General features: G+C 44.8%; 5 protein-coding genes across 10 annotated transcripts in view; 4 read left to right on the top strand and 1 right to left on the bottom strand.

Moving 5' to 3' along the window:
- Rbm15b (RNA binding motif protein 15B) overlaps positions 1-3,236 on the top strand; it is a 4,744-nt gene extending 1,508 nt beyond the window's left edge. Inside the window, exon 1 of the mRNA XM_052187395.1 lies at positions 1-3,236. This exon is cut by the window's left edge and continues 1,508 nt beyond it. Coding sequence (XP_052043355.1) covers positions 248-2,914 — 2,667 coding nt within the window. The 5' untranslated portion in view covers positions 1-247 and the 3' untranslated portion in view covers positions 2,915-3,236.
- A 2,838-nt stretch (positions 3,237-6,074) lies between these two features.
- On the bottom strand, positions 6,075-65,620 carry Dcaf1 (DDB1 and CUL4 associated factor 1). Of its 3 annotated transcripts, none has more exons than XM_052187393.1 (24): positions 65,462-65,620; positions 56,913-57,030; positions 54,463-54,539; positions 52,208-52,281; positions 50,985-51,098; positions 49,850-49,987; positions 47,938-48,447; positions 47,525-47,626; positions 43,177-43,335; positions 40,856-41,035; positions 39,770-39,979; positions 36,674-36,843; positions 31,525-31,649; positions 27,433-28,696; positions 26,696-26,894; positions 25,912-25,994; positions 25,120-25,204; positions 22,642-22,875; positions 22,141-22,234; positions 21,296-21,400; positions 20,810-20,883; positions 20,215-20,316; positions 12,845-13,097; positions 6,075-7,130 (listed from the first exon to the last, which is right to left on the bottom strand). In XM_052187393.1, the coding sequence occupies exons 2-24, from the start codon at positions 57,020-57,022 to the stop codon at positions 7,075-7,077; spliced, it is 4,518 nt and encodes a 1,505-aa protein (XP_052043353.1). In that variant the 5' UTR covers positions 57,023-57,030; positions 65,462-65,620; the 3' UTR covers positions 6,075-7,074. The 3 variants fall into 3 exon arrangements, with proteins under 3 accessions (XP_052043353.1, XP_052043351.1, XP_052043352.1); XM_052187391.1 differs by having other exon boundaries at positions 6,075-7,133; positions 65,462-65,619; XM_052187392.1 differs by having other exon boundaries at positions 6,075-7,133; positions 65,453-65,619.
- A 34,947-nt stretch (positions 65,621-100,567) lies between these two features.
- Rad54l2 (RAD54 like 2) lies at positions 100,568-197,755 on the top strand. Its single transcript, XM_052187394.1, has 22 exons — positions 100,568-100,771; positions 133,402-133,592; positions 163,476-163,674; positions 165,983-166,122; positions 166,771-166,887; positions 167,488-167,714; positions 168,668-168,850; positions 169,282-169,415; positions 170,358-170,554; positions 172,586-172,928; positions 173,869-174,046; positions 175,613-175,864; positions 176,065-176,183; positions 178,324-178,442; positions 180,574-180,673; positions 182,111-182,316; positions 182,693-182,865; positions 183,765-183,961; positions 185,841-186,040; positions 187,995-188,084; positions 190,121-190,213; positions 192,186-197,755. Exons 2-22 carry the CDS (start codon positions 133,454-133,456, stop codon positions 193,178-193,180), a joined length of 4,401 nt encoding a protein of 1,466 aa, XP_052043354.1. The 5' UTR covers positions 100,568-100,771; positions 133,402-133,453; the 3' UTR covers positions 193,181-197,755.
- A 2,171-nt stretch (positions 197,756-199,926) lies between these two features.
- Positions 199,927-226,552, top strand: Tex264 (testis expressed 264, ER-phagy receptor). 4 transcript variants are annotated; one of them, XM_052187416.1, is made up of 6 exons: positions 199,927-200,034; positions 200,886-200,952; positions 203,151-203,442; positions 211,026-211,247; positions 222,687-222,855; positions 226,003-226,552. In XM_052187416.1, exons 3-6 carry the CDS (start codon positions 203,185-203,187, stop codon positions 226,281-226,283), a joined length of 930 nt encoding a protein of 309 aa, XP_052043376.1. In that variant the 5' UTR covers positions 199,927-200,034; positions 200,886-200,952; positions 203,151-203,184; the 3' UTR covers positions 226,284-226,552. The 4 variants fall into 4 exon arrangements, with proteins under 4 accessions (XP_052043376.1, XP_052043379.1, XP_052043377.1 ...); XM_052187419.1 differs by lacking the exon at positions 199,927-200,034 and adding an exon at positions 200,041-200,236; XM_052187417.1 differs by lacking the exon at positions 199,927-200,034 and adding an exon at positions 200,464-200,645.
- Positions 226,553-229,275: 2,723 nt separating this feature from the next.
- Grm2 (glutamate metabotropic receptor 2) lies at positions 229,276-240,413 on the top strand. The gene is made up of 5 exons (XM_052187396.1): positions 229,276-231,465; positions 233,880-234,717; positions 236,832-237,907; positions 239,505-239,685; positions 239,893-240,413. The coding sequence occupies exons 1-5, from the start codon at positions 231,016-231,018 to the stop codon at positions 239,964-239,966; spliced, it is 2,619 nt and encodes an 872-aa protein (XP_052043356.1). The 5' UTR covers positions 229,276-231,015; the 3' UTR covers positions 239,967-240,413.
- The last annotated feature ends 9,788 nt before the right edge of the window (positions 240,414-250,201 follow it).

A 250,201-nucleotide genomic window follows, 5' to 3' on the forward strand; every position in this document is an offset into this window, starting at 1 on the left:
GGGCCGCGGAGCTCGATGATTGGCCGCCAGCGAAACTCTCGTCCCGCCCACCTCGGTCACGTGGTACGGCCGGCGCAGCTTGATAACGCAGCTCCCAGCCCCTCGGCGCCGCTCCTGCCCCGCCCCGCCACCGCCGCCGCGCCGAGTCCTTTTGTCCAAGATGGCGGCGCCGGGGGCGCTGCCTCCTGGGCTGCCGCCGCTGTCGCTCTGAGGGACTTGCGGGCCGCCCGCCCGCCGAGCCGGCGCGATGAAGCGGCAGAACGAGCGAGACTCCAGCCCGAGCGGGCGTGGCTCGTCATCTTCCGCCAAGCGGCCGCGGGAGCGCGAACGAGAGGCAGAGGCGGGCGGGCGGCGAGCAGCGCACAAGGCCTCCGGCGGCACCAAGCACCCGGTTCCAGCGCGGGCTCGTGACAAGCCCCGCGGCAGTGGCGGAGGCGGCGGGCATCGCGACGGGCGCGCTGCCGGGGATGCGAATCACCGAGCGAGCAGCGGGCGCTCCTCGGGCGCGCCCGGAGGCGGAGGACGCACCGGCAAGGCCTCCGGGGACCCGGGTGCTGGCGGCGCGTCGCCCCGTGCATCTCCACTCCCGCCGCCCCCGCCGCCCCCCGGGGCGGAACCTGCGGGTCCCGGTTCCACGACGGCTCCGGAGTACAAGACGCTCCTCATCAGCAGCCTGAGCCCCGCACTGCCGGCCGAGCACTTGGAGGACCGGCTCTTCCACCAGTTCAAGCGGTTCGGTGAGATCAGCCTGCGCCTGTCACATACACCGGAGCTGGGCCGCGTGGCCTATGTGAACTTCCGGCACCCACAGGACGCGCGTGAGGCCCGCCAGCATGCCTTGTCCCGGCAGCTGCTGCTCTACGACCGCCCGCTCAAGGTAGAGCCGGTGTACCTGCGCGGCGGCGGCGGGAGCAGTCGGCGCAGTAGCAGCAGCAGCGCCGCCGCCTCCACGCCGCCCCCGGGGCCTCCCACGGCCGCCGACCCTCTGGGCTATCTGCCCCTGCACAGTGGCTATCAGTACAAGCAGCGCTCGCTGTCTCCGGTAGCCGCCCCGCCCCTGCGGGAGCCCCGTGCGCGACACACCACCGCAGCCTTCGCCCTGGATGCTGCTGCCGCGACTGCCGTGGGACTGTCTCGGGAGCGAACCCTGGACTACTACGGGCTGTACGACGACCGCGGTCGCCCTTACGGCTACCAGGCTGTGTGCGAGGAGGACCTAATGCCAGAGGATGATCAGAGAGCCACTCGAAATCTCTTCATTGGGAACCTGGACCACAGTGTATCTGAGGTGGAGCTTCGACGGGCCTTCGAGAAGTATGGCATCATCGAGGAGGTGGTCATCAAGAGGCCTGCCCGCGGCCAGGGGGGTGCCTATGCCTTCCTTAAGTTTCAGAACCTGGACATGGCACACAGGGCCAAGGTGGCTATGTCTGGCCGGGTGATTGGCAGAAACCCCATAAAGATTGGCTACGGCAAGGCTAACCCCACCACCCGCCTCTGGGTGGGTGGTCTTGGACCTAACACCTCGCTGGCGGCCCTGGCCAGAGAATTCGACCGCTTTGGGAGCATTCGGACCATCGATCACGTCAAAGGAGACAGCTTTGCCTACATCCAGTACGAGAGCCTGGACGCAGCCCAGGCTGCCTGTGCTAAGATGAGGGGCTTTCCCTTGGGTGGCCCAGATCGCAGGCTCCGGGTGGATTTTGCCAAAGCAGAGGAGACTCACTATCCCCAGCAGTACCAGCCCTCACCTCTCCCTGTGCATTATGAGTTGCTCACTGACGGATATACCCGGCATCGAAACTTGGATGCTGACCTTAGGGTGCGGGATAGGACCCCTCCACACCTTCTGTATTCAGACCGAGACCGGACCTTTTTGGAAGGGGACTGGACCAGCCTCAGTAAAAGTTCGGACCGCAGAAACAGCCTGGAGGGCTATAGCCGCTCAGTGCGCAGCCGGAGTGGTGAGCGCTGGGGGGGAGATGGGGACCGGAGCATAGCCAAGCCCTGGGAAGAGAGACGCAAGCGGAGGAGCCTTTCCAGTGACCGTGGGAGGTCAGCTCACTCCCCTTATGAGGAACGGAGCAGGACCAAGGGTGGGGGACAGCAGTCTGAGCGAGGCTCGGACCGCACCCCCGAGCGTAGCCGAAAGGAGAACCACTCCAGTGAAGGGACCAAGGAGTCAGGCAGCAACTCCCTCAGCAACAGCAGACATGGTGCTGAGGAGAGGAGCCACCATCACCACCACCACGAGGCTCCAGACTCTTCCCATGGGAAAAAGACTAGAGAGAGTGAACGCAATCATCGGACCACTGAGGCAGAACCCAAGACTCTTGAAGAGCCAAAACATGAGACCAAAAAGCTAAAGACTCTCTCAGAATATGCGCAGACACTGCAGCTGGGTTGGAATGGGCTTCTAGTGTTGAAAAACAGCTGCTTTCCGACATCTATGCACATCCTTGAGGGGGACCAGGGGGTCATCAGTGGTCTCCTCAAAGACCACACTTCTGGCAGCAAGCTGACCCAGCTAAAGATTGCCCAGCGTCTTCGACTGGATCAGCCCAAGCTGGATGAGGTCACCCGTCGCATCAAGCAGGGGAGCCCTAACGGCTATGCTGTGCTCCTAGCCATCCAGTCAACCCCCAGCGGGCCTGGCACTGAGGGGATGCCCGTGGTGGAGCCAGGCCTACAGAGGCGGCTTCTCAGGAACCTAGTCTCCTACTTGAAACAGAAGCAGGCTGCGGGAGTGATCAGCTTGCCGGTGGGTGGGTCCAAGGGCAGAGACAGCACTGGCATGCTCTATGCCTTCCCGCCCTGCGACTTTTCCCAGCAGTACCTCCAGTCAGCACTGCGGACATTGGGCAAGTTAGAGGAAGAACACATGGTGATAGTTATAGTAAGAGACACCGCCTAGCCCACACCTGTGTCTTCCAGCTGTGTTTGTGTCACAGAAGCAGTTACTTTAAGAATCTGCTCCTTCTCCACCTACCTTGTCCCTTGGTTTGAATTCTCTGCTGGGTTTTTGTGGTTCATTTGGTGGCATCCTGTCTACTGCTAAAACTATGTTCTTAGATTTGGGGGGATTTCTGTTTTTTATAAGAAGAAACTGTTATGTTTCCCGTGTATGAGATTGTCTGCTGTATTCTGTATTTTTTTATATTTTATTTTATTTTTTTGACTAACTGTATGGAAAATTGTCAGTAAAGCCTTTGTCAGAGGATGAATTTTTAATCCCACCAGAGTCCTGGTCTAATCAGGTTTTTTTCATAAAGAATGGAAGGCTTCACTCAGTGCATGCCTAGGTCATGTTTTTGGCACCACTGCTTCTGAGGGTTGTGCTGTGCTGGTGGTGCGCAGCTTTGTGCTGTGTGAGGGCCCTGCTCACACTTGTCATTCTGAGCTGCTGGCCAGCAGGCTTACAAGGCATGGGCCCTGTTACACTACCCTGAGCTGAGCACATTCAGAGGAAAAGCTGGGTCTCAGATCTGTGCCAACGGGTAGTTGTGTTGTTTTCCCCCTGCCCTAAGTGTGTGCTTCAGTTTGGGCTGTGGCTGTTGGACAGAGCACTGAGTTAGAAAAGCCTGTTTGACAGAGGCTACTTCTCAGTTGTGTAGTCTTGCATTTGGGGGGAAGAACAGTGCAATATTGGTGCAAAGGGCTGTGTGCATGGCCTGCCCAGGTTCCCTTGGGTTCTGTGTTTTAGTCTTAGTTTAGGGTGTCCCAGTCATCTACCTGATTCCCAGGGTTCATGGAAGTTAAATGCTGGCATGCAGGGTAAGAGGCAGCCGGGCTCTGTTAACTCTTCAATGTGCTTCCTTTGCTCTCAGGGCTGTGTCAGAGCGGCCTGTGCTGCAGTCAGACCCCCAACTACAGTGCTCAGTCTGCAAGGGAGTCAGTGCCAGGAAGATGCCCTTGATGAGTGAAATAGTGTTTCGTGTTCTGACCCAGACATGAGGTAAGGAAATAGTACTCCTTTGTGAGAAAGAAGTCACAGTTATGATGGGATAAAACCCAAATCCACATCAACTTTGGTACAAAGGAAACAGATTGAGGAGTCCTATGTCTGGATGGGAAAGTGGCAACACATCAGGCAACAGTTGTCACCACCAAGCATAGTCAGGCTCACAAAGTGGCAGCTTGGTAGTCCAAGCCAGTCAGTCTGAGAATGGAACCTGGTTAGAGGTTCTAGCTAGGCGAGTACTAAGGGTCTAAGCCTACTCCCTAAGCCAGCACCTGGGACCCCTGGGCTCTGAGGTGGACATTGAAGGTTGCATGGAGTTCATCCTTGTCTACAAGGACAGAAACTTAAGGGACTGGACAAGAACAGGGAATTTCCATCCACTGGGCTTTGGTTGGTATTCATGAGAAACTGAAGGTGGCTCTAAAGCAGTAGTTCTCAACCTGTGGGTCACAACCCATTTGGCAAATCTCTATTCCCCAAAATGTTTGCATTACAATTCATAACAGTAGCAAAATTACAGTTATGAAGTAGCAAAATAACATTATGGTTGGGGTCACCACAACAGGAGGAAGTGTGTTAAAGTGTTGCAACATTTGGAAGGCTGAGAACTGCTGTTCTAAAGCATGTGTACTTGAGCTGGGGCCACTTTCTCCAGGGCTTGGAGCAAGTCAGTCGACCTGCTACACTAGGTTACTTCAGTTGTCATACCAGCAGGAACCAGAGCTCATCCTGAACAATGTCACAGAACAGGTGTAGCACAGCTGGGTCCCTGTAACAAAGCAGGCTTCACCCAGGTACCCTTCCCAGGCAGCACCAGGGCACTTTATTAACCCCTCTTTGGAAAGGGGCTCCTTTGGCTCTGGGGATAATCTTAGTGAAGAACCACACCCCACTGTAACCTTCCACTGTCCTCCTTGGACAATCTTAACCACTGCCCTTTAGTCCTTAAGATGTTAACAGGTTCTGCAGCCTATCGGCCAGCCCTACTAGCACTAGAGAAGGTGGGCCAGGTGGCCAAGGCCTTGTTTGATCATGATATTATCTCCAGTGAGAAAACTGACAGCAGGTACTCAGTGCCTGAAATGTTGCATCAAGGCAAAAAAACATGAACAGACAAAAACCCCTAATTGGTAGGTTTCATAGCCTGAGTCTTCTTCAGTGACTCAGGTTTTGAACCGTACTAAGAACATGGAAGATGGAGGTTTTCTTCCAGTCTCTAGAGGCACGTTCCTAAGGGAGTGTTGTCAAGTCAACCAAATTTGTGCTTTCCTATTAAATGTGCTCATCTCTACCTCGGGAGGCCTGAGGTGCTCCCAGGAGCTCCTGGCAGAGCTGCACTAGTGACAGCGCAGAGTTTTGACTGTTTTCTCTTCAGCTGCATTGAGGACCAGCCGTCAGGCTTCTACTGCCTGGCGTCAGCTACACACTTACTGAGGAGCTGAGCCTTGGCTTTCTTAAAAGGACCAGGATGTACTTCTGTGGTACAGGGTCTCTTCAGTGTGACAGGTTGTGTTCTTGGTGTAGCAGGCTCTACCTACCCATGGAGTTTTCACTGCCCTGTGTTACTTGTTTACTTGATAACCAGTGCATCCTCTCAGCAAAGGGAGAAGTGTTTCTGTGGCTGTGTAATGCCTATGTAACAGAAACAGAAGCTACAATTTGGGCAAAATCATTTGGGAAGGAGAGAGGCAGCATGAGCCTCTGATACTTGGTCAGTTTTAGAGGAAAACCTGCAAGGTCTAAAATCCAGTCTGACCAAGCTTCAAGTACCCCTCAATTTTTAGGTCTGAAAAACTATTCAATCCCCTCTAATCTCAATCTCAGACAAGGGGTGGCCAGAAGGCTCCTTAAAAGTCCCATACATGGGGACAGATGTACTCCCCCACCCCCGGTCCCTTCTGCCCCCTCATTATCCTCTCAAAGCCTTCAGCAACTTCAGGCCAGGCCAGGTTCAAGCGACTGAGCCACCTCTGTCCTGGGGATTTGCTGTGGGAAAGCTGTGTTCTCTTACTGTGGAGGGCTCTGCTTTCCTTACAAGTCCTCTGCAGTATGGCCAGTACTAAGAGGAAAAGGAAAGGGAAACCCCACTTTGGTAAAAGAAAAAACAAGGAAAGGCCATAAACAAAGACAGACTTGTAGTTTATTTTGTAATTTTTTTTTTAAATAAATACACTTTACATTAAAGAAAAAGACCTTTGATTTGTAATTTCCACATTGGGGAGAAAGGGAAGGAAAAAAAAAGACTTGAAAAACTGAATCACAAAGAGAAAAGAGAGGGAGTGAATTTATACCCCTAAAGTTCTCTCAACTCCACACGACCGCTGCCGGGCCACCGAGGCAGGGAGCTAGGCATCTCCCAGTGCTCAGGCACGCCATCCATTCCCGCTCTGGCACAGAGGAAAACAAATTAACTTGACAGCATATGAGGCAACAAAACAGGTTAAAAAATCATATATTATATTTATAATAAAATATTCTTAATCCTTATCAATTTACGAAACCACGATTTTCCTCTTCATTTAAATACGTATGTAAAAATGCCTCTATATGTTCTTTAGACGTCATTTTCTTCCAAAGAAAATGAAGCGCAGGGGTAGGAGACTGGTGGATAAGTTCAGACCCTCGTTAGAAATGCCTGGTGCTTTTTTTTTTTCTTTTTAAGTTTTATAAAAAACTATTTCTTGTTCTTTAAGTAAAGAACATTATACAAAGAAAATATATTGTGAAATACCCAGAGACAGGTTTGGTTTTTCCCTTGAGGAAAGCTGTGTCCTTCCTAGGAGGAGGGCACACAAACTAGGGCCTAGTCCCTGTAGCGATGTGTGTGTGTGTGTGTGTGTGTGTGTGTGTGTGTGTGTGTGTGTGTGTGTGTGTGTGTGTGTGTGTGTCACAAACTAGGGCCTAGTCCCTGTAGCTGTGTGTGTGTGTGTGTCTGTGTGTTATTGTTCTTAGAAGGACCCTCAGATTCCAGGGAGACTTTAAATCATAGTCCTCTGAATGCAGGGCATACAGTTCCTTAACTGACAGCCCTGGGAGGCAGCAAAGGGCAGGTGTTCTGAATTCACTCAGTTTCTCTCGCCTGCCAAGATTTTCTTCCAAGTAGGAATGGCACATCACTCATTCAGAGATAAGATGATGTCATCTTCCAAATCAGAGTTGTCCGAGCTGTCTGCTGAAAGGTAAGAGAAGGGAGAGACGATTATGTGCTAGGATTGTAGGAAACTCCTACATTCAACACACTTATTCCTGTGCAGGGTTAATTACCACTTTCCAGAAAGTAGAAAACACATCAATTAACTCCTTGGAGCTTGACTCTAGAGAATACGCCTGTTGCTGGCAACAATGGCTACCCCTGGGATCTCTGGCTCTCTTGCCTTTCAAAAGACCTGAACTTAGAGGCCCTGCTTCCTGCCTGGGATGCCCCAGAGGGATCAAGTAAGGGATCAGGCCTCCTTCTGGGACACTGGGCTGCAAAGGGACAGGGTGAGGGGAGCACGGAGGTCCCAGCCCCAAGCCTGTTGTGTCCTTCAGGTAGGACCATAAGTCTGGCCAGAGGAGCAGTAAGAGAGGATGCTGAGTTAAGAGTTCCAGGCCAGCATGGGCTTCAGAGTAAAACCTCTTTTAAACAGAATGTTACTAGGGGACCTGGAGAAGGTATCAGGAGGAACAGAGTCAACCATTCAAAGTAGCAGATGTGAAAGATAAACAATTCTTAAGAGTCCTAACATTCAACACAAAGACAGTACAAATAAAATTATATTCTGGATCAGACCTAATGAGATATGACAGGTAGATAATGGGTATGTTCATCTTTTCACTATAGTAGCTCTTTTACATGAATTGCATACTTTCATGATGGATATCTTATATTTTTAATATTAAGAGGCAGGCTGAATCCCTTCCTCCAGTCCTCAGATGCCTACAAAGGCAGATAGATGAACCTAGGACCCATTCCTTGTCCTGTAGCTACAGAAAAAGCCATCTATGGCAAACAAGTAGGAAGCTAGAAGGAGCAGAGACGGACCTTGACTCACTGCAGGCAAGGAATGAACTCCTTAATGATATTTCTGGAAGGATCCACACTGAGTAATGAAGTAGTCACAAAGGAGCCTCTCAAAGCCAGGTGTGAGAGACACATCTACAGTCCGGAAGATTAAAGCTGGGGTGGGGGGAAAAGGCCAACCAGGATACAGTGAAACCCTATCCTAACTATTCTCTCATCTAAAGGACCCTAAAGACAAAATACACCATGCCTGTCTGGTCAACGTCGAAGAGAACTGGTAACACTAAAGGCCTAGTTTTTGTTCAAGAAAACATGAAAAGGGGCCAAGTGTATCAGTAAGCAAAGGTCCCTGACAGCAGCTCTCCAGGGAACTTTATCTCTGTAGAGAACCAACTCCTACAACTGCCCTCCTCTGACTTCCACACGCTGGAAAGCATTCTCTCTCTCCCTCTTTCTCTCTCTCTCTCTCCCCCTCTCTTTCTCTCTCCCTCCCTCCCTCTCTCTCTCTCTCTCTCTAATTTAAATTTTTAAAAAAATGCATATGGCTGTTTTGCCTGCATGTACAACACGTGTGTCTGGTCCCCACCCAAGGAGGTCAGAAGAGGACAACAGATCCCCTGAACCAGCATTACAGATGGCTAAGAGCCATTATTGTAGGTGCTAGGAATCAAACCCAGGCTCTGTAACACAAGTGCTCTTAACCACTGAACCATCTCTTCCATCCCTTAAAAATTTCTGTGGAAATATTTTCATAAGGTCCCTAGGACCCATAGCCTGGGGCCCAAAACCCCTGGGCTCTGGTATGTCTGTAGAGATGGGTGCTAACCAGTGGAGAGCTTTGCCAGCCTCTCCAAGATAACAAAGAATTCTAGAAGCAAGGTGAGGAAAGGAAGACAAACAAGGCCCAGCATGGCAAGGAGTGGGAACCACAATGGAGTGGTCACAGTGAAAGCCTGACGCCGGAGCCTAAACAGACCATGACCCAGCAGTCCCTCTGAGACAGAAACTCAACAAGGAAGGCACAGTCTACTTCTCAGAGCCACACAGCACCTGCCCTGCCAGATACCTCTGCAGACCTCCAAAGACCCTATAGTGATTACATTATCGGCAAGCCAACAATGACAGGCCCACCTGCCTGAGATACACATACCCCAGAAAAACACGGGGTTCAACCCTTTGCCCCACAGCAAATAAAGGAGCCAAGACTATAAGGGCAGAACACTGCTTGTGAGCACCACAGCAACCTTCCCCACACAGCAGCCAGGGTCAGACGACAAGGCTCCTTTTATCTACCTGTCGTAGCCTTTTCTCAGCTCCAAATATTGCAGTGACCCAAACCCCACCCCAACTTCTGGTCAGGAGCCCCCATCCTGAAAAGTCTTTGCAGCAAAGGCAAATGAACTATAATCCCTCCAGTGTTTTGAACTGCTATTGCTTTACAATATCCAGGCTTAAGAGCAAGAGGTCCCCAGAAGCAGAGACAGTAGGACCCCCGAAAACAGCAAGCCTCTCTTTGAAGGGCAGGTTTGTATCTCAAGCTATACCCTGCAGGACCAGGGCCTGTGCATGTCACACGCTGTCCCATGGCTTTGGTTTTTATGACCTTCACCAGACCCTAAGAAGACTCCATAAGTTCAGGAAAGTTGAGTTCCTCCAGACAAGCAGAATGACTGTAATGATAATACTTGTAAATGAGGGGTATGGTCCAATATACCCCATACTTGTAAATGGGGTGTCAGTCTGCTCTACTAGAAGCCATGAGGATAGCAACAGCCACAACAGACAGCCCATAAAACAAAGCGAAGAGCAATGAAAGATGACCTGCAAGAAACAGCTCTGCGTCTCCACTTCAGGGTCCAAATGTCCAAATGTCATGTCTTTTATGTCAGTATTTAACTTAAGTTTTCCAGATTACCTTTGCTTTAAGAGTTAATTTTCAAAATGTCAAAAGGAGAGTATACTGTTACCAAATATAAATTGAGAGAGTTTATATTCAAATTAGGAATGGAAAACCTGAAGCTGGGTGTGGCAGCACATGCCTGTAATCCTAACACTCAGAAAGTGAAAACAGAAGGACTGGGGTGGGGACTTGAGGCCAACCTGGGCCATGAAGCAGTCCATGTTAGGCAGCCAGGGCAAACTCAGGTCTGAGATGACATGCATAATGAAGTAAAGCCAAGCACTGCTGCCTGAGCCCGTGCCGGTCATCGTGGTGTCATAAACAGCTGAGGGCAATGCACGTTGGCCATGTGGTCGCTGCTGCCCAGGATTAAATGTCTGTCTGCCACAGTAAGACCCAATGTAAAACTTAGAAGTATGTTTCATGACCAAAATATATCATCCCAATGCAACCAAGCTAGGATTAGCTAAAGTATCTGGAAGGCGAGCAGTCCCTACTAGGGACGTGCACATTCTACTAGGAAACAGCCTAGGCCAAGCCCTAAAGAAAGTTGCAGCACAGCCCAGGCTCCTTGCCGTGACTGTCAATCGCCTCATGACCACGTGGGTGTCCCTGCTGCCCTGCCAAGACTCCTTCCATTTTTCTTTGTATTTAATGGGTACAGGCTTAGAAACATTACAGAATAAAAAAGCCCAGATATCTTCGCTCCTCTGGTGATTAAATGCACATTAGCACATCTATGTCTCATTTACTGTTGTAAAGCATGAGCAGAAGCTGGAAGTGCCATCTGGACTGTTGGGACCCCGTCACCGGAGCGGCTCTCTGCTCTCATTCACTGCCCCATCATGGAACAAGTGCACAGCCCTGTGAATGAAGGCAGTCGTCAGGGTGGGAGTAGGGGAAGGAAGGGTTCTCTCTTTTATCTTTGATGGGGAAGTAGTTTTATTGTCATTGTCTAGATTACCCCTCCCCTTTTTATGGAGACCTCCTTGTACTGGTTAAAAGCATGAACTCAGTTCTTCACAATATTCTGTAGCTACTTCTCGCCCTAAGCAGCCTTGGGGAGGAAAAGGCCCAGCCAAACCAAAACAGAACACCCAATAACAGTACCCCACCCTGTAATACTCTTTGTTGAGTCTCTCCTTCAAAAGCAGCTTTTGACTAGTCTGTCTTATGTATTTGGAAATTATCTTTAAATCTTTGGTTTTGGTAAAGTATTTTTAATTTCAAAACAAAAGAAACAAATCAAGTGAGACTCTTGCAAGTGTGGGTGGCACCAGCCGCCTACTGGACTGAGCCCACCTAACCTGCATTACTAACGTGTTGAAGGGAGATAAAAATTTGTCTCTAATACCTCACTATTGAAGCTTTATTAAAAATGTCCCTGGGTCCTCATCTAGCCCTCAGAGGTCATAGAACCCACAGAATCACCCCAATCTGCCAGGCGGTGGTGGCACACACCTTTAATCCCAGCACTTGGGAGGCAGAGGCAGGCGGATTTCTGAGTTCGAAGCCAGCCTGGTCTACAGAGTGAGTTCCAGGACAGCCAGGGCTACACAGAGACACCCTGTCTCAAAAAGCCAAAAAAAAAAAAAAAAAAAAAAAGAATTACCTCAACCTTTGAATATGATATACCACAGCTAGGTGGATATAAGTGACCCCACTCTCACCAAGACCTTCTTCAAATATGGTAAGAGGACTTACTAAGTCTCTCCTAAGGCAAACTGTCAGTCCCAACTCTACAAGCACACAAGGGATATTTGTCCCAAAGAAAATGAACTCACATCAGGTAGGAGAGCAGTATTGTGTTTACACAGTACATGTAACAGAAGCATCTATATTAACACACTGCCACCCACCTCTCTACTACAGGACACATGATCACAAGTAAGAGCTGTCTGATGGAGTACCATTAAGTTTGCTGGACCTCCTAGACCACCACAACACAACTTTGTCAAGACATAAAATGACATAAATGTATGTGTTCTTACTGCTCAGCACATTAGCAACATATGCTACAGAGCATTTGGAAATGAGAAGCTAATTTTTAATTTAATTATATGTAAACAGTCCTCTGTGATACGTGGCTGTTATTATTAGATATACTACCTACCATGCCTGTAAGAATGCTGGGTACATCAGCTAAGTCAGACAGGACTCACTCTTCACTCAGGCAGGGCAGCAATAAAAGACCCAGGGCCACAACCAGCAGAACGCCAACAATGACACTCTTGTGGTGACAGAGACATGTCAGAGTGCAAAGCTGGTGTCTGCCCAGTCTTAAGCTGATTATTCAGGAATTCGTTAGCAGTGGTAGGCATGGCTTCGGAAATCCACCAGTGGGAAATTACTGTACAAACTGGAGTTTGTTCTTTAGAGTTTAGAACAAGAAGTGGGATAGGGTGAAATGAACAAGTCAGATGCATTTGCTCCTCAGCCATCAGGAGAGACTGGGCAAACACAGAGGGAAGGGAGGGCTTTCGCACACAAGGCCCTTAGCCTGTACATAGCCGCCAGAGGCAGAGCCGCCTTGGCCCGCCCCCGGGTGACAGACATGCTGCCACCTTCCTAAACCCAATCCTTTAAAGCTGGAATTCAAACACTGTAAGCTCACTACCTATTTTGTAAATAAGTTTTATTATAACACAGCTATAGACATCAGTTTATGCTTGGCTGCCCTCTCAGCACCACAGTTGATCTGAGGCTGTGACTGGGGCCACAAGACCCAGAAAGCAAAACAGCACTGTCTTGGCTCCGACAGACAGGTGTACGAACCTTGGTTTAAAAGTTAAGAGGAGGAGCCGCCTGAGGGCTACAGTCTGACAGGAGGAGAGGGCGGCTGACGCCACAGGGCTTTCCTCAGGGGCCAGAGTGGTGAGTCAGCAGAGCCCAAGCACAGCTGTCTTCTGGAGTGGGTTGGCACAAGAGGGGACCAGGCCCTGGGCGCCATGGCTCATCCCAAACTCTGCCCTATACTTACTGTCCCCCAGGATCAGTTCCACTTCCTCATCTGCATCAGAGTCTTCATCTTCCCCCTCCTCTCCCTCCTCTAGAAGGTTTGCTAACTCCTCATCAGAGGGAGAGAAGTCATTGTCTCCATCCTCTCCTGCATTCTCATTGTTGTCATCCTCCTCCAGTTCTGCTTCCAGCAACTGGTCAGTGTCTAGTTCATCTAAATCATCAGTATCATCATCATCTTCATCATCATCCTCTTCCTCCTGTTCTTCCTCTTCCTGGTGAGAGAGCATGAAGTCCATTAGGAGAAACACAAAGCCTTAATCCGTATGGGCCATGTGGTGATTCCTATCCAAGGGGACAGAGGAATAAACTGTTAGGAGAACAGACTTGTCAGTGGGGACTGGGACAGGCACACATGTTCAAGACATTTGAAAACCTCAGGAAGGATTACTGGCTCCACAAGGGCATACTGATTATATAGCCCTTATGCAAAGAAAGAGAAAACCTGCCTCACAGATGTCTCAAGCCACTGATAACCTTAAAGGACCAGAGGGACGCTTCTTTTTGCATCAGCCAAAGTGAGTGAACTGAGTTCAGACACTGGACAAAAGGTCCTGAAACCTAAAGTCCCACTTTAGCAAAACCAAGAACACAGTAGATGAGTTGTCAGCTCTAAACCCCTCGGCTCATGTACCCAACCCCACGTGATAGGCAGATACCTACCAGAGCTGTTGAACACTCACTAGGAACATGTCAACAAACCAGGCACACAAGACAGGGTAACTGACCTACCTTCCTGTTGAGAGGAGAGAGAGAGAGGAGAGAGAGAGAGGAGAGAGAGGAGAGAGAGGAGAGAGAGGAGAGAGAGGAGAGAGAGGAGAGAGGAGAGAGGAGAGAGGAGAGAGGAGGAGAGAGGAGAGAGGAGAGAGGAGAGAGGAGAGAGGAGAGAGGGGAGAGAGAGAGAGAGAGAGAGAGAGAGAGAGAGAGAGAGAGAGAGAGAGAGAGAGGCAGACAGACAGACAGAACACTCATCCATTATTCTATTCTACAGTAATTTACCAAAGCTATAAAACCTACTAGAAAACAGTAAAGCATTTTCTCTAGATTCTAAATCTCCTGCCACTCACTTAAAAAACAGCTGTTTGTTGACAAGGCCCTAGGTTCAAACCCCAGTACTGCAATGAAGAAAAATATCAGAGCTATAGTATAACCCAGACCCACTAACAAGCAGCTGTGCTTTGCGGACTCTGTGTGCTCTCTAGTGCAGATGAAAACGCATGTGCCCATGCACACGTGGACATCAGAGGAGAAGCACAAATGTTAATCACCTTCCATCTTGTTTAAGACAGGATCTCTTGTTCTGACACCGTATCTAGGTCTGGTCTGCAAGCTTGTGGGGATTCTCCTGTCTCCTCCTCCTCTCCCCTGACCACTCATTATAGGAATTATGGGATTACAGTTGCTAGCTACCCCACCCAGCTTTCTGTGGTTCTAGGGATCCAAGGTCAGGCCATGCTGTTGGCAGCACTTCACTCACTCGGCCATCCCCGACCATAGACTCTGGAGAAGTTGTGTCATAACAGTGATTTAGACTCTTCAACCATTTATGGCAGCTACATGGGACAACTAATGATATCCCGTAATCCTAATGTATGCGTGTGCGTGTGATCACTTGCATAACAATTCTATAGCTGTAGCTGCATAATCAATGGCTAAGCACTGACCCATCTGAAATGAGCCAAAAATTTCTGGAGAAAGCAGGGAATGAATAACACAGTCAAGCTCACATAAATAAAAGATAAACAAGAGGAGCCCAAAGTCAGGAAAAACCCAAAGTGCTTATCGGATCATAACTTCAGCTCCTTGGCAGGCTCATTTCTATGGCCTTGACCAAAATTAGCTCTCATCTATTAACAAAGAACCAATTTAAAAATAGAAAAAGAGGAAATAATCTAGGACCATATGTCTCTCTAGAACAAAACAGTTATGTTTAAATTTTATGACAAGTGAGACCTGTCAGAAACAAACAAATAAATTACAACAGCATAACTCAAGCTTTTTTGGGGAGTCAGGAGGAGGGATTGAGTAGAAAATATTAGACTGGGATACAAACCAGGCTGTCATTTGTGCCAGGCAAAGCACTCTACCTACCACTAGGCAACCCCAGCCAAAGATGATAACTTTTAAAGGTCCACAGCTGAGATGCTATGTTAACTGCTCAACTAAGCATTAGTCAACAAATTCAAGCTTGGCTGACCAAGAAGAACTAAGAAGTTTTCGAACCAAGAGCAATGCTGGGAAACAGATAAAGCAGGGGTTAAACTCCAGGGTCTATAAAGCAAGCTTTTAAGGATTTTGACTCCTTAATTCTGGAAGGCCAGTTGGAAGGGAAAAGCAGACTGAGGGAGTTTTTGTACCTGCTCTGAATGACCAATGTTGGTATGTATATGTGTGCTGTGTCAGAGGTAAGTATGTCCACCTAACCTGCTTAAATTCAAACCTAAAACCTGGGTCATAGATCAAAGGCTCCTAGACCTACCCAAATGTTGCAGCAGAATCTACACTTATATTGAACCTAAAAAGATATTCTAAAGAAGCAACATTTTTAGAACAATCTGTGAGTCAAAGCCAGAGACATCATGAGCCTCTCTTCTCTGTCTAAAAAGCGAAAAGGAGGTGAACTCTTGGCTTTTGTTCTTCTAATTCTCTCAAGTCTTCACTGAGGACTTAAAGACAGTTTAGAGGAACTGAGGACCAGGCCATTTTAAAAGCTCCTAATAAGTCAATTTTATGATTATACAAAGCCTCAAAGCCTACAGGAAACAACCTCCTCCTGCCAGATCAAAAGCAAACACTCTCTCACACAGGGACAACTGGCTTCTGCCTATACCACTCCACTGTGTGCAATGTGCTCTGGAATCAGGCTGCCTCCATTGAGTCCAAACTATATTAGCATGAAGACCAACTGTGGGGTAATTTTAAGCAGCTATTATTGTTGTTTTGGTTTGTTTGAGACAGGGTATGTTTGTAGCTTTGGCTGTCCCAACTTGCTATGTTGACCAGGCTGCCTTAAACTCACAAAGATCTATCTGCTCTGTCTCCCTGGTGCCGGGATTACAGTTATTCACTGCCACACCTGGTTATGTGTTTTGTGTGGCTTTGTTTGCTTCCCTTGTTTAACTGATGTGCATCTCTAAGCTTTGCAAAGTGCTGATGTACATGAAATGTTCAAAGAGTGAGTTCTTTTTATAGGCACAGAATCCTTCTTGGAGACTATCAAAACATGAACCATAAGCCTCTGTAGTAAACCTCCACCTGCTAACCTGCTTCTTAACTTTACTGCTAGCCTGCTGTTTTTTCCAGACTTTCTTCGCCTAAGCACATTTTTATTATTTCTGCCTGTACATATCATCTCAACGAAATTTAAAACTCATATGGTTTTACAACCAACCTCTGGCTGCTTCCAACAACATTTGAACTTTGTCTCTCAGTTACCAAGTCAAACTGAAACTTACTTTCAATTATCCCACTTCCTTGGCTCCATCTCCAGTTAACTTGCTTCTCAAAATTGGGGTCTCTAACTCATCCTCCTCCTTTCCATATATTGCCCTCGGCTGGTACACCAGCCTCAGACCCACCAGTCAGCTGGTGCCTCAGCCCTGTAGTATCCCCTTTCATGAGCTAAACATCCCAAGGACCCTATGACACATCCTACAATATAGAACTATTTAAAAAAAAAAAAAAACATGGCTAATTACTGCAAATCTATCAAATGCCAATTTCTTTGACTCTCATTAAATGAAGTGCTCTGATTAAATCAGGTCTGCCTCTCAAGTCTGACCATCGGAATCACCTGAGAAATGCTTTCCAAAGCATATACTGCATTAGTCCCTTATTCAGACTGTTCTTAATAAAATTTGAGGTTAACAGTAATTAACTGACAAGCTATTGAACTCTCAACATTCAGACACAATCCTACTGTCAGACACCGAACATAGCACACTTGCCAACTTCACACTTGCCTAACTTCCTTAGCACCTGTCATCCAATACTACCTTAGAGCACTACAGCTGTTTTCAGAGTCACAAGCATATGTGCTTTTCTCGCCTTACTAGCAGAATTCAACTCAAGTATATTTTGGTTTTGTTTTTTTAAAGGAGGGGAACCTTCAAGAGTCAGCACCCAAACCCTGAGAGCAGCTGTCTCAGGACCAACTCTCAAGGCTAAGCTGTCCTGTGCATGTCATTCATCAACATGTTCATCACTTTCTGTTAAATATCCAAAACTAGTCAAGCCTAGGAGTAAAAGGTAACTTTTTCATGTGTGTGTGTGCATGCGTGCGTGCTTGTATGTAGAGATCAGAGGACATCTTGTGGGAGTCCCTTCTCTTGGTCCGCCACATGGTTTTGGGTATTGAATTCATGTCATCAGTGTTAAATAACTTGAACACTCCCTCAATAACTACCATTTATGCAGGTACTTTAAGCTGGACCATTTTAGCAAATGCCAACTGAGCATTCATTATCCTGAGCTTGTTTTGCTAAGGTGAAAGGCAAATTCAAAGGTGTTGGTCACAGGTGCCTGCATCCCTAAGCCACACATGACACACCTGAACCATCTGAGAAGACCAAAGAGCAGGTAACAAGACCAGGACAAATTTTTGAATAGCAAATAACTCATATGAAAATGAAAAGTCTAGTTTTAAAAATAAGTGAAGCATACAAACCAAAGTGTGCATTTAAAATATTCAGAAAGGTAGTGGGGAGGGATCCAATGAGAACAGTAAATACATCACACAATCACAAGAGTCTGGAAACAATCTGGACCAACACAATAATGGTACAGACAAGAGTAACAATAAATAATATTATCCTATCCCAAACATCTCTAAATCAAAAGCACTCAATAATGGATGTCTTTCAGATTTGAAATGTAGCAGATGGTGGCCCAGCTAAAACAGTGGTACACAGTGAACTTATCCTGGACCCAGAGAAATCTGGAAGCAGTAACAACTAACCCACACCACACACAAAGCTGTCATGCTTTTCTACATATGGGACACCAGAGCTCCGGGCCAAGGCCTACTTGAAGGCGCCTATTTGGACATCGGCATCCATGCTGAGAGAACCTCTATTTTTCCTTCAGAACCAGAAAGTCAGAAACCCTTACCAATGACCTGTTTGCATTCTAATGAGCATCTTTCTCATGTAATTATTAAACAGTAAAGTTAAGCAGATCACAGAAAGTGGTCTTTTTCCTAACACGAGCTCCCTGAAGACAGTGGGGCAAGGAGTGCAATACTTAGGTTAAGCTGCTACTTCATGACCGTCTGATTCCAAAGCCAGCAAGCTACCCTCAAGGAGTGCCTCTGCCTCTGCCACTACCCCATGTACTCAAGAAGGAATCCAACACAATAAATAACCCCTTACCTCCCAGCATCTTGGGTAATCCTAATTTCCTTTCAAGCTCCACCTTGAAGAACAGACACCTGGCTACACTGGCACAGGTAATGATGTCCAAATAAAACTGCTCCCCAGACACTTATAAACTTAGATAAATATGGAGGGCGGGGAGAACGAGGTTAGATGAGTAACTCAAAATACACCTTGAGTTTGCTTCACATTTAAAGTTATATATATCCCAGTCAACTCAGCTGTAAAGTACTTGCCGAGCATTCAGAGAGCAGACTGTATAGTTCTAACATAAAGCCTAACAGAAACACACCCAAGTTTCAGAATAGCATGAGAAAATGTCTTTGTTTAGTCAGTACTAAGATCTGTTAGAGAAAAATGAGTCTTTAAGCCCACTGCACTCAGGAAACTACTGGCTTTTGGATTCTTTTGCTTGTTTGTGTTGTGAATCTGCTGTGGGATTTGAGTTTGTTGTTTGGGGACGGGGGTTGTTGTTGTTACAAACCAAGGACAATGTGATTAGACCCTATATCAAAGTTTAAAAAAGGATGAGGGACTGATGTTCTTAGCATATGTCCATCAATCTCGAGTTCCACAAAAGAGAGAAAAAACATGCACAAAAGGGAGGAAGAGAAAAAGGAAAGATTATACTTAAAAATATTCGCGTACATGCCATTTGGGATGGGCAGTAAAGTAAGGTACTTCATCAGCCCTGAGCACAGAACCTGATTATCACAACAGGAGAGTGATGAGGGCAGGAGCCACCGTAATACAGCTAGAGAGGGCACAGCTCTTCTTATCCTAAGGTCCCAAGGACCTAAAGTCCCTTGCAAACAACCACAACTCCAGGTAAAGGAATTAAGATTTGCAAAAGGTTATTTTACTGCCCTCATTATCTGTAGTGAGAGGAAGTCCAGCACTCTTCCTTGTGACAGAGGAGGTGGACTAGAGAGTACTATTCTAAAAATGCAGTGAGTTAGCATCAGGAAAAGCTGCTGATGCTCTCAAGTCAGAGATGTTCTTCAGAACTGACGCCGATACAAAAAGCATCCACAGTATAAACCCGCCTTGTGAGAAGGGCAAAGCTAACACTATGGGACATAAGTATAACACAAATAGGTCATATTATGCTTAAATTTCTCAAAACCATCAAAATGACCTTTACCTGTTCATTCCCTCTCCAGCAGGAGTGACTGTCTCGATGACAATGACACTGGAATATGAGAGCTGCGCGTCTTTTCTGTTACCATTGTTCACATGGGAGTGTATGCCACAGTGCACATGTGGAGTTAGAGGACTTAGACAACTTAGAAAAACTGGTTTTCTCCTTTTTCCATGTGAGTCCAGGGAACTGATTTCAGATCATCAGACTTGACAGCAAGCAATTTTAACCAATGAGCCATCGTGCTGGCCCTACAGGAGCTGCTTATCTTGAAGCCCCAAATGGACACTATAACAAGCATGGAACTAAAATCAGAAATTGATAGATTGCACCTTAAAAATGGAACACGGGTCATTGGGTAGTAGATTTTTCTTTTGTTGTTGTTACTGTTACCATTCTGGTGTGAGATTTGTGCTTTTGAGATATGGTCTCACCAGGCTCAGGCTGGCCTTAAAATACTCAGTGTGCTGACTAGGCTAGCCTTAAACTTACAAGCCTTCCACATGGGCGTCCTGAGTACTAAGTACTAAGATAGCGGGTTTGCATGTCACACTTTGCTTGTTTAAAACCTTGTACTGATGACAGAGTAGTTTCCTATCTCCAGTTTTGTTTTAAAATTCTTTAATATAGAGTGTCATAATACATCCATTTTCAAAAAAAGAGGTTCTGTGTTAACAAAATTTCACTTTAAGTTTCAGACATATTAACAGGTCTTCCAAATATGGCAACATGGAGAAGAATTATCTTTAAAATCCCCTCCAACAAAAAGCAGAGTGCATGCTCCTCAAAGCTTTAACAGAAAACTCAAAGATCACTGACCTGGTCCTCCTCTTCGTCCTCATCCTCTGCCAGACGCTGCCTACCCACTTCATAGAGCCTGCATACTGTGTCCATATTCAGTGCATCCATGCTGCCTTGATTCTGGAATGGAACAACCATTCTTAAAGAAGCATTGTCAGAGGTCATATCCATACCATAGCTGACTGTTCACCTTTACCTCGACCCTAGAACTAACAAAGTTTCCAGTACCAAAATTATCTGGCTGACTCAAAATATTCTGCCTAGACCAGAGGGGGGGATGTACCGTTTAGGAGTGGTACCTCTAAGCAAAGGAGAAGCCAGCACCACTGGCCATGCTTATCTTCCCTGAGGAGACAAAGACTCCTTCCTTGGAGGAAGGAAAAGCAATTGGAGTCCAGGAGCTGGGAATTTATAAATGGATTTTTCTCATTGTTTCTCTTGGACTATACCTCTCCCAACCCCTATCAGTTGAGTAAGTTATCAATAATCTATTATCAAGAATATTATTACTTACTGTAAAATGCACTGGTATCAGATAAAATGCCGAAATATAACTTGAAAGTCACCTTCAATACCAGAACAAAAGAAGAGAATATCTGTAAGCCTCCCTTACCTCAATAACAGCAAGATAACAGTCTTTGGTGTCTGTGCACAGGTCAAAGATGTTCCGTTTCACATCAATAGTTGCTGAAAAATAGAACATGACTGAAAATTAAATTAGTGACCTAAAAACCTGCTTTTTGTTTACAGGAATTAGATACAGGCCTATATTGAGGACTAGATAGACTGCTTAGTGGTTAAGCGGGACTCATCCCCTCACAGAGGACCCAAGTTCAGTTCTAGCACCCATCCTAGGTGCTTCACAACCACCTGTAACCAACGTCAGAGGACCTGATGCCTCTGGCTTCTGTGGGCAAACATATATACAGATACACATACACGTAACTTAAAAAAAATTTAAGGGTCAATAATCATAAATATTTCTATAATTTCTCTGCACTTAGTCATTAAGAAGTCCTACTAGAAAAATGGAGGATTTTAAGGAAGAATATGAAAACATGAAGAAACAACGATCAGCATCTGCCCTTTCCAGACTTACCTATAGGCTTATAGTCAGTTGCATTGAATGTTCGGAAGGATGACCCAAAAGGGCTTTTCATCCTCTCTTCCAGTAAGTCATCTTCATCATCGGCCTGCAACATTGCTAATTAGGGGAGACAGAAGAATGAAACTTTACTAAGAATCAGAAACACAGCTGATCCACAAATGAGGACACTACAAAGGTCAATCAAGACTTCAATGAGCATCCTTCCAAATTTATTCTGCATTTATTAGTTCTTCTCCACGTGTCCTCATTACATACCCAACCCACTGCAGCAAGCAGTAGTATTGTGCCTGAAGTTTTATAATATCCCAAGGAAACAAATACAATGGTTTTTAGGATAACAATGTAGAAATTACTGCATAAAACTTGTGTTAAAAATTAGTAGCCTTAGGGGCTAGAGAGATGGCTCATCAGTTAAGAGCACCTGCTGCTCTTCCAAAGGACAGGGATTCAATTCCTAGCACTCACATGGCAGCTCACACCTGTGTATAACTCCAGTCCTAGAGGGTGGGCACCAGAGCCTCTGTGGGCACTGCATGAACATGGTGTGCAGACATACATTCAGGAAAACTCATCAAGATATACTAAACTTAAAAAAAAATTAACTCAAAATTCAAGATCTGCCTAAGCTACCTGAGACCCTGTCTCCAACAAACAAACAAAAAAATTAGTAGCCTTTTAACCTTAATCAACAAAATGTTCATCTTCTTTTTTGTCATCATTTGTTCTTTTTCTTTTAATTTTTAATTGTTTTTCACAAGTGAAAACTTCGAAGAGTATAGTACCAAGTAAGTATAGGTACAGGACAGGGTAAGGAGAGTGAGGACAATGCATATTACCTCCGTACATCACTGTCCCGGTGTGGTTAAACACGACACGACATTGATCCAGAGCAGGAACGGTGTGTAAAAGATGGAAAGTCCGAAGGTCCCACTGGGAGGGGTGTGATTAAGGGAAACTATTTTATACAAAGGTTGAGAGAGGTCTTGTAAGAGTGAAGGGTATCAGTGAACCATGCTTGGCAAGGACTCTCTGCACTACTACATGCGCTCAGTCCACAAAGGTTCTTCTCTGACCTCATGGAAACTCTGAATGAACACTTCTTTTTCTTCCTAGTAGATGCCGATAGGTTAAATGCCAACATATATTACTGACTGCTATTCCTACAAATAACCCCACAGACATAAATGCTATGTGAACGCTTTTCCTCCCAATGGAACAGCCCATTCCCATGTCTAGCAACTGATTATTTCTACAGAGCAAAAGGGAAGCAGTACTGAAATATTTCTGCTAACAAATCAAGTAACACTTGGAAAGTCAGACATAAGTGTAAAGGATACAATCTCTGTATTGATGATGACTTCCAGCCCATTTGGATGGAAAACACCACTGATATTCATGTTGAACTTGTCAAACTTGTGGATGGCCTGTGCAGAGCGGACATCCCAGAGGACGCCATCATTTAAGACAAGATCATCTGTAGGATTAAAGGTGGCACAGTTCCTCTTGTAGTTGTTGGCAAGATCTGGGTTAAACAGAGTCAACAGCTTGTTGCCAGTCTGAATATCATAAATCTTTAGAGAAGAAGGGGCGGGAAGAGAAAAATCAGACCAATTTACACAGTGACAGGTTTAAAGAGAGATTGTGAGATACCTCTCCACATTCTCAAAACTCAATTACAAAAGCCCTAACATGCACAACTGAAATGCTTGATAGCACACTATGTGAGGAAAGGTTAGGTACTCTAGTGCCCAGCTGAGCTTGGAAAACCCTTTCCCCAGTAAAATGAGAACTCAACCCACATTAAGGATTTAAGTAACAAACCAACCTTTTCTTCTCCTGTTTTGAAGAAACAAAATATTTCCAAGGTTAAACCTGAGAAGGTGTCATCAAAGATCAGTGACTAACCATAAAATATTACTCAAAAGTAATACTTTTACTGAGTATTGATGAGTACTTATACTCTGAGTATTACTCAGAGTATATTTTAGCCCTATCATACTACAAAATTCTAAAGTCTATCATTTGCAACTGATGCAGAAACCAGATCTCTCCCATCAATTAAGACAAGCTGTAATATTTCCAGTTTAAAAAAGGCTCTCCATAGATACAAGTAAGGAAACTTGTTCATAAAGAAACAAGTTCAGATCATGGATAAGACAACCAGCCTGGTCGCTTCAAAATTCAAAGTCAGGAACACCAGAAGAAAGAGTCTTAGCTTAAAATTAGCAAGACAAAACCCAATGACATTACATGAATCTTGACTAGGTCCTGATTTAAGAAAACAAAACAAAAGAGCCTTTGAAACCAAGTACATCAGGAATAGGAAGAAAGCTAAGTATGGACTAGATAATAGGTGTATATCTGGGAATTATTTGCAATTGATTATACAATTAAGTATCTTTGTTAGAAGACAAATAGTATACAGATAAAAATACCATAATGATGTCCACAACCCCATTTCAAATATTTTTTAAAAAGAAATTTATACAGAAAATATTGCAGAATATTAAAATTACAAATCTAGGTAATGGGTATGTGTGTTATTTCATTTTTACAATTTTCTATGTGTTGTTATGTTTCCAAGGGAAAGACCCTGCTCATACCCTCCCCAATTGTCAGTTCAATTCTCCAGCTGCTTGCATGACAGTTATACCTCCTTTGTGTGGCAGAATTTTCCCTGTCCAATTAGTTTAAATATTAGTGCAACAGGAGGCCTGTGATTTAACAGGGAAAAGCCTGCCACACCCTTGGAGTTGTTCTTCTTAAACACTACTCTGTCTTACTCTGCAACACTTACAACTTAATATGTCTCACCAATACGGCTCCCTAAAGGAAGAGGTCTATTTCACCTAAAACGTGGTAAGAAATCAATAAACTCTGTCCTCAGCTGAGTAGGGCTGGCCCACACTTATAATCCTAAAAATTGGTGGGAGGAAGCAAAAGGATCTTAGACCAGGCCAATCTACATTAAAAAAAAAAAAAAATCCTGTCTCAAAAAACAAGGCTCTTGCCCCTCTTACTCTCTCAGCCTCTCTCTTGCCCTTGGGCTCTTCCTTTCCCCCTCTCTCCATGTAGTCATGGCCCACATCTACTTCTCTACTCTCTCCTTCTCCCTGTCTTTCTTGGCCTCTACTACCCCCTTAACTCCCCTCCCCATGCCCTAAATGAATAAATATTAAAAAAAAAAAAAAGAGAGATGGATAGCCAGACTGCTATACTATAGTCCTTTCCACCATCAGGGTCATACTTGACATCCTCACATTCTCCCCCCACCCCCACTGCATAGTTTCCTGTTTGTGACAAAGTCTGCCTAGTGGTCACTAGTGGACTCTCTCGATCCTCTTGCCCCAAAGAGAGGAGTCACAGGTATTCACAACCTTGCCTGGCTCTTTGTGTAATTTATAACTACTTTACTTACTCTGGATTCTGATTATAGGGGGTAGCATTGTTGTTTTTTGTTTGTTTTGGGCTTTTGGGGCTTTTTGATCTGGTTTTTGTTTTTTGTTGTTGTCTAAGATACTACAGATTGATCATTTTTCACAAGAGTTTTCAGTGAGCTACAGTCCCAACTCAGCTCCCAGCCTTTTAAAATGTATTTTGAAGAGGCACACTAATTGCTCAGGCCAACTCTGAGACTGCAGTTCCCTGTCTGAGTCTCGTGGAATGATTGAGATTATAGACATGGACTACCACACCCATATCACTGTGTATTTTCTAGCTGCCAACAGACACAAATTGCCACATTACCTCCAGAAGATTTCAATGTGAACAAATGGATAAAATAGCTTGACAGAAATAGATTCTTAAATACTTACATGGGCAATGTCTCCTTTTGTGCCTATGACCCGATCCTGAGAGTGCTTACTGAACTCAACATAGTGATCTTCTGTGAAGGAATGCCTACAGACAACAAAATTATTGAGGTAACAGATTGTCTGGATCACCTGAAAATTCAGGTAATTTTCAACCTCTTGTAAACCACACTTACCCAGAGATTCTTGGTTTCTGAAGAACAATTCATATACATAAATTAAAAAGAAAAGTCCCTCTATCAGTCAATCTACCAGAGTAGATCCCAAATAATGGGAATTTACTGATTAGAGAAATGGCTAGTATAGGGCATGTGCTTTTGAAATATCCCAGAAAGCAATACAACTGTCGTGTGAACATAATAAAAATGTCCATTTGGGGTTGGCAAACAGCCCACTGTATAGTAGGAATATAAAAAAAGCATAAGAGAGGCTGGGCGGTGGTGGCACACACCTGTAATCCCAGCACTTGAGAGGCAGGCGGTTTTCTGAGTTAGAGGCCAGCCTGGTCTACAGAATGAGTTCCAGGAAAGCCAGGGCAACACAAAAAAACCCTGTCTCAAAAAAACACCAAAATAAAAAAAAAAAAAAGAAAGAAAGAAAGAAAAAAAAAAGCATTAAGAGAATTTGTGAACTAAGACAAATTCTTATCAAATGTGGATCTCAAGTGAGAAAGTAACAGTTAACAATATTCCTCTTTCCCCCAGACAGCTTATAATTTAAAATAGGATGAAAGGAAATAAAGGGTAAATAAGACACAAAATACAAGATACAATGTTATAATAAATAAATACATACTTCATATCAAATACTGATTTCATCCCCCAAAGTGCAGACAAAGGCTGGCTCCAAGTGGCAGATGTCAGAAGTAAAGATCCATCCTATAAGACAGAGGAGTTAAAATTACTAGGATTTTAATTACATGTGCCTATAGGGGACTAGAAAAATCTATTTATCACTAGGGGCCTAAAGCTGGTTCTTTTTTTATAGTTTATTTATTGTGCATGTATGTATGATGTGCAGGTATGGGGATGTGTGTCATGCATGTAGAAGTCAGAAGGTAACTTTGCAGTTAGTTTCTCCTTCTATCTTTACATGGGTTCCAAGGAATGAGCTGAGGCAGTCAATCAGGATTTGCACAGTAAGCACCTTTCCCCAGTAACCCACCTTGATGGTTTGGGCTTTTTTGCTTTTGTTTTTGTTTTTTTTTTCCTTTTTTCTTTTGTTGAAATAGATTCTTTGTACTCACATTGGCAGAGAACTTACTCTGTAACCCAAATTGGCTTTGAACTCACAATTATCCTTCCTTGCTGGGCAGTGGTGGCCCACGCCTGTAATCCCAGCACTTGGGAGGCAGAGGCAGGCAGATTTCTGAGTTCGAGGCCAGCCTGGTTTACAGAGTGAATTCCAGGACAGCCACAGCTATACAGAGAAACACAGTCTCGAAATGCCCCACCCCCAAAAAAATCATCCTTGACCAACTCATCTAAAATAAAGTCTAATAAATGGTAAGACTCCTTTAACTCTAGCTCCCTTTGTTAATCCATCTCAAAATGAGAGCAGCCAGGGAAGGAACCCTCACCCTCGAGGGTTCAAGATGTGTAATGGCTGAGTTGTGACAGTTATAGCTGGCCTCTTCCTGTCCACTGAATACATTGTAGAGCTTCAGCTGCCCTGTACAGGTGCCAAGCATCAGGAACCGCTCCCGAGCCGAGAATGCACAACAGGTGAAGCCACTTTCATCTTCGTTAGCTTCCCGGAATACAGAAATAGGACGAAATCTAAACAAGGGATGGGGGTGGGGGAAGAGCATAAGTCAGAATAAAGAATGTCCAGGATCTCTGAAACACACAAATTTTGCTAGATGGTATAAGAGAAGAGTATTATGTTTCAAAATGTGAAGCCTTTCAAATAAAAAGTGTATTCTAAAGCATTACAGTGACATTCAATAATTTAAATTTTCAAAGAAAAAAAAAAAAGACTTGTAGAAAGTGTATAGATCCATGATCTGTATCTATGATTTATAAAGAATCAGACAGAGGGCAACACAGCTGGCACAAAAGGCAAGTTTGAAAAATGGCTGGAAACAATGAGTTGTTTTAAAAGAACCTACTGGTTGTGACAACAGCAAAGAGATCTAACTGCCGAGAATCTACAGAAACCCATAACTGACTGATTAGTTCACATCGGACATAAAGAACACTCAGTTAACACTTCAAACCAGCAAATGACTTTAACTAATCACTCAGTGATGATACTGACCAAACACTGGTTTAAATAAAAGAATCATCCCAAGGAATTTGGGGAACCTCTCCTTACCTGCTAAAGATAAGGTGCCTATCAAAGCATCCGCCATCCACCCCTCCATATTTTGGAAATGATGCCCTGCGGTTTAGCCTTGAGGTAAAGTTTATTGGCGCTTGCCGCCTCTGTTTTGGCTCAGGACACTGATGAGGAGTAAAGAGGGAAAAAGGAGGACAGGTGGCAACGGGGTTCTTGCATCGAGCATGCTGCTCTCTGAGATACTCTGTGATGATACTGTCCAGCGTAGGTGGGGAAGGAAGATGTCTATCCAATTGTTTTTTTATGGCAGGGCTCTGGCTGTATGCACCATGGTCCGATTTCTGCCGCAACACTCGAATTTTCCTGCCATTGCACGGTGATGGCCTCTCTCTGATAAAACTGATCCTACCAATCAAAGGGGAGTTGCCTGCATATGATGGGCCAGGCAAAGCCAATGAACCCTGGGGGGGACGTGGTGGAGGATGAGCGGGAGGAGCAGAAGGGGCAGAAGCACCCACAGCAGCATGGCTGCCGAGTCGACTTGCAATGCCATTGGCAATCCGAGGGGTCCGGGGAAGAGAGACAGGGGAAGCAGCAGCAGCCACTGGGGTGAAGGCAGAAGAATGCGAGGCAGCAGTCATAGGCAGGTCAGCCTCCCTTGTCAACACAGTTGCTGTCTCTCCAAGCCCTTTAGAAATGAGATGGTTCCGTATCAACAAGAGCAGCTCTTTCTCAGGGAAGGAGATCCTCGACTGAGCAACAACATCTGCTTTCTGCAGTCGTGCGAGAGATACATCAGTGCCAATGAGAAGAGGCTTTCCTGATACACGCTCAATGAGCTCAGCGGCGTATTTGCAGAACTTGACATGGTCACTCCGCTTATCCTGTAGCACAGGCTCCTTCATCAGCTGCTGAATCTGGCAGCTACTAAAAAGGGGAAGTTTACTGATGATCTGTCGAACAGTGCTACTTCGAGAGAGGCCTACAAGGGCCTTACAGGCCAGGGCCCGGATCTGGTCTGCATCTGTAATGGGCATCTTGATGGACAGTAGGGACAGAAGCACCTTGATGCCATTGTTGGACTGGACCACATTCCACATTTTGGCCAGAGTATGCTCACTGCTCTTCAGGGTCTGAGAAAGCTTTCTCCGAGGAGTTCCAGAAATAAATTTCCCAATACTGGATATTCGGTTATCTGGACCACATACACAGTTGATGATAATTTGAAGTGCTGACTTCTGAATTTCAGCATCATGGATAAAGAACTCACCCTCAGCCACGCCCAAAATAATGCTGATACCTACAACATAGGAAAAATATTATTCCTCATAAAACTAATAGCTAGAAGACCGACCCATGTCAGCATATTACAGAAACAGTTTATATTCATCTTTATTGTGCGCTATTAACAACAGTCAAGTTATGGGATCAGTATAAGCTTCCATCAACAGACAAGTAGACAAAGAAAATAAGGCATTATGCACAATGGAATCTTACTCAGCAATAAAAAAAAGAATGAGATTATGTTACTTTACAAGAAAATAGATAGGGCTGGCAAAATGGCTTATTAAGTAAAAAAGCTCTTGGCATCAAGCCTAAGAACTGCTGCCATTTGTGGACAGAACTCACTCCAGTAAGTTACCCTCTTATCTCCATACATATGCCATGGCATGCATGAACACACACCATACAAATAATAAAATGTAAATATGGAAAAAAATATAGGCTCAGCAGTTAAGAGCACTGACAGCTCTTCCAAAGGTACTGAGTTCAAATCCCAGCAACCACTTAGTGGCTCACATCCATCAATAATGAGATCTGATGCCTTATTCTGGGGAAGAGAAAAATGGTGACCTTTTTTTCTATTTTATTGGTTGGCTTTTTGTTTTGTCTTTTGAGCCAGTCTCTATCTTCACAGCCCTGGCTGTCCTAGAACTCACTCTGTAGACCAGGCTGGCCTCCAACTCAGAGATCTACCTGCCTCTGCCTCCCAAGTACTGGGATTAAAGGGTTTCGCTACCATGCATGGCAAAGGAAGAGTCTTAAAAAGGGAAAAGATGAGGATGATGGGAGGAAGACAAACAAAAAAAGTGAAGTATCCTGTTCTATATACAGAATCTAAGTTTAAATCCTTGTGTAGAAGAAGGGCAAGAGGATTGGGGGGGGGGGGGCATGGAAGGTCCATGTGAGCAAGGTACAATTATTCTAGAGTTTTAAGGGCCAAGGAGATGGCTCTGAGGGTAAAAAGTCTTGCTGTGTAACTTACACGACCTGAGTTTGATAACCTGAGCCCATGTTTAAAACAAACAAACAAACAAAAAACCCTGGATGTTGTACAGCACTTCCACAGGAAGACAAAGATGGGCAAACAGGGTGGTTCAAAGTTCACAGAATCCACAGCAACAAGATAAAAGGAAAGAGCTAACATCCAAAAAATGTCTTCTGGTCTCTACATGTACTTCATCTACAGGAACGCACACATGCATGCACGCACGCACGCACGCACGCACGCACGCACGCACTACATTTTTTAAACAAAAGCTAACAGCTGCTGGGGGTAGTGGTACATGCCTTTCAGAGGGAAGGGCAGGTGGATCTCTATGAATTCGAGGCCAACCTGATCTAAAGAGGAAGTTCAAGGGCACTCAGGGCTACACAGAGAAACTCTGTTTAAAAAGAAAAATAATAATAATAAAAAAATTAATGGCTGCCCCCAGTGTTGACATAACTTCATAATTTGAAATTCTATTCATTTTGCTCTATTTAAGGAAGAAAGGAAAAATGAAAGGAAGGAAAAAAGTGGAAAGATAGCCAAGCATGATGGTATACACCAATGAGTTCAGCACTCATTGGGTGGAGGTAGGCCATCCTCAGCTACGTACTGAGTTAAAGACTAGCCTGGGATACATGAAACCCTGTCTCAACACACACTATCCAAAAACCAACCAACCAAAAAAAAAAAAAAAGTATTATTCTGTAGTCTTATTCTGCTACATTTTCTGTACCTTAATAGTACAATATCTCATACACACTTTAGTACACAGAGGGGTTATGGGAAGTGTGAAAGTCAAAGATTGTGTGCATATTTCCTAGAGGAAAGAGACAAAAGCATTTGTAATATTAAAACCTTCATGGAAAAGCAAAAGGCCCTCCTCAGCTTATCAACTAGCTCAGCTCTAGGAAACTTACCCACTATCTAAAACTAAGAAGGTGCTTGAGCCTTAGGCACTTTCAATCTCATGCATGCTTTCTCCGCTGCTGTTTCTGAGATAGTCCTCAGTCGGGTTACCAAGCTCTGGTCTTTCATTCTTTTCCCAACTTAGTAATTATCATAAAGGTAGGTTCTAGGAAATGCACAAACACTAGTACAGAAATATATGAACCACTTAGAAAGCCAAAGTTTATTAGTATGACTCTCTTTGTATGAACTGTACAGGGCCAATTACAGCATGCCCTCCTCTAGAGCCTTCTATTCCAGTGGTTGGTTCTTAACTTTCCTAATGCTGCAACTCTTTAATAGAGTTATACAGTTGTGTAACCCCCAATCATAAAATAATCTTCATTGCTATTTTATAACTTTGATAGTTATGAATGAATCTTAATGTAAATATCTGATGAGCATGATATCTGATATGTGACCCAGGAAAGATCTTTCAATCTCAAAGAGGTTACAACCCACAGGGTGAGAACCACTGTCCTAACATCCTGAAATTAGGTTACAAACGTGACCATACGAACGAAAGCAAATCTATCACACTAAGGACAGTGGCAAGGGACTGCTGACAGCTAAGTTTGTAAATTATCTGCCTGACCATCATAAGACCAAAGTTTGATCCCTAAAATTAACCAGAAAGAAAGAGAGCAAGATCAAGAGAGACAGAGACAGGCAGACACACAGGTGTGCGCACACGCACACGCACACCGGCACACACACACACACTGTCCATCCATGCATGGTGATGCATGCTGTATTCTAGCAGATTTTGTAAGTTCCAGGTATCATAAAGAAAAATGGTTGATGCCTGAGGAATGACACCTCATGTTGTCCTCTGGCCTTCACACACATGCATATACCTGTATATTCACAAAAAAAAAAAAAAAAAGACAAGGTAACAAGGGCCAACGTACCTACAGTGGAGACAGTAGACCCAGCCTCATCTAGTACATCCACTGACTCTGCCAACTGGAGCTGGATTTTTGGCACCACAGTGAGAATAGCAAGGACATCCAAAGCAAAACGTACAGTGTCATTCCTAAACAGGAAGAAGAATTGGTCAACGGGAAACAATACAATAACAAAAATAAATAAATAAATTATAAAAAAACAAACATACAACAGGTTGAAACCACCATTTGAAAACAGTTCTATTTTGTAAATATTTAAAACTATGAGAATATACTGGATACTCAAATCAGGCAATGGTGCAACACACCTTTGATCCTAGCACTTGGGAGGCAATGGCAGAGGTAGGAGGATCTCTGCAAATGTCACCAGCCTGGTCTACAGAATGAGTTACAGACAGCCAGGGCGACACAAGAAACCCAAAAAATAATAAATAAATAAATGAATAAATAATCTGGAGATAATGAAATGATGGCAATTCCATTTAGTTATTAGTGTATGTGTCCCAGTGTGTACAGTCAAAGACAAGTTTCAGGATTTGATTTTCTCCTTATTTCTTTTCTCACTGAACCATCATTTGCCCAAAACAGTAATTTTTCTTTTTCTTTTAAATAATTTTTAAAAGATTTATTTTATGTATATGAATATCAGAAGAGGGCATCAATTCCATTACAGATGGTTATGAGCCACCATGTGGCTGCTGGGAATTGAACTCAGGACCTCTGGAAGAACAGTCAGTGCTCTTAACCACTGAGCCATCTCTCCAGCCTCTTTTTCTTGTTTTTAAACTTACTTAGAGCCAAGCACAGTGAGCTACACTTTAATCCCAGCATTTAGGAGGCAGAGGCAGGTGGATCTCTTGTTACGTTGAGGTCACCCTGGTCTATAGAGTGAGTTCCAGAACCGCCAGGGCTATGTAGAGGGAGACCCTGTCTCTTAACTACAGAGTCATATCTCCAGCCCAAAACCCTGTCTCAAAAAGGAAAATAAAGTAGGAGAAACAATTGTTTATGTATCCCCTACCAAAATCACTTCAAATTTCATTCCTTTCTGGTTTTAGAGTACTTAGTATCTATCAGTTGAGACTCACTAATCTAAACAGTTAAAATCTAAAATATTCCAAAAATCAATTAGGGCAAACTACCCTGTAACTGCTGACAATTATTTTTTTTCACAGGAAAGGTTTCAAAATATACATAAGTGAAAGATAAAATGTAAAACACAAATCTAAAACCAAGTACCAACATTTATAAGGTGGGAACTATCACAATCACTTTACAAGCTCATTTACACATTTACAACATCTAGTAAAGGTGAAAATGAAAATATGCTATAGCCTGCATATATACACATTATACACACCACAGCTTCAAGCACGAATCGTGAATAAACTATAGTACAGTATTTAAAATACAGCATTTTAAACATTAAAGTGAAAAATCAAATTGCAAAAAAAAACTAACATAGCTGGAAATAAGTATTATATACCTATAATTTCATTACTCAGAGGCAAAGCACAAAGATTTATCTAAAGGCTAACCTGGCCTTAATAGGTAGTTCAGAGTCAACTTTATATAATAGGACCCTGTTTCAAAAAAAAATAACAGGTGAAGGCTGGAGAAATGACTCAGTGGCTAAGAGCATTGGCTGCTCTTTCAGAGGACCCAGGTTTGATTTCATGCATACACACAGCATTTGATAATTTCATCTCTAGAGGATCCAATGTCCTTTTCTGGCCTCCATGGACACTGCACAGATGTACACAAACGTAGATGCAAATTAAATATACATACACATAAATAATTACAATGAAGAAAAAAAACAAAAGCTAGATATATACCTCAATAGTAGCATATGCAAGGTCCTGGACTGATCTCCAATATAGTTATACATTTTAATTTCTAGTATAGAAAACACTAATAATTATAACAAAACAAATTTTTTTAGAGTAATGTATACTTTTTTTTTGTTTTGCTTAGTTTTTTTGAAACAGTTTCTCTTTGTAGCCCTGTACATCCCAGAACTTGCTTTGTAGACAAGCCTGGCCTCTAACTTAAGAGATCTGTTTGCCTCTACCTACTAAGCTCTGGGATTAAAGGCATGTGCGCCACCACCTGCCTTAGTACAGCATGGCTTCTAATATGGTAAAGTGTTCTAAGGCCAGGAAGTTTGAGAATGGCCATTCCAAAAGAAAAGAAACCTATTAGGTTTAGTTCTCTGAATTTAACAAACAAGGTATTCTCTCAAACAGCCCACCCTCCTGTTGGGTGGTGACAGGGTGAGAGGACCAAGTTAACCAGAGCCAGGCCGACTTCATGACAGGCTGCAAACTGGCAGTTTGAGAGACTAGGCCTAAATGTTTCCCAGAAACAAGAACTCGAATCCAGGACCCTATGGTCATCAAAGCACAGCCACAGTCAATCAGAGAACACCTTGTTATCTAGCCTGACCCCTAGAGGTAAGGGCACAAACTCCCCCCACCCCGGAATTCCCATAACTAACAATAAAAGTTGGGCCTGTGAACCCAATGGGTATCTTCATTACCAAATGAGGAGACCCTTGCAAGCAGGAAATTCAGCTGAATAAATGTTCTTTGCTTTTGCATACTATTTGAGTCTGGGGTAATAAGAGTTTCTCTATGTAGCCTTGGCTGTCCTGGAACTCCCTGTTGAGGTTTAGTAGTTGCTATGTACTGTAATGCTAAATGTGGCCCCCAAGACCTGACTGCCCTAGAGACCAGAGTCCACAGGTAGACCCAAGTGACCCTATGTAACCTTGCCTGGAAGTTATTTCTGATTGGTAAATAAAGATGCTGACAGCCAAGAACGAAGTAAAAGAGACATAGATGGGCTTTAGGGTTCCCAGGATGGGGTTGGAGAAAGAAGGGGGGAGGGGGGGGAGAGAGACAGAGACAAAGAGACAGACAGAGAGACACAGGAGAGGGAGGGAAGAAGAGAAAAAGAAGAGGAAGAGGAAGAGGAGTATTGCTTGCCACCCTTGGGAGGTGGGGGATTGAAGGCATAAAGTCAACACCAGAGTCTGTGAGTCGGGCAAGTGGCCAAAGCAGGCTAGTTTAATGCAGGAATTGTGAGCCACCTAGAATCTGCAGGCATGGCTAGAGACCATTGCTGCTCGATCAGGTGATGAAGCAAGCCAATGAGAAAGAGACAGTGGACAGCAGGCTACTTGAGAGCCAGTGAGATGCTGGGAGGGTATAGAGGTTTGTCCAGTTCCTGCATTAAACCAGCCTGCTTTGGCCACTTACCTGACTCACAGAGTCTGTGGTGTTGAATCTGCACAGCCTTACATCTGCCCCAAGGATCTTGGTCAGCATGTCAAGCAACAGAGGAGGAGGTGGTGGTGGATGGAAGAGAAAGCTACCATGGATTAGTTGAGTTATAAAATAAAAGGCCATGTGGGTTGGCTAACTGGAGTTAAGAGCAGTCTAAATGAAACATGGCCGGGCAGTGGTGGCGCATTCCTTTAATCCCAGCACTTGGGAGGCAGAGGCAGGTGGATCTGAGTTTGAGGCCAGCCTGGTCTACAGAATGAGTTCCAAGTCAGCCAGGGTTACACAGAGAAACCCTGTCTCCGTAAAGAAAAAAAAAAGAAAAAAGAAACAAGGCAAATTATATAATGGAATTATTGGCTGGAAAATAAGATATAATAGCATAGAGGATAGATATCTGCCCAACACTTGTGCTAATTAAGGCTTATTGTAAATATAAAGGTTGTGTGTGTGTGTTTATTCCTGAAACTAAATGGTTAAAGGCAGAGCAGAAACCACAGATTAGGATTACACACTTCAACAACACACTCTGTAAACCATGGACTAGGATTAAAGGTGTGTGTCACCACACCCAGAGACAGTATTTCATGATCCCTTTTCATTTCCTTCATTGCCTTAAAGGCAGAACCAGGCAAGTCTGAGTTTGAGGCCTTCCTGAGCTCCAGGACAGACCCTGTCTATAAATAAATAAATAAATAAATAAATAAATAAATAAATAAATAAATAAATAAATAAATAAATAAATAAATAAATAAGTCGGTCGGTTATGGACAGACCCTGTCTCTAAATAAATAAATAAATAAATAAATGGGTCAGTTATGGGGGCAGAGGCAGACACATGCTTATGATTCTTAGCATTAGGAGCAAGGAGAATTTCAAATTCAAGAAGAGCCTGGGCCTTTTAAAGGGGGTGGGAGAGTGGAGGGATGAGGGAATGAGGTAGAAATGGATAAGGAAGGGATAAAGGGAAGTGGGGGAAAAAACAAACATCCCACTTCCAAATATTACCCTTACTAATTATGTACCCACCCAAATAAATAGATAAATGGACTAATAGATAAGATAGGGAGGAAGAAGGGAGAGGGAGGGAGGTATAGAAATGTTAAAAACAAGTCACACTTTTGACCAGGCATGATGGCGCAGGCCTGTAATTCCAGCGCTTGGAAGGCAAAGGCAGGCAGATTTCTGAGGCCAGCCTGGTCTACAAAGTGAGTTCCAGAACAGCCAGGGCTATACGGAGAAAACCCTGTCTGTCTGGGGGTGAAGGGGGTGTCACACTTTTGACGCCAGAAAGATAGATAAGCAGATACAGTTAATTGCAACCAATCCAACTGGAACTCTCACTGTGAAAGGAGATAAGCAACACCTGTGATTTGTCTTCTGACCTACACACACACATTCTATAAGTAAAGAATTTTTTTCTTTTGAAAAATCACATTATAACTAGGGATCATAGCCTTATTTGTAACCCTCAAGGGGGCTCGATGAGTTCTAGGCCAATCAGGACTATATAGTGAGATGCTGGCTCAAATATATAACAGCAAAATAAGAGGTTTAGATCGACAGATTAGGCACTAAGAGTACTGGGTTCAAGTCCCAGCGCCCACACAGCATCTCACAGGTCTGACTCTAAATTCTAGGGTATTTGATGATCTTTTCAGCTCAAGAACTTATATATGAGGCATATAAGCTCATACAACTTCATTTAAAAAACAAGTTAAGTAATAAGAAAAATCACTCTCATACTTAATCTACTTCCTTCTCAGAGTCAAATATAAAACTTCAATCAGACAATAGCTTTTCAAGCATGCATGATGCGTTGTGTATTATGTCTTATGAACTCCATGTGAAACCTTTGATCCTACCTTGCATAATAGGTCTTCCAATTGCAGGCGATGGAAATAAGCTGCAGTAAAAGCTGCACACAGGAAAGCTTGAGGAAGACTTCAGCAGGTTCCCAATACAATTGAGCTGGGCCATATTCTATCAAAAACTCCATCATTTCCACAATCTGCTCATGAGTATATGAGCACGCCTATAAGAAGTATACATAATTATGATACATAATTGTATCATCTGCTATTACTCAATGCCTGCCAAAAACTTTTAATAATAGCTTTCAATTTCTACAATTCTTGAGTCAATAAGTCCCTATGTAAAGCACTGCTACATAACAACTTAGTCCTTTATTTCTAACAGCACACATAATAAAAAAATTTATGAAAGGTTAATTTGTGCATATTTATGAAGGTTAAGAGAAAATAGCACCACATAAACAGTATCTCTTCAGCTTGTGATTTTGAAACATGCAGACACTAATCTTGATCCTAAACATATCAAATAAGTTCCAAACTGAGATACGCTAGAGATATGGAAACATCCTTTCCAAAAAGAAATTCTGCACAGTACTTAATCAGTTCTAGTGTGCCAGAGAAGTAATGACTCAAGTGGAAACAAAAAAGATCCCTGAAATGAATTCATCTATTCACTCCACTTTCAATTGTACCGCTCAATTCTATAGAGCAGGTAAAAATATAAAGATGTATGTGTATGTGTGTGTGTGTGTATACGTATACACACACACACACATACTATATCCAACAGACACGACACTTGTCTACATGTGAATCTCAGACCTGTAACTGCTACAAGTAATACTTTTAAGACTGCATGTGGAGTCAGAATGTAAAGTTTTACAGCACCTACCAGGCACATGTGCAGGCCTGGTTTTGATCTCATTCTGTCTGTCTGTCTGTCTGTCTGTCTGTTTCACGTGCGTGCACACGCACACACACACATTGAAGATTAGCTACACGTGTAGTACATGACTTTAATCCTAGCACTTGGGAGGCAGAAGCAGATAGTTCCCTATGAGTTCCAGGCCAGCCACATTTTAAAGACCCTGTGTGGTAGTTATTCTTGGTTGTCAACTTGACTTCTGGAACTAACGAAAACCATATCTCATGGGTACACCTATGAATTTTTTTTTCTTTTTTAATTAAATCACTTGAAGTAGGAAGACCCATTTTTAATCTGGATCTTTTAGGATAGGAAGATACATCATTAATTCAGATCTTTTGAAGTAGTAAAATTCACATTTCATCTGGGCCACACCTCCTGGGCCTATCCTATATATCCTATACCTTCATGTCCTATATAAAGGACATGGAAAAAGGAAACTTCTGCTCTACCTGCTTGCTCCATTCCTTCACTGGCATTACAACTTACTTCTGTTATATACCGAAGACCAGCTGAGGCATCCAGCCTCATGAATTGAACAACTACTGGAGTCTTGGACCTTTTGTTGGTAGATAACACTAACTGGATCATAGCCTATATAAGCCATTCTAATAAATCCCCATAGGGAGGGGGTATAGTTATATGTTTTCACTCTATAAGTTCTATTCTTCTAGAGAACCCAGACCATTGATTTTGGTATCAGAAGTGGTTCTATAGCAAGTATAAGACTGAACTTTTTAAGTATCTGAAACAGGCTTTCCAATTTTAGTTATTGAAGCCCCTCAAAAGTTACTAAAGCATCTCCTAGAAGCTTGGAAAGTATTGAAAGACCCTGGTGTGATGTATTTTACAAACTTAAGGAAGCAAAAGCATTTGATTATCCTGATTTACCAATTGTGAGAGGTAATGGATTTGGTGACTCTATATAAAACTTGAAATGAGTCAGTGGTGGTGCACATCTTTAAGCCCAGCACTCCGGAAGCTAAGGTGAGTCTGGGAGTTCCTGGCCAGCCTGGTCTACCCAGAAAGTTTTAGGACAGCCAGGGCTACACAGAGCAACCCTGTTTCAGGGAAGGAGAAAGGGGAGCACTTTCAGCACTTTCTGAAAAATATAAGGAAAGGAAAATATTACTGCTGCTTGGCTTCTCCCAGCATCTCTAAATAAATTAACAAAGGATAGGACTGAGCTCAGTGATAAAACTAGCCAACTTCCAGCATCTCAGAACACAGTGAAGGACAACAATGACCTCAGTGATAAGACTATGCAGCACCAGAGGGAAATGACAGATTAAAGGATTCGAAGAGTGCCCTGGAAGAGACTCTCTCTCCAGTAGCCAAAGAGCTCAAGTTGTGTAAAACCAAACAAAAGCCCTCATTATTAGACTGGGGCATTTAACTGGTAAAGAATGGGACTGTATAGCTTGGGATGGAGATATGTGGGAAAACTCTACTGAGACTGGGATCTTTGAACCCTCAGATTCTCAAGGTTTATCTAAAACCAAATCCTTCACACAATGGGAAGGCCCAGAAGACAAGCCTATCTATCACTAATCCTATAGGACACAAAATGGTGAGAGGGGCATCAGCCCATCTGTACAGCTCTGTTACCAGCCCTTTCCTTAGGCCAGGCCTTAGGCTTGGAGATACTGCTGCTCAATTAGATGAATTAAATCCAATGGGTTTTACTGGGTCTCAAAGTAGCAGTACCTAATTGCCAAAGGAAAGGTGATCATAGTTATTATAATGGGCAGCACAAAGTAAAGTCCATAATGGCCTGACCTGTTATGGACAGCACAGGCAAAGTGATTTTTATGGTGGCATGACTAATATAGACCTTTAGTACTGGCCAGTCAGTCATGGTGTTTCCAGGCATGAAATAGGTAAGAAACCTACCACATGTTTGATCTATTCAAGTGGAAAACTTCTAAAAAAATTGAGAGAAAGAATATATCAGATTGTGGCAAAAGAGAATCTCAGCCCATGAACCAATCTTCAAACTTAAGTCAGTAAGCAACATCCCTCCATGGCCTCTGTGTCAGCTTGTATCTCCAGAATCCTGACTTCCTGCGATGATGAACAGTCATATGGAAGCATAAGCAAAACAAAAAAAAACAAAAAACCTTTTCTCCCAAGCTTCTTTGGCCATGGTGTTTCATCACAGGAATGATGTCATCATACTCAAAAATAAAATTAAACACATAAATAAGTTATTAACCTCTTACCTTGTATGGAGGCTGAGGGTGAACAAGAATACCACCCTCAGTCCTCTGAAGTGACTGCTTGACTTGTTCCAATTTAATGGCCAGGTGAGCCTCAAAATACTTGCGCAAAGCCATGCAGGTATGTTTTCCTGTTTGGCGACTAGCAAATATTTCATCATCACTCAAAAGTGCACCCTGGTCTTCCAAATTTAAAATCTCCAAAGTACTGATCTATTAGTAAACAGGTATAGATTGCAAAGGAGGGGGAAAGAACACAGAGAAAAGTAAAAAAATAAGATTTTGGTAAATGTTTTTGTTCAATAGTACTGACAAATACCAAAGTATATCCATAGACAGCATGTGACAGCTAGCAGTCACATGAAACAAACAACAGCTTCTAATTGAATTAAGATACAGACAGAGAAGGAAGCGCTATCCCTGCAGTCCAGCCCTTAAGAAGCTGAAGCAGGAAAGCACTAATTTCCAGACCAGCCAATCCACACAGGAAACTCGGCTAATTTTAAGCTACTCTTAAAAATCTAAATGAAAGAGAAGAAAAAGCTACAGCACACTAAAATTGTTATTTGAAAAGATCAAAATTAACCAGGTACATTGTGGGCTAGCCCATAACTGAATTCCAGCTCCCAGCACTTGGGAAACAAGAGCAAGAAAGACTGACGCAATTTCAAAAAAGAGAAAAATTATACAACCCTCCTACAAAATTACTGTATGTCAAGGGAAGAGGCTGCAATTGGCATGGTAAATCCTCCAACCACCAAAGACAGGAAAGAGAACAGCACTACAGTGGTACAGTGAATGTGCAAGAGGCCCTGGGTTCAATCTTCAGCACCAAAGGACCAGAGGAGAGAAAGTAATCAAAACTCATAAAAAAGAAAAAATTTAACTTTTATGAGAACAGCCCAAAAATGCTAATCAGAAATGTTCTCCCAGCTGGGCGCAGTGATATGTACCTGTGCCCTGCACTGAAAACTGGAGGCAGGAGAGGTAGTTCAAAATCATCTTTGGCTACAGGTAAGACCAGATTGGGGAACAAGAGACCTATATTCAAATAACCAAAAAGATGAAGAGCCAATGGAAGAACCTCACCAAGTTCACCAGACGACGAAGACCATCGTAACGGTCAAAGAGCTCCAAAACAGCCCGGAATGAGAAACAAATTGAGAAAAACATAGTAGCGTGGCAACATCCCGAAGCATGAGAACACTCCATTAGCCAGAGGGTGTAATTCACCACATCAGACAGAACATTGTGAGGATGCATGCAAACCTGCAAAAAATAAAATGTAAATATATTTTAACATTTGGGCAAGGGTATCTTTGATAAGGGATGAAAAATTCATTGTAGATAGAAATGTTTACAGAATACAGTAATCACTCTAATCCAATTCTAGAAAATTTGTTCCAAACCTATAAACAACCTACATTTAAATGAGTACAACCTATACTTACTTAGGAACAAAAAAATACATAATGGTTCTAAATAACTCTATATATTGAGCATAAATACACACACACACACATACACACACACACAAATACAAATTTATATACTATGTTAGTATTTATATACAAAGTATTAAATCTTGCTTAACAATTATAAAGAGGATCATAGAAATTAACTACACTTTTTCTTCCTTTGAAATGCAGTCTCACTTGGTGGTCCTAACTGACCTGGAACTCACTGTGTAGGCAGACTGATCTCAAACTCACAGAGATCCACCTGACTCTGCCTTCCAAGTACAAGGATTAAAGGATTAAGTCACCATACCCAGCAAAGATATTCTTTAAAGTGACTGAGCTGTTAGGCAGTGGTGACACAAGCCTTTAATCCTAGTACTCAGAAAGCAGAAGCAGGTGGGTCTCTGAATTCAAGGTCAAACCGATCTAAAAAGCAAGTTCTAGAATAGCCAAGACAATATAGAGAAACCCTGTCCCAGGGGAAAAAAAAAAAAAAAAACACTGGGAAGGGAGGGGGAGGGGCTGAGACTACTACTGATACTAAGTGTAGTGTCTGCAGCTCCAATGACTAATACATGTGCATGCTTCCTATTAGTTAAACAATCAGTTGTAAAACACTCCCTAGGTTTGTTTGGTACATAATTAGCTTTGTGCATATAAATAGTTTACTATTCACAAAAAGTAAAATTTTAACTATTTTTATCTTAGGAAATGAACAAAGACTACACTCAAAACAATCATCAGCTTGAGTTAAAAAAGCATAAAAAAATATACTAGGGCTGGAGAGATGGCTCAGTGGTTAAGAGCACTGACAAGTCCTGAGTTCAATTCTCAGCAACTACATGGTGGCTCACAACCATCTGTAATGGGACTTGACACCCTCTTCTTGTATGTCTGAAGACAGCTACAGTGTATTCATATACATAAATAATTTTTTATTTTTTATTTATTTATTTTTTTGGTATTTGTATCTGAATTTTTTCCTAATTTAAAAAAAAAAGTATATACTAAGCCAAATGCAAAGATAAAAGGTGTATGCCAACATGCCTGACACAATCATTCTTTTTTTTTTTAAGATTTATTTATTTATTATATGTAAGTACACTGTAGCTGTCTTCAGACACTCCAGAAGAGGGCGTCAGATCTCATTTCGGATGGTAGTGAGCCACCATGTGGGTGCTGGGATTTGAACTCAGGACCTTCAGAAAAGCAGTCAGTGCTCTTAACCACTGAGCCGTCTCTCCAGCCCCCCACAATCATTCTTAAAAGTGGCAGAGCTGCTAGGCCTTTAATCCCAGCACTTGGAAGGCAGAGGCAGGAGAATCTCTGAATTTGAAGACTGCCTCTCAGGCCTCAGAGTGAATCAGGCCAGCCAGAGTTTACACACACACACACACACACACACACACACACACACACACACACACAGTTATATAATGTACAAAATGTGATACAGAAATGATAGACCCTCTCCAAGAGAGACCCAGGGGAACCATTACTTTTCAAACACACAACCCAGTCACTCACTTGGCAGACTATAAAAAACCAAAAATGTCAAATTAAGAATGAGAACATGTAGAATTAGTTTATGATCCATGGTAAATTATTTAACATATATAAAGCATCACCTGCTTTTATATTTAATTGACTTTAAAATATAATACAGCTCTACTGAGAGACAAATGAAAAGTACCTGGCTACTAATCGTAATGCCATGAAAATCATAGAAAGCAAATAAAACTTGTAGAACATCTGTTCTGCAGTTTCTCAGTAGAGTCAGAAATTTTTCTAAACAATTATACATTTTAGGATGCTTTATGAAGACAACACATTCACATGGCTCATGTCTTTCACAAGAACTTCATCTTTTCAACTATTCCTCTTATCCAAGCATTGTTCTGTGAATGTGCTGTTTTAAAGAGATGGTCCCATCAAACCCCATCCACTTACTCTTTCCATAGCATCCTGGTTGTAGGACAGGTAATACAAGCACATGGACACACCAGTTGCAGCCATAGAAGGACGAGGAATTTCCAGTAATTTCTGTACTCCACCATGTGCAACAAATTCTGTGGCAAATTTGTTATGAAGCAGGAGAGATGCTAGGTGCTAAACAATAAGGACACATGTTACAGTGGAATAATCAAAAAACATCACAAGTTTCTTAACATAATAGTAAGCTGCTATAGAGTCATGTGAGTAGAGAACCAGCGTGTCTCACAAAAGAAAAGCTAGAGTGAAGAAGGGAAAATAGGAAATAGGAAAAAGGAATGGAAGTGAAGTGAAAGAAAAAGAAAGGTTTAAGATTCTACAACATCCCACTTTCCTTCCTAACATAAAAAGCTTTCATCTTTCAAAGACCAGTCAGGGTAAGGAAGGAGGAAAGGAATAGAACCCAGGGCCTTGCTAAATATGTCCTGTACCAACGAGCTACACCCTCAGCAAACCAAAGGTTTTTATGCAGGAAGACAACAAGTTACTGCCTACCATTGTAGGGTATGAAGTAACGATAAACCTGCTTTGGGGTTTGTTTGGTTTTGTAAGTTTTTACTCCTCCTTTTGCAGATGTGAAGAGATGAAAAGTACCAGCTATAAATTCCTGCTAGCATGGAGCTACCTATTGCCATGCTTTGCCATGCCTTACCTATGTGAAGGATTGAATTTTATCCCTTCAAACTGTAAGCAAAATAAACTCTTCTGTTGTGGATTTGGTCTAATGTTTATATTATGTTAACTGGGTTCCCAAAATTGCACAAGAACCTGCATGTAAGACACTGAGGGTCCCTGCCTCCAGTTGGTTTTGACTGGTAAATAAAGTTGCTGGCAGCCAATGGCTGAGCAGGGAGACAGAGGTGGGACTTTAAGACTTGAGGGCAAGGGGACCAAGAGAGGAAAGAGGAGTTAGAACCACCATGCTGGGAAAGAAGAGCAGACCTGAGAAGTGCAGGACGGAGAGACAGCCAACATGTGAGAGTTGGCAATCATGGCCCAGGAGGGCTGCAGGCCTGTGTCCGGGGTGATCAGGATAAAATATAGGTTTTAGTAAGTAGTAATTCAGGAATATAGAAAGGGAGAGTATGCTAGCTGCATGGAGGTTTAGAATGGCCCAGCCATTGAGCTGCTTAAAGTATACTAAAATATAAGGTTGCATGTATGTGTCTTTCTTTTGGAACCCAAGAACAATGGGGCTGGCAACGAGGAACACTCACTGCCACTGCTGCCGGGTTGATGTGAATAGCATTAATCACCTACTGCTACATCTTCCATTAAAAAAAAAGTCAACCAAAAGTACACTACACATAGTGCTGGCCTAATCTCACCAATTTAGAAGGCTAAGACAGGAGAGCCACACTTCATGGCCAGCCTAGGGACTTACTGTGACCCCCATCTCAAAAATGAAAAGTTAAAAGAGCTGAAGAACACAGGTTCCTGGTAGAGTACTTGCACAGCATCCTCAAGGCCTAGGTTAATTCCTAGTACCACAGACACAAAGGGTGATAATCCTGGCTCTAAGCAATGGCACAATTTTACAATCATCTTATTAGTACATAACTTTTGCTAAAAATAAAATTTAATTTTTCATATATAATCAGCTCAGTATTCTAATCCAAGTTTAGTCACTGACTTTATAAAATCCAAAATGTTTTCAATATAGCCCCAAACAATAAATAAAACTTTCTGGAACATTATGTGTCCCAAGCTGGCCTCCACCTCCCAGATTCTGGAATTAGACTCCCAAAGAATAACCTTAGGCAAAGTAGCTAAAGTGGTAGAATTTTGCTGTAACAGAATGCATTTCAAAATATTAAAACTTCAAATTTTTAGATATTTCATTATATTTACTTATCATATGAATGACTGTGGTGTTATGTGTGGAGGTCAGAGTACAAACTGCAGGAATTGGTTCTCTTCTTCTACCATGTAGTTCCCAGAGATCAAACTCAAGTCACCAGGCTTGGCAACATGTGCCATGTGCCTTAACCTGCCGACCATCCTAATGGCCATAGATACTGTCCTTGAACCCACTGTCCCTGCCTCCCCAAAGCTGGGATTGTAAGAATAAACCACCATACCCAGATAAATTTTAAGTTTCATTTCCTGCCTAATTCCTACAGCCTCTCAGAGTGGAATGATCTGTGCAACTTTAAGGACATGGCGTACAACAAAAGTGTGAGGATTCTTCCTATTTCTGAACACAGGGCCTCAGGAGAACTAGAGCTCCCCCTCCTGTTTCCAGAAGAGACAATATAGATTTGCAATTACAGACTTGCAGGGTTAAAGTCAGTGGCCCTATTAACAGGTATATACCCTCTTCAGAAGTTCTCAACATCTAGAACTAGACTGTCATACATAAAACTCAAATCCCTTCATGGCTTATCCTTTTTCTGTCACACATGCCTCTACTATTCTTCCATCCAATTCATGCCTCAAGAAGCACCTAAACTAGGTATCTGTTTGCAGTAACTTACACCACACGGTTTGCTCACGACATTACTATGCCATCATGACAATCACCATCACAATAGGTGTAGAAACAGAATAAGCAGGCTTAACATTTATCAAAAAACCGAACGTTAGGGCTGGAGACATGGCTCAGAGGTTAAGAGCATTGGATGCTCTTCCAAAGGTCCTGAGTTCAATTCCCATCAACCACATGGTGGCTCATAACCACCTATAATGAGATCTGGTGCCCTCTTCTGGCCTGCAGACATACATGGAGGCAGACCACTGAATACATAATAAATTAATAAATAAATAAATCTTTTTTCAAATAAAATAATTTTATTTGGGACCTCACCACCTACAAACCTATTTCGCCTCACCCTGTAGGCAGATCCTGTCATTCTCCCTTCTTTTTAAATACTGTCTTGTGCTGGAACTTGATATGTAAATAAACCAGGCTAGCCTCAACTCCAGAGATTTGCCTGCTTCTTTCTGCCTTATGAGTACTAATATTAATAGTATGGACTAGCATTACCCAGTCTAAATTTTCTTTTAACCCATGTTCCTATTGGACTTAATACCTGTTCCTTCTCTTACAGAACTTTTATCTTCCTTTTAAACAAAATGATAAATCCAGAGACAGACAGAACAGAACAAAACAGAACAGACAGAGTAGACAGATTGATGGATCCATCTATCTTTCTCCCCAAGACAGGATTTCTCTGGGTATACTGTTTTGCTGGGATTAAAGGTGTGCATCACCATTCAACTCACACCTAGATTCTGTACAAGCATTTGCATGTGTGGGTGCATTTATGTATGCAAGGTATTAGGTGGGTACTCAAGCACACCATCATTTAACCTGGAGCTGGAGTTAAAAGCTGCCAACTACGGGTGCTGAAAACCAAACCTGTTTTTGTCTGATTTGGTTTGGGTTTTTCAAGAAGGGTTTTCTGTGTAGCCCTGGCTGTCCTGGAACTCACTCTGCAGACTAGGCTGGCCTCGAACTCTCAGAGATCCATCTGCCTCTGCCTCCCAAGTGTTGGGATTAAAGGCACACACCACCACCATCACCACCAGGTCAAACTTGGTAGTTTTAACTGCTGAGCCATCTCTCTAGCTCCAATTTTACTTTTAAGAATCTCTTTTTTTGAGTTTCTCTCTGTTCATACATATTCCATTATCTTTTTTCTCTTTTATATATACCTTTGCATAGAAACAGATGAATGACTATACCCATTATAATTCCAAGGAAATCATCAAGTAAACATCTAAAGCCACTATCTAACTGCATCTTGTTCAAAATCAATGTTGTAAATGAATGTAGTATTTCTGGACCACCAGGCACTGTTAATGGTATAACCACTGAGTACAAACAGACTGACAGAAACAGACACATAGACAACACATATACACCATCCCACATACTATTTAAATTCTGTTTGATCATCCAAATCTTAAAATGTCTAGGGACTGAAGAAAAAACTGTTTGATACAGCAGACACTGGTGACATGTGGGTTCACTTAATTAAAATTAACTAACATTGAAAACTTAAAGCCATGCATGTACTAGCTCACACATGTAACCCCAATATCAAAGAGGGTGAGGCATGAGAGCTGGTATAAGTTCTAGGCCAACCAGATCTAGACATGAGTTCTATGCTAACCTGTGCCACAGACTGAGACCCTGTCTCAAAAATAAATTAATGAAACCAGTTCTTCAGAGACACTATACTTTCAAGTGCTAGAAAAATCAGATAGCTGACTGGTACTACTATACTAACCACACTGACTATGAGTTTCATAAACATCAGTACTAATAAAATACTCAGTGGCCTGTTTTTGAAAACTTTACCTTGAGTGCCTCAAAAGTAAGCAGGACGTCATTAGTCTGTTTCAGATCAATATAAAACATCATCAATTCTCTTGATCCAAGTTGCATGAATATGGGAAGTAACTGAAATGAGGACCAAAAAAAGTCTTAAATTTTGGCTTTTTCACATCCTCTGTACTTTATGAAGGAAGAATATTAAAAGAAATTAAACCCCTTAAAAATATGTTCCTATAGTCACATATCAGGTTTGTATGAATAACTTTGATCAAACAACCCTTAATCAGGAGTGACCTGCATAAGACCTTATTAATTTGAGAGGAAGACCTTTCTGGAGTAGAGTTAGGACTGTGTCTATAAGGTACAGTCATAAAATGTCCCAGAGATAAACTTAATAGACACAAAATGTCAAACTGTATCTTATTCTAATAACTTACCTCCTGATACTCTCCTAGAGGGGTCAAATACTGAAGAATAAGTCTCTGCTCAATAGCAGGGGTCATAGGATAGAGAGTGTAGTTGGTGCCGATCACCCAGGGGGACATTTCTGACCAGCTGCTATTTGACAGCTCAACAAACACACGATCTGGGTCAGAAGATGAGAAGCCCAACTTCTGCTTGGCCTTCCTAAAGTTCTCTCTGTCACCATGCTTTGCTGACTTGTTTTTCTTTAATCCTCCTTCCTCAGGTTTAGTTGCTGAGTTCACTCTACTACTGGTCTTGTGACTTGAATCAAGACGAAAGGAGATCTCCATATCTCTAGAAGCTTCTTGTTCTCCATCCACAACATCTACTGCCATGTCACCGTAGTCCATATCCACAGCTTCCTCATCCAGAGGCAAAAGGGGTTCTGAGGAGAGCTTCCGTGGACTAGGACGCTTACTGTCCTGCCGCAAAGCCACTTCTTGAAGCTGGAGCTCCCTCAGTCTTCTAAGCACTATTGCCACCTAGCAACAATTATTTGAAAAAAAGTATTTGTTTTGAATTTTAGTTTACATGATTCTTATTAAATAAGTTTTCTTGCTTGGTATAATCTTACTCCTGCCTTTGCCTCTAAAATGCTAAGATTTGTAGGCACATGCCACCATAAACAGCCTATTACATATGACTTTCTATATTAAAAAAACAATACTCATGCAATTAGGAAATAGTGAAGATTTGATAAATATGTTTATTTGATTCCTATAATTTGATGAAATAAGCTATAGCTAAAATAAAGCTTAAAATATATGTATTTTTTTTTCCCAGAAAACCCAAACCAGAGGTTTGCATATAAAATACACCATTTACAACTGGTCTGTTTTAGGCCAAGGTAGACTGGACTATCCATCACACCTAAAAAGACAGGCACTAGATATATTTATAGACCTTTTTTTAGTTGCCTTTGAAAACCAAAACTGAATATTTCAAAAACTTACCAAATATACACTGTATGTCACCAGCAACTACATAATCTAATTTCCAGATTTTCCTTTTTAAATCTTTTAAGTACTTATGTTTGGGGCCAAACAAAAAAGTGGTACTGATATACGCCTGCAACCCCAACACTTGGGAAACTGAAGCAGGACTGCTGCAATCTGAAGCCAGCCTGGGCTACACAGTGAGTTCGAGGTCAACAGTGGCTACTCAGAAAGAAAATGTTTTAAAAACAATTTTTTTTTCACAAACAAACAAATGGAATAGCAAAGCAATAGAATGATACTACAGTTCTACATTAAAAAGAAGGGGTTTGAAGCCTGGCAGTGGATCCCAGCATGCAAGAGGTGGATCTTTAAATTCAAGGCCAACCTGTTCTGCAAAGTAAGTTCCAAGAGAGCCTGGACTACACAGATACAGAGAGACCTTGTCTCAAATAAACAGAATTTGCATCTAGAATTCAACCTAAATTGCATTTCTTTTAAAATCTACAGTAGTAGCTAAATAAAAGGCAATTTTAGTGAGTAAGCTAATATTGAGTCTAGCAAAATAATAATCCACTGTTATTAATGGATTAATATTTCATTAATAAAAACGGAATAATAAAGTGAACAAGTCATTCAAGTAGAACAGATTCGACCACTCCACTCACTAAGTCTTTTGACTTTGCTAAATGTTTCAAAATCTTCAAAACACAAAGGTTAAAGGAAGATATGAGAAATGAATAAAGGAAAAAAGAATGGTTTATATGTCATGATCTTTTGCAAGATTTTTTTTTTAAAATGTAAAAGAAGAAAAGTGAAATCAAAACTCTACTATGGAAAGAAATCTTTAAATGCTGATATGATATTCTAGTACAGGTTTTCTGATAAGATATACCTGTTCAGATTCAGACAGCAAGTGTGCAACAATTCACTCTAAGAAGGTCCTTACCAACTGTGAATTTTCATCCCTGTAGTTGGCAGCAATATCTTGATTTTCCATAGCACCTCCCAGCAGTCCAGTAGAATATGTCCTAAGTGGCTGATCAGCCTCTCGGGCCCATTTGAAAAGATTTTCAACAATTCCTTCCTATAGTAAAGGACAAGAAACAACACAATTCAGAAAAGGCCTATTTTCATGATTAAAATTATAGCCAAGGTTTCTATCTCATGACAAAGAAAAAAGCTAATGGATATTTCAGTAGTGGGCTAGAGACGATTCAGGCATTAAGGAGCTGGTTGCAGCCAGGTAATGATAGCACGAGCTTTTAATCCCAGCATTTAGGATGCAGAGACAGGTGAATCTTTGAATTGAAGGCCAGCCTGGTCTCCAGAGGAAATTCTAGGACAGCCAGGGCTACAGAGAGAAACTCTGTCTCCAAATAACAAACAAACAAACAAAAAAGAGATTCCGAAAAATATTACTTAACCCATATAGCAAGTAATTACCGAATAACATACTTTTGTTGTTGATTTGCTTTTGTTGTTTGTAGAGAGAACATTTTGTGTATTTTATGGATGCATCACCTGTCACTTAAAAAGCCTACAGCCTATGGCTTAGGCAGGAAATAGAAGGTGGGACATCTGGGAAAAGAAAGAATTCTGGATAGAGGCAGGTAGGAGGTAGATTCATTTGTAAGATGTGACGAGATGGGACACATGGTACCCGAGAACAGGTAACCAGCCACAGGGGTATTTTAAGTTATATCTGTCAGAGAAGAGCCTAGACAGTCAAGGTATTTGTAAATGTATTTTGTGTCTGAGTCTTATTTCTGGGGGCATGGGGCTGGGAGGAAGAACCAGGGCCTAACTTCAACAGTTGTTTTTGGAGTGAGGATCTTATGTAGACCAGGGTGGCTTTGAACTACAACTTAGGAAAGAATGACCCTGAACTCCCACTCTTTGAAACTGCAGATGTATATCACTGCCTCAATATACTGCTTTTTGCATCTTTCTTCTACCTATCTATAGCATACCCTGCTACTTGAGTAAGAAAAGGTTAACACCTACTGTAGTAACAAAAACAAATCTAACAATTCAATCCACTCAATTCAAACATCAGTGACTTTTCTTCTTCTACCAAGTACCTTTTCTTGAAAGACAACTGCAGTTTCTAGACCAGGCATGATGTCCAGTAGCAGTCTGCAAGCTGCAGTATTTAAAGGGGGCTCTCTACTTGTCATTACATACGCATTCACCAGCTGTAAAGAAAAGGGAGGAAAGGAAAATGAAGGAAAGGGGATGAGAATAAAAGAAAGGTGGATTGACATGATCTACCTTTATATAATATATAGTGAGAGACAGAGAAAGAGAAATTTTAACGTGAATCCTATTAATTTGTAAAATCAATGTTAATCATTACAAGTTTTAAAAAAGGCATATTTGGAGCTGGAGAGATGGCTCAGCAGTTAAGAGCACTGACTGTTCTTCTGAAGGTCCTGAGTTCAAATCCCAGCAACAACATGGTAGCTCACAACCATCCATAACAAGATCTAATGCCCTCTTCTGGAGTGTCTGAAGTCAGCTACAGTGTACTTACATATAATAAATCAATCAATCAATCAATCAATAAAATCTTTTTAAAAAGGCATATTTATCTGAAATTCAATTCAATCAAATTAAGCAAGTTTAATAAATTCTTAATATAGCCCCATGGCTTTTCTGGAGGTAGGGAGGGGTTGAAATGGGGGTCTTACATAGCTCAGTTTGACCTCAAAACTGTATCTTGCCCCTTCTTCAGCCAAGTGCTAGAATTGTTTATAGGCATAAGCCATTGAAATGGCCTCCACCATTTTTTACCTCCAACTAACTACTAATATCCACAATTTCTTGAGCTAGTCATTTTGAGGAACTGAAATATATACACATATACACATACACTCATTTACTCTTCACGACAGAAAAAAAACCTTCCTATATATGCACTCACATACCAGAGCACACAACATTAGTGCAGACATACAATGTATGTCAATCTTCCTTTTCCATTCAAGAATCTAAAAAGACATTACATTCCCAATCAATACAGCCCTGAAAGGTGAGTACAGACACTGTAGAGTCTTTACCAATGCTTCACACTAAACACAGTACATACCAAATGGAATCATTTTATCATAACCAGAACTTTGTCAAGAAAGAAGCTCAATTATTCAATAACCAAATTTAAAACAAAAAACAAAAAACAAACAAAAAAACCCAACTCCCTCTATGCTCAACATGACCAAAGTTTTACACGACAGAATATTAAATAAATAAATGTCTAAAAATCTTCTGACAAAAATTTCTGGAAGAAAAGAAAAAGCAAACCTACTGCATTCATGAAATCATCATTCTTGAAGAGTATTCTCAGCAAATGGCCCAGCATACACTCTGGATCAGCTCGACCTACCAAAATAATAGGGAGACACAAAAGAATAGGTAAGCCAACCCCGTCAAACAAATTAGACCTATGAAATAACATCTGCATTGTTATAACTATGGCTAATAAACTGTCAGCAAAAATAAGTAGAAACAAAGGTAAGATTCTTATGAGGTAATTTAGTAAGAAACATTTTTAGGGCTAGAAATAGTAGAACACAACTTTAATTCCAACATTTGGGAGGCAGAGGCAGGCAGATCTCTATGACTGTGAGGCCAGCCTGGCCTACACAGCCAGTTCCCAGTCATCTAGAACTATATAATGAGACCTCAAAAGGAAGAAAAAGCAGCAGCAACTATTTTTTTCTGGTTTTGTTTTTTGAGACAGGGTTTCTCTTTGTGTGACTCTGGCTATGCATCACCACCACCCTGCATTTTTTTAAAAGACTCACTCTCTAGGGGCTGAGTAGATAGATTAGTCAGTAAAGTGTTTCCTATGCAAACACGACTGCCGGAACCCTGACAGTCAGGTACCCATGGAAGGAAGCAATCAGGGCTGAAAGTTCATGACTTTTGGCAATTCAATTGGTTCTAGCTATTCGGGGCCAAAAGCTGATGGCTTCTGACAACTCCTGTTGATAGCAGCAGGGGAAAAGAAACTTAGTTACTTGGGTTCTTTTCTCTGACTCAGGAACCCCTACCTGGTCAGGCAAGAGGTTCAGAGTCATTAACTTTCTATGAGTCAAAGAGAAGAGGAAGAGAAAAATGAAATGGAAAGAAGTCAGGCACACATAGACTCATTATATATTAATGTAATATAAATTACTGGAACAAATTACAATCAAGGAAAACATTCCTTCCAGATTAGGAATGAAGCCACTCAGGTAACTAAACTGGGAATGGGCAATTTATTGTAGGTGTAAGGACAGAAAATAAATGATGGACTAGTCTATCTTTACAAGACTTCAAAATAATAAGATACAAGGCATATGATTTTTCTCCTGACAAAAACCCTGCTAAACTTATGACATAAAAATTAGTGCTTTAAACTTATAGTGAACTTATGGGAGTCTAGAAAACAGAAAAATCCTTGGGGCTTACTGACCAGTCATCCTAGGCAAACTGGGGGCACTGGGTTCCAGTGAGAGACCCTTTCTCATAAAGAAGCAGGTGCTTGGCTCCTGAGGGACCACATCTTAAGGTAACTTCTGGCCTCCACATGCACACATTTCCCAACATAAAAGTGCACTCACAAACAATATATATAAACATACGTGTGCATACACACACAAAGATATTGAAAGTCTTTAAAATTTAATGTAATATAAACTCTTTAAGACACTCATCAGTCGGGGCAGTGGTGGCACACGCCTGTAATCCCAGCACTTGGGAGGCAGAGGCAGGTGGATTTCTGAGTTCGGGGCCAGCCTGGTCTACAGCCTGAGTTCCAGGACAGCCAGGACTATACAGAGAAACCCTGTCTCTAAAAAAACAAATCCAAAAAAAAAAAAAAACAAAAAAAAAAAGTAAAACAAAAAAAAAAGATAAATAAAAGAGAGAGAGAGAGCCAAGTCTTTTTAAAGTATACCTAATTTAATGCCTTAAGTTACTTATGTTCTATTTGATCTATCATCACAAATATTTCAATTTTACTAGATGCTTATTTTTCTTCCTTGTCCCAAACTTCAGAAATAGCATACATATTTAGGTTGTTGCTCTGCTTTTTACTTATTTTTTAAGACGGTCTCACTACGTAATCCGGCCTCCTGACTAATCTGGAACTCCTTGAATTCAGCAATTCACAGCCTCTGCCTCCTGAGTGCTAGGGTTAAAGGCATGTGCCACCATGCCCAGCAAAATTTAAGAACTTAAAATTTACCATTGAGGATGCTATCTCAGTTGAAAAAAACTATCAGCAATTTTCTTTTCTTTTTTTTTTTAAATTATGCGGGGCTGTGGTGGGGCACGCCTGTAATCCCAGCACTTGGAGGCAGAGGCAGGCGGATGGATATTTGATTTCAAGGCCAGCCTGGTCTTACAGAGTGAGTTCCAGGACAGCCAGGGCTATAAAGAGAAACATTGGCTTGAAAAAACCAAAAAAATAAAAATAAAAATAAAGAGTTTTAGATCTGTCTGAGCAACAAAACAAGGCCCTCTTTCAAAAGAAACAGAAAATAAAAGTCTGGGATGTAAGAGTGTATAACTTACCAGGATGTCGATCATCAAATGGATCTGGATCTCCTTTACGATATTCTTCAGTTTCTTTTTCAATTAACTCAGACATCCTAGCACAAAAAGAAAATAGTCAGCACACAAGAAAATACCAGGCATTGTAATACATACCTGTAATCCCAACACTCAGAAGGTTGAGGCAGGAGGCTGCTTTAAGTTCAAGGGCAACCTCAGCTACCTAATAAAAATCATCAGGAAAGTTAAGAGTCATATAGAAAGACCATGTCAGAAAAACAAAAACTGGGCTGGAGAGATGGCTCAGTGGTTAAGAGCACTGACTGCTCTTCTGAAGGTCATGAGTTCAAATCCCAACAACCATATGGTGGCTCATAACCATCTGTAACAAGATCTGACACCCTCTTCTGGAGTGTCTGAAGACAGCTACAGTGTACATATAATAAATAATAAAATAAAATAAAACAGAAAAGAAACAAAAGCTAAAATTCAAAAGTATACCATGAACAATCAATTAATAGTGATGGTGCAAAACACAAAGTTAGAAAAACATGATTTTCTTGATGAATAACAAAGTCTAAATAATCACCTTGTAAAATAATTTATACTCAGTCTCCTTGAATTAAAAAACACCACCTTAGCAGGGCGGGTAGTGGCCCATGCCTATAATCCCAGCACTCTGGGAGGCAGAGGCAGGCGGATTTCTGAGTTCAAGGCCAGCCTGGTCTACAGTGAGTTCCAGGACATCCAGAGCTACACAGAGAAACCCTGTGTGTGGGGGGGGGGGGGGGGGGGGGCGGGAGGGGGGTGAAACACCACCTCAGAAACTGAAACCAACAAGTCATCACTAAAACCTTCATTTCTAGACAAGCATGGTAGTGCATGCCCGCCACCACTGCCTATCTGAACTTCCTACTTCCAGTTTCTCAGCTCTTGTGTCCTATTTACCTATTTGGACCAGCTTCCAGGGACTAACTATATTCCTTAAATTAAGTCAAAGGAGAATGACGGCCTGCAATTATCTAGCTTCTACCAATTTTATGAAAAAGTTTCTTCTATTCTTCTATCTATATTTTATTTAACTTCAAGCACATGGCCCTGTCTACTATTCACAGAATCCAGTTCATTCCTGCTTCAGGACCATTCCATGTTCTATTTTGTTAGCCTATGCTGTTCCTTCCACCCTCTAGGCCTCTACCATGGCCCCAAGTAAACACCACCTCAGAAACTGAAACCAACAAGTCATCACTAAAACCTTCATTTCTAGACAAGCATGGTAGTGCATGCCCGCCACCACTGCCTATCTGAACTTCCTACTTCCAGTTTCTCAGCTCTTGTGTCCTATTTACCTATTTGGACCAGCTTCCAGGGACTAACTATATTCCTTAAATTAAGTCAAAGGAGAATGACGGCCTGCAATTATCTAGCTTCTACCAATTTTATGAAAAAGTTTCTTCTATTCTTCTATCTATATTTTATTTAACTTCAAGCACATGGCCCTGTCTACTATTCACAGAATCCAGTTCATTCCTGCTTCAGGACCATTCCATGTTCTATTTTGTTAGCCTATGCTGTTCCTTCCACCCTCTAGGCCTCTACCATGGCCCCAAGTAAATATTCTTTTGCTTTTATAAAAGATTAGTTTTGCCTGTTCCAGGATTTCACCTAAATAAAATCATATAAAGTCTTACTATGCCAAGGTCCTTCTAAGAAAGCACCCATGTGGTTATAACAAATTCTTCATGAACTCCTTATTTTTCTTGTGTATGTATAGGTATACATGTATACATCTGTGTGGAAGCCAGAAGACGCTCTCAAGTGTCATTCCTCAGGAATGCAATTCTTTGGGGCAAGGTCTCTCACTGGACTGGAACTCACCAAACAGGAAAGGGAGGCTGACCAACAGGCCTCAGAGAGTGTCCTGTCTCTACCTTCCCAACAATGAGATTATAAGTGTACATCATGCCAGAATTAAAAATAAAAAAATAAAAACATTGAACCAAGAGGTGGTGACACACGCCTTTAATCTCAGCACTCCAGAAGCAGAGGCCAGCAGAACTTTGGGTTACATCAGCCTGGTCTACAGACTGAGTTCCATGACAGGGCTACAGAGAAACTGTTTCAAAAACAAAAGAAAACAAAACAAAGCAAAACAGCAAAGAGAAGAAAAAATCAGAGTCTGTCAAAATATTCTTATATTTTCCTCCAACACCTTTTTTAATGTGTGTGTGAGTGTGGGGGTGTGTACCTGCATTAAGGGTACCCACAAAGGTGAGAAGAGGGGTGAGAATGGCGTTCCAGGCAGTTAAAAGCAGCCCAACACGGGTGCTGGGAAACAAGCTCTACATAAATAACAAGTTCTTAACTGCTCAGCCATTTGTTAACCCCAACACACCTATTTTTTTAAAATACAGTTTTGTGTATATGAAAAGACAGGTAAGTTTTCTATGAAAAAAACAAATTATTCTTACCTGGTAAGGATAGGTACCATATCCTGCCCACTGCCATGGTCCTTTTCCCACTGCTCCAGCAGGGTAGTGAGCTCAGCTTTGGAGTCCACATGTACCACTACTGTAGTCATGACTTGGCCTAAAGAAGACAAAACAATAAGAAATGAACAGAACAAACATATTTGACACAGTTCCCACAAAAGTGTGAAGGGGAGTAGGTAAGGGATAAGCTGGGCCAGGGAGATGGCATACTTGTTAAAGAGACGGAGGTCTGGTTATACAATCAGTTTTATTGTATAACCTGGTCTATACAATCAGTTTTACTTCAGCTAGGAGTAAATAGAAATTATGTCAGAGTGTGGGAAAAAAAATGCCTGCCAGGCAGTGGTGGTACACACCTTTAATCTCAGCACTCAAAGGTGAGAGAATCTAAGTTCAAAACCAGCCCGATCTACTGACTGGGTTTCAGGGCAGCCAGGGCTACACAGAGAAACCCTGTCTTGAATAACAAAAACAAAACAAACAGGCTTGAAACTAAAAGGGTGATGCTGCAATGCATAGTGAATTCACTAAATGCCACTGGGTTGAAAAGCTACAATTTCAGCGGGGTGGTGATGGCACACACCTGTTATCCCAGCACTTAGAAGGCAGAGGCAGGAGAATTTCTGAGTTCGAGGTCAACCTGGTCTACAGAGTGAGTTCCAGGACAGCCAGGGCTACACAGAGAAACCCTGGCTGGGGGGGTGGGGGTGGGGGTGGGGGGGAATCTACTATCTCAGAAAGTGGAGAAACAGGCTTTCACTTGTAGCTCCAGCTGACCTAGCCACCATACTAGGCTTATTTTCTTTTTTTTCTTTTTTTTTTTTTGAAACAGGTTACTTTTGAACTCATTCTGTACCCAAGAATGACCTTGATTTTCTTTCTTTTTTTTGGGGGGGGGGGGGTTGAGACAGGGTTTTTCTGTGTAGACCAGGCTGTCTTCGAATTCAGAAATCCTCCTGCCTCTGCCTCCCAAGTGCTGGGATTAGAGATATGTAACCATTACAGTAAGCTATACAGCGTTGAGGCTTGAGCCCAAAGCTTCATGCTAGACAACTACTCTACCACGTATGAATAACCGAGCCCTTTCATTTTTTCCCGTATTTTTAAAGAATTACTTATTTACTTTATATACATAAATACATTGTAGCTGTCTTCAGAAGAGGACATTGGATTCCATTACAGATGGTTGTGAGCCACCATGTGGTTGCTGGGAATTGAACTCAGGACCTCTGAAAAAACAGTCAATGCTTTTAACCACTGAGCCATCTCTCCAGCCATTTTTTCCATATTTTTAACAGAGGCTTAAATTTTAGAAAAAAAAAAGGAGCCAGATGTGCTATCACAATGCCTTTAATCCCAGCACACGGGAGGCAAAAGCAGGAACATCTCTGTAAGTTCCAGGACAGCCAGGAAGGACTACATTAAAGATTCTGTCTCAAAAAGAACAAACCAGGTGTGAGGGATGCACGCCTTTAGTTCTGGCACTTGGGAGGCAAAAGGCAAGAGGATCTCTGAGACTGAGGCCAACAAAGTCTACAAAGAGAGTGCACAGATAGCCAGGGATACAGGGCTATGCAGAGAAACACTATCTTTTTTTGTTTGTTTTTTGTTTTCTCGAGACAGGGTTTCTCGAGAGTCCTCAGGAGGCTGAAGTTGAACAGCCATGAATTTGAGTTTAAGTCTAAATTGCATAGTGACACTCTATCTCAAAACCAATCCAACCCACCCCATGTATACATGGTCCTTGTGGGATAGACCTAGGACTCAGGAAGCTGAATTAGGAATGGGAAGGTTTGAGGCCTACTTGGGGGACAGATTAAGTTTAAGGACAACCTGGGCAACTAGACCCTGTCTCAAAACAAAAACAAGAAATCCAAACCATATATCAACAACCCTAAACAAACACTGGGATGTAGCTCAGTGTTAGTGATTGCTTAACATGTTTGACTCTAGAATTCCTAGTACCAAACATCAAAGCAAGTAAACCAAGCACTAGGGATGTAGCTCAATAATACTACTGTGTTCTTAACGTGAGCAATGCCCTGGGTTCAAGCCCCGTCACTGTCAAGAACAAAAAAGTGCCAAATGGAAGAAAGTAAGTGAAAGCAATACAATTAACAGTATGTGTGTTGGAGAAGGCTCATTGCTTAGGGCATTCCTTCATTGTTTGCCTTTTTTTTTAAAATCAAGATAGTGAAATTTACACATCTTGGGTTTTTCTCTAAATTGAAATTTTGTATGATGCTGATGACTATTAGAAAAGCAAAAACTAGCTGGGAGGGGTGGCACACGCCTGTAATCCCAGCACCTGGGAGGCAGAGGCAGGCGGGTTTTCTGAGTTTTGAGGCCAGCCTGGTCTACAGAGTGAGTTCCAGGACAGCCAGGGCTATACAGAAAAACCCTGTCTCGAAAAAAACAAAACAAACAAACAAACAAAAAGAGCACCGTCTCCTCCTCTTCCAGATAGCTAAATTCAATTCCTAGCAACCACATGATGGTTCACAACCATCTATACTGAGATCTGATGCCCTCTTCTGGTATGTAGGCTTATATGCAGATTCAGCACTTACACACATTAATAAAATCTTAAAAAAGAAAAAAAGTAAAATATATGAACTCAAATTAGAAACATACCCGGGCTGCAGATCCAGCTCTACCGTGATAAAGCATTTGCCTGTCACCACAAAACCCTGGTTCTGTGTTCTAGTGTGTGTGTGTGTGTGTGTGTGTGTGCGTGCACCTGTATACTATACATAAATATATTTACACATAAGTATATCGTATAAATTATTTATATATTATAAAATAATATATACAAAAACCTATATGGTAAACTCAGTCTGGTGGTATCATAACCATATACCTTTAATTTTAGCACTTAGGAGTCACAGGCAGATTTCTGAGTTCAAGGCCAGCCTTGTTTACAGAACAAGTTCCTGAACAGCCAGAGCTACACAAAGAAACCCTATCTCAAAAAACAAACAAAAAAAACCAGGCATGATGGCACATACTTATAAGGGAGACAAGAGTATAAAATAGTGCACAGTCAAAAGAAACATACATGCAGAAACACATACACACAAAGGAGTTACTAAGGAAAACATGGCGGGGGGAATAGTCAAGGTTATTTTTGGCTATAGTGAGTTTAAATAAAACAAAGGCCTGCTAGGTAACTCAGCAGGTAAATGTGCCTGCTGCTGAAACTGATGACCTGAGACCCACATGGCAGAAAGAACTGAAGCCCAAAAATTGTCTTCCGATCTCTAAATGCAAGCCACAAATACATATGTATGAGTGTTTGCCTATATTTATATATCTGCAGATGACAAGAGGGCATAGGATATCCTAGAACTGGAACTATGAGGTGGACTGCTGTGAGCTGCCATGGGTGCTGGAAACTGAATCCTTTACAAGAATAGCAAATACTTTTAAAAGCTAAGCCAACTCTCCAGTCCCAGAAATTTAAAAAAATGCTAGCTTCTGACCAGTGTAATTAAGTGGCTCACCTAGCATATAGAAAGCCCTAGGTTTGATCTGGAGTCTCTGAGTATAATATGGGTGGTATTTTCTAATGATCTGTATCTAAATGTAACTGTAACTGTGGAAAAATGACTTTCCCGTGGGAAATATGAACCTAATCTATATTAATGAAAGGGGAAAATACATATTCCCAATTTGTTCTCTGCCCTCCACATAAGTATGCCCATACCCATCCACACAGAAATAAACGTTACAAAAAAAAAAATTTTTTTTTTGATTTTTTGATTTGGTTTTTTCGAGACAGGGTTTCTCTGTATAACCCTGGCTGTTCTGGAACTCACTCTGTAGACCAGGCTGGCCTCCAACTCAGAAATCCGCCTGCCTCTGCCTCCCAGAGTGCTGGAATTACAGGCATGCGCCACTACAAATATTTTTTAAGCATGAATGTGTTATGGTAGTGCCCATGTTTAATTTTAGCACTCAGAACACAGAGGCTAACTATGAATCCAGCCTGGTCTATGTAGTAAGTTCCAGGACAGCCAGTACGTTGTAGAAACCTTGTCTCAATACATACCTAAATAAATACATACATACATAATATAATAAATAAAAATAAATACCATAGGGCTGGAGAGATGTCTCAGTGGTTAAGAGCACTGACTGTTTTTCCAGAGGTCTTGAGTTCAATTCCCAACAACCACATGGTGGCTCACAACCATCTGTAATGAGATCTGATGCCCTCTTCGGATGTGTCTGAAGACAGTTATAGTGTATTCATATACATAAAATAAATAAATCTTTAAAAAAATAAAAATAAGCCGGGCAGTGGTAGCCCACACCTTTGATTCTAGCACTTGGGAAGCAGAGGCAGGCGGATTTCTGAGTTTGAGGCCAGCCTGGTCTACAAAGTGAGTTCCAGGACAGCCCGAAGTACATAGCGAAACCCTGTCTCAGAAAAATAAATAAATAAAAATAAAAAAATAAAAGCCATGAATGTTAACCCATCTATCATCAAAAGGCTTTATTAATATAAAATTTACAAGTTATCATTTTGTTTGGCATAATATGGTGCATATGCATCATTTAATTGATACTTTCTTTGTTTTGGAGGGCAGGGGTCTAACTATGCACCCCTATCTAGCCCAGAACTCTCTATAGAACAGACAAGCCTTGAACTCATAAATGATCTGCCTGTCTCTGCTTCCAGAGTGCTTGAAGAATAAATCACTACAATGTTTTTTTTATAAGTATCATACAAAAAGTTATGGCACACACCTAATGACACAATCAATGGTCACCAAGAAGTAATATCCAACCCAAGACATTGAGCTAAGTAATTAACTAAATTTTTACATGCTTAATTTTCACAGCCACACTATGAGGTGACTTTTACCAATGAGGAAATGAGTTAGAAAGATTCTCAAGACCACACAAATGACACATCCTAGAAAAGAATTGACAATTTAAAAGAACTCAAATCCCAACTCTGCTAAAATGTCTGTGAATTCTTAACTTTTCTACATATCAAATTGCTTGAAAAGAAATCTCAACTTCTCTAATAGAAACAGTTGTGGGAGCTAATGAAAATTCTATATTACAGATTATGAATTCTTAAATGTTTTTAAAACGTATTTATACACATGAAATTTCCTCACTCATAAGAATGTATGCCAAAGAATTTAGAGTTGATGTGCCTACCAGCACAAAATTAACACAAAAAGATAGAGCAAGCAGTCACTTTCCTACTTAAAAGTTTGAGGGGTTCAAGATGTAGCTCAGTTGTAAAAAGATCTTAATTCAAAAATCCCTAGGTTCCATCCCAAAAACTACCAACACCAAAAAAAGAAAGATTAAAACAAAATGTTGGAACTAAACTAATTCTCTGATCAAACTAAATGATTCTCAAATATACTGGTTTTGTAGGTTGGTTGGTTGTTTGGTTGGTTGTTTTGAGATAGGGTTTCTCTTTGTAGTCCTGTCTGTCCTGGAACTAGCTCTGTAGACCAGACTAAACTCACACAGATCTGCCTGCCTCTGCTTCCCAAGTGCTGGGGTTAAAGGTGTGCACCACCACCACCCAGTTCAAATCCATTTGTTAAATACAATAAAAAAAGGTTATGCAGGATTCCAAGATTGCCATCTGTGAATTTAAAACTGTATGCATATCCCCTTAAAATGAAAAAAATAATCTAGAAATAGATAAGTACTATAGTATGACAAGTAATGAAGTAACTGTGTAAATGGTTTTCATTTTGCAACTTTTTTGTTTGTCTGTTTGGTTTTGGTTTTTGGTTTTTTGGATATGTTTTTTTTTCAAGACAGGGTTTCTCTGTATAGCCCTGGCTGTCCTGAAACTCTCTGCAGACCAGGCTGGCCTCGAACTCAGGAATCCACCTGCCTCTGCCTCCCAGAGTGCTGGGATTACAGGCACCAGCGCCAGCGCCACTGCCACCGCCACCACCACCGGGCGCATTTTCCAACTTTTAAAATTAAACCACAAAATAGATCCTCTTCTAATACACTACATTGAATGGCCAATTCAACAAAAACTGTCCCCATGTCTAAAACAAAGACTGTATTAAAATAGATCCTGGGCACCGGAGAAAAGGTTGGAGGAGGAAGCACTCCTTTAGCAAATTGCAAACCTTACTAAGGTGAAGAAGCTCAGGGGTAGGCCCTTGCCAAGCATTCTTTCAATTCGAAGGAGCTAAATTCAATCCTGACAGAAAAAGAAAGACAGAGACAGAGACAGAGACAGAGAGAGAGAGGGAGAGGGAAAGAAAGCAAGAAAGCAAGAAAGCAAGAAAGAAAGAGAGAGAGAGAGAGAAAGGAAAGGAAAGGAAAGGAAAGGAAAGGAAAGGAAAGGAAAGAAAAGAAAAGAAAAGAAAAGAAAAAAGAAAGAGAAAGGAAGGAAAAGAGTGAGAGGAAGGGAGGGGGGAAGTGAGGGGGGAAGGAAGGAGGGAAGGAAGGAGAGAAGGGAGGGAAGTGGAGGGGAGAGAAAGAGAGTAAGCCAATCAGTGCTTATGGTACACACCTTCACAATACTCAAAGGCTGAGTGTGAGGCATTCACAAGTCTGAAGCCAGCCTGCGCTACACAGAGACTATTTAAAAGGCCTTAAGAAAGGGAAAGAAAATTTTCTACAAGAGAGGCCCTGAGTTGATCCCCAACACCAAAAGGGAAAAAGTTGGAAATTCCAAATTTACAGCTTCAAGCAAAAAGTTAACACTAGAGCAGGGCGGTGGTGGTGCACGCCTTTAATCCCAGCACTTAGGAAGCAGAGGCAGGCGGGATTTCTGAGTTTGAAGCCAGCCTGGTCTACAGAGTGAATTCCAGGACAGCCAGGGCTACACAGAAAACAAAACAAAAAAAAACAAAAACAAAACAAAAAAGTTAATACTATGACATTCAATCCTATGTAACTTTTTTTTCTTTATTGATATATTTTTTATTTACATTTGAAATGTTTCCCCTTTTCTGGGTCCCCACTCCCCCTATGTAACTTTATTACTGCCAATGACTATCTCCTTTACAAAAACAAAGTGGTAATAAACCAACTCCAATCCCTTTAACTGAGTTCATTTTATCACACTTTACTAAATTTAACAACTGTTAACAATACTATGCTCAAAAAATGTGGAAAAAATACTCAAATTACCTTCACACCCAAAAATATATCCCCGTTCAAAATGGTTAATGAGTAACTACTATATACAAACACAAATCTTAAGACAGGCTGTCCTGGTTTACACTCTTAATCCCAGTACTCGGGGAAACAGGCTGCAGATCTCTGAGTTCCGAGGCCTGCTTGATCTAAGCTGAGTTTCAGGGCAACCAAAGTTACACAGAGAAATCCTGTCTCAAAAAACAAAAAACACAAATCTTGACATCGGACTGAAATGTACATAGGCTTATAAAAGCCTTGAAGGTAAATGCCAGTAAACCCAAGGAGGGAAAAAAAAAAAAAAAAAGACTTCAAAGCCTTCAGGTGACACTACTTCCTACTTTACATTAACAAAGGGCTTGCAATAGGAAAATAGTGCTACAATAAATTAAAACGTGCAGGCTATTTAAAAGGCTTCGCCTGAAAGAGTTAAGAAAAACAGAGCAAAACCGGCAGTGGTGGCAGAGATGCCTTTAATTCCAGCACTCTGGAGGCAGAGGTAGGAGGATATCTTAGTTTGAGGCCAGCCTAGTCTACAATGAGCTCCGAGAAGAAAAAAAAAAAAGAGCAACATAAGATAAACAAAAACGAGTCATTTGTTACTCAGAAACTATTACACACACTCCAAGAGTATTTCCTCATTAAATGGAAAAACCAGAGAGCTATCACAGCAGTAAAAGCAAACGGACCGACACCTTCTAGGAACAGAAGACAAAAGTATGGCAAACGCCCTTGAAAGCACAAAAAAACAACAACTAAAAGCCCTCTAAACAAGCGCTGGAGAAGCCTGGCAGGCAACCTCGGCGTCTAAGCACCCACATACCTCTCTCCCTTTCCACTCTACTGCATAGTAGAAGTGGGAGGGGTTCCCGGAGAGCTCCGCCCCCTCGCCCAGTCCAAGAGCCGGGAGGGTGCAAGTGGGAGGTGGCACGAAGCCGAACGAGGGAAAAGCCCGCCCAGGTGACTGAGGCTAGAGGCGGAGACTCAGTCCGAGAAGGGGTCCGTCCTGCGGCAGGGAAGAGAAGCCCCTCATCTCGTGAGGAACAGGGACTAGCAGGTGAAGAGAGAAATTCAAAGAGCACCTCCTTCAGGTAGAGGAGAGCATACCCTGCCCTCCACGCCCGGGCAGAAGAGTTACTTTAAAGAAGCTTCTTTAGAAGACTGGAGGAAGAAACTGGAGGCCCCGCCCCAGGGCCAGGGATCGGAAAGTGTAGTCAGGCCCGGGGCCCAGCCTCCCCGGTGGTCCTGCCCGCCCCTCGCCGCCCGCAGCCGAAGCAGGTGCCGCCCCTCCCCCAGCACGGCGCCCACTCTCCCGCCTAGCGGGCCGCGCGCCCGGTCTCCTCGTGCCCCTGCCAGAGAGCCGGCTCCTTCCTTACCCCGCTCACCTTCGCGAGCGGCTCCGCCGCTTCTCCCCCGACCCCTCCAGCGGCCACGGTTCTCGCACACCGCCTCTGGTGCCGCACTCACTCTCCCTCACTCACACACACAGCGCGACCACGGCTCCTGAGCGGCCCACATATTATGCGTCATTCGCATGCTACGTACTGAGTGTGCGCGCGCGTGTAACGTTGGCGCGAGGCTCCCTAGCAGGGAAGAGGGAGGAGCGGAGGTACATCAAAGCGCTCCTGGGAAATGAAGTTCTGCATTTAAGGGCGGGGATGGTGGGGCTAGACCTACCAGTAAGCAGCACCTCAGCGCATTGACTTCTGGTATTAGTAGTTTTCTTTAGGGCGGAAGTGAAAAGTAAAGGAAGGAATGGGTGTTTCTAAAAGCCCGGGCTGGCCGCATAACTTTGTCAGTACCTAATTCTACCTTGTGTCATCTGAAGGGCTCAGTAGGACTCTGCCCCATCAGTCCTAGAAGATGCCAGGGTCAAAGAATGCATTTTGCACAAATGTATCAAAAATTATTATACTAGATAAACAGAAACTCATCGGTTTTCCTGTTAAAAACATTCGGCAGAAATCAAACATCCGTTACCATGTCTTATATGTCAGGCACAAAAATGGGGGGAAAAAGCCCTTCGGTGAAAACAACTAAGCACGGAAGCCATCTAATTCAGTTTATCAATTTTAGAGTTAAGGAAACCCACAGTAAATGACTTGCCTAACTTCACAAACCAAAGGGAAGCAGCATCAGAAGGATCTGATTTTGACCCAGCGATTCTGTATGAGAGCATGGAAGATAACGAAAACTCCACAATTGAGCAGAATCTTGACAAAAACCTACCCAGGCGTCAGGACTCATGTAACTCACTATTGTTCTTGGCGTTCTGAGTAAGTTCTGTGCGTTTCCATAGAGCTATCAGAGCCAATACGTTCACGTGGAAATTATAAGACACTGTGGACCTCTTGTCATGATCAGATTCTATGGCTTTTACTAAGTCTGTATTAGAGGAGTGGTAGTGGCCGTGGTGCATGCCTTTAATCCCAGCACTTGGGAAAGAGTCAGGCAGATCTCTTGAGTTCAAGGCCAGCCTGGTCTACAGAGTGAGTTCCAGGACAGCTGGGGCTACAGAGGGAAATCTTGAAAAACAAATTTAGAAAAGAGAAGAAGGAGGGGGAAAAGGAAGAAGGGGAGGAGGAGGAAAGGGGAGAAGGAGGGGAAGGAAGGAAGGAAGGAAGGAAGGAAGGAAGGAAGGAAGGAAGGAAGAAAGAAAGAAAGAAAGAAAGAAAGAAAGAAAGAAAGAAAGAAAGAAAGAAAGAAAGAAAGAAAGAAAGAAAGAAAGAAAGAAAGAAAGAAAAGAAAGAAAAAGAGGCCAGTATCTCGGTCTCAGCTTAAGTCCACCATTACCCTACCCCACCCACCTGAGGACTCAGTTCCTCAATTGTGGGCTTGCAGTAACAGCTGCTTGAGGTAAAAATTCTAGAGGGTGAATAGCAGTGCTAATGGCATGCAACCTGTAATCACTGTCTTGATACCACACAGCTTTCTCCTGTGCATCTGAAGTCTCTGAGCTATAATGGCCATTATTTAGTTAGACTTTATAACAGACTTGAATCAAATGAGTTTTTTTTCTTTTTAAGATTTATATAGCCGGGCAGTGGTGGTGCACGCCTTTAATCCCAGCACTTGGGAGGCAGAGGCAGGTGGATTTCTGAGTTCAAGGCCAGCCTGGTCTACAGAGTGAGTTCCAGGACAGTGAGGGCTACACAGAGAAACCCTGTCTCGGAAAACCAAAAAAAAAAAAAAAAAAAGATTTATATATTTTGTCGGGTGGTGGTGGCGAACTCCTGTAATACCAGCACTCTGGGAGGCAGAGGCAGGCAGATTTCTGAGTTCGAGGCCAGCCTAGTCTACAGAGTGAGTTCCAGGACAGCCAGGGCTACACAGAGAAACCCTGTCTCGAAAAAACCAAACCCAAAAAAATAATAAATAAAAAGATTTATGTTATGTGAATAGCCTGTCGCTCTCTTCAGGCATACCAGAAGAGGGCATCAGATCCCATTAAAGATGGTGGTTAGTCACTATGTGGTTGCTGGGAATTTTATTCAGGGCCTCTGGAAGAGCAATCAGTGTTCTTGACTGCTGAGCCATCTCTCTAGCTCCCAATCAAATGTTTTAATTACAGTCATTATTCTCAATACCATGGCAGATAAGTCTAGACAAGTTTATGCAGGAGAAATCAAAAGTAGTAATGTTGAATGAAGAGTTTTGCTGGGCATGGTAATCCCAACACTTGTGAGGCAGAGGCAGGTGGGTCTCTGAGTTAGAGGCCATCCTGGTCTACACATTGAGTTCCAGGATAGCCAGAGCTACATTTAGATAATGTCTCAAAACAAACAAACAGAAAAAAAAGATACAGATTTTGTGGCTGAAGAAAGCTGAGTGTGAAAGAACATTGGCTGTTCTTCAGAAGACCAAGATTTGATTCCCAGCACCCACATGCCAGTTCACAACCATCTGTAAATTCAGTTCCAGGGGATCGATCAGATGCCCCCCCTTCTGGCCTCTTGGCATCATGCATGCATGTAATGTAACTACATACATGCAAGTACAACACTTGTACACATAAAATAAATCTTTAATTTTTTTCCTTTTTTTTCCAAGATACTCTTTTTTTTTTTTTTTTTTTTTTTTGGTTTTTCAAGACAGGGTTTTTCTGTCTAGAAAGTGCTCTGCCTCCCAAGTGCTGGGATTAAAGGCGTGCGCCACCATTGCCCGGCTAAGATAGAGACTCTAGAAAAACCAAAAAATTAATAAATAAATAGATAAATAAGAGTCTCAATATCTAGCAGCTCTGGCTGTACTGGACTCCCCTTTGTAGACCAGCTTTGGTACTGAAATCACAGATTCACCTGCCTCTGCATTCAAAGTGCTACAATTAAAGGCTTGTGCCACTATAACCAGCTACATTTTTGGTTGAAAAGAGAAAAGTCATGACACCTATAACACTGTTTCAGGCAGCTTTCCTGCCATCTCTCCATGGGTGATGAACCCAAATGTAGAGGTTTTGGACCCTCCAAGTATCTTCAGTCCCTTGCCTACCTTATCTCTCCGTGGTCATAGAGTCAAGAGATCTTGTGGGAACCAAAAGCCCAGTTCATCAAAGCAGGAGTCGCTACCTTATTCTGTCACCAGATGGCACTACTTCACTTTAGGAACCCAGCGTGTGGGGGTACTGGTTGGTGGTCTCTTGTTTTTGTTTTTGTCTTTTTCGAGACAGGGGTTTTTTTGTGTGTGTGTAGCCCTGGCTGTCCTAGTACTCACTCTGTAAACCAGACTGGCCTCAAACTCAGAAATCCGCCTGCCTCTGCCTGACGAGTGCTGGGATTAAAGGCGTGTGCCACCACTGCCCTGCAACGGTAGAGATTCTTGAGGGAGTTGCTCCTAGACAGGCCCTATATTTCTGCTCTTCTAATCTAAATGTCCCAGATTTAGCTTCCCTAATACCATTAAGACCACCAACCAGGCGGGTAGTGGTGGTGCGCACCTTTAATCCAAGCACTTGGGAGGCAGAGGCAGGCAGATTTCTGAGTTCGAGGCCAGCCTGGTCTACAGAGTGAGTTCCAGGACATCCAAGGCTATACAGAGAAACCCTGTCTCAAAAAAATTAAAAATTAAAAAAAAAAAAACCAGAAATGGGAAGAATCACACTTACTAAACCCCCCAGAAAGAGAAAGGACAAGAAGAACAGGGCGTGGTAGTGCAAGCCTTCCCCAGCCCTCAGGGCGGATCTGAGTTCCAGGCAAACAAAACAGGGCTTGGGCGGTGATGGCACAAGCCTGTAATCCCAGCACTCTGGGAGGCAGAGGCAGGCGGATTTCTGAGTTCCAGACCAGCCTGGTCTACAGAGTGAGTTCCAGGACAGCTAGGACTGTTGCACAGAGAAACCCTGTCTCGAAAAAAAAAAAAAAAAAAAACAAATCCAAAAAAAAAAAAAAAAAAAAACATCACTCCTCTTCTGAAGATCCTGAGTTCAAATCCCCGCAACCACATGGCGGCTCACAACCATCCTTAACAAGATCTGACTCCCTCTTCTAGAGTGTCTGAAAACAGCTACAGTGTACTTACATATAATAAATAAATCTGAGAGAGAGAGAGAGAGAGAGAGAGAGAGAGAGTTTTAAATATAAAGGGTTGGGGGGCTGGAGAGATAGCTCAGTGCTTAAGAGCATGGCTATTCTTACATAGGACCCAAGTTCAAGTCTTGGCACACACATGGCAGCTCATAACTGTAATTCCTGTTCCAGGGGATTCAACATCCTCAGAGACTCACATGTAGGCAGAACCAATGTACATAAAATGTAAAAAAAAGAAGTTATTTTTTAAAATGAAGGGCTAGCCTGTGCTCACACACACACATGTATGATTAGAGACAGTGTTTTAAGATAACAAAAGGAAGAAAGACAAGAGGCACTCCATCTCCAGCCCCAGGATGTAGCAATCTCAGACATAATCTACCTATCCTGTCACAAGGATCTATGTATCTTGCCCATTACTTATCCTCTGGGCCTCAAGCTCCACGTCTGTCTATAACCACTTTTCTCCAAGTGCCTCCTAAGTTCACCCAACCCAGGTGCTCCTAATACCTTCTGCTTTCTTCTGGAATTCACTGGAGCTAGGTGAGTCTTTGATCTGCTTAATGTTCTCCTGTTAATTGAAGAAAACTAAACTATCAGCATCACAGATGTTTCTGAGAATAGTATTAGCACTACCAGGCTCTGAGAACCCCAGCTTAGGCAAAATGTACTAGTTGACCCACCCAGTAAGCTCCAACTGTCCCCCAATTCCCCCATCCCCCCAAAATGTGTCCAGAGTGGGCACTCCTGCCTGATTATATCTGTGCCCACCACTTCATTTTACAGAGAAATAAACTGAGGCTCTACAAAGATAATAGTTTAATCCCCTGCCTTATCTGATGAGTTTAACACCACTCCATGGAGGTCAGAAGGAAATAAGACAGTCACCTCTATATCCAGTTCCCACATCCACAGGCCCCAGACAAAGAGGAGAGCTCTACATAATTATTGAGGATAATAATAATAATAAATATTTAGTTTTCCTGAAAACCAATTTGAGCTGACCAGCCTATATTTCATCGACAGCCCAGTGTCAGAAGCGATACTCAACCAGACTCCTGTGCCTGCTCTTTCTAGAGCCTCACTTTAATCTTCTAAAAAATGGTGAAAAGTAAGGGCCAGCAGAGGGGCACCTGCCAGCAGTGTGAGCACTGAGGCTATGGCGGGCTGAGTTCCACCAGGGCAGGTAGGATGGCTCAGTGGGTAAAGGCTCTTAGTGATAAAACCTGATGGTTCCTGGGACCCACATGGAAGGAGATGAACCAAAGTTATCCTCTCCTTTATAAGCCACGCATGTCCATTTTCTATAAAATGTAATTACATTTTTAAAGAGTTAAAGAAGCCAGGCAGTGGTGGTGCACGCTTTTAATCCCAGCACTTGGGAGGCAGAGGCAGACAGATTTCTGAGTTCGAGGCCAGTCTGGTCTACAGAGTAAGTTCCAGGACAGCCAGGGCTACACAGAGGAACCCTGTCTTGAAAATACAAAATAAATAAATAAATAAATAGAGTTAAAGATGGGGCTAGAGAGATGGCTCAGTGGTTAAGAGCACTGACTGTTCTTCCTGAGTTCAATTCCCAGTAACCACATGGTGGCTCACAACCATCTGTAATGAGATCTGATGCCCTCCTCTGGTGTGTCCAAAGACAGCTACAGTGTACTTATACATAAAATAAATAAATAAATCCTTAAAAAAAGAAAAGTTAAAGATAAGCCTTGGCTATATGGTAACACTATCTCAAGCCTAGGCGGCAGCATATGCCATTAATCCCAGCATTCTGGAGTCAAGGCGGGTGACTCTCTGACTTCAAGGCCAGTCGGGTCTACAAAGAAACAGAGACTACACAGAGAAATCCTGTCTTTAAAAAAAAAAAAGTAGAAGGATATTAAGTTCAAAGCCAATCTGGGTTACAAGATTCCATCACAAAACAATCCGGGATCCCTTATCTAAAACCATATGATAAGTACTCAGGCTCAAATCCCCGACTCTGACTCAGCTGTGTCACTGATTATTAAAAATAAGGAACGTGCTTGGAGAGGTAGATGACTCCATGCAGCTTTGGAGACAAACAGACCAGGCCCAATACTTCTTGTGCTAGATTAGTTTTATGTGAGCATGACATAGCCAGTCATTTAGGAAGAGGGACTCCCAATTGAAAAAATACCTCCAATAACAGTGGCCGGTAGGAAAATCTGAATGTTTTTAAATTATTGATTGCTATTAAAGGGTCCAGCCCATTGTGGGTGGTGCCATTCCTGGGCTGGTGGTCCTAGATACTATAACCAAGCCGTAGGAGAACAATACAGCTAGCAATGTTTCTCCATAGCCTCTGTTCATGTTTTTACTTCCGGATTCCTGACCTGATTTCCTACCCTGCCTCCCCTCAGTGATAGACCCATACCCTGTAAAGTGAAATAAACCTGTTCCTCCAATAGTTTTTGTCAGAGTATTTTATCGCAATAGAAAAGCTAAAACACAGCCGGGCAGTGGTGGTGCACGCCTGTAATCCCAGCACTCTGGGAGGCAGAGTCAGGAAGATTTCTGAGTTCGAGGCCAGCCTGGTCTACAGAGTTAGTTCTAGGACAGCCAGGGCTATACAGAGAAACCCTGTCTCGAGAAAACCAAAATCCAAAAAGAAAAAAAAAATCTAAAACATTGTTATTCCCTTTTACCAGCGCTGGGGGCTTTAAGTTACTTCATGTCTCTTGAGCTTCAACTTTTCTCGTTGAAAATAAGGCTCTTTTCCAGCACTGTTATGAAAGTTAAGTATAAAGCGGTTAACCTGTTTGCCATTAAGTGCCAGATCCCTATTTCCCACAACTTCTGCTCTGGTGGCTTGTTACTCTGTCCCTTTGATGACTATAGAGGAATGCAGGCTTTACACATTTAAATGCGAAATAAGCTCCATTTCAGAATAACCCGAGAGCACATTTCAGGGAAGTAGTAGAAGGCCATTCTCTTTTGAGGGGAAAGTGGATTCTGAAACCGGATCTCACATAGCAGCCCAGACTGGCCTTGATACTGTTCTAGATAGATAGATAGATAGATAGATAGATAGATAGATAGATAGATGATAGATAATAGGTAGATAGATTGGTGATAGATAGATAGATAGATAGATAGATAGATAGATAGATAGATAGAGGAAGCCAGAGATGACCTTGAACTCCTGATCCTCTTGCCTCTACCATCAGAGAGGATCTGGGATTACAGGACCACACCTAGCAATATAGAATAACTACTTCTTGGCCTGTTTCTCCACTCTTTGTCCTAGCAAAGAACTGAAAGTAAGTAATGGAGTCAGAAAGCAGAAGAAAGAGATCCCTCTGTGAGCTTTCTCACCATTGAAAGCCACACATCTAATCAAAGTGGAAGGCTAGTAAAGGCCAAGGAGTCTCTTGGATGCGAACCTAGACCTGTTTACTCTTCCCACGGACTAGCCCATTCATACTGATCGATCTCCTTTTGAATTGCTGTCTATATTTGGAATCTTTGCCTAAAGCACACTAACTCCTTCCCTAGGATTAGATGTTGTAATCAGAGAAGAGGCCAAAGGGTGTGGCCAGAGATAATATACCAGGGGCCATTCTCCACTGTGTGCTTGCCCAACACAAGGCAGAAACCATAGCATGAAGGGAGCCAAATGTCCTTCCAGGTCCCCCTATCCCCATTCCACCCTATTTGATCCACTAGTGAAGCAATCAGTAATCATGCCACTGACTTCTGGAGTTTGGGCCTCCCAGAAGTCATGCTACAGATGTAGGTTTGGGAGAGGGGATACAGAGAGAGTTAGAAGCAATCATTCCCAGCTTCTTTAGCCTCAGGATCCTTTAAGAGGAAATAGCAGTGGAGTTGACATCAAACAGGCAATACTAAAGGTCCAGAAGACTGAATTGTTGACAAATATATCTAAGATTTCAACAGGATGCAGGAAATCACTGGTCTGGCCCATTGATAAATACTGTGGGTTTTGGTTGAGCAGACCCTATGGAAGATTCACACTGTAAATTCTTTCATTTCAAAAGAATAATAATGTCCAAGGAGAAAGTATCTGGACTTACATGATCTCCTCTATCATCCCATCCCCAGAGACCACCACCATCACCCAGAGTAACTACCACCTGCCTCTCTACAAGTCTGAATTGTATAAGCCTGAATCCCTGACATAGGATCCAAATATAGGCTAGAATACCTCCTTAGGCCTGAAAGCCAAAGCTATGGAAGAGAGACATTGCTAGGTGCAAAGGGTATACTGTGTTCTTACCGTAGGGACAGCTCTTCTTCATTCCCTAATTAGTGGGGGTGTACCTCTATGAAAAGTCACATGATGTTCCTGAGGGGAGCCTCTTGTGCCCAGCTCCTGATTCCCTGGGTTCAGACTTGTCACAAGAGATTTTTGTGAAGTCACAAAGCTAACTCCGCCCACACAGGGACAAGGACCAGGTCAACCAGAAGCAAGTTGCAAATGACTAGGAAAATAGCCCTTGGACTAAAAAGAGAGATGTGGATCCTGAAAGACCTCCCTGGACCAGACTCAGTTTGAAGTGGGTGAGGGGATCTGTAAGAGACCTGGGCTTGAAGACATATTCTCAGGATTCATCATCAGTAACTTCTGGGAGCTTGGGAATATGATTCTTATGTGTCTGCCTCTTTAGATTCCTTTGGGAGACTCTTCCCCCAATTGAATACATCTAGGGATCCTGATTGCTGGCACTTAGGGTATTATTCCATGGGAAAGAGAAGTTTAAATCTTAGATCCAGAACCATTTCATCCCCTTAATGGGATCCATCTATGTTTATCAAATTGTTTGGTCTGATTCCTGGGCAAGCACAGGCCATCATATTCTGCTACATTGAAAAGCAACCCTGCTGGTGATGAAAGTGCATGCCTATAACCCCAGCACTTAGAAGTTAGAAGTAGGAGGATCAGGAGTTCAAGGTCAGCACTAAATGAAAAAAAAAAAAAAAAAAGGAAAGAAAAGGGAGAATGTTACTACTGAAACCTCAGGCTAGACTGACAGACAGGAGACCTTGTCCAAGAAAAGGGGTGAGGATGAAAGAAGAGAAGAAAGACAGACCTTGGTGGCCTTTGAGTTCTTTCATTTACCTGTTAGACTACTCAGACTACTGTTAGAACAGTCTTTTTACTTTGAACAACTGAACAGCTGAATGCCCAGTACCCACTCCAAAATGTACAGACTTACCTCCTGAAGAGCTAACCAGAGGAAAACTAAAGAGAGCACTTAATTCTGTAAAGTGGGGAAAGGCTGTCACTGTTGTGAAGGTCAGTTTATGTATAGGTCATGACAAGAGCCACTGATAATAACCATGTTTTAAAAACAAATAGCTCAGCAGTGGTGGTGCACACCTTTAATCCTCAACTTGCTTCCTTATACAACTCAGGACCAGGGTTGGTACTTCCCAAAGCTCCTCTCCCATCCAGCATTAATCAAGAAACTTCCCCCACAGAAATGCCTACAGGCTAACCTAATAGAGGCATGCCTATAATTTGAGCACCTCAAAAGTAGAGCCAAGATCAGGAGTTCAAGGTCATCTTAGGCTACATATAGTCTGAAACTAGCCTGGATTACATAATAAACTGCTTCACACAAAAAATTAAGTAAATGCTTATAACATTGACAAAACTCATACTGAATATGATAGGAAGAACAAACCACAAGATTGTGAACTTTATTTAATAGTGCTGTGTATATACAAGTCCATCAATTCATAAAGAAAAAAATCAAGGCAATGTTTAATGTATCTATCTTAGTCAGGGGTTCTATTCCCACACAAACATCATGACCAAGAAGTAAGTCGGGGAGGAAAGGGTTTATTCTGCTTACACTTCCACACTGCTGTTCATAATCAAAGGAAGTCAGGACTGGAACTCAAGCAGGTCAGGAAGCAGGAGCTGATGCAGAGGCCATGGAGGGATGTTACTCACTGGCTTTTTTCCCTGGCTTGCTCAGCCTGCTCTCTTATAGAACCCAAGACCAGGGATGGAGCCACCTACAATGGGTCCTCCCCGCCTTGATCACTAATTGAGAAAATAACTTATAGCTGGATCTCATGGAGGCAATTCCTCACCTGAAGCTCCCTTCTCTGTGATAATTTTAGCCTGTGTCAAGTTGACATACAAAACCAGCCAGTACAGTACAGTATCCAAGCTGGCTTCAAGCACATTATGTAACCTAAATGGAAAATGAAATAAGATAGGTGGTGGTGGCTCGTGCCCAGCACGTGGGAGGAGGAAGCAGGCAAATGTCTGTGAGTTTGAGGCCAGTCTGGTCTTCAGAGTTCCAGGGCAGCCAAGGTTACACAGAGAAACCCGATCTCAGTGACAAAACAGAAACAAACAAACAAACAAAAAGAAAATGAAAGGAAATAAAAAGGAAAAAGAGAAAATAAAAAGGAAAAGGACATGACTACTCCTAGGCGTAGAAGAGAAAGTTTATTGTAGATAAAAGGGAGAACATAGCCAGAGACGGAAACATCTGGGAGATTCCAGAGTAGACATGACCCTGAGCCATGTAAGGAATAGTGGGGGAAGAGAAGGGAGATGGGAGAGAGGGGAACTAGGTGTAGCTGACAAGAAGGTAAAGGTAAGGGGGGGGGTGATGGTGGTGGTGGTTGTGGTGGTGGTGGTGCACGCCTTTAATCCCAGGACAGCAAGGGCTATACAGAGAAACCCTGTCTCAAGAAAAAAAAAAGGCAAAGGTAAAAGTGTTGGGGGGGGTGACCCAAATGTCTGGGGAAAGGGCATCCAAGCCCCTGGGCTGGCAAATTGGGGTTGGGGTAGAGGGCAGGGGATGCCAGCCATACTCTGTAACAGGCAGGGAGGCCCAGGCAGCCAAGTCCACTTTGATAGGTTAAATAGACACTGCAGCCATTTATTTGTCCCTTGTTTTGAGACTTTGAGACCAAGGAAGGCCTTGAACTTCTGATCCTCTTCTGCCTCTCTAGCGCTGGGAGTATAAATAGAAGAGACACCACCATATCTGGGTTTGTGAAATCCTGGGGATGGATCCCAGGATTGGTGCACTTTGGCAAGTACCTCACCGACTGAGCTCCACTCTATTTCATTCATTTAAATAAATATATCGTGGTGGATATATACTTAGTCATATATACTTAGTCATATATACTTAGTCATATCTGTCTAGTGTGGAGAAGCTGATCCACAACATGGTCACAAAAAATTATTGCAGGCAAGTAAGATGGCTCAGCAGGTAAAGGCACCTTCAGCCAAGCCTAGTGACCTGAATTTAATCCCTGGAACCCACATGTCTGAAGGAGAGAACTGATTCCCACAATTTGTCCTTTTATCTTAACATGTTTGCAGTGGTGCATGTTCATGTGTGTGCAAGCACACATGCAAAATGCAAAATAATAAAATAAATACAAAATAAATAAATGAACACTGTTTTGTGTGGCTTAGGTTTTGTTGTTGTTGTTTCTTGTTTTGTTTTTCAAGATAGAGTTTCTCAATGTAGTCTATTCTGGAACCCTGTAGACCAGGCTGGCCTTGAACTCATGGAGATCTGCCTGCCTCCACCTCCCAAGTGCTGGGATTAAAGCTCTGTGCCTGGTGCTGGAGAGATGGCTCAGCTGTTAAGAGCATTGACTGCCCTTCCAAAGGTCCTAAGTTCAATTCCCAGCAACCACATGGTGGCTCACAACCATCTATAATGGGATCTGATGCCTTCTTCTGGTGTGTCTGAGGACAACAACAGTGTACTCATATACATAAAATAAATACATCTTTAAAAAATTAAATTAAATTAGAACTCTGTGCCACCCACCACCCACCTATAAGTGAATGATGTAATTTGTATTTTTTCAAATACTGCAAAGGTTGGAAGTTCATTTGTAGAATGCTCACTTAGAATGCTTGATTCTCTTGGTTTGATACCTAGCATTATATAAAACATAATCAATTTATACAAATGTACTACTATAATGAGGGATGTTACAAATAGGGCATCTCATATGTGGGAACAAGGACTGGTACAATCTGATACACTCCTTTACAAGATCTCATCTCATGGGTTTGCATAGACCATATGAGATAATGGATAGAAAAGGCTTAATTTGGTCCAGATGCGTTTTCAAAGAGGACGGATACTTGAGCTTGGGATATAGATGTTGGTGTTATGTACAAAGCCCTCGTTCTGACCCCCCAGAACTTCATAATCTGTGTGTGGTGGTGTATGCTTGTAGTCTCAGACCTCAGGAGGTATAGGCAAGGAGGATCAGAAACTCAAGATCACCCTCAACTCTTGTCAGTTTGATACCAGCCTGAGACAGCTGAGACTGTGAATGTGGTGGTGCACACCTTCAACCCCAGGCAGAGGTGGGCCAGGCATTCCTTCTTAGTTTGGGTGTTATTGCTGTGAGGAGACACCATGACCACAGCAACTCTCACAGAGGCAAACATTTAACTGGGATTGGCTTACAGTTCAAGAGGCTCAGTCTGTTATTGTCATGGCAGGGACTGTATCAGCATACAGATAGACACGGGGCTGGAGAAGACACTGAGAGTTCCACAGACAGGGTTTCTCTGTGTAGCCCTGGATGACCTGGAACTCACTCTATAGACCAGGCTGGCCTCGACCTCAGAAATCCTCCTGCCTCTGCCTCTGCCTCTGCCTCTGCCTCTGCCTCCCAAGTGCTGGGATTACAGGCGTGTGCCACCACTGCCTGGCAAGAGTTCCACATCTTGATCTGAAGGAAGTAGAAGGATACTGTGTGCCACACTGGGAGCACCTGGAACATATGAGACCTCAAAACCCATCCTCACAGTGGCACAGCTCCTCCCACAAGGCCACACCTAATAGTGCCACTCTCTATAGGTGAAGCATTCAAACACTTGGGTTTATGGGGGCTCTAGCCATCCAAACCACCAGACACACATAGTGAGTTCCAGGATAGCCAGGACCATGCAGAGGAACTCTCTCAAACAAAGACATGAAATAGAATATCACCAGACATTGTGGTTCACACCAAATGTTATTACAGAGCTCAGGAAACTGAGGAACCTAGGATAATGGTGAGAGGCCAGTTGGGACTATATTTCTTTCTCTTTTTTGCGAGAGGTTTCTCTTTGTAGCCTTGGCTGTCCTGGAACTTGCTTTGTAGACCAGGCTGGCCTTGAACTCAAGAGATCCACCTGCCTCTGTCTCTAGAGTACTAGGATTAATCCCACCACCACTGCTCCATCTTAAGACCTGAAGTGGAAATTTCTGGTTTCTTTGGAGAATCAGTTGTGTCATGTGATGTTTTTCTGGAAACTGTCTTATGAGAGGATGTTTTTACTGAAGCAGACACAGGAGGATGTTTTTCTGAGAACAGATGTGTTGTTTTTCTGGAAGCAGCCTGGAAATGGGGCATGTGATGTTATGTTAAAGCAGTTGCTTGAGAGAACACATGATGTTTGGAAAGGGTATAAATATAGCCCAACAGACAGTGGACGATGCTGGATGGTATTGGTATGCCTTGCCATTCTCTGCTGGTCATCATTAGGCTTTACGAATGCTAGTCTTCGATAATGACACTGGTGGTGTTGGTTCACCGTACCATTTTGCTGGTCAAAGTGTGCCGTGACTTCACAGAGAGAAATGCACCAAAAAACAAATAAACTAACAACCCCCCAAAAACAAACAAAACAAAACAAATAAAATCTTCTGATGGTGTTCCATCAGCTTCTTGCCACTTCTGAGGACTCAGGCTGATTGGCAGCGCCTCAAGGTTTGGTTCTTTTGGATCCACCTGCCATTGTTGATTCATTAATGGTGTTTGTGAATGGATAAAACTGTTGTTGCTGATTCGTGTGAACTAAAATACTGATATCCTGACAATGCAGATTGGATTTGCTGAAAAGAACCATTTCTAAACAGGTCCACATCCTCCTTTGTCATATTTACCTTTCCTATCCACCCCCTCTGGTGCGTGGTGGGCTAGAAGGGACGTTAAAAGCATTTATGAACTCTTATTAAAAGTAGGTTTTGAATAATCTAAGCCTACAAAGACCCTTTTTCAAAAGAGAGAGACAGAGACAAACAGACGACCCACACTCATTTTGCCACCTAGGCTGCCTTCTAGAACTCTTGAGTTCAAAACAATCCTATCTCAGCCTGCCAGGTATCTAGGATTACTGGTATGTGGCACTGCACCTCGCTGGCTTTTTGTTTCATTGCCCTCTCTGACCCATGTTTCCTCTCAGCTGCTACCCAGGGGAGGGAAATCCAGAGAATCAGCCTTTTCCCTCGGTATGCTGAAGCATCAGAGCCTTTGTCACTAGTTCAGCTACAGGGCTTAGCTGGTGCTATTGCTAGCCAGGCCTCTGGGAACAACCACTGATTTCTGTCAGGACTCTATACTTTCAGCTCAGACATCTAAAAGGCAGGTGTACCTACCCATTTTATGCCACCCCATGCACAGTGCTATGGCTTGAATATGAAGTAATATAGTTTCCTGTATCCATCCTTAATCGGATGATTGAACTAAAGACACATTGCTCTATCATGCTCTCCAGATCTCACCTCTGAATGGGTGAGTTGTTTTATTTATTTATTATTTATTTATTTTTGGTTTTTTTCAAGACAGGGTTTCTCTGTATAGCCCTGGCTGTCCTGGAAATCACTCTGTAGACCAGGCTGGCCTCGAACTCAGAAATCTGCCTGCCTCTGCCTCCCAGAGTGCTGGGATTACAGGCGTGGGCCAGCACTGCCCGGCTTCGCTTTTTTTTTTTTTTTAAAGATTTTTTATATTTGTTTTATGTAAATGATTGCACTGTAGCTGTACAGATGGTTGTAAGCCATCATGTGGTGGCTGGCAATTGAATGCAGAACCTCTGCTCACTCCAGCCCCGCTCAATCCAGCCCAAAGATTTATTTATTATTATATGTAAGTACATTATATCTGTCTTCAGACACACCAGAAGAGGGCGTCAGATTTCATTACAGATGGTTGTGAGCCACCATGTGGTTGCTGGGATTGAACTCAGAACCTTTGGAAGAACAATCAGTGCTCTTAACCTCTGAGCTGTCTCTCCAGCCCTAGCTTTTTATTCTTACTCGGGTGGTGGCTGTATCTTTTCCGCACTGGCTGGAATCCTCCCTCATAATCTTATTTATTTAGTCTGAAAAGAATTGGCCCACCACACCAAATGGAGGAAGGGGAAGGGATCACTACTTCTAGGAGAAAGGATCCCTGCAAATTTCCAGAATGGAGCAGTGGGCCTCTGTGTAAACAAAGGCAAGGGGGATTGAGACATTTGCATAAAAGTCTTACAAGACAGGGGACATAAAGAGTGTACTTCCTTGTCCTAAACACAAGCTTTATAGTATTTGAAAATAGTATGACTTCTGCTTGATATTTCTTATACTATGTAGCCAGGGCTGTCCTTGAAATTTCAATCCTCCTGCCTTAGCATCCTGAATGCTAAGATTATAGGTATATGCCACCATACCCAGACTTAATGAGTGAACTATTTCCTCCCTTGAGTTCCTGCTGATAGTTATGGGCTTGCTCACAGGAGTTAAGGTTTTATTATAATTACCGTGTGTGTGTGTGTGTGTGTGTGTGTGTGTGTCTCACTCAGAAGCTCCAGGGGCTATGTAGCTTTGTCTTTGTATAACAAATCCCCGGAGTATCTCAACTGAAACAGAATCCCCTTAGGCATATGAAGAACCAAAAGCCCCCCTGAAATACACACTCATTAGACCCAACCCTGCACCAAATTTTCAGGCTATTGAGACTGACCCAGCTGGTCCTAGCTAGAGCAGACAAAATTCTAGTAAGAATGAGATGTTGCAGCCAAGATAATTGCACATGCGCAGCTGGGTCTGGGGAGGATCAGGTAGCCTTACACTGATTGCATTTGCATTAAGAGTATAGAGGTTGGCTACTTTATGTGAACTAATGGACTTGTTCATACATTTAGCAATCCAAACTTCACATTAAGCACTCTTTTAATTTTAATATTAGATTCCATAAACCTACAATTGGTAGATTTCATACACTTTTAGGTATGGAATTAGATACTTAGAAGTACTAACAAAAAAGTATTCAAAAGGCTCATTTTTGCTTATAACAATAAATTAGTTGAAATCCCAGCTTTGAGCTCAAAGAAAGCTTTCTTTTGATTTAATTTATTGTTTCTCAACACAGGTTTTTTTTTTTTCCCCCGAGACAGGGTTTCTCTGTATAGCCCTGGCTGTCCTGGAACTCACTCTGTAGCCCAGGCTGGCCTCGAACTCAGAAATCTGCCTGCCTCTGCCTCCCAGAGTGCTGGGATTACAGGCATGTGCCACCACCGCCCGACTTCAACACAGGTTTTTACTCTGTATCTTGAACTCATTATGTAGGCCAGGCTGGCCTCAAGTCATAGCATCCTTCTACCTGAGCCTCTTAAATGTTGAGATTAGAGTTGTCAGAGCCAGTAAGCCATCAATATTGGCTTTGTTGTGTTATGTTTTGTTACATTACTTACATTGTTTGTTTGTGTATCACAGTATCCTCTGGCCTCTAACTTGTGATGTACTGGAAGATGACCTTGGACTTATGATTCTCTTGCTAAAGCTATGTTTTAAGTTTAAATTGCTGTGCTTAAGATATCTATAAAAACAATAAGTCTTCTAACCAGTAGGGCAAGTAGGCTGCACTGCCAGACAGGCTAAAGAACCAGTGAAGTGGGAATGTGCTCACACCCCAGGAACCTCAGAGATCAGAGAGGATGGTAGGAGTGGCCTGACCACTCCCAGCATCTCACGCCTGCTGTGGAACACAGAACCAAGACCACCAATTCAGAGGGCAGTGGTCAGTCAGTCACATAATACAGCACCTGAAGTCCTTCCCCATGCAAATAGAGCATGCCAACATCCCAAACTCAGCCAATAGAAAACATTACCACCCTCCCAAGTCCCATCCCACTCCGCAAGATCCATATAATCCCTGTCCACATGGAATAAAGCGCGTGTTACTTCACTGAGGATCGTCTGAGAGTGGCTGTCTTGAGTTCTCTTGAACTCAACACTTAAGGAAGAGTTCTCTCTCTGATCTTAGACCCTCCTGGCTGGCCAGGTTCTCTCTATCTGCAGAGGCTCATGTCATAGCAGCCCGACCGGCCCCAAGAGGCCATCCAAACCTCTTTATTCCTCTTTTAAGAACTGTAGCACCTCTAGCATTCCAGGATAGACTGGAGCCCTGTTCATCCCAGATTCTGTTTCACCCTCCTCAGTCCAGCATCTCAGACCCCAGAGAAAAGTGAGCAGACTTCGGACTATATTAACCTGTAAGGCCCACTTGCCCCAGGACAGATAACTTCCGGGAATGCAGGGGGCTGTTCATCTAAGAGAACAAGCCACGTGATCTCACTTCTGTAAACAAGCTTGGTTGCCCCAACTCCACAGGATGTACTTGATCAAATGTAGGTGAGGATGTATGCTTTCTCTCAATTGGACAAAGGCAGGAGAACAATAACCTGGTGGGTTTTATCTTTTTTTGGGGGGGAGGGGTTTCGAGACAGGGTTTCTCTGTGTAGTCCTGACTGTCCTAGAACTCACTCTCAGACAAGACTGGCCTCAAACTCAGAAATCCACCTGCCTCTGCCTCCCAAGTGCTGGGATTACAGGAGTGTGCCACCACCGTCCGGCTCTGGGTTTTACCTTTATAAGCACCTAACTGTAGTGGTTCTGGTCATTCTCTGGGAATTCTGGGTATGCATCAGTGAGTGTCCATCTTCCTGGCTTGTACTGAATAAAGCTCATTTCAAATTTGGTTTAAAAACTCTTGTAGCGGTCTTATTTTCTCCAGGTGGGTTTAACAATGTCTCTACCTTCTAAGGATAAGGATCAGTCCCTTACTGTGGCACTCTAATGGCCCAGGGCTACAGAGGAAGGTTCAAGAGAGCTTCAAACCTAGATGCCTCAAACATGAAGATGGCAGGAGTTGGCTATCTTGATGCTCCCAACCTGGCACCATAAAGCCAGTCCCTCTACCATCTACTTTAGTAAGCATTTGTTACCCTACAGGCCCCAAAGTATGCAGATGAAGCAACACTCCTGCCCTGGCCACCTCCCCAGGGGCATAGATATCCCCCCCAACCCCAATAGAACTAGTTCTCTGAAGCTGTTCCCGAGTGTGTTCATTGTCCCCCACTCATCGCCAACCAAGATGCCACATTGCACTCACCTTTCCCAGCTAAGCTTCCGGCTCTCCAGTCCAGTTCAGTGCACAATGGGCCTGGCTACCCTGAGTGGGAAGTGTAACTGGCACCACCCAGTGTGAATGTAACAGGGTCTCTGCTACAAGCAGGTGGTAGGTGAGTGCCCTGGCTTTCTGGCCTTTGCCTAAAGGCCCTAAGCCTCCCCACACTGAAGGTTGGCAGTCTATCTTTTCCTTCTTTGATTTTGGTTTGCACAGTGGCATTGGGTTTAGGCATGTTGAAAGTGCAACTGGCACCTTCTGGCCAAGTCTACTTCTTGGCATTGGTAAGGGCTCCAAAACCTCTGTCTAAACCCTGACAGCCCATATGTATAGTCAATGGCCACTGTCTTTTGTCTGTCTGTCAGCAATCACCCCGTCTTCTATCTGTCTGTCTGTCTGTTTATTGGCAATCACCTCCGTCTTCTATCTGTCTATCTATCTAGAAACACAGCAGCCCTTAAATACTACCAAGGAAGTCAGAAATTTAAAAACTGCAGCCAGGCTGTATCTGGACTTTGAAGAGTCCCCCGGCAGCCATAAGGCTGTGGGAACATTCTCCGGCCCTAAAGTTTCCTTTCCTTTTCTATCATGGGAAATACTTTATCCCATCAAAAGGAGCCTCAGATTAGGGAAACATGGGCCCTCTTGAAATCCCATGGAATAAAACTCACCAAAAAAAAAAAAAAAAAAAAAAAAAAAAAAAAAAGCCTTCTTGTTTTGGGAGGAAGTCTTTGAAATAGTGCCATGCATGGCCACAGGAGACCCTTACAGCCATGACTCATAGACTCCAGTCTCTTGCCTCATCTGGTGTGCAGACACCCAAGAAAGCAAAATTCCCTCCCCCTATATTCTGCCTTTTATAGCTTCAATCTGCCAACGCATACGAGCCCCTAAAATGGGACCCACCAAGACCCAACACTGCATTTCCCTCATTCAGACAAGTCTTAAGAATAATGGTCCTAAAGCAGCCTTTAGGACCTCAGAACTGCTCTGTTTTAGAGCTCATGTCCAGGTTTAATCCAGTTTATAATCCCTGCCCTCCCCACCCCACCCCACCCCCACCATATGACTCCAAGCAGGAAGCCTAACATAAGTCCTTGGCTTCCTCTATTCCTTTTCCTCCTCCAAGTCTCCCCACCCCCACTACCCTAACCCTAATCCAAACGCTAACACTCTTACCCTTACCCTAAATTTTACCCCTACCCTTGCCTATACTGAACCCTTATCTCTAGCCCCAACTCTAACTCTGCCAAGACTGAAAGAAATGTCTCATAAGCCCTCAGCGTCCCCTCTCCCCAATCATGTAACAACTTTTTAATCTCCACGATTCCATTATATAGGTAGAGAAAACACCACTTAAGCATCTGGCTAACTCTGCCAGATCCTTAAGCTACTATCCATAAACTTCTCTCCCACAAGTCCAGAATTTCAGACATTTCCAGTCAATGTCCACCCCATGTGGAGTAAACCACTTAATTAGTACCCCTATCAAGCTACAGATTTAAAAGAATTCAAGCTGGGCAGTGGTGGTGCACACCTTTGATCCCAGCACTTGAGAAGCAGAGGCAGGTGGATTTCTGAGTTTGAGGCCAGTCTGGTCTACAGAGTGAGTTCCAGGACAGCCAGGGCCACACAGAGAAACCCTGTCTTGAGAAAATAATAATAATAATAATAATAATAATAATAATTCAGACAGGCAGTCAAGGAAGATGGTATACATACCCCTCGAACTAAGTCTCTCTTCCAAAGTAAAATTGCCAATCTCAACATGCCCCCAGATTGGTTGGACATCTGTGCCTTTCCCCTGTCCCGCGCCCAGGCCTTGCTCCCTCCACCGGCTTTCCTTTCCCCTGTTCTTAGGGCCAGTTTTTTGTTATTCTCTATTCTAACTCTGCTACTTCCCAGCCTCTTCCTAATCTTTCCAAAACCCACCAATGGAGATTCTTTGCTAGGGAGCTTCTATAATGGACACAACAAAATCATAGGAAGCCAGGACTGCCCACTTGAAGGATGCCACACCCGGACTGAGTTTCCTGGACACTCTGGTTCCATCTCCACTGTCCCCAGCCCTTTCCTCTGCTTACTTTACAGGTGACAGCCTCCAGGAGGCCTCCATATATGGAGGCTGCTGCTGTTAGAGATGCCAAATCGAATCCAGTCATGGTGGCACCATTCTTTTTTTGTTTAACTTTCTTTCTTGGACAGGGTTTCTCTCTGTAGCCCTGGCTGTCCTGGAACTCACTCTGTAGACCAGGCTGGCCTCCATCACCTGGCTTTTTTCTTTGTTTTTTAAGACAGGGTTTCTTCTTCTTCTTCTTCTTCTTCTTCTTCTTCTTCTTCTTCTTCTTCTTCTTCTTCTTCTTCTTCTTCTTCTTCTTCTAAAGATATTATTTATTCATTATATGTAAGTACATTGTAGCTGTCTTCAAACACTCCAGAAGAGGGAGTCAGATCTTGTTATAGATGGTTGCAAGCCACCATATTGTCGCTGGGATTTGAACTCAGGACCTTCAGAAGAGCAGTCAGTGATCTTAACTGCTGAGCCATCTCTCCAGCCCTGATGGCACCATTCTTGCCAACTTGCCCCAAGAATGCCATTCTTGCCAAAGGCGGCGGCGGCGGGACTCTTGCCAACCTTAATAGTCATTTTCAGGTTTCCATTGGAGAGCCCTGGGACAAATGATGGTGAGTGAGAGTTGTAGGGAAGCTCTGCCCTAATGACTGCACAGAATACTTCATAGCCGACCTGCACATCTCTCACATGCTTGTCCCTGCCTCCTCCAAGTTGGTCTTTACCCACGTTAACATACTTCTACAGGTGGATCAAACTCAAAAAGAGGTCCAAGCCACCCTCTCCTCGCAACAATCCCTGCAATGCACAGCCACTTTCTTCCTCTACCCACCCACCCTCACTCCTCTCAATGTCCTTTCTTCTGCGCTTCTAGCCACTTTGTTTTTCCATTAACATCTCCCAAACCTGTAGGTCCTTACCCATATATAAAACATACAAAACGTTCCTCTTTTTAAACTATCCTTCCCCCTTTGCCACGTAGGGCCCTCTTCAAGGTCCTGTCCTAAAGATCCCATAACATCACTGTCACCAATCCGATAGGTGTGATCACCACCATCCCGCTTTCCTCTGGTGTAATATTACCAGTCCCTGCATTAACCCCCCCCTTCAAGGTTTCTGCAGCCCCATAATGATTGTTCCCCAGAGTTATCTCTATGAGCCCAAAGAACCCATTTTAGAGAAGAGAAGGGAGGTCTCCGTCTCTCTGCTCATTGGACTGACTCTGGCCATCTCACTGGGTGTCATGGGAATCACCGGAGCGGCCCTAGTCCAGACATACCATCGGGTCTGCGATAGTTTATCCAGGAGTCCCTCCAGTGACAATCACCTCCCTAGCAGGGGTTGTTCTACAGAACTGGAGAGCTCTGGACTTAGAGACTGTTGAAGAGAGAGGGACTTGAACTGTGTTGGGGCGGAGAATGTTGCTTCCGTGTCAATGAATCTGGATTGGTGGTGCGAAACATACAAATGCTCAAAGGTCTCCAGCCGATCTCTGGGCATGCTATACACCCAGCAACCCTACTCCATGGTACTCAAATCCCCTGATGGCTTGGCTCCTCCTCTTCCTTGGTCCTGCATTGGTTCTTGGGACCCTCCTCCTCTTGGCAAGCTGTCTCATTGAAACAGCAGGCAAGAAGCATTGCAAAAAATCACTACCAACCAGGTTCTGTTTCAATATCAAACCATTCCCCACATGGATGTTGACTATAATGATACTGTTCCTTTATAAAAGAAAAGGGAGAATCTGTGGGACTGTAATGCCCCAGGGTTATGGAGGAAGGGTCGGGGAAACTTCACCGCAGGATTCCTCAAACATGAGGATGGCAGGAGTTGGCTACCTCCCTGTTCCCAACCTAGCACCAAAAACCCAGATCCCCCAACATCAACCCTAGCAAGACTTTATTACTGTGACAGTCATCAGGCTTTACTCCTTGTTTGACTTTAGAAACCCCACACCATCCTAGAAACCCCAGAGGATGTAAATGAAACATCTTCCAACACCCCTGCTCTGGCCAATGGTACCCACCCCAGGCCACCTCTCCAGGGCCATAAATACCTCCCTCCCCAATAGATAGAACCAGGTCTCCGAAGCGGTTCCCAGGTGTGTTCACTGGACTCGCACTGCATTCATTCCCAATGACTTAGATCCTACACTGCATTCATCTGCAACCTGCTAAGCTTCCCTCCCTGCAGTCCAGCTTGGTACACAACCTTGCAACCCAGGAGGGAAGCAGCCATGACACAGGGCAGCACCTTACCAAGATAGGTGATTTGCATATCTTTCCCATACCATAAGTTGACATTTCTTTATTAAAGAGCCCTTTGATATGAACTTTTATTTTTAGTTTTGGTGAAATTCCACTTTTCCCCCTTCTTTCGCTTGTCCTTACTCTGTCTGTCTATATTTATACATTATTATATGTTAAAAATGTCTGGATCCAGCTTTTCTCTGTAGTTTCTTCTAACAGCCATATAGTGTTAGCATTTACATTTATTTTTTGTATCAACTAATTTTTGCCTGTAGCTTAAGATAGAGTTCAGATTCATTCTTTCCCATTTGGATATTCTGATTTTCTCAACTTCACTAGTTGAAATTCCTGTCCTTCTCTGATAGAGATATTTTAGCTAGCACTCCTCAAAAATTGTGCTCTCTATTCTAGTCAGCTGTTTTATGTTTTTTATTTGGTATCTGCACCAGTATCATACTATTTATATGACTACATCTTTGTAATAAATTCCCAAACAGAAAATATGAGGCTACAAACTATATTTTTCTATTTGATATCTTTTTATTTATTTATTTATTTATTTATTTATTTATTTATTTATTTATTGAAACAGGGTTTCTCTGTGTAGCGCTGGCTGTCCTGAAACTTACTCTGTAGACCAGGCTGGCCTTGAACTCAGAAATACACTTGGCTCTGCCTCCCAGAGTGCTGGGATTACAGGCGTGTGCCACCACTGCCCAGCTTAAGAGTTTTTTAAAAGATTTATTTATGTATGTGAGTAGACTGTCAACTCTCTTCAAACACACCCTCAGCCTAGTTGCCTAGAAGCCAGTATTCTGCTAGTACCTTTAGATGAAGCTGTAGAACTCTCAGTTCCTGAACCATGCCTGCCTGGATGCTGACATGTTCTTGTCTTGATGATATGGACTGAACCTCTGAACCTGTAAGCCAGTCCCAATTAAATGTTGTCCTTATAAGAATTGTCTTGGTTGAGTTGGAGAGATGGTTCAGTGGTTAAGAGCACTGACTGCTCTCCTGAAGGTCATGAGTTCAAAGCCCAGCAACCACATGGTGGCTCACAGCCATCCATAACAAGATCTAATGCCCTCTTATGGAGTGTCTGAAGATAGCTACAGTGTACTTACATATAATAAATAAATACATCTTAAAAAAAAAAAAGAATTGTCTTGGTCATGGTGTCTTTTCACAGCAGTAAAACCCTAAGACCTAAGACACACATTTATTGGAAATAATGGCAATTATGGGACTATCTCCACAAATTAAAACTGACAGTGCTCCCATATATATCCGATAAGATGAAGCAATTCTTTGAACATTATAATATGAAGTGTGCTAGTTGTATACCACATAATCCCACAGGACAAGCAGTTATAGAAAGAGCCAATCATACCTTAAAACAGATACTTATTAAACAAACAAACGGAAAAGAATAACCCCCCCCCCCAGGGACAGACTAAACAATGTGTTGTTAACTCTAAATTTTCTTTCTTTTTAAAGATCTATCTATTTTATTCATGTGAGTACACTGTTGCGGTCTTCAGACACACCAGAAGAGGCCACTGGATCCCATTACAGATGGTTGTGAAGCACCATGTGGTTGCTGGGAATTGAACCCAGGACCTCTGGAAGAGCAGTCGGTGTTCTTAACCGCTGAGCCATCTCTCCAGCCCAACTCTAAATTTTCTTAATGTTGGTGAAAAAGGAACAACAGTAACTGAGAGACACTGGGTTATCAGAAAAAAAATGAGGAACCGGGCTAACTAATATATTATAAGGATGTGTTGACATTAGAATGGAAACCTGCAATGGTTTTAAGATGGGGACATGATTATGCTTGTGTATCCACAGGGAGTGAAAAAATATGGTTACCAACAAAACTTATAAAGCTTAGATTTGACCAGGGGAAATCTTTTATCACTTGAGACATGGATGTCTCCATAAAGCAAATAGACCAGGTAATTCCCAGACTTCACAGACTGTCTCTGTTACCAATTTCTTTAAGGCATGCATGCAAATCAACTTCAGAAGGGCTAGCCCTAACGATCGATCATGCACAGACTGGATAAACAGAGACTAGAAAACAAATGTTCCAGCATTATAAGAAATGTTGGGAACTATCTAGACAGTTGTCTCTGCCAATTACTTAAATTTTGAAAGCTATGTCACTACACTTCCTACATACTCAAATATATATTCCTTCTTAAATCTCTAACAAGATTAAAGACTAGGTAGTTATAGTCTCACAATTAAACTTAAGTTGTTTAACATTAAGAGGGTGCTCTAGATTTAAAAGGATGGTTTTCAGGTGGTAATACAGGTTAATATCAAATGTGATTGAGGTACTAAACTGTAAACTCATTTAGATGACACTTTATCTAAATTGCCATATGTAATGGACCATATGTTATAAATGTATATCATGCTTTTAATAATTGCTATAATTATATCAAATTTATATCTGAGGGAAAAAGAGCCTTTTATTAGACTGAAAAGGGAAATTATTGAGGTTTGATCTTGCTATTATAATATTAAGTGCAGGCCCCCAAGACCTGGAGTCTGCACATAGATTCAAGTGACTCTGCCCCCAAGTTATTTCTTTTTTTATATGTAAGTGCACTGTATCTGTCTTCAGATACCCCAGAAGAGGGCATCAGATCTCATTACAGGTGGTCGTGAGCCACCATGTGGTTGCTGGGATTTGAACTCAGGACCTTTGGAAGAGCAGAAAGGGCTCTTAACCGCTGAGCCATCTCTCCAGCCCAAGTTCGTTCTTTCTTTCTTTCTTTCTTTCTTTCTTTCTTTCTTTCTTTCTTTCTTTCTTTCTTTTTTTCTTTCTTTTTTTCTTTTTTCTTTTTGTTTTTTCGAGACAGGGTTTCTCTGTGTAGCCCTGGTTGTCCTAGAACTCACTCTGTAGACCACGTTGGCCTCGAACTCAGAAATCCGCCTGCCTCTGCCTCTCAAGTGCTGGGATTAAAGGTGTTTGACACTGCGGCCCAGCCCCCAAATTATTTCTGATTGGTAAATAAAGATGCCAACCGCCAATAGCTGGGTAGAAGAGGCATAGGTGGGGCTTAGGTTTCCTGGTCTTAGGGTTGGAGGAGAACCACAAGGAGAAGATGCAGGAGTGAGGAGAAGCCCCCATAGGTAGGTGAGTCATAGAAACATGTTCCCAAGAGCTGACCAATTGAGTTAAGAGCAGCCCAGATACATAGAAAACAGTAAGTAATGCCGGGGTTATCGATAGGAGAGTGGAGTCTAACAACATAGAGGGTGGAATCTGCCCAGTTCTCTTGCTGTTAAAGACTTATTGTAAACACAATGTTATGTTGGTCTTTTATCTGAGAACTAAACAGTCAAAGATGGGGTAAAAACTCTGGGTGGAGACTAAATAATTTCTTCAACATGAAACTAAGCAGAACAACTCAGGAAAGGCTGAGAGAGAGAGAGAGAGAGAGAGAGAGAGAGAGAGAGAGAGACAGACAGACAGACAGACAGACACACACACACACACAGGTAGACAGACAGAGAAGCCAGGTTGGATCAGTCAGTTTGGAGAGGCGTTAGAGCCAGAACAGCTGAGTTGAACCAGCCAACAGAGTTCAGAAAGAACTAGAAAGGGTGAACTTAGTCAGCAGTGAGTCTCAGAGGTTGAAAACATTAGATTAGTTTGAACAGAGACTAGAAGCTTCCAGGACTGGGCCAAGGTTAGCAGACAAAAGCAGTAAGATCCCAAGATGACAGTTATGAGCCGGCCTTTCTTGTTTTCTAGTGTTCTTCTCTCTCCTCAGAGCTCAGCCTCCCCTTTGTTATCCTGAGGTTCCTCATTATGTCACATGGAGGAGGATCTTTCTTTTTATTTATTTATTGTATGTAAATACACCATTACTGTCCTCAGACACTCCAGAAGAGGGAGTCAGATCTCATTATGGATGGCTGTGAGCCACCATGTGGTTGCTGGAGTTTGAACTCAGAACCTTTGGAAGAGTAGTTGGTGCTCTTAACCACTGAGCCATCTTTCCAGCCTGGAAATTTCTACTTTACCATCTTCCCCCAGAGCATCATTACATATTTATTTTCCCTTACAAGCATGCTTTTATGTCCCTCACGCTTTCCGTTAAGGCCTCCTCCCTCAACCCTTTCTTAAAATTATAAGTAAAAAAAAAAAAAAAAAAAATTAAAAGAGCAACAAGGGCTCTTAACTACCAAGCCACTTCTTCAGCTCCAAACTCCTTATCCTAAAACTCCTTACCCTTCTTTAGCAAGAGTTTTTCCATTGCTCTATATTTCCACCTCCTGCCAGAGAACCTCTTTCCCCCGTTTCCTATGGCCCATAGTTTGTAGCATCCTTAAAGAAATTACTTAGTATCATAATCCACACAGGATCTGTCAGGTGAGTCCTACCCCACCCACTTAACCTCAGTGCTTCACAACCCAGCCTCAATAATGGTATTAGCATGAATTCATATTTGCTAAATTTATTTCCTTTTTCTGTTTTGTTTTGAGACAAAGTTTCTCTGTATACCCCTGGTTGTCCTGGAACTTGCTCTGTAGACCAGGCTTGCCTTGAACTCATAGAGATCTTCTTGCCTCAGAGAGATCTCTGCTGGTATTAAAGGTGTGTGCCAACAGTGCCTAGATGTGAATATGTATGTATGTATGTATGTATTCATATGCATACACTGTAGCCTTCTTCAGACACAGCAGGAGAAGGCATCAGATTCCGTTACAGATGGTTGTGAGCCACCATGTGGTTGCTGGAATTTGAACTCAGAACCTCTGGAAGAGCAGTTAGTGCTCTTAACACTGAGTGATCTCTCCAGTCCATTGGGGCCAATTTTTGCTCAAGGAAAAACATGTATATATGTCTGTCTATATGTATGTACAATATATATGTCTATATGTCTGTATGTCTATATGTATGTACAATATGTCTCTCTCTATATATATCCATCAGTCTATATGTATGAGCATATAAACATATGTAGGTATATGTATATAAGTATGCATGTGCACTTGTGAAATTGATGAAACAGGTAGTCAGGCCTGGCTAGTGTGCATGTGCGTGTGCACATGACTTTCTCTCTAGCCTTTTTCTTCCTCACCTGCCTCTTCAGACTTAAGAGTTCAGAGTCTCTTGCTGGACATTCTTGCCAGCCCCAGATGATTAAGTTTTGTTCCATCATCAGTACTGAACCCCTAAATCTCCCACTGCTATGTGCATGTGTGTAGGCTCTGTTGGTATGTAGGCTCTTAGCACCGACCCGATCATTACCACCATACCTTGATGCATTCTTCAGTCACCTGGATGCCGGAACTGGATTTCAACAAATGGAATTATGAGCTTTAAGAAAGACTGAGGTGATGGTGATGATGATAGTGACTGGATAGCTTATTTTTTCAGCAGTGTTTTGGATGGACCCCAGGACCTCATGTGTGCCATACAAGTAAAGTAGTCCACTGCTTAACTATCCCATTAGTTACCATATACAAGCAATATGCTGCTTGGCTGTGGGTGTGGTTCAGGTGGTACAGTACTTGCTGAGCATGCAAGAGGCTCTGAAATACATCTCTAGCAAGAGCAAGGCATAGTGTGCCATCCCAGCGGACCAAGGGTAGAAGCAGGAAGTTGAAGTTCATTCTTGAGTTCCAAGCCAGCTTGAGATACATCACTCTCAAAACCATCAACCAACCAAGACAGCATAATTCTATGTTGTCCAAGGTGGACAACATAGAAACTACAGAGGACTGTCAAATACTCCCATCATTTATTAGTAGTGTCTGTACTGTTTCTTTGAAACACTTGCTATAGCCAGGTGGTGGAGCACATCTTTAATTCCAGCACTGAGAAGGCAGAGACAGGTAGATCTCTGAGATCAAGGCCAGCCTGGTCTACAGAGTGAGTTTGGGGATAGCCAAGGATACACAAAGAAACCCTGTCCCGAAAACCTAAAACCAAACCAAGCCAAACCAACCACTTTTTGTAGCATGGCTTTAATCTCAACACCATGGAAGCTGCTGCATGTCTTTAATCTCAACACCATGGAAGGAGAGGCAGAGGCAGAGGCAGAGGCAGAGGCAGGCAGATCTTTGCATTTGAGGCCAACTCATTTTAGTGAGTTCAGAAGTTAGTGAGCTATAGAAAGAGACCCTGTCTTTGTTTGTTTTTTTGTTTGTTTGTTTGTTTTTGTTTTTTGGAGACAGGGTTTCTCTGTATAGCCCTGGCTGTCCTGGAATTCATTCAGTAGACCAGGCTGGCCTCGGATCTCAGAAATCCACCTGCCTCTGCCTCCCAGAGTGCTGGGATCAAAGGCGTGTGCAACAACGGCCCGGCGAGACCTTGTCTTAAAACAAACAAATAAAAAACAACCAGCAAACAAAATAAAACAGAAATACAAATGAGGAATAATAACTGTTGAATGAAAACCAAGGTGATACAGAGTCTTAAGAGTTTCTATTGCTGTGCCAGGCAGTGGTGGCGCACGCCTGTAATTCCAGCACTCTGGGAGGCAGAGGAAGGCGGATTTCTGAGTTCAAGGCCAGCCTGGTCTACAGAGTGAGTTCCAGGACAGCCAGGGCTATACAGAGAAACCCTGTCTCAAAAAAACAAAAACAAAACAAAACAAACAAAAACAAAAACACAAAAGCAAAACCAAAACTACATCCAAAAAACAACAAAAAAAACATTTCCCAGAAGACTATAATCTGGATGATATGAAATGTATTCTGCTAGAAAATAGGGCAGGGGTAGTCCGTAGGCTGGGGGTGCCGCTCATGTACCCTTCTCTAGCATACACAATGGCCCTAGGTTTGATCTCCAGCATGGAAAGCTAAAGTCACTGTCTTAGAGGAAACAGACCATGTTTTACTGGACTTGGCGGTGCAGATGGCACACACCAGTAGTCCCAACTACTTGAGGGACTCAGGTAGAAGGATTGTTTTGGTTCACAAGTTCCACACCAGCTGTGTTAGTCTGGGTTCTCTAGAGTCACAGAACGTATGGGATATAAGCAGTCTCTATATAGGTAGGGAATTTGTCGATGACTTACAGTTTGTAGTCCAACTCCCCAACAATAGTCAGCAGCAGCTGTGGATAGAAGTCCAAGGATCTAGCAGTTGCTGGTCCCACAAGGTTAGCAGGCAAGGAAGAGTGAGTAAGTGAGTCTTCCTTCTTCCAATGTCCTTATATAGGTCTCCAGCAGAGGGTGTAGCCCAGATTAAAGGCTGCAGGTCTCCAGCAGAAGGGTGTGGCCCAGATTAAAGGTGTATGCCACTGTGCACCTTTACTCCCAGATGATCTTGGACTCCTGGAGATCTCCTTGTCTTAATCTTCTGGATTTCATAGGCACTATGCTTCAAGATCTTCATGCCAGAAACATGACCTGTATCCAGGTCAGAAACTTGAATCTCTGAGTCTCCAGATTAGGATCACAGGTGAGCCTTCCAATTCCTGATTGTAGTTCATTCCAGATATAGTCAAGTTGACAACCAGGAATAACCACTACACCAGCCTAGGCAACATACTAAGACCTTTCCCTCTTATAAAAAAAAAGCACACTAAAACTCAAGAATGGGATTGCTGGCATATTTGGTTTATTATTTTACTGGGTTCTTGTACATCTACTTCCCTTCCAATCCTTATTCTAACCTAATTTCTTCCAACCCCCAAACAATAGGTAGGAGAGAAAGAAAGTTAGAGGGGAAAGGAGGCATAGATCTCTAAAGGCCATTTCCTGCTGACTGTGTGGTAAGTCCAGTCTTCAACTTCAGAATATCCAACAGTCCAGCAATCTAGCAAAAGTGAACACAACACCAGTGGGCAGTGGCAGTAGCTGCTTGCCACAGGCCCTCTTGGGCTCTTGAGTTTATACCTTTCTGGGGGCTTTGGCTTTTATACCTCTCCAGTATTCCTAGAATTAAACTATCTGTAGCTGGCAAAACCCATGATCCTCTCTCTCCCCAAGACAATCACACATAGGACTATGGATAAACTGAAGCAGTCCCATATCCCACACCTGGGATTTAAACACAAACATATTCATATAACATAGCTGGGGTTGTTTGTTTATTTGTTTTTTGAGAAACCAAAAGCTGGGTGCCACGCCTGTAATCCCAGCACTGTGGGAGGCAGAGGCAGGCCTATTTCTGAGTTCAAGGCCAGCCTAGTTTACAGAGTGAGTTCCAGGACAGCCAAGGCTATACAGAGAAACCCTGTCTCGAAAAAAACCAAATCCAAAAATCAAAAAAATAAAAAAATAAAAAAAAGAAAGAAAGAAAGAAAGAAAGAAACCAAAACTCTCACTATGTAGGATAGCTGTTGAAAAAAATAATATGATTCTCTGTCACTTTGAAATGTGTTTCAGAGGGACAATGGCTTTGGCATTCAGAAGTGGGGGTGGGCCAGAAGTCTAGCTGGTGTAGGCACTCCTTGGATTGGGGTTGGGCAAAACACAGGAAAAAGTTTTCCCCGCCCAGTTGTGAGTTCATAGCAAAGAAAGCCAAGCTCATCTCTCCTCTCCTCTCTTGCCCCTCCCCTCAAACCTTTAGAATCTCAAGAGATCTGAGATGGTGGGAGCAGAGCTGCCCACTCCCAGCCTCCCATGACTGCTCTTGAGACCACCAACTGAGAGGACCAGGGCACTCAGTCACTTAGCTTAGCATCTGGAGTTCTCCTCCTTGCTACCCAGGTATCTGGATAGCCTTAGCCTTCAGCTAGTGACCTTCCCTTCCTGGATGTGCTCACTCCCTTCCCCTAAAGTATATAATTCCTGGTTCACCCTGAATAAGGTGTATTCAAATACACCCATTCCCAATAAAGCAATACAAACAAGGAAGGATGGTCTCAGAGAGCTGCCTCATTAAGGCGAAATGTGGGCCAGGGCCCCAGTTCCTGATTTTTTCTCCAGATGGAACACTGGCAGTGCTTGGGTACTCAGAGAGGAGACCAGAAACCACTGCATTTGTCCCAGATCCTGCTTTCCCATTCTTGTCTAGCTGTGGACTCCTGGACTTTGCCCTGCCTTCTCCAGGCAGGGCTATCAGCAACACCTCTGGCAAAGAGGCAGAACTGGATACCACACTCCCCTCCGGTCTCCTCTTCTCTCTCCTTTCCTCTCCTCCCCTCCTTTCTTCTCTCATCTCTCTCCCTTCCCTCCTCTGCCCTCTCCCCCTGCCTCATCCTCTTCTCTTTATCTTCCCCTTTCCTCTCCCCTCTCCTCATTCTTGCCCTTTCCCTCCTTCTCTCTTTTTTCTGCCCTTCTCTTTTCCACCTCTCTCTCTCTCTCTCTCTCTCTCTCTCTCTCTCTCTCTCTCTCTCTCTCTCTCTGGCTAGCCTTAAGTTAGGGCTTCTCCTACAGTTGCCTTCTAGGTATCAGGATTCAATTTGAGTTTCCAAAAGGCCTAATTCATTTTTAATTTCAGGAGGAAAACAAAGAAAACTTTCAAAAATAGATCCAGTTGACTAATGCAAGGAAGAAGGTTCCAGCTCTTTTAAGCTTACTTGAATGAAGAGCCATCAATAGACATATGTACAATCCTCTGGAGATGCATCCTAATCTAATTCATTTTCATATGAATGAATTTGAGGAGATCAGGAACCCCAAAGATGGCGGAGAAGATTTAACATCTTTCTTCGAGTCATCAGGGAAGTTCCAGAAGGGAAAAGCAGCAGTGACTGTTTCAGAACAGTGGCTTCCTGAGAGGAAAGAATAGGAGAGACTCCTATCACCAGGGGAGCCATTGTTAGCTCTTGTTACTATAAGCTCAGCTGTGGAAGAGAAATAAGTTCTTCACATAAGCTCACTTATGTGAAGAGAGGTGAGTTAGGCTCCTTTCTCGAGTCTCTGGCAGGTCTTGCTGGTCTCATTTTTTGTCCCTCTAGTTATCTATAAGACTATTATCTGTACACATTTAAAATTTTGTACCCTTGAGAGAAGGTTCTAATAGCTGGAAAGGTGCCACATGCCTTTAATCCAAGAACTTGGGAGGTAGACACAGGTGGATCTCTGAGTTAAGGCCAACCTGGTCTATAGAGGGGTTTCTGGAGAGCCAGGGCTGTACAGAGAGACCTTGACTTAAAACCCCCACACACCACAAAAAGAAAGAAAGAGAGAGAGGGAGAGAGAAGAAAGAAAGAAAAGAAAGAAAAAGAAAAAAGCCCAGGCTCTATGACAGTCCCCCTACCTTATTCTCCCAAGTGCTTGGGCTTCGGGTATATATTATGGTAAGTTTTTGAACCTTTTCAACTTTTTTTTTTTTGAGTAAGGTTTCTCTGTGTTGAAGCTCTTGCTGTAATGGAATTCCATCTGTAGACCAGGCTGGTCTCAACTCACAAGAGATCTGTCTGCTTCTGTCTCCAGAGTGCTGAGATTAAAGATATGTCCCACCATTGCCTAGCCACCTATGGTGGCTATTCTTGGCTGTCAACTTGACTATAACTGGAATGGACTACAATCCAGAATTGGAGGGCTTACCTGTGATCTGGATCTTGAGGCTGGAAGTCACAAGTTTCTGAGCTGGATCTTGGCATGGAGGCATAGTGGCCATGAAAATCAAGGTAGTACACGCCTTTAATCCCAGGAGACTGAGGCAAGGCCATCTCTGAGTTTAAGGTAAGCCTGGGACAAAACAAGTCCCAGATCCAGGCGTGGTGGCACAGATTTTTAATCTGGGCCACACCTTCTGCTGGAGGCCTAAACAAGGACTTTGGAAGAAGAAAGATTGACTCTTTTTACCTGCTTGTACTTACTAGCCAGCACATCTGTTGGAACCTACTTCTACAGAAGACCAGCTGAAACTACTAGCCTTGTTGGACCATGCAACTTCTAGATTCTTGAACTTCCCATCCACAGCTGCCTATTGTTGAGTTAATTGGACTACAGATTATAAATCATCACAATAAATTCCCTTAATATATAGAGACATTTCGTATGTTCTGTAATTCTAGAGAACCCTGACTAAAATACTACCTCTTCAACTCTTAAAGCCAAATTTGCTTTATCTTTTACCCAAGGGATTCCATACTAGGAGGACAATGGAGAAAATGAAGGACTGACCTCAGGCTGCAAAGGGAAGTAAACCAGGCTTGAGGCATGCTTTGTCCAATTACAGCCTAGGATTAAGTTGTTCTTACAACAGCAAAGAACTGCTAGAACTTGGGCATACTGCACTCTAACCCACGGCCCTGCTTTTTCAAGAAACACTAGAATGGCCATAGATATCAGAACCTATTTGTAATGTCCAGAAAGATAATGTAAATGGGAATTATGTGTATGACACAGTGATAAAAACTTCAGGTGCAAATGACTGATACTCAGAGCCTTTCAGAATTGTTGCTGGGGACAAGGGAGAAGAATATCAATGAGTCTCAGAAGTCAAGCAGATGTGTGAGAATGGAAATTTAAGAATATATTAAATTTATGTTACTTTTTGGGGGGTATCTATAGCATATCTAAATTCCAAAATGATAGTTTGGGAAAGCACATTTGTACTTTGATAACCTAATTGTTCTGAAAATAGCCATATCTGATATGTGGAGTTGTGAAAGCATAGAATAGGGATTGGCTTAAGAAGGGGATTTTTATACTCTTAATTTCAGGAAACTTAAAAACCTTTAAAAAAAAAAAAAGACCCATTTACCCAATATTCTCATCTTTCACCCATATTCACTTTGGTGGGGGGTTGGGAGAGAGAGAGAGCCAAGAGAATGTAGTGGAAAGAGACAACACTACAGCTCATAAGAACGTGGCGCATACTTGGTATAAAACTCTAACTTCAGGGAGAAAAATTCTGTAACATTATCCTGCATTTGAGTGTCAGCGATCTCCCCCTCCGCAATCCCCCCAACCCCCACTTGGCCTCTGCCTCTGCTGGTCTTCTAGATAATTCTGAAGACAGCTGCAGTCAACAGGAACCCTGGACAGGTAGGGGAGGAAGGGAGGAAGAGCAAGAATTACAATGGTATGCATCAATTTAAGGGAGAATAACTTTTGTTGGAGGCGTCAGCTGTAGTACCATTGACTATCCACAGCACCCGCAATGAATTTACGTCTCACACCCGCCTTATCTGGTTCCCGGTGTGTTTTGACGTTATCCCAAATTGAGGAGTGTAGGAGCTCAGGCTCATTTGTACTGATTAGTGTGTGTTCCTGGTAGTTAGTGAAATCCATTCAGTTGGCTCGGCCAATTCCAGGCAGGTTCTAGCATGGGATTGTTTTTGTTTTCGTTTTTGTGTTTTTGTTTCGGTTTTTGTTTTTGGTCTCACTTATTCTTGAAAAAGTCCTCTGTAGTAAATACACCTTATACACATAATCACCGTTTAGTGTCTTTCCCTGGGAAAGAACAACAGAACTCACAGCGGAACTTTGCTGCTGGTGGCTTGTGTTCCCGTCCGGATGGCCAAATGAGAGGGCCGGGAGGGGGAAGCTTTCTGGCGCGGACCGCGAGCGGAGGCTGAGAGCGCCGCCGCCGGAGAAGACCGACCCTCGGCCAGAGTCAGCCTGCGGCGCCCGGGCCTGGCTGGCTGCTTCCCGCCTCAGCCGCTTCTCCGGCTTCTGCCGCCGCAGACACCGTCCAGGCGGGTGCGGCAGAACGCAAGGTCCTACGGCCCAGTCTGGTCCGGTGCGGCCCGGATCCGTGGCACGGGAGGTGAGAGCCCCTGTGGTCCCCTTACTCCCTGCCGGGGCCGCTGGGACCCGCAACAATGGGGACGCGGCCAGAGTCCCCGGCGTGCAGCAGCCTAGGGTAGCAAACTACTCCTGGCGCCTTGGGCCTTGGGGGAGCGGGTCCGACCTGGGAAACTCCAGTGACTGGAGGCTTGGAGGGGGTCTTGGCATCCACCCGGGACTTCAGTAGCTTGATATTTGGGGATTTCGTTGTCAAGGAAGGCAGTCGTAATTACCGAGACTGAACTACAGTGGCTATGCGCTCTTGATTTTTTATTATAACATCGGCACCCTAGAAGCTGACCATACCGTGGCGTGGGTAGAGGGAGAGGGATTGTGGTTCGAATTTTAGGGGCCTCTGTGGCTTGGTCTCTAATGGACATAGGGGTGGGTCTCTGTACTCCCTTGGGCGGTCTGAGAATTTGTTAGGCTGAGTCGGGTTTGGGGAGAAGAGGCATGGAGAGTTTAGCTTCTCTGAGGTAATTGGTGACTAGTTCCTGGAAAGGCACGAGCTTAGTTAAGCACAAAAGAGTTGAGCTAAGAGCTAGATGGATCCTTCACGGCTAAGATGTATCCGAGTTAAGAGTGGTTCTCAGATAGGAAACTTGTCACCGGAGTAGTGTTAGCTGCCTTGGGTTAGGAAAAGGCCAACGCGAGCTGGGAAGGGAGGGAGAAGATGGCCGGCAGCTTCTGGGGTCGAAGAATTGGCTTTCTGTGGGTCATGGTGGCTGTTTGGGAGCAGAACAAGAGCACTTTGCAGAGTGGGCTTCCTGATAGAGAATGACCTCTTAGTGCGGGGGAGTGTGTGACTCAGATCTGTTAGATTACTGCTCTGGCTGGCGGATGTGGCTGACTGTGTTGGTGCCTGGACTTTGAAGCTGGAATGGTTGGGGGTGGGGGTGGGGGGGCTTAATGAATTTGTTCCAGAGGAGAGGACAGTGGGACCTTTCCTTCTTATTCCAAAGTCAGTGTGGTGGCTGACTTTGGTGGTCATGTAAGTAAGGAATTTCTTACTGGTATTTGACTTTAAAGCTTTTCTCTGTTCATTTTTTCCCCTTTCCCCTCTTTTTGAATTGTGACTCATACTTTCTTTTTAGCACTGTGGTTATTGTTTGTAATAATCCACACACTTAGACCCCATATAGTATGTTGTAATTCTTGGAGTTTTTGGTACAGTTTTTCTAAGCCCAAACTAATGTAAAAGGCTTCACTAACTTGTTTTTCGAATAGTTTAATATGTGTGAAGGATGTGAAAAATCTATCATTTCTTCTGCTCAGAGCTCTTTAGACTCCTAAATTCATGAAATTTCATGATCTCTTCCTGCCATGAAGTGATTACATTGAATCTGCTAAATCTTTGTTGTTATCATTTCAGCATCCTTGCTCTCACAGGATATTATCCCCACTACAAATGTTATCTCTGTTCAGTGCTTTTGATCCAGAGGCATGTGTAAACTCCAGCTTGGAGTCTTGTAGCTGCGCACCAGAGCTTTGCATGCACTTTTCAGGGAGGAGTTGGTTATTTATTTATATTTAAGGGAAAGCTGTAATGAACAAAGCTATATCAGGATCAGTGAGTGCACCAACTGAATTTATCTTGAGTGTACAGGATGTGTTACCTAGTTGCAAGCTAGTATTGTCAAATGAGATGTGAAGTAGTTTTTTGTGTGCTTGTACTGATAGGTCTTTTTTTGTTGTTTTTTCTTCTTTTTCCAGACAGGGTTTCTCTGTATAGCCCTGGCTGTCCTGGAACTCACTCTGTAGACCAGGCTGGCCTCAGTCTCAAAAATCCACCTGCCTCTGCCTCCCAAGTGCTAGGATTAAAGGTGTGCGCCACCACTGCCCAGCGATAGTTTCTTTCTTTCTTTTCTTTTCGTTTCTTTTCTTTTTAAAAAAGATTTATTTGTTCTATTTATGAATATACTGTAGCTGTCTTCAGACACACCAGGGCATCAGATCTCATTACAGATGGTTGTGAGCCACCATGTGGTTGCTGGGAGTTGAACTCAGGACCTCTGGAATAGCAGTCAGTGCTCTTAACTGCTGAGCCATCTCTCCAGCTCTGCACTGATAGTTCTAATTCTGGGGCTCATTTTTCCCCCTTAAATTTAAGAATAATTTCTTAAATTATTAATTGTCAGGCTATGGTGGTACATGCCTTTTGTCTAGCACTCTGGAGGCAGAGGCAGGTGGTGGATCTCTGTGAATTTGAGGCCAGTCTGATCTACAAAGTGAGTTCCTGTTTGTTGCATAGTGAAGCCCTGTCTCAAAGAAAAAAAAAAGAAAGAAAGAAAGAAAGAAAGAAAGAAAGAAAGAAAGAAAGAAAGAAAGAAAAATAGATTTTATTACCACTATTAGTTTAAATTTGCACATATGTAGGTATGGACATGTCTTTATATGAGGGTGTGTGTGGAGGCTAGAGGTGTTGGTCCTCCGGAAGGTAGAGTTACAGGCAGTTGTGAATTGTGAAGTGGGTGCAGGTCCCCTTCAAGAACAGTACTCTTAACTGCTGAGCCATTCATCAGCCTGTAGTTCTTTTTTAAAACTCCTTTTTGAGACAGGCTTGGGATTTGCTATGTATAACAAGGTGGCCTCAAATTCATAGAAACCTGACTGCCTCTGTCTTCAAGTGCTTAAAGGCATGTGCTGCAATGCCCAGCTCTGATTTGGTTTTTGAGACAGGATCTCAAACTGTAGCTCATGTTGTAGAAATCAGTATGTTGTCCAGACTCCAGCCTGGCCTTGAACTCCTCCTCCTCAGCCTCCCAGTGTTGTGGTTGCAGGTTCATTCTCTGCAAGTCGTTTGTTTATGCATAAGCTGGTGATCTGTTACCTTATGCCTACACTAGCTTTGAACAGGCAGCATTTCACTTTTTAAACTTCTTGAATGCTCAATTGTAGGTATCAGCCACTGCACCTGGACTCAGGAGCTGCTATTCTATGTAATGGCAGTAAACTGTAGCTAGGTATTGTGTAGCAATGAGGGGCTCTGTTATCTGGCCCGATGGAAGGCAAGCTGTGCCTTGTGCATCTGCTGGTGCTCAGGTGGAGGGATTGGCGAGATTCTTTTTCTAGTCCTGGCAAGCAGGAGCACATAGAGCTCAAGGTCATTATTGGCACTTCTAGTTTTTCCCCCTGGCAATTTCTATGGAGAAGCCAGAAGGAAACTACTTGGCATGCTAAACTTAAAATTTAGCACTCTGTTCAGACTTGGGTTTTGTGGTTTTGTTTAATTTTAGTCATTGTGTGTGTGTGTGTGTGTGTGTGTGTGTGTGTAGGACAGAGGGGTATCAAATCATATGGAGCTGGAGTTATAGGTTGTGAGCTACCTGATGTGGGTGCTGGAAATCTGACTTGGGTCATCTGCAAGAACAGGATGTACTCTTAAACACTGAGCCATCTCCCCAGCCCTTAGACTGCTTTTGATGGGCCAAAGGTTACAGGCTTTGTTAGAGAATTATTCAGATTTGTTTGTTTGTTTTTCTGTCTGTCTTTTGGGATGGCTTCTCTGTGTAGCCCTGACTATTCCTGGAATTCAGAGATCTGCCTGCCTCTGCCTCCCAAGATTGGGACTAAAGGTGGGTGACACCACTGCACAGTTTTCCGAACTCAGTTTTCAAAATTCCGTTAATATTCCAGGAGAAAATTAAGGAATGACTGGAGTTATTTGAAAGAAGTGACTCCCCAAATCCTTTGCAGTCTTATCTTAATGGAATCATCCTTCATTTGAGAGTGGTCTTCAATTCCAGTTAAGAGTAAATGTTTTACTGGCTGGGAAATCCTTTGATCATCTGGCATGTCTGATTCCAACATATTTCATAAAGATTTTTCAACTTGGCCTCTCATATCTTTTAGTTTCTCTTCTACTGTAATTACCCTGATACTTAAGGCCAAGTTACAATAAAGTTAAAAGTGGTTTCGAGACTGACTGACAGACTTTTCAGAGGCCTAACTGAACTCATTGTTACCATATTCAGAAAGTAGCATTATTTCACCAGACTTTATTGGGGAATTTGAATTTAGTGATTACGAAGCTATTTATACCATTGGTTTAATATTGTACAAATGCTGAAATGTTTTATGTTATAGTGAACCCTGAATACCACAACATGCTTTTTTATTTTTTTATTTTTTAAGTGTGTGGTCAACTTTAAGGCTCGAGTTAAGAATTCAGACATCTCCTCCACCGGCACATCCCCCCCACCTTCCAAAGGGATTGAGCTCCGGCCCTGAGTGTAGGACAGGCATCCTATCATTGCGCTTCATGCACAGCCTTGGTTTTGTTTTGATTTGTTATGTGTTTTCCTACATCTGTTCCTAATGAAAGCTTTCTTTGGATGGCTCTCCTCTGTGTATGCACTGCAGTTTGGGGTACTTCTAGCAACCACACTGAACTGTCCAGTTCTGGTATTTTGCATGTTTTCCATAACTATGAAATTAAACCTTATGTGTAAAAAGTGACTATTCAGTTTGTCCAACCAGGGCCAGACAGCTGCTGCCGAGTTGCCACCTGTTTCACACTACACAGAGATAGGACTTAAAAAAGCTTTAATATGGTTTAAAATGTATGTATATGTGTGTATATTTGTATATATGTGTGTGTGCTGTATTTATACTTGGTGTCCTCAGAGGCCAGAAGAGTTACAGGTGGTTGTGAGCCGCCTGGTGTGGGTACTAGGAATTGAACCTAGGTCCTCTGCAGGTGTAGCAGGTGGCCTTAACTACTGATCTCTCCAGCCCAAGTACAGGATTTTTAATTTATTCCCTTTTAAAAAACATTTATGTATGTATGTATGTATGTATGTATGTATGTATGTATGTATGTATGTATTTACTGTGTGTGTGCCCTCACGTGGAGTCAGTGAAGAACTTATAGGGGACTTGTTATTCTCTTCCCTCAGTCTTTCAGTGCTGGGATTACATGAATATCACAACACCCAGTTTTTTGTTTTGTTATTTAATCATTATATCCCAGGACCTTACCATTACTGGCACAGAGAAGCTGCTTGGCAAAGTCTGTTGAGTGAGCAATTAAATGGCCTGTGCTTATGAGTGATCTGAAGTCACTTGGTGTACTAGTGGTGATGAAGGTCCTGACGCAGTCACATGTGACCTAGCCTGACACTGAAGCCAAGCCTCTGCTTCCATGTTCTAGGTTACTGAAGGCTTTGCCTTACTTGCTGTGAAAACAGAGTTTATTCCATATCCTTTTTTTTTTTTTTTTTAATTTTTTTTTTTTTTTTTTTCGAGACAGGGTTTCTCTGTGTAGCCCTGGCTGTCCTGGAACTCACTCTGTAGACCAGGCTAGCCTCAAACTCAGAAATCCCCCTGCCTCTGCCTCCCAGAGTGCTAGGATTACAGACATGCGCCACCACCACCCGGCTTCATATCCTTTTCTTTAATGCAGAGTCTTGCTGTGTAGTACAGGCTGGATTTGAGCTTGCAGTGCTCCTGCCTCAGTCTTCCAAGTGTTGGGAATATTGGCATGTGTTACCAAACCTGATTCTATTTGTGGGTTTGAGACCGGGGACTGTTAACTTACTCTTTTTAGATCTTACACATCTATGGTGGCAAATGTGGCAGTTCTTCTTGATGCTGTCTAGATCTTCCAGGGCTGTTTATTCTGTAGGCATTTTGCCCTCATGCATAGAAAGTGACTACTCAGTTTGTCCCACGGAGCTGCCACCTGTTCATGAGTGGGAAATGAACTCAGTAGTAGGATGTTAGGACTTCTGCGGGCTCTGGTGGACTTTTTGGAGGCCTTGATAGATTCATAGCCACTTTATTCAGGAAATAAGATTATTTCACTAAACTTTATTAGGGAATTTGAGTTTAGTGGCTTTGGAACTATTTGTTCCACTTTGCTCAGCCCAGTAGTGAAATTGATAGATTGTTTTTCCAGATACTTTGGGTTCTGATTTGTTTACCTAGAAGGTACAAAAGTATGTTGTATCTATATTCTCTTGATTATTAAAAATAAAAACATTCTATCTACCTACCTACCTACCTACTTACATGACCGTGGGCAAGCAAGTGTGTCATGGCACATGTGTGGAGATGAGAGGACAACTCAAGGGCTTGGGTTGGTTTTCCTTCTGCTGCCACGATCCATCATGTATTCTAGGAGTTCAGGAACTTTACCAGCTGACCCACGCTTCCTGTCTTATAATCTTTCTCTTTCCTCCCCATCCCCCCCTTCTTTTTGAGACAGTATTTCTCTTTGTAACTTTGGCTGTTCTAGAACTTGCTCTGTAGACCAGTTAGGCCCAGAACTCAGATCAGATTCTCCTGCCTCTGCCTCCCAAGTACTGGAATTAAAGGCATGTACTACTATCACCCTGTGTGTGTGTGTGTGTGTGTGTGTGTGTGTGTGTCCAGGACAGCCAGGGCTACACAGAGAAATTCTGTCTTGAAGAACCTCTCCCCACCAAAGGAACTATTGTGATTTAATTTTTATGACTTATCAGATCATATAAAAATCTTTCTGAGAGCTGAGTGTTAATAAGATTATTGAAACTTCAGTAATGCAGTTACTGTTCTCATGTAGGTACCAGACTACAGAAAAAGGAAGCTTGAAAAAATTACTGTAATTAGGGTAATTATGAAAATCCTTGCTCTCCTATTAAGTATAGCTTGTATATATGCCCTTTTTGTCTGCTGTATGTCATTTGGAGACAGTTTCAGTCTGTGACCAAGACTATGCTGGGAATCCTCTGGCCTTAGCCTCCTACTTGCTAAGATAAGAAGACAAGCTGCTACAGCTGTTACACTTTCCTTTTCTATGGGGTTAGCAAGCTGGCTTAGCTGGTAAGGCTTACTTGCCAGAGTCTGATGGCCTGACAGAACCCAAACCAAAACATAGCCAGTGATTCTTATTTTAAAGATGTATATATTTATTATATGTGAGGACACTGTTGCTGTCTTCAGACACCCCAGAAGAAGGCATCAGATCTCATTACAGATGGTTGTGAGCTACCATGTGGTTGCTGGGATTTGAACTCAGGACCTTTGGAAGAGCAGTCAGTGCTCTTAACCGCTGAGCCATCTCTCTAGCCCCCAAACAATTTTTATGCCTATACTTTTTCTTCTCCCAATAACTCAGAGGCAGACATTCTCTCTTTACAAAGAAGCAAATAAAAGGAGGTGAAGTAGATTCTTTTTTTTTTTTTTAAATTATTTCTATTTATTCATTTTGTCTGTTTTGAGACAGGGTCTCACAGTGTCTTTCTGGCTGGCCTGGAATTCTTGATATAGGTCAGCTAGCCTCAGACTCACAGAGATCCACTTGCCTCTGCTTTCTAAGGGCTCTGGTATTAAAAGCCAGTACCACCAGTTTCAGCCATAACATTTTTAAAAATTCATATTAATGTGTATGTATACATGAATGCAGGTGTCCCCTGAGGTCAGAGGAGGGTGTAGGATCCCTCAGAGCTGGAGTTGCAGGCAGTTCCCAGCATACATCTCCTGTGACTCACAACCGCCTGCAACTCCAGCTCTGAGGGATCTGACATCTTCTTCTGACCTCAGTGGACACCTGCATGCTCTTGAAGCCTCTCTCAAACTCTTGCCTTTCAAAGGCAAACAAAGGCCAGCTTTTGGGTGCCAGAGGCAGGCCAGGCTGCAAAGCCATTCAGTGACCGAAGCTTCCAATGGATGTGAGGGACAGCTTGGTATACAGAAGCCATGTTTACAGCTGACTGGTGTTCCCTAGCTTCTGGGTCAAAGGGACTATAGGTCCTATAGGCTTCAAAGTCTTTCTAGATATTCTTGGGGGCTCTCATTTTTTCTCTGGATCGCCTGGCTCACCTTAGATAAATTTGTGGGATGTCTGGCGGTCTCTCGGAGCCCTCCCCCGCCATCAGAATCTGGCAGTAGACCCAGGGCCTCTCCTTACCTTCAGCAGCATTAAAATCCCCATTGGGACAAGTCAAAGGGAAAGCTGAATCGATATCAGCCTGGACTAGGTGGACAGCCCATTTGCTCCCAGATCCAGTTTCCAGGCTGCTCCCACAATCCTCACTGTCGTGAAGAGGACCTGGAGCAATTGCCAACAGTCACCCCAGGTGGGCAGGTAAGTCAGCAAGGTTGAATCAAGAAGACCTGTGAGAGCTGATGGGCTTTCTTAAAAAAAAGCGGAGCGGGGGGGGGGGGGGGGGGAGTTTTGCAACTTACAATTGTAAAGATCCTTATTGGCAAATGGCACATATGCCATGAACTATCTCCCCAGAGCATCTGCGGGCTCCTGTAGCCCAGAGGGGTAAGGCTGTAATAGAGTTGGCCCTCCGGGCAGTATGGGTAGAATGTGAGGTAGACTCGGGGGAGTCAGGAGCTGCTCCTCTCCTTCTACCTGTGCTGGCTGGACAGGAGCAGCAGAGGCAGGGGCTGGAATATAAGGAGGGGAACAGAAAAGAGGAAGCAAGGAACAAAGGAGGAGCCAGGCAGAGGGCCAAGGCTGATCCTCCTTTAGAGAAAGAAGGGTGGGGAGCGTGGAGGCCTGTAACAGAACGGCCTTATCCAAATGGGGCTTCTCGACCAGGTATTGCCACATAGTGATATGGCCTCAGGCCTCATAAACTAAACCTTCACCCTGTCATTGATGGGGAGATGGAAAGTCTCTTCTCAGACCACCCTACTTTATAGGTGGGCCATTCATTCCTGCAAAAGATGGATAGTTTGTGGGGATGAGAAACCAGATCAGAGTCTTCTGGGACTTGGCAAAAGTCCTTAAAATGGTTCAGCACCCAGTGGGTTCCATTCTAAAGAAAAATATCTACTAGAGGATGAAAAGCACAAACAGAACACACGGTGACAGACACAGGAAGACATTCCCTGGAAAGTAAAAACAAAATGAAAGGCTGTCTCAATGGTCTTCCTCCCTGTGCATGGGAGGCCCATGGACCCACAGCCAGTTTACAATCTAGATGAGAACTAGCAAGTTCTCCTGCTTCTGGTAGGGGTTCGGGGAGTGTCCTCCATTGTCCTTGCCTGGGTGACAATGAATCCGCCTTATCCTTCTCAGCCTCCAGATTAAACCTGAAGCTGAAACACAGATATGGACTAGACAAAAGTCAACCGGGAGCCTGGACTTATTGGTTGGAAAAAACACTCCACTATTTGGGTCAGAGGGTCTCCAGTGAATTCTAGACAAGAGCCCCCAATGTAAGGGTCTAAGACTCGCTGAAGAATGATACCCTGAACTCAAATAGTATGTAAAAGCAAAGAGTGTTTTATTCTGTAGAAGTCCAGTGTATAGGGTTCTCTCATTCCAAAATGGAGACACCCAAATGAGCTGGAAGACTTGATTTAAAGCTTATTAGAATTCCAGGGAGTGGTAGGTAACCTCCCCCCCCCCTCTATCTCTATCTCTATGGACATTCCAGAACCTTCCCTGGGGAAGTCTGAAAACTGCAAACAGACCTATTGTCCTTGCCTCAGGCCAGTTGGTGAGGCTGCTTCTGTGGCCTGAACTTGCCCAGTTCCTCTTGAAAGTACCACTTCTGTTTAAGGGAGGCTTGTACCCTTTTGACTGAATTACTTCCAAAAAGTCCCATATCCAGATACATTTAAAGGTGTTAAAAATTCAATATAAAAACCTGAGAGTTAGGACTGGAGAGAAGACTCAGCAGGTAAGTGCTTACTATTCTTGCAGAGGACCTGGGTTCCTGTGGTCCTCAACCTTCTGTAATTCCAATTCCAGAGAATCTGATGCCCTCTGGCTTCTTCAGGCACCTGCATGCAGGGGTGCACATAAACTCATGTAGGCCCTTATACATACACATAAATAATGAAATAAAATTCTATAAAAACCTTGAGGGTTGGGGGACACAAACATTCCAAACATACCATTAGTTATTAGTAGAAATGGGATCTGTTTTCATTGAGTCCCAGATTCTAACACACTTAGAAACAGACAGTCTTCAGCTGTTGGAACCCCAGCCATAAGTGCTTCCAGTCTCTGCAATTCCAGTGACTCCCCCATCAAATATACATGTATTGCTGTAGAATTTCACCCTTTGGAGCATACCTTGCTGATGGCTTTCTTGAAAGCTGCTCTGGGCTCATTGTCTCCCTCTATGACTTTCTAGATAGCCGCTTGTTCTTCACTCCTGGGCTAGCTCACCTCTGACCATCCTTTTTTCACCACACATCCTCCTGAATATCTCCTGCATTTAAGGCTTTAGCTACCAAAATACAGTGAAAACACCCAAGTCTCTGACTCCAGTCTATTTTTTAGTTGTTTTGTCATTTCAATGTTAGCAATCCTGTTGCCATCCTGCTGTTCAAGTTGGAAGCCAGGGTCACAGATAAAAGCTTGTTCTTTGGAATTGGATATCTGTCAGAATTACAGTCTACTGTTCCTTATCTGTGTGTATTTGGGCAAGTCACTTAACCTCTTTAACCTCTAGATTCCGTTTCTATGGAATGACAATATTGCCTTCATTCTGGTTTTGTGAAGAGACAGTGGAAGGTAATTGTCGAATATTTATGGAACCTTTGATATATGCCATCGACATGGATGCTGAGACTTACTAATGCCATTGTAGGGCTCCACTAGCCATTGAGTTCTTATGATTTTGCTTCCATAGTCTCTGGTGCTGTTTTTGCCATTGTACTTCAAGGTCTCATCTGTGCTCGGATGGCCACAGCAGCTTTCTCCCTAATTTAATTTCCCTGCCTTCATGCAGCCACCAGAGGTTCTTCTTGTTTGTTTTTTCTTTTAAATTGAAAATTTATATGAAACTACTTGCTTGTTTGAGATCCTTCTGAAACAAAAGGGATGAAGGGAGGATTTTGTGTATATAGCTGTGGGAGCTGCTTAAGAGCTCCACAACATAGTTGTTAAACGTGCCAGTGCCATAGGCAGGGAAGTGGTACTAAGGGCTGCATATTTGCCAGTTTTTGTTCAAGACAAAGCTCAGGTTCCTTAGCAAGTTCCTAGGAAATACACTGTCAGAATGTATTGTGGCACCCTCTGTCACTCTTCTCTGTCTGTCTCCACCATCATGAGCAGTCATGAAGTATATAATGTAATTCCTTATCAGAGTACTGAATAGTCTGAGTATCTATCACACATAAATGGAATTGTCCAGTAGGTGACTTTTGTGGTTTGTTTTTACTTTTTGAGATAAGGCTTCACTCTAAGGTTATGTTGTACTGGATATTCCCTATGTAGCCTGGACTGGCCAGCCAAATGCTGGGATTACAGGCATGAACCACCATGATGCCTGGCACGTCATTCTTTTCATCCTGAGGAATATTCTATTTTCTGTAGATAGTCTATATTTATTTCCCTGTTCCATCAGTTGATAGAAGACCCTTACTGTTTTCTGTCAGTCTGTCCTTGCGAAGCACATGTTCTCAGGTTGATTGGCACCAGTTGACTGGCCATCCTTGGCACCTCCAGCATCACTTGGTAGCCAGCATGCACTCTATGTTTTTAGTGTCAGCCATTGCTAGTTAATCATAGATGTTTAATGTTTATCTTCCATTCCAGAAAACCTATCACTTTGTATTTTCAGTACTTTTCAGATCTAAGCTTTTATTCCTACTGGGTGTTTTCTTCTCTTTGCATCAGTTGTATAATTAAGTTCTGTCCTGCTTTAGAGGTTGTCTCAGAGTCTGTCTGCCAGGAACACTAACCAGTATCTAAACCTCAGATCCTTTTGCTTCTTTAACTGACCTCTGGTGCAGATGGGTTCTGTCACTTATTTTAAGCAGTTAATAAAATATAACCTTGAATTATTTCCTGAACTAGACTGACATTAATTAAACCCATCAATATCAAGACCCCCTTTTGTACCCCTCAGTACAAAAATGCTCTAATTTTTTCTTTTTAAAACACTTTTGCTATGTGGTTTTAGTTGGTTTGGACCTCACTTTGTAGAGTAGGCAGGCTTCGAACTTGAAATGATAGGCTTGCCTCTGCTTTTGAGCATAGAAGTTATAAGCATGAGCCACTATACTTGGCATAGTGTTCTGGTTATATGAAGTACGTCTAACATTTAGATGTATATAAGTTTTAGTGTATAATTGAGTAAGAGGAGGGGGGGCAGAAGATTTTGAGGTTATTTATTTACTTTTTTTTTTTTAATTATTATATATTTAGACAGGGTCTTTCTGTGTAGACCTTACTGGCCTTGAACTTACAGAGATCTTCCTACTCTTTTTCCCAAGCATTGAGGTTAAAGGTGCATGCCAGCCACCATGCCTGGCTGTTTACCCTCCTGAGACAGGATTGTGTAGCTGAGGTTGCTGCCCTCCAACTCACTGTGTAGCTTTGGCTTTAAACTTCCCATTTTCTTGTCTCTACCTCCCAATTACTGGGATTAGAGGTGATGATAACTTCTTGAGTACTGACTGGAGAAACTGTTTATGCGGTTAGGTGGTATTGTGGTTGGTTACAATTCTATAGGAAAAACGAAAGAATAATTAAAGCCTATAGAGAATGATTGACTTACTAGAATTGATGAAGGGGAGAATCAGTAGGAACTGTTTACAGATTGCAATCTTCATAAAATTACTGTATTGATCCAAGCAGCAAACAATACAAATGGTTTAATTTCTGAATATTAAATTCTTCTGGAATTGCCTTTTCTTTACATGCCTACAGGAATACTAACATAAAGCTATACTGTATTAGTATGGGCAATTCAGAAGCTTTTTTAAGTTCAAGGCCAGCCTGGTCTACAGAGTAAGTTCCGGGACAGCCAGGGCTACACAGAGAAACCCTGTCTCAAAAAAAAAAAAAAAAAACAACAACAAAAACAAAAAAGCTTTTTTAACTTGCATGATGAATACTCTTTTTTTTTTTTAACTTGGAGACTATAGTTCCCAGGACAGCATTGACTAAAAATGGCTTCTGTAAAAATGGCCAGTGAGCCTTGTTAGCACATGCCAACCATAGTTGATCACTGTGTGTGGAGGTGAGTAAAAGGAGGCAGGCACAGCCTAAGAAATAGGGTGCTTGTAAAGATGGGATCTAGCCAAGTTTCAGTCAAAGAGGATTTGTTCACTGATGGTTTGGTTTCATAAATAAAACATACCTGCATAAAGATAAGATGTTGATTTTATATAGTTATGTTATTCATTTACTTTTGAAAATTTTTTCAATTGAAAAAAAACTCATATAATACCTTCTGATTATGGCTTCCCCTCTCCTGACACCTCCTAGGTCTCTCTCACTTTCTTATCACCCAGATCCATACCTTTTATTTCTCTCTCTAGAAAGCAAACAAACAGGCAAACAAAAATCCAATAAGAAAAATATGCATATGTATGTGTACGTATATATGAAAAACAACAAAAGCCACAAATGATTTTAGGAATACATACATGAAACCCATACAAAATACAAAATATTTTTTGTTTTTGAGACAGTTTTTTGTCATTTATCCCCTGCATAGCCTGAAATTAGTTATGTAGAACAGGCCAGCTTTAAACTTAGAGAGATTCATTCACCTCTGCCTCCCAAGTGCGGGATCAGATCCATCATTTAAACATTAGTTATGTGCACCACTCACTCTGCCTGGCCTCTCACGTGCGCTTGGTGCCAGGAGGGGGCATCTGATCCCCTTTACAGGTAGCTGTATGCCATCATTTGGGTGCTGGGAAACCTGGGGGGTCCTTACTCTCCAGCCCCTGTAGGGTGTTTGATTTGTTTGTTTGTGTTTGCTTATTTGTTGGCCTTTTTAGTAAAAGGAAAAAGAAGACTATTTACTGGAGGGACAAAGAGCTCTAATGATGTCTCTCTCTCTCTCTCTCTTTTCTTTCTTTCTTTCTTTCTTTCTTTCTTTCTTTCTTTCTTTCTTTCTTTCTTTCTTTCTTTCTTTCTTTCTTTCTTTCTTTCTTTCTTAGATAGAATCTTGCTCTGTAGCCTTGGAGTGTGTGTGTGTGTGTTGGGGGGGGGGGGACTCTGAACTCTTAGCCTAGTGGCTAGTTTTCTATTATCATCCTTCTACTTTCCTAGCACTAGGACTGAAGTCATCTAACAAAAGAATAGAGAAGATAATAGTAACCTTTAATTTTAGGTAAAACTATCAACCAGAGATAAAAGTGGCTGACTTTTTGGATATATTTCATTGATGTGCTTCCCTCTATTCATTATGCTTTTCCTAACTAGGTTAATACTTTTCTGGCAGAATGATTTCTTTTAGATATTGGTAGTTTTCTTTATGCACCTCACCAGCTTTGTCTCACTTGTTCAGGTTAGGGTGAAGTAGGAGTCACTGATTAATGTAATTAAATGTACCAGTCCAAATTTATTTCCTTTTTATTTAATTTTTAAAAAATGTGTATATGTTATGTGTCTGTATATGTGGTTATGTTGTATGTGTGTGCATCTGCACATAGAAATAATACACATATCACAATACAGGTATGAAGATGAAAAACATTGTGGAGTTGGTTCTCTTCTTCTGCCTTTATACAGATTCTTTCTTGACTTCAGGGAATCAAACTGTGGTTGCCAGGTAGGCAGAGGTTGAGCCATAGTGATTTAGTATTAAATGTCAACTCGTCAGAATTTTACATCTCCTTGGAGAAGGATCTCTAGGTATGCTTATAGAGAATTATCTTGGTTGTATTAACTGAGGAGACAAAGTATGTCAACTGTGGGTGTCACCATTCCGAAGGCTGTGGATGCATTCAGTCAGTCATGCAATGCTTTTTTTCTGATTCCTGTCAGGGGTAGCAAAATAGCCAGTTGCCGAGAGCTCCTGCTACCAGGGCTTCCAGCAACAATGGACTGTATCCTTGAACTGTGAGCTAAAGTAAATCCCCCTCCTTTAAGTTTCTTTTTCTTTTTTTTTCTTTTTCTTTCTTTCTTTCTTTCTTTTTTTTTTTTTTTTTGGTTTTTTGAGACAGGGTTTCTCTGTGTAGTCCTGGCTGTCCTGGAACTCACTGTGTAGACCAGGCTGGCCTCAAACTCAGAAATCCTTCTGTCTCTGCCTCCCAAATGCCGGAATTAAAGGCTTACACTGCTGCTGCCGCCGCCGCCACCACCGCCGCCGCCGCTGCCGCCGCCGCCGCCGCTGCTGCCACCACCACCCAGCACCTTTAAGTTTCTTTTGTCTGTATTTTATCACAGAATTGTGGAAAATAACTACACTAGCCATGTTGTTGACCCTGTTTTAAGATAGTCTCTGATAGCTCAGGTTCACTTCTGTTATTCTGAATAATCTAAATGATCTACAAAGAATACTTTGCCAAGTACACACAGGCAGCTATTCCTTAAAAGAAACCAGCCTGATAGTAGCCACCACCACCAAAATAATCTATTCTGTTCAACAGTGTGACTCTTTCAGAGTTACATTTTCTAACCTGTCTCAGCTGATGCTTGTCTGTAGGCTCTAGTTCTGTACTTTGCTAATCTGTCATGAGTAATCTTGACTCTTAATGTAGACAAAGCATTTAACTTTTGCTGCTTCTGTGAACTTCCTTGGGCTTGACATAAAATTTATGTCTTAAATCTTTTAGATGTCCTAAATCTAATCTTGTTGGTGTCTTGCACGTACTCTTTGCTTCTGATGGTTTCAGATCCAATTGATATATTCCAGAAACCTATGTGTAGATTATCCTGGATGCCTCTGATTTCTTCTTTTCCCTACAGTGTTTTATTCAATCTTTGTAGAATTGGTTTATCTAGTTTTGTCTGAGAAGAATTCCTGTTTTCTAGTTTTTAAGCCTATTTTGAAGCTTAACTTTTGGGTAAAACTATATCTTAGCTGTTGTTCCAGAGATGAGCATCCTGAAACAAATTTTACTTGTTTCGTAATTAGACAGCACATATCTTGGGTTGTCGTACATATAATTGGGAATAGAAACAGGTATCCTTAACTAGAACATTGGTTATCATGAGAGAACCAACATCCTGGTGTGTACTAAGCTGTCTTGTCCACAGGACTTCCAAAAGAGCTGATGCCCCGCTTATAACATGTGTTTTCCTGAGTGACACAGCTCAGTAGTTGTCTGTGTTGTGCTAGGTCATTGCGTTTTGTATTGTGTTGCTGGGTCATATGCTATGTGAGTCCTCACAGTCCAGGGTTGTAGGTGTCATTATTCCATGTGTACAGATGAGAAGAAGAGAACTGCACTCCAGGAAATGGTGTCATTAATTCAGGTCGCTGACACCAAAGGGCTCTTGCCTTGTGATAGGAGCACTACCTTTTTAGAGGTGAAAAGTTGAGGTATATGTGAAATCTGGTGTCACCCGACTGTATGCCCTGGTTACAGAGACCTAGCAAGGACGCAGTTTGATACTTCTAGCTGCCTTCTGTCTCCGCCTTCTTGAGACAAAGTCCCATTTAGCCCAGGAATCCTTGAACTCCCCAGATGGCTGAGCCAGGCCTTCAACCTCCCATGTCTCTGCGTCAGTTTCTTGGGGTTGGTGGTGTGAACCACCATTTTCAGCTCTCACCTCCTCCACCCTTCAGTTTTCAAGAATGGGTTTGTTTGTTTGTTTTTTAGCTCCAGCTGGCTTTGAGCCACACTTCCTGCTTCAGCCTCCCAGTATTTCCGCTACAGATGTGTGCACTGCTCTTGTCTTGGTCTTAGATTCTGTTCTCCTTATTTCACCTACATTTCCTACAATGAGCTTCTTTTCCTTTTAATTTTCCTATTTAGAAGATAGTGGGATTGAACGTGGGATCTGTGTGTGTGAGATTAGAGCGTTCTATTACTTGCTACAGTGTAAGGCTAAGCCAACTATTTTTGAAGACTAGTATATGGAGATTTGTTCTCCATTTTCTCATCTATCCTATCTGTCTGTCTGTCTATCTATCTGTCTATTGTCTTGCCCCTAACGTGTGTGTGTGTGTGTGTGTGTGTGTGTGTGTGTGTATTTGTGTTCAAGTGTGTGCATGCCATTGTATGGGCATATATGGAGGCCAGAGGTTGATGTTGGGTAATTTCCTTATTTGCTCTTCACATTATTTCATTATGTTTTCCTTAGGAGGTGGATCCTCTCACTGAACCTGGAGATCACAGATACGCTAGACTTGACTGGCCACTAGCATAAACTGCTCTTCTCCCCACCTTTCCACCCGAGATTTCACTACTGAGATTACAGATGTGCACCACCATTCCTGGCTTTTCACATAAGTATGTATTGGGGGTTTGAGGAAAGGTCCTTGCACTTGTACAGCTGGTGCCTTACTTGAACTTCTTCTGATCCTCACACCTCTGTTGCCCAAGTGCTGTGATTAGAGGAGCACGCACCTTGCCTAATTTATGCAGTGTTTGGGATAGACCCAAGACTGTGCACTCTTGGCAAGAACCCCCATCCTCAGCTTCATCATCTATCACTTGATCTAAGAAGCCTGGAAGGTAAAAACTTGGTATGGTTATGCACATCTATAATCCCATCTGAGATAGTTCTTAGATGAGCGAGAACCTGCTGTTTTAGACCAAGGTAGTTTAGGATCCTTGCCTACAAAGTGAGCTCAAGGTCAACCTGGACTGTGTAAAACCCTGTCTGAGAGGGGTAGGAGGGAGGAAGATCTAGAAGGTGAATGCCTGTTTTACAAGTGAGATTTGTAAAACAGATTTAAGCAATTTGCCAAAGGTAACAGAATGAGCTAAATTTATACTTAAGCAAATTAATTTTGTTTACAATCTTTAAAATTCCCTTTGTAGGCCGTGTGGTGGTAGCAACGGCAGCACACACCTTTAATCCTAGTGCTCTGGAGGCAGAGGCTGGCAGATCTCTGGTCTACAGACCTTTGAGATAATTCTGTAGTTTATCTCCTTTAACACAGCTCTGTCATTAGTGGATTGTAAGGGTCTTACCCAAATTTGTGTTTGTTTGCTTTTTCTTGTTTGGACTTTGGGATTATGAGTTGATCACTTAGCAAGGCTTCAGACATGTATTAGAAGTGCTTTGCATGTGCTGTTCACAGCAGGGGGCATCACGCACTGTGGGGTACTTTAGTTTGCCTCATGTTTTGAGCAGGATAGGTAGGTGAATGGATAGTTAAAACTCAGATTGGTTGGAATGCTGACTGTTCCATAGCCTTTCCCCTGTCCTTATGGTTAATTTTAGTTTTCAGTTTGATAAAGAGTTTTCCTAGCACATCTTTGATTATATTGGTAAGAGCATTTCTGGAGATGATTGGCTCATGAAGCTCTGATCTAACCAATGTATTAATCTGTTGATGGATCAAGTTATTGTTCTGCTTTTAATTATTTTACTTTATGCATGTGAGTGCTTACTTGTTTGTATGTTTGTGCACCATGCACTTGCTTTGTGCCCACAGAAACCAGGAGATGGCATTGGACCCCCTATGGCTGGAATTGTAGACATCTATGAACTGTTGTGTAGGTGATGGAGATCAAACCTGTCTCCTGGAAGAACAGATCATTGAGCCAGCTTCCCAGCTTAAAATTATTATTACTTTTAAAAATTACTGCTTTCTTTCTTTCTTTCTTTCTTTCTTTCTTTCTTTCTTTCTTTCTTTCTTTCTTTCTTTCTTTCTTTCTTTCTTTCTTTGTCTTTCTCTCTCTTTCTTTGTGTGTGTGGTTATATGTGTGTGCATAGTAATCAGAGCAGTTTTCAAGTTGTTTTTCTCCTACTTTATAGCTCTGGGGATCAAACTCAAACTCAGATTATTGATTTTGGTGGCAAGTTCCTTTTAGCCTACTGAGCCATCTTACTGTTACTCCCACTGGGTGAGAATAAGACCACTACCACAACTTTTGAACCCAATTTAAAGCAAGTTTTCTTAAATACTGGCCAGGGTAATGGATATTGGACAGATCTATACCTGGAGAATGGTCATGACTTACATTAGTTGGGTACTTATAAAGACAAACTCCACAAGGCTGTGTGGAGTCATAGCCATCCAGGTATGGACTTGGGTACCGGGGGTCAAGCTCAGGCATGGCGGCAGGTACCTTTACTCACTGAGCCGTCTCTTGCCCTGCAATTCACTCTTTACTCTGCTGTCCTACATAAAGTCACTGCCAATTGTAGGTTGACCTAGTGAACACTAATGAGTCAGAACTGTGTTCAGGGTACTCTTTTTGTGTTGTTGCTGTTTTGTTTGAGACAGAGTCTCTGTGTAGTCTAGGCTGCTCACCCCCCTGCCTCAGCCTCCCACATACTTTAATTATAGGCATATACCAGCATCCCCAACCAGTTGTCACTCTCCTGGGCTAGGTGTTGAATCTGGGAGCTTTGAAGGTCAAGGACTGTACCAAAGAGCTACAGCCCTCTGCCCGCCCCTTCCCCCTAAAAATATAGGGTTTTGCTATGTAGTCTAGGCTGGACTCAAAGTTGATCCTCCTGCCTTAGCCATCTAAGTCCTGAGATTGCAAATATGTGCCATCATGCCCTTCCAGATGATGCTTAAACTGTACTAGGATGAATGTGTCTTTGGGTACCTAGGGGATCAGATGAGAGTGTGAGTATATTTGGGCTGGTGATTAATATGAGAGGGAAGAGACTGAGTTATCAATTCCCTAGTGGGGCAATAGTATTGTTTTTCATTTTTCTATTACGGATATGATTTTGTGTTATGATCAGATGTGATTTGGTATTTATTAAAATGATGCTGGCTGCTTTAGTGGCCCCAAAATGACATTTTTGTTGATTGTTTCTGTTTTGGGAACACAGACTCTTTGCTTCTTGTTCTACATCTGCATTTTCATCTCTGAAGCATGTACCTGTCTACCTCCCAGCGCCTGGCACAGCATCTTTATTCAAAAAGGGCTTTGGACTGAATAAATCGCTAGCCTTTTGTTCTTCCTTTTTGTCATTTTTTTCTCTAAAGTAGCTGTCAGCCACTTAACTGTCCATCCTTTTTCTTTGTGTGTGTGTGTGTGTAGATGTATGTGTTGCATGTGTTCATGTGTGTGTGTGTGTGTTGTATGTGCTCATGTGTGTTAGTGGGAGGGGGATGCCTGTGCTTGTGCTAGAGACTGACACTGGGTGTCTCTCTCAATTGCTTTTTAATCTTAATTGTTGAGACAGAGTTTCTTAATGAAACTTGGAGCCTGATGTTTGACTAGATCAGCTGCCAGTCAATCTCTGGTTTTCTCCTATCCCCACCTCCCCAGTGCTGGAGTACAGGTGTGTGCTGCTGCACCTGACTCGTGGGTGCTAGGATCAAGTGCTTTACTCACTTGTCCTTCACAGCTCCCCCTTTTTGAAATGTATTCTTTGACAGTCTTACACATTTCTAGAATGCATTTTGATCATATCCACCCCATACCTACGCTTCTCCCCCCTAACTCCTGCTGCTGATTCTCTCCCTTCTTCCTAACAACGTTCCCTCCTAGTTTCATGGTCTGTCTTTCTTTCTGTCTTTCTGTCTTTCTGTCTTTCTTTCTTTCTTCCTTTCTTCCTTTCTTCCTTTCTTCCTTTCTTCCTTTCTTCCTTTCTTCCTTTCTTCCTTTCTTCCTTTCTTCCTTTCTTCCTTTCTTCCTTTCTTCCTTTCTTCCTTTCTTCCTTTCTTCCTTTCTTCCTTTCTTCCTTTCTTCCTTCCTTCCTTCCTTCCTTCCTTCCTTCCTTCCTTCCTTCCTTCCTTCCTTCCTTTCTTTCTTTCTTTCTTTCTTTCTTTCTTTCTTTCTTTCTTTCTTTCTTTCTTTCTTTCTTTCTTTCTTTCTTTCTTTCTTTCTTTTATGTGACCCACTGGGTTTAGGGTTGCTTATATGAGCTTCAATTGGGGTTATTTACTGGTGCATGGGTAACTCACCCTTGGTTACATTACTGAAGACAATGACCTTCCCTTTCCCAGCAACCATTAACTGCTTCCAATAGCTCCTGAGTGAGGGAGGGGCCTTTTGGGTTCCTTCCTTATCCCTGATGGAATGTTGGTAGGCTCCATCTTGTGGAGGTGGCCACAGTGCTGAGACATCCTGAGTACAGGGTCATGTCAACAAGGCATGCATCTCCAGGTCTTAATGATTTCTGTTTCATCTTCTTTGATACCCCCTGAGCTTTGGAGACAGTGACTGAGGTATTTTATTCAACAGTCACTTTTTCTTGAATATTGGCCAAGTGTAGACCTCTGTATAAGTGAGGCCCACTGCAAAGCCTAAGAGCAACACTTTTTAGTGGATATAAATATAGTAAATATCTGTTTAGCAAAACAACAGTAGTAGATTTTCCTACGACTTCCCTAGCCACGTTCCTTCCCCTCTCCCCAGGGGAGGGACTCTTAGATTTTTGACCAGGTTTATAGTTAATATCAAGCTTTTTAGTTTCTAATTTTTCTGAGAGAGGATCTCATATAGCTCATTCTGGTCTTGAGCTCTCTGAGATGCTGAAGCTGGCCTTGAGTTTCTGATCATCTTACCTCTTTCTCCCAAGTGTGGGAGTGCAGGAGTGTGCTGCTCTGCCTAGATGTGATACTGAGGGTTGAACCTAGAGCCTTGTATGGGTTAGGAAAGCACTTTGCCTACTCAGCTATATTTCTAGCCCTAGCTACCAGCTACCCATTTCTTTAAAATATTTTCTCAAATTATTCAAGTTTTCCTCTTTGTTCTTGTGATTATGACGGTGTCTTTTGTGAACTGTTTTGAATGTCAGTCTTCTTATTTGGTGCAATCAAGTTTGGCCTTATTTCTGTGTTCTCTAAGTGAATTGAGGTGGGAGTCACAATATATGCAACTTTCTATATGCAACTACATACAAAAGCTGTGTTTGCATCTTTGGTAACCCCTGTCACCCCTGCCACTTCCAGGGTCTCATTTTGATGAACTCACTATGTAGACCAGAGCTCACAGAGGTCCACTTGCTCTGTCTCCTGAGCACTGTGATTAATGGTGTGCACTAAATTACCAGGCAATAAATGGCTCCTTTAAAAGATTTTTTTAAAATTACACATTATTTATATAATGTGTGTGTTTACAAGTGTGTATGTGTGTCTGCTACTGTAGGTAGGAAGACAGCTGTGGAGTTATCTCTTTCTGTGATGTGAATCCCAGGAATCAGAGTTATTTGATGGGCTTAGCAGCAGGTGCTTTCATCTACCGAATTATTTCCAGACCTGCATACTACCCTCTCAAAACTGAGTTTTCCTGTAGCACCTTCTCCAAGACAGGGATACTCTGTGTAACAGCTCTGGCTGTCCTGGAACTCACTCTGTAGACCTGGCTGACCTCGAACTCAGAGTTCCGCTTGCCTCTGTGTTGGGATTACAGGTGTGCGCCATCACTGTGGCCCTGCAACTCCTTTTACTTCTAAAATGTAAGGAGCCGGTTTTGTCTATCCTGTAGTACTTTTCCTCAGAGAACTTACAGGATCAGTACGAAACAGTAGCTCTCTGCTCCATTATGTTAGTGTGAGGCAAAGTCTACATTTTCTTTCAAATCTTATAGTTGGTGTTACTGGTTTCTTCAGTATTTTTGTCTGTTGTTAAGCTAGATATTGGTATATTGGACAGGTTTGTATATCTAGTCTGAGCGGGGAATTAGGTATGGAGGAGAGAGAATAAGTTAAAGTATATGAATTAGTCCAGAGGAAGGAGAGCCTGGATTAGAATCAACTTGGCCATAAAATAGCAGTGACATTTGTAATCTAGGCAAATTATATAAGTCTCCTTAGGCTCTTCTATCTGGGTCACATCTATACAAAGAAGAAAGGAAGCTGATGAATTCAATTTCTGCCTGCTTGTGGGATGCCATTTATTTATGTCACTGATCATGCCTAGAGCCTTTCAGAAACAGCCCAAGTGAGACTCTTGTCTAATTCCTGCTGGGCTCCCGTCTCTCAGCCAGAGGATAGCCTGTGCATGTGTGGGGACGCCAGGAGATGTGGTTAACCTTCATAAGCCCCAGGGCATGAGAGTCTGAGAGGAAAGGAAGTATTTCCAGTTGATATACTCTACCGGGGAGACAGCTAATATTTCAAATCTGTACTTTGAAATAAGGTATGTTTATGCTAGCTAAAATTTCTTCTTTGCTGCCATTATTTTCTGATTTTATTGATATATTTTTGAGCCTGAAACTTCCTGGATAGCTTAGACTAGCATTGGAGTAGCAGTTCACTTGCCTCAGCCTCCTGAGTACTGAGATTACAGGTATGAGTCGTGATGGTCAGTATTCGTTGCAATATTGTTTTGCCTGTAGTGGGATTCTCAATAATTTTAACACTTGGGGCATCGAGGCAGGAGAATTGCCAGTTTGAGATCAGCCTGGACTACATAATGAGAAACTGTCTCCAAAAAAGGGGCTATATCTTTTTACTACTAAATTCTCCTGTCATTTTTTCTTTTTATTTTAAGATGTATTTATTTTATTTTATGTATATGAGTACACTGTAGCTGTACAGATGGTTGTGAGCCTCCATGTGGTTGCTGGGAATTGAATTTAGGACCTCTGCTCGCTTCCAGCGAACCCTGCTCACTTCAGTTAACTTTGCTCGCTCAGTCCCTGCTCGCTCCAGCCCAAAGATTTATTTAATTATTATGTGTAAGTACAGTGTAGCTGTCTTCAGACACACTAGAAGAGGACGTCAGATCTCATTACAGATGGTTGTGAGCCACCGTGTGGTTACTGGGATTTGAACTCAGTCAGTGGTCTTAACTGCTCAGCCATTTCTCCAGCCCCCCTGTCATTTATTTCTTGAGGTCATTTGTTTGTTTGAGACAGGGTCTCTCTGTGTAGCTCCGGCTGTACTGGAACTTGCTCTGTAAACTGGGTGGGCCTCAAACTCAGAGATCCATGTTGCAGTAAATCTCTAGCCCCAATAAGCCTGTGCAAAAACATACAACTCAGTTACAGTATTTATAAGCTGCACTCCTAGATTGGGCAGATTTATCACTACACTACTCCATTCCCAGCCGGGAGGAGATCCCTTGCTGCTTGTGGTTTCTCTGAGCCACCTCCTCTTCCTCTGTCTTCCTCCTCTCTCTCCTTTTCTTCCTCTCTCCCCAAACTCTTTAAAACTTCCAGCCCCACCTTTCCCTTCCACTGCCCAATCACAGGCTTTAGCCTTTATTTAACCTGAGTACTTGGTCTACTACTCTTCAGGGCAGCCCCTCTTGAGGACGTAGAATTAACAGCACCAGGTCGACCCACTTCCCCTCCCCCTTTGTCCATTAAAGGCTCTTTCAGATATAGATTGAGCACAACCATTACAATCATGCAAATTATAAAGTATAAGATACACTTAACACCGAGTCCATCATATTTGTCAATTTTGATAAAGCACTCTACCATCTATCCTAACTTAAAGAGCTTACAATTCCATACCTGATTTATGTGCTGGTTTTAGCTTGTAGTACTATCAGAAAACCATTCTCTCAAATCTGTATCATCTCTCTCAGTGCTAAACAGCTTGAGTTGACTATGAGACTACAACTAGTCTTCAACCCTGTCAGAAGTCCAAGAATGACTCAAATATTACCTGAAAATATAGAAGGACAAAACATAGCTTCCAAAACTTAACCAGTTTGTAGAGATGGCTGACTACCTGGACAGTTCCTCCCTCATTCCTCAAAATGTTAGAGCATCAGTCATTGGCCTTTTGGCCTAGGGTCATCTGACAGACTTTTTTTGTAAAGCAGAATTATGAAGGACTGCTTATTGGCAGAGATATCATTTGACTCAAATAGAAATAACTAAGAATAGTTAAGGTAAAACAGTTCATATATACTTTACATTTAGTAGATCAAGCTTGCCAAGAACTCATAGAGATCTGCCTGTTCTGCCTTCCAAGTGCTAGGATTAAAGCCATGTGCCGCCATGCAACCCCCTACCCACCCAGCATAATTATTTCTAAACCACTAAACCTGTGTTATATACAAGTTATTTCTGATAGTATTTTGTATTGTGAGACAGAGTTTCAAGTAACTGGGCTGATCTCATGTTTATTACATAGCTGAGGATATAACCTTGAACTCCTGATTCTCTAACCCCTTAGGAGGCTAAGTGCTGGGAATACAGGCATGTGTCGTTATGCCAGCTATATTGTTTACATACTACGAAACTGTTTCCTTGGTTGATATCTACCCCATATTTTTCTTTAAAATTTGTCTTGTTTTTAAGAGATCATTCTGCAGCCTAGTATAGCTAAAACTCACTATGTATCCCATGCAAGTCTTAAACTAATAGCAATCCTGCTTCAGCTACAGACATCCCAGTGCTACAATTAAAGGAATAAGTTCTATTCAAATGTCTTTCTTCTCAAAGTAGTGGAACCTTTTCTTCTAATATGTCAAAAGAAAGTTAAGATCAGAATGAATATTGAAAGACAAGGGTCCAGAGACTGACTGCAAACACAGCACCATATATGCCAAAGACTCCTTCAAGAGCAATTTCAAACAAGAGAAAACAAATGTAGTACAGGATCTTGGGTTAGACACTGGACCTAGAAGAAAGCTGTTATAAACTATCAGTATAGAGGCTGCTGAGATGGCTCAGTGGGTAAAAGCACTTGTTATTTATACAAGCCTTATAACTGAATTTGATCTTTAGAACCCATATATAAAAAAGCTAGATATGGTGCTGAACATCTGTAATCCCAGTTCTCCTAGCCCCGTGACAGGAGCAAGAGACAGAAGAATCACCTAGATGTGTCAGAAGTCCACAGAATAGGACATTTAAGGCCATTTCATTATTATTGATCATTTGTCTAAAGACATGTTTGCTTCTGACGGCACCCTCTTCTTGGTTCAAAGAAGAAATTGAGCATCAGTGGAGATGCTCCAGTGGTGATGATGCCCACTAGACAAGGAATGCCTTAATTGATCTGTAGACAGAAATACTGTCCAGGAAAAGGACACACTCTACGGAATAGTCTCTGTTGTGGTGTGACTGGCTTAGCTGGCCACCTGCTTCAGCCAAGAGCAGAGATTATGAATAAGAGATCTGTACTTGGCTGGTCTGATGTTTTAATGTGTGTGTAATGTGAGCATTTATGTTGTTGTTGTAGTTGTTTTGTTTTGAGGCAGGGTCTCATTATATAGCTTTGATTGGCCTGAAACTCACTTTATAAACCAGACTGATCTGAACCCAGAAATCTACCTGCCTCTGCCTCCAGAGTTCTGGAACTCAAGGTGTGCATCATATCAAATCTGGCTATGTGAGAATTTTTCAGAGTCTAGGTTTATAGCATGTCTTCTCAACTCCTGTTGTCATGTTTCCCTCTCTGCTTTTATTTCCCTATGGCCATGATTGTGTGGAAAATGAAATATATCCTTGACTGGTTTCTCCTAGTAGTTTCCCAGAGTTTTATGCTGCAATTCGTTAAAAAAAAAAAAAATGCTTCCAACTCCTTTTCCAAAACAAACAAACTGACTAACCAAAACTAGATGAGCATAATTATTTTGCACATTTGAAAGTGTCTAGCTAAAGAGAGACAGCTGAGTTCTTGGTTCTTTGTATCTAAATGCGTTGTCGTTGGCATCATGCGGTCTGCATCATGGACCGGCATAGGCTTGACAGGAACAAACACGGAGAAGGAAGAGTCTCAATGTGTGTTTTCTGACAAGTAGTAGCGGAGTGTTTGTTTGTTTGTTTTTGTTTTTGTGGGTTTTTTGAAACAGGGTTTCTCTGTATAGCCCTGGCTGTCCTGGAACTCTATAGACCAGGGCTGGCCTTGAACCCAGAGATCCTCTTGTCTCTATGTCCAAAGTGCTGGGATTAAAAGGTCTGCCTCCACCCCTTTAAGTAGTGGTTTCTTTTCTTCTTTCTCAATAATTTTGTTTTAAAGAATTGTAATGAGTACACTGTCACAGTCTTCAGACACACCAGAACAGGGCATCAGATCCCCATTACAGATGATTGTGAGCCACCATGTGGTTGCTGGGACTTGAACTCAGGATCTCTGCAAGAGCAGGCAATGCTAATTCTCTTAACTGTTGAGCCATCTTTTTTGCCTTAAGTAGTAGTTTCTTAAAAGTTAGCTGTGGTATAGAATTTGAACATGTGTCAAGGACCTTTCTGTATTCAGTTATGCAAAAATTATTGCTGTGTTTTGCACTTTGAATGACTTTGTAAACTGTGTAGTTTGACTTTGTGGCTGATTCCAAGCCTCTGGATCCATCCCCCTTTGAGAACTGCTGTCTTAGATCAGGTGACACCTTGAGGACTGACGAAAGTCCCTCTCTCCTAGGCTGGAATAAGAAGGGTGGTTGAGGCTGCATGAGAACAGCCCTCCCTGAAGTCATGCGGCTGGTTGTCTTCAGAGCTGTGGCTCAGAATCGGCACTGACATTTATAAATACTTCTCTAGTGTCTCTGCCGTGTTTGGTGACAATCCCTGGGTATCACCCTACTTCATTGCCTTTAGAGAATTAGTTGTCTCTCATGGCCCTGCTATTGGGAATCTTGAGTGTATTTGTTTACTCTTCTTTCTTATTTTCTTTTAAGATCCAAATTGCCAAAAGTCTTATTCTGTTTCCAAGTAAAGTATGTCAAGTGTGTCATTTTAGCCTCATGGCTGCCATGATTGTATCTTAGTATGTTTTCAAATAACTGATGTTCCCTCAAAAGGCTATTCAAGCTTAGCAGGAGTTTGAAATGCACGGCAGGAGTGATCAAAGCAGTGTATTACCCTGTATGAAAAGGTTTTGAGGTAGAGAGTGACCCACAGTGGGCTTTTAGTGGGCTGGACAGATGGCTGTGACATGTACTAGATTCTTCCCCTGTCTTTGATTTATGTGAATGCTTTGCCTGGTGGGTTGTCTTCTGGGTTATTGCTCAGTGATGTAGACTGAATGTTCCCTTGGAAATTATTAAATCCAGGGTTATGTTTATATTTTATATGTGTGTGTCTATATTGTTGTATGTGTTTGTAATATATACTTTTTATCGATTCTTTGCGAATTTCACATCAGGTACCCCATTACCACTCATCTTCCCATCCCTCCATGTTTGCCCTCTGCCCTTGCAACCTTCCTCCTTCAAAAGACAACAACAACAAAAAAACCAAAACAACTAAAAAGAAACCCCATCTCACTGTAGAAGCTGCGGTGTATCATGCCATGTCACACAGCACACCCTTTTGACCACACAGTTTTACTTACAATGATTCATTGCTCTGCTTTGAATCCTCTGGCTTCTGCTATACTCTCAATGCTGGACTCCAGGTGATACTCTGCTGTTGTCCTGTGTCATGGAGATCCTGTAGCATTAATTCTGCAGGATTGGCCCCTTGATGAGCTCAAGCAGTTCACAGATGGGGTAGATGTTGGGGTGGGCCAACTCTAAGCTGATCTGGGCATGGCTGGACAGCCAGCCAGTTCCTCTGGTGCCCCTGGAGCCAGTTCCTCATGCCACTGGAGTCAGGTCTTCAGCATTGCACCAGTGAGAATGCCACAACCAGCAAGGAGCAGGGCCAGCTCTACTGCACCATGTCACTGGCCAGGTCACTCAGGCCAGCTCGACCTTGCTGCCTAGGTGAGGTGTGAGGCTATTCTCTGAACTGCTGCAGCTGTTGAGGGGTGGGACTGACTCTTTGAAGCCCTTGGACATTAGCATGGTCCTAGGCAGCAGCCCAGACTAGGGACATTGCATGGTCTTTGGTGGTAACATGGGTCAAGAACATTGGCACAGACCCCACACTGCTGCAGGGCCAGGGACCCAGACATGGTCTTCTGAAGCAGCCCGGGCCAGGACCTCACCATGGCCTCAGAAGGCAGTGCAGGCTACTCACATCAGACTGTTCTCACCACCCTTGAGTCTTTACTTCCTCCTTCTTTACCATGTATACATCAGTCTGCTTTATTTATTTATTTATCTTCTTATTATTACTATTATTATTATTATTACTATTATTATTATTATTATTATTATTTTGCTTTTCTCTCCCATCTCTCCACTTTCCACTTACCCGATCATCTTAGTGGTGCCTTGGCTGTCTGGGTATCCTCTGCCCCACATGCACTGTGCAGTGCCAGGCATGGGTCCTATTATTTGTTTTTAATGAAGTCATGCACTTGCTGTGAAATTGCTCTGAGGTCATTTGAGAAAATTTAATACTATTCAATGTCTCCAGAGATAATGAGATCATGCAATGAAAAGGATGCACCTTCCTTCCTTCCTTCCTTCCTTCCTTCCTTCCTTCCTTCCTTCCTTCCTTCCTTCCTTCCTTTTTTGAGACAGGGTTTCTCTGTATAGCCCTGGCTATCCTGGAATTTACTCTGTAGACTAGTCTGGCCTCGAACTCAGAAATCCGCCTGCTTCTGCCTCCAAACTGCTAGGAATAAAGGCGTGCACCATCACTGCCCGGCAAGGATGCTCTTTCTAATTTAGGGTTTTGTTGTATTCTAGCTGGTCTCAAATTCTACTTCTTCTGAGTGCTGGTACTATTCCCCTGCCACCATGGCTAGTAGAAATATTTCTTTCCCTTAGATAAGAGCATGTGCTGTATAGCTTTGAAATGTCAAGAACTATCCCAGTGATGGTGTGTGTATACACCTTTGTTGGTTTTTTGTTTGTTTGTTTGTTTCCGAGACAGGGTTTCTCGACACCTTTGTTTTGTCCTTTGATTTTAATGTGGGCTCTCCAACAATGCCCTGCTTTGTGGACAGAGGCCTTACTTACCTTTGAGTGTGTGCATGTGCCTGGGTGTAGGCCAGGGGACAGCCTTGAGGGTTGTTTCTCAAGCATTATCTATCCACTTTTTTTAGAGACAGTGTCTCACTGGAATGAAACTCACCGAGCCAGCTAGGCTGGCCACAGAGTCCAGGGTCTGTCTGCTTCTCTAGCCCTCGGATTATAAATACTACCACCCTGCTCGACTAGGTTTCTTGGTTTGTTTAAAATCAAGAGTTCTGGGGATCTAACTCAGGTACTGTGCTTGCAGGACAAGCATTCTTTTCTGTTTGAGCTCTCTCAGCTACTCATTGTGACTTTTTTGAAAAATTGGCACTAGTACCTCTTAAGTAGTTGATGCAGTTCTAAAGAGCTGAGAATAATGTTCATTGTGTCATCTCAAACAAAAATTTAGTGGCCTATGGAAGAATGTGTAAAAGAAAAATTGATATCCTCTGAGTTACAGTTATATTCAGTTACTTTCTATTGCATTCATCTGGTCTGGGTATCGTTTTTACTTTTTTTTTTTATTTTGTTTTTTTTTTTTTTGGATTTTTTTTCCAAGACAGGGTTTCCCTGTGTAACCCTGGCTGTCCTGGAACTCACTCTATAGACCAGGCTGGTCTCGAACTCAGAAATCTGCCTGCCTCTGCCTCCCAAGAGCTGGGATTACAGGCACACGCCACCACCACCACCACCTGCTCATTTTTACTTTTAAAAGATCTGAACATGCTGGGCAGTGGTGGCACTCGCCTTTAATCCCAGCACTTGGGAGGCAGAGGCAGGCGGATTTCTGAGTTTGAGACCAGCCTGGTCTACAGAGTTGAGTTCCAGGACAGCTAGGACTATACCACAGAGAAACCCTGTCTCAAACAAAGAAAGATTCACACATAATTGTTGTACATATTTATGTGGCTGTGTGATAATTTGTTACATTCATGCAATGTGAAATGATCAAATCAGGGAAGTTAGCCTTTCCCCTTCTTTAAAAAGTGTTCCTTCTTTGTATTGGGAACCTTTGAAATTCTTTTTTCATCTTTTAGAAATAGAATCGATGAACTGTGAACTTTAATAACCTTACTGAACTGTGATACTTGCTATCCCTCTTTCTCCATGCTGGGGGGAGGAGACTCTGATTTAAAGTGTTCTGGTTTTGTTTGTTTTGGGTTTTTTGTTTGTTTTTGTTTTGCTGTTGCACTGCTGCTGCTGCTTTTGGTGAGGATGGTAGTGGCAGTGGTGACACAGGGTCTTGCTGTGTAATCTTTGCTGGTCTGGAGTGTAGGTGGATCAGGCTGCCTCACCTGTCTTAGCATGTGTAGTGCTTGGCTGTTGAACTGTGGTTTGCTGCTGTCAGGAATGTGAGGGCTGGGGCGGTATTCTGTTTGTTTCTTTTTGTTTGTTATTTAGACAGTCTCTCTTATGTAGCTCTGGTTGTCTTGGAATTCACAGAGGTCCACCTTCCTTTCCTTGAGTGCTGGAATTAAAGGTGTGGGCCACACACCTAGCCCTCCTCCTCTTCCTCCTCCTGCTGCTGCTGCTGCTGGTGATGGTGTTGTTAAGTGAGGGTATATAGTAGTCTATTCCTTGTTAATGACATTGTTATTCTATTGCTATAAACCTTATTTCCTAGAATGACAGCCATCTGAGTACCTAAAGGTACTAATTAGAAATTTTACCTAAAGCCAGTTGTGATGATTCATACCTAGAATCCTTGGGCTTGGGAGGTAAAGATGAGGATCTGGAGTTCAAGGATAGTCTTGGCTACATTGCCAATGAAGACCTCCCTGAGCTACATGAGAACCTGTCTCCATTAAAAAAAAAATCCTGTGTGTGTGTTGTGGTGTGTGTGTGTGTGTGAAAGAGAGAGAGAGAGAGAGAGAGAGAGAGAGAATAAGGTATGTGACATAACAGATTGGCAAGTAGTCAAGGAATACAGACAAATGGATGCCCACAGTATAAAGATAATTCCTATTTATGTGTCTGCCCTGGAGGTTCACTGTTGGTCAGGAGGTGGCCTGTATTAACCCTTCAGGGGAGATTTGTAGTGCTTACTATGGCTAATGGAATTTAAAAGAGAAATATGATTCTAGAAGTTGAGGGTACTTTGCACAGCTTTTTGAAAAATGTGGTTGGGACTAGGCCAAGATGTAGAGAACAGCCTAAAAGCAGACATGACGCTGAGGCCTTCGCTCAAGGCCTCATGACGCTGAGACTCCTACAAGCTTGGGCAGAGTGGCTGTGTGGCCAGTAATCGCTTCTCACTGGCCATGTGCTGTTCTGTGGCTGCATCTGCCTTGTCCACACAGGACCCGTTCCTTTGATGCTCACTCTGCCTGAAGCACACACTTACTGTGTCTTTGTGGCTTCCTGTGTCCCCTAGTCTCTGCATAGTGAGGATTTCCTTGACATCCAGTGCAAAGTAGCAGTTCCTCCTGTCACACACTAGGCTTCACACTCTATATATTCTTTTTCCTCTTGCTGTACCTAGAATAGTGCCTGGGATGACTATCTGAGGGGGGGGGGGGAGAGGGAGGGAGGGAGAGAGAGGGAGGGAGAGAGGGAGAGGGAGGGAGGGAGGGAGGTAGGGAGGGAGAGAGAGAGAGAAACTGTCCAACTGTCCATCCGTGTCTCTGTGTGGACAGGCAGGCATGAGCATAGGAGATGGTTTTCAGCAAACTGAAAGGAGCAGGATGCCATGAGCAAGTGGGAATTCAAAGACATCTTGTTTTTATTTTGTGGCTGTTCCTTTCTTGTCAAAGTAGCCCCTGAGATGCCTGGGCTGGGCAAACTCATCAAAGTGTGTATTAAGGTAACATTCTCATGCCAGGGTGGTGCACGCCTGTAACCCCAGCACTCTGGGAGGCAGAAGCAGGCGGATTTCTGAGTTCGAGGCTAGCCTGGTCTACAGAGTGAGTTCCAGGACAGCCAGGGCTACACAGAGAAACCCTGTCTCAAAAAAACCAAATCCAAAAAAAAAAAAAGGTAGCATTCTCATATAGAAGATTGAGATTTGGCTTTGGTTAGTTTGCCTTGCTTTAAAAAGCTCCAGGGATTCCTCTTTGGGATGTTTTTCTTGGAAAGGCTGTACTCCTAAGTGAAACTTTGGTGATTCTGATGCCTCTTGACCTCCGCTTAGGACCCTACTGTGGACATGAGTCGGTAATGCCCACTGAGGACTTCTGGGAGCCATGTCAGACGATTCCGCCTCAGGGAGCGATCCAGACCTGGACCCGGACGTGGAGCTGGAGGATGCGGAAGAGGAGGAGGAGGAGGAGGAGGTGGCAGTGGAGGAGCATGACAGGGATGACGAGGAAGGCCTGCTGGATGGTAAGTTCCTCTACTGATAACAGATTGCCTTATCCTTTCTTCTGTGGAATTTTTACTGGGAGAACATGGTATTTCTAGTTGGTTTTTTGGAGGGCTGGGGTTAGAGGGTGTTGAGACAAGGTCTTACACTGTATAGCTGAGGCTGGCCTGGAACTCACTGTAAACCAGGTTTACTATGAACTGCTGCAATCTTTTCCCCTCACCCATCTAAGTATTGGGGTTGTAGGTGTATGTATTATGCCAAGATTCTAGTTGGATTTTGTAGACCGTCTGTAGTGAGAACAGGCAGAAGAAAGGGCCACAGAACGTCCGTGGTCATTCTCAGGAGGTGAATGGTTGTTCTTTCAAGGAAACCTTGTTTTAGTGGTAGAAAGATGAGCATTTAGTCCATCTTTGACAAAAAGGTAGGCTCAAATCAGAGAGGAGAAGTCTGTGGTAGAGTCCCTGTGCCAAGTCTGCAGCCTTGAAGTATCAGCTCTCAGGTATAGTGGTGTCCTGTGAGTTTCCTGAAATCACAATTAAAATTCGGGGAGTGGGGGTCCAGAAAAGGGGAAATCATTTGAAATGTAAATTAAAAAAATATATCAATAAAAAAAAAAGAAAAAAAAAGAAAATTCTGCTTGCACGTTTGTAATGAGGGAATTATGTGGATAGAGATTCTCAGACAGATTGACAGTCCCAGAATGTTGATCTCTGTAGTGCTGGTCCCTTGTAAATTGTTCCAACTAGGAGGTAGCTGTATCTTTGTAGCTGATAGGCTCCCCCAGATTCCTCTTATTTAAGTTCCTGTTTCCTTTGACTCTCGGCCTTTTTGTTTTGTTTTGTTTTTCTTTTTATGGTTTTTTTTTCTTTTCTTTTTTTTTTTTTTTTTTTTTTTTGAGCAAGAGTCTCAGTTTGTAGCTTTGGCTGGCCTTAAACTGGCAGTCCTCAGGTGTACTAGGCTAACATCTGGTTTTTGAAATAGCCTAGAAACTTTCTTTCCTTCTCTTTTGTGGCACTGTCACTAAGGAAGAAGCTTTTGGTTATAATATTCTATTACTTTGTGGGACTGAACAGTGCACTAGACCATCACTTTTCTGAGGGAGTCTAGGGAAATGTGCTTCTCCCTTCAGATTCTGATCCTGAACAGCAACCCTCTTTCTGATGTCTGCTCTTACATTCTTCCGTTCTCATTCTCTCTAACCTCACACCTGCCATGTGGTTCATAAGTCAGATTTTCTCTCCATTACACACCGCTTACATCTTCTCCGTTTAACCTTTGACTTCCTAGGTATCTGCATCACTTTCTGTTTCTCATCTGGGTTCTCAGATAGGTATTTGTAGACATACTTAGAACCCTGTAAAGTTCAGATGGCTTTTAGATGCTGCTGAGTATGACACCTATACAGAAATATATACCTATATACACATGCATCTCCCTTGAATATGTGTCTGTCTGTCTGTCTGTCTGTCTGTCTGTCTATCTATCTATCTATCTATCTATCTTTCTTTCTTTCTTTCTATCTACCTACCTACCTACCTATCCATCCATCCATCCATCCATCCATCCATCCATCCATCCATCCATCCATCCGTCCATCTCCTTAGCTTTGTGGAGTGTTGCAGGGTCCCTTCCTTCTGGTCTCTACCGTCTTCTCCTCCTTCTCTTCCTTTTGAGGCAGGGTCTCTATGAATTCCACTTTGGCCTCAAATCTGACATCCTCCTACTTCAACTTCGTAAGAAATTGGATAAGTCTGTTCCTCTGTACCTAGCTTTACTATGGCATTTTATACATGAGACTTGAGTATCTGTGGACTCTGTTATATATAGGAGGAGATCTTGGAAACAATTTCCCAAAGATATCAAAGTATTTACTAAACATTACATGCCTTTAAGGCCATACAGTTATTTATTTAGAAGTGGCGAGAGTTTTACTGTGATTTGTTTGAGAATAGTGTAGTTTTAATGCTGGGTGTAGTGGCTATTCCTGGTTGTCAACTTGACTATATCTGGAATGAACTACCGTCCAGAATTGGAAGGTTCACTTGTGATCATGCATGGAGATCTTGAGGCATAGTGGCTATGAATCCCAGAAGATTAAAACAGGAAGATCTCTGAGATCAAGGTCATCTGGGACGAAGCAAGTCCCAGATCCTGCCAGTGGCTCTCACCTTTTATCTGGGCCACACCTTCTGCAATGATAAGGACTTTGGAAGAAGAAAGATTAGAGCTCTCTTCTCCTGCTTGCCTCTTGGGACTGAGCAACTGTTAGATCCTTGAGCTTCCATTCACAGCTGCTGCTGACCATTGTTGGGGAGTTGGACTACAGACTGTAAGTCATCAACAAATTCCCTTATTATATAGAGACTACCCACAAGTTCTGTGAATCTAGAGAACCCTAAGACACTGGGTTTTCTCCTTTTTTCTTTCTCTGTTTTTGTTGTACCAGGGATGGAACCCAGGCTTTTCATTCTTCCAGGCATGCACTCTCCCACCAGCCAATAAATGTGCAGATGACAGAGTCTCATGTATAAGGTTCAGGTGCATTTTTGTTTGTTTGTGTTAAAAAACAATTTATTTTGCACCAGACATAGAGTTGTACACCTTTAATCTCTACACTCTAGAGGCAGAGGCAAAAGGATCTGTATTGAAGGCCAGCCAGGGCTACATTGTAAAACCCTGTTGAAAAAGGTAAAATAATATATTTCTTCGAATTTTGCATCAGGGCTTGCGTGGTTTTTATTATGTTCCATGATTTCTAGCAGAAGAGAACATTGAGAATTTTTTTTTAGGATCCACTTAGCAGAAAAATTTGAGAGGCCTTGGCTGCATGTGTCAGCATCTCTTTATTTTATTATTCTGCTGCATTTTGAGGGAGATGGGGACTAGATATCAAGCTTGGGGCTGTGGGAATGCTAGGCAAGTACTTGTACCACCCAAGGCATGTGTGCCTCCAGCCTTTCGTCTTAGTCTTTACATGGCATATCAAGGTCCTGGCCTCCTAACCCACACACGGCATGCTTAGTCCCTTCCGGAAGCTGCTTCATAACCAAAAAGTAAGACTTTACCTTCGGCCTGAGGCAGAACCACTTCATCTTAGACTGCTGAGTAGGGAAAGCTGGTCTCCCCTCTCTCTGCGCTTTTGATCCCCTTCAGGAAGTTTGCTTTTTGCTTTTCTTGTGGTCCCCTTCTTGTTGTTCTCTTTGAAGTTTGAAGTATCAGAGATGAAGTGTTCTAGGCAAACAATCAAGGAAAGGCCTCAGGAATAAACTTGATTTAGAATCGGAAACAATGAGACAAATTGTGGATAGAGCACAGTGAGATAGTTACAAATCAGGGGATGGAATAGCCCAGGATAAGCTAGGCATGGTAGTTCTAGTTTGCTTTTCTATTGCTGTGAAAAACACCATGACCAAGAGGAACCCAACAGAAAGTAAAAGGTGTGTTTGACTCACACTTCCAAGTCCCAGTTGGTCACTGAGGGGAGTCAGATGCTTGGGTGGGTATAGTTATCTAACTGGAGACTTCTTTATATCAGAAGCTTGGTGTAGGAACCACAGTGTCATGCTGGCTTTCTCCCCGGCTCGTGCTCGGCTACTTCTTATCCAAGCCAGGCCTACCTGTTTAAAGATGGGCCCACTTATAGTAATTAGGAAGCAAGGAAACGTCCTATGTCCTGCAGGCACGTCCCCTGCACAGCTTTTCAATTGAAGTTCTCTCTTTCCTAGCTGTATCAAGTTGCATTCAAGATTAGCTATCACACAAGAGATATGAAGAAGCTAAAATCCTGAATTAATTTATATAATTATATATTATATATATTTATTTATATCCTTCCCTGTGTGTGTGTGTGTGTATGTGTGTGTGTGTGTGTGTGTGCTTCTGTTACAGGTGTGTTTGGAAGTATGAGGACTACTTGTAAGAGTTGATTCTTTTCTCACAGGTCCAGGGATTGAACTCAGGTGGTCAGGTTTGGCAGCTGGCACCTTTACCAACTGACCCATCTGGCTGGCCCCTACAGTTTGGTCTCATGGGTTAGTGATTTCAAACTCTTACTGAATTCTCACCATGTCAGTAAAAGTAAATAGCGACAGTCTACAGGAAAGGTCATATTCTTCAAGAAACTGGAAACAGAAAAAGTACAAAGGGCTCCAGAGTTAATTTAACCAGAAGCAACCTGAGTGGGTTTGGTTTTATAAAGAGTTACAGTAATCCCAATACTAAGGAGGCTGAGGTGCATGAACCCTGAGGCCAGCCTGGCTAGATCGTGAGACCCTGTAAACTCCTAACTCCTCTATTTCACAGGATGAGTGTAGGAAGTGTTACACCTGAGAGGGCTGGACATGAATATCACGTGGTTGCCTAGCCTGCATGTATAGAAGGCCCTGGGTTCGGTTCTTAGCATGGCGAAACAGTGCAAGTTCTACTAGGGAATGGTAACTCCCTATACTTGTAATTCCAGAATTTTGGAGGCTAGGCGATAAGGATTGGCATGAATTTGAAGCCAGCCTAGTCAATGGAGTGTGAGACCTCTTGTGAAAAAAACGACAAGAAAGGGCAAAGTATGAGCTCAGTGGTAGACTATTTGGCAGTTACAGGGTCTTAGACTCAGTCTTTTGTGTTACCATCCTCCAAAAGTCTTGCAAAAAGGGCTGGAAAGTTGGCTCCGTGGTTGGGACTTCTTGTTCTTACAGAGGCCTGGAGTTTCATTCCCAGCACCCACATGTCATGTCACAGCTGTCTGTGACTCCAGTTCCTATTGGTCTGATGCCTCTTCTGACCTAGGGCAGCAGGCATGCACATGGATGCACATACATTCATGAAAGCAGGGTACTTGTAATATAAAAGAAATCTAAAAATTACAAAACAAAAAGACCCTCAAACAAAACTGTACCTGGAAGGAAATATTTCAGAAATCTTTTCTTTTTGTCACCAGTTATTAATTTGTGTGTGTGTGTGGGGGGGGGGCATTGGGTTTCTTCTACTGTTCTCTACCTTAAATTTTGGAGGTCCTCACTGTATCCCAGTGCCCCTCATTCTGGCTAGATTGTCTGGCCTGCAAGCACCCAGGATTTATCTGTTAGGTCCTTCTAGCACTAGAGTTACAGGCAAGCCTCACTGTGTCCAGCTTTTATACAGGAGCTGGGATCCAGACTCCAGCCCCCACGCTCTCACAGCCCGTTGGTTGTTGCTCACCAAGCCATCTTCCCAGCGCCGTTTTCTAAAACCTCTCTGTAACCGGGATCACAGAGTATATCGCATTTATATTCTTTCTACCAGTTCAACTTCATTTACTCAGCATAATTATTTTGATTTATATGTGTTTTCTGGTTCAAGATGAAAGTAGGGAAGAATGGGAATGTTTTTAGGAACAAAAGGAGTTAGCAGATGGGCCTGTCATAGTGATGCACATTTTAATTCCAGCACCCCAGGACAAAGGCAGAACCCTGAGTTCAAGGCCAACCCGACATATATAGTAACTTCTAGGCCAACCAGGGCTACCTGTCTCAAAATATGCAAACAACAAAACTGCAGAAGTAGTTGGAGTGTAGTCAGGCCCTGTCAAACAACAGACAAGTGGAGGCGCTGATGTCCCTCTGACATTTCACCTAGTTAGGTTTCAGCATTCTGTTCTCTCGCTAGGCAAGTCGTAGCATTTCTTAAGTTACATATTCAAGTCAGATCTTTCTTTATTGATGAGTAAGTAGTTTATCTACTGTGTGGATGTACCCCAGTTTGTTTATATGCTTGCTTTCCCCACACCTAAAGGGAATTGTTTTTTAAGACAGATTTTTCTATAGGCTTGCCTGCCTGACTGTATAGTTAAGAATAGCCTTGAATTCATGGATTCTTGATTCTTCTGCCTAAGCTTCTGTAGTGCTAAGATTATAGACCTGTTCTACCTCATCTGGCCTTTCCCCCTCACTGAAATAAAGCTTGTATAAGGAACTATGTGCAAGCTTCTTATGAAGCTGGGTGAGAGTGGATTCCTAGCCAGGGGTAGCTCAGTAGTTACATAGCAGTTATGGAGCCCTGAGTTTGTTCCCAACGCCTTCCCCCTTTAATGGATTGGCTCTGTTATCTCTACTATCTGCCATGCAAGTCATGGGGAAAACTGGAATAGAATAAAACTGAGAATAGAACCTGACTGTGTTCTGTTAGAAACAGTATTTAAATCATGAAATGTTTATGGCACATACAAGCAGGACTCATTGTGCTGATGCTAAAGCATGGTGCCAGCACTGGTCATGCCCTCCTCCTCTCCCCACCCCCCTTCTTTGGCTTTTTGAGAAAAGGTCTTGCCTACATGGCCTAGGTTGGCCTTAAACACACTGTGTAGCTCATAAGACATTGCACTCACTCTGAAACCCGCTCTGGCCTTGGACTTGGACTTCGGCTTTCTGAGTACCAAGATCATTGTTCTCTTCACTTTCTGTCTTTGCCTCTTTTTTAAAAAAAACTATATTACACAATTTTTTCCCTTTTCTCCCTCCAGCCTTTCCCCTGTACCCCACCTATTCTCTCTCATATTCATGGCCTCTATTTCTTTGTTATGTATGTATTGCATGCATGCATGCATAACCTGCTCATTCTGTATAATGTAACTTGTATGTATATGTTTTTGTTTTGTTTAGGCTTTTTGTCTGTCGGGTTTTTGTTGTTGTTTTTGAGACATGGCTTCTCTGTTTACCTCTGGCTGTCCTGGGACTTGCTCTGTGACTACCTCAAACTCAGAGATCCTCCTGCCTCTGCCTGTATGAGTGCTGGGATCAAAAGTGAGCACCAGCATTGCAGGACTTGTAAGCATGTTTCTAAGGCTGACCATTGGGTACTAGATAACCATCAGTGTGCTTTTCCCTGAGGAAGACCATTTATCTTACTCTTAGCATTCCTCAGCTGTGTGTAACTGGTTGCCTAGGTCTCAGGCCCCTAGGAGATTTTCCTGTTTCCTGTTAGAGTGTCTGTTGATGTAGGCCTTGTTCAGGTCCTGTTAAGGCAGCCATAAAGATGAGACTGTATTTGTATAGCTTTCCTTGTATTTCTAGGAATGAGATGGCAAACTTCCTGTCCCTCTAGCTCTTCGGATCTTCCAGTTCCCCTTCCTTTGTGGTTCAAAAGCTTTAGCTTTTTTACTGTTTTAGATGTATCAATTGGAGTTGGGCACCACACAGTCATTTATTCTCTGTGTTTTTACTGGTTGTGGCTTTTTGTAATTATCTCCATCTGTTACAAGGAGACATTTCTTTGTTGAGGGCTGAGATCTATATTTATCTGTGGAATAAAGATAAATATTTAGAATGTAAGATCTTTGCTGGCTTTGTAAAGTAGCTATTGTAGGCTGCCTCCGAGATCCATGCTTTTAAACACCCTGGATAGTTAGCTAGGTTTCTAGTACTGGGTATGATGTCGCTCTTGTTGAATGGACTGTTTCCCCTTCTGTATCTTATGGATATAGTACCGTGCTGATTATTGCTTTAGTTCAAAGATAGCATGCCTGGGGAGGACTATGGGTTACTTCTCCTATCATGAAAAGTAGTCCCAGGGAGGAGGCTTTCAGGTCAGAACTAAGATCCTTTGGACTCTGTGTCTGACGTACATGGTGTCTTCAGCAATAGGGACTTGCTTTCAATCTCTGGGAGGCAACAAAGCAATAGCCTAGGTTTTGGGAGTCTTGTGGTTAACCCTGACTAACAACTCAACGGGGGCTTTTCATGTTGGGGATTTTGTTAATAGTCTGTAGCATTTGTGGGCAACATTGCCAGCCCAGATGGGAAATTTTCCTTTAAATTTAAGTCTGCCTTGCCTTTTAACCCAAGATTTCCTTTAAGAGAAGCATAACCACTCAGAATAAGGTTACTCCTTTTCCATGTATCTAATTTACTCCTATCTAGTCTACAGATCATTATAGACTTTGTCATATATAATAGTTTAGATTTAGTTCTTGTTAAGACAGATTTTAATAGAATCTATGAGGATTCAGAGTTGCTTAAAAACCCTAGAGATTATCAGTGCCTAAAGTGATAACATGTCTGAGAGGGAACAGGGGGCATCTGGAAAGGAATCTAGTGTAAAAGAACAGCAGGGAGGCTGGGTGTGGTGGTGCATGCCTTTAATCCCAGTACTTGGGAGGCAGAGGCAGGCAAGCTGATCTCAGTGAGTTTGAGGCTTTCCTGGTCTACAGAGCTAGTTCTAAGACAGCCAGGGCCACACAGAGAAACCTAGTCTCAATGTCCAACCCCCTTCAAAAAGAAAAGAAAAAAAAGAAGAGAAAAGAAAGAACACAAGAAAAAGGGATACATTCTTTGAGTCACTCGGTATATTTGTGGAGCCTCTGCTCTTGGCCAAGCATTGTCATGGCACTGGAAATACAGAGAGGACCAAAACTGTTTTTTCCCCTGAGATTCTCATTCTTGTAAGGCATTTATAATAAATACATAAATAATGTCTGGTTTTTAATTATTTGTCTTTGAGATGTGTAGTCCTGGCTGGCTTAGTCCTTACTCTGGAGCCCATGCTGGCTTCAACTCACGGCAATCCTCTTGTCTCAGCCTCACAAGTGCTGAGATTACAGTGTGTATCACCATATCTGGTTTATAAATAGTATGTCAGAAGATGTTTAAGTGCTATAAAGAAACAGAAACTAGATACAAACAAAACTCCATAACCAGGGCTGGTAAGATGGCTCAGTGGTTAAGAGCACTGACTGCTCTTCCAAAGGTCCTGAGTTCAAATCCCAGCAACCACCTGGTGGCTCACAACCATCCGTAATGGTGGTGTGTCTGAAGACAGCCACAGTGTATTATACATATAGTAATAAATAAATTTTTGAGCCGGAGCAAGCAGAGGTCCTGAGTTCAATTCCCAGCAACCACATGATGACTCACAACTGTCTGTACAGCACTCATATAAAATAAATAAGTAAATAAATCTTTAGAAAAAAAAACCAACAAAACTTCACAGCCAACTAAAAAACCCTCCTGAATAGATACGTTTTTAGGAGTTTGCTAGGAAATTTCCAAGTGGAAAAAGCAATCCTGTCAGATACAGACACTGGAGAGTGTCAGCAGAACAGCAACAAGATCTGACTTCAGTTGTAAATGATCCTTCTGGCTTTTATGTAGAGAGTTAGCTACAAGGAAGAACTAAAGCAGAGAATAGCTACAAAGATTTCCCAGAAATCCAGGCAGATGGTGATGATGCTGTCTTGGTGGAAGTGGTAGAAGTAATTAGATTTCAGTGTGTTTAAAGGGAGGGTAAACAGTTTTCTTCAAGATCTGTTTAGCTGTATTTATTTTATATGATGGGTATTATACCTGCATGGGATGTATTATACCATATGCATGCCAGTTGCCCTCCGACACTGGAAGAGAACATCAGACCCTCCAGAACTGGAGCCACAGATATTGTGGTCTGCTAAAGGAATGCTGAGAGTCAAACACAGGTCCTCAGGAAGAGTGGCCAGTGCTTTTAACCTCTGATACCATCTAGCCCTATATGTATCTCTATCTCTTTTCTTTCTCTCTCTTTTTTTCTTTCCTTTCCTTTTCTTTTAAATCCAATGGTTGTAGATTTTGTGAAAAAATTAGGACAAATTCCAAAAATTGTGGACTGAAAAACTGCTGAAAGATTCCATGTCTGGTCTTTGGAAGGTTTGGGGTGCGGGTAGGGGCAGAAACAAATGAGGGTACAAAGGAGTTTAGTTTTATAAACATTAAATTCAATATGGGTTGTACCTTCAGGTTGAAGAGTCTTGAAAGCAGGTGGTTAGAATTGAGAGGACTCTAGATTACAGATTAAAGTGTGAGTTCTAACTTTAAATTGTAAGTAAAGATGGGTTCATCTTGTTGGGGTTCAGGGGTCGCCCTACAAGTCACACAAATACCAAACTCGGTCACACAGGGCTACTTTAACTCACGCCCTAAGACTGATCGATCAGGGCTATAACTCAGAATTTGGGGGCTGAGGCCATGAACCCGAATACTTTTTTCTCTCTGTCAGCTTATAAAGGCAAAAACTGCAAAACTACAATGAGCTCTTATGCAGGTTCCGGAAGTGCTGCCGGTGGTTGGCCCCAACTCAAGCCATTTTGGACATAACAGTTCATATTGACCTTTAATTTGATGGACCCTACATGAAGCTTACAGTTGTGGAATTTCTTAAGATGAATAAATCTCTTAACATACAGAACATAACAGGGTAGGTGGTCTGCATGGCCCTGCTCTGAGTCGAGTCATTTTTCTGTGTCGGCGACTGGCAAGCATCATACTGCAACAGTATGAAGTAGCTGGTGGGCATGGGACAACATCGTCACAGCTGTGCTGTGGGGTAGACCTTAGCACATCTGAAGAATAAGAGAAACTGAAAACCAAGTTTAACACAACATTTAAGCTGGGCGGTGGTGGCTCATGCCTGTAATCCCAGCACTCTGGGAGGCAGAGGCAGGCAGATTTCTGAGTTTGGAGGCCAGCCTGGTCTACAGAATGAGTTCCAGGATAGCCAGGGCTATACAGAGAAACCCTGTCTCGAAAATACCAAATCCAAAAAACCAAAAACCAAACCAAACCAAACCAAATCACAACACAACATTTATGAGAAGGCTAGAGAAAGATCAGCAGGAAGAAATGCCTATTAAGGTAGAGGAATGCAGAAAGAAGGGCTGTGTAGGAAGTCAGGCAACAAAGCATTTCAAAGAAGAGAGTCTTTAGCCAAAAGAGGCATGAGATTCTCCTGGAGCTAGAGTCACACATGTGAGTGCTGGGAATTGAACCCCAGTCCTCTGAAAGAGGAGCCAGTTTTCTTAACCACCAAGCCGACTTTCCAGCCCCATCCCCCGTTTTCAGAGTCAGGGTCTCGCTTGCTAGTCTTGCTATCCAAGAACTCACTATTTAGCTTGCCTGAGCTGGCCTTGAGCAGATTTGACCTCCCACATGCTGAGATTACCCTTAATGTCTTGATGAACAGTTTCAGAGCAGCCATAGAAGCTTAAAGAAAAGGCGGGGGTAGGAGACCCTGTCTGTATCTGTCTGTCTTTGTGTGTTATTGAGGACTGAACTTAGGGCATCTTTGATGCTAGGCAAGAGCTTTACCACTGAGCTAAATCTCTATCTAGCATTCTTCTTACTTTAAAAAAAAGTAATTAAGTTTTCTTTTTCTTTTCTCTTCCCAAATATTTGTCCCCTCTCCCACAAGATCTTACCGAGTTGTCCAGGCAGGTCTTGAACTTCCAAACCTCCTGCCTTAGCTTCCTTGAATAATTAGGATTACAGGCCTATACCACAAGTCCCAACTAAGAATAGATAGCTGAGAACTTTTGCTATATACAGGTACAGATAAAAGAAGGGGGAAGTTGAGGTCAACAAATATTTCTGCTTTGATGCTGTTTTTTAGTTTTTTGGTTTTTTGAATTTGGTTTTTTTGAGACAAGGTTTCTCTGTGTAGTCCTGGCTGTCCTGGAACTCACTCTGTAGACCAGCCTGGCCTCGAATTCAGAAATCTGCCTGCCTCTCCCTCCCAGAGTGCTGGGATCACCGGTGTGCGCTGCCACCGCCACCTGACTGATGCTTTATTTATTTATATTATTGTTATCGCTTACATTGACTTGAAACCCCTTGCCTCCCTCTGTAGTACTTGGAAAGTATATGGGCCAGAGGCATTTGTGTGTGTGTGTGTGTGTGTGTTTCTGTTAGTAAGTTTTAACCTTTTAGTCACATGATAATAGAAATGATTAGGGAGGGAGAGAACTGATGGTGCTGGAAAGGTTGCCTTGATCCAGGCGGTGACTGTGGCCTTGAATTTCCTTCACTGCCAGATACAACTGCTGAATAGTAGGCAGGAACATGCCTCGGGCAACACCATCTAGTACTAAACTGCTGTGATCTTGGGCAAGTCCTTGATGAACCTTTTAGTTCCCAAACACAAACTGAAAACTCTGGAACACAAATTCTAGGTCTTTTATTTTGTTGTTCTGTATAAAGAATGGGAAGGATCTGCATTTAGGAAGAAAAGAAACTAAAAGGCTGATGTAGATGAGCCTGGGGTAGCCGCCTGCACTGACCAAATGGAAGTTGTCTAGCTTTCTTGTTGCTCTTTAGCTAGGCATACTGGCATCTCTGTGGGTGGACAGTAGCATGCCTTAAATTACAGTTTCCTGTTTGTTTTACATTAGGGTCTCTGGAGGGGCAGTCGTGGCACATGCCTTTAATCCCAGCACTTGGGAGGCAGAGGCAGGTGGATTTCTGAGTTCAAGGCCAGCCTGGTCTACAGAGTGACTTCCTGGAAAATCAGGGCTATACAGAGAAACCTTGTCTGGAAAATACACAAGCAACAACAACAACAACAACAACAACAACAAACCCACCCTGTATCCCTGGCTGGTTTGAAACTATAGATGAAGATTTGCCTGGCTTTGAACCTATAGAGATCTGCCTGCCTCTGCCTCAGGAATGCTGAGGTCAAAGGTGTGCAGTACCCCTCCCAGCTAAACTACTGTGCCAGACTAGGTCTCTCTGTTCTGAGTTTGTTTGTTTGTTTGTTTGTTTTTAAACCATTTTCCCCACTCACTGGGACCTTATAACACTTTTTCATGGGAACGCTTGATTATTTATTGTTAGACTGATTTTTTCAGAATAGCATTTGTCTTAACTTTTCAGCCTTTTGGCTAAGATCAAATGTCAAATAGCAAAAGTCAGAATTATTGCAGCCTCGCTGTTTGAGATGAGGCAGTGCCAACTTAGATATCAGTTCCTGTCCTCCCTTTCTCTGCCAGGCTGAGACACACAGGGGCAGAGTGTTTGGGTATGCCAAGGGCCTCAGAGAAGTGAGCCAGACACTGATCCCATTGTTCAGAGGGACTTGGTTGGATCTTGAGCAGTTTTTCTTAGTTAGGGGATGGGACTGTCTGTTGCTGGATTTGTATTTCTCAGATTATTTTATCTATTTATGCTTATGGCCATTTTGACATTTGAGAACTTATCATTTCCTATTGATTTGTTAAACTTTTTTATATGTAAATGGAAGTCTTTTCTTTGATATATATAATATAACTATTCTCTATCACTTGATTTTTCCCCCCTAATCTTCCTGATTTCTTTTCTGTTTTCTGAAATATATTTTGCTTTGTTTTTTAGAGGTAGTATCTCATGTGACCTTGATTGGCCTTAAATTTGTTATGGAGCTGAGAGGTTGGCCTTGATCTTATTCCCCTGCGAGCCCCTCCCAAGTACTTGGACTCCATGTGTATGTAGTCCTGACTTCTGTTTTTGACTTTTTAAAGACAGCCTTGCTTATTTAGCCCAGGTTAGCAGATGCTGCTCTTCCTTCTTCTCCCTTTCTCTTCCTCTTCCTCCTCTTTTTAGATAGTTTCAAGCTGGCCTTGAACTTACTAGCTTTATTTGCCATAAAGAGACCCCCTTGGCCAAGGCAACTCTTTTTTTTTTCCTTGGTATAATCTTTATTTACATTTCAAATGGAAAAACCTTTCCTGGTTTCCCTCCTCCCCAAAAGCCCCCAATCCCTTCTCCCAACCCCCTCCTCTTCCAAGTATATGCCCCCTCCACCCGAAGAGATTTTCTGGTTATGTTTTCTGCATTTTATTCATAAGTTTCAGGATGTACATGTGGAAGCATTTCCCAGTGGCTCTCTTTTGATGGTCCTGGAACTGAACTCAGGACCTTGTGCACGCTAAGCAAGCACTCTACCACACTGAGCTATGCTTCAAGGCAACTCTTTAAAAAGGAAGTATGCTTACAGTTTCTATGTTTATAGTGATCAGCCTGGCAGGAAACATGGCAGCAGTAATGGTAGGCATGGGCAGAGAGTTTATATCCTGATCCAGGCAGGCTAACAGAGAGACTGGGGCTGGCATGGACTTGTGAAACCACGAAGTCTACCTCCAGTGACATACCTCCTTCAACAAGGCCACACTTACTTAAAAGGCCACACTTCCCAGTCCTTTCCAAACACTACTAACTGGGGACCAAGCATTCAAACATGAACCTATAGGATCCATTTTCATTCAAGCCGCCAAAATGACCTTGAAGTCCTAATTTTTCAGCTACATCCCATGTGATATACCTAAGACTTTTTTCTCTTCTTTTAGTATGGCCAATCTGCTCCATATCATTCTCCTGTCTTTCTGATTAAAGTTTAATTACATAGCTCTTTGCATTAACAGAGTTAACATTATAGACTTTTTTTTTTTTTTTTGGTTTTTTGTTTTTTTTTTGTTTTGTTTTGTTTTTTTTAGACAGGGTTTTTCCATGTAACCCTGGCTTTCCTGAAACTTGTTTTATAGACCACGTTGGCTTTGAATTTAGGGATCTGCATGCTTCTACCTCCCAAGTGCTGGGATTAAAGACATCACCACACTTGGCAAGATTTGGGCTTTTAATTAATGAAATAGTTGAAAAAGTTCATCATAATAATGAGTTTGCCATTTTGTCAAGGTATAACCTCAGATGTTGATCTCTTTCGAGTAGGGTATAAGGGCTTATTATAATTTAGTTTTGCCTTTCATAACATCTCATTTCAATCTTAGTGTTCACAAATCAGAAATTCTTATCATGATTAAGGGTGTGAAAGAATAATTTAAACTTTTAAAATTACACCTGAATACTTGAAGTAAAGAACTTGTACCTAGTACTGTACACAGTGACCGGGGTTTTACAGAGCCCCTTTCTTCCCGTTGGCCTCTTGCTTTCCCAGCACAGTGTCTGCTGCCCACTGATGTTCCTGGAACCTCAGTCTTTGCCCACGCCCTTTTCTGAACTGCAAAGTCCTCTGGGAGTGAGGTGAAAGCTGTAGTGTTGTTTGTAGCTTAATGCTCCAATGTATTCACCAGTAGGAGGAGAAAGTAACCTTGACTCCTCTTGGCTTTTTCTCCTTCCTTTCCAGCTACTGGAATAAATAGTTTTACTGTCTTTTGCTGTGCTGGGTTAATTCATTAACAGGTGAACTGTTATAGTTTCTCTTTGTCCCTTGTTTCTTGAAAGGGCAGCAGTTTCTTCAGATGTGTTGTGACCACGCTTGCACAGGGTCCCAGTGGAGTTTGTATTATGTAAAGATTTGTGCCCTCTTTGCCCCTGACTCTTTTGGAATGCAAAAGTCACTTTTGCCCCTCTCATTCTTAGCTCCTATGTTCACTTAAGATTCCAGGAGATTGTTTTTCATGGTCCCCTTGAGAGAGGCCAGGTGGAGTTCCCAAATGTGGGAAAACAGGTGGATTGAGGATTGACCTGGCCTTGTAACCTAGCCCTTACCCCCCCCCTCTCTCTCTCTCTTTCTCTCTCTCTCTCTCTCTCTCTCTCTCTCTCTCTCTCTCTCTCTCTCTCTCTCTCTCTCTCGGATTCTATAAGAACACACAACTGCAGGGAGGGGACTATTTTATTACTTGTAGTATTTAATGGTAAAAAGAAGAGTATTGATTCTTTAGTGGTGTTGCAGTTTCTGGGACTAATGTATGTAAGTCTTCTGTCTTAGTCTCTTCTATTGCTGTGCACAGACACCATGAGCAAGGCAAGTCTTTTTTTATTTTATTTTTTTTATTTTATTTTTTTTTCTGAGACAGGGTTTCTCTGTGTAGCCCTGGCTGTCCTGGAACTCACTCTGTAGACCAGGCTGGCCTCTAACTTAGAAATCCGCCTGCCTCTGTCTCCCAGAGTGCTGGGATTACAGGCGTGTGCCACCTCCGCCAGGCTTGAGGCAATTCTTATAAAAGGAGACATTTAACTGGGGCTGTCTTACAGTTCAGAGGTTAGTCTGTCATCAGCATGACAGCATGCATGGCTCCAGTGCAGTAGCTGAGAGCTTTAAATTCTGATCCACAGCCGGGCACACTGAGAAAGAAGACTGCTCACCCCAGTGCCACACCTCCTCCAACTAGGGTAGACCTCCAACTAGGCCACACTCTCTAATCCTTTCAAACAGTCCACTCCCTGCTGACTAAGCACTCAAATATGAGTCTATGGGGCTTCTTATTCAAACTCCACATCTTTTTTTTTTCCTCTATGGTTAGAGTGTTAATACCTAGAAGTAAACAAGAAAATATTTTATTGGCTTTGTTTTCCTATTCAAATCCCTAGCCCATTCCATTCTACAAAATTTTACCAAAGAGACAAAGGATCCTTAGAGGTAGTGCTTGGTGGACAGAGTCACTGTCCTGTTGTCACTACCTGCGAGCTAGCATTGGGTCATTCAGGCAGGACAAGGGCTTCTCATTCTGAATGAATGAGTGAATGCCACTTTTAGGGATGGCAGTGTAAAATGAATCATTTTTCATATAAATGTATGTAGTAGATTAATCCCACAGCTGTATTATTATTATTATTATTATTTCTCCCTCTTCTTCTTCCTCCTCCTCCTCTTCCCTCCTCCCTCCTTCCTCCTTTCTCCTTCTTCGTTTTTCCAAGACAGGGTTTCTCTATAGACCAGGCTGGCCTCGGACTAAAAAAAATCTGCTTGCCTCTGCCTCCCAAGTGTTGGGGTTAAAGGCGTGTGCCACCACTGCTGGCTTCTTTTTCTAGTTCGCAATAACTTCGAGGAGAAACCAAGATTTAATTCAAGTTGCAATTCAATTCCTGGGCTCTTAAATGATCTACCTTAAGCCCTTATGCTAATCTGTCTGCCTCCCATCCCCATCCCCATGATACTTGTAGTTTAATATTGCTCTAGCTCTCTCTGCTTCAGATGTTTCTTCCTCTGGTGTCTTCTTGGAACCTCTCCCGGAGGTCCTATTTCTACAGCTCTTCTCTCTCCTTTCCTTGGCTGGCAGAAGTCCCACTCAATTTCTTCTTCTGCCCAGCGATTGGGAGATCAGCATTTATTGATAAGACAAAAAATTATTTACACAAAAATGAGACCGGAGATTGTTGATTACCATGCTTTGTCTGGATTCCGGGGAAGATGTGTGGGCAGAGAGGTCAACATTTGAATAGTGCAAGGATGACTTTTACTTCCACTGTGCTGTGGGCTGTGGAGTTTCACTTCATGCATGATGAAGCTTAGTGGGGTCGTCAATGGAAAGGAGGGCCTAGAGCTGAATGTATAATCTTGAGTTGGGCTTTTTGGTTAAGGAGAAACAAAATTAGTTGGTCTTTTCTATTTCTTTCTTTTGCAGAGGGCATGGTATGGGGAAGGCATTTGAGACAAGGTCTCATAGCTCAGGTGGGCCCACAATTTATTATGTACCTGATGCTGGTGTTGAACTCCTGATCTTAATGAGTTCATCTCTCGAACACTGGGCTTAGAAACATGTGCTCACCACCATGCTGTAGTCTCCTCCCCTCCCCCGCCTGTCTTTTTCTTTTTAAAGATTTATTCATTTTATGTGTAGGAATGTATGAATGTATGTATGTATGTATGTATGTATATGTATATCCTGTGTGCCTGATACTTACAGAGGTCAAAAGAGAACATCCCATCTTCTGGAACTGGAGTTATGCATGGATGTGGACTCTGGGAGTTGAACCCAGGTCCTCTGCTAGAACAAGTGATCCTTTAACCACTGTCTCTCAAGGTCTTCTCTTTTTTTATGTAAAGTTTATTCTTTCACAGTTTCATTTGTATATACTTTGATCATATTCCCCACACTATTCTCTTAAATCTCCTCTTTTCTCTACAAGTCCTCCCCCTCTTTCCCTGCTTCACTTGGTATGTGTCCCACTACATTTGATTAAAGTTGATTGCATAAGCAGGAGTGGGCATTTTTTCCCCCCAGACTGGGTTTTCTGTGTAGCCCTGGCTGTCCTGGAGCTCACTCTGTAGACCACGCTGGCCTTGAACTCAGAGATCCACCGGCCTCTGTCTCCTTGAGTGCAGGACACTCATTAAAGGTGTGTCATCACCACCTATTCAGACTTCTTCTTCTTTTTTTTGATTTGGTTTTTTTTCGAGACAGGGTTTTTTTGTATCACCCTGGCTGTCCCCTGGAACTCACTCTGTAGACCAGGCTGGCCTTGAACTCAGAAATCCGCCTGCCTCTGCCTCCCAGAGTACTGGGATTACAGGCCTGCACCACCACTGCCCAGGTCTATCCAGACTTCTTTTTTGTTGTTTTGTTTTTTATTTGTTTGTTTATTTATTTATTTTTTATTCAATATCTATCCAGACTTCTAATGTGATGTTTTCTTTACATTTACCCCAACATGGTTTTTAGGGGTGAGGAGTCCGACAAGCAGGAAGCTGCTCAGGGAAGAGGGCACTGGGAAGGGGTCTCACTGATCAGGGTGGAGCCTGAACACGCTTCTGCCCACTGAGCCTAGGGTGGACTACCTCACCCTTGTGCTTCTCAGAGGCTCTGGTGAGGACAGGAGGTGGAATGAGCAAGTGCAGCTTAGTTGGAGCCTTCCCCAGGAACAACCATCTGGTGAAAGGCATGGCCTTGTAGGTGTGCTTGGGGGGTGGAGCTGGACACAGACCTCACCTTGGTTTGGGGTAGAGCTTTGTGGAGTAGCAGTGGCTTTGCTATGCCAAAGGAAAGTCCTTTCCCGAGCTGGGTTACTTAGAGCTCCTAAGGTGTTTTTTTTTTTTTTTTTTTTTTTTTTTTAAGGTGGAGGAAGATAGCTTATTATGTCTAGGGTATAACTCCTAAAGTCTCATATTTAGGCTTCACTATCTTGGAATTTACTGTGTTGACCAGGCTGGCCTTGAAGTTACAGAGATCTGCCTGCTTCAGTCCTGGAATTAAAGGCATGGGCCTCTACACATGTCTGGGTGGGGAGTGTTTTACTTAGCAAGGGTGACATACTAGTTAGTGGCTATATTACTGAGAAATATACCTCCTAGGCCCTCAGCAACACGTGTGTGTGTGTGTGTGTGTGTGTGTGTGTGTGTGTGTGTGTGTGTGTGAGAGAGAGAGAGGGGGGGGGGAGGTGTTTGTGGGTATGTACATTGCAGCATTGTACACTGTATAGAGGTCAGAAAACAGCTTTGTGGAGTTCCTTTCTCCTTCTACCTTTACACATACTCAGATAAAAATAGACGCAGTGACAATTGCCCTTTCCCACTTATCTTTCTCTTTGGCAGCCCTTTCTTTTTGAGATGGGTTTTATGCCAAGATAGCCCACTATACATCTATCCCAGAATGGTACCAAGCTCCTGGCAATTCTTCAGTTTCCAAAATGATTGTATTTGGCCACCAAAAATCTTCATGATGTTGTTGGACAGAGTCAATTAAATCATTCTGCAGCACTGGGCTAGACAAATCTGTAGTGTTTACAAATGATTGTTTCTTTACTATTTTTAGCCTGGATTCTGCTAAGGCTCACTGGGAGTGACTTTGGCCCCAAGGGAATGTTTAGCAATGTCTGCAGGTTGTTGCAGCTGGAGGAGTAGTCCTACTGTGGGTAGAAGTAGGAAGGTCGTCTGACACACTGAGGTGCATCATAGGACCGCTCCAAACCAGGCTACTAGAGGACCCAATAGGCACTGGTGCCAAGGCTGAGGAAACCTGTGAAGCTTTGGGAACACTTACAAAGAGTTTGTAGTTGTTCCTCTCTGAGGGCTTAATCTACAGGATGGCTTTTTTTTGTCTTCAAGTCTTAAGTGGTTTCTTGAGTAGTCAGAGTTGGCATTGGACCTTTGCCCCTGATCTCATTTATTTTTTAATTTAAAAAGTTTTGTTTTGAGGCAGGATCTCAGTTTTGTGGCCCTGGCTAGTCAGGAACTATCTATGTAGGCCAGGGTGGCCTTAAACTCAGAGACCTACCTGCCTCTGCCTCTGCCTCCTGAGTATGGGAATTAAAGACATGGCTTACTATGTCTGCTGCTGCTTCAAGACTTATTTGTTTTCATTTGTTTTTAAAATAATATATTCAGTTCATTAATCTTCAGTTACTCATCTTATGACAATTTTTTTGCTTTCTTAGTAAGACTTGTCTGTAGATCACTATGTGTATTTAATTGCAACATCAAATATTTTACAATTTTTCAAATAACTACTAACATTATACAAAAAGTGGTAACCAATGTCTACAATGAGCCACATATATGTTATGATTATGAGGTTTGCTCTAACTTCTAGAAAACATGGAGTATAACATCACAATAGATTAGCAAGGCATTATACAGTGAATTTAATTTTTTACATGTTGGATTTTTTTTGAGTTTGTTTGTTTATTTGTATCTATAAAAATGTCATAACTTGGCACTTCATCTTAATCACTCAGCTTTCTCATTTTCCCATTCCAGCTCCTTCAGTTCTCTCCATGTTCTCTTCTTTAATTATTATTGTTACATGTATATGTGTGTGCATGTGTGTGTGCACACTTGTGTGCATATATGTACATTATGTAGATATACACACATACGTGGCTATATGTGCGTGTGCATATATGTATATGTAACCTATGTAGTCTTTTTAGCTTTGCGTGTATATTTATGCTTCAAGGTTGACCACTTAGGGTTGGGTATCCTATGTGGGAGTGTGGCCCTGGAGACATCTGGTTCTCCCACTTTCAGTATCTAGTGACTTTTTTTTTTAAAGATTTATTTATTTATTGTATGTAAGTACACTGTAGCTGTCTTCAGACACCCCAGAAGAGGGCACCAGATCCCATTACAGATGGTTGTGAGCCTCCATGTGGTTGTTGGGATTTGAACTCAGGACCTTTGGAGGAACAGTCAGTACTCTTAATCACTGAGCCATCTCTCCAGCCCATCTAGTGACTTTTTAAAGCTGTTCTCATCTGGGTTAGAGCCATGTGAAATTTCCTCTGTTTGCATTGGTGTGTCAGTTAGTGTTGTCTTTATAAATAGGTCTTATTCTGGCAACCCTATTATTCATGGGTATATTTTCCCTATCATGTCTAGGGGACATGATCTATCAACAAACACTCTTGACCTCTGGGTCTTAGAGTCTTTCTGCCCCCCTTTTCCACTGTTTTCCCTGACCTTTAATTTAGGGCTAGAGATTGCATTGCAGATGTGTCAGTTGGGATTGAGCACCTCATATTCTGCATTTTGACCAGTCCAGATCTCTAGTCTCCATATGTTACAGATAGATGCTTCTGTGATGAAAAATAAGAGCCTCCTCTCTGTGTAGCCCTGGCTTCCATGGAACTCAGTCTGTAGACCAGGGTGGCCTTGAACTCAGAGAACCATCTGCTTCCATCTCTGATTAAAGGCACACACTACCACCTCCTGGCAGTTTTTATTTTGTTTTGTTTTGTTTTTTTGTCTTCTTCCAGACACGGTTTCTCTGTGTAACCCTGGCTGTCCTGCTTTGTAAACCAGAGTGGCCTCAAGCTCAGAGATCCGCCTGCCTCTGCCTCCTAAGTGCTGGGTCTAAAAATGAGCGCTACTCTCATCTGTTGGCATTAAGGATAGATGCTTAGAAAAGAGAAATTATATTGATTTAGGAAAGTGGCAGTGTAAGCTCTCCTCTAGTGTCTATGACTTTTCCATGATTCTAGCCATGAGTATAGTTGGCTAGATTTATAGTATCTTGTATGAATTCTCTTCTGTTAAATGGCCCTTAAGTCCAATTAGACAGCTCTTGGTTAACCCAAGACAAAAGCGCTATCATTGCAAGATATCTTGCTGATCCAGACATTGCTGTGGTGTGTAGGCTTTGCAGCAGGCAAGACTGGATTGACACCTTGTCTTGGCAGCTTGCATAGTGCCTTCCAGTACTATGAGAGCTGCTTCTGAGGGAGGAAGTTTGTTTCCAGGTCAGTTCCATCCAGCTCAGTTCCTTTAAAGTATGTGGTCTCTTCAGCAGTAGAATCTTACCTTAAAATACAAGGGCAATGACAGTCTAACAATAGTTTTCTCATGTATGATACTGAGGGTACTGAGATTTTTGTTAGGTATTCCGTGACTCTTGGGGTGAGAACTATCATTCCATGCAGTGTAACTTTTTTACACTACATATTTATGTATATACATACACATACATATGTAATTTTAGGTAAACATTAAATGTGATTGCTGGTGTCTTTTTAAACATCCTTGGTGTTATTTATCCCACTGTGCTCCCTTTCCCTTTCTGCTGCCCTCCCTCCCTCACCCCTCCTGAGCTACTGTTCATTTGGATTTTCATTTGTATGCATGTGTCTCTGGTTGTATGCCACCCACATGTGCAGGCGCTCTTGGAGGCCAGAAGATTTAAAGTGGTTATGAGCACCTTAGAATGTGCCAGCAAACAAACTTGTATCCTGGAAAAGCAGAAGGTATTCTTATTAAACAGTGAGGCATCTTTCCAAGCACATCTTAGATCTTGTTTTAGATGTTTATGTTTAATTTTAAATCTGCTAATGTTAAGTATTTATTAATGTCATGAATGTTTCTTTTTGTTCCTGGAGAATAACCGTGGCAAGGTTTTGGTCTTTCTATAACCTGTTTTGAAGGTGAATCTTATTTTGATTTATATGAATAGAAATTCATACAAGACCTAACTTAGGCCTATTGGTAGATTATTTAGCAGCTTGTTTGTATTGGGTCTCTGCTCTGTGGCAGGCGTTTGTATTGGGCATTAGATGTATAGGGGAGAGTGAGCTGGGAAGGACCTCTGCTTTGAAGGAATCATGCTAAACGAGAAGATGGATGATAAGTGTTGAGTTACTAAAATAACCTCACAGGCTGGCAAGATGGCTGACTGGGTGATCTAGTGTGCTTTCTGTTGCTGTGATAAAACATTGACTAAAACCAACGTCAGAGGGAAAGTGTTTATTCTACCGTATACTTCCTGACCTCAGATTCATCAGTGAGAGAAGTCAGGCCAGGAGCAAAGCTGGAATCTAGAGTCAGGAACTAAAGCAGAAAAGAGACTGTGGGGACACTGCTGACTGATTTGCTCCCTAGCTATAGCTATAACTCAGGCTCTCTTGCCCAGAGATGGTGCTGCCCACATCAATCATCAGTCAAGAAAAGGCCCCACGGGATGGGGGTGGGGGTGGGCAACGAGGGTAGGGGCTGGAGAGATGGCTCAGAGGTTAAGAGCACTCCAAAGAAGAGACGTCCAAAGGTCCTGAGTTTAATTCCCAGTAACCACATGGTGGCTTACAACCATAAATAATGGGATCTGACTCCCTCTTCTGGTATGCCTGAAGATGGCTATAGTGTACTCATATACATAAAATAAATAAATCAATCTCTTTTTTTAAAAAAGAAGGAAGGAAGGGAGGAAGGAAGGAAGGAAGGAAGGAAGGAAGGAAGGAAGGAAGGAAGGAAGGAAGGCAGACCTCTACAGACATTGTTACTGGCCAGTTTGATCTAGGCAATGGCAGTCCCTTACTAGAGACTCCCTCAAATAATATTGGGACTAGGAGACCTAACAACCTGAATTTTGATATCTGGAACTCATGGTGGAGAGAAAAAAAACCAACTCCCACAAATTGTCCTCTGACTTCCACATGTGATATTCTCCCAAAATAAATGTACAGAATCCCCCCCCCCATGTTTTGTTAAGAATTATGAATCCCATTAGTGGGAGGAGTGTCCATTTTAGCCAGGGTAGTGGTGGTGGTGGGGGCCTGGCGGGCTTGAAGAAGAGAGTGTTTGTAAAATCAACTCTTGTTTTTGTTTTGATCTTAAAATTGTATTTCTTTCCTTGTTTTTTTGAAATAGGATTCTATATAGCCCAAGGTGGTCTCAAATTCTTTGTAAGCAAGAATGACCTTGAATTTCTGATTCCTTTGCCTTGACCTGAGTGCTTGAAGTTGAGGCGTGTGCTACAATACTTTCCATCCTTGTTCTCGTTGTCTGTTGTTCTGAGACAGGGTTTCTCTGTGTACTTCTAGCTGTCTTGGAACTTGCTCTGTAGACCAGAATAAACTCACACAGATTAGGAAGGTCCTAACTGGCTGACTATTAAAGTTTCTTTTCTTTGTAATTTTGTAGGGTCTCATGTAGCTCAGATTGGTGGCCAGCTCACTTCATAACTGAGGCTGGCCTTCAACTATAAATCTGTCTTTACCCCGCAATGCTAGATCACAGGCCTTCACCACTAGGTACCCACTTCTCTACTCTTTGTGATGATATCTCACTATGCTCAAAGATAGTTTTGAATTTCTAGGCTAAAATGATTCTCCTATCTGAGCCTCCTGGGTAGCTGGGGCTACAGGTACACTATACTTTTTCTTTACCAGAGATCTTATTTTGTGCTTGTTTGCATATCTAGTGAATTTTGATTAAGGATTTGGTTGGGGGCTGGAGAGATGGCTCAGCCGTTAAAGGCTTGGATCACAACCATAAAATATAAGGATTTGGTTGGATATAGGGGCTTACTCTATAATCCTAGAATTTGGCAAGGTAAGGCAGGAGGATGCCCTGAGTTCAAGGGTAGTTTAGAGTTTAGTGCTCATTTAATTTATTTTCTCTGAAAACTTAAGAGCTGCCCAGTGCTGTGTGCATAGCTCCTGGCACTGCAGAAGCTAAATAGATTCACTCTGCCTCCCTTTCTTCTGCCCAGCCCAGGTTGTAGGCATCTTTATTAACCAATCAGGGATAACTTGTGGGGCAAGGTTTATATCTGGTCAGGAGCAACCAGATTTTGGAGACCAATATTTAGCATTTGAATACATGCCAACATCAGACCAACCCCCTTCATGAACTCTGTCTGCTTCCAGCTCTCTGAGTAGCAAGCCAGTTTGGCATTTGTTCTCAGGTCTTACATCCTTAACCCTTTTTTCCCCTTAGAGCTGGCTATAAAACTCTGGCTAGCTTGGAATTCTCCAGGTGGACCAGACTGGCCTCACACTTGGTCCAGTGCAAGCTTCCTGCTTCTGCCTTTGGCTGCTGAGATCACCATTTCCCCTCTGTTTTTCTTTTTTAAGAAGATATTGTTTTGTTTTGTAAAAATGTTTTATATTACCTCATCTTTGAGGATAATAAAGAATCAAATTGTCAAAGATATCTCAAATGAATAGCCTTTATTTATTAAATGGCCAGTTCCAATGTTTGTTCTAATCTAAGTTGGAACACCAAGCATATACCATAACATATGTAATAACTATGTAACTATAGAAAATAAATATAGCATTCTCAGTTGCCCTTTTGCTAGAGTGGTTGCAACTAGAATGCCCCAAAATGAATCATAGTTATGTACATATTTTGATTTTTTAAATTAGAAATATGAGTATCAATTATCTGTAAAAGTTAATTAAGTCCTCTAGAATCAACACCGTTATGTGGTAGAAGTAGAAATTGAGGACATCAAGAACAAATCTTTATAATTTGATGTACATAAAAATATAAAACTATTTTTAAGCCATTACTCTTTTGATGATACAAATAATAAATGTGCTTGTACATCTGAATGTTTCTATATAGCCTCTTTGGGATACAAACTTTATGTGCCTTGCCCCAAGGGGTCCTGTCCAGGCCCCTTTTTAAAGATTAAATTATAAATAGTATATTGTAGTTGTCTTCAGACATACCAGAAGAGGGCGTTAGATCTCACCACAGGTGGTTGTGAGCCACCATGTGGTCGCTGGGATTCGAGCTCTCATGCTCCATGAATGAGGACCTAGCCTTTAGCAGCTGAGCCATCTCTCCAGGCTTACAAACATAAAAATACAAGAGTCTAGCTCTTAGCACCCATGGCTGAAGCATGTCTCTTCAGCCTTTGGTTAACCTTTAAATATTTAAAGGACAGTAATTTAGAAAACATATCCTTTGAAATTTGAATTACATTTGTATAAATAATTAAAAAAATTAAGAATTAGCAGTATTAAAAATAGAACAATTTTAAGCAACTGTAAACTATGAGCTTTATATATATATATTTACTATTATTAAAAGATTGATTTTTAACATTTTAAAAATAGCTGCTATAGCACCCATGTGCTGAAGCAGGGGAAAACATAAAGGAATAGACGTATGATCTAATTATATAAACTTTAGTCCCATAGTTGATGTATAATTTATGGGATGTACATATAGAAATATAAAGTAAATTGCAACAACTTATTTTTGGATAACAATTATTAATTTTGCCTAAAAAGGCTTGCCATGTAATAGATCAACCATTAATAATAATTAATTTGATTGCTGCTTGAAGCAAGGAACAAATGAATGCGCCTGTGATTAAAAAAGGAGCTCCTGGGTCTGGGAAGACACCTCAGTAGTTGTGAAGAGAATCTGGGTTTATTCCCAGGACTCACAGCAGCAGGCTCACAACTGCTGGCAACTCCTGCTCTAGGAGAACTGACCCTTCCCCTCTGCAGGCATCCACAGGCCTGTAACGAACATACCCTTCATACAGATTTGTACATATACACATAGTTAAAAATTTAAATGTAGTTGCTTATACTATGAAATACTGAGATGATCCTCAATTATCTTTAAAATTATTTTTATTGTTAATTAATTACATTTCTTCAAGGACCACATATGATTGGCGTCCTTTTACATCTCTTTCATTTATTGATTTTTGTCCCCTTATATATTTTTCCTTGCAATTTATTTCTAGAGGAAAAGGATTTACTGGCTCTATAGTTTTATATATTCTAGATTTCACTGATTATACCCATGTGGTCTTGTTTAACATAGTTCTTTGTCCTTTACAATTTTGTAAACTTCAAATGTGTTGAAATTAGGGTATAAAATTTTTGGTGCATATAGCTTATAGTTGTATGCATAATGTTTATGTTTGTTTCTTGAGGAAATATCTATATCTGGGAAGTCCTGGGATTATAGGTGTGTGCTAGCATTCCTGGCCCTGCATTTTATCACAGGACATTAGTAGAGAATGCTGAGTCTTAGAGGTCACTGGTCTCTCTAGTACAGAGGTAAAAGGCATGGAAGTGCTCAGGGGTGGGTCCTGGAAGTCTATGTATTTGTGCACTCACTGAATGAAATGCATGTTGCTGTGTATCCTGTCTCACCACCCAGACAAAGTTTATCAGTTAAATTTTTGGTGATGGTGGTATTTATAACTCATTTCCAAGAAGCTTATGCACGTGGTCTTTGTTTATATAACTTGTGATTGCTACTCATAGCTGACTTGAGTGAAAGAGAAAGTTCAAGGGTATTTGTGTCCAGTTCTGAACCTATGATCTTAGCCAGCATAGTAATAGCCATTAACTTTTAAGCTATGCAAATACTAATTACATTTGTTATATGACAGAACATAGGACTTTTTACATTCTTGTTTGATTATAGGTAGGTCTACCAAAACTGGCCAGTGTCTGAGCATTTAAAAATTTTATTGCTACACTCAGTCCCCCTACTAGATCCTAGGTAGTAGACCTTATATCTTAGAATGGATATTTAATAGTAAATCTGTCTGTAACTCTGAAAGACTAGAGTTGTGTTTTCTCCTCTCAAGAAAAGCCCATTCTATGAAGAAGCATGACCGCCAGAACAAGGAAATGACAGTTAGCAACAAGTTCTCACTGTCCAGCAGATCAGTTTCAGCCCCCTTGGCTTGACCTTGTGGAGCTGCCCCTGCTCTGACTCTGTCCTGTCTGCCTACTCTTTAACCTTGCCTCTAACTGTTCCTCCAAGTAGTTACTCAATAAATTTGCTTGTGAAATAGAGACAGGACATAGAAAGATTTGGAGAGCATCAAAGGTCATTATCCTGTCCTGGGGTAGAGCTCAGAGAGAAAGCAACCAGGCCAGAGAACCAGCAAAGAACACTAAGTTGCCCAGTCTGCAGTTTTTATCTAATCAATAAGCTACCTCAGTAGGCGCTCACTTAACAGTGGATATTCCCCTCCTAGGGGATCTGCTATCTAAGCAGCTGTTTATTTGGGGCAGGGTGGGATTGGGAGTCAGGATTGATGCGTAAAAAAGTCCAGGACTTTTCAATGCCTGCCCTTGTTCTAAAGTAATGAATGACATGGAGACCCGGTATATATATGTATTTTTTTTTAAATTTATTTATTTATTATATGTAAGATCTCATTACGGATGGTCGTGAGCCACCATGTGGTTGCTGGGATTTGAACTCAGGACCTTCGGAAGAGCAGTCAGTGCTCTTAACCGCTGAGCCATCTCTCCAGCCCGAGATCCGGTATATTTATTAATAGCTCCTTGCACTGTAGCTGGGCAGGGTTCTCATCTGTTCTACCCTGACTCTGCTACTTCCCAGCCACATGGTGTTACCTGCCGTCTTGGTTTTGCCCTGGCGGTTCCTGCTCCGTTGGTGTCCTCCTCAGTTTGCCCTCATGACCCTCAGAGACCCTCTCACTGGGATCAGAAGTCCCTCCATATTCTCTCTGCCCAGATATTGGCTGATTAGCTCCTTATTAAGCAATCAGAGGCGATGAAAAACAATTTCTACACAATAAATATCAAGACTGCAGATACTTGACAGTGCCAACATCCGGACTGCAACCAGATCTCTGGACTCAGTAATCAGCATCTAAATAAATACACAGTGTACAACCCCCACCCCACCCCCCCATACACACACACATTGATGGCTCTCTCTTTTAGGAGATAAGAATTTAGGTCAGAGAGTTAACAGTTGTGAAAATGTCATGCATCTGTGTTTGAGAGAAAGGGGTGCTAAAAGAAAAGTTTGCCTTTATTTATTTATTTATTTATTTATTTATTTATTTATTTATTTATTTATTTAGACAGGGTTTCTCTGTGTAGCCCTGGCTGTCTTGGAACTCACTCTGTAGACCAGGCTGGCCTCGAACTCAGAGATCCGCCTGCCTCTGCCTCCCAAGTGCTGGGATTTAAGGCGTGCGCCATCACCCCCCCACCCCCACCCCCTAACCCCCCACCCTCCTACCTCCCCATCCCCCCAAGCCAAAAGTTTGCTTTTTAAAAATTGGTTTATATACTTTTTTCTGAGATACTGCCGAACTATGTGTCTCTAGCTGTCCTGGAACTCACTATGCAGACCAGGTCAGTCTTGAATGCACAGAGTTCCACCTATCTGTGCTTCCTGAGTGCTGAGATTAAAGGTGGGCACCACTACACTGGACTGAGAGATAGTTCTTTTAATGGCAGACAGTTGCCTGGCTTTTCTTCAGAGTTGTTTGCAAGAGAAACAGACTTGGGAGAGCAGCTAAAAGACTTGGTGTTATACTTTGACTCCACTCCTCCTTGAAGATAATTCTGTTTATTGTTAATATTTAAGATGGTGAACTGGTACAGGCTTTACTTCAGTGCAATGTCATGGGTCCAAGGACATAGTTCCAAGCAAGAAGGAACACAGATGATCTTGTTTGATAAATCCAGCCTCCTAAACTGTTCAGCATAGAATGACAAGGTAGATTGACATAGCTCTCCTGTGTAATATTTCCCATTCTGTTTCACTACTTTCAGCAGGAGGTTCAAAGTCAATCTGAATAAACCCCTACATAAGAGTTTTCTGCTTACTTTGGGGCTGGAAAGAACACTTGGTGTTCTTACAGAGAACCTGGATTCAGTTCTTAGCACCACGGGGTGACTTGCCCCTTCTTTAATATTCAGTACATATTGCTGTGTTTGTGTCTCAGTATACATGAAACATCTCTTGTAGGACACAATATTCTCTGAAGGGAAAGAGTCTTAAAACTACCTATTGATACATCTGGGGCAGAGCTCGCCATTTGTAAATTTACACTAAATGACTGGCAGTTGAACAAGTTACTACCGTGGAATATGGAAAGAAGCAGTGTGAGTTGTCGAAAACTCCCAATTGCTGGGACTGCAGGCATGCATCAGCACAGCCAGCACTCCAGAGGACTTCTGAGTCCTGTCATAGCAATCATTTGTTATGTGCTCTCTCTGGTCAGGATTGGGTCTAGGGCCACACACTATCAAGTCTTCATATAGATTCATACAGCTCTGATGTAGGAACATCATTGTATAAACCTACTGACACTCAGAGAGCTACCACCTTGGGTTATTGTCTGATAAGGTGCTGGGTTGTAATTTGAACCTTGGTATGTCTGGCATCAAAATCCACCTCCTCCCCCTCCCCCATTCCCAGTAAGCTACCTCTTTCTTCCCCCTTTTTTCCAGACCCATCCCTGGAAGGCCTGTGTGACACTGAGCATGCCCAGTTGGGGGAAGATGGGCAGCGGCCGCCGCGGTGCACTTCAACTACCTCATCTCAGTCTGAGCCTTCAGAGCAGCTTAGGCACCAAGGCAAGATCCTAGCATCTGAGGACCCCAAAAAGAAGCGAGCTCAGAAGCCCTCTCACATGAGAAGAAACATACGGTGAGCTGTGTTCTGGGTAAGGAGAATTAGGGAGAGTATTACTAGTAGTTATAACAAAAAATTAATCTGGCCAAGAATGTCCTTTCCAATGGAGAAAAGTGTCCAACTCTGAGCCATCATTAATAGTGCAGATGATACATGCAGTGACACATGCCTACAATACAGGCACTCAGGATGCTGAGGCAAGAGAATCATGAGTTCTAGACCAGTTAGATTACGTAAGGAGACCCTGTCTCAAAACAGCAACAACCACTACAAAAACAAAACCAACCCAAAGTAAAAACTCAGTAGTAAAGGGGCAGTTCAGACACACTGTTAAGCCCACAGAATGTAGGGAAGGTGTGTGTGTGTGTGTGTGTGTGTGTGTGTGTGTGTTTAGAGGGCAGCAGCGCTTAACCATTGAGAGGCCCTGTGTGGCAGTTTGATGATGGTGGGGTCCTCTGAGTTAGACTTTCTTCTTTTATGTCTCAAGACATAAAAGTTTAAACAGATCAATGAATAATAAGCAACAACAGAAATCTCTCATAAAACTGAGTCATTGTCCCCTTGGAATTCAATTTCAGATAGTTGGAGACTGACCCGAGAGGAGCTTTCTTAACCTAAAAGATAACTAAATATGACTTTCTTAACTTTCCAAATCCTCAACAACCATTCTTTTTGCCAAATAACAACTTGATCTATAAGAGAAGATAAATAACATCATTTTCCCCATTTGCTATATTTTGTTGTTCTTAGAGACAGGGTCTAACCCAGTAGCTCGGGCTGCCCTGGCATTGAACATGTGGTAATCTTCATACTGTAGTCTGTCGAGTGCTGGAATTACAAGTGTGGGCCACCAAGCTTGGCATTGCCCCACAGCTTTCAAAACATAATGGAAGCTGGCAGTGGTGGCACACGCCTGTGATCCCAGCACTTAGGAGGCAGAGGCAGACGGATTTCTAAGTTTGAAGCTAGCCTGGTCTACAGAGTGAGCTCTAGGACAGCCAGGGCTATACAGAGAAATCCTGTCTCAAAAAACAAAAAAACAAAAACCCCCAAACAACAACAAAAAAACATATAATGGAAATTTCAAAGTATTACTCTAAGCTTAGAAAATGATACAGAATCCCTATTACCCTGCTTAACAACTTTGTGTGTGTGTATGTGTGTGTGTACCCATATGTTGTGTATTTATGGCATAGTGCATGCACTAGAAAGTGTGTAGAAGCCACAGTAAGACATCAAATGTTTTCCTCTATTGCTTTCCACCTTACTGCTGCGAGACAGGATTTTCTATTGAATAGGACCTCATTTTGGCCAGAAGCTCTTAGGATCATCCTGTCACTGCCTCATAATAGTAGAGTTATAAACATATCCAGCCACTCCTGGCTTTTTACATGGGTGCTGAGAATTTGAACTTAAGTCTTTATGTGTACAGAACAAGTTCTCCTACCTACTGAGCTATCTCTCCCTCCATCTAATAGCAACACACACATTCTCTCTCTCCCTCCCTCCCTTCCTCCCTCCCTCCCTCTCTTTCTCTCTCTTCTCTTCTCTTCTCTCTCTCTCTCTCTCTCTCTCTCTCTCTCTCTCTCTCTCTCTCTCTCTCTCTCTCTCTCTCTCAAACCACACTATTTTATTTAACTCTTGGTCTTTTAGTTTGTGTGTGTGTGGGGGGGGAGGGGGTATGTGAGGTCAGGGAGGATGTTCAGTATCTTCCTCTTGCTTTCTATATTATACCCTTAAGACAGTCTCTCCCTGAACCTGGAGCTCCATGTTTTTCAAACAGCACAGGAGAAAAACCAGGCCTTTGCTGACCTGCTGACCAGCAAGCCCAAGCAGCCCTGTCTTTGTCCTACCCTGTCCCACCTGCTTGTCTACCTCACATGGCCAAGCCCAGCTTTTTAGGTGGGCGCTGAGAATTCTCACCCAGGTCTCCTGTGTGCACTGCAGCTGCTCTCACAACCCTCTCACCAACCGAGACATCTCCCTCCGCCTTTTATATGTGGTCAGATTGGTAGGGCTGTCTGTGAGGAGGACTAATGAGTGAAGTATGGTAGGTAATGCAGAACCATTTGAGCTTTACCCCAGTCCTTTTAGTTTGTTTGGTTTTTGTTTCCTGTTTGTTTGGATTCGCTTGGTTTTTGAGACAGGGTCTCCCTATGTAGCCCTGGCCGTCCTGGAACTCACTATGTAGTTCCATGGTGTGGAACTCAGGTCTGCCTGTCTCTGCCTCCTGAGTACTGAGATTAAAGGCTTACACAGCTACACCCAGCTACATTGCACAAATCTTAAGTTAACTGAAGGGACATCTCTTTTCAATGTTTAGAAAGCTACTCCGGGAGGATCAGTTGGAGCCCGTTACCAAAGCAGCACAGCAGGAAGAATTGGAAAGAAGAAAGCGCCTGGAGCTGCAGCGTAAAGAGTATGCAGCCCCCATTCCTACTGTCCCTTTGGAGTTCCTACCTGGTAAGCAACCTGCTGTCAGAAATGACCAAGAGTTCCAGGAGCTTGTAGAGACAGATCTGGATTTTAGCCTAGCAGGGATCCTGAGCCCTTTGCTTGTTGACAGCCTTCATAGTCAGAAAGGCTGTCATTCAGAAAGTGGAAGTAGATGAAAACACTCCAGGTAGTTTTATTGAGGCTTGTTGTTTTCCCTATAGCTTTAGATCTTAGAGTGCCAGGAGAACTTGGAAGGGAGACTGGGAGGTTTTTTTAGCTTCCCTCTGCTTCTCTTCTCAATGATCATTCCCATTAGAGCAGCAAAGGAGGACGGTGGGAAGCACTTGGAGAAATATACTTTGAGCTGAATGTGGCATTTTATTTGTTATTTTAATTTAATTTAGTTTTTTAATTTAATTTAGTTGGTGTATGTGTGCCTGTGTGCGTGCACATGAGTGTGTGTGTGTCTGTCTGTCTGTGTCTGTGTCTGTGTGTAGAGGCACATTTGTGAATCATTTGTAGAGGCTAGATGACAACTTGGAAAAATGGCTTTCTTCCTCTCTCATGTGGGTCCTGGTGATCACACTCAGGTCTCCAGGCTGTGCAGCAAGCACTTTACCTGCTGAACTACCTCACTGGCCCTCAATGTGTTCACTTCCATCTTTCTTTTTCCAGAGGAAATTGTCTTACGAGCTAGTGATGGTCCCCAACTCCCTCCTCGGGTCTTGGCCCAGGAAGTCATTTGTTTGGACAGTAGCAGTGGCAGTGAGGATGAAAAAAGCAGTCGAGACGGTAAGGTCAGGCCAGAGAGGCCTCCATCCACTTCCTCCTGGTCAGTGGTCATTTTTACATTTAGTCTCTCACTCATACCCTCCCTCCCTCCCTCCCTCCCTCCCTCCTTCCCTCCTCTTTTCCCTCTTTCTCTCTCTCTCTTTCTCTCTCTCTCTCTCTCTCTCTCTCTCTCTCTCTCTCTCTCTCCTCTCCCCCTCTCTCTCTCCCCTCCTCTCTGTCTCCCTCCCTCTCTCTCCTTCTCTTCTTCCCTCTCTCCCTCCTCTCCTTCCTTTTTAGTTGCTAGTGGTGGAGGTGTTAAGGTCTTACACTAGTCTAGCCTGGAACTCATAATAATCCCCCTGTCTCTCAGGGACGCATTGTACTACCACACCTGACTTGGAAATACTTTTGAAAAGTCCGGTTCTTGTTCATTTGGTTTGGAGTCTACCTCTAGCACATGTACCTGTGTTAACTTAGCTTACCTTGTATCTGAAAGAAAGGCACTTTAAAGACATTTCTTTTGTAAGTGGTGACAAGTTTTAGCTAACTACCTGTCTCTTTCACTCTGACAAACCATAGTACTCTGCTCCTTTGATTTTTTTTCCCCCTTCCCTGACTCAGAGGTGATTGAACTGAGTTCTGGAGAGGAGGATACTCTACACATTGTGGACAGCAGTGAGTCTGTCAGTGAGGAGGACGAGGAAGAGGAGAAGGGAGGCACCCATGTGAATGACGCCTTAAACCAGCATGACGCTCTTGGGCGGGTCCTTGTCAACCTGAATCACCCTCCAGAGGAGGAGAATGTCTTCCTGGCCCCACAGTTGGCACGGGCCGTGAAACCTCATCAGGTGCAGCCAGTCTCGATCCTACTCTTGTTCCCTTTTTCTTGCTGCAAACATTGCCTGTTTCTGGTTATTAGTATTATAGCCTGTAACGTACTTGTCTGATCCCAGGAGTGACTGTTGGGAAACCCTGACCCAGTTGATGTTTGAAGAGTCCTTTGAGTATGAACATAGTGGGAGGAGAAAGAGATAAGCCTCGCGCCAGCCCTGTCAGGTGGAAATCTCTGTAGGAACTGGAGTGAGGCCTAGCTGTTAGGACGCACACTGTTCTTGTAGAGGACTCAGGTGGAGTCTCTGGAACTCCAGTTCCAAGACCTCTGGTGCCTCTTGATATCCACGGGGTCCTGTATACACATGGTACACATACACACATGTACTCAGGCACACACACACACACAATGACATAGATACTAAAAATGTCACTTACTACATCTTGGTTCTGATGAATCAACAAGGAAAACCTTGAGAGATAGAGATTCAAAAGACATAAGAAAGTCAGACTTTAGGAAATATCTGAAAATTGAGAACATAATAGTTTGTATTGATCCAGTGCTTGGAACTAGGACCAGTGAGTGAACACCCACACAGTCAGAGATTGACTCAGTTTTAGAACTTCCCACAGCAAGAACTATTGGGTTACCTAGAGGAGGCACCCCTCAAGCACAGAGCAGCCAGGATGATTGAAAGACCTTGTCAGGAGTTTGATACTGAAGACTCTTTAACTCCTATGGGACCTTATATAAGGTCAGTGCTATTTTATGTATCACCAAGATGACTGACACTAGCCAGAGTGACAAACTTGTGTAGACCAGTCAGGCTATAGGGAAACCTCCATCTTCACTCCTACCAGCATTTGATATAAGTGCATGCTTATTTACTGACCATCCCAAGTGAGTAAAACTAGGTAGCCCTGATTTCTGGTAGTGTTTCTAACGTTTATGTGGTTTGTTTCTTGTCAGATTGGTGGGATCCGGTTCCTATATGACAACCTAGTGGAGTCCTTAGAAAGGTTTAAGACCAGTAGTGGCTTTGGCTGTATCCTGGCCCATAGCATGGGGCTGGGGAAAACACTACAAGTGATCTCCTTCATTGATGTCCTTTTCCGCCATACGCCAGCCAAAACAGTCCTTGCCATTGTGCCGGTAAGAACTCTTAACTCACCCTCTGAACATCTTTGGGTACCTAAAAATGTGTTGAGTTTAACTGTGTGTGTGTGTGTGTGTGTGTGTGTGTGTGTATGTGTGTGTGTGTGTGTGTGTGTGTGTGTGTGTGTGTGTGTGTGTGTGTGTGTGTATGTGTGTGTGTGTGTGTATGTGTGTGTGCCTGCCTGCCTGTCTGCCTGCCTGCCTGCCTGTCTGTGTGTTTGTGTGTGTTGGGGGTGAGGGGCAGTTTTGTCTAATGGTAAAAATGATGATGGCCTGAATTCCAGTCTGGCAATCTGCATAGTGGCGGGAGAGTAGAGGACTGGTTCCCACAGGTTGTCCTCTGACCTTCACATGTACATATACAAAATAAATAAAAATATTTTTAAAAAGAGAGAAAGAAAAAGCCACCTCTTTTGGGCTTGTCATAGGTGAACACTCTTCAGAATTGGTTGGCAGAGTTCAACATGTGGCTCCCGGCTCCTGAAGCCCTCCCAGCCGACAGCAAGCCTGAAGAAATCCAGCCTCGGTTCTTTAAAGTTCATATCTTGAATGATGAACACAAGTAGGTGGCCTGCCTGTCCTCTCTGTCATGTTCATTTTAGACTTCTCTGGGACTATTGAAGTATGTGTCTGTGTCTTCCCAGATTTGCTTTCTTGATGTCTCTCTCTCTCTGTTTTTGTTCACCCCTCACTCCTGGCACATACAGTTGAGTACAGTCAGATCTATACAGCCTGGGCAGAGTGAAGTTCTCAGTTCTGCTCTAGGATGCTTTTCTATCATGAAACATCTGCAGTCTAGACACATTTTCTCTTACATATTGCTTTTAATGTTGCCTAATCTGCATCTCTATCACTGAGTAGGGGAAAGGCCTACCTATATCAGCATTACACAGTGAACCCATCAAAGTCAGAGACTCTGAGTGGCCCAGCAGGTGCTCGATCCCTGCTCTCATTCATCAGGTTTTAGTTAGTGCTCAGGTGTGAGGAGAGGTACTGCCAAGGGGCTTTGCTTCTCCCTTGTCTTTGCCCTCGTACTCTTTTGTTTTCTTTTGTTTTAATACTGAATCCTGGTAGATGAACAGTGGGTGGAGTGTTGTCTTTCTTGCCACGGCTTGTGTTTACCACGGGAAATCCCTGAACTGCTTTCTGGAATGCTGTCTTGTGGGTATATGTGTAAGGGCTTGGCATTTCCTTTTGCCCTCTTCCATAGAATTACTGATTCTCGTTGTTTAGCAGTCATCAATGATCCAGTCCAGGAAAAAGAAGTATTTCTAGGATACTAGAAAAGTTTTTGGTTAGCTAATCTACCTTGTGCTTTCTGCCAAATGAAATCTTCGCCAATAAAACACCCCAGATAGAAATCAATGCAGCTTTGATAAAAAAAAAAAAATTCTTACTGATTAGCAGCTGAAACAACAACATTTTCTTTCTATTTTCCTTTTTTAAAAATGAAAAGCCAACTTTATAGAACAGTTTGTAACTCACACAGTTCTCCCTCCTACAGGACGGTGGCATCCCGTGCTAAAGTGACGGCTGATTGGGTTTCAGAGGGTGGAGTGCTGCTGATGGGATATGAAATGTACAGACTGCTCACTCTGAAGAAGTCCTTAGCCTCAAGCAGACCCAAGAAAACCAAGAAACGCTCTCACCCTGTCATCATTGATCTGGATGAAGAAGACCGACAGCAGGAGTTCCGGAGAGGTGGGTGGCTCATCCCGGGGATGCTCCTGGAGATGGCAGGGCAGAAGAGGCCACGGGTACCAGTTAGGTTTGAAATGGAGTGTTAACATAAACCAGCTTGCGGGGTGGAACAACCTTTCCAGCCTTTCAGAAAGGACTGCATTTTCTAGAAGCCACACCTGGGCTCAAAGGACACACCCTGGCTTTGTGTCCACGGAAAGTAACCACTGTCATTACCAGTTCATAGAGATGTTGTGAGAAAGTATTAAGAAACATAAGTTTTTTTTCTAATAAGGGCTGGACATGATGGTGTACATATTTAAATCTTCAGCACCTGAGAGGCATAGTCAGGCAGATCTCTCTGAGTTTGAGGCCATCTCTTTTCACATAGTAAGTTCCAGGCCATCCAGGGCTATATAGAGGCCGTCTCAAAACAAAACAAAACAAACAAAAAACCCTCTAAAGCTAATATAAAGTCAGAAGAGTAGTGATATTTGTGAATTTATGAAAAGGAATAATCTCAGTTGGCTGTTCATAGTTTTATTCTATCTTTTAAAAAGACTTTATGGCTCTAGAGATGGCTCAGCAGTTAAGAGCACTTGTTCTTCTAGAGGACGCAGTTTTCCCCAGCACCTATATGATGGTTTACAATTGTCTATAACTCAAGTTTCAGGAGATCCAATGCCTACTTCTGACCCCTACAGGCACCAAGTATGCACATGGTATACAACATATACATTCAAACACTCACAAACATACACAAATAAAATGAATAATCTAGTAAAATAAAACACATACACACACACACACACACACATACACACACACACACACACACACACACACACACGTTGATGATTCTTTGAGAATTTCATACAGTGTATTTTAATCATCATCACTCTCTTCCACCTCCCCCCAGACCCTCCCTCTCCAGAGCCCTTACCTCCCTACCTTATCCCTGCCACTCAAAATCAGTTTATGTTTTCTTGGGAGTGTGTGTGATGGACCTTCCAGAGGTGATATCATTAAAGAAAACTGACTGTCCGTCTCCCAGCAGCCCCCAGATACCAGTAGCACCTAAGCTAATGTTGGCACTCCTGCCTGCCTTTTCTCCTCTCTGCTGAGATTCTGCCTGGCCTGAACTTGCCTGGGCTTTTCATACTATCACATGAACTGCCAGTCCCTATGTTCGATGCTCTGTTGCATCCAGAAAACAGATTTCTTAAAGTTATTTACCATCTCTGCCTCTTAACAATCTTTCTACCCTTTCTTCCACAAAGATCCGTGGGTGGTGGAGGGGATGGATATTTTATTTGTGGTTGAACACTACAGTGTTTTACTCTGCATGTTGACCCATTGTGGGTCTCTGTGTTAGTTGCCCTCTGCTAGGAGAAGGCTCTCTGATGAGGAATGAGAGGTGTACTGACCCACTCTATTTTTAAAGAGCCTTTGTTCATTGAAAGTTTTCAAGGACTTAGAAACCATTCATTTTGTAAGTCTTCATTCTGTGGTATGTCTGTCCTGGGCTTGCTTCTGTGGCAGGGTGAACGTGCCTTTTACAGTGACCGGTGAGTGACTGGGACCTTGTCCTTAACCAGCCCCTGCCAGCCAGCCTTCAGAAGGACCCCACATGCTGGATGACAAGAGCCCAAGTGTCTAAGTCATTCCTATGGGCTTTATCTAGACATATTTTTAATGCTACACTCACAGTTTGTGTAGGATTCCTCACTCCAGTCCCTGTCCCCCAATTAATTGATTTAAGCCCCAGGATTGATTTTAGCTTGAAAAGGAAAATTTTTAAAGTGAATAAGTAAAGTAAGGAAAGGAATGGGGGATAAGAAGATATTAAGGCAAGAGCCAGTGGCTACTTTAGCCTCACATAGAACACGTAGACGCTTATCTGGCTGCTTCCCTTTTGTCTCTGGGGGCTGACTCTTGCTCCCCTGCTTCCTTCATTTCTTCTGTCTCTTCCAGGGCTCTCCCTACTTCTCATATTATTGACTAAGAGCAGGCCCTCTCACCCTCTGACTCCGGATCCTCTTCCCTCCTTAGAGTTTGAGAAGGCCTTATGCCGCCCTGGTCCTGATGTGGTGATCTGTGACGAGGGACACCGCATCAAAAATTGCCAAGCCAGCACCTCACAGGCTCTGAAGAACATACGTTCTCGTCGGCGGGTAGTGTTGACTGGCTACCCTCTACAGAACAACCTCATTGAGTACTGGTGCATGGTGGACTTTGTGCGCCCTGATTTCCTTGGTACTCGTCAGGAGTTTAGCAACATGTTTGAACGCCCTATCCTAAACGGACAGTGTATTGACAGCACACCTCAGGATGTCCGCCTCATGCGCTACCGGAGCCATGTTTTGCACAGCCTCTTGGAGGGCTTTGTGCAGAGGTGAGGCCTTGTTTTCTGAATCTTTCTATGGGTAGTGGGCATGCCAAAGCTCTTCTGAAGGGGAAATGTTACCACTAGAGGACCCTTCCTAATGAAGATGCAAGAAAACTGAGTGACTAGCAGATGGTGGGTGTACTGTTGATTGTCTCGGGAAGTTTAGCCTATAAGCTCTTCACTCAAAAGTTGTCTCTGTTGAATGTGATGGCACATGTCTCCTAGCACTCAGGAGGCTAAGGTAGGTGAGGCTGAGGCCAGTGAACTCAAGATAGTGCCATCTAAAGTTGTTGAAAATATCTGTTTTAACTTGTGTTTAAAAAAGGAATGAGCCAGCCGGGCAGTGGTGGCGCACGCCTGTAATCCCAGCACTCTGGGAGCAGAGGCAGGCGGATTTCTGAGTTCGAGGCCAGCCTGGTCTCCAGAGTGAGTTCCAGGACAGCCAGGGCTACACAGAGAAACCCTGCATCAAAAAATACCCCCCCCCCCACACACACACAAAAAAAAAGAAAAACAATTAAAAAAAAAAGGAATGAGCCAACATTCTACTGAATTTGATAAAAAAAAATAAATAAATACGATTCCAGAATATTGCTTTACCAGTTATAGCACCCCAGTTGATGTGGTGTAGGCTGACCTAAAGCAGCTCCTCATTTCCTCCTGGTAAGAATACAAATGTGGAGAAAACTCAGAGAGGAATCCCTGAATTTGGGCAAGAACCCAGAGTTCCTTTGGCCTTACCTTTGGCGTTACCCCGTTAGTTATGACTCGGGACAGAGTCACTTTGTCTGTACCATTCTGCTCCAACACAAGGATGCATTGCATGTCAAAAGATCTCCAGGAAATGGTGTGTCAGGAATATAAGGCTTTGTTTACATCCTCAATTAACCCTAGCCTCAGTCCCTGGGCGTGCCTCCTGGGCCACTTCTGACCTCTGCCTCTGTAGGAGAGGCCACACTGTGCTGAAGATTCACCTCCCTGCCAAAGAAGAGAATGTGATCCTGGTGCGGCTTTCTCAGATCCAGAGGGATTTGTACACACAATTCATGGACCGCTTCCGGGATTGTGGGAGCAGTGGCTGGTTGGGGCTGAATCCTCTGAAGGCTTTCTGTGTATGCTGCAAGGTGAGTGGGGCCCTCTGGGAATGGATGGAAAGTGAAGGAAGACTAAAGCCTAATGGCTGCCCTCATTCACAGCAGTACTGGAAAATACTGGAGTGTTTTCGGGGGTTCCAAACAAAACATGCTGATTATATGCCACAGAACTTCTTGGGGTACTGCCCACATAAAATGCTCAGTGCTTCTGTTTTGTGCCGAACCCCAGAAGCCATCCTTTCTTACTGACTTTTTATCTTGGAAAAAAAGGGTGGTAGAGGACCATTGTGGGATGGAGGGTTTTTTTTTTCTGCTGACTGAGGCTGGACCTATTGGCGTATGTATGCCTGTAGTGCTAACATTCAGGAGGCTGAGGTAGGGTGTAGTGATTTGGGACAGCTTGGACTCCATAGGGAGATACTGCCTCCAAAAAGTAGAAAACAAAAAAAGTTATACAAAGTACCTTTTATTTAGTCTGTATTTAATAGGTTGAGATCTTTCTCATTTCTGTATTGATCCTATTTCTTTGCCTTAGTGTCTCTGGTTATATTCTTAGAAGATCTGTTAGGTATTGTTCCCGATTCACCACTACTTCAGTAAGTTGGCTGTAGATGTATCTCTGGGATCAGGTGGGGTTTCTTCATTCATTCATTCGTTCATTCATTCATTCAGCCATCTATTCATTTAGAATCTTATTATATAGTCCAGACTGTGTTGAAACTCAGATCCTCCTGCCTCAGCATCCTGAATGTGGGGAATACTGGTTCATGCCACCACAACTGGCAATAGATAGGGTTTCAAAATATCTTTTCTCTTTCTAAACAGAGTTCTACCATATTGTCTTGACTGGCCTTAAACTCTCAGCAGTCCTCTTGTCTTCCAAGTATCATGACACATAGCTTTCAAAATACTGCTTTTGTAGCCACTGCCCTGCCCAGAGCCAAGAAACCAAAGCAGAAGTGTTCTTTGGCTGATGTTCTGGGTTATGGTAGCCGTCCTTCTTTCTCCTTTGCCAGGAATCTCAGCTTTTACTAGGAGTTGTTCCTAGGGAGGGATTCCTTTTGTTTTGTTTCTTTTTCTTTTATCTTTCTTTTTTTGTTGTTGTTTTTGTTTTTGTTTTTGTTTTATTTTGGTTTTTTGGATTTGGTTTTTTCAAGACAGGGCTTCTCTGTGGAGCTCTGGCTGTCCTGGAACTTACTCTGTAGACCAGGCTGGCCTCAAACTCAGAAATCCGCCTGCTTCTGCCTCCCAGAATGCTGGTATTACAGGCGTGCACCACCCGACTTCATTTTGTTTTGTATAGTAGCTGAATGTAGCCACACAATGAAAACAAAGCATTCTTTACCTGTTTGAGTTAAGAATGAAATGCTAGTAACACAGCCCTTTTGATAATATGCCAAATACAATTGCACTACCTGTTCATGTGTCATGGTCATCAAAACTGGCAGTGAAACACGCGCTCTTTTGACTAGGAGAGATATATTTGGGGGTATACAGTGGGAGCTGTAGAAGCTGTTGATTTGAGGATGTCTCCATAGTCCTTGGGACACCCTTGGGAAGCCCTCTGCTCTATGCCTTTCCTCTGTTGACCTGTAGATCTGGAACCACCCTGATGTGCTGTATGAGGCCCTCCAGAAGGAGAGCCTAGCCAACGAGCAGGACCTGGATGTGGAGGACCTCAGCTCAGCGGGGACCAGTGCCCGCTGCCCACCGCATGGCCCGAAAGTCAAGGGGGAAGATAGTGCCTTGCCTGCCTCCTTGGGAGAAGCAACCAACAGCAAGTTCCTGCAGGGAGTCGGCTTTAACCCTTTCCAGGAACGGGGCAATAACATTGTTACATATGAATGGGTGAGTCAAGCAGAGCTTTCAGTAGCCAGAGCTGCTTCTGAGGAGCTTGGGGAGAGGATAGTTTACACACTCACTGCACTGAGGGGCCTGTACAAAGGATCCTAAAGGTAGTTGCCAGGCCACTGCCTTAGAGAAGACAAGTTTATTTCTACCCACCCAGCCTTGGATCTGCCCTAATCTTCCCTGCTTCTTTTTTGCAGGCCAAGGATCTTCTGACTAATTATCAGACTGGAGTCCTGGAGAACTCTCCCAAGATGGTACTTCTTTTCCACCTGATTGAAGAAAGTGTGAAGCTTGGGGACAAGATTCTTGTCTTCAGGTAAGAAGATGCTTGCTTCTATAGGAACGATGTGTGCAGCTTCTACAGTGCCACCATCGAGTCATGCTTACCCTTGGCCTTTTCCAGTGCTCTGTAACTAAGCACTTGTCGTTAGGGCTTTCTACATTCCAGCACCTAACCCAGGCAGCACCTAACCCAGGCAGCACCTAACCCAGGCAGTGCCTAACCCAGACTCTTTCTCTTGCCCACAGAAAAAATTTAAAACTGTGTGGTGACATTCCAGATCATATTCTAGATATTTTAGTTAGTCCTTCAGACAGTGGCCCAGACCAAACCTGGCTAGCTTTTATTTTATTTTTTTTTTTATCATTTTATCTATATACTTACTTTGTTTATGTTTAATTTTTTCATTTTATTTTACTTTAAATTTGTGGTGCTAGGAGGTCCCTGGGACCTCATTCAAACTAGGCAAGCACTCTGGGCGTGGCAGAAAAGGCCTTTATGTGCTAGGTGTCTTGTCAACCCTCTTTAGGCTTTTGAGACAGGGTTTCAATAGCCAGGCTGGTTTGAGTGCCTGACTCTTCCATCTGCATTTGCCAAATAGTGGGATTATAGGTATATGCCACCACCCTTGGCATTGCTTTTTAAAAGTTTGGGAGAGTCTCATTAAGTTGTTTAGGCTGAGTTTGAATTTACTCTGAATTTATATTATTCTTGTTTCAGCCTTCCACAAAGGTGATTTCCAAGCCCAACTAGGCATACTTTTTTTTAAAAAAAAAAAAACACTTTTAGTCTTGTAAAAAGAAATACAAAGAATAAACAGTATTTGTAGGGTGTGGTGACCTTTAATCCCAACACTTGGGAGACATAGGCAGGTGGATCTCTGTGAGTTCTAGGACAGCTTGCTCTACATAGTGTGTTCTAGCACCACCAAGACTATGTAGAGAAACCCTGTCTCAAAAAAACAAAATAAAACCAAACATACAGCAAACAAACAAAAGGACCTATATGCGGGCTATAAAACCTAAAGTGGGCTGGGCGGTGGTGGCGCACACCTGTAATCCCAGCACTTGGGAGGCAGAGGCAGGCGGATTTCTGAGTTTGAGGCCAGCCTGGTCTACAGAGTGAGTTCCAGGACAGCCAGGGCTACACAGAGAAACCCTGTCTGGAAAAACCCAAATCCAAAAAAAAAAAAAAAAAAACCAAAAAAACAAAAAAACCTAAAGTGTTTTCTGTTTTGCCCTTTATAGAGTATATTTGCTGATCCTTCTTTCTCCCACTCTGCCCTTTTTAAAATGAGGTTTTATATATAAGGCCGAGTTAGTGATGTGATTTTTTTTTTTGCCAGCATCAATCTGGCTGGGCCTTTGCATCTCATCAAGAAAGGAAACAGGCATAAAGCAAATTGCATTTGGCTACAATTTGTCCTAGTATTCCCCAAGGACCCTGGTTTGGGAGCATCAGGTGAGGGCTTCCACATGTGACAGTTGGTAGTGAGTCAAGCTTGCTCCCCTGATTTCCATAATTCCTTCCTTCCTTCCTTCCTTCCTTCCTTCCTTCCTTCCTTCCTTCCTTCCTTCCTTCCTAGTACACTGTCACTGTCTTCAGACACACCAGAAGAGAGCATCGGATCCCATTACAGATGGTTGTGAGCTACTGTGTAGTTGCTGGGAATTGGACTCAAGACTAACTCAAGACCTCTAAAGTGCAGTCAGTGCTCTTAACCACTGAGCCATCTCTCCATCCCTTCATAATGCTTTTCAATAACCCAGCTCTCTAAATGTTTTGAAAACAGTCAAGTGAATCTGTCTCCATAGGAAGATACTTGAGATTATCTGTGGCCCTCAGTTAGACTCATTTGTATCTCCATGTGGATTATACTGCTGAATACTACTAATTTTAAATTGAGAGATTAAGGAATCAGAGTAATAGTTGTTTTGCTTGTTTGTTTCATTTGTTTGTTTATTTGGCTCTTTTGTTTTCCTTTGATTTTATGGGTTGGTGCTCATAAATATATGAGTTAGGGAGAATATCTTGGTTGTGGTTAGTGGAGTTCCATCTCTTAGGGAGTAGGTTGTGGGAACTCCACAACTTCTCCTTAGGGAGAAGGTTGAATAGAAGTGTAAGAACAGGGTTCCTTAGGGTTTGGGAGTCATCTGAATTACTTTTTCCCTTTCAGCCAGAGCCTTTCTACCTTGGCTCTCATCGAGGAGTTCCTAGGGAAACGAGACATGCCTTGTCTGCCTGGTGCCGAGGGGCAAGGAACGCAGAAGTGGGTCCGAAATGTCAGCTACTTCCGTGAGTTTATTGCTGCTTTATTTCTGGAGTCTTGACAAGATCTATTTAGAGACTTCCTTTCTTTCTCTCTTCTCAATTCCTTTGTTCTTTAAGTGTATAGAAATATATGATTAACCAAGTAATCAGGAAATACTGAGAAGTAGCTTTTAAGAAAGAACCACTACTAGGGCTAGAGAAATAGCCCAAGTACTGGGATCAAAGCTTGTGTGACCATACGTGGCTCAAAGCTGGTGAGCCACTATGTAGCAGTGGTTGGAGGAGCCTTCTGGGAGAGATGAGAATTTGAAAGTTTCGAACCACTATGGCCTGATGACAATCGGGGTCAGAATGAGTATAAACCTGGGTCATACTTTCTCTATGGAGGAGCTAAATACCCCCAAGGATGAAAGTTTGTGAGTGTGATGGGGGGGGGATCCTTTTTACAGGAATTCATAACCATGTATATATTATATCTATAATATTTGTATGCATGGAAGACATGATGCTGATTGAGAAAAGCTATCTAAAAGTATTCTTTAAGTAAGTGGTAATAAAAACAAAATTTCAGAAATACCATGATAACATTTGGGCCAGACTTTGGCTATAGGTGTCTGACATGTATGTTGTTGGATATTCAGTAGTAGTTAGTTGTGGGTGTTTTTTTTCCCCCAACTTGATGTCAGTAGCATCTTCAATTTTGAGAACTAAAAATGCTCTAGTCATTACCAGATTGTTCCCTGGAGGTCTGAGGGTGGAGTAATTACCTTTTGAGAATCATTGGCCTAAAGATATGATGATGTACAGAAATGAAGGTTCAGAGCTTGTGTTTTCTCTAGGATTGTCCAATGGGACAGCAGTGAGTGTGTTTCAGTACTGCAGACTCAGTTGGGAAGTAGACTGGGGTCCTCACTAAGAACACTTAACACCAGGCAACAGTCAGCCCCCCACCGCCTGGCATCTCACTGATTTGTCCTTTACTCAGCCTGACAGTGGTGTCCCTCTCCTCTCATTTAAGTTGCTTCTTAACTCTTCCACTTGTTAGGTGTGGTCTTCTTATTCTTAATGAATGATACTGCTTCAGGTCTGTTTGTTTGTCTGTTTGTTTTGAGACAGGATCTCACTATGTAGCCATGGCTGGCCTTGAACTCTTGTTAGGGACCATTCTGTCTCTGCCTCCCCCGTGCTGGGGTTAGAGCTGTGTCTCATCATGTCTGACCCTTCTGGCTTTTTGCTTGTTTGTTTATTTGGTTGAGTTTTTGTTGTTGTTTTATGTTGTCTTAGTAAGTTCTTATCAAGAACTTTCAAAAAATTGAGTGTGTTGCTGGGCCTGGTGGCACATATCTATAAAGCATTTAGAGGCCAAGGTTAAGATGGTTGTGAGGTGAAAGCTAGCCTGGACTATTTAGTGACACTGTTTAAAAAGGAAAAAAAAAAAGCCCTCTCAAGGAAGAAGACTAGTAGAAGAATGTTGTCACATTAAAATGCAAAATCCTTGGTGTCTCCGCACTCACCAGGAGTCCCACCTAAAGGTGAGTGGCACCTGAGTTAGTATTTTCTAAGTTCCATAGGTGAGTCAAATGCACTCTTAAGTCTAGAAATTAGCCTTAATGCCCTAGAGGATGGGGTTCCTCAGTATAGACCAGGCTGGCCATGAACCCTGAGATGTGCCTGCCTCTGCTTCCCGAGTGCTGCTTTAAAAAAAGTGAGTGTATTTTTTTTTTTTTTTTGAAGATATGCCCCACCATTGCCAGGCTATATTTTATAGTGTTGTGTTACATGTGAGAATTACCTCAAGTAGTTTCACAGTGCTGATGTCTAGACCCATGGTCTTTTAAAAACCCATTTGTAGGGTTGGAAAGATGGCTCAGTGGTACTAAGAGCTCATGCTGCTCTTGGAGAGGATCCAGATCCTATTATCCACGTGAAGCAGGTCACAAACACCTATAGCTCCAGCTCTGAGGGAATATGATACCTGTGGCCTCTCAGGCACCTGTACTTACATGCATATACCCACACAGAGACACACAAACATGTTTACAATAAAAAAAAACAAACTTTTTTTTTTTTTGAAAACTTGGCACATTTTCCCAGTGACTTTGTGGAGTTCTCTGCCGCCATCTCTTCACTTTGGTTTGTCTTTCTTTCTTCCTAGGTCTGGATGGCAGCACCCCTGCCTTTGAGAGGGAACGGCTCATTAACCAGTTCAATGATCCCAGCAACCTAACCACCTGGCTCTTCCTGCTCTCTACAAGGTGAGGTCATGTGACTTGCCATCTGGGTAGGGACCACTCGGGTTTATCTAAATTTGAGATGAGATCTGCCCCGCTTTGTAATTTGTTTTTTGAGGTCAGAAAGGGAACCCCCAGGAGAAGTTGTTATGAAGGTAGTCACCGCAGTGTTATAAAATTCTTTGAGACCTTCATTAATAATTGTCATAATTAGATAAGTCTCTCAGGAGTGCTCTATGTCAAGGAGTGCTTTATCACATTAGATAATGTGATCAATATAAATAAGGATGCTTTAAAAAGAAAGTGCCCAGTTTTAGCAATCAGGAGGCAGGAGGATTTTGCGTTTATGGCTCCCTGCTTGCCCGCCTGAGTTCTATCAGTGAGTCTTGCCTCAAAACAACAAAACAAAACAAAACATAAATATAAAGAGTAGCATAACTATAAAAGATTGATGTTGTCTGGGTGGTGGTTGTGTATGCCTTTAATCCCAGCTCTTGGGAGGCAGAGGCAGGCGGATTTCTGAGTTCGAGGCCAGCCTGGTCTACAGAGTTCCAGGACAGCCAGGACTATACAGAGAAACCCTGTCTCGAAAAGAAAAAGAAAAAAAAAGTTGATGTTTTCCATCTCATGACAAGTACCTTGAAGGATCTGTAGCTTTCTACCAACAGTGTTCAACAGCTTAGGGGTTATTTTTTCTTTGTTTGTTTCAAATAGGTTCTGATGTAGCTCCTGATCTTCCTTCCTCTACCGCCCATATATTGGGACTGTAGACTTGTGCTACCACTCCTAGTATGTATGTATGTGTGTGTGTGTGTGTGTATGTGTGTACATATATATATGTATGTGTGTATATATGTACATACATACATACACACACACACACACACACACACACTTTGATCCCTCAGGTATTAAAGTAAAAATAATGCATAGAGTTTATTACAGACTTTTTTTTCCCTAAGCCATGACTTTGCTTTCTTTCTTTTTTGTCCTTTAAGATTTATTTATTTTATGTATGTGAGTTCAGTGTCATTCCCCTCATACACACCAGAGGAGGACACCAGATCTCATTACTTATGGTTGTAAGCCATCACATGGTTGCTGGGAATTGAACTCAGGACCTCTGGAAGAGTGGTCAGTGCTCTTAACCACTGAGCCATCTCTCCAGCCCAGCATTACAGACATTTCTACTCATTAAGGCATAGCACTCTGGAACTTCTTTACATTTTGCAGGACTTTACCTGTTACAGAGATGAAGAACTATACATACTGTTGAATTGGACATCAGGGTACATACTTCTCAATACTCAAGAGCAAACAGTATTTATCAGGGCATCAAGATTCTTTATTGTGCTTAAGACAAGGAGTGGTACCGGGGTATAGGAGTCGCAGAGGGCAATGCTTCTGAGAAAACCATCCTTAAGACTAAGGGATGCATGGTTGTTGGCTTATGTTTTCAAGGGCTGGATGCTTGGGTGTGAATCTGATTGGTGCCAATCGAGTGGTGGTATTTGATGCTTCCTGGAACCCTTGCCATGATGCCCAGGCAGTATGTCGAGTATACCGTTATGGCCAGAAAAAGCCCTGTCACATCTATCGACTTGTAGCTGATTATACTCTTGAAAAGAAGATCTATGACCGGCAGATTTCCAAGCAGGGCATGTCAGGTGGGCCATTTTCCAAGTTAGTCCAGATATACATCTGTACCAACCTCTGTCCTGTAAGGGATGAAGGGTATGAGGGGAGGAGCAGGGCATGGGAACACAGATAGGCTTCGAGTCACAGAATGCCAGAAGGTCCTCCAATATCTCTCTAATTCAAGTCATTAAGGTGATGGACCTCAAATTGTAGAATGTAGACTTAATGTGAACTAGTAGTTTTCTACGATGTTTCCGTTTTCCAGGGTCCTCTGTCTAGCCTTTGACCTTTGTGTGTGGAAGATTTCCTTATTATTAGTTAAGCCACTTTCTCTGATGACCTTTGTAGTTGTATTTTCAGGCTTTTTGACAAGTCCTGACTTTGTCCTTACTTCTTGCCTTCTAGATCGGGTAGTGGATGATCTAAATCCAATGCTGAACTTCACTCGGAAGGAAGTGGAAAACCTGCTGCACTTTGTTGAGAAGGAGCCAGCTCCCCAAACGTCTTTGGATATAAAGGGGATTAAGGAGTCAGTCTTGCAACTTGCCTGCCTGAAGTATCCTCACCTCATCACCAAGGTAAGCATCTCATGTATGTGAAGTACTTGGTATGACAGACTCAGCCAGTGAATGCTTGTTTGGTAAACCTGCTTCCTTCTAAAGTGCTATTTAATACACACAACTGGGACAGAAGTATTCTTTTGCTGATCCCAGCATCTCCAGTCATTGGAATGTTGAATTTAGAGTCAGCCATGTACAATAACCTGGCCACTGTGAATCTTCCTAACAGCAATGTTAGGAAGATTCTGAGTGCAATGTTCTGAGTGTGTGTGTGTGTGTGTGTGTGTGTGTGTGTGTGTGTGTGTGTGTGTGTTTGAAACTGGTACTAGATTAGAGATGTGAACTCTACTATTTTTTTATGATTTGTTTTTACTTTTAGTTATGTATATGTGTGGTTGGGGTGTGGGTGTATCTGAGAGTGCCTATGCATATGAATGCCAGGTACCTGTGGAGCCCAGAGGTGTCAGATGCTCCTGGGCTGGAGTTTCAAATAATTGTGAGCTGCCCAAAGTGGATGCTTTAACTTGGGTCCTCTGCAAGAGTAATCTGTGCTTAACTCTGAACCAGAGCCATCTCTCCAGGCCCTTCTCAATTTTTGAAGAGTATATGTATGTGTTTACATATGAATTCCTACATCCACCATGGCATGGGTGTGGAAGTCAGAGAACAACATTGTAAACTTGATTCTCTCCTTCTTCCTGTATGTGTATTCTGGGGATTGAATTCAGGTGGCCAGGATTTATCTCACCAGCCCATGATCTACACTATTGACAGAACATGCTTCTTTGCCTATAAGCAGACTTTTTGCCAGTGTTGGAGACAACCAGCCTCTTCTTGGTTTCAGAATAAGGCTCACTGTACATCAGTTATATTTGCACAAAGACTGGTAATTAGACTCAAATCCCCTGTGTCTCCAGGAGCCTTTTGAGCACGAATCATTGCTCCTCAACCGAAAAGATCACAAGCTGACCAAAGCTGAGAAGAAAGCAGCAAAGAAAAGCTATGAGGAGGACAAACGCACATCAGTACCCTATACCCGCCCATCGTATGCGCAGTATTATCCTGCCAGCGACCAGAGCCTGACCAGCATCCCTGCCTTCAGTCAGAGGAACTGGTGAGTTGCTGAAGGAATAGTCTGGCTGCTTTGCACCAAACCCCTATCATTCCGTTCCTGTTTCAGAGGGAGACTCTATAGGCTGTTCCTTGGCTGCTATAGAGAGAAGGTCCTCTAGGATCAGGTGTCAGAGTAGTTCAGCTGCACGAGTGCTCTGAACAGCTCTGGTTTTGACATCCTTGGCTAAAGAAAAGAGCTGCTGATTTTGCCTCTCAGAAGAGCCTTCTGGGAGAAGGGCAAAGAAGGCTTTCTTATAGGCCAGCTTCGAGTCATATGGGAATGTGCACACAAAGTGTGTACAAAATGTGTACACACTTTTCCTCAGAAAGCTTACTGACAGGTAGGGTTGATGAGCTATTCAGCAGGTAGAATACTCTGTAAGCAGGCCTGACGACTTGAGTTCAATTCCTGGAACCTACATGTAAGCGGGAGGAGAAAACTACATAAAGCTGTCCTCTCACTTCCACACACATGCCTTGGCAAGAATGCATCCACATAAACACATCAAGTACACACATGCACAATGATAATCATTTTTTTGTTCATTATTTATTAAACATTTATTATGTGTAAAGCATTCACCCATAGCCTGGCAAGAGTGCATTTAAGTGTTGGTAGGAAATACCAACAAATATAATAAAATTTTGAAAGGTCAGGAAAAGGAAGTTTCTTCAGAAATCTGCAATCAAAAGAGCAAATGTGTTGCACATACCTGTAATTGCAGCACTCAGATGTAGAAGTAGGAGGAGAATTTCAAGTTATCCTTGGTGAGCTTGAGGCCAACCAGTAATATGTAAGTAGTGATGAGGGGAGGAAGACAGACAGACAGATGCACACACATACACACACAACAGGGTCAGGGAGGAGGGACAGACAGACAGGCAGGTGGATGGAAAAGAAAGATAATGTAGTAGATGGGGTGGATGGATGGATGGATGGATGGCAATAATTTGGTCTTAAATTGGGAAGAACTTTATCGCAGTTGAAAGAAGGTGACCCAGCCGGGCGGTGATGGCGCACGCCTGTAATCCCAGCACTCTGGGAGGCAGAGGCGGATTTCTGAGTTCCAGGCCAACCTGGTCTACAGAGTGAGTTCCAGGACAGCCAGGGCTATACAGAGAAACCCTGTCTCGAAAAAACCAAAAAATCCCAAAAAACAACAACAACAACAAAAAGAAGGTGAACCAGGAAGGGTGCACCATTGACGCTGGGTGACATTTTGTTAGTAAGAAATACACAGCCAGTTCTCTCTCTCTCTGGCTATAGAACTGTGTCACTGAGAAGTCTGGCTTTTTGCAAAGGCTTTTGCTGTTGTAGCTTCTGTATGGTAGTCATAACTAGAGGGACAGTATGGCAACCAACCCAAACAGGAACCAGAAGGAACATTATGAAAAGTAATTTGGAAAAGAGAAGGACAAATGTATAACTAACTTACTCTGATTTGAGGAATGTGTGTGAGAGAATCCGAGAGTCAGTAGTTGGGCTAGATGTCCCTGATGGTCACCTGCACGAATGGCAGCACACAGGTGAGTCAGCGTGAATTTTCCCCTTCGGATGTCAACTTAAATGGTATCAAGAACTTGCCCTTCCTTTGACATGTTATATCATCTTATCTTCTCTTTAGATCTAGTTCCTGATGTAGATGGTCCAGGTTCTAGAAAAGCAGATGGTATCTTCTATCTCTGAAAGCTTTGCTCCGCTCACATCTGACTGCTTCTCTGCTGTTCAGTCACGCCTCTAGTTGCCTTTAGAATTGACTATCCTCTGCATGACTTCCAATGCTTTTCGCAGTGATAGCTAAGGCAACAGGACACGACAGTCTCTAGTAGTTCATTGGCTGTTTTGCCCAGCTGTAAATGTGCTTGTATTTTTCTTGCAGGCAGCCAACACTGAAGGGTGATGAAAAGCCTGTGGCCAGCGTTCGTCCTGTACAGTCTACCCCCATCCCCATGATGCCCCGGCATGTCCCGCTCAGTGGCAGTGTAAGCTCTGCCTCCAGCACAAATACATCCATGAACTTCCCCATCAACTACTTGCAGCGGGCAGGAGTCCTTGTGCAGAAAGTGGTCACCACGACAGGTTTGGAATTCCTGTTTTCTCTTCTGGGGATGTGTTGTGTCAACCTACCTACCTACCTACCTACCTACCTACCTACCTACCTACCTTCCCCTCCTTTTAAAGATTTATTTATGTGTATGGATGTTCTTCTTGTATGCATGTAAGTGCACAACATGTGTACCCAGTGCCTCAGAAGAATATATGTTGGATTCCCTGGAACTGAAATTACAAATGGTTTTGAGCTGGGTCTTCTGCAATTACAAGTGCTCTTAACCACTTATTTTGTGTTCAAGCATGTATGTACCAGTGCTCATATGGTCCCTGGGGATTAAACTCAGGTTGTCAGGTTTGACAATAAAGCACCTTTAATCACTGAGACACTTCACTGACTCAGTGTTGTCTTTTGTAACTCGATTTTGTTTATTCAATTAACACCTTTTGTGGATACCTTCCTATATTGACACTAATGATAAAAATGAAGATTCCCTGATCTTGAAAAATTTACATTCTGGCACAATCTCTCTCTCTCTCTCTCTCTCTCTCTCTCTCTCTCTCTCTCTCTCTCTCTCTTCTCCTCTCCTCACCCCCACCCCCCACCCCCCACCCCCCTCCAGGGTCAGGGTTTCTATGTATAGTCCTTGTTGTCCGGAACTTGCTCTGTAGACCAGGCTGGCCTTGAACTCAGAGATCAGCCTGCCTTCTGAATGCTAGGATTAGAGCCATGAGCCACCACTGTCTGGTGAAATATCTTAATAATATATGTCTTGGGTTTTTGTTTTATTGTTTTGGAATAGTTGTGAGTGGAATTCTATGAATGCCACAGGGATTCTGGAAATGTTACTGGAATATGGGTTTGGACTTTGAAGGCATTCAGAGATGTGAATGTGCTGAGCTCTGCCTAAATGTTTGCAGGGTATAAAATGTTAGCTGGACATAAAAGGGTCAGCCTATAGAGTCAGCAAACCTGAACTGGCACTTGTTTTTGTGTGTGTCAGTTGTAGCTTGAACATGGTAGACCAGGGGGAACTGGGGGAAGGTGGCCATGTCAGCCAAGCCCTGCAGTTAATTGCAGTTAATTCTGAGTCTCAGAGTGCCTGGGGAGGAAAGCATTTCAGAACTTCTCTCTCTCTCTCTCTCTCTCTCTCTCTCTCTCTCTCTCTCTCTCTCTCTCTGTCTCTCTATCTATCTATCTATCTCTCTTTTTGTTTTTTTTTGGATTTGGTTTGTTTTTTTGTTTTGTTTTTGTTTTTGTTTTTTTTTTTTTTTTTTTGAGACAGGGTTTCTCTGGCTGTCCTGGAGCTCACTCTGTAGACCAGGCTGGCCTCGAACTCAGAAATGCGCCTGCCTCTGCCTCCCAGAGTGCTGGGATTACAGGCGTGTGCCACCACCGCTAGCAAAAACTTCACTTTGATTTCCCTGTTCAGGAGTATCTTCTGTGCTATAAGTTTTGATGAAAACATCCTAACTGATTTTTCTGAGAATGAAAGCAGTAAGACATTAATAGTTTTGAAATAAACTAAATAAAACCCTGATAATCTTATTTCTCAACTGAATCTTAAAAGTCCTTCTGCACTTCTAGGAGCTGTGAGGCAGTACCAGCAAGGAAGATCATACCACTTTTGTTGCCTAAAATGATGTGTAACAAATTTATACAAATAGTTCAGAGTGGAAAAAATGGAAATAACCATTGGGACTGATTTTTTTTTTCTTTTTTAAGTTAAAAACCTTCTGAACTTTTTAATTAAACCAAAGGAAATTGATTAGGAATATGGCCCAATTTGTAAGCCATGGTGTTCATGGTGTGCTGTGCTGAGTTGTGAAGGTTTCTGCTTGTTTGTTTTGTTGTGTCTGATTCTAGCTCTGAAGAAAGGCTGTGGGAAAGACAGGTCCTGGGGTGGATGTCAGACTTTTAAGTTTCCTTCTTTTCTTCAGTCAAGCGCTGTGTCATCTAAATGTATGGTGTGTTTTTCACTAGATATTGTTATTCCTGGACTCAACAGCTCCACAGATGTTCAGGCGAGAATCAATGCTGGTGAGAGCATCCACATCATCCGAGGGACGAAAGGTGAGAGCCTCGTGCAGGGCCTGTGGGAGCTGAGCTAAGCCTCGAAGTAGATCTTAGGGTTAAATTAGAGAGCGAATAGATGGGGACTAGCTAGCCTTAGGAGCTTGGCCGGTGGAAGAGACAAGGGCATTTCTGAGATGACATTGAACTTAGAAGAAATTGGAGGTCTCATGTTTCTGTATGTTTTGCTTTTATGGGAAACCTTGGGATTACTATGAGTAAAACTGAGAAGAGTTCTGGAGTGGGTTATAAGTCATTGTGTCAATTGCACACTATTTCCTTGAGCCCAGGTGGTGGTTCCCAACTAGGAAATGTATACTGTACATGAATTAGTGCATATAGCGTGCACAACAGAATTTATAGTGTGATAATTTTTAAAAGCCCAATATGGTGCCAGGTGTAATGGTACATATCTGTAGTCCCAGCACTTAGCTGGCAGAGGCAGATGGATCTTTGTGAGTTCAAGGTCAGCTTGATCTATGTACTGAGTTCCAGGACAGCCAGAGCTACATAGTGAGACCCTGACTCAAAAAACAAAACAAAACAAAAACCCAGTAAATAAAAAAATAGCCCAGTATCTTTCTGGTATCCTTACAGAGGAAGATAAGATCATTGACATGAGAAACGTGGGTTAAATAGTGCCAGGGTGCTAAGAGCTGAGCTTGTTCCCATTGTAGGTTTTTGGGGGTATGTGGGGGGGTTGTTTTTGTTTGTTTGTTTGTCTGCATCACTGCAACCAACTTCATAGTGGCCTAAGTAATAACTAAGTTCCATTGCTGAATGAGGCTGCTCGAGGCTCTTTGCCCTGCATTGCCTGCATTGGATCAAGTGCCTTTAGGCTTAGAGAAGCAGCATCGAGCACACGGAACCACAGATGACTCTGCCAACCTGAGCAGGGATTGGCCAACGGTGACATGTGTGTCACATCTAGTCTGCTTCTAGTATTATACCTGAACACTAGAATGTATTTTGTTTTTAATTAGTGGGGAAAAAAGAAGAAAATCAAGCGGAAAATCCAGAATAAATTTTTGTGACATGGAAATTATATGAAATTCACATTTTCTTTTTTAAGAAAGCTTTATTTGAAGTGCAGTGATAATATGGGTGAGGCCAATTTGGCTGACTGAGCCAGTAAGATGACCCACCCAAGACTCATTCCTGGGTCCCACCCGAGCAGCGAAATGACTTCTACAAGTTGTTCTCACATACATACAATAAATAAATGGAATAAATAGTCATTTTTAATTTTTTAAATGTATTTTACATGTGTGGGTATTTTGTGTGCATATATGCCTGTCTATATGCTATATATGTGCCTGGTGCTGGAAGAGGGCATCAGATCTCCTAGAAAAGAATTGGTGGATAGAGCACAGGCCTTGGATCCTCCCAGCCGAGCAGCAGAGGGTACTGATGCAACCAGGGTCCATTTTCCAGACCAGAAAAGGGATCCAGGCCCAGAGTGCCCGAGAGCACAGAGCTCGCTCTTCACAGGTCCTCCCACTTCCTTCAGTGCGGTGGTGCATCTGGAGAACCTGCAGTTGTTTTTAGAGATTAAGCCCCACAAGGCAGGTCCTTTCTTTTCTTTTTCTTTTTTTTTTTTTGTACACTCTTTTTTTTTTTTTAAGATTTATTTATTTATTATATGTAAGTACACTGTAGCTGTCTTCAGACACACCAGAAGAGGGGTCAGATCTCATTACGGATGGTTGTGAGCCACCATGTGGTTGCTGGGGTTTGAACTCAGGACCTTAGGGAGAGCAGTCAGTGTTCTTAAACGCTGAGCCATCTCACCAGCTCCCAGGCAGGTCCTTTCTATTTCAAGTATTCACGCATTAAAACTGCCTGGCATGCAGTAGGTTAACAAATTGGTATTTATGCATCAGTGAGTCACTATGGGTCCAGACTTTGTTATCTTCTCCTTATTGGTGGAGCTTTGTGAGGTGGTGTAATTTTATACCAGCCCTTGGTACCTGGAGTTTCTCAGGGGTAGCTGTATTCCATGCAGGCTCCTGACAGTCTTTCTCATTATCTTCTAGGGACATATATCCGCACCAGTGATGGACGCATCTTTGCTGTCCGGGCGACTGGCAAACCAAAGGCCCCTGAAGATGGTCGGATGGCTGCCTCAGGTGCGGTAGCCTAAAACTTTCCATTGACACAGCATTAGTGTGGCTTATTTATCATCAGTGTACTTTTTGCATAAATAACATCTATAAGATTTATAATTTAGAAGATGAAAAAGGGATAAGGTGATGAAAAGTAAGTTTTCTGTCCTTCTCCCTGTCAGCTATTGGTCCTCCCTGGATGTCCTTCTTCTCCCTGTCAGCTATTGGTCTTTCCTAGAGAATTTCCTCTTTTTTGTTGTTGTAAAGATATTCTAAATACATGGTTACAGGGTTATGTGTATACATACAAATAAGATTGTCTGCATTTTAAATAGATATAGCTTTTTCTTCACATTTTAAAAATAAATACTACTATACTATACTTTATTCCTTTTTTCGCTCCCCAGTGATTGCTCATTTCTTATCCTTTGTTCTAGATATGCTTCAGTGAAAGTTTACTATTGATTTATATCTAGGTTATTAAGATTGGCATGTGGGTGTGGGGGGCACACTCTCCTAGAGGTAGGAATTTTGAGCTGGGTGGTGGTGGTGCACACTTTTAATCTCAGCACTTGTCAGGCAGAGGCAAGTGGATCACTGTGAGTTCATAGCCAGCCTGAGATATACAGTGAAACCCTGCCTTGAGAAACAAAACAAAAAAACAAGCAAGCAAGCAAAAAATCAGTTAAGATTTTTGGTCAAAGTTGTATTCATGGCAAATGAAAAATGTTAAGGATTCCTGCCAAGTTCTCCTCAGTAGAAGTGGTTTTTATATTTTATCCCAGCACTGAGGTAGGAGAGCTAGATTGTTCCTGGCTTTGATGTTCTGGCCTTCACCTGTGGGTTGGAAGAAGAAAACTAGTGAATAGTCCCTGTAGTCCCTGCACTTAGACCAAAGGATTTAATTTCCCATTAATCTTCTATCTTTTCCTGCTTTTCTTTTATGTGAATCATTTGTAAGTGGAAGAATCCATGCTATTTTATCCATAAATAGTTAAATATCCATCTCTTAAGAATGGGGACATTTACCTCCTAGCTACAACTTCATTAACATATTAAAAGAAAAATTAACAATAATTCCATAATCTTACATAATATCCAAGTTTTATCCAGATTTTCTAGTTTTCCAAATTGTCTATATTAGCTAGATTTTGGTTTTTTTCCCTTAACTTGCATAGGATGAATTTTAACTTCACTTGTATATTTTTATCCCTTGATAAAAATATGACTAGTTGGCGTTATAAAAAATTTCCATTTGGACATGGTGGTGCATACTTTTAATCCAGTGTTCAGGAAGCAGAGGCAGAGGCAGGCAGATTTCTGTAAGTTTGAAGCCAGCTTGGGCTGCATAGTGAGTTCCAGACCAGCCAGCTGTATACATAATGAGACCTGGCCTCAAAAAAATAAGAATTTCCCATTGTTTCATATCCATTATTTCCTAGGATTCACTTTGTAGAATTGTCCCACGTCTTTTCATGGGTAGGCTTATGTGTTAGTTTTATTGTTGCTGTGACAAAATACCTGAGGAGAAGAAGAATGTAAGGGAAGAAAGGTTGATTTTAGTGTGTAGTCTAAGGGGATGTTTAAGTTCATTGTGAGGTCGCAGCATCAGCCTGAGGCAGCTGGGCGCCTTGGCCCAGTCAGGAAACAGCAAGAAATGTCAGCGCTGGCTCAGCTCCTGTCCTCTGTTCGTCCTGTCTCATGCCTTAGCCCACGGCTACGATGGCTCCTTCCACCTCAGTGTATTGGTTCCCTCCTTCAGAGGCATGACCCAGAGATTGGTTTCCTAGCTTATTCGTGATCCTGGTTAAGTTGACAGTCAGAATAAACCTTCACAACTTGTTTCTGAAATCAAAAGATTTCTGTCTTTGAGAGAGGGGATGTTGACTGGATTTAAGTATCACACTACAAGATTTATATTCCACAGGATTGTTGTTCCCTTGATGCTTCTTTTCCCTATCCATTCTGGTTTCAGTTACCTGTATTTTATCTGCAGGTTCCCAGGGGCCTTCTCTTGCGTCCACAAGCAATGGCAGACACAGTGCCTCATCACCCAAAGCCCCTGACCCCGAGGGGCTGGCCCGGCCAGTCTCTCCTGACAGCCCAGAAATCATCAGTGAGCTCCAGCAGTATGCAGATGTGGCCGCTGCTCGGGAATCCCGTCAGAACTCCCCAAGCATCAGTGCTGCCCTGCCTGGTCCCCCGGGCCAACTTATGGACAACAGCACCATTCCTGGGACAGCTCTTGGAACTGAGCCATGCCTTGGGGGTCATTGCCTCAGTAGTTCGCTCTTGGTGACTGGCCAGCCCAGTAGTGGCAGGCACCCAGTGCTGGACTTAAGGGGCCATAAGCGAAAGTTGGCCACTCCGTCTGTCACCCAGGAATCAGTCCGTCGACGGTCCAGGAAGGGCCATCTGCCGGCCCCCATGCAGCCCTATGAACATGGCTATCCAGTCTCTGGCGGGTTTGCAATGCCGCCTGTCTCCTTAAATCATAACCTCACCACCCCTTTCACCTCCCAGGCTGGGGAGAATTCCCTATTTATGGGCAGTAACCCCTCCTACTACCAGCTATCCAATTTGCTGGCAGATGCCCGCCTGGTGTTTCCAGTGACTACTGACCCTCTGGTGCCAGCAGGCCCTGTCAGTTCCTCTTCCACGGCTACCTCAGTCACTGCCAGCAACCCCTCCTTCATGCTCAACCCTTCTGTGCCAGGGATACTACCCAGCTATTCACTCCCATTCTCACAGCCACTCCTGTCCGAGCCCAGGATGTTTGCGCCTTTCCCTTCCCCCGGCTTGCCCAGCAACCTTTCGCGGGGCGTGTCTGTCTACCCAGGCTATATGTCCCCACATGCAGGCTACCCATCTGGTGGCCTCCTCCGGTCCCAGGTGCCTCCATTTGACTCGCATGAGGTGGCTGAGGTGGGGTTCAGCTCCAATGATGATGAGGATAAAGATGACGATGTGATAGAGGTCACTGGGAAGTAGCTGGGAAGCCCCTGCCCACCTCACTTGGGGCTCCTAGAAGGTTGCCCACCAAACTGGAAGGCAATGAACCTGGTCTTTCTGAAAATAGGGTACTTGGCAGGAAGGAAAAGAAGGCAAAGGAGAGTGGTTGGCCATAATGGCGGGCTCTATTGCTGTTCATTTGAAGAAGAAAAGAAAAAAGAACCTAGAAACTCCACAGAGCTGTAATAGTGGGAAATCAGGGACCGAAAACAGGGATGGGTGTGCAGCAGCCTGCCTCTTCCTTTCTGCCTTTCCTGTGCCGTCTGCTTAGATGCCCATTTGAGTGCAGAAGCGCATATCCCATTCTGCCTTTGGGAACAGCTCTCCCGAAAAATCTGCCTGAGTGACTTAGTTTGGCCTGAGGATTGGAGAAGAATGAGGGAGACAAGGGTGGGCACGGGGGCAGACAGATTCCATGGGAAGGAAGCGAACCAGGCCGTGTGTGTGTGTGTGTGTGTGTGTGTGTGTGTGTGTGTGTGTGTGTACGTGCGTGTGTACGTGTACTCATGCACGAAAGAGAGAACGTGTATGTAGCAGAATAAGGGTGAAAGTGGGAGGGAAGGGAGGGGAAAAACTAAGGTAAACTAAAAAGAAATGAAATTTATCTTTTTTGAAGTGTAAATCAGAGTGTGGTGGTTTATGGCTACTAAGTTGAACATCACAGTGAGTCCAGGAGAGGAGCCCTGAGAGCCAGCCCCCTTCAGCCAGGTGAGGAGAGGCTGGCTAACTGGAGTCCCTAGTCCCACATTTGCTTTTTAACTTGGGGGAAAATCATGAGAAAGTGAGTGTTTCTGATCTCTTACTCTCCACAGTGGCCATCTCTGAGCAGATGTCCCTTTCCCTGTGGGCGCTAAGTGCACTGCAGTGAAAGGGTGAAGTTGTGTTGTGGCTGGAAAAGACCTGCTTCACCAGGACAAAACTGAGCCCCTTTGGCTGCCTGTCCTGGTGGCCTTTCCTCCTCTTCCCTCCCCATTAGAGAGCTCCATGTTAACTTATTTCTTATGGGCAATTATTTATTTTCATTTGGGGGGCAAGGGTGGTGGGTGGAGGTTATAAAGAAGATAGCAGATAGTAAAGGAAGTTCTAAAATATTCCAAATCCCCTAGCTGCTGGTAAAAAAGAAAAAATGAAAAAGAAGGGTCCCAGGTAGATGGTGAATTGACCAGGGAAAGAGAATTAAAATTAACCAAAAGTTAGATTTAACAGCCATGTTGTGGGGAAATGGCCTCTCAGGAAAATCAGGGATCCCTGAGACTGGCTAGTTGGGGTGGTGAGACTCATTCCATAAAATTGAAACTTGGGATCATGAACTTTGCTACTGGGAAGTAAGTAACCTCCACACTTGGAACTACTGTCCTCTGGCGGTTTACAGGCCAGTCCTGCTGAGAGTGGAGCTGGGATCGGAAGCTGCTGGGTTGAGGTAATAGACTATTGATTTTGAGTCAGGACTTTTCTTAGCCTCCCTAGCATATCAAGTGATCAGCGTGGGACTGGTTTCTGGTCCCTCCATCTTCTCCGAAGTTATCACAGGGAAGCCCTTCCTCTGTGGTAGTCTTATGTCTGTCTTTTGTTTTAAAAGAGTACAAACATGAGTCATTCTGGTCTCGCTTCCCTTGTTCCAAATACCACAGCAGGGGTATCTAGTGCTTAAACATAAACACTGGCTGTTTTCTATTATTGGTGTGTACTGTGTCTTGTAGCCCTCTGCCCCCCAAGTTTTTCCATGCAGCCCTTTGTGAAGAATAGCTCCTGTCTGGCTTTACCACCTTCCCTTGGCTCTAACCTGATTGGGCAACCGCTAGATCTGCCTCCTAGTTCAAGAAGTATCTTAACCACTGCCTGTGACTCTGGGCTAGCAGCTTCTCATTGTTGGGGAGAAAGGAGCCAGCTTAAGGGCAGACGCTGGGATTGTCCCATAGACAAGGAGATAGAGGATTGATGGGGTGTGTGTACTGTCCAGTAACACCAAAGTCGACTTGAGCTGTCTCTGTTTTCATGTGCACCCTGTCAGACACTTAACTCTTCTACTCATAGAAGCCTTAGATCTACAACTTAGCTATGCAAATTATTTTTAACAATTTAAAAATAGCAGTTTCAACCAGTGCTTTCTCTGTCAAATGTAGTCCAAGAATTGATAGTCAAGACATTTAATTGGAGTGGGCTCTTAGGTGGGGGCTGGTACAGTGGGAGTGAGCTATTCCAGATCTCTATAACTTGTAGAACACATTCAGAACTTGTGTTACATGGACGCCTCTCTGACCTTGGAATACTGAGTTTCAGAGTTGTATGTCTGTGTGTATGCCCTGCTAGCCAGGAAAGGGCGTTTCTGTGTTCACAAATATGAAATTAGTAGAAATAATTTCAGTAGGGAACTGGAACTGGTTTTTACCAGGAAGTAAATGGGACTTTGGAGAGTTAGCATGGGACTGCTGTACACTTGGTCATCCCAGGCTTGGGCCTCATGTCATCTGTGCAGCAGCCATGATTCTAGACAGGTCTCCTGGCTAAAGAATGTGATAACATGCAGCTTCTGTTGTATAAGGGTAGGGGTGAGAGCATAGGAGATTGAATTGCTTATTAGCTCCGTGGACTTTGACAACCCCCTTTCCCCAACAAACTTAAGTATCTGCTTTTCATATGGACTCATGGGGAAATGCACATACACAGCACGCATGAGCATGCGTGAGCATGTGATGAGGGAAGCAGGAGCCTCACAAATCTATCGTGCTTAGATTGGAAACATGAGGTAGTAGGTAGGTCTACAGATTCATTCTTGTAACCTAGCCCTCAAGAAGACAAAGCAGGAAGATCATCTTGGGCTGTGTATGCAGGAGACATGGGGAAAGGCAAGGTCAGGCCCTGCGTTCTCTTATTTGTCTTTTGTGGAATGTTTTAAGGGTCTCAAGATTCTGTCCAGTCACTCTGGTGTATTCTAAAGTCTTATTGTCTATAACACTACTAAATGATGCAGGGTGGCGCTTAAGATACCTGATTCCCTTAGGTCTCTATGTCCCCTCTGTTAGGGATGGAGTAGCTGTTTAAGAAAGTAAGTGAACCATATTAGGTCATATCCTTCTTAATGGCTTAGCTCTGAAGTCCTCAACCCTTGAGTTACACTACTTATGTACCTGTATTCCTGGCTTAAAGATTTTGTCTGGTCCTTGGAACTCTTCTAGGAATTAATGTGTGGATCATATATTTGTGACTTAAGTTTCCTACTCTGGGAGCATGTAGCAAAGAGCTGGGGTGTGTTTTGCTGGTTAGGTGAGACTGCCAGTAGCAAGCAGTCAGTATCTGTAGGTGTGACATCCATTGCTCGGGAAGTGAGTCCTTATCCATGGGGAAGGCTTTCTGGGGTGTCACATTCCTTGTTCCTACACGGACCTTTTGCTTCCCACGTTCCGTGGTTTCCACATGCCCAGGTCTCCTGAGCCAGGGTTTTCTGTGCATTTGGCCAGGTTGCTCTTTCCCAGTATTGCTGCTGAGAGAAATCACCCTCCCCCAAAGGATGACTTTCTGGCTCCTCTGCTGACTAGTTCCCAGGAAATCAGCGCCAATTGGAAAAGTGCTGAACTGCCCGTTGCTCACCTCCAGACTCTTTCCTGACTATTGCCCCTGTGTATTTGAATTGCTGTAATCCCTCAGCATCTGTTTTGTGCCATTAGCTTGGCTCTAGGCCTTCTATGAATACCTGAGTCCTCTGATGATGAACTAATAAGTAGGCAGTGTCCGCCCTCTCTGCTTTTCAGGGACCCAAGTCTGCGCCTTTCCCCTACTACAGTCTGTTTGCCATAGTCATCTAGTGTGCTGGGGAGAGTCAGGCAGGCTGTGTCATCTACAATGTAAAGGGCTGGGGGAGGCTTGGGCACTCTGCTACCACTACTAGGATATTCAGACAAGCGGGGACCTCATACTGTGACCTGACCCAGGACCCTCCCTGGAAGAGAGCTCAGCCCAGCTGTGTTTGAGTGAATGTGTGTATGTGTTTGCATGTGTGTGCTCATGTGCACTGTGGAGTAAAATGACTGTTATCTGATTGTGTAACTCAGGACAGGCTGGGGACTCACCAAAAGATTCCCTCAAGCCTGCCCAAGACAGGTTTTTTCCTTGTACCCTCTTCAGAGGGATCAGAGAGAGGGTCCAGGTGGGTTAAAGGGGATGCAACAGATAACCACTAAGGCCACACTGCTGCCAGAGGAGCTGGGGGAAAAGGAGGGAGATGAGGTTGCCCCAAGGCTCTGGTACCTGGCTTTAGTTTTCTGTCTTCTTTCCTCAGGATGCCCCTGAGGCCCAGGACCTGTGCCTGGCTTAGAGGACCATCTGTGGCTGGGTGATCCAGCTGCTGATGTGATCATGGGCTTCCCTCCTCTCTCAGCAGGGCAGACACTTCTGCCCCAGGGACTGGGCAACTGGCTGTTTCTATGACGTATTTATTTTTACTTGTGTTTCATGTCACTTTTTTAAAGAAAAAAGCAAACAGAACAATTGTAAGTCAGTATAACTGCCTATCAGTTTTCTTTATTTCTCTTTTTGTAAAATAAAACTTAAACTCAAGATGTTGTTTAGTCAAGAAATTTTCTGGACAGCAGCTTATTGGGTGGGTGGTAATGAAAGGAACGGAACAGAAGAGTGGCATTGGACAGTGCATGAGGTAGGATGGGGCAGACTTGGAGCAGGATCTCTCTGGCAGGGTCAGCCATTGGCCTTTGCCTTATTTTGCTCACCTTGCTTCTGCTGCTGCTGCCACTGCCCCTGCCACTACTGCTGCTGTTGCTGCTGCTGCCGCCACCTTTCCAGACTCTTGGTAGAACAATGAAGCTGACTTGGAGTTGTTGAAGCTGTTAAGTTCTGGGCTGTGGGGCAGCTCTTTCAAGACTGGATGGCTGTGTTGAACCAGTTTCAGTCATACAGAAAGGGGCTGGGAGTTCTGGGAAGCTTTTTACACCTCATGGATATTCTCAGGTTCTAACAGGGTTTGGAATGGGAGAGGAGGAGACAGTTCCCTCTAACCCCATATGTTTATTTTAAGAGGAGCAGCCCCAGGGACATATTCTCTGGCCATTTACACAGAACTAAAGCACCTCAGTTGGTCATTCCTGGGAAAGAGGAAGGGCAAGCCTAGGCTCACACTAAAGGGATGTGTACAATTGAGAGAGGTCTGGGAATGGAAGACCAGTGTATAAAGGGCCTTGCAAGGCAGTCTGCTGCCCCCTAGTGGTCACCCGGTAGTCGGCATTGTTGGAAGCACTGGGAGATGAAGTCTGGTGGGCTGATTCCCAGTTGGAGGCCAACTCTCTTACAATATAGTGCTGAAACTCCTCAGGCATACCTTGCAACTCTGAAATTGAGTTCTGGAGTTCCCAACCAGGCTAAGTAAGGGAAGTGAGCCGAGAGAACAAGATGAGGAAAGAGTGTCTCCTGACAATGATTTCCTGGCACAGACTAATCCATTTCTGAGAGACAGAATTAGCATATGCTCTGAAGGCACAGGCTGTCTCTGAACCTGGGCCATATGCCCTTCATGTCTCAAGAACCATATCTAGTATACAGACCATCTAGTGTACTGAAGCAGCCAACTGTTAACCACGTTTGATGTTCACAGGTAAACAGCTATAATGACTTTCCTGCTCTCTCTACCTTGAAGACCTGAATAGCCAGCTGTCTATTCTTACCAGACTGCACTGGAACATTTGTCTTGTGAATGAGGTTACCCCAAGATCACATGTTACCCCATGGCTGCTGGCTTTTTCCAAAGTCATCTTATATGCTCTCTGGGTGATCATCTTTCCAAATAGCAACCCTGTCAGAAGTACCAGGATAGTCCTTGGCCCAGCCTGTCTGGCATCAAAATTTATGAACAGCCAAGTTTATAAGCATTACAAGCCTTCCTCACTTCCACCATAAATCTGGGCGTCTCAGGTGGTGCTCTTAGTGCAGTGCTTTGAGATTTATAGGTCATGAGCTCAAGACTGAATCTGTATTGAAGGAGCTTACACTTGGCTTGGGAGTCACTTAGGTTATATATTAAACACATAGAAACTCCCTGCAGCCACAGACAGGGCAGTGAAGTAGAAGCTATGAAGAGAGATGTTCCCTGGAGTGAACTTCTGAAGGCCAAGGCTTTGATTTGGTTTACTCATTGTTTCCATCTTGGAACTATCTTAATAGGAAGTTGGATAAATGTTGGATGGAGGAATGGTCGTCCCTATGCTCACCGAATCGGTGATGGGTGAGTGGAGACACTTAGATCTGCATTCTCCAGGGGTTGTTTAGAGCTTCTTTGTTTAGCCAGAGCTTCCTCAGCAAGCTGAGCAGACCTGAGCAAGCAGCCAGACCTCAGTGAGAGAAGGTGGCGAGAGTAAAAGTGGTTCAATTAGTAAGAGGCCGACATTGCTGTGCTGATCCTCTTTAAGATGCACAAACGCTATCCAGTCCAGCTTTGACTTCCTGGGCTTCTGGGGCAGGCAAACACTGACTTTCCCGGTGCTTGGAGCCTGCCTTGGCCGCTGCGCTTTCCTTCCATCCCAGTGGGCCAGGATACCTTGGGGGTAATGGCTGTTGCTCGGTCACCTTCAGAAGTTCTCCTTTGTAGGAAGCAGGAATGTGTGTTGTGGGCCCAACCCAGCCAGGTGGGGGGGGGGCGTGCATGTTACCAAGGAGACGGGGCGGGGCAGGCCTCCTCCCTCCAGATCTGGAGCGCACGCGCCCACAGCCACGGTCACGTCCCGCCGCGAAAGGGGCGGAGCGAGCGTGAGGGGCAAGCGCACTCAGGCTCCACGACGGAGCCCCATCTTCCTGGGGCGCCGGTCCGGGTCCGTGGGGCCGCCGCTGAGGTGAGGGCGGGGCCGAAAGCAAGGCGTTCCCGCCCGGGTGTCTGCCTAGGCGCCTCTCCTGCCCTCCCGTCTGCTTCCCGCGGCCTGAGCCGCCCTCAGCACCGCGTCTGCCTCACAACTGGCCCGGCCTGGTTCCCGGGCCTGAAAACGACAACGAGGCGGTCCCGAGCTCTCGGCGGCGCGGACCCTGCCTCGGTGCTGGGTGCGGGAACGTCCCGGGTCTACGGGACTAGAGGGGGACGGGCGGGGCTCACCTTTCCGCAGCGCTTCCTGCGGCCGCGCGCCTCCTCGCGACTGCAAACTTTAGCATGTCTGAAGTTGCAAAGGTGCATGAGGCCGTGAGGCGGGCGGGGGCCGGGGGGGCGACTGGAAGCGGACCGCAGGGAGCGGCGACCCCAGCCACCCCTCACCCTCCACCCCGGCTTCTAGCACACACGTTCGCCGGCGCAGGTCCCTTTAAGGGCCCGGCCCTCTACAGAGCGCACGTGAGCGGCCTCCGGAAGCCTGCGCGGAGCCTCAACTCCGACGCTTGCGGGCCAAGGAAGTCATCTGCCCTGCACCTCTGACGTTAGTGGAAACTGAGGCCCAAGAGAGGGCACGCGCTGCCCAAGGTCAGCAACAGGGGCTGCGTTGGCGCCAAGTGTGGTATAGTTGGCCCCAGTGAAGAGCATGGGCATGACGTTGTGAAGCTGGACTTGGCCTGATTTCCCCGCGCGCGCGCGCGATCTGAGGGTGGGGTTGTAGACGGGTCTCCGTTCTGTGGGCTTTCCTTGGAACGGGGTTGCTCAGGGCCAGTTTTACACATTGCCTGTGTCCAGGGCTGGGATGACCGTTCCTTTCTGCTCCCCCAGCGCCGGAGTACTGGAGCCCTACTGGACCGGATGCTATGAGTTGCTAAAAGTGAGCCTGGCATTTTAGGTGAGCCTTCTTCCCAGCCCCTGCCCTTGCCTATCTCTATTGGGTGTGGGGAAATTTGCCTTGCTTCTCCTTCCTAGGCTGACCAAAGCTCTAGGAATGGGCAGAAACATAGCCCCTCTTTTCTGAACAGTTTGGGAAGTGGAAGGAAGAGACCGGTTGGGAGCTAAGTCCCCTTACAACAGAAGTGTGCAGCAATGCTGGTCACTCCCAAGACAGGCTGTGGCCTAGATATTGAGAGCTAGCCTTGACATCAGCGAGGTACAACATGGATGGAGTGCCTTTTTGGAAACCAGAGGAGGGAAACACTGTCAGTGGACTGTGGGTTAGGCTATTTGGGTTCCCATTGCCTGTGTTTTGGTCCAGGTGGCTCAGTGTAATACCTGTGTGACCTTAGGCAAGCATCTTGACCGCTGACCCCTTATTTCATGATGTGTATCTACCTCATTAGATTCTTTTGAGGATTAGTGAAGTAGCTAAATGTCAACCTTCAGACAGTGCCCAGCCTATTTCAAGAACGAGTGGAAGATTTAGTATCATCATTATCAGAAGAGAGAAGAATGAAACCAACCTGAGGTAGACTGAGTAAGGCGAAGAGAGCAAACAGCAAAGATAGCGAAGCGTACAGGCTGCATGAGGACGACATGAGGAGACGGGGCGTATCCTGACCCCAGAGTTGGCTTCCTTGTAAGGCCAGGTCTGTGTGCTTATTGGCCCCAAAAACAGATCTTAGCATATCTTACACTCAGAACCTTCATATCAATATCATATCAATAGAGCTAATTTTTCTGTAAATAAAGCATTGTCTTTTCGGTTCTAAAACCTTTAACTTTTTAAATAGAATTTTTTTTTTATGTGTACCAGTGGGAGTTTTGCCTGCATATGTGTTTGTGTACCCCTTGCATGCTTGAAGCCTTTGGAGACTAGAAGGGGATGCTGGATCCTCTGGAACTAGAGTTAAAGACAGTTGTTAGCCATCATGTAGGTGATAGGAACAGGACCTTGAATCCTCTGGAAGAGCAGCCAGTGTTGTTAACAGCCCCTTAACACAATATGTGGGTGGTGTGCATGTCAGAGAATAACTCGAGGGAGTGGTGTGGGTTCTCTGCTCCCCCTCACCCACCCAGTGTGGCCTCTGGGGTTGAACTCAGGTCGTCAGGCTTGGCCGCAGGCACCTTACCTGCTATCTTGCACCTCTTTAAATAGGGATTTTAAATATCTAGAGTTGGAATGTTTCCCTAGTGATGTTTCTGTTTCTCTTTCTTTTTTAACTGTTCTTGTGTGTGCTTTGGTCCTGGGCTGCTCCGATGTCGCCCTCTCTAAGAGTCTGCCTGGAGTGTTCCGCACGCACGGGCTCCCATGTCAATCCCGTGCAGATTCCTGGAGACTCTCTCGTCTGTTAGGAGTAACTCCTACATTCCTTCTCTTGTGCTTCCACATCTAGCAGCCTTTTCTTCCTCCTGGCAAAAGTAGCATTGGTGGTTCATGTCTTGGAAGCCCGGGTTGGACTTCGTTCTGGCCTCTCGGGCTGTTTTGATCTGGTCTCCTGTAGTTTTGGATAGCTACACTGTTGGAAAGAAAGAGAGGTCCCTGGAGACCAGATGGGTCCCAAAACCCAACAAAACAAAACAAAATAAACCGGAAAAAAAACCCATGAGTTTTCTTCCTGTGGCTCATTTCTCCCTGGGTTTCATTCCTTATGACACTGTTTGTTAATCAGTGTTGGAACCCCACACCTGTCTGTCCTTCTCTCTTGAACCCCACAGCTGTCAGGTGTGTTCTCTCCTCTCTCTCTCTCTCTCTCTCTCTCTCTCTCTCTCTCTCTCTCTCTCTCTCTCTCTTTCTCTCTCTTTCTCGTAGTTATGAGGGTGTTGGGTTGGCAGTATGGCTCAACTGCAGGAAGGAAGAGGCAAAGGAGGGGAGTATTTCCTGTCTGGTCAGGGCCTGAGTATGACTCAGTTTCCCCAGGTATGAGCAGGGCTGCTAGTACCAGGCAGAGCTGTGCCAGGATCTTCAATGGCTGTGATTAAGAAATAAAGAGGCTTGTGGCTTCAGTCATCTTCTGTAGTTCCCTTCTAGGTCACTGTGTGTAAATACCTGTGGCCCCTCCCCCTCCTGGGTCAGAGCACTAAGGCAGAACTGGCAGGCAGGCCGGGTTAGAGCAGGCTACCAGCCTCCTCTCCCTTCTGTCTCCTTTGCAGCTGCCTTGGGGTGCTGAGAGGGAGTCCAAGAGCCATGCCGGATCTCCTACTACTGGGCCTTATTGGGGCCCTGACTCTGCTGTTGCTGCTGACGCTGCTGGCCTTTGCTGGTTATTCAGGACTGCTGACTGGGGTGACAGTGAGTGCTGGATCACCCCCAATCCGCAACATAACTGTGGCCTACAAGTTCCATGTGGGGTCCTATGGTGACACTGGACAGCTTTTCACGGAGAGCTGCAGCATCTCTCCCAAGCTCCGTTCCATCGCCGTCTACTATGACAACCCCCACACGGTAAGGAGCCTCCGTGGGCTTCTGCCTCTGATGAATCTGGGCCAGGGCCTGTTGGGGTAGGAGAGTTTGACTTTCTGAGAAACGCACAGGGAAATCTGAGCTGGTCCTGCAGGTGCCTTCTCTCAAAGTTTAAAGCCCCTTCCAGATTTAACCACTGTTTGTAGGCATCCTACTTGCCCACTTCTGGGCCCCTTGACTCATGTCTAGGCAAGAATTTCTGATGCAGGGGACCCTAGTTTTGTCTTGACCTTGGTTCTGTCTTTTGCTATCCATCCTTCTCCTGTCTTCGTTTGAGGCCATGCTCTTAGGCCATGCCATCCAGAATCTTCCCAGTGTCTAGAGTTAAGTCTTTTTTGTCTACTTTTCATTTCTCAGCTCATGCTAGGGCTAGGGGCTCTTGAGGACTGAGAGGGCAGTTTCTGGGCATGAGGCTTGGGATCCCACCTCTTTGGTCGCCATGGCCCTCTCCCACCCAGTGACAGGCTTTTCTGTAGACTTCAGGCTACCTGCTGGGAGAGGGCTGAGTGAGCCACTCAGAAAGCCTGAGGATGCTGGGTCAGAGATTAATCCAGCATCACTGGTATCCAGTAGGCGTCTGGCTGTGCTAAAGCCTACGGTGAGTCAGGGCTTGCCTATGTAGTTTCCTGCCGTGCTATGGGGTGGTGCTGCCCACAGCTACCTGGGCTGGCAGCTCTGCCAAGGGCTCTTCAGCCTCAGTTTTTGAGCCATGCCAAACTAAGCCCTGGGGAATTTTTATTTGGACTCTTCAGCCTGGATTTTCTTACCTGGAAAGCTCAAGTGAACAAACTCTATATGCTGCCTGCAGGACCAGGCCTCACCGGAATACTGGGTGAAATAAGGGGGTTCTGCTTCCCCCTCTCGGCCAGGTGCTGCCTGACCCCTGCACTCCTGGCCATGAATCAGACCTGGCAGTGGATATCTGGTGAGCCTAGAAGACGAATGAAAGGGTTAAAGTGGCCACTTTGACTCTTCGCTTCCCTAACTTGGCCAATCCAGAGCAGGCTTTTACCTTGGCATGCACTTGGGGTGGCACAGAGAAACCTGGGACTCTATGTGCTCCTAAGCTAGATATTGTCTTGTCCAATGGCAATTGAAAAGGTCTAGGGAATCATGAACTCCCAGGATTCAGGTGTTCACAGCCATCTGTCCGACCACTTGGTCCACATTCTGGTACTGTGCTAGGTATAATAGGTGTGCAGTGGTACGGTGGGGGAGAAGACGGGTGAAGAGAGCGTGAGTGAGGTATTTATCTTTTTGCTTTAGTCAGAAAGTTAAGTCCTGGCTCTGCTTGACACCATGGAGACGGTCAGGTATATAGTTGCTGAACTCGTAGGATGCAAAACCACTCGGGATGAAGGCTTCAAGAACCTGGAAGTACTAGAGATGAGATCCTGTTTCGTTCCTTAGAAAAGTTGACAACCCATGTTTGTCACTTCATAGCCGCCTCGACCACCAGTGGCCATCTTGGATGGAGATATAAGGAGAGAGGGTTTAGGCTGACCTCTTGGGTGTTCCACTTCCAATCCTCCTGACACAGCACAACAGGGGTCAGATGATCTTCTCTGTGAGTGTGGGCAGGAAGCGATGCTCTTTCAGGTTATGAGTAGAACAGTGGATAGCCAGATTAGAGATTTGCTTTTAGATATTGTTCACTCCACTCAGGTATGAACTGACAGCTCCCTAAACATGACCATTCCTAGTCCAAGCCCTGCAAGGGGAGACTGGCTCCTGAGAGAGCCTGAGGGAAGTTCCCTTTGTTTGATATGGCTCTGGACCGTAGCAGAAGAGGCAACACCCCCAAGGCGGGACAGTCGCATTTGCTATGAGTTCTTTCATATCATCGTGGCTTGAGCCCTGAGCCCTGGAATCTTGCATGGGAGGAAACTCTGAGTTCTGAGTAGATGGTCCCTGAAAGGCTTGGCATAGTTAGGAGTAAAGGGCACAGGGAGGCAGCGTGTCAGGAAATGGACAAGCCTGGATATGGATCACAGGCGCTGTTCTCGAGTCATTGGCCAGCATTCCTGGAGTACAGGCCATTTCCTAGTCAAGACAGCTGGTGGGCAGGAGTGAGTTCCTGAGGCCACACTCACAGGCCTGCCCTCCTTCCCACAGCTACACTACCTCCTGCTAGAGAAGGGTCCTTCCTGGCCGGGAAGCACTATTGTGCCTCAACCCTATTTCTAAGTTGGATACTGGAAAGTTGAAAACTGACTTCAGCCTCCTCTGCTGAGATTAATTCCTCTGGGAGCCTTTTGTGTTGGAGGGAAATGAAGAACTGAGAGGACCGTGCACACCTGACTACTGTGGCCTGCACATAGGCCCTTGTGTGCTGTCACCATTCCTGTAGGTCTGCCCCATCTGTCTCCTGTCCTACCTCCCACATTTCTTCCTCTGCTGTTTGCAACTTCTACAACCTGCTCATCTGCCATTGTGGGAGGTGAGGCAGGAGGGTGTGGTAGCTAGTTGTGTTTACCTGGCCTAGGCAAGAAGAAGGGATCACATGTACTCCCAAGCGCCATGCTTTTCCCAGGCGTGGAGCGACAGAGGAACAGGTGGCATTCGGAGCTTACAGAATACTCTCCTCCTCTTTCCATTAGTCCACTGAGAATGAAGGACTAGAACGAGCAAGTCTGCGGACCTGAGAGTTCTGAATTGGGTCTGTACCACCCTCCTCGATACTCAGTGGGGTTTGGGACTACCTTCTCTCATGGCGTGTAGGTCAGATGGAGCTGGGAAAGGATAATGAGGTAAAGTTTCCCAGGTCTGACCTCCTCAACAGAGCAGTGGAAATCCGGGCTGGGCTGCTGTTTCCTGAGGGCCCAGGCTGTCCCTACTCCGATTAACCTGTGGCTGTTTTCTGCCAGGTGCAGCCAGACTATTTATTGCTCTGTAGTAAGTTAAACGTGGGAGAGGACTCGCAAGGTGAGCTCCTCTCTGCCAGCAGAGATGCCCTTGGGAGGTGGAGTGAGTGGAGGACTCTGGAGTCACCCTTCTAGGTCTGAGTCAAGGCTCCAGCTGCTTCCCCGCTTGTGAGTCTGTGTGAGTCACTTGGCCTCTTGGTGAGCATGTCTCATGTATCAAACAGGGATGAAAGAATCCTTCCTATCTTGGGCTCTTTTTCTTTTTTGAGGAGCTGAATATTGAACCCAGGGCCTTGTTCATGCTAAATACATCTTCCCCCCATCCCAGGTTTTATTTTGGTGGCATCAGATTGATGAGACAAAGGCCCAGTGCTTGGCCCCTGGTAGGTACTTAGTGCATTTGACAGCAGTCCTGTCTGTGAGCCTTGGACCACTGCCTTCAGGAGCACCTGCTCCCAGGGGCCTGGGTCTGAGGAGATGCAGTGCAGGGAGAGGCTGTTGTGCCTTCCTAGCCAGAATGGACTTCGTAAATTTCCAGGTGACTGTGGGTTGTATGTTGCAATTTCAGAGCTTGTCTGCTTAGGTTTGAACCCTGACCCCAGCACTGCCTCTCTGTGACATGTGCTAACTTGATACCCTGGCCCTCGGGGACAAGGTCGAGGAGAGCAGTACCAACTGACCACGAAGAACCTTTGGGATTTGATGAGCTTCTTTGTGGAAAGCAGCAGGTGGTCAGGCCTTGTCAGGTGCCGCTTTCAGGAGGATTTGCTTCAGAGAGTAGGAGGAAACTTCCTAAGGAACTAAAGGTGGGAACTCCCAGAAAGCTCCAGAACCTTTTTTCCAGTTGATATCCTGATGATGCCTTCCCTCCTTCCGAGTATGAGTCCTGTCCTCTGGCTTAGTTATCGGCATCAGCCTGTATTCCAGCATTGTTACCCCGTGTTTCCTCCATACCGGGGAAGTTGAACACATGTGTTGAGCTGTACCTCAGATCTTGGGAAAGGAGGCCCAGTATACATCTGCAGTTGGCAGATGCAGTCCTCTGGGCTTGGACTACTAGATGCTATATCTGCTCCTGTTGACTGTATAGGTTATGGGTTTGCGGTTGTCCATTTCTGCTGAACCCAGTGGGCCAGCTGACATAATTTCTCTCTTCTTCTGAATCCTTAAAGATATCAATATTGTCCTGTTCCTACACTTCTGAGGTCTCTGCCAGGCACTACCATCGAGAAGAACTTCTTCACTGTGACCTGATGGTTGTCAGAGACCTCTCTGGTGGGGGCAGTGAGCTAGTCTCAAGATGGACTCATACCTAAAAGATTCAGGTTCCAAGAAATTGTCCTCTTCTAGTACCGGGCTGAGGAGGCTGTATACCTTGAAAGAGGCGTGCTGAAGCCTGGCATGCCCCTGTCTCTTCCTTGTTAGTCTTGATGGTATGTCCTGGGTGGGCTTTCCTTTCTTCAGAGTGGTGGTGGTTTCACCACTGTCCTGTCTTCCTAGTGTGGTTCTAGGCTGGTGTGGTTCTGGTCCAACTCTTGCAATGTCTGAGGTGAGTAGGAGGAGTAGACAAGTAAGATGTAGGCTCTTGTCTTGGGCTGAATCACTGCTATTGGACCAGCTTGGCCACTTCCTGGATTGTCTTCATAGCCGTCATAGTCATATCTCCTCGCTGGTGACCTACTTCTGCCGCTTTCCAGTTCTGGCTGCAGCGCTTCTTGGCAGCTGTGGGACTGCTGTGCTCTTGCCCTGCTGTCTAAGCACTGGCCAGAGTTGGGAGGGGGCGAAGAATGACCTCACTTGTGGAGTTGGGAGAAACTGAGTCAGAGAGAGTTCTGTGTTCCACATTACTCTGAATTACACTGGAGAGGAGCTCTTCCCTTTCACCACCAGGTTGTCTGATTGTGGGTGGGGTTTGTGTGAGCAGCTGTGTTCATGCCCGCACCATTGTTGCACATACCTGAGGAATTTTCTCTGTAGGATCCTAGACTTTTCTGTGAGGCCTGGAGTGGTAGGGAGAAATGAGAAGGCCCTATTACAGTGCAATAGAAGACTTGTACCCTTAGTGTATATTTGGGGTCAGAGAGGAGGGGTAGCTCCCAAGAGAATATCAAAAGGCTTTGGGGAGAGGAATTGAGCAGAGTCTTACAGGATGAGCTAGAGTTTTCCAGAAAGAAGACTCAAATAGGTCGAAGAGGAACATTTTAGGCAGAGGAAGTAGCTTACGCAAAGGCAGGCAGCATGGGAAGACGTGGCATGTTTGGCTACAAATAGTTCCCTGTGGGTGTAGATGGGGGTGTGGTGGGAGAGGAGGCTGGGCTGGGCCAGGGCAGGGTTTCGCCCCTCCCTCTGCCACGTACTCAATGGCTGCCGGCCCATCTGGGCTCTATCCCTGCTGATGACTGGTCCTGAGGTGAGTTCAGGGTCACACCTGGCCTGTTTGGTTTAGTTTTGCCATAGATATGAACTGGGAGTCATTGAGAAGCTCTAACTGTGTTCAGATGTCTCGGAGTCAGAAGAGTGTTGAGTTGGTAGTTCCCTGGGAGCTGCTGAAGTCATCTCAGGAAAGACAGACCTTGGAACCCAAGTTGAGACCAAGTGGCAAGTGTCCTAACACCCGTTTTTCTCCCTAACCTATGTTAACTTTTTTTTTTCTTTTTTTTCTACCCTCTCTCCCACCTGGCATGCCATGCATTGGGGTCAGCAGGTACAGTCAGTCACGTGGCCAGTTCAGACCTGTGGGAACTCCCTTGCCTTTATGCTTTTGCAGTTCTTAGGGTGTAAGTGGTACAGGTGCACCATCTAGAGACAAGACGTGGTACTGCACCAGTAACATGATTTGAGTGGGATGGCAGGAACTTGAGGAGGACAAGACAGCAAAATCTGGGAGAAGTTTCAGGAGAGGAAACCTGAAGGATGGAATGATGGTGGGGAAGGTCTGTCTGTATTCAGAGTTAGAGTAGGTGGGCATTCTAGGTCAAGGGACCACATTGCTACGAATAACCAAAAGTGGTTATGGGGCATTTCATTAATAATCAAGCCTCTGTGAGCTATCTCTTTTAACATGAAAGGCCTATAAGGAGATATCAAGGAATTGGTGCTCTGAGAGGCCAGTGGAAGGACTTGGGAGGGATCACACGACTCAGGTTTCACTCCCTGGGCAGCCTTCTCGCTGTGGTTATAAACATTACATTATATAGCCCGTCACTAAAGCTCCTAAGTTCTGCTTGCTGCCATGTGTTCAAGGAAGCAGCACGGTCAGAACCCTGAGAGTTGGCTAACGCCCTAGGGTCTGTCCAGAGGCCAGAGCCTGGAACAGGTACCCACCTTCCCAAAAGCCATGATTCTAAGGCAGGATAGATTGCCAGAGTAGAGGGAGCGGGTCAGGGCTGAGAAAGGCCCCAGAGACTGGCAGTGGTGGAAAGGGCTGAAGTGGGAAGTAGAGGCGTGTGTGTGAGAGTGACTTTGTGCTGCTGAGAAGTGAGCAGGGAAGGAAAGGGGTGCAGGTAGGGAGTGCCCTGTTCTTGTCAGAGGGCGGCGGCGGCGGGCCAGGGGGGAGGACTGGATGATGCAGAGCTGAGTGAGGTCCAGATCTGTGGTACGTGTCCTGGATGTAGGAACACCTTTCCCTGGGCGCCCAGGCCAAGAGCTGTGCATGGATGGTAGGAAAATAGATCTGGGAAACGGAAGGTTGGACAGACCGTCACCATCTGCTGCCGGAAGTGAGCACTGGCCTGTAATCCCTGGGTCAGTGTTGGAAACTCAAGACTCACTGCCTCTGGTTGATGGGAGCCACAGGATAGAGAATCAGGAGGAGAGAGACATAGAGTGGAAAATACATGTTAGGGCCTGGGCGAGGTGGGCGGGGGTGGGGGGCAACGATTTGGAGTATGATCAGGAAGGGATTTAGAAAGTGGGCAGGTTTTAGGGGGAAAGGTCTAGAACCCTTGCAATGGTGACTGTCTATCTGTGAACTTAGAGGGGATTTCTTAAATTTTATCTCACGTCCTATTCTTCTACAGCAAATGCTAATCCCTGCCCCAGCCTCAGACCTGTGCCTTCTTCTGTGTACACTCACACACACTTGTGTTTATGGGGCAGCCAAGGAAGACGGCTCTTACAGGCTGCTTTCTTGGTTCCCACTCCTCAGTCCTGCTGCCTTCTTACCATGATCTCTCTGTTGGTAAAACTTGCCCCTCTGGGAGGTAGGAGGGAAGTAAGCTAATTGGGCTGGGCTGCGTCCAGATCCTAGGATCAGCTGTCTGCAGGCCTACTGGATGCCCTCTGAGGCTGGGACCCACAGAAGGTAACATGAGGAGCGCCCTCAGCAGTGCTGATGATAATGGGCTGTGATAGCTCAGGTAGCTTTATTCTTCCTTCCCCAGGGCTCCCTGGGCATGGAGACCAAGGCTTGGCTTGCCTTGGTGCTCTCTCTCTCTCTCTCTCTCTCTCTCACTCTTGCTCTCTCTCTCTCACTCGCTCTCTCTCACCATGATTCATATTGAGTCATATTTGCGGCTTAGCTTGTTTGTTGAAGGAATAAATGAGAGTCCCGCAACTTCATCCTGATATCTAGAGCTCTGCAGTGTATCAGAGCAGGTGGTTCGTCCAGGCCTGAATTAGCCCAGAAGCAGAGGACCTTAGGTCTGAAGGCCTCCGTCCTGTCCTCTGTGCATGACACTGACCTGCACCCTGCCTCCACAGGTGCCTCCTGAGAAGTGCCGCTGTGCAGTCGGCAGCATCCTGAGTGAGGGGGAGGAGTCGCCCTCACCTGAGCTCATCCACCTCTATCAGAAATTTGGCTTCAAGATATTCTCCTTTCCAGCACCTAGCCATGTGGTAATGGCTACCTTCCCTTACACCACCCCCATATCCATCTGGCTGGCTGCCCGACGAGTCCATCCTGCTTTGGATACTTACATCAAGGTGAGACATAGGTATAGCATGTGGAGGGTGTGTGCTCGGGTCCCTTGGACAGGAACTGAGAAGAATGCGAGTGGTTTGGAGAGAGCCGCTCTCTGAGGCCCTCACGGGTCAGGCACCTAGGCGGCTGGCTATGTGGCAGAGACTCTTGGCATCTCTTTCAGATGCCTGAGGTCTTGGGGTTAGACCATCTCCAAGGGCTGGTTCAGACCCTGCTGAGGTCAGATCGACTCTGACTTTGTCTTCACTCTTCCCCTGTCCTCCTTGAGGTCTAAAGAGCTCTCAGTGTCAACCTGGCCTTGATGCTGCCTTTGTCAGTGCCGCCTTCTCACCCTGGGGCGTGAGCAGCAGTGGCAGGCCCCGCCCCCTTCATTTCTGACCTGGAAAGAAGTAATGCTGGCAGCATGGCCTGTCTGTAGGAAGACGGTGGGCGAGGTCTCTGTGTCTACAAAGTTTTGAAACCTTGTCCTGTCTATACTACTTCTTTGGATGTTTGACAGACCTGAGAGCTAAGAAAAGGGTTCATGTATAGGGCCCTAGATCAATCCAGCACCAAAAACCAAACAGAATAAACAGAAAACCAAAGCAAACCTAATAGCCAGTCAGTATTCAGTTGGCACCTTCTCTTCAAGATGGGCTGCCCCATTCCCGAGCATGGGCTGTGGGGCTGTGACTGCTGAGGAGGCAGTCGGATGGGTCTGAGGGGAGAGACCCACAGGCGAGGCCGCCGCCTCATGGCGGTTGACATTCCTCCTTTCCTCAGACACTTGAGTTGACAGAACTACTTTGTCTAGATCACAAGTCACTGAGCCAGCTACTAGCAACGCAGAACCAGCACAGAGGTTAGCACTGTATTTTGTGGTAAAGCTGTCTGTCTGGCAAAGACTGGGAGAGATGGTGTGGGCGTGTCACGGAGACCTTGTCCTTTCTTAAGGTAGTTGAGAGCATAGTGTTGCCTCCCACTGAACTGAGGAATCTAAAAGAGGCCCCTGGTTTAGGGAAAAACTGATTCTGTGACTGACAGTGGCGCTGCTTGATGACTGCTCTTGCCATGGGAATGACTGAGAAGCAGGGATGTCTGTGGTGGAGGCAGGTCAGAGGCTGGGGAAGATGAGGGTGAGTTTCCTTTGTGAGCTGAAAGATGGGCCCCGGAGCACTGCTAGAGAGGGTGTGCTTCAGGGCCCAGGTTAGACTGGAGGTGGGAAAGTGGGCTCGGATGGTGGCAGGAAGTGAGACGCAGATGTTCTAGGCCCACTCTGCATGGGACCCAGGGGGTCACCGTTCATTGCACTGGAGGGAGAGCTGATGTAGTGTTTTCTGTCTTGTTGTCTTTGTCATCTCCAGTCTTGATGGCTAATCTGTAGGAACATCCTCAGGGAAATAGATACTTCCTGGGTTCCCGACGTCAGAACAGGCAGTGTGGCATGGGGTGTGGTGGCAAGCGACTCAGCCACCAAAGCTTTTTCCTGGCTTCGGGGGTTTATTTTTAGGCACCTTTGTCCAAATTTCCCGGCCCCTGACTGCTTCACAAGTTGGCTGGTTTTGACGTCATCTCTTTGATGAAAGCCCTCCCTCCCTCCCTCCCCTCCCCTCCCCTCCTGTGGGAGCCTGTTAGCTGTGCTCTGGGCTCTGTTTTACTGGGGTGGGGCCAGGGATAAAAAGCCAGAGGTCTAGAGCAGTGTGAGGGTCATCCCTGTCCTGTGTTTAGCCTGACTTTGGTTTCTGGAGAACTAAAATGAAGGGAAGATGAAGAAGAGGCTGGTTGGCCATAACCTGTAATCTACAGGAGGTGGCCCTACGCCTCTCAGCATGGAGAACAGAGAGTAGGACTGCCTCCTACCCCTGCCTCTTCTCACTGCCTTGTGGTCAGAGAAAGGCTGCTAATGAGACTCCAGCACTTGGGACTCTCCTACCCCAGCTGACTACTGTTGACTTTGTGTACACACACACACACACACACACACACACACACACACACACACACGCATCCCTATACCTCCCCCTCCCCTCTCTCTGGATTTGGGATTGCTATCAATGTTCATCAGATGAAGGAGGAAGGCTTATCTGATCATGTTGCCTGACCAGAATAGGGGAGGACTGACTTGGCAGTCTCACCTGCTGTCCCAGAAGCTGGGGTGGGACATTGGAGGTCTCGTGGGATAGCAAAGGACTCGAGGGTTGCCTCAAGGAGCCTAAAGAGAAGTTCCCCTGGTTTCTGGAAGGGATGGCTGTAACCCATCTTTGTGATCTGTGTGTGATAGCCTCTGGCTCTCTGGCCAGCCTTCCTCAGCCTTACAACCTAGCAGACAGCTGAGCACTCTGGGGCAGTCTGTGTAAGAGCTACCTCAGTGCCAAGTGGCCATCTATGTATATAAAGGATGTCCCAGCCTGGCGAGGCTGTTTCATTGAAGTACAAGGAAGTGGTCTCTGAGACCACTCCTACATCCCAGGCAGGAGAGAGCTTCAGGCAGCTCCAGGAGGAAACTGAACTTCCTTAAAATTGCAAGACTACAGAAGAGATGGTCTAGCGATGAGGCTAGAGCAATGGCAAACCCCCCAGATTCACCTCAGGGTAGAACTAGTCTGAATAGTGGAAATCGGGGTCCTGTGTGTGGGATTGCATAGGAAAGGGCCTAGCATGGGCCATGGCTCGTGCCTGGCTTAAGCAGTTGATCTGGATCATTGAGAGGATTAGACTGGCCTGACCAAGCCTTCTGACTACCCTGTCCCATGCTGTTCCCCCTTCAGCAAGGCCCAGAATCTATTCCATAAAGCCCCTTCTCTAGGGTCTTTGATATCTAAAAGTTCCCAGGGGAAGGCCTTATTTTTAAAAACTACCTAAGCATCTTCTCCCAAGTTTAGGGAAACAGAGTGTTGCTCACCCAGTGGCTGGTAGTAGGCAGTCCCCAGAAATCAGATGTGGTCCTTTCACATAGCATAATATAGTAGAGAGCGATTGGGGGGGGGGGGCGGGGGGGGGGGGGAGAACTGCCCAAAAAGGTGGTATCCTTGTGAGGGGGACCATGGAGGCCGAGTCCTTGGACAGCTGCATTGGCTGGGGTAGCTCTGACAGGGCTTAGAGTGGGGAGGAAGCCAGTGCTTCACACTGCTCTGGGTGGCAGCTAAAGACTATGCTGAGGTGCCCTGTGGCTGGCAGCTTGGACCTCTCCTGTTTCAACTGTAATACCAACGCCTAAGGGTTCTTTAACCCAGCTGATATCTTAGCCTTTTGTTCAGATGAGGGTTTCTGAGCCTCAGCTGGTTTGCAGACTTCTGTACTAGTTGAGATGAACCCCTGGGAAGATCCCCCTCCACCCCTGCCAGATGCAAGATTATTCTGGATTCTGAAGATGCAGTGTGGCTGCAGTGTAGGCAGAACAAAGGGACACCTTTTGTTTCTGAAGAAGCATTATTCTGATTGGAGACTGGAACTGAATGGGTGCCTCAGGGGCTTCATGTTGGGGGCTCTGTCTGGAGAGGAGGCAACAGAACTTTTAAGTGGTGGGTGATTGTTTGACTGGCTAGGATCTCAGGAGCAGCGTCTCAGCAAGGTGCTTGTGGAAGTGAGTCAGCCTGATGAGCTCGTTCAGAGCCTTGGTTCTGTCCACTAGGCTCTGAACCCCGTATTTGTGTCCTCTTAGCTTGCCTCGTCATCTCTGAGGTAGTGAGTGGGTGGGGCTGGGTCCAGAACACTAGTCGAGATCTATCAGGCCCTGTCTGTGGGGATCTAGACGAGAGCCCTGTGGGAAATTTGAGATTTGGTCATCTCTCTCTCCTTTGCTACCACCTTGGCCCCACTAACACAATGAGGGGCCATTAATTCATTTTAATAAGGAGCTAGGCTGCAGGAAGGCCCAGTGTGGAACATGTGCTTAGCATACATAGGCCATTTCTTTCCCTAGCACCAAAAACAAAGGGTAAGGTGGAGGCCCTCTTGACATCTGAGCTTAGGCTCTTATTCAGGATTATTTGCTGAACCTTCCTTTGGATGGCACTGTTCTGAGCATCAGGATTAGTTAGAAGATAATCATGGAAGTCTTAATAGATGCCAGAGGCCTAGAGAAGGGGAGGTTCCCTGAGGTTAGGGGATGAAGTAGTGGCTGCGTCCAGGCATGAGTGGAGGTGGAAGCAAGAAGCAGAAGAGTTGTGAGTTTGGGCTGTACTTGGAGTGGTGCCGCGGTGGGCAGACATGACAGTAACATGGGCCAGCTTGACCCTCCTCTGTGTCCAGCACTGATTGTCGCTGAGGGTGCTTGTCTGTCCCCATTTTCCCAGCAGGCTCCCACTAATGGTGGCTGTGCAGCTGCTGGGCAGGAAGCAGCTGCTCCAGGCTCCCGAGTGGGCTTGATATCCTCATCGTCAGGGAGACTGAGGCTGCTTCTCCTGGGCTCCTCTCACTGTGTCTCTGGAGCCAGGTCACCTGGCAGAGCCACGACCTGCTAATTGGCCCGCTCCAGCATGGAGCGGAGGGAGGGCATCTTGGAAGCCCGAGACCTGGGGTTAGATGACAAGTCTGCCTCATTCCCATCATCGAGAGCTTAGCCATGTCTGGGTGTGGAAAGGAGAGGGGCGGGACAGGCTCACAGTGAGGCCCAGGCAGCCATTTTGGCATGGTAGTAAAGATAAGCAGTGTTGTTTAGGGGGAAGACAGCTCCAGGAGAGACATTAGAAGCCACTTGAGGCTAGAGTGCCCAGGAGGAGCACCCGAGTTTATGCCCAAAAGATGGGGTTGGGTCCTGCAGAGACCAGGGAGCCATAGGTGTTATCTGAAGCTCTGCCGTCGTGCCGAGGGGTGTGTCTTTGAGCAAGCGCGTCCAGGCTGGGGTTCAGAGCAGGACACCTGAGTGCTGGCAGATGAGAAGGCATAACTGCAAAGTAAGTAAGGGAAACAACCTAGCTGGGAATAGCAGTAACTTTATTCCCAGATGCCCAAGCCAAAACCTAAAAGGCCTTCCCACGTGCGAAGGCTTTCCTCCTGGCATCCCTTGGGGAGCTGTTCGTGGAGACAGAGGTATGCAGGGACCATGGGGCACTGACCACTCCCTCCAGGCTCTCCGGGTTTACCCTTTCTTTCCGCCTCCCCTAGGACTGAAAGCACAAAGCCAGCCTTTGCTGGGGTGGGATGCGAGTCAGCACTGCAGAAATACCGACCTGGGCACTGTAGCTTGGCAGTCCTGTAGGACGACCCGGGGGCTGAGGCTATCTGGATGGTTCTGCTTATTTGGGCCATCACCAATTCAGGGAAGATGCCTTTCCTAGGCACATGGGACTTACCAAGGAAACATTCCATTACCCTTCTCCAGAAAACTTGGGATTTTGGACTAGGGGGAAGACAGGATTCAGAGGACTTTTTCATAAAACAGAATGAGTGTGCCCTTTGATGACATCCTCAGATGAGGAGAAGCTACCTGTCTAATAAGGTAGGTAGGAAGGGTATCTGAGAGATGGAGAGGGGTCAGCGCCGGTTGGAACTGGGAAATTCAGGGCTGCCTTTCTCTTCCCTCTCTGGTTTTCTCTTCCCCACTTCCCCACTCGTCCTCCCCTCTGGTTGCCTGACTGGCTCCGGGCACTTGGCTCCATGACCCTATGTGCACTCTGCAGCCAAGCAGGGCTCAAGGGCCTTGACGACATAAACGCTGCAGAGTGGCTGAGTGTTGGAGAGATGGTGAACTCTACGTAAGCTCTGGTAGGAGCATCCAGTCTGGAAGGCAGGGCCATGGCATCCTGTGGCTGACCCTCCAGAGCTCTGACTAAATGCCCAGTGAACTCACTTCCGGGATCCCTACTCTCTGCTCCCTTTCCACAGGGCCCAGAAAGTCTGGTGCAGAGCTGAACTAGGCTTTCATATTGGCATCTGTGCCCTGGTGAAAGGAAAGGCTGGCTATGGCTGCAAGTCCAAGGCTTCCTTCTCAGACTGCCCAGATACAGGACATATGAGGACCTATGTCCCACATACCTGCTTCCAAGGAATCATACCGTGTCTGCTCCTCAGTCACTGGCTGGCACATCCTGGTACCTCACTGGTATGGAGCGCCCCCTCCATGAGCTGCCTAGGAAGCTAGGGCCTGGGTGGCACCAGGGAGAGGAGCAGAAGTGTAAATTGTGTGGCAAGCTGCCGGTTCTGAGGTGAAAATGAAAAGTCTTCAGGCAGCAGCGCAGTAGGCACAGCAGCCTGGGGTGCCAGGCACAGCACCCCACCTCCCCGCCTCACTCCTTCACACTTCCCCCTTCCGCAGTCTTCCCCAGGCTCCTGCTCAGGCCTGGCCCTGCCTGCCTAGCTCCTCTGTCATCCTCTGCCATTCAGGAGGCTCCTGGGCTAGCCCTGAGACAAACCTAATTCTAAGAAGGTCATAGCTTTTTGCTCCCATTGTGTTTTTCTTGTTATTGACTGGCACACAGAGAAGTGGGCCGTCCTTCAGTCACCTCTGTGTTACAATGTATGTGGCAGGTCCATTCGGTGTCAGTTCTTTTGTGGTTTTCCACATAGGCAATGCCTTTAAATAACAGGTTTTTTGGGGGTTTTTTTGTTTTTTGTTTGTTTGTTTGTTTTGTTTTTTGTTTTTTGTTTTTGAGACAGGGTTTCTTTGTGTAGCCCTGGCTGTCCTGGAACTCACTCTGTAGACCAGGCTGGCCTCAAACTCAGAAATCCGCCTGCCTCTGCCTCCCAGAGTGCTGGGATTACAGGCGTGTGCCACCACCGCCCAGCAATAACAGGGTTTTTATTTTTCCTAGTTCTCACTTCTCTTGAAATTATTTACTCTTCTTTTATCTTATAATTGGAGACTCCGAGGCCCAGAAGGAACCACTCATTTGTCAGTAGCTTGGGCTAAGACTCTAGATACCTGTATGGGGCTTTCTTGGCTACTCTGTCTCTTCTCTTCCCTTCCTGACGGTCTTTTTCACTTGTTCTTTTCAGGGCTTTGGACAGGTATGGGTGGAGTGAGGAGGGACAGGAAGGGAGGGAAGAAGGTACTCTTCTAACTTTTCAGTAGGCTCTCCCTGCTGGTCGTGGGGTTGCCTAGAACATGACAAAAAGGTTTAGGTTCTCGGCTAGAAACTATGAGGAAGTCTGGTGGAGAAGAGAGGGGGCTCCGTGGAGAGGGAAGTGACGGAAGCTCCCGGGCAGAATAATAACAGTGCGCTCCACTCTAGTGCAGCCTCCCGCTGCGCCTCCCCCAAGCACTTTGCACATGCAGTGCAGACCGGCTGCCTGAGGGACCTCCGGGGCCAGAGCCTCCAGTTGTGAGGACTGCTATGTGCAGGCGGGAGCCTATCGGTGTCTATGTAATTAAAAATGAGCATGCATCACTTCCCCCAGCAAGGAGAAGCGCCCACCTTGGGTGGGATACAACAGCTGCCGCTGGCTGTGTGGCTGCTTGGTTGTCCAGCTTGGCATAGAGGGGTAAGACTGGTCAGCAAAGGCTGAGCAGAGACCCCGCGAGGTAAGCAGGAGGTAAGGCGGCTGCAGCAAGCACACTTACTCTTCCTGGGCCTGGAGCTTAGGAAAGAGCTGCGTGACCGTGACCTGCACCCGTGACCTCCCCGTTGGAGGCACTTGCCACCCAGCTCTAAGCACACGCAGCCTGTGAGCAGCCCACAGGTGGAACTCTCCTTCTGTTTCTACCCGGGCCCAGCTGCTTCTGTCCCTTGTCCTTCCACACCTCTAACTAAAGCCAAGAGCACACAGGCTGACGTTCTGAGAGCAAAACACAAAGATTGCTCGGGTTCTCTTACCGCCCTACCCCTGAATTCAGAAAGATCTACCTGTGGGTCCCAACAGAGCATATTAGCCCATCATGCCAGCCCAGACCCATGTGGGAGCCCTGGGTAGTGTGGGCAGATACTTAACCCTGCCCAACAGGACAGGTTACTCTTAACCTGAGGTGAAGAGTAAGTTCCCAAGGTAGCTGAGGTGACCCTCAAGATGGTTGCCTTGTGTAATGTGGTAAGTTGCTCTGACTTTTGCCTCCCAGTACTTCTGAGTAGGTAATCTGTGTTAGTGGAGGGTGGAGTGATAGGAGGGGGATGCTCGGATAAGTGAGATCTCCCTTTCTTATTTCCAATTCTGGAAGCCTGGGTTGGAGAGAAGGCCTGGAGGTGTGTCTAAAGGACTGGTACTCCTGAATCCAGTTTCTAGCCATTCCTGCTAAAACCTTTGCGTGACTGGCTGACTTCTCCCGTGGGTGGAGTAGGCTGTGGAGGTCTGCATCTCTTCCCCTTGGAGAGAATCTGATGGTCTAAATGTGTGTGAATGAGCGGCTCTAGGATGAGAGTTGGTCAGATAAACAATAGCCCCGTGGCCAGGAAAAGATTATTGCTTCCACTTACTTTTAGCTTCCTGGGCTGTGATTTCAGGGCTGACTGGGATTGCAGGCCTATCCAGGCTCCCTTTTCCAGCTATCCCAGGCTGGTATGGCATTGAGCTAGTGTCCTTGGCCATTGGCAGTCTGTTCTCCGAGGGCTCCCTGGGGCCAGCTGAGGGAGAGGCAGCTGGCCTCACCTTCCTCCAATGGTTTTCCAATATTTCCTGGCTCATCGACATGCTGTTTGGGCAGCAGCTCCTGCTGTGCAGTGAGGGCCCAGGAGCCGCCATGGCCATCCTTTCTTTCCCTGGAGGCTGCACCTGGCCTCTGCCTGATCACTCAGGGGGAGGAGGGGCATATGCTGGCTCTGCCCCAATGCTCTTTATCCCTAATTCCCTTTAGACACATTCCTGCCTGCTGGACAGAGCACAGAGGGGCGAGTGGTCTCCTGGGAAAGACCGCAGGGACAGCTGGAAGCCCCTTCCCAGCCCAAGGGCTAACATAGAAATTTTATTCTTTTGCCTTCTTATTGCCCCTTCTTTTCCGCTCCTGAGTCTGAATTTTGACAGGATCCAGAACGTGTTATAATGATTTGGGGTTGAGCAGGCAATGGGATTTTAATTAGCTTCATGCTTCCCTCCAGTAGGGAGGGCCAGGTCTGAAGTAGGCCTGGGCAGTTAGTGCTCTGCTCCCTGTGTAGGAGGCTGCGAAGAGGTAGGGTGGGCAGAGAACTGAAGCTGGGCCACAGTTTGCTCTCCATCCTCTGTCTCCCCCTTCCCTCTGTTCTCCCGATGGCTTTGAGATGAAGGCGATGGCAAGGATGGAGGATGCAGTTTCCATGGTAACAGGCTGTCCACAGCCAGGCAACTTCAGAGCTGGGCTCTCCGGAGGAGGCAGATGCGCAGAGCAGCCACAGAGCTGCCTGCCAATGAGGGGGCTGGCAGAACAGGTGGCACAGGGTGGATGCCTGGTGCTGCCCACCCTGATGCCCAGCCTTGAAGAGAGGGTGGAAAGAGCACTGCCCCTTTTCCTTATTACTGTCAGACCCTTCCAGAAGAAAAGGTTGGAGGAACCATGAGTTAGATAAGGGTCAGGGCCGGGGTATGAGCCTCATCATCCCTGGAATCTGGATGGTCACAGACCTTACTGGTCATTCTGATATTGCCACTTGGACCTTTTAAATGTTCAGAGTCTGATGATGTAGGTGGGTGACATGCTCTGACTGTATTTGGGGACCCCATTCATTCTTTTTAACTGCTAAGGAAGGGACTGGATCTTCTTCTGGGAGCCCCCGTGGCTTTGGCAGCCTGGCCCAGATTGTCGAATGGAGCTCAGGTTTGGCAGATACCTGTCCTCAGGTGCTGGCTTTGGCAGGCTCCCAGAGCCTGGCAGCTCCTACGTTTTTACAGTGTGATCTGTCTCCTGACAGTACGTTGTCCTCAGGCTCCTCCCGAGAACTGGGGTTCTAGGAAGCATGTCCAGAAACAAGGCAGCCATCAACACCAAACAAAAGCCAAACGGTCTAGAGATGGCATGAGCCTGGCTGTGGAGGAGGCCTGGACAGCAACCCAAGACTGGAGTCAAAACTAGTAAAAATAATGACGTCATTTCACTGACCTTAGCAGCACTGGGGCTAGGGTGTGGTCCTCTGTATTGGAATGCATGAATACTCGGGAGGAAAGGCTTTGCCTAGATTACTTGTGGAGATTGAATCTAAGCTGTGGCTGATCTGGGATGGGCCACCTACCTCCATCTGACCTCCTGGATGTACTCCCGCTTTCTGCCTGGCTCTAAGGGCCCTAGCTGGGTCCTCCTTTCAGACTTCTTAGCCCTTCATTTTCCTTCCATGAGCTCTTTTTAATTGGAGGAGGTTCCTCAACCCTTGGGTTGGCCAGGCAGGCGGACAAGTGGAGCCCTGGAGTGGCTTCTCCGAGCCAGGCGATAAGTCTCTCATTACTGTTAAGTGGAAGGCTCATTTTAGAGCTCATGGTGAGAGCTTGGCAGGTGCTATAAATAGCCATGTTGTGAAGGTTAGCGGGTGAGCGGTGACAGGGCAGGGGCCTCACAGTTGTCTTGGTGGGTAATTGTGCCATCACAGGAGAGGGAGGGCAGATGCTACATCGAGAGACACTTGCTCCCTGGTCTGGTTCTTCTTGCTTCCCTAGGGGTAGCTCTGGCATGTGTCTGCTGCTTTGATGCACTAGGGGGTAAGAAGAATTGGTCTGTGTCCAGGTAAAGGAGTGGAATGGCTGCCAGAGCTTGGGGACCTAGAAGCTGGTACTTTAGCCCATCAGGTACTATTCAGTGTCACCTCATGTCCTCCCTTCCCTCCAGTTCAGATCATGCTTCTTCTCTGGTAGAAACCTGGGGATCAGGTGTTAAGAAGTACAGGAGCCATATTCAGTAGTTTCAAAATTTGACATAGACCTAGCCGTGGAATGGGGTAAACGAAGTCTGTGTATAGACAGGGTCAGGCCTCAGCTCCAGGAATACTGACCTGATATCTGGGTATCATTGTCAAGGGAAGAGACAGGATCAGACCATAAAGTTCTAGGATAAAAGTCAACTTGGCTTAAGTTGATAGGGTTTTTACCCTATGCCCTGTGAGACTAGTTCTCTAGTCCTGGACACACACACACACACACACACACACACAGGATTAGCAGGGCGAGGCTCCTGGGATGTTTCAGCATCTGACATAGAACGCTCATCTGAGGCTTCTTTGCCGTTAGACCTCTGCTCTTGGAGTCTAGGCCTTGCTTTTGGAAAGCTCCTCTTGTATCTCCTTCAGTAGGGGTTGGAAACTTCGAGATTGGATGGAAGGTCCTGAAAGGAGGACCCAGCTGGGACCCTCAGTGCCAGCTAGAGAGGGTATATCTAGAGGCCAGACGGAGGTAGGTGGAGCCTGGATCAGCAGCAGCTCAGACTCAGTCTTCACAGATAATCCAGGCCCCGCCTTTCCTCCTGCGTATCCATGTACCCAAACACAGAGGACCACACCCTAACCCTGGTGCTTCTGAGGTCAGTGAAATAGAGCTGACCTTCCAGAAGGACTAGGCAACGGGCCCTTCCCCAGGTTCCCATGGGACAAGTCGGTCAGGACCCAATAGTGCTTACACTCATCTTGCAACACTGGTAGGAGCGGAAGCTGTGTGCTCACCCTCGGCTGGAGATCTACCAGCAAGACCAGATCCATTTCATGTGCCCACTGGCACGGCAAGGAGATTTCTACGTGCCAGAGGTGAAGGAGACGGAGCGGAAATGCCGGGAGCTTGTGGAGGCCACAGACACCCAGACGGATGGCACAGGTACCAAAGGTGGAAGAAGGGTGGGCCTGCGGCTGCCGGGGATCCCTCCCTCATTTGCACGTCTAATGACACAGTTATGGAGGCGCCTCTGCCAAAGCTGGCATTGTAGGTAGACTCTGATGAAGGAAGGAAGGTGACCTTATCCCAGGACCCACATGCAGAATTGCCTGTTCCCAGACATGCACATGCACATAGATATGGAGTCACACCTGTTCTCTGGGTAACACTGCCCTGTCTGAATTCCCTGCAGATGTTAACAGGGATATTTAACCATCCTAGGCAGTTGGGTGGAGGGCATCTGTGCGGGCTCATCAGGAAGTGAGTCTGGACTAGGCCTGAAGGTAAAAGAGGAAGCAAGGTGTTCTCCTGCCTCCAGTACAGGGTTCTTTCTAAAGCCCTTGCCATGAGAGCCCATGCTGGTAGCTAGAGTGACCCAGGTTCAGGCCCATGAGCCACTTGGCATGTTTTCACCACCTTGCCATGATTTGTGACACGCATGGGCAAGAGACCCTGTGGGTAACATGCCAGGTAATTCTAGGGGCCCCAACTTTTGACTGTTGTGTTATGTGACTCAGAAAGTCTAGGGGTGATACAGGGCTGTGGGAAAAGAACTATCCTCCTTCACTCCTCTGGGAGTCTTTCTGCCCATCCAGTCTTCAACAGCCAAGGTCACTCTAGAGAGACGTGTTGGCAGGGGCTGATGTAGGCAGGGTACTGGGAGGCAGTCTCTTCTCCCTTGGGGCTTGTGTCCAACATAGTTAACTTCATCTGCCACTTAATTACCTCCATGGGATACTGCTCCCTTCTGCTTCGTAGTGCCCGGCAGATACTCTTCTGCCCCTACTGTGAACACTGGACATGGCACAAGGTCAGCAAGCCCAGGCAGCCCCCAGAGTCAAAAGGAGGCGTGCCTTGACCTTCCTGCAACCTTCCTCTGCTTCCTGCCTTCTTGGCCCACCCACCCAGTTCCCTTCCCTCCCAAACACTGCCTGCCAGGAGTGTTAAAGGGCGGCTTGGCACTCACTACATACAGCTGGATGCAGCCACAGCTCCCACACCCCTCGGGTCCTTGGTCTGTCCTCCCCCCAGCCTGCCCGCCTACTCCCTACTGTGGGTGCTGAGGGATCTGCCCACTTGTGACAGAGACTGTCCTGACTCTCAGGGCAGCCACTCTCCAGGTGCATGCCACTTACACAGTAATGCATGGTGGGTGCCTGGCCACCCAAGGCTTGGCCTGTCCCTCCTTGCCTCCCTGCTGAGGCTCTGACTTGGACTGGGAGGTGAAAGGGGTGATTAGCTGCCTTGTGCCTGTTATTACATTGATGTATTATTTAGCTCCACAGAAGCGATGAATATTTGATCTCCTTGCATTGGCTGTTGGCAGAGGAAGAGAGAGGAACTGGGTAAAGGTGATAGCGTCACATCCCCTACCCAGAAACCCTGGGGATTTAGGTGCTCCTTTGCCTTTCCTGGGGTCCTCTTTCTAGGGACATAGGCTTCACAAAGGGACCTCCTTCCGTAGGGCTATAGGGCTGCCGTTCCTCTGCCTTGAAGAACTCCCTTGTAAGTAGAGTCCATCTGTTCTCAGCAGCTGTCTTCATCTGATGTTTTGAGCCTGGGCTGAAGGGAAGCACCCCTAGGTTCTATCGTCTGATCACTATTAGACTCAGCCTAGGAGTGGGACGGGAAGACCCTATATCCAAGGGTCTTGGGTGAGCCATTAGGTGGGTAGGTAGATAGAACTTGAAAGTAATGGGGTCGGGGGAAAACTACCCCCGTCCTTTATGCCTTTCAGACCTGCAGCCCTTGGTGAATGACTGAGGACCTAGAGTCCTGCCCCAGGGTCAGTGGGATCACTCATAACTCCCTGCTCTTCTGGTGTGCTTCTACTGTGGGAGCCTTACCAGAGGCCACTGCAAAAGCAGAGCACAGGGCCAGCAGTCCGACACTTCCAGGACTCCTCTCACCCTTCCTTGCATGGCCCAGATGGCAGAAGAGATTAGCAGAGCAGAGCTGACCCTCTATTGCTTTACCTTTAACCACCCTACCTCCTGCTGAGGCTCAAGGGACAGACAGCTCTAGGCCAGTGTAAATACCAACAGTCTCCACACTGCTCCTGGCTCAGGACCTTTTTACCATGGAGGCAGGAGCTGGGAGAGCCAGCCCACCCTCGCTGTCCATGACATGTAACACATTTGACAGCTGTCCCTCTCTACTTGTTCTTCAGATGATATGTTGGCTTTCTCCAGATCTAGAGTCCTGCACATAGTAGGTCTGAGCTCTTTGTTCCTCCTCATCACCTTCCGCCTGCATTCAGTGCCTCTGATTTGTAGAGATGGCCAAGGGAATAGGTCCTTCCTGGGCAGGGTTTGCAAAGGAGCACTTATAAGACATACTGGGGTAGAAGGCAGATTAGGAGCGCCAGCGGCTGCGGTGGGCACTTAGTGGGTTGACCCAGGCACATGAGAAAATCCTTAAAATGCATACTCCTAGCTCTCTCCTTTTGTCTGGTTGAGTATTTCTTAGGACTTCTTCATCTCCTTGCTTCAGCTTCTTCTTTATACAAGGATACAGTGTGATAAGGAGCAGGAGCCGGCTGATGTCCTGAATAGCATGGCTCCTTGGGAAGGCCTTTGTAGAGGCATAGACTGGAGAGTAGTCCTCTTGGTCCTTTCTTCAGCCCTCCTGCCTCTTGGGCAATGTTCCATAGCTGTCCCTGGGCAAACCACTCTCAAGTCTGAAAATGAATGGTATTTGGGTCTCCTTTGTTCTACTGTAGCTCCTCACCCTGGGGCTGAGTGGCCCTTAATGGATGTGGGGGTAGGGGTCAGTGGCTTTGTGAAAATGCAAGGAGCTGGAGCTAATCTAGGATAAGAGAGAAGTGCACAGCCAGCTGCTCCTCTCTCTCTCCTACCCTGCAAACTCCCCTGGCTCTCACAGTGTAGCCCAGTCAGGGCAGAGGGCAGAGGGCAGAGGGCTGAGGGCAGCTGGAATGGGCCTCCTGAGCCAGCGTGGCTATATTATTCATGAGTAGAAGATGCATGCTCAGTTCCTGAGCTGGTGGTAGAGCCCTTGCTGTGGCCCTGAAGGAAGGGACAGTTAATGTGTGGTAGTTGGCTAACCAGAGCTCCCTTGTCCTGGCCACAGGAGCTGATACAAGTGATGCAAGTTCTGTCAGCCTGGAAGTTCGCCCTGGCAGCCGGGAGACTTCAGCCACCACACTTTCTCCTGGGGCAAGCAACCGTGGCTGGGATGATGGCGACAACCGCAGCGAGCACAGCTACAGTGAATCGGGGGCCAGCGGCTCGTCCTTTGAGGAGCTGGACCTGGAGGGCGAGGGGCCCTTGGGGGAACCCCGACTGAACCCTGAAGCCAAGCTTTTAGGGGCTTCTCGGGAGCTCAGCACCCCTGAGAGGGGTGAGGAGTAGTGAGAAGCCTCAGCCCTCCTGTGGTGCATTTGCTAAGGAACTGAGCAAACTCTCCAGCCCTCTTTTTCCTTAACCTGCCTAGCTGGGCTGGGAGTACCAGGAGCCTGAGTTCTCCTGCGCCAGCCTAAACCTTCCTCACTGCCCTTTTGGCTCCCAGGGCCGAAGGAGTCAGAGACTGTTATCTGCACCAGCCTCCTGGGCTGCCGACTTTGCAGACTCTTACTGGAGCTTCCAGAACCCAGAATAAAGTGAATTACTTTCTTCTTTCACCTGGATTTGGGTTGTTTTTGTCTGTTCTATCTTGGGGAGTCTTTGTGGATAGACTAGGATGGGCAGGATCTCCCACACCCAAAAAGAATGTGACTGAGTTCTCCAATCAGAGGGATATTGGAAGTCCTCATCCCCTGCCCTGTCACCTCAGTGGAGAGTCACCCTGCATCCCAATAGCCCCAGGGGCTTTCCTTGCTGCTGGATAGCAGAGCAGAGTTGCCCTCCAGGCCTCAGGAGTAGGGAACTCACAGACTCTTTGCATCCAAGAGATAACCTTTGTGTCTGCAGCTTCAGTGTGCCCGTGCTCCTGCTGGGACCTCTCCAGCAGATGAAGACATCCATGCTGGGCCTGCCCAGGGCCCTTGTTCCTGGGCGTGTGCACATATACTATGGGTGAGGCTGTGGTTGGGTATGGCTGTGTGTGTAGATGGTTGTTTGGCTATGTGCTGCTGTTCTTTCTGTGTGTGTGGTTGCATTGATAATACTATGTGGAGCTAGCCAAATGGAACCATTTATGTGGGTTTGGTATATAGACTGGCTGTGTGTGTGTGTGTGTATGTGTATGTGTAAAATTGTGTGTTTTACTGTGTCTCCAAGCTATGGGTGTAGCTGTGTATACATGATTATAGCTGTGTTGGGGTGGGCATCTTTGTGTGACTGTGATCCCATATGTATTTCCTGCTGTGGCTATGTAGCCACCAAGTCCATATGTGCAATTGTGTGTGTGTGTGTGTGTGTGTGTGTGCGCGTGCGCGCGTGCACACATGTGTATGCAGATTTTTGGTTGTTTTCCACATGTGTGGTTATGGCTATGTTTATATATGTGTAGCTGTGTACATGCATATAGTTATGCCTGTTTGGTGAAGTATGTCCTCGTGTGCCCAGCCAGGAGAGGTGTCTGCATGGCTGAGTGTGATTTATCTGTTCTGCAGTGGGATAGTGAGTGCAGCTTGCTTGCTGCAGGCCCTGTATGTGCAGGTTTCTCATGCTGCTTCTGTATCCATCAACATCTGTGTACAAAGTCCTGCGCCTTTAGTGAGGCCGCCTTGGCTGGAAGAAGTATGGCTGGGCGCTCTCTGTGCGGGTTTCTCACCTCAGCACCTCCTGCTGTCAATCCCTCTGCTCCAAGAGCCTGGCCCATCACTCACTCACCCTGGGGAGCAGTCGCTCTGAGCCAGCCAAAGGGTGAGAGCAGCCGGTGGCAGAGCTGGATCTGGAAGACAGTATGTCTGTCTCCCCAGCTTTGTCTGACAGCTCTGAACCCTCGTCCTGCTGCTACCTTGTCTCCCGTTAACAGCCGGGCGTGTTTGTTTGGGTTTTGATGTGTCTGTTTTGTTTAAAAGCTGTGGTCTTTACAGAGCAACAGGGCATCCCAGGGAAAAGGCCTATCTTTGTCATCTCCTCCCCCAAATGACACACATGCCTATGTAGGAGGTGCCCGAGGGGTCTCTGCATGGCGTGGCACGGCATGTACATATCTGAGCTGACCTTGCTTCCGCTGACACCTGTGGAAGGCAGGTCAGTGCAGGAGCGTTGGGTGGGGAACCTGGGCCCTAGTGCAGGGCAGTGCCCCTTAGGGTGTGTACATGCTGCAGGCATCGGATAAGCTCTGAGGCCCCATCTCAGCACAGATCTTCCCCCCCACCCCAGATCCTTCAGCACAGCCTGGTGCTACCAAGCTTATCCACCACCCCCTACCCAGGGGTGTCCTTCCCCATCCTGCTGTGGGAGGAGAGGCAAGAGCATCTTCTCAGAGCTGTCCTCCCTCTGCTCAGGCTCCTGCTCAGGCTCCAGCTCCCGTTCCCTCCTACGCAGCAGCCAGTTCCTGGAGCCTTTCCTCTGCCACCTCCCCATCTAACCCCCACCACTCCTTGCCCTTCTAACCCCTAACCCCGGCTCACTGGGTCCCTCAGGGTCGCTCTCAGTCCTTTGCCCTGAAGCCCCCCTACCCCCCATGGCCTGATATCTCTACCGTAAATGCCCTTTGCTCATAGGAGCAGAGATTCATGGGGGAGGGGCAGCAGCTTTAAAGGTCATCTTCGGAAAGGAAGGGAAGGCCCATCCTCTGACCTCCCCCTCCTAATCTTTTCTTCCTAGTGACTCAGGCCTTCGCTCTCACATGGGGCCTGTCTACTATGTAGACTGAGTTGCAGTCCCTGCGTGGAGAGAATGGATGGGAAAACGGGCAGACTTGCAGCAACAAGCCAAGCGCTCCACCTGCCTCTTACCCTTTTACCTATGCCCCGGTGTTAGCTCTCAGCCCCAAGGTCCACCTCTTACTCCATGGCATATAGGAACCTATAACACTGTGCTCACTCTGCTAGCTCAGTGACCTTTCCAGGCCAGTGTCTCACACCCTGTTCCTGCCTAGTCGCAGTCTGACTGAGGGGCAGAGGGGGCTGAGAGGCACCTGCTCCAGCTCACAGTGGGAGCGCCCGGGGATTCAGCACCACACGGTGGACAGCTCCAGGCCCTGCGGACCTGTCAAGAGCGGGATCTGCTGGAAGCTGCTGGAGGCGTTGGGCTGGGAACCCTGGAGAGGTCAGGGAAGGCGGGAGGTGCAGGCCAAATTGGGGCGGGGTGGCAGGGGGTGGTGGGGAAGAGGACCTGGAGTCCGGAGGAACGGAGGAGGGGCTGGGGGCGGGCCGGGGCCGGGGGCGGGGCAGGCCGCGATTGAAAGCGGCAGGGCGGGCCGGCGGAGAGCGCAGAGCCTGCGAGAGAGCCAGCAAGCGGGAACCGGAGCCCCGTGCCAGAGCTGGGCGCGCCAGGTAGGGTTAGCCTGTGGTGCCGCCGTCACTGCCAACCTTTTTTAGCCCTGACCCCACATCCCGGGGCCCCGCGGGTCCTAGAGTTCTGGAGCACCCGGGCCGAGACGTGCAGACAGCGCTTTCTGGGAGCTCCGGGAAGCGGGAAGACCGTCCCGGGCACCCCGCCTTTCTTCCCAAGAGAACGCACGCCCTGCATCGCGCTTTCCAGTTCCTCCTGCTCCAGAGTCCTCTGGTCCTTCTTTCTGTCTGTGCCTCTGTCTTTGTCTCAGCCTCTCGGGCTCGCTTGCCCTCTCATCAGATATTTGTGGTCCTGCTCCTCCGCTGCTGGACTCCCAGGTTCTGCCTAGGCGTCCGTCAGAGCCTCCCCTGGGTTTCTGCCCTATCTGTGTTAGTCTTCACCCCTGATTCTCTCTCCTATTTGCCTGGCTGAGCTGCCTCTTTGGGGTCCCAGGCTTCCCGTCCTTTGCCCTGGCACCAGCAGACTAGTCCAGTGAGAAGCCGTAGTCACTGTGGCCAGGACGGGGGTCCTTGAAGTAGTTGCTGTCCTCTTTAGCTGTAGTTCCTTTCCAATCCTGAGGAGCCGTATGATCCTCACCAGCCTGCCTGTGTAGGGTTAATGTAAGGTGGATGATTGGGTACAGCGAGCAGATGCAGGGTAAAGAGGATGGGGGGTGGGGGCTCTAAGGTCAGTCAAAGGCTGAGAAAGGGAAGGCTGGAAATGATTGCTGGGTTTGGAGTGAGTGAAGAGAGACAGACGCTAAGTCTCCAGCAGCTTCCTATGAAAAGCTAGGGCACCCACAACTCAGCTCTGGTACTGTTCAGAGGTCTCACCAGGTTAAATGACCCCCATCTACGACATGCATATATATCCATCCATATCTATTTTCTCTGCTGACATAAGATCTCTAATTACACGGTACCTTCTCTGAGGCCAGTCCCTCTGCCTTCCTGTCTCTCTGGGAGGAGGATTTCCATTCCATTCTTAGTCAGGAGAGTTGGGGGCTGGCCCTTTAAGAACCATAGTCTAGGACCCTGGATGTTCACCTGGGCTTTAGTTTCTCTTGGGCTGGGAACTATCCCATGGAAACGGTCCCCTCTCTGTGGTGAGTCTTCCAATGACCCCACTCTGGGAATCCAAGGCTCAGAATGGGAGTCAGACCCTGAGTGTGTAATTGCTGTGGTCTCAGCTACTACAGTATTGGTTTCCTAGGAGGTTTATGTAGGCCCTTTGGTTCGTGTAGGATTTGGCAATGGCTGGAACCCCTGCCCTCTGCCTGGGCTCTCACTCCCACCCTCCCTGCCTTCTGCTGAGTTTGGTAGGGGCCCAGAGCGCACCTTTAGGCAAGATTAGGGCAAAGCTGAGACACAAACCTCTGGGGGGGGGGTAGCCCAGGAGCTTCTCAGCCGAGTTAGTGACATCACCCTCCTCACGACTCCTGAGTACCTGGGAAGGGGATGTGGGGAGGTACAGAGCCAGAGGGGAAGCTGGAAATGAAAGGGGCGGCCACTCTGGTTCTAGTCTCTCTTCCCTGTTTGTCTGTCTCTCTATCTCTCTGCAGGAGCTGGCCCCTTCCCATCTCTCTTCCTGTCTGTCCTTTCCTGGCCCCTGTTTCCTCCTCTCTTTGCCCTTGCTGCTTCTGTCCTCACCCCTTGAAGACCCTGGTCTGCTGGGCCTAATCATCCCTTCGGGGGCCATGGAATCACTGCTTGGGGTTCTGGCATTGCTGCTGCTGCAGGGTGCTGTGGCTGAGGGCCCGGCCAAGAAGGTGCTGACCCTGGAGGGGGACCTGGTGCTGGGTGGGCTGTTCCCAGTGCACCAGAAGGGTGGCCCGGCAGAGGAGTGCGGACCAGTTAACGAGCACCGTGGCATACAGCGCCTAGAAGCCATGCTCTTTGCATTGGACCGCATCAACCGCGACCCCCACCTGCTGCCCGGTGTGCGCTTGGGTGCGCACATCCTGGACAGCTGCTCTAAGGATACACACGCCCTGGAGCAGGCGCTGGACTTTGTGCGCGCCTCACTCAGCCGTGGCGCTGATGGCTCGCGCCACATCTGTCCTGACGGCTCCTATGCCACCCACAGTGACGCTCCTACAGCGATCACCGGTGTCATTGGTGGCTCCTACAGTGATGTCTCCATCCAGGTAGGTGGAAATTACCCAACTAACTGGGCATTAGGAAGCAGGGCTGGAAAGGGGGACCAGGGGTCCCGACGAGCCAGGACTTGGAAAAGGGCACCATGCATCTTTCTTTCAGTAGTTTCTAACAAGATGGAAAGAAAGTTCCCTCGCCATATAATAGGGTGGGCTTCTAGAGAATGTGTAAGAGAAACTTCTCTTGTGGGGAAAGGAGAGAAAACAGAACCATCACGTTACACACCGCAACACACACACACACACACACACACACACACACACCTGATATTCAATGTTCCAAAAGGCTTATGAGGCAGCCTGTGAAACCAGCCTTCAGGACTGAATCCTGGCTCCTGTTGTATTAACTGCATGACTCTGGGCAGGTTCTTTCTTTCTTTCTTTTTCCCCTATGTCTCGGCTTCCTTTTTTATAAAATAGGATTAATAATACTTTCTACTTTTAGGTTCCCAGTAGAAATTTAATGAGAGGATGAACATGTATCAAAGAGCCTGGCAGGTCATAAGGGCACAGTCGGTGTGAGCTGTTGTCAGTACTAACCCATCTTATAGACAAGGAAACAGCTCCAGAGGGAAGCAGGTCATAAATCAATGTGGTAACACCTGAGTGGGAACAGGGCTCTAACCCTAGTCAGACCACTTCTGTCTGGATTTGACAGAGTAGACAGATAGAAGCCAGGAGAAGCCAAAGAAACAAGGCAGGGGACCCAGGAGGAAGAGACATTGGGGGAGAGCACAGATGGGGAGGGTACCCTAAGATCTTCAAGTGATGCAGAATTTGAGGGAAGGGGGAGGCTAGGGACACGGCTGCTATCACTTGCTTTTCCACAAGGGGTCAGCAGAGGGCGCAATGCTAGGCTCCCATTATGAATTCCCCTGACTTTCCTCTCTACCCTCTGGACTGCATGCACCCTGGGCTCACTTGGCAGCTTTGACCTAGGAGGGATCTTCCCCTTTCCTGACTGGGTCTCCTCTCACCCATGTCCTCTCCTGTCTGTGTCCAGTGTAGGTGCAGAGAGATCAGAGCAGAACTGGAATCAGGGCTGGGGGTGCTATCTGGGTTCCTTAGGAGACTGGCAGAGGTCCTTGCGGCAGAAGTGGGACTTAGATCCTGACCTGAGTTGATGTTTTAGGAGAGATGCAGTCGAATCAAGAGCCTTGGGATATAGGTGGGAACTAAATTATTGTCTTGCTTATCTCAACTACTAGAGGTGGTTAGGGAGCTGCTGGGGCGGGTGTGACTGTGCCAGTGCCTCTATCTGTAGCCCTGGCTTTGGCAAGGATGGGTGGGTGGCCTCCTATGGCTGTCTTCAGAGGGCTCTGGAGTGCTTTACCAGCAACTCCCTCTCATGGTTTCTCCTAGGGCCCCGTGTGTGTGTGTGTGTGTGTGTGTGTGTGTGTGTGTGTGGAAGCACAGTCACCTTGCTATCTCAAAGCCACCTCTTTCTCTAGCAGGGCCACCCTTTAGAGTCAAGGCTGGTCAGCAGAGGCCCAGTCTTTAGTTCTCAGATTCTGCTGGCTCGTTAATGTTTCCCCTCATTCCAGCCCCTCTATCTTGCATTTATCTCTGGCAGCCCCCTACATGCTAGACACTGATACGGCCACATAGATTGCTTTCAACTGTTCAGCCACTGTGATTCAAACATGAGAACCCATAGCGCAGGGAGATTTTTATTATAGAGGTACAGAGGAAGAAAATGTGCGAGGAGATAGATATTTGAACTCTAGACCACTGGAGAGCCTATATCCTAGTTACAGGGTCTTCACCCTCTTCTGTAGGGCCTGTGCTTTCATTGATCCACCATCTGGGGCCCTCAGATGAACCCCATTCTCCTGGCTATAGGGACCAAATGTTAAGAAAAGAGGCATTAGGCAGTCATGGGTAGAGTAGGGAGTCTCGTTCATTTTAGGTTTAGGTACCAATGGAGACCAACTTAGGTTTCCAAGGCTATGCGACCCGTGGATGGAAGCCTTTCTTCCTGGGGTGACTTTTGTTCAACTTCACATGAGAACTGTCACTAAAGAAGGACTACCTGTATGGGGAAGGGGCAGGGGGAGGGAGATTGACATCTTTGTGTCATCTCAGATGACACTCTTTGTTTATGCTGGTGCAGCCGGGTGCTAATCTCTCCTCCAGCCCAGACCCTTCCTTCTTTGTTGCCCTTGCTCTGCATCCAGTTTGGGTGCAGCACATGGTCCTGGGTGCTCTCCCTCTCAATCCTTAGGGAAGAAGAAAACCCCCTCTATCCCCAGCTAGAAGACCATCAGGTTCAGACTCAGGTCTTTAGATAGAGACCCCTCGGAACTGACCTGTGGTCCCCAGGTCTCATAGGTATAGGGGATGCACCTGGCTTTAATGCCCGCCTCACCTGGTCCCTGACCTTTCTGCTCCCTACCCTTGCCCAGGTGGCCAATCTCCTGCGGCTATTCCAGATCCCACAGATCAGCTACGCCTCCACCAGTGCCAAGCTGAGTGACAAGTCCCGTTATGATTACTTTGCTCGCACTGTGCCCCCGGACTTCTTCCAAGCCAAGGCCATGGCTGAGATTCTCCGCTTTTTCAACTGGACGTACGTGTCTACGGTGGCATCTGAGGGTGACTATGGTGAGACAGGCATCGAGGCCTTCGAGCTCGAGGCTCGGGCACGCAACATCTGCGTGGCCACTTCTGAGAAGGTGGGCCGCGCCATGAGTCGCGCAGCCTTCGAGGGCGTGGTGCGAGCCCTGCTGCAGAAGCCCAGCGCCCGTGTAGCTGTGCTCTTCACCCGGTCCGAGGATGCCCGTGAGCTGCTTGCAGCCACGCAGCGCCTCAACGCCAGCTTCACCTGGGTGGCCAGCGACGGCTGGGGGGCCCTGGAGAGCGTGGTGGCAGGCAGTGAAAGGGCCGCCGAGGGCGCCATCACCATTGAGTTGGCCTCCTACCCCATCAGTGACTTTGCCTCCTACTTCCAGAGCTTGGATCCCTGGAACAACAGCAGGAACCCTTGGTTCCGCGAGTTCTGGGAGGAAAGGTTCCGTTGCAGCTTCCGGCAGCGAGACTGTGCCGCCCACTCTCTGCGGGCCGTGCCCTTTGAACAGGAGTCAAAGATCATGTTTGTGGTGAATGCCGTGTACGCCATGGCCCACGCCCTGCACAACATGCACCGTGCCCTCTGTCCCAACACCACCCGCCTCTGCGATGCCATGAGGCCTGTCAATGGGCGCCGCCTCTACAAAGACTTCGTGCTCAATGTCAAGTTTGACGGTAATGGTGCTGGCCAGTGTCCGTTAGCCCACAGCCCTTCAGGTTCCATTACTTGCCTAAGAAAACAGGGTGGACACAAGGGCACAGTCAGCTGTGTCAGTCAGGACAAAGGGGCCATAAGCAGAGGACTCCAGCTGGAGTCAGGGCTGAGGCTGCACTTTCTGAGAATCTTCCAGAAAGTGGAATCTGGGCTGGCCCTGGCTCTAGGAGCTCTGTCTACTGCTTGGACATTACCTTCTGGTTCTTGGCTCGTCATCTGGCTTGCAGAACCCAAGCAATTCTCAGGCAGAGTGAGAGTCCCAGTCAGGACAGGTTGAAGGTAAACTATAAGGAAAACTTATATTTAGGTGAAACTGCTATTATTAATCTTGATTTTTTTTTAAACCTGTTTGGGTCATGCTATGTAGCCTGGGCTTGCCTCCAACTCACTGTGTAGCCCATGATAGCCCCAAACTCATAGCAATTCTCCTGCCTCAGTCTCCCTAGTGCTTAGAACTATATTGTGCACTGCTATACTTGGAGTGTAGAATCATAGTGTGAGACTTAGACCGAGAGGACAGTTGTCCTCGGCATCCTGGTGGTGGAGGTGGTTTCTAGGACTCTAGGTGGAGGTGGACATGGGTACCAAAGTCTGAGGATGTTGAGCCCTTATCTAACATGGCATAAAATTTCCAAACAACTTTCACTCAGCTTCCTGTTGCCTTAATTATTCATGTCCCAGAAATCCAACTAAGGTCATCAGGCTTGACAGCAAACACAGCATTTGGGTTTTTGCCCAGCTATGATGCCTCATGCCTGTAATCCCAGCACTAGGGGCATGACTGTGAACTCAAGGCTAACCTGGGCTACAGAGTGAGACTCTCTCTCAATATATTCCCCCCTTGTATGGCGTTAGCTAGCTCCATTGCTGTGGGACCTGTGTTGAGCCTAATTCCTCTAGGACAAACACCCAGAGCTATGCCTGGATCAGGTAGAGTGTTAGGGGGTAGTGTCTGGGCTTTCATGGAGTTGATGTGAGACAAAAGCTTGCTGGGTGTGGCTGGGTAGAGTTAGATCATGAGTCTAGGGAGAAGAAATAGGGGCTGGGCAGATGGGGTTCGAATCCAGATAGCACTGCTCACTTCTGAGACCCTCAGCATCTCATCTGGATGGACCCCTGATTCTCCACTGGGATCAGGGGTGGCTGTAGTCCTGGTTCCTGAGCCTGGCTGGGGGACAAGGTTAGGGGATAAAAAGTGACAGCAGCTATCCTGTGGAAGGCCCTGGTTTCAGATGGCCACTGGCGTTGGGATTCAGTTTGCAGTGGACCAGTTAGGACTGACCAGGACTGAGGCGGGTGTAGTGGACTGTTGGAACCTGAGGCTGGGTTTGGCTTTGGGATCTCTGTTAAGTTTCTAGGAGGCAGCAATGTTGTGTGTTGTTTGCTGTGTGTTGTGATACAGTTAGTTTGAAGACTACGGTCTAGGATTGCAAGTCATAACGGGATTGGGGCTTAGAGTGGGTGAGACTGGCTTTGATGCTGAGGTCTAGGGGTCATAGTGTGTTATCAATGATCTTTTAGAAAAGTAGCTGGGGTGGGGTGGGGTGGGGGGTGGACAGATGGCTCAGTGATTAAGAGCACTGACTGCTCTTCCAGAGGACCCAGGTTCAAATCCCAGCATCCACATGGCAGCTCACAGCTCTCTGTGACTCCAAAATCTGACACCCTCACACAGACAGACATACAGGCAAAACACCAATGTACATAAAATAAAATTAAATGTCAAGCAGGGCGGTGGTGGCGCACGCCTGTAATCTCAGCAGTTGGGAGGCAGAGGCAGGCGGATTTCTGAGTCCAAGGCCAGCCTGGTCTACAGAGTGAGTTCCAGGACAGCCAGGGCTACACAGAGAAACCCTGTCTCAAAAAAGACAAATCCAAAAAATCAATCAATAAATAAACAAATTAATAAATAAATAAAAATAAATGTCAAAAAGAAAAAGTAGGTTAAAGTGAGGTGGGCTTCAGTTTTGCAGTGAGGAGCAGCCTTAGCTCTGGGCTTCAGGTTCCTTCCGAGGGTGAAGGTTGAGGTCACATCAGAGGAACTCACCATCTTCCCTTCCCTCCTCTGTCCCAGCCCCCTTCCGCCCAGCAGATACTGACGACGAGGTCCGCTTTGACCGCTTTGGTGACGGTATTGGCCGCTACAACATCTTCACCTATCTGCGGGCAGGCGGTGGGCGCTATCGCTACCAGAAGGTAGGCTACTGGGCAGAAGGTCTGACTCTGGACACTAGCATCATCCCGTGGGCCTCCCCGTCCGCGGGCCCCCTTCCTGCCTCTCGCTGTAGCGAGCCCTGCCTTCAGAATGAGGTGAAGAGCGTGCAGCCCGGCGAGGTCTGCTGCTGGCTCTGCATCCCCTGCCAGCCCTATGAGTACAGGCTGGATGAGTTCACCTGTGCCGACTGTGGCCTGGGCTACTGGCCTAATGCCAGTCTCACTGGATGCTTTGAGCTGCCCCAGGAGTACATCCGCTGGGGCGATGCCTGGGCCGTGGGACCTGTCACCATCGCCTGCCTGGGTGCCCTGGCCACCCTCTTTGTGTTGGGCGTCTTTGTGCGGCATAACGCCACGCCCGTGGTCAAGGCCTCGGGTCGGGAGCTCTGCTACATCCTGCTGGGAGGGGTCTTCCTCTGCTACTGCATGACCTTCATCTTCATCGCCAAGCCTTCCACGGCCGTCTGCACCCTGCGGCGCCTCGGTTTGGGGACTGCCTTCTCTGTCTGCTACTCGGCCCTCCTCACCAAGACCAACCGCATCGCTCGCATCTTCGGCGGGGCCCGGGAGGGTGCCCAGCGGCCGCGCTTCATCAGTCCCGCCTCACAGGTGGCCATCTGCCTGGCGCTCATCTCGGGCCAGCTGCTCATTGTCACTGCCTGGCTGGTGGTGGAGGCACCCGGCATAGGCAAGGAGACAGCCCCTGAGCGGCGGGAAGTGGTGACGCTGCGCTGTAACCACCGGGACGCCAGCATGCTCGGCTCGCTGGCTTACAACGTGCTCCTCATCGCCCTCTGCACGCTCTACGCCTTCAAGACCCGCAAGTGCCCGGAGAACTTCAACGAGGCCAAGTTCATCGGCTTCACCATGTACACCACCTGCATCATCTGGCTGGCTTTCCTTCCCATCTTCTACGTCACCTCCAGTGACTACCGGGTGAGCGTGTGGTGCCAAAGCCCGCAGGATAAACACCGGACCTGGTCTTTCCTGCTAGCTCATTCTATGTACGGTTGACTCCAAGAAGTCAAATAGACCTCAGGGAAAGGTTTAAGGGAGAAAGCTTACAGAAATGTCCAGGGAGGTGGGAATTTGCTGGGAGGGGTGTGTGCCAGGTGTCAGCCATGGGTGGTGCCAGGTGTCAGTCATGGGTGGTGCCAGGTGTCAGTCATGGGTGGTGCCAGATGTCAGATGTCAGTCATGGGTGGTGCCAGGTGTCAGTCACGGGGGGGGGGGGGGCAGGTGTCAACCATGGGGGGGGTGTCAGTAATGGGGGGGGCAGGTTCAATCCAGGTGTTAATCATGGGGGTTGGGGACAGGTGTCAGGACTGGTACCATCCCCTAACCTGGGAGATGCTGGGGTTGCAGAAATATGTTCCAGAGAGTGCAGGCTGTGCCTTGTTCCAGTGAAGGGTCATTTGGAAATGAAGGAGGCGATGGTCAACAAATGAAAACAGCAAGGGTAGGAGTGAGAGACACGGGAGGAAGTCTGAGGAGAATTAGAGCAGGTGCCGACTGTACTCCAGTTGGTAGCTTTCGAGCAAACAGTTCCAACTGGCACTTAAGGGGTGTCCTCGGCTCCAGCAAGCAAGAGCTACTTCAGATGAGATGGCCCTGGAAGGTCTCTCTGAGGAGGTGGCTGAGCTCTGAATAGTAAGACAGCATCTTGGTTAATCCTCGTGACTCCTGTTTAACTGAAGACTCAGAGAGAGCTAGCCCTAGCCTCCAGTCATTTAGCTCGGGAGTCCTGACCAGGGTCTTAAAGCAATGGCTTTTACAATGAAAGGGACAAGAACATTGTGGCAAAAGCCCTGGTGTCGGTCCTTTCCCCAAGACAAAGGTGGCGTGGCACATTGCAGGGGTGGGAAGCGCTGCTGGTTTGCACCTGCTGGGCCACCTGCTAGGGTAGTGGAGGCCAAGGCTGGGGAGGGAATCAGGTCTGACTCAGCCTTCATTTGCATATGATTTGCATTTGCATGCCAATCATTGGCAGCTAAAGACTCACCAGAGATGCACAGCGGTCAACCACTCGTGTGCACACACACCTGTGTATAAACACGCATGCCTGCACATGTGAAAATGCATACACATTCCCTTATGCACCTACTGTGCATGCACATCCTGGCACATCTAGAGCGTACACACGTCTTGCCCACTCACGCATCCCTCCCCGCCCACAAACACTTGCGCATTCTCCTCTGCATACTCACTGCCACACAGTACACCCACGCTGATAGGCTCGCATCTACACGAATGTACTCCAAACCTGCACCCCTTGCATGCCTATGCATGCACCCCTAGGCATACACACACTATTTCATGTTCATAACACAGCTGGGATTCTGGTATGCCTCCGAAAATGGTTAACAAGGGCCGACACTGCCGTTGTGATCCTTCTTTGAGACTTGGCCAAAGGACTGTTCAGTAGCTACTACCATCCTTCTCTGCCTCTGCCTAGGCAGGGGTCATAGGCCCAGGCATGTGGAAAGTCCTCTTCCCTGACCTTCCTTGACCCACGCACGTGCGTCCCTCACAGGTGCAGACCACTACGATGTGCGTGTCCGTCAGCCTCAGCGGCTCCGTGGTGCTTGGCTGCCTCTTTGCACCCAAGCTGCACATCATCCTTTTCCAGCCACAGAAGAACGTAGTAAGCCACCGGGCACCAACCAGCCGCTTCGGCAGTGCCGCCCCCAGGGCCAGTGCCAACCTTGGTCAAGGTTAGCATCCTACACCCTCCCCTACTGGGTCCCCTCTCCTGCCCTGCTCCCAGGCACAAAGTCCCCTCCCTCGACTGCTGAAGTTCCTTATGTGGGAATGGGGCACCGCCAAGATACCACTGGGGACACAAGGGAGAGGCATAGGTGGACGGTCACCCTCTTGCTGCCTCTTGGGGTCGGTCTCAACCTCTGGCTACCTTTCCCTAGGATCTGGATCCCAGTTCGTTCCCACGGTTTGCAACGGCCGTGAAGTGGTAGACTCAACAACGTCGTCGCTTTGAAGATCCCACACTCCTGCCCTGACACAGCTGCTCCTGAACCCAGCATAAACCCTCTCTCACGGCCAGGAGGAAGTTGGCTGGAGCATCGCAATAATGCCCACCCCACGCCTGCCCCAAAGTCACGTCCCCACTCCTGGATTCCCCGGCCCTTTTGGTCAGAAGCCTGAGTCCTTAGCTGGGGAGCCTCGGCAGTGACCAGGAACTCTCCTCGTAGCTATGTCCTATGTTTGCAGGCCTGGGACTCAGAGCAGGGGATGATCGGTATGTTCTAGAACCGTGTGGCTGAGGAGGACAGGCCCAACCCCCGTGCAAAGGTGCTTCCAGTCCAGCCCCTGCCCCAGGCCTTTTTAATTTTTTTATAAGTTACTCTGGGATAGAGAGGATGGTTACTGTGGGATCATTCCCTCCCCTCCTTACCCAGTGGTTTGTCCCGTGGTTTATTTTGTATTACCTGTAAATAAAGTGTCTTTATTTAAACGTTTTGTTTTGTTTTTTAGTTTAGATGGGGTCTCGTGTATACCAAGGTGGCCTCAAACTTGCTATGTAACTGAGCATGACTTGAAACTGCTAATGCTCCTGCCTCCACCTCCCAAGGCCTGGGAAGACAAGTGTGTGTCATTATACCTTCTTCTTATTCAGGGGTTTTATGAGTGCCAGGCAAGGCAGTGTGCTACCAACTGAGTGTGTGTGTGTGTGTGTGTGTGTTGTGTTGTCTGGATGTAGGCTTTCTTTTTTGTTTGTCTTTTTTTTTGTTGTTGTTGGTGGTGGTAGGGTTTTTCTTGGGGGGGGGAGGTGTTAAGACAAGGTCTCTTCTACCCTCACTATAGCCCTTCCTTGATTGGCCTGGAACTCATTATGTGGACCAGGCAAGCCTTAAACTCTAGTGATCCACCTGCGCCTGCCTCCCAAGTACTGGGATTAAAGCTTGCAGGTCTTCTGCACCGCATGCATGCAGTGCCCACAGAGGCCAGAGGAGGGCGACAGATCTCCTAGGACTGGAGTTACAGTTGGTTGTGAGCTGCTCTGTTGGGGCTGGGAATTGAAATCCAAATCCTGCCGGGAGGTGGTGGCACACGGGCACTCGAGCGCGCGTGTGCAAACACACACACACACACACACACACACACACGCCTGTGATTCCAGCACTCTGGGAGGCAGAGGCAGGTGATTTCTGAGTTCAATGCCAGCCTGGTCTACAGAGTGAGCTCCAGGACAGCCAGGGCTATACAGAGAAACCCTGTCTAGAAAAACCAAAAAAAGAAAAAAGAGAAATCCAAATCCTCTGGAAAAGCAGCAAGTACTCTCAACCACTGAGCCATCTCTCCAGCCCCTTTACTTATTTAAGATAACGCTGACTTGAGGATTTCCTCCTCAGCCTTCTACTGCTCATTTTGCTAATGTGTGTCAACTCTGGCCTGTGCTCTGCGCAGCCACCAAGGCAAACCCAGAGCTGCTTCACATGAAGGCCGAAAAGGTGTCAACTATCCTTCTTTAAAGGAGTCATTGAAAAGCCGGGCGGTGGTGGCGCACGCCTGTAATCCCAGCACTCTGGGAGGCAGAAGCAAGCGAATTTCTGAGTTCGAGGCCAGCCTGGTCTACAAGAGTGAGTTCCAGGACAGCTGGGGCTACACAGAGAAACCTGTCTGGGGGGGGGGACCCTCTGGAATTGTCCAGTGTTCTAAGAGATGGTTTTCCTCAGAGACCCAGCCTACAGTACAGTGTGGGAAGTGGGACACTGACTGTGGACCTTTCATGACAGGTTGACTAGAATTTGGACAAGCCAGAGCTAGGGTGAGTGTTTGACGCAAAAGGGAACCAGCCCATAACAGACATGGGACTGGATGTTACCCGTGTAGCCAGAAAGAGGCCCATGAGGAAGGGAGACGGCAAGGGTTGCGAGGCTATCTGTGGCTGTCATCGGAAAAGGGTCCCTTCCAGTCTCTGGAGGACTTCTGGCCTGAGGATTGCTGGCAGAGCCTGACATGCCCCGGGCGACTTTCTTGGTCACCATCTGGGGCTCACCAGTAGAGGGCCCCAAGGCTCAGCCTCAGCTTCTGCTCCCAGGGCAGGGCTCTCAGCTTCCCAAGGCCTAGAGGGTGCTGAGCAGTGAGCTGGAGGAGTCCTGTGTGAGAAAACCAGCCAGAGACATTGATTTTTTTCCCAAGTGAGCTAATTTGCATCAGTGGGCTGGTGACGTCTCTGGAAATGTGGGTTAACAATTTTAAAAAGTGGAAATAAAGATAAGAAAAGAAAATTTTAGGGATGGCTTCTCCCCAGCCAATGTGTGGGATGGAGGGATGAAAGGAAGATGGGAGACTCAGCGAGCTGTGGAGGTCATACACAGAGAACGCCTTTTCTTTCTTTTATTAACTTTATTTTTAAGTTTAGATATATATCCCACATGGTATTTGGGAAATACCTATACTCACAGTCTTTGCTTCTTAGACAAAATAATAACTTTTTCTCATTTAACCTGAGCCTCTTGTATTTTTACCAGCGCATAGTGCCAAGGCCACTCGAGTTTCTGGAATAGAGGCTCTGGGCTCTGGGCTGCCTGGTCCCAGAGAACCCAGGCTTGTTCCCAGGGCCTGGGCGCGAGGGTGCCTGGAGCAGCCATCTTTGTTTTCCCTGAGTCTTCTTGCCATCCTCCGTCCAGAGAGCACTTGATTTCTCTTTGAACCTCAGGAAAGCCGAGTTCCCTTGTTTATATCTCTCAGGGACTTCGCCCTTTAAAAAAAACACGTAATAAACCTATATTATCAGTATTAATGGTAACTAATATTGCTGTATGTTAGTCATAGGCATACAGCTAGATAACTGTAAAGGACTTCTGTCATGGAGACTCTCAGTCTATCCCTGCCACCGTCTAAGAGGAAGAAGAGCCTGAGGACCAGGAATCTGCAGAAAAGCACAAAAATGGGTGGGGAATCCCACAGCCCAGGTCTCTCACGTGCCCACTACCCACTTCTTCCCTCCCTGGCCCTTGTGGGTCAAGCTCTGTGATTATAGTCCGTGGCCAGCCCTCCCCACACTGTAGTGTTGTATCAGTGAGTCTGTGTGTGTGTGTGTGTGTGTGTGTGTGTGAGAGAGAGAGAGAGAGAGAGAGAGAGAGAGAGAGAGACGCATTCCAAGGTCATAGGTCATCACTTCAGGTGTCGTTGCTCAGGAAATGCCCTGTCGTTCAGGAGAATAACTTAACCTATAAATCACTGCTTATAGGCTGGCAAGTCCAGGCTTGTCTCCGCTTCCCCAGTGCTGGGATTACGAGCACAGCCACCACACTGGCTTTTTACACGGGCTAGGGACTGAAGCCAGGCCCTCGGGCTTGCGTCCCCAGGACCGCCCTGGCTGACTCTCCCCAGCCCCATGCTATTTGCTCCGAAGCCCTGGATTCCTAACCACAAATTAGAAGAGTAGGCCGTGTCCTCTCTCACCCCAAGTCCCGCCTCCAGTCCTCAGTCGCCTGGGTTTCGGTCTCTCTTATTCTCCACTCCAGGGCCACATCCCACATCCCACAGAGCTTGACACCTTTTCTTGAAAAGCACAGGAGCCTAGGTCCCTGCTGGGTTTGTTTATGCTAAATCATGGAGTCCTCAAAGCAGCCAGCTCATTCTGGGGTCTGAGAGCCAGATAGACCAAACATCTGTGATTCATCCCCGGATGTGTCTTCCTCGGTGAACTGACCGACCGACCGACCGTCTGAGTGTCACCACCACGTGCTTTGCTTGCCAGCCTGAGTTGGCATGCGTGGGCGCTTCACCTATGCCTTTGTTCAAAGGCTCTTCCAGATCCACCTCTGTCCTTCATCTGTTAGCTGGCCTTGTGAACACCCGGGAGGCCCTTGGTCCTGTCTTTGTGGAGCTGTATCTTACTTAGCCACAAACCACAGAACTTGTGTGGGAGAGTGACCCAGACATCTCTGGTTCCCAAGTCCTGGTATGTTTGGCGAAGTAGGGGGATGATCACACCACAAGGGCGGGTTTGAAGATGGATGTTTCTCTACATTCAAGCCCTGCCCAGGAGCACAGCTTTGAGACACCATCTCTGTCCCAGTCGGGGGCAGTGACTTTAGGTGCAGGGATTAAAAAGAATGGCAAGGAGGCTGGAGAGATGGCTCAGCAGGTAAGAGCACTGACTGCTCTTCTGAAGGTCCTGAGTTCAAATCCCAGCAACCACACGGTGGCTCACAACTATCCTTAATGAGATCTGGTGCCTTCTTTTGGTATGTCTGTCGATAGCTACAATGTACTTAGATATAATAAATAAAAATAAATCTTTAAAAATAAAAGCTTCATTTTTGGGGGCTAGAGAGATGGCTCAGCAGTTAAGAGCACTGACAGCTCTTCCGAAGGTCCTGAGTTCAAATCCCAGCAACCACACGGTGGCTCACAACCATCCATAATGAAATCGGATGCCCTCTTCTGGAGTGTCTGAAGACAGCTACAGTGTACTCACATATAATAAATACATATTTAAAAAAAAGAATGGCAAGAACTCAGTGTTATGTTCATAAAAAGAGAAAGAGGTTTAAAGAATAAGGTATTTGGCACTGTGGGGGAAGGGGTACCTAGGCGGGCCCATGCCCAGGCTTCCCTTCCCCTGAGGGACCAGATACACACAGACATGGTATAGAGTAAAGTTTATTCAGGGCATGGGATGGGAGTTAATGGGGTAGTGGAGGCAGAGAAAGGCAGAGAGAGGGAGAGAGTAGAGAAGTAGAGGCCGGCCATGACTGTGTGGAGAAAGGGGGGAGGGGAGGAGAGCCCAAGAGGGGCAAGAGAGGAGTAAGAGAAAGAGAGAACAAGAGGCAAGAGGAATAAGAGAGAGAGGAGGGGCCTAGCACCCTCTTTTATAGGCCAGGCCTACCTGGCTGTTGCCAGGCAACTGAGGGGCGGGGCATACGTGGCTGTTGTAGGGTAATTGTGGGGTGGAGCTTAGACAGAATCCTAAGGGATAAGACCCAATTCTTCCGTCCACCCGAGGCCCTGCCAGCACCCCAGGGAGAGCATTTCCCTGAGTGGCCCTCAGACACACACACCTTCCCTGTGCTGTCCCGTTCCAACTAACCCGACTTGCCTCCCCTGCTGGGGTGAAGCTCACAGGAGGGAAGGAAAAGGAGGTTTTCCCAAGGGTCTCAAAGCCATCTGAAAAATGTCTCCAACCCAAGGCTCAACAGAGAAAGGAAAAGGCCCCCTGCTTCTGTTCCCATGGGCCAGTTAATCATGGCATGGTGAAGTGTTCTCAGTCTCAGGGAGAGGCAAGCTCTGGGGACAGCAGGGCAAGGAGAAAGTGAGGGACAAGAAATGAAGAAGAGAGGGAGAGAAATGGGGATGATGTGGGAGGAAGAGGAAGAAAATGAAACCCTGATGGCTCTTACCAAGATGTCAGTACTGATGATGATGGTGTTGGTGGTGATCGTGGTGATGATGATGATGGTGGTGATGATGATGGTGGTGGTGATTGTGGTGATGATGATGATGGTGGTGGTGATGGTGGTGGTGATGATGATGATGACAATGATTGAGACAGATTCTCATTATGTAGCCATGACTATCCTGGAATTCTCTATGTAGGCCAGGCTAGTCTGCCTCCTGAGTGCTGGGATTAAAGGATTCTCCACCATTCCTGGTTTAGGATTGTTTTTTTTTTCTTTTCCTTTCTTTTCTTTTCTTTTTCTTTTCTTTTTTTTTTTTTTGTAAAACAACTTTTCCAGTATATGCTCCCTATAAACAGTTTAAGCCTTGCATAAAAGTACAAAAAAGAAAAATCAAAGTATTACTTCAAGTTTCATGATTCAAATATAACCGTCATTAACATTTCTGGTACAGCATGCTAGACATATTTCTATGCATTTTTACAGATAGGGGAGATAGAAATACTCTCATAAAAATGGGATCATGCCATATGTCTATTTTTTTTAGTAGATTTAATTTTACTTGACTCTAATTGAAGAAAATGAATCTGAAGTAAAATTGGAAGGAATTCTTGAACTTTCCATACATTTCCTCGCCACAAAAGATGTCTTTCCTCCCAGAACGAGTCCTCTAAGCTCAAGGAAAGGGCTGGTGTGACATTTGAAGGTAAACATTCCTTTGGTCTCCAAGGCTTACCCGTTGTCAACCTTCCTGCAGTCTTAAAGAAATGAGTCACTTCTAGGGCACGTTGGGGTCCCCTGTCCTCTCAGGACCGCCCACACAGGACACCGGGATCAGGTCCTGCCCACCCTGTCATTTTGGCTGTCCTTTGCTGTCTTGGTCCACAGAGGAGCAAGGCAGGCTGGGATTCCATCACTGTGGAGGAATGAGTTCCCATCTTCACGGCATCTCTCCTCTTCGGATTCCTTCCAGAGACCCAAGAGTTTCATCATTTCCCTTCACGTCTTTGGTCTTTCACGAATTAACTTCTTGGTGTGGCGTGAGCTAAGAGTCAGTATCAACCTCCATGACACAAATATTCACTTGCTTCAGTGTTTGCAGATGGAGGTGCCTCAAATCCCTTGGTCAGAATTGGGTGCCTGTTTCTGGGCTCTGCTGTGTCTCAGTGATCTATGAGTTTATCCCAGAGAGCACCACCCTGTCTGCATCTACTGCCTCAGAATACGCCCTCAGACAAGGAAGGTCCAGGCTTTTTGGCCTTCTACTCTCTCTGCTTAAGACTGCCCAGGTCTTTCCAGATCTTTCCATTTCAACCTAAATTTCGGTACCAGCCCTTCCAGCTTTGCGGGGGTGGGGGGGTGGGGAGGTGGGGGGGGGTGGGGGGTGGGGGGTGCGATTACAATCTTAACAGTATTGTCATTCAGTATTTCCTAGTCTCTGTGTGGTCGTTTTACAACCGTCACACTCTTCCAGCTGGTTTCCGAGAGTGTATTAATGCACAATTGATTTTTAAAATTGCAGTAAATTATAAACAACAAAAAAATTACCACTTAAATGATGTTTCTTCACACCACATAATTATCCTCCTGTGTGTGTGAGGCTTAGAAGATTTCTCTCAGCAGTCTTTGAAGAGATGATACATTGTTATTAACGATCAGAACATGGGCTCTCTGTGTGTGAAACTTCCATTCTCCACTTCCTCCCAACCCCAAGCCCTTCCAGCCACCGTTTTACTATCAGCTTCTTGGAGGGTCTTTTCTTTTTTAACAGGGCTTTTTATTTTGTTTCAGTTTGCTTTGTTTAGTTTTTGAGACTGGATCTCATGTAGCCCAAGCTAGCCTAAATTTCCTATGTAGCCAAGGTTGACCTTAAGCCCTGGATCTTCCTGTCTCCACCTTCCAAGTGCTGGGCTTACAGATGGCTGCAGCCACGCCTGGCCCTACTTCGATTTATTCCCACTGTTTTAGATTCTGCTTACAGATGAGAGTATGCCGCAGTCCTCTTTGTCTGACTAGCTCTTTGCACTCAGATGTGCTGCAGACTCATCTCCATTGTGACAAATAACGAAACCACATTCCTGCTTGTGGCTGAATAACAGTCTATTGTGTATAAACATCTCATTGGAAAAGCATATTTAACTATTCATTTGTAGATGGTTAGGTTAATTTCATATCTTGTCAATAATGCTACAGTGAACATGATGCAGGATCCTCCTCCTCCCTTCCCCCCTCCTCCCCTCCCTCCTCCTCCCCTCCCTCCTCCTCCTCTCCCTCCTCCTCCCTCTTTCCTCCCCTTTCTCCTTCCTCTCCTCCCTCCTCCCCTTCCTCCTCCTCCCTTTCCTCCTCCTCCCCTCCCTCCTCCTAAATTCTTTTGTTTATTTGTTTTGAAGTAGTTTTTGTTTCTCAAAACAGGATCTCTTTATGTTACTTTGGCTGCCCTGGAACTCACTATGTTGACCAGGCTATCCTGGAGCTCACTGTGTTGACCAGGCTATCCTGGAACTCAGAGATCCCCTCCTGCCTCAGCTTCCCAAGTGCTGGGATTGTAGGTGTGGACCAACATTCCCAGTTATCCGATATCTCTTCAATGTACTAATTTTATTTGCCTTGGGTTTACACTGAGGTGCTGTGTTGCTGAGTCATATCTACGGTTCCGGTTTCAGTTCTGGAGCACTGTTTTCCATAGCAACGGTACCTTTCACATCCCTACCGGCTGTGTGGGAGGAGTCTCTAGTCTACTCTCCCTTACCGACTCTCGGCACCTTTTATGCGCCATTCTTAGCATAAGGTGGTAACTCTGGTTTCATTTATATTTCCTTGATGATTAGTGAGATTTGGTACCTGATATGTTTTCATCTGGGAAATATCTATTCATGTCCTTGCTCATTTTTAAAATCAGGTTATTCAAGGGTGAGGAGTCGGTTCAGTTGGTAAAGTGGTTGCTGCCCAAGAAGGACCTGAGTTCAGATCCCCAGAATCATATAAAAAACTTGGCACATCAAATGTATAGCTACAGTCCCAGTGCAGGGGAGGCAGAGACAGGAGGCTCCCTGGAGCTGGCTGCCCAGCTGGTCTCTCTGAATCAGTGAGTTCTGAGCTGGCTCAGAAAACAGGTTGGAGAATGACAGAGAAAGACTGTGAGTGTTAACATCCAGCCTGCCCGTAGCCATCAGCATGTGCATCTGCATATAACCACATGCACGTGCATGGGCACAGACACACACAAGTGCATCTGCACATACCACATGTGTGTGCACTGGCATTCACGTGCACACACACACACACACATGCCCCAAATAAATAAATAAATAAATTGTAAAATAAACAAAGATATTAGCTTCATGGCCATCCAAATTTATTTTTGAGCCCTCTTTTCTGTTCAACTGTGTGTTTTTATGCTGGTACCGTACTGTTTTGATTTCTCTCCCCTGAAAGAGTTTTAAATTCAGGTATTGTGGTACCTCTAGCTTTCTTCTTTTTGATCAAGATAACTTTGGGAGTTCAGGGTCTTTTGTAGTTTCCTGTGAATTTTAGAATTTTTCTTTCCTGTGTCTGTGGGAACTGCCAGTAGAACCTGGGTAGGGATTAGCAATACATCTGCAGCTTACTTCAGCTCGGACGGATGTTTCAATGTGAATTCTTCTAATTTATTGAACACGGGTTGGGTTATCTTTCCCTTTCTGTGAGAAATCTCTTTGATCAATGTTTTATGGTTTTCAATGTGCTGGTCTTCCATTTCTTTGATTAAAATTCCTCCTAGGGAGGTTGGAAAGTTGGTTCAGTGATTAAGAGCACTGGCTCCTCTTCCAGATGCTGGGTTCAATCCCCAGCCCCCACATGGCGGCTCACAACTGTCTGTATCCTCGTTTTCAGGGAATCTGATGTCCTCTTCTAGCCTCTGAGGGGACCAGGGGACCATGTGGTACATAAAACATACATGCAAGCAAAATACCCATACACATAAAATTAAAAACCAAATTAGTCCTAGGAATTAGAGAGATGGCTCGGTGGTTACGATCACTTACTGTTCCCGCAGAAGAACCATGTTGGTTCCCAGCATCCACATGGTGACTCATAATTGTCTGCAACCCCAGTTCCAGGGGATTAAACTCCCTCTTCTGGTATCTGTTGGCAACCAGGCACAGGTATATATGTGTTCCTAGACATTCAGGTAAGCAGTCATGCATACATACAAAATGAACATAAATAAATATTTGAAAATGTATTCCCAAATACATTTGTTAATGAAGCAGAACTGGTTGTTTTGTTGGCGTTGGGAAGTAATTCACTGTTAATGAATAGAAATTCTACTGATCCTCGTATGTTGACTTTGGGAGCTTGCTCTGAGATCCAAGCAGAGATGTTAGGAGACACTTTTGTATACTCTTGACTGAAGAATAATCTCCTGTGGAGGAAGGCTGCCTTCTGCCCTGAGCCCTCAGGGAGTGGTGAGGGAGGAACAGAACACCTGCCCCACTGGCCAGCTCATCCTGTGCTCAGAGGGGTGCTGGCTGTCCCAGCCAGCTCACACACACACACACACACACACACACACACACACACACTCATGCATCCTTATTGTTGTAGCCTGCAAAACCGTACTGCATATGTTTAAGAAGTCTCAGAGGGGTTTTGTTGTTGTTGTTAGTTGGCTGTTTGGGGGTTTTGTGTATAAGATCACATCTCCTGCTAGCAGAGATGATTCTATTTCTTCCTTCCTGACACCAAAGCCTTTCATCTCTTTCTCCAGCTTAGCTGTACCAGCGAAGACTTCCAGCTGATTACATTCAGCTGGTGTTCAGTGCTGTTGAGCCCACTCTGCCCTTATCACTTCTGGCTCTGGCTCTCCTCGATAGATGAA

Source organism: Apodemus sylvaticus, chromosome 7 (assembly GCF_947179515.1).
Source record: "Apodemus sylvaticus chromosome 7, mApoSyl1.1, whole genome shotgun sequence".
NCBI lineage: Eukaryota > Metazoa > Chordata > Mammalia > Rodentia > Muridae > Apodemus > Apodemus sylvaticus.

Coding starts and splice junctions, on each gene's coding strand:
- Tex264 (XM_052187416.1), top strand. CDS start 203,185: ATGCCGGATCTCCTACTACTGGGCCTTATTGGGGCCCTGACTCTGCTG. Junction 211,248..222,686: donor CTTTGGATACTTACATCAAG/GTGAGACATAGG, acceptor CAACACTGGTAG/GAGCGGAAGCTGTGTGCTCA. Junction 222,856..226,002: donor CACCCAGACGGATGGCACAG/GTACCAAAGGTG, acceptor TCCTGGCCACAG/GAGCTGATACAAGTGATGCA.
- Dcaf1 (XM_052187391.1), bottom strand. CDS start 57,022: ATGACTACAGTAGTGGTACATGTGGACTCCAAAGCTGAGCTCACTACC. Junction 39,980..40,855: donor TTCGTCGTCTGGTGAACTTG/GTGAGGTTCTTC, acceptor GTTTACTAATAG/ATCAGTACTTTGGAGATTTT. Junction 13,098..20,214: donor AGGACGAAGAGGAGGACCAG/GTCAGTGATCTT, acceptor CTCTCTCACCAG/GAAGAGGAAGAACAGGAGGA.
- Rad54l2 (XM_052187394.1), top strand. CDS start 133,454: ATGTCAGACGATTCCGCCTCAGGGAGCGATCCAGACCTGGACCCGGAC. Junction 178,443..180,573: donor CCGAAATGTCAGCTACTTCC/GTGAGTTTATTG, acceptor CTTTCTTCCTAG/GTCTGGATGGCAGCACCCCT. Junction 188,085..190,120: donor CATCATCCGAGGGACGAAAG/GTGAGAGCCTCG, acceptor ATTATCTTCTAG/GGACATATATCCGCACCAGT.
- Grm2 (XM_052187396.1), top strand. CDS start 231,016: ATGGAATCACTGCTTGGGGTTCTGGCATTGCTGCTGCTGCAGGGTGCT. Junction 237,908..239,504: donor TCACCTCCAGTGACTACCGG/GTGAGCGTGTGG, acceptor CGTCCCTCACAG/GTGCAGACCACTACGATGTG. Junction 239,686..239,892: donor CAGTGCCAACCTTGGTCAAG/GTTAGCATCCTA, acceptor ACCTTTCCCTAG/GATCTGGATCCCAGTTCGTT.